Source organism: Mesocricetus auratus, unplaced genomic scaffold (assembly GCF_017639785.1).
Source record: "Mesocricetus auratus isolate SY011 unplaced genomic scaffold, BCM_Maur_2.0 Super-Scaffold_100003, whole genome shotgun sequence".
Lineage (NCBI taxonomy): Eukaryota > Metazoa > Chordata > Mammalia > Rodentia > Cricetidae > Mesocricetus > Mesocricetus auratus.
The window spans coordinates 41,806,014-42,063,149 of NW_024429188.1; the positions used below are offsets into that span (position 1 = coordinate 41,806,014).

At 38.4% G+C, this 257,136-nt stretch overlaps 1 protein-coding gene across 6 annotated transcripts; it reads right to left on the reverse strand.

The window, feature by feature from the left end:
- Positions 1-19,297: 19,297 nt before the first annotated feature.
- Positions 19,298-177,131, reverse strand: Arhgef9 (Cdc42 guanine nucleotide exchange factor 9). 6 transcript variants are annotated; one of them, XM_013121347.2, is made up of 11 exons: positions 176,762-177,131; positions 113,704-113,883; positions 89,920-90,111; positions 76,282-76,461; positions 53,457-53,689; positions 49,520-49,649; positions 42,696-42,827; positions 32,730-32,973; positions 25,318-25,386; positions 24,620-24,681; positions 22,426-22,563 (listed from the first exon to the last, which is right to left on the reverse strand). In XM_013121347.2, exons 1-10 carry the CDS (start codon positions 176,789-176,791, stop codon positions 24,656-24,658), a joined length of 1,416 nt encoding a protein of 471 aa, XP_012976801.1. In that variant the 5' UTR covers positions 176,792-177,131; the 3' UTR covers positions 22,426-22,563; positions 24,620-24,655. The 6 variants fall into 6 exon arrangements, with proteins under 6 accessions (XP_012976797.1, XP_005081197.1, XP_012976798.1 ...); XM_013121343.3 differs by lacking the exon at positions 24,620-24,681 and having other exon boundaries at positions 19,298-22,563; XM_005081140.4 differs by lacking the exons at positions 24,620-24,681; positions 176,762-177,131 and adding an exon at positions 144,967-145,795 and having other exon boundaries at positions 19,298-22,563.
- Positions 177,132-257,136: the final 80,005 nt, after the last annotated feature.

The following is a 257,136-nucleotide window of genomic DNA, read 5'->3' on the forward strand; positions in this document are numbered from 1 at the left end:
TATTAATGAGAATGTCCACTGCAAACATGTTTTAAAATAAATGAGTTTTCATTTTAAATGAAACAACCATGTTTTAAAATGAGTTTTCAAAACCTAGTCACTTGAGACTTGCAAACCTGATGACACTGGCATCCAGTTGACTGCAAATTTTAGACAGGGACATACCTAGAGTGGGCGGGATATTACTTTGCGCAAATGAGACATCACCTGCCAGTCACTGGGGACAAGTAACATCACGAGTTCTGACGTTAAGAAACAGTAACAGATTTACGTGTTGAGGGCTCCGAGTTGTGAAAAACAAATGCCAGAAAAGATGTCAGAGCCTTGTTAAGCTTTGAATGATCTGGGAGTTTCTGTTAAAACTCATGGTTGAAAAGAAGAAACCACAGATATTCTGTCGGTCTTCTGTTTTACACTGTAAAACTAGAAGTTCTACCCTAATTACAAATTGATATTGGATTTTTATAAAGGGAAGAACAAATATATATATATATATATACCCTTGAACGAATTGGTACAGGAGACAGCTTCCTGAACATAACACCAGTAGCACAGACAGTGAGATCAACAATTAATAAATGGGACCTACTGAAACTGAGAAGCTTCTGTAAAGCAAAGGACACAGTCAGCAAGACAAAAAGGCAGCCCACAGAATGGGAAAAAATATTCACTAATCCCACATCTGACAGAGGGTTGATCTCCAAAATTTACAAAGAACTCAAGAAGCAAGTCTCCAAAACACCAAAGGACCCTATTAAAAAGTGGGCTGCAGAACTAAATAGAGAGTTTTCAATAGAAGAGTCTAAAATGGCTGAGAGGCACTTGAGAAAGTGCTCAACATCCTTAGCCATCCGGGAAATGCAAATCAAAACAACTCTCAGATACCATCTCACCCCTGTCAGAATGGCTAAAATCAAAAACACCAATGACAATTTATGCTGGAGAGGATGTGGTGAAAGGGGGACACTCCTCCATTGCTGCTGGTGGGAGTGCCAACTGGTTCAGCCACTTTGGAAATCAGTATGGAGATTCCTCAGAAAAATGGGAATAAACCTACCACAAGACCCAGCAACTCCACTCTTAGGCATATATCCAAAAGATGCCCATTCATACAACAAAGATGTCTGTTCCACTATGTTCATAGCAGCTTTATTTGTAATTGCCAGAACTTGGAAGCAACCTAGATGTCCCTCACCTGAAGAGTGGATAGAGAAAATGTGGTACATCTACACAATGGAGTACTATTCAGCAGAAAAAATAATGGAATCATGAGATTCGCAGGCAAATGGACGACACTAGAAGAAACCATCCTGAGTGAGGTAACCCAGTCACAAAAAGAGAAACATGGCATGTACTCTCTCATATATGGATTTTAGACATAGATCTGGGGAGCGCCAGCCTTCAATCCTATGGCCAGAGAGTCTGGGAAACAGAAACTTTATTTAGTGGCTGATCGAAGAAGAGGCAGACTCCCTTGGTTAAGTACTGAGCTGAACTCAAGAAAGCCAGTAACAGAGAGGGAGGACTGATGATCAAAGAGATTAAGACTGGGCTGGTTTAACCCCCAGAAACAGCTGACCAGACAAAGGTTAACTCTTGAATCCCAGGCATCAGCCTGGGAAGCCAGCATGGGACTGATCAAGACCCCCTGAATCCTGGTGTCAGTGAGGAGGCCTAGGGAATCTATTGAGCCTTGGGCAGCAGATCAGTACCCATCCCAAGTATACACACGGACTTTGGACTCCCATAGAACAGTGTGAGGTGCACTCTCACCCGAACTCTTGGGGAAGGGTCTAGGCCCTGCCCTATATGAAATGACAGACTATGCACACCCCCATGGAGGGCCTCACCCTCCCTGGGGAAATGAGGGGATAACGGGGGGGGGGAGGGCTCGGGAGGAAGGGAGGGAATGGGAGAGGGACCTGGAACTGACTTGTGAAGCAACCTTGTTTCTTATCCAAATTTAAACTGGAAAATAAAATTTAAAAAAACAAAAACAAAACAAAACAAAACAAAAACAAAAACAAAAAACAAATTGATATTGGATTTTTATAAAGGGAAGAACAAATATATTCACTTAATATTCATGACCCAGTTGAATATGATCTTTTCTTGTTCCATTCATTTACCTAAAAAATTCATGATTTAATTTTTCTTTACAGGTTAATAGTATTCTATAGTATATATGTTCCACATTTAATTATCCATTTGTCATTGGAAAGGTGTTTAGATGGTTTCTGTTTCGTAGCTATTATGAATGAATAGAGCACCAGTGAACATGGCTAAGCAAGTATCTGTGGATCAGATGACTTTTAGCCATATACCAATGAGTCGAATAATTGCATCATATTTTAGACTTGTTTTTAGCATTTTGAAGATTCTCAACATGGATTTGCCAAGTGGTTGGATCAGTTGGCAGACTCATCAAGAATGAATAAGGGGTCCCTTTTTTCCCGCATCCTCTCCTTTTTTCTTTTTTAAATTGTTACTATTCTGACTGGGTTAAGATGAAATCTCAAAGTTGTAGTAATTTGAATTTTCTAATTGCTATGTATGATGAACATTTTTGAGATATTTATTAGGCATTTTTCTTCTTTTGAGAATTCTGTTTAGATCCATCCAATGGTTCATTTGTTTATTGCATTATTTAATATCTAGAATATTAAGGCTCTATGAGATGTATCTGGTCAAAAATCTCTCCCATTCTTTTGGCTTTCTCTTCATTCAATTGATTTTTTTGGTGGTACGAACACTTTAATTTTATGAAATCCCATTTGTCAATTGTTGGCCTCAATCCCTATGGAAATGGGCTCCTACTCAGGTCTTTCCTATGCCTATATTCCATGTAGTACTACCTAACTATATGTTCTAGCAGTTTTGATATTTCATGTTTCACATTTAGGTCCTTGATCCACTTGGAGTTAGTTTTTATGCAAAATGCAAGGTGATAGGTACAAATATATGTTTGGTCTTCCACACGTTACTATCTGTTTTTTCTATCACTATATTTTGAAAGTAATGTTTTTATTATCTTTGTGAAATATTACAAGCCTATAGTTATGTGTGTTCAAATCTTTGATTTTGTTCTACTGGTCTAAATACGTGTCTGTTTTGTGCCAGTACCATCTTGGTTTTATTACTATGGCCATGTTTTATATCTTGAGATCTGGACCAATAATCCTGACATTGCTCATTTTACTTAGGATTATTTCAGGTATCAGATTTCTTCTGCAATTCTGTATGCATCTTAGATTACATTTTTTCTATTTCTGTGAAAATGAGATGGGGATTTTGTTTGGGATTTCACTGAATCTGTGAATACCTTTTGCTAGAATGGTCTTTTTGTTGTTGTTTCTTGTAATAAAATTCTAACAATCCATGAGTATAGGAAGTCTTTTCATTTTCTAGGTATTTTTCAATCTTTTTCTCCAGATATTTAAATTTTTATTGCATAAGTATTTCACCTCCTTGTTTAGGTTTATTCTTAAAGATTTTATTTCCTTTGAAGCTATTGTGAATGTGATTCCTAATAATCATTGTATGTTTGTTGGAGGCCTAGAGAAAAGATATTAATTTTTGCAAGTTGATTCTGTATACATCCACATTGTTGAAATTGTTCATATTTGCTAGGTGTTTTCTGGTAGACTTTCTGATATCTCTGTTTAATAGCATGCCATCTGCAAATAAAAATAGTTTGACTTCTTTTACTATCTGTATTCCATTAATTTCATTTTCTTGCTTTCTTGCTCCAGCTAGTACTTTGAGTACAATATAGAAAACGAGTTGGGATAGTGGATAGCCCCAACTCATTTCTGATTTCTGTGGGATTGCTTAAGTTTTTCTCCATTTAGGATGATTCTGGCTATGGGTCAGTAAAATATAGCCTTTATTATGTTGAATTATGTTTCTTCCAGTCCTCTCTCTCTAGGACTTTTATAATGAAGAAATACTTGATTTTTCAAGTTTTTTTTTCTGCATCTATTGAGATGACTGTGATTTTTATCTTATAATCCATTTATATGATTTATTACATCTACTGACTTATTATGTTGATCAATTACCATATCTCAGGAATAAAGCTAACTTGGTCATGGTGGCTAATCTTTGTTATATACGTCAATATTTGTTTTGTGAATGTTTCGTTGAGCATTTTTGAAACTGTGTTCATGAGGGATACTAGCATTTTATTTTCTTTTTTGTATGTTGTTACATGGATTTGAAATTTAAGTGATATTGACCTCAAAGAAGGAGTTTGAGATTTCTTCTGTTTCTTTTTTCTTCTCCTTTTACTCTTTCATTCTTCCGTTCTTCCTTCCTTCTTTTCCCTCCCTCCCTTCCTCATTTCCTTCCTTCCTGTTTAAAAGAGATTATCTGTAGATCTTTGTAAGAATTTTGCTGTGAATCCATCTGAATTAAATTTTTTAGTTGGAGGGATTTATTGTTGTTTCAATCTCCACATTTGTTATGAGTCTGATTGGGTTGTTGATCTTTTCATAATTTAATTTTGGTGGCCGGCTGTCTCTAGAAATCTGTCCATTTAGTTTCCAACTTAATGGACTACAGGTTTTTAAAGCGTTTCATTATAATATTCAGGATTTCTTTGGTGTCTGTTATAATGTTTCCTTTTTCATTACTGATTCTGTTAACTTGTATCTTCTCTTTCTTTCTTCCAGCTTGTTGAGCCAAGTGTCTATTGATCTTGTTTATGTACTCAGAGAATCAAATCTTAGATGCATTTACTTGTTCTGTGTTTCTATTCAACTAATTTATGCTCTGGTTTTTATTATTTCTTGCCATCGACTATGTTTGGATTTATTTCAGTTTTGTTTTTTTTCAAATTAAGTCACTTATTTGTGCTATTTCTGACTTATTAATGTAGGCCGTTAGACTTGTAAATTTCCCCTGGTGTTTGTGTGTCCCAAAGGTTTTGTTGTGTTTTCATTTTCATTTAGTTCCAGGAAATTCTCTCTTGACTTTTTTCTTTGGCACACTCATAATTCAGCAATGAGTTGTTTAATCTTTCTGGGTTTGTTTATGTCTAGAAGTTTGTTTGCTTTTGATTTTAAATTTTATCGTGTTATGGTCACATAGTATACATGGAGTTATTTCAATCTTTATGAATTTGTGAAAATTTGCTTTGTGTCACAAGATGTTCTCTATTTTAGAAAGTTTTCCATGGGCTGTTGAGTAGAATGTGTATCCTTTGGTGTTTGGGCAGAATGATCTAAAGTTATATTGAGAAAATTTGATGTGTGATGCCATTTAGTTCTGATGTTTCTCTGTTTATTTGTGAGGGGTCTGTGTGGCATGTCTGTTGTAATTTAAGAATTGCAGCTTGTGAGAGGAAGATGCCATGTGACAGTGTTCAAGCAGAGTTTTTTTTCTAAATTAGGGAAAGGGGTCACAAAAAGGGGAAAGGGAAAGGGGGAGACCTGCCTTCAGAGACAGAAGCAGCAGGAGAGAAGAGAGAGAGAGAGAGAGAGAGAGAGAGAGAGAGAGAGAGAGAGAGAGAGAGAGAGAGAGAGAGAGAGAGAAACAGACAGGCAAAGGGAGAGAAAGAAAGAAAAAGAATGGGAGGTAGGCGGGGCCTTTTAAAAAGGTAGCATAGTGGCAACGTTAGCTGAGGGCAGAGTACTGCACACTGCAGCTCCCATCCCGGCTGGAGCCAGCGTCCAAGTCCTATTCTCCACCCATGAGACAGGCAAGCCTAACTTCTGGTGCCCTGAGCAGAGCCACCTGAGACCTGAGGACTGCCCACGGTGGATCCCAGCCCAATGGGATTCAGCCCACTCAGAGACTGCCAGCTTCCAAGTCCCATTCTTCACCCACAGGACAGGCAGGGTAAGCATGGGACTGTCTCCAGCCTGCCTTCCAATACCCTGAGCAGAACCACTGAAACTAGGAAAACAATACAAAGAATCAATGTAACAAAGAGTTGGTTATTTGTAAAAAATCAACGAGATAAACAAACCTTTATCCAAACTTACAAAACCCCAGAGTGTGAACATGCAAATTAACAAAATCAGAAATGAAAAGGGGGGCATACCAACTGAAGAAATCCAGAGAATCATCAGGTCATACTTTGAAAACCTGTACTCCACAAAATTTGAAAATTTATAAGAAATGGACAGTTTTCTGGATAGATATCACTTACCAAGATTAAATCCAGATCAGATAAGCAATTTAAATAGACCTATAACCCCAAAGGAAATAGAAACAGTAACCAAAAGTCTCTCAACCAAAAAAAAAATCCCAGTGCCAGATGGCCTTGTTCAGCCACTTTGGAAATCAGTATGGAGATTGCTCAGGAAAATGGGAATCAGTCTACCACAAGACCCAGCAATTCCACTCTTAGGCATATACCCAAAAGATGCACATTCATACAACAAGGACATCTGTTCCACTATGTTCACAATAGCATTATTTATAATAGCTAGAACCTGGAAGCAATCTAGATGCCCCACAACTGAAGAGTGGATAGAGAAAATGTGGTACATTTACACAATGGAGTACTACTCAGCAGAAAAAACAATGGAATCCTGAAATTTGCAGGCAAATGGATGGCACTAGAAGAAACCATCCTGAGTGAGGTGACCTAGTCACAAAAAGAGAAACATGGTATGTACTCACTCATATATGGATTTTAGACATGAATCAGGGGAGTGCCAGCATACAATCCCACTGCCAGAGAGTCTGGGTAACAGAACCTTCATCCAGCGACTGATAAAAGCAGAGGCAGATACCCACAGCTAAACAATGAACTGAACTCCTGGAATCCAGTGACAGAAAGGGAGAACTGATGAGCAAAGTAGTTAAGAGTGGGACTGTTTAACCCACAGAAACAGTTGACCTGAATAAGGGGGAGCTCTTGGACCCCAGATTGATGGCTATGTGGAAAGCATGGGACTGACCCAGACCCCCTGAATGTGGGTGTCAGTGAGGAGGCCTAGGTAATCTATGGGGCCTTGGGTAGTATTTATCCCTGGTGTAAAATGAGGGATGCTCTCTCAGACTGGACTCTTGTGGGAGGGCCTAGGCCCTGCCCTGGATGAAATGACAGACTCTGGAGATCCACCATGGAGGGCCTCACCCTCCCTGGGGATTGGAGTGGGTGTTGGGTGGGGGACTGGTGGGTTTGGTGGTGAGGGCAGGGAAAGAGGTGATGGAGAGGGAGCTGGGATTGACATGTGAAACAAGCTTGTTTCTAACTTAAATTTTAAAAAGGAAAAAAGGTAACATAAGGAACATGCACAGGTGGTGCTCTTAGTGGCTGCAGCTGAGGGTGTATCCTGTCAGAACCCCAAGGACAGGCCTGTACACATGCCTGAATACTAACACTCTCTATGGGGAAATTGAAATAAATTCCTTGTCATGGTATGTTGTTAATTTATGTCTTTATCTCCAGATGTTGGTTTTTTGAGAAACTTAAAGTACCAGAGTTTTGTGCATGTATGTTGAGGGCCGTAATGTCTTCTTTGTTAATTATTCCCTTGATTATAATTAAGTATACTTCTTTATCTCTTCTGTTCAGTTTTAGTTTGAAGTCTATTCTTTTAGGTATTAGGATAGCAATCCCTGTTTGCTTTTTGGTTTCATTTGATTGAGTACTTCTGTCCATCCTTTCATTTAATGTTGTACCTATTTTTAAAGCTAAGATAATTGACAATATGTAAATAAATTTTGTTTCTTGGTTAATTTATTTAGCAAGTGTTTATTTTTGATAGAAAATTTTAAAACATTAATATTTAAAACTATTATTGATAGATATGTGTTTATTTCAGCCATTGTGTTGTTTGTTTTTATGGTATTGCTTGTGTTCTCAGTTGTAACTTTTATTTCAGTAATTATAGCTTCATTTTCATTCTACACTTTTTTGAGTGTGCATATTCCTTTCATCTTCCTGAAATATTGTTTCATGTGTTGTCTTTAGATTTGCCACATGTACATTTTTAAACTGTTTTCATAATTGAAAGCTTTTTTCCCTCTCCCTCATCTCTAGTTTGTAGGTTTGCTGGGTACATTAGCCCAGGATGGCAGTTATGGTCTTTTAGATCTTGAAATGTATTGCTCCATGTCCTTCTGGCTTTCAAATTTCCACTAAGATTCAGTTGTTATTCTGAAAGACTCTCTTTTAAACATGGTTGGGTTTTTTGGGAAGATTTAAACACTCCTTCTTGTTCTGTGTCCATGATGTTGTAACTATGATATGCCATGAGGTGTTCCTTTTCTGGTCTTGTATACTTGGTAATCTGCGTGCTTCTGTTATATATTTGGGTATGTCTTTCCTTGATTTGGGGGAAACTTTTATTCTATGTCCTTGTTTTCTTGGGTATGTCTTTGGTATTTATTCTATATAAGTTTTTTTCTCTTTAAGTTCTTTAAACCATTTCTTTGTGTCTTCTTTAAATTCTTTGAATTTTTAAGTGAAGCTTATGAATAGTATTTTAAATTCTGTGTCCTGATGTTTGTCTTAGCAATTACCATTGAATTTCTATAGATTGGTGGATTTTGGAGGGGAGATACTTTCTTGATCTTTCATATGGTTTATATTTTTTGAAATGAGATTTAGGCATGTGTACTTGCATTTTTAGTCCTGGTATGGAAAGAGCAAGTTGGGGACAGAACATCAGGTGGGCCCAATGGTTGGATATGGCTTAGGTGGATTGAAATTAATTAACTATACACATGGAGCTGACCTGGAATGAAGGATGTGTGTCCTAGTCCAAGCCTGGAGTTTGGAGGAAGATATGGAGATTGGGCAAGGAGTGTGGATGGAAGTATCAGTCATATTCACTTGGCTAGACTTTGGCACAAAAAAGCAGGATCTGGCTGGATGGAGAAATTTGAAACTGAATTTTCATAACTATTTACCATTAGTGAGACTGATGGATGAGACATAATAGATTCAGTATTTCTTAGTTTTAACTAAAGTGTTATCAGTGGAAAACAGTGATTTGATAAACCATACTTCTACTTTATTATTATAAATATGTTCTAATTGAAATAAAAATTATATCACCGCTCTCGCTCATTTTTATTTCATAGACCCTCCCAGGTACTCTCCCTCAAACCCCTCTGATCATTTCAGATTGATAGCGTCTTTTTCCTTGGTTATTATTGTTACATATATGACCTGATGAGTCCATTTTGTTGTTGGAGTATATATGGCTTCGAGACTGAACAGTCTATATTGAACAACCAATAAGGGGGCTCATTCCTGCGAGAAGCTAATTCTCATTTTCCAAGGAATCAAGAGTTGCTTATAGTTCTTTGTGTAATGGTGGGACCCCCATTAGACATTTTCTCTCTATGCTAATATGTACATTGATATTGCCATTGTCTATTCTTGTTTATGAAACCATTTCTAGGAGAGACTGCTTCACATCAGACTTACTGCATTCTGGTTCTTAAAATATGTCTGTCCCCTTTCCTGTAATGTTCCCTGAGCCATAGGTGCAGGAACCAAAGGGTAGATATGTCAATTGTGGTTGGGATTCCCCAAGATCTGTTGATCTCTGTGATGCATCCAGTTGTGTTTTTCTCTGATGGTCTCCACTTGCTTTCCTGAGAAGTTTCTTCAATGAGGGGTGGTAGCTATACTTATCTGTGAGTACAAGGGTAAGATTTATAATGTAGTAAAGAGTCGTTCTGATCTATCAAAGTGGTGGTAGTAGATTCTTTTCTAAGGGCCATGACCTCATTGACCCCCAGAAGATGGCTAAATCTAGTATAAGGCATGACTTCCTTCCCATTGAGTGGGCCTTAAGTCCAAGTAGACAGCTGTTGGCTGTGGTCAACATGTGAGTGCATCTTCTTGCACCTTTATGCATATGTTGTCATTCTAGTAATTGTGGTTTCTCATAGGTGTTACATTTAGGTAGAACTGTTTAATTGCTTCCTCCCTTGCAAGATTTCATAGTATTTCCGGGGACCATGGAAGCTAGATTGCAGGAAAGAGGCCTTGAGGTCAGATACTGATCAAATAATCGGACTCCTATGGCCTAAGTGTATGGTATCCTCAGAAAATTGAGCCCTGAGGTAAAATGAAGGACTACACTGGTAATCCATACAGTTTAGGAATCACTGGGAGTACACTGGATGTCTTAAGTTTTCTATTGCTGTGTGGAGACACCATGACCACAGAATCTCTTATAAAGGAAAACATTTACTTGTGATGGCTTGCATTTTCAGAAGTTTAGTTCATTGTCATCATGATGTGACATTGTGTCATATAGGCTGACATGGTGCTGGAGAAGTAGCCAAGTGTTCTACATCTTGGCTTGCAGGCAACAGGAAGAGATCTGTGTCACTGGGTGTAGCTTGAACATAGGAGACCTCAAAGCCCACCAGTGGCACACTTCCTGCAATGTAGTACCTGCTAATAGTGCCACTCCCTTTGGGGTCCATTTTCTTTCAACCTACCACAAGTAGATTGTTTCATTATCTGTATATAAGCTTTGTAGCTGTATGAGCTGTATGAGGTTTGCCTGTTTTTGCCCTTAGTTCCTTTGCAAATAGAGTCCTACCATGATAGTCCTTTCCTGCACCTATATCTAGTAAGGTACTGCCTAAGTTTTCTGCTAGTACTTTTAGTGGTTCAGGATTCAAATTGAGAGCTTTGATTTGTTTGTGCAGGGTGATAGATACTGGTGTGATTTAATACTTCTGTATGTGGACATCTGATTTTCCCAGAATCATGTGGTGAAGATGCTGTCTTTTCTCTAATATAGGTATTTTTCCTCTCTGTCAAGTATCAAATGATATAAGTTATGAGTTCTCATGTTTGGGTCTTCTTTTTTGGTTTTTAGAGACAGGGTTTCTCTTTGTTATTTTGGAAGCTCTCCTGGAACTTGCTCTGTAGACCATGCTGGCCTAGAACTCACAGAGATCCTCCTGTCTCTGCCTCCCAAGTGCTGGGATTAAAGGCATGCTCCACCAATGCCAGGCATTATTCCATTTATTTATATGTTTATTTTTGTGCCAGTATCATATTTAGTTACCATAGCTTTATACCCTGTCTTGAATAGTAATCGTTCCAGCATTCTTCACTCAGGATCTTCTAGGCTCCAAAGGCCTACATTTCTCTGGCTCTGTTATTGGCAGCACACACATTTTGTATCATAGGTTCAGGCCAATTCCATTCCAGTTACAGCTGTCCTTGGGGTTGTCCTATGGTAATGGTATTTCCAAAATGCTGGAGTATCCCTGCAACTGGGCTGTACCTTTTCTAATAGCCTCCATTGGATTCTTTTAGTAACTCACACCCTGCCATGTAGCACCAAGCCTCTTTCTTTTTTTCTTCTCTTTTTTTAAATTTTTTTATTTAAATTAGAATCATGAATGCTTTACATGTCAATCCCAGCTCCCTCTCCCACCCCTCCTCCCTTGTCCCTCCACGGGTACCCCCAGCCCCCCACCCAATCCCCACATCATTCCCCAGGGAGGGTCTGTCATTTCATCTGCCTCTAACTTTCTTCATGATTCCCTCAATCCAAGTATGTATCATTAACCAGTGCTTAAAGTATTCCACTGTTTTTCTAACCCATAGTAGCAAAGTCCATATTCCTCTAAACAAACACATAGTCAGGCCTATCACAATACCCTAGTTCCAGGAACCAACTTCTTCCTTAGTTAGGGTTTCTATTCCTGTAAAGAGATACCATGACCACAGCAGTTCTTATAAAAGAAAACTTAATTTCAGAGGTTCAGTCCATTTTCATCATGGTAGGGATCATGGTGGCATGCAGGCAGACATGGTGCTGGCTACATCTTGATATGCACCCAAAAGGAAGTGGACTGTGACAATGGGAGTAGTTTGAGCATAGGAAACCTCAAAACCCACCTCCACAGTGACACACTTTCTCCAACAATGCCACACCTACTCCAACAAAGCCACACCTCCTAATAGTGCTACTCCTTTTGTGGGGGGGCATTTTCTTTCAAACCACCATAGTCTTGGTGGACTCATTCTAATTTCCTTTAAAATAAAAAGTAGGCTGGAGAGATGGCTCAGTGGTTAAGAACACTGGCTACTCTTACAGAGGACTCAGGTTCAATCCCCAGCACCCACTTGGCAGCTCACAACTGTCTGTGACTCCAGTTCCAGGGGATCTGGCACCCTTACTCAGACACACCTGCAGGTGAGACACCAAAGTGCATAAAATAAATCTTAAAAAACAATTTTAAAATAAAAAGTACTTATCATCATCCTACTTTGAAAATAACATATTTGCCTCAGTTACTTCTCTATTGCTATCATAAAGCACTATGACAAAGGCAAATTATAAAAGAAGGAATTTAGAATGACTATGGTTCCAGGGTATTAGGGGTTCATGGTAACAGAGTGAAGGCATTATGGCATGTGACTGATCTTCAAAACATATAAAGAACTTAAGAAACTAGACATCAAAATACCAAATAATCCTATTAAAAATGGGATACAGATCTAAACAGATAATTGTCAGCAGAAGAATTTCAAATGGCAAGATACACTTAAAGAATTGTTCAACATTCTTAACTATCAGGGAAATGCAAATCAAAATGACTTTGAGACATCATCTTACACCTGTCAGAATGACTAAGATCCAAAACACTGATGACAGCTTAGGTTGGAGATGATGTGGAGTCAGAGGAACACTCCTCCACTGCAGGTGGGATTTCAAACTTGTGCAGCCACTTTGGAAATCAGTATGGCAGTTTCTCAGAACATTAGGAATCATCTACCTCAAGACTCAACTATACTAATCCTGGTCATAAACCCAAAGAATGCTCCATCATACAAAGGCACTTGCTCAACTATGCTCATAGCAGCATTATTCTTAATAGCCAGAACCTGGAAACAACCTAGATGCCCCTCAACTAAAGACTGAGTAAAGAGAATATGGTATATTTACACAATGAAGTATTATTCAGCTGTAAAAAGCAATGACATCATGAAATTTGCAGGCTAATGAATGAAACTAGAAACAACCATCCTGAGTGAGGTAACCCAAACCCAGAAAGACAAACATGACATTTACTCACTCATGAGTGGATATTAGAGGGAAACCAAATGATAACATGGTTACAATTCACATTGTCAGAGAAGCTAGGTAACAAAGAGGACCCTAAGAGGGACACATGGATTTCCCTGGGAAGGGGAAATAGATGAGATCTCCTGGGTAAACTAGGGGTGGGGTGGTGATAGAGGGGAGTGGATGGAGGTATGAGAACATGAAGAATCAGGTTGGTTGTGTTGGGGGTGGGACAGAAGGGGAGAGTAATTGAAGAGATATCTTGATAGAGGAGGGCATTTTGGAGTTAGGGAGAAAACTAGTGCCAGGGAAACTCCCAGGAATCCACAATGGTAACTCCAGCTAAGACTCCTAGCAATAGTGGAGAAGGTGCCTGAACTGGTCTTCTCCTATAATCAGATTGGTGATTACCCTGATTATTAACAAAGAGCTTTCATCCAGTAACAGATGCAGAGATCCACAACAAAGCACTGGGCTGAGCTCTAGGAATCTAGTTGATAAGAGAAAGGAAGTATATGAGCAAGAGGGGACAAGATCATGATAGGGAAACCCACAGAGAAAGCTGATATGAGCTTGTGGGAGCTTAGACTCAGACTGACAGCTAGGGGCCTGCATAGGACTGACCTAGGTCCTCCTCATGTGGATGACAGTTATGTAGCTTGGTTTGTTTGTGGGGCCCCTAGCAGTGGGATCAGTTCCTGTCCTTGGCACATGAGCTGGCTTTTTGGAACCTATTCCCCATGCATGGATAACTTTTCCAATCTTGATGCAGGGGGAGGAGCTTGGTCCTTTCTCATTGTGATATGACATGTTTTGTTGACTCCCATGGGAGGCCTGCCCCTTTCTGAAAGGAGTGAATGGGGAGCGTAGATGGGAGAGGGAGGGAATAGGAAGAGATGAGGGAGGGGAAACTGGTTGGTGTGTAAAATAAATTTTAACAATTAATAAAATGAATACAAAAAATCAGTCAGCAAAACTGAAAGGATGTGGAGATCTGACGAGTGTTTTGACACTGAATGTGGAGATGCAGAGTTTGGAGTTTGTTGAACTGGTTTTCAGTCTTGTTTTGGTCCAGTATTTGCTCACTATGTTCCCTTCCCTACATTTTGGAAAGGTAAAGTATATTCTGTGCCATTATATGTTGGAAATGTGTGATCTGAGTTGATTTTGATTTTACAGTGGATTACAGTCAGGAGATTGCATGAATCTACAAAGAGAATTTAAACTTTATACTTTTAAATAAGTTTGAGACTATTATAGACTATGGGAACTTTTGAAGTTGGACTGAATGAATTTTAGCATTAGGATATAGTTTCAAGCCTTTGGTGGCTAAGTACTGGAATGAGATAGTTAGGGACCTCAAAGGGTGTGGCTCTATTAGGAGGTGTGACTTTAGAGTAGGGAGGCTTTTGTTAGAGGATGTGTGTCACCGAGGGGGTGGGCTTTGATGTCTCCTAACCTCAAGCTACTTTCGTGAGACAGACCATTTTGTGGTGCCTGTTTAAGATGTAAAGTCTCAGCTCTTGCTGCGTATGCCTTTAATCCCAGCACTGGGGAGACAGAGGCAGGTGGATCTCTGTGAGTTCAAGACCAGCCTAGTCTACAAGAGTTCTCAGGACAGCCTCCAAAGTCACAGAGAAACTTTGTCTCGAAAAACCAGGCAAAAAAACAACAACAAAACAAAACTCTCAGGTCCTTTTCTAGCACCATGTCTGCCTGCACACTGCCATGTGGTGATAATGGACTGAACCTCTGAACTGTAAACCACCCAATTAAGTGTTTTCCTTTTTAAGAGTTGCTTTGTTCATGATCTCTTCACAGTAATAGAAACCCCTACTAAGACAATTAGCATGTTGTATCAGTTCACCTTTATTTATTTATTCACTAGTTAAGAGACATTAATCTGTTTTCACCTTAGAACAAACAGGAATAAAGTTCCTGTGACTATTCTTGTAGAAGTGCTTTCCATGATAGTTCTTATTCATATAGGGCAGATGAGGAAATTGAGACTTGGATTAGGTATGCCATCTAAAGTTCTATAACTAAGAAATGTGTGATGGGACTAGGATTGGGACCAAGGCAGTTTGCTTCTAAAGTCTTAGCGTGAGAAGATGGTGAGGCAGGGAAAAAGAATGACTATGTAGACAAAGAAAGATAACAAACCTTGTAGACTTAGGATGAAGATGCTAGGGAAAGCACAAGATAACCAGGAAACTCCCATGTGTAGGGCTGGAGATGGAAGGGGAGCCTGAGTTTGGAGCAGGACACTTCGGTCAGCACAGGCATGGGTACAGGAGCTGTTCCCAATGACTTTCAGACAATACACTTTAATGATTTGTGGAATTGGTGAAGCCATCAATTACATTTCTTTAATTCTAGACTAAAAAAACCTTAAATTGATGTTCTAGCATCAATTCAGTGGAGCAAAGAAAGACATTTTTCAATGCGGGGACATGTGGGCACTCCTCCTTTCTAAACATTCACATGCTGGGTGCCCAGAATACGTTGCACTTAACACAGGTGTGTATTACACTCACAGACTCATTATGGAAGGATACCCTAGGTGCTATGCTGAAAATTAAGTTTTGATTTCCTAATAATCTTTTGACCTTTACCTCAATAGTGTTTACCTATAAAGTGGCATAAAACCCTGTGTCATTCAAAATGAAGTTTTTATTTATTCATTTATTTATTTTTCAGTTTAAATTTAGATAAGAAACAAGGTTGCTTCACAAGTCAGTTCCAGGTTCCTCTCCCTTTCCCTCCCCTCCTCCCGTGCCCTCCCCCCAACCCCCCCATTATCCCCTCATTTCCCCAGGGAGGGTGAGGCCCTCCATGGGGGTGTCCATAGTCTGTCATTTCATATAGGGCAGGGCCTAGACCCTTCCCCAAGAGTTCAGGGTGAGAGTGCACCTCACATTGTTGGATGGGAGTCCAAAGTCCGTGTGTATACTCGGGATGGGTACTGATCTGCTGCCCAATAAGAAGACACATCTTATTTACTTACGGAAGAGTAGCAGATATGCATGATTCTTCTTTCAATTGTACTATATGGTGAGGCGAACGTGATAACCACTACACTACGGAAATGAGCCTCAATTGTACTATATTGTAACTCACAGTGTGATATAGGGGTCATGCATGAAGCTGCAGTAAAATCCCACACACATTTAAGCCTTTTAAAAACAGTATTTTTGCTTATTCTTTGACAATTTAGTACATATATATAGTGAATTTTCATGCTATTTAACCCCTACTCCTTCTCCTAACTCTTCTCATGTCCAACTTTGTGAATTCATTTTGATTTTAATTGACTCATCAAAGTAAAATTTGTGTCGCCAATATACTCCTGGGTATGAGGCTGTCTTCTGGCTTAGAGGTTTTCCAATTTAATTTTCATTTCAGCTTTTGTTTTCATCAATGTGTCTATTTTCATTGAATTTAGTTCAAATCCCTAATTGTCTTCATCATTTCATTCATCTGCATATTTGTATTTTCTTGGTCATCACATAAATGTTTATTGTTATTCTCTAAGAATTCTGTGAATGTTTGATTTTACTTTTCAATTCCTTGACTTCTTTGATAAAAGATTGTAATTGTTTATTAAAATTATGTGTCCTGGGGCTCATTTATATATTACTTGTTAGATAATACTTCTATAGGACTAGTAAGTTTGATGGTAGACATACTTTCTTAGCCATTCATATTGTTTTTGTTTTTGCGATTTGACCTGGGTATGTGGACTCCTTCCTTTGGTGTGTGTTTGATGTGCTAATCTGTCTTTCCTTAGACTGAGCTAGTGTGGGAACTGCATGACCTGAGCTATGCCTTATGAAGCTAGTGGATGAACACTGTTTAGTTGGATCAGGCAAATAAGGCTCCTAAATCACAGGTCTGAAGCTAGGTTTGTGGGTTCAGACATGGCAGCAAGCAGAGGAAAATATGGAGTCAGCTCTTGAACAAAGCAGGTTTGAAGACCAACAATCTGGACCTAAGTCTGTGGGTGTGGAGATGACCACAGGAAGGGGGCGATGGAGAATGGGAAAGAGAAGAAATGACCTACTGGTCAAAGGTGACTCACAAACAAAGAGGGATCCTGGGCTATGGTAATTGGAAATAGACTTCTGAGTTTGCAGATGCCTGTGGGTTAGAGGAAGGTCAGAGATATAGATGACACTTGGTACATACTTCTCATGACTATTAATATCTAGTTCTCTTGTCTTTGCTGCCTTGAAGTTGTATGAGTCATGTGATCATTTTTGTCCCTTTGCCCTATGACTGGAAAGCCAAAATACAAAATTTATTATTGAGCTGAGAAACTCTTGTGATAACTCTTGCTGTGGAAGTTATAAAAGCATGTGTTGAAATGGAAATATAATAAAGTAGAAATAGTTCATAGTTGCCCTGGGAAGCTGTCTGAACACATGGCAGAATTTTCATGAACAAGAAATAAACTCCTGTATGCCACTGATAAATTTGTGATTATCAATTACTATTCTGTAACCAAACTGGTCCTGACGGACGAACAGATTTTTCTTTATGGCTAATTACTTTGTTCTATGAATACCTAAGGATCTCATTCACCACAGTCCCAGTCCATCCTTATACATTAAGCCCGGGCTGATTTGTGGGACAAAGATATTTCAGTCACTTAAACATCATTTTAATATCCTTATTGCAGCATGCCAACCTCTGTCGCAGAATGCCTACTTGGGATATGTGGATTGAATGCAACTTTGCAACTTTCTGACAGGACTGGAGAGAGCCATAGCTATTGTAGAGAGATATGCAGCCTGGCACAGGAACTTACCTGAAATGACATATTGTTGGAGACCTCGAGTAAAAGTGACAGTAGCATCTGAAGCCTACAAGGACCACTCTATGCCAATTCCTCTTCCTGATTCCTCATAACTAGATGAGACACCATTATCTATACGACACTAATAGTCTACTGGAGAAGGCCACAACTAAGAGATAAATATGATATACAAGCAGAAGAGTTTGCTTCTTAAGTCATCAATTGTGTTATAAATTCAGCTAGGCAGAAATATTATTCTGCAATTGCTAAAGCTTCAAGTGGCACAATACAGGATACTCTCATTTTGTAGTCTTGGGATTTGCAAGGAAAATCAGGGCCAAGTAAGATCTATTTCAAAAGTACCATAGCCACGTCAAGAAGATGTCTCTGGAAACCAGGAGAAATAGGTGAATAAAGAAATCTCTAATGGTTCAAATGCCAGTGGGCTAAGAAGCAAAGTGGAGGCTTAAGTAACTGAAGCAGTGAGTGATGAGAAGCAAAGTCCACACTGGAGACCTTAGTTCTCTGCCCACTTGTACTTGGTTCTGGAGACAAAAACGACCTGGAACTGCAGTTGGTTTTGCTTGTTTTGGAAGCTGTGTTTAGAAAATCCAAGAGATGGGTCTACTAACGACTGCACAGAATAACATTCATATGCTGTTGGTATCAGTTCATTCCACATTCTTGCCTTCCCTTGTGCCACTGAAAACCTAAGACAAAAGAACTCTTAAATCAGTTTCAGCAGCGGTGGAGGTAGAAGATAGGTGAGCAAGCCTCAGAAGGTAGGTTGTCCTAGCAAGTCTCTTTTAGCCTCTGTCTTCCACTGTCAAATCCAGTTTATAAACTCAGTCATTTTTTCCCATTTCTAAAGCTCCTAGAAAATAGTCTAGGAAGACTGAAATCAGATATTGCCACTTACTCAGAAAGAAGTAATTACAATTTAATCCTGGAATCCAGGGAAGCTGGGAATTGGTAAGATATAAAAAGAATGGCAAAATCTTGGTCACCAGTGTTAAGAAGGAACCTGGAGTGGAAGATTCCTAAGTGTTACAGCCTTGACTACATTAAAAATGCAATGTTGAAATTATCACAAATACCCAGGATGGATATTAGAACTGCAGATACAAGGAAAATATTAGAAATGGGCAATTAGGTTTTGGCAAAATTCCAGGTAAAAGGAAAGATATTCTATCTATAAAAACATTTTAAGTGCTCGTGACTACAGGTTCAAACTCTGTCCTTGTCTTCTGCTCTTCCAGAAATGATAGAAATGTTTCCCAATAGTCCATGTAATGCTTGGGAAATGAAATATCAAAATAAGTGACCCAAGATAGTTGAAGCAAGTACTCTTACACCACACAAATTGTCTTTATTTTGCAATTGGTCACTCTCTCTTTCTCTCTCTCTCCATCTCTCCATCTCTCTCTCTCTCTACACACACACACACATGCACACACACACACAAATGGCACAACTGTGCCTGAAAGTCTTTTTATTTCTTTTATTGAACTCCATAAATATTTTCATAAGGCTTTATGTCATTACAACATCTTTTTGTTGTTATTAAACATTTCCAAATACACAATTTTGACACTTGTTTGACAGGGTCAAACAGTCAGATAATAGAAACAAAAGAATAAACTGGCAAATGCAGAGCAGCAGGGGTAGTCAAAATCACTGTTGCCCATCTATTCACCCAGCCCGCCCCACCCCCAAAGCACTAAAATATCACTATTTGGCTTCATACTAGAATTGTTAGAACTCTCTTGTTGCTGTCCTTAATAGACCAATTAAAGATATACACATAGAAAGAGGATGAGAGAAGAAAAGAAAAATTGTATTTCTGTATTAGGACCTCCCTACAGTAGAATTCATAAAAACAAACTGGCAAAACCCTTTTGGAAAGATAATTCAGGCCTCATTGTGTTGAGGAAAAGGGAGTACAGGGCCATGCAGAAACAGAATTATAGAATTTGGGGGGAATAACATGGTTTTGGGGACACAACAGGTTTAGATACTGAGTCCAGGTAATTTAAGCGTTTCCCTTTGGGCTACTGGCCACTGATGTATTTTGAGCCATAGGTGTGGGGGTGGAGTAAGTCATTTCAATCAAAGGAGAGCTGAATTGGGAATGCCTTCAAAAATGACTACACATCGTAAGGTCAGTGGATTGCATGGAGAAACAGGATGGTAATAGGCGATACCCCTGATCCTGTAGCCTTGAATGTTAGACTCAGAAAGGGGAAGAGAATGACAGGGTCTGGCCAAAATATACTATAGATCCAGCAACATTTCAAAGCAACCCCTTGTGGTGTGCCCCTAATCCCTGCAGAAAGTTGCCAAGGCCAAGTCTAGTGAGGATGGGTAGAAAGTAGGAAAAGAAAGTACCCTAAGAGAGGCCTGCATAGGAAGTGAAACATCTTTCAGTTTGCCAAGGGATAACATTGTAGTCTAGGTGCTAGATGCCAGAATCCTTGCCATAAGGGCTTAAGTAGCTCTGTCATGTGCTGAGCAGTGATAGCCAGTCCCGAGCCCTGGTCTTCTGCTAGCTCACCTTGCATAACTATAAAAGTTTGACAACTTGTAATTTGTTTTCCATAGGGAAAAGATTGCCAATCTGGATAGGGCTTAGTCTAGGTCAGAGAGCACCATGAAGTGCCCAGTGCAGCTTTACTGAAGACCTCATACATCTGTGGTTGCTGCTTAGGAAGCTTAGGGCCATTCATGGTGAAGTATTTTCCTGACAGGTCCAGAACAGACTCAAGCTCCAGATTCTGGATAGCATAGGTTTCCCCACTTCTTTATATCCTATTATCCTCACTGTCCAAGCTCTATTCATACAAAGGGCCACCTGACGAGGAGGAATAAGTACTTCTATACTCATGGGGATTGTGAATTTTGTGGGGAAAGTTCTGGTCAAATGGAAAGCCTGTCAAGAACCGACTTCGGTGTTTTGCCTCAGATCTTTTTCCCAGAGGTAAATATAGCCCTAGGTTTCTCTATCACTTACCTCAGTTGTCCTGGGATGGGAGTATGTCAGAAACAAGACCTACTTTGAGTGCCAGAATGGCTTGAATTATGCCAATACTCACAATCCTCTGCAAGGAAGACAGAGTAAGGGCAAAGAAGGAGACAGAGAAGATTATCCATGCAATCTGCTAACAGTTGAGAATGTTTCTCATAATTCCAGTGGTACTAATTTAATTACAGGTATATTATCTTGGATCAAGCCTGTCTCTTTCCGTGATAGTCCCCATCTTTCCCTGTATGATGCTATTGTCAATCTTGAACTCTTTTCAGGTTAATCCGAAGGTATCTAATGATCTTGTTCAAGCAGATTTTGTCTTGAACCCTCCATATGCTTCTAACAGTGATGCCTTAAGAATCTGAAAATAGAAGCAGGGATGACCAGAACACCGAAATAACTGCTATATAGAGAGCCCCACCTTACCCTACCTATTAGATATATGCTGTATGGGTGGAGATAAATCTCTTCCCCTGGAGGCAGAGTCTCCATTTCTTCACTTCCAGTTTAGCTCAACCTTTTGACTAGGGAAGAGACAGACTGAAAGGGAGATTGATAATAAAGGGGGCTTGAAAAAGAGACTAATGGACAAAACTAACCCTTAGATGAAAAACTTCAATGACTTAGCACTGCTGTTACATGGGAACCCTCAGTGCTAGAAGAAATCATCTAAATAAAAAAAATAACCCCCTAACAGAAGCCTTCTCTACCCTCAATACATTGTTATACTCCTTTGTTTCTGTTTGGTTTTATATCCTTCCACAATACCTAAAACAGTGAAAGCAATAGAAATACCAAGCAGATAGGTCACAGGGCACAACATAGCATGTCTAGACTGGCACAACTGTGGACACACGATGCTGGGAAAAGGCTGTTGGTATAACCGCAGGGCTACAGGAACATTTGCATATGGTTGCATGAGGGACAGGAGATGGAAATCTTCCCCTTCTCCATGGAAAGTGACAGAGAGAGAGAAATGAAATTCCAAGCCCACCACAAAACTTAAATGCAAAAGTTATCAGCATCAGTATCATCAGGAAAGGGAAATAAAACAATGCAAATACTCTATGTAGTAATGACAGGTCAGTGAACCAGAGGAGAAGATAGGTTATCTTAACAGGAAAAAGAACAAAGAGAAATTCAGTTTTTGAAAGAAAGGGGGAGGGGAACAAGGTTAAGAACTAAAAATTTTAAGAAGGGAATCACATGTTTGGAAATTAGTGGTACTTCTTACCAACTACAGATTTCAATTTCCCAAAACAACAGAAAATGGTTTTGGTCCTTCTCTGTGTGTGTATACGTATGTATGTGTGCATGCATGTGCATGCATATGTGCACACATGCCCACACACACATGTGTATACTTAAAGGTCTGTGTGTGTGTGCCACACACACATGCGTGCACACACACACATACACACACACACGCGCACACACACACACACACATATATATATATAAATTTTCAACAGTGCTTCTCCGAAAAAAGGTCCATCTATAAATATAATTTTATTTATTTTAAAATTATCTGCCTTCCTATAGGTATTATTTTTTGAAGGGGGTTAACCTACTGAAGTTTTGCCAGAATGGTGACTGGCTGCGTTTCGGTTCAGTGAACTCAAAGACTTGAGACTGAGCGATGCCATCGGGGACCAGGTACTGGCCCTGGTTTAACGGGTCCTGTGGTGGTGGGTAGGAAGGAGGGACTGAGCGGGCAGAGTTGACACCTAGAGCAAATAAGAGATCAAAAGATAAGAGTATAAGTTTAGTACCAAGTGGCTTCTCAAAGTAACCAATGATCCCTCACAGTCCACTAGTTTAGAGTTTTACCTGGTAATATATTGAATATCCCTAACCTCCAAGACTGAAATACTCTGAAATTCAAGCTAGCAATCAGAAAGTTTCGTATTTTGGAACTTTTAAGATTTTCATCTTAAAACTATTCAATCAAAAAAGTCTATGCAAACATTCCCAAATTCAGAAAGTTTATAATCTCAGGTACTTGGGCTCTCAGGCATTTTGAGTAAGGATAATCAATCAGTACTGCAAATTATTTCTTTCCCAATCACATATAACACCACATCCTCCACCATCTTATCTATTATCACAAAAATTATGGAGTGTTACTAGCACTTGTTTGACAGACAAGAAAAATAAGGACTAGAAAGAAATATTATACCCAAGGTCTCATGTTTATCTAGCAACAAAGAAAGAACTAGAACCCACATTTGTTGACTTCTTGGTTAGTTGCTCTTTCTAGGAGACCATAATCCCTGATTTAAGGCTTGTTCCTCTGAACAACCTAACAAAATCCTTTTATTTCTAGATTTTAGTTCTCTTCTTCTCCAAAACTCCCTGAAAGTGTCAAAAGTACTACTGACTTCAGTACTTTCCATAATGCTTAAGCACAGTGATTCAGTGTTTTGCTTTGGGTTGATAGTGATAAACCTGTATTTAATAGAACATTGACATCAATAACCGAAACAGAAAGGAAATTCATCATCAGAAGACATGATTCATATAAATAAAGGAAAAATGGAATCTTTTCAAAGCATACAGTTTCAATGGGGGTTGTGACCACCACACCAAAGTTCACATTAATGGAAGATTCAAGGAATCTAACCACCCTGTCGGTACTCATAATATTAACTCATTGTTAGCTATTGGCACATTCAAAGGAAGAATTAGGTTCTGGAGCCATTTTTGAAGTGGCAAGTGCCAGAAATGGTATTTGATGCCAACATATAATACAGGGACGTCAGGGAGAACTTTGTCATGTTCTATTTTCCATTTTTTGTTTCAAGCTTTTGATGTCAAATCTATGAACTTCTTTGTTTTATTTTAGATCCTAAAGACTTTTTGTACACTTTTTCTTAGACCTCTATAGTTTGATATTTAATTTCACAGTGAATTTCTATTTGTTACACAAGGTGTAGGCTTATATCAAAGTTCTATTTTGTGTATGGAAATCTAATTCAGCACTATTTGGTGAAAAGGTTGCACTTTTTCTGTTTCCTGAATTGTTGTTCTGTCTTTGTCAAAAATAGGCCACACATACGTGTCTAGATCTATTTAGGAATTCTTTGCCATTAAACTATCTGTAACGCCTCAGTTAAATGTACCTATATAACGAGTGTTGAAATTAGACAAATTACTCCCATTTTATTTTTCAAAAATTTTTAAGTTATTCTAGATTATTAATCTGCTTTTTAACTGGCCCTAAAGCCTATGAAGATGGAGGTTGTATTTATGATTCTGACATCTTTTGTATTGATAAACTCAATTGCATTGGTGTATGAAGAATTAGCACTTAACCCCAATAAGTTATATATAAATTCTGAAAACCAAGACAGCAGAAAGTAAAAAGATAGCGAAAAGGTCTTTATATCAGCCAGATAACCCCTCAGAAAAATAGATGGTTGACAATATCCCGTGGTATACAAATAACATGAGAAGGAGACACTAGAGCAATTACTTTTCTAATGATATTTACATTAGCGCTATTTTGTCAGTTTTTGCTCCTTCATTTCTAGAATTCATCTAGAGCTAATGAGAGCTAAGGAGAGAACAGAAGAAAATGTCTGGGAAAAGTGATGTGGCATCAAATCCTGGGGACAGTGAAAATACTGCCAGTAGTAAAAATAGTTGCCAGTAATTGAGATGAGACAATAAAATGAGCTCTTCTTTCAAACAAGAGATATCATCATCATCAGGACCCTGAGATGAAGAGGAGAGAGCAGTGGTCTCAGAATCAAGATGACTTAGGTTAAAAAATCACTTTACCTTGAATGTTTTCAGTTTCTTAACCTGGAACAGGGGCTAATAGTGCCATTTTCTTTGGGTTACTATAAAGATGAAATGAAAGAAATTAAGAAATTTGATACTAAGTACACACTCCATTAAGTGGAAGGTAGCTCCTTCTTTTTGCTCAACTGAGCACTTTAGTTTTGTTCTGGTTCATGAAAAAGAAAAGAAGAACTATTTCATATTTAAGTTGATTCTGTTTGTATTTTAAATTTTCAAAGGTATTTCAGTGTTTGCCTCAAAGAAAGACTATCTGGTTTCAATTTGAGGCTCTTCACTTTGGGATGGGGCTACTGCTTAGGTAAGTATTTCTAGATAGCTGAAAGGAACCTGAGAACATATCCCTAAACATTTATATTAATTAAATAAATTATATACATGCACTATTACCTGCCTCTCTCTAAATTATTCAAAAAAGTTAAAAAAGACAATGGTTTTGATTTTGTTTTGTTTATCTAGCCAATAGCATGGATATGACTACCCTATACCACTTACTCCCAATAATTAAAACATTAAGAGCATTTGTTACCTGTTGTCAAGGATACCTGTGTAGCTGGGTACTATTCCAAGTGAACCCCAGTATGGAAAGGAGCCAAGGAATGTGAAAACACATAGCCTATGGTTTCTTAGTCTCATACAGATAGCAAGTGGGTCTGAAGGAGAAAAGGCAAATGTACCTTTCTGTTTAGAGGCTTTTCTCACAGTCATTGCAGCCTGCCTCTTCTGGTTTTCAGAAATCTCAAAGCCTACAACACAAAAGAAATTTGAACTTTATTATAAAAAAACAAATACCTTTATGTACTGTAAAAATGAATATATCTTTCATTCCAAAGATATCTGACAAATATATCAAAAAAATCCCAAACAAAATAATGGCAAAGTTGTAGGGAAAGATGAACTTTTAATCACTGCTGGAAGGAGCATAAAATGGTATAGGTATTAAGGAAATCAATACAGAGGTTTTGCAAAACATTAAACATAGAGTTACCATAACACATTCCTCAACACATCCCCAAAGGACTCTACATCCTACTCTAGAGATACATATTCATCTACGTTGGTAGCTGCTCTATTCATAATATCCAGGAAATTGAAACAGCCTAGCTGCCCATCAACTGATGAATGCATAATGGAAATGTGGTACATATTCACAATGGACTTTTGTTAATTCAAGTAAAACAAAATTATAAAACTTATAGAAAATATGTGATAGCAGAAAACTATATTAAATCAGGTAACCCAGATGTAGTTTTCTTTTATTTCGGGCAATGTTAGCCACTGGGCAAGAAACTGCCCTTGCCTCAACTGACAGAATTCTGTACAAATTGGACAAGCAGGACACAAAAGAAGGTTATTGCTAAATTTTGTCAAGACAAGGTAAGAAGATCCTTCAAAATTCCTGCTTCATATGAAAGTATGTCAGATATTCTAGGACTGTAGGCTGAAGACAGATGCCACAATATTGCAGAGGAACCTGGGGTGACTGTCCAGACAGCCAAATGTTTATGTTATTCTTATAGTTTTGCAAAATGTTTGTTCTGCATTTCCTGTTTACTCAAGTAATATTTTATCCTTCTTGGGTCTCTGATGGGGATTGAAGACTTGATAGTTTAGTTTTCCTTGTTACCAAATTGCTGGGATTGGTGTAATAAAAGGCTGAATGGCCAATAGCTAGGTAGGGGAAATAGGCAGGACTTCCGGGCAGAGAAAAAGAAAGAAGTTCAAAGACAGGCACCAAAACAGAATGCAAGAATTGTTTATAGCTATTATTTAGCTTGGTAGAAAAACTACAAATTAAAACACTACAATGTATTAAAAAATGACTAGAATAGTATCAGTTTGTCAGTACATAAAAGTGACTGTTTGAAGAGATAGAAATGTTCTTTGTCCTAATTTGATTACTACACATTGTACACATGTATCAAATTATTATAATGTACATCATAAAGATGTATCTGAATAAATAAAATTAATGTTAGAAAATAAGAACTATTCACTATCAGGAATGAAAATGAGAGATAACCACAATTACAAAAAAATATGAATGTTATTAATGATGTTTAGTCAAGTACAAACTATCTAAATCATAGTATAAAGGAAAAAGCTATATAATATGAAGGACATTATAACATGTTCTTGAAGTAGGTGCGGATAAGATTAGGATTAAAAAACAAAAGAGCATTCTCTTAGAATGAGGAAATAACAAAAATGCTAAGCTTTCTAAATTTTAAAAAGTTTCGTACAATGAGTCAAAATCTAAGTCTGTCTTTCTTGGGTTTAGAATAGTGGAGTTTGATACTCATATCAAAGAATAAACATCAAAGAATTGCTAAGAAACAACGATGAAGAACTACACAGTATAGTCTTCATAACCAGAATAGTGAAAAAGAATAGACATTCTAAGACAAACCTAAGTATGTATGGACAGTTACAGTCTACAAAACTGGAAATTTGTTTGTGAGTAATACACAGTTGATTTAGTATATTACTGCTGGTGCCATTGGCTATTCATCTGAAAAAAAAGAGAGTAAATGTACACTACATTCAAAGAATAAATTTCAGATGAATTTTGTTTCCAATTTATTTTTAAAAAATTTCAGAAATTGTTAGGTGTTGGTAGTGTGGATCTCCTTAAGTAGAATAAAAGTGGGAGGCAAAAAAAAAAGAAATAGTAGGTACGTTTGTTAAAGCAATTAACTTTTTTTTAGCAGAATTAAGCACCATGAACAAACTGGAAAGACAAATTGTAAATCAAGGAAACTATGTGAAACTGAAAACTGACAAGGTTTTACTATTTTCAATATAAAGTAATACAAATATATATTTTTCCTTTTTCTCCTTCACTTCTTTCACCTTTCTGCCAAAATAGGGATGGAGTGCTGAGCCTGCTGTATACTAACTACTGAGCAAATCCCAAGCCTACAAATTTAATCCATTTTTGAGAACATAACATGTAAAAATTGGGGTATATGAATTTTATAGGTGTGTTTCTATAAAAAATCATCATGAAATATAATAAATTTTACACATATGTGCCACACACGCACACACACACACACACACACACATATATATATCATATGTATACATTTGTTTCCTCTTCTATCCCTTCTTTAAAAATAGTCTAAAATTGGCAGTTTTTTTTTCATTACCAGTAACTCACATACTATAAACAATTTGCAAGTCTGTTTGTGATTGACACTGCTTAGGATTTTATTTTAAATTAAATAAAATAAGAACAGGTAAAGAATATTCAGTGTTAATTTCACAAAGAAATTGGCAAGAAATAGCAGTTATATGGATAAGTTGAACTTTAGTAAGTGAAGTAACAAATTAAAAAGTAAATATTATGGAGTACTGGTGTAGATATGGAGAAATAAGTACCAAATCATATTGAGGGGTAGACTTTATAACTTTTCTGATACATAATGTGTATGCATATGTTTATACACCTTCATATTCCCTCATTCCATTTTAGACTGTTTATGCTGCAGGAATAAAACAACAGTGTATAATGAAATATACATGTAGATATGTTTTACAGCAATATATTTCATGGGAAAAAAGCTAGAAATAAGTGTTTGGAGAGAAGGTTCAATAGTTAAGTGCACTAGCTGCTCTTAAAGAGGTTGTGAGTTTGGTTTCCAGCATCTACATGGTGGCTCACAGTTGTATTTACCTATAGTTTCTGGGAAATTGATGCCTTTTTCTGGCTTATACAGGCTCCAGACATGTATGTGGTGCACAGAAATATATGTACACAAAACACACACACATAAAAATAAAATAATAACGATAAGTTTTTAAAAAGAATAAATTAGCTGGAAACACACGTGGAAAATCTATCAAAAGGGGAATGATTGCTCCATTTCCATACGGCTATTATACCAATGTTAAAGAGAAGCACGTGGTGCCAGTATTGATGTGCCAGTTTGACTGGAGTATTCTCCTTAAAAATATAGGGATCATCATGAAGGAATTTCCCAGGTGTAATAAAAACCCCTAATCAAAGATATGTAAAGGGCAGTATCCTAGATAATATGAATGGGCTTGACTGAATCTGCTAAAAGGCTTATAAAAGAAGTTCGAGGTACCCAGTGGAAGAATTTTTACCTGTGGAACAGAAGTGCATACATAGAGAGTCTCTGTTACTAATTTCTTGTAACTGATACCTTTGTCTCTACTCATGACTTTCCATGCCTGCCTCACCTCATGTCCTTCAAATGCAGGAATCACTTGTCCAACCTTTGCAATCACACCAATTCCTTGTAATAAAGCTTTTAAATCTTGGTTATGCTTCTCTGTTTGAAGTTCAACTGATGTAAGGAAGTATATAAGGTTATATATCTAGATAGTTACTATGAAAAATTTAGTTTAAAGAAAAACAAAGTCACAAAGTAATATGTAAAACACATTTTTGTGAGCTGTCTGTGTGTCTCTCTCTCTCTCTCTCTCTCTCTCTCTCTCTCTCTCTCTCTCTGTGTGTGTGTGTGTGTGTGTGTGAACAGTAAGGAGAGAGGGAGAAAGATAAAGCACATGGGGTAAGTATGGAAAGAAACAACAAATTGTCAGTGTTCATTATCTCATAGAATATGAGTGAGAGGATTTTACCATTGAATCATATATATGTTATGGTTGTTAGTTTGATGTTATTGTGGAACTCCTAACAGTGAGAGCGGGTGGGGGGTACTTCTGAATCTTTTTCTTGCTCTTGGGACCCTTTTCCTCCTACTGGGTTGCCTTGTCCAGCCTTGCTATGAAGGTTTATGTGTAGTCTTATAGCATCTTATTATGCCATGATCAGTTGATATTCCTGGGAGGTCTGAAGGGAAATTGAGAAGCAGTGGATCTGGGGGAGGAAATAGGAGGAGTAAAGAAAGGGGAGGCTGCAGTTGGGATGTACTGTATAAGAGAAGAAAAAAATCCTCGTAGTGCCTTCTTTTTTAATAAATTAAAGGTATACTGAAATTCAAAGTATAACACTATCAAATAAACTGTTCTTTATTCTTTATAAAAATCACTCAAATTTGAAATATGTAATTTCTCATGAGATTGTTCATTAATTTTCTAATAAGAATTAGTCAATTATTCATGAATAAAACCACTAGCATTTATTAAATTCTAATTAATACTAAAACAAGAGTGAGAGGAAATGCAAAAGAATGCTTTGTATATTTCTACTATGATTTAAATGCTTATCATGGTCAACATTTATAATTAAATAATACAACAAAATTATGGCAAACATGCATGACAGCTATAAAGATAATAAATAATTGGTAGAAATGCTAATGAGCTAATATGAAATGAAAAGTGGGAATAAAATTGCATTTATAGAGATAGGTGTGAAAGAAAGAGAAATAGTCAGGAACTCTCACAGTTTTATTTAAATACAGATAAGAAAAGACTAGAAGGAAATATATCAAAACATTTACAAAAGTTCTTATTACAGTGTATGTTATTGTGATTTTCACCATTTGTGGTATTTTTTGTTTGTTTGCTCAGTGTTTTCTAACTTAATGTAATTAGACTAGAGGAAAAGACACATAAATCCATATCTAAAATGAAAACAAAGATGACATAAGCCTGTCAGAAAATAATTTATGGAAGCTTTTAATTAGAAGCAGGTCTTTGAAGGCACAAGTTATTAGGGCATTATATGGGAGATATGGAGCTAGAGGCAGAGGGAATGGCAGAAATCTTTTAATTAATGCATGATCTATGAACTCAGATTATCTATTGATAGGTCTAACTTCCAGTATCTCAGTATCATTTTACATTATGTCTCAAATGCAATGCTTGTACTTTAAAAGGAACTTGACTCTAATAAGACTTTAAGTGTGTTGTCAATGTGGACGTTAAGATATAGGAAAACAAGTATTACCCTGTCTTTCTGGTCATCCATCTTTTATTCTGGGTCCTTTCAGTCACTATCATGGTATGATATAACAAACCTTTTGTGCCAGAACTCAGCAGGTAAGTATATTTTTCTAGAGGCAATTTCCACAACCTTGAGCATATAGGCATTTTAAGGAACAATTCTATTCATATAAAACATGGAGCAAAACAAGAAACTTTTCTAGGAATTAGAAAGGTTGATATATCTTATTTGCTGCCTTTCTCCCAGTGCTGGGGATTGAACACAAGACATTATGCGTTCTAGGCAAGAACTCTGTCTTTGAGCTACATCCCTGGACTTTCATTGTTTTTTTTGTGGTTAAAATTTATTGTATTTTATTTACTTCTTTTTTAATTTAAATTAGAAACAAGGTTGCTTCACATGTCAATCCCAGCTCCCGCCCCCTCCTCCCCCAGCCCCCTACCAGGCCTCCCAGTCCCTCACCCAATCCCCAAATGTTTCCCAGGTGGCCTTTCATTTTTAAAAATGAACTCCCACTATAGTTCAGGTTGGCACTGAATTCATGATGCTGTCCAGGCTGGCCTTGAACTTGGAATCATCCTGCTTTCATCTTCTGAGTACAGAAATCACAGGTATTAAACATTGTACCTGGCTGATATTTTTATTATAGAAATAGTATCTTGAGGAAGATATTAGATTGTATTCAATAAGCTAGAAATCTATAGGCACAAACCATAGCCACATTAACTGCTTCAATCCAAAAAGGATGTTTTATTCTGAATCTAAATGAAATAAGTAGTTACAGTTTTTGATATTGTTGTATTTTCTGTAATTTATTTTTAAATAGTTCTAGAGTATGATGACTAAGTGCATATTTTTTATTATAAGTTAATATCTGAAGTAACTTTATCAAGAATTAAATACTCAGATGCCTTTGCCACTGGGAGTAATACTACCACCTTAATGGAGGAGGCCCAAATAAACTGTTTTAGACATAAGTTTTCACAAGTTAAAATGAATGAAATTTAAGGTGTGTACATGTAATTTGGCCTTCTCAGAACTCAGAATAAGAATGAAATAAACCTGTAACTTGAAAGAGACCTGAAGTTTGTGAATAAAGCAGGTCATTTCTGTCTTAGTTAGGGTCTCTATTGCTGTGAAGGGACACCATGACAATGGCAACTCTTTGTTTTTTCTTTTTGGTTTCTGAGATAGGGTTTCTCTGTATTGTTTTGGAGGCTGTCCTGGAACTTGCTCTGTAGACCAGGCTGGCCTCAAACTCACAGAGATCCACCTGCCTCTGCTTCCCAAGTGCTGGGATTAAAGGTGTGCACCACCAACGCCTGGCCCCTGACAACTCTTAATATAGGAAAACATCTAGCTCAGGTGGCAGCTAACAATTCAGAGGTTCAGTCCATTATCATTATTGCAGGGAGCATGGCAGCAAGCAGGCAGACATGGTGCTAGCTACATTTTGATTAAAAGGCAATAGAAAGTGAATATCTGAGACACTGAGTGGTATCTTGAGCATATGTGAGATCCCAAAGCCCGCCTCAACAGTGACACACTTCCTCCAGCAAGACTGTACCTACTCTAATGAGACCACACCTCCTAAGAGTGTCACTACCTACGAGTTTATGGGGGCCACTTACATTCAAATTACCACACTTTACCTTGGTCCTCATCAGAATTATGCTGCTACTTTCTACGTTTGAAGTTGGCTAAAGGCTGGGGATGTAACTCATTAACAGTGTATTTGGCTAGCATGAACAAGGCCCTGGCATGTATTCCTAGCAACACAAACAAAGAAAGAGAGCTATCCATATCATTGGTATAACTCTACCAAATCTGCATCGACAAATCATTTCATAAAACATGTGTTCCTCATACACCTAGAAATGAAGAACTCTGTGAATTTATGGAGATTACAGAATAGCACGCGTGTCTCCTTTGTGTTTGTTTACTAATACATATGTGTATGGTAGGGGAGAATTGAGTTGGAACTAGAATTTGGTATAATATTCCTATCTGGAAATAGATAATAGACATGAAAAATCTTTAACTCATACCTGGTATTTACACAGACTTAGAATAAGGAACCACCATAGTGACTTAGGTCAGTTTGCACCAAAAATCTTCCCTTTGACTCTAGAAAGATGAAACCAGTTGTAACCCTCTATGGAAGGTTCTTCATAATTACATTTTTCTTTCTGCTCTCAGGTCACTTACCAATTTTTTCATCTTCCTGTACCATTTTCCTCTCTTCTCTGAAAGCTCTGAGCCAACGTATTTTCTCCTCCAGTTTCTTGGCAAAGAACAGATGAACTTCTTCTGTTTCCTTGTTATGAAGCTTGAAAGCATTTTTCATGCTGACATTAAAGTCATCATCTCTGCCATCTTCAATGTCAATTACCTCATATTTATCCATGTCAATGCGCCCTTTGTAGTATAGGATGTCTCTCCGGATTAGGTCCTAGGTGGGAAGAAAGAGGTTATTTTGTCAGAAGTATAGGCAGACTGAAGCCAGCAGAGGTGGCACATGGTTACAACAGGACACAAACACGGTCATTATTCTGGAATATAAATGGAGATTTTTATGGTCTCAATACATGCACTGAGATGACCACTTGGACACTAAGAAGTTCGTTAAGGAGATGCTCTTAAGAGATCTCCCACATCCAAAGACTGTTTCAAACCCCAGCATCAACCACTGAAATGTAAACTGCTCATAAGCAATAGAAAGGAGTATGCAAAAAAAAGCGCTATCAGCAAGGGATTTTTCAGCTTCCAAAAACTTGGCATGATTACCATAAGCATAAAATAAGCTTGCTAGAATGTGCTGAAAAACTCAATCAGGATGCTGAGAATAAAATATTAAACAAAAGTTCAGTGGTGAGAGTTCCTAGAAGGTCATAGACTGTTGGACAGGAAGAGTTAACTGTAATGTATCTAATGCTTTAATACTTGGTGTTTTGGGACAAGAACTACTCTGACAGGAAAAGTGGCTAAAAGAGAGTAAGGAAGGTATGTATATCCACACAGATGAATCTCATGATCTTAACTAGCAAAGCAAAATTATAAATGTGTACAAATAAAATGTCCTTTGTCTTTTGTTGTTTTACTCATCTGCATAGAATTTGATCACCCTAATTATAGTCAGTGAGGCTCTCATCATAAGTCTGGTCTTAGTGGTCTTATTTCTCTATTGCATTTTAAATGGTATATTGCATACCACCCTATGCAAATCTATGACCCCCAAACACTCTCATTTTAAATCTCATGTTAATTATTCACTTCATTTCCTTTCCATGTGTTTTAAGCTGATTTCTATTTTCCACAATCAACATATAAAACAATGCTATATATTTTAGAGACATATAGAAGTAACAAAGTTATAATGAAATATATGACAATGATATATAGAAATTCAGACTAGAGGAGAAAATGGAAGAAGTGAGTCAGAAATGAAAAGGAACATGTCCTACTTTACTTTCTATTGCTGTGATGAGCAACATAACCAAAAGTATCAATGGGGGAGGAATGGGCTTATTTGGCTTATAGTCTTCAGTCTATCATCAAGGGAAGTCAGGGCAGTAGCTCAAGGCAGGAACCTGGAGGCAGAAACTGAAACAGAGACTATGGATGAATGCTGCTTACTAGGCTTGTTCCTAGTGGCTTACTCACCTACCTTTCTTGTACAACCCAGGCCCACTTCCCCAGGGATTGTATTGCTCACAGTGGCTTGCACATTGTATTGCCCTCTTCTCAGATGATTCTAGCTTGTGTCATTTGAAAAATTGAAACAGCACAGTGGTAAATTAATTAGCAGTCGTACTAAGATATGTATACTATATGCTACAATAACGACATATGCAAAATATGCCTATTTGCATAGTAGTATGACAGTTTAGAGGCTAACAACTTCATTCTGCTTAGAAATGAGGAATACCACATGGGAGTGAATATATGCTAGTTATTGTAGTATAAGCTATGATTTTCAATGTATTTCTGTCAATCTCAAATACCCAGGCTTGAAAATATAGGTATTATTTAACTGTTTTGCAACCGATAACCATCACATAGTTCTTTTTACTGCTATAATTATTATAAATACATAATATACCTAAAAATAAAATGGGAATACATATGGGTTCGGATCCAGTGAGTACCCCGCCACTAAACTCAGACAGATCTCTTGGGTACTTGTAATACCAAGATCACTGGAGAAGCAGAGATTAGTTGACAGAGAAGGCTAATAGTTTTTAGGCCTATTTCAACCATGTCCAAGGTGCAAAAACTCAGTCCTGGCACAAAGAATGGATTGGCTCCATGAACTGATCTCAAAATTTCAGAAACATTTTGTGAGATACAGGCTCCAAAAACTGAGCACTGTCAGGCTAATTTAACTAGATAAAAGGAGGATATTATGAGAAAAAATATGGAAGTAAGGTTTGAATTCTCCCTTACAGTTAATAATATGGCATATACAGACCTGGAAAGGCAGATCTGGATAGCACACTTCATGAGTGGCTGTCTCAAACTATTAAAAACTTCAATTTCCTGGTTCTTAACCTGAGTCCAAAAATTCCTACTCCCCTCTAACAAATTAGTGCCTCGTGACTTCAATCTTAAATGCCTTTGGCAATTTCCTACAATTTAAGTATGGGTATGATCACGTGACTCCATTATATATAAATAAACATTAGGATATTCAGATTGATGCTTGTAATGGAGTCACATCAATCAATCTAAATATCCTAATGTTTATTTATATATTTAAGTATGAGAAAAGAACAAGAAAATTTTCTATTTCTTTAACAGAAAAATAAAGATTAGAGTGTGTTATTAAAATTTTCTCTTTATGGCTGATGGAGGGTTCAGTATGACGTTTCAGGCATCAGATTAGTGATAAGCTAAGTGCAGGGATATGATTGAAATGATTAGGAGTGATCTATGGGTTCAGGAAGTCCAAGCAGAATGGATAATAAAGGCCACCAAACAACATGGGACAGCGAAAAGAATATGAATAAAATAGAAATATTTAAATTTGAGTTCTAGATGTTTAGCTGTATGGCCTTGGGCAAGCCGCTTAGCTTCTCTTAGCCTCAGTTATTGCAACTGCAAAGTTACAAAAGTTAACCTTATCATATTAAATGGCTGCAAAGCTCCAACTTAAACACAAAGTTTCAACCTTATGAGCCTGCTTTGTTGGGTAAATGTAGCCTTGAGCTTTTGTGCTCCTTTAAAATCCTTTTTGATAAACCTCAAAATTCTACTGACTCTTGTAACTTGTATTGTTCAAGCAAGCCAAATATGAAGAGTTAAGTACTATTGGTCAAAGAAAATATTAAATCCAGTATTTTTCAATTTACATTGCCACTGATTCTAGAAATCTCACATGCATTTAGAGTAGGAATAGTACTTGCTAACCCGCTCACACAAATCACAAACCTGCTTGGGCTCACAATACTGTTTCTTTTTCTTCCCAACCAGCTCTCATATTTCAGTCCTTCTAACCTTCACTGTCAAAGTCACATAGTCTTCACCAAAGAAATGCTCTCCGATTAGACATTCTAACTGTTATGGCTCCCCTTGTATAAATTCTAATCCTAACTATAAAGGCTGTTAAATGCTACTCACTTGGCACTTAACCATGATGCTAATTACAGCATTTAGTTTTGTTTTTTCATTTAGATTGTGCTCAGCACTCTGTCTTTTGTGAACTTGCCTCACTCAGGGATTGTCCATAGAAAAGGCAGTTTCTGAGATCTCTTGGGTCTTATAAAACATAGCAACACAACAAATCCTTCTTGAGTCCTAAGTGCTTGTGGTACTGTTGGTATTACATGGGTTGACGCTTCCAAAGTGGTGTAGTGATAATATGCCCCAAATAGATATTTGGATCACAAATTCCCAGTCTAGTGGAGTTTATGTTTTCTAACAGGATACCAGCCTTTCTCAGTTTCCCTTTTTGGTTGTTTAACTCATGGGACATAAAGAGCTTAGTAGTTCTCCAGGACTGTTTTAACAGCCGGTAGAAACCAAGCTCCGGGTCACAGCCCGTGGCTCCAGCAAGGAACTACCCTAATCCCTGACATTACATAATTCAAACGGCTCACAGATATTTGAACTTGATCCCACTAGGTAATCCTAGGATTTAGCAAGACTTCACAGGACATTTTGTACAAATGACAGATGCTACAATCTGGCGCACAAAGCTGTTCAGGATTCTATCCTGCCTTATTTATTTTGTCTCTACTACTTTAGAGAGGGTCCTGGCTACTCTTCCCCACACTAGAACACTCCAGTTTTCTATCCAGATCTTGGGGAATGCACATGGACAAGGGTAAGCTTGTTTTGGTCATTACTGCATTCCAACACGTACAGCACATGCTTAAGAGTTAAAATAAAACTAACAGTGACAATAGTAGCAGTGAGCATTTAAATAGCATATACTGTATGCCAACTGCTATCCTAATGACTTTACATTTATCAACTTAAATATTGCTGACAAAGTACTACAAGGTAGGTGGCTGCATTTAATAAGGAAATATAGATATAGAGCCCCTATTGAACTTAGTCAAGATTAAACAGTAGAGCTGGCTTTGGATCCACAACATCTGGCTCTAAAATCTGTGCCTTTTATTAAGGAATGTATTATGTATTGCTTTAGAATTAAAATTGCTGAGTGAATGATTAGCAACATGGCATGCACTGTAATTGTATTAATTGCTAATATTTAGTAAATACAATGTGCTAACAATTATTATCTGTATAGCCTCATTTACATTTCATGACTGCATTTAGATTCCTATTGTTTTCAAATGAGGAATAATTATAAGCAGAGAAAACATATTTAAATTCAGGTAATTCACTGAAGAAAAGTAATGGGCACCATCTAGTCTGGTTAGACATACTGTTAGCAGTATACTCCACTACTTCCCACTAGCTATCATGGTTTCCCTCTAGAGCCTTTCTGAAATTTGCTTCATTACTAGTTCCTTTGGACAGTGAAGAAAATAGATAAAAGATGAATAAAAGGAACAGACAAATAAAAGAAAAAATAGATTAAGAAGTGCTGGTTAACATTAAACTGGTAAGATGTGAGTAGAATCTAGTATCCACTATTCTGGTTTCAACTCCCTTATCTATCTTATTTCTATATTGTCCTTGTTGCTTTCATTAAACATGGATTTATTTATTCTATGTGTATATTGTGTGTCTGAATTTATATATTTGAAACATGTGAGTGCATGTGAATGTGTAGTCTAGAAGAGGACATTGAATTCCCTGGAGCTAGAGTTATGTGGGTGTTTAGAACTGAACCCCAGTCTTCCACAGAGCAGCATGTGCTCTTAACCACTGGACCATCTCTCCACCCACATCCCTAGCTCTTATTGGTACTTTAGTATATGAGTTGTTTCCAACGGCCCATGTTGCAATTCTGTCCTTTCAGTACAAGAAGAAATGTCTAAATGCACAAACTTCCCTGAACAAAAGTCCTCTGTCTGGTATCATTACATGTAATTTAGTTCTTGTCCTTCAGAATATTGTGAAAGCAACATAAAAGCAGTACAGTTATGATAGCAGACAATGGAACACACAAGCACAAGTAAGAACAGTGAATGCAGAGAAAAGGTTGCTCGGGACGATAATAGGTGGGTAGGAAAATTGGTGGATAATGGGATAACGAGGTCTGTTCTCTTCCACGGTAAACAGTGAAAAGGGAGAACAAAAAACGAAGTATGGAGAATTATTCCTAAAACATCAAAATAATTTCAAAATAATGATATATGAGAGAAAACAGAAAAACATGTACAAAACTAAACTAATAGAGGAGCAGAGGCAGCCAGTACATAGGATAAGAGGACAGAGAACAAAGGGGTCTTACAATTTTAAAACTGACAAGGAAAGAAAAGGAACAGAAATTAAAGTAGCTACTGGTGTCTTTCATGTGTATTATAACTGCTATTTTAAACTACCCTCCTTTAGCCTTCCCTCTGCAAGACAAACTACAAGCCATACAAGCTGTTCCAACTCTTCTGAGTATTTTATTCAATCCCAACTCCCAGAGAACAAAACAGGCAAGGTTTTGTTTAACTGACAGCAAGATAATGGAATCAGAAGAGTCAGTCAGAAACTTAGTAGGTGGACATTAGTGGCTGGATATTAAAGAGTAGACTGAATATTTAAATGTTTCCTATGTTATCTGTAGCAGATAATAATTCAGCCCACAGTTGGGTAAATCTACCAATGGGGACTTTACCAATTTACAACAGTATCTCTTTTGTTGAAAGTAGGGGCTGAATAAGCTTCACATACATCTGCAACAGTCCTGTCCCTCAACTGCCATTTCATAGGCACTGATCTCATTTACTCTTCATAACAATCCTGTTGATTGTTCTCCCTGCATTACAGGTGATATAATGGAGGTGCATGGAATCAATAGTTAATTACTTGCTTGAAATAATAGGCATGCTAAAACCAGGATTTAAGAGCAGAATCATTTGATGTTACCTATCACTCCATGTTTCTCCTTGCTACAAGGAAATTATGAGAGAATTTGAAGTGATAGCAGAAAGAAATTAAGATTCTTGGAGCTGGGGATTTGGCTCAGTTGGCACTGCATGGTGGCATGTGCTTGTAATCTCAGTACTTGTGATGTAGAAGCAAGAGAGATGCAAAGTTTGAACTTACATTCTGATACATAGTGATATCCTAGAAGATATGCTGAGGATATGCTGAGGTGCTAAAGACCTTGTCTCAAATGAAATCAAGCAAATGATTGCCACCCAGAAACACAGATTCTCTCTGTGAATTTCAGTCTTACCATTGAGTACAGGTATAAGACAAATAGACTTCTTATCAAAACATCATAACTTATTCTTAGAAATAAATGCTGAGACCTCATGGTCAATTAATCTTGTCCTAAATATTTGGACTGCTTAATATTCACTTGCAAAATTTGGACAAGCTTAATGGGAATAGTGAGTGACATAGAAGTAATTAGTATAGGACCTTGGGACAGTTTGACTATTTTTAGTCCCTGGCTCCATGGTTGGAGAATGTAGCTCAGTGGTAGACAACTTGCCTTACAAGTGCAAATTCTTGGGTCATTTTCTAGCCTGAGGAATGAAAAAAAAGGAAGGTTAATTCCTAGCTTCATTATTTACCAGCCATGATAAATACAAAAGTATTCTGTATTTCAAATTTCATATATATTTAAAATGGGAATAATCACAGTATTTCCCTGGCAAATTTGTGGTGAATATTAAATTAATGAATATAAAGGTCTTTAAATAGAATCATAAAGGCAGCCAAATAATGCCAATGCATCGTTACTTTATATTAATTATATTTTCCATAATATAGTTTTCTGTTTCAAACACTCATGTACTTTTCTATCCAAATTTTTGTCACAGATTTCATTAGTATTTATAAGATTGTCAAGATTGCCTAAAGCAATTCCACCAGACACGTGTGAGGGTAATTTCTGTGCATAAAAGCATACATTTTTCTATTAGGTTACATAAATTTTATTAGATTATAGGTACCATGAATGCAGATGTGACTGTCACAGAGTATACAGAGTATAAAAATATAAAGCAGTGAGATACTTTACTGCAACCTCAGATAAACCTTCTGTCTCGTTTAAGGTCCTGTCAGATCACCAGTTATTTTTCTTCCTTTATTTTTAGCATTCAGGTATTTAGAAATCTTTAATATTACTTTGAAGATTGTTAAACTAACTTTCCAGGATTTATGAAATTATTTGTGTTATTCCTGTTAAATCTTACATTTGTAAAGGGCTCTTTTTAAATATGAGCTTATCAGAAAAATCAATATAGCCATATTCTATTATTTAGTTGTTGATTAGCCCATTTTTTTCTTTATGAAAAAAATAACCCAGCATTTGGGCATCAATGACATTGTGCTCCGGAGGTGAATAAAGTAAGTGAGGTAAACCTTTCCTCACCTCAGTCTACTCTTACCCTCTCCCATCCTTTCCTTTGTCAAAGATTATCTCCAACTCCAGGAAGTGTGCCTCTGCCCCCCGTGCTACTAAGAGTCAGTGTTTTGCAATAATGGTAAGAACAATTTGGCAAACAAAATACCTTGCTCTTTTGCATACCTTTTTTCCTCTCCATTATTATTTTGGGGTTTACTTCCTATTTGATAAATATAAAACAGAAAGACTTATTGTAGATAACATGGAAATCCTCAACCATGGACTCAATACAAATATCATATACTTTTAATGACCTTTATTAACAAGGCTGTAGCTTTTCAACCCTGGAAAACCAGTGTTAAGAATATCCAAGTATGTGGAGTTAACAGTCTTGAACTCTAGGGCTGGGTTTGTTCTGAAGAGCAAACCTATGACCTCACAAACCAAGAAAACTCTCATCTGAGAGAATCTATGCCTTTATCAAGGTGTCCATTGTCTTTGCTATCCTGTTGTTTGCTTTTCCCATGTTCTCAACATGGCTTCTCTGAATCTCGAAGCCCTCCCTTAATTTCTGGCATCTTTTTAATCGTTGTCTTTCTAACTAGTTGTCTTAGAACTGACACACCACTTCATCTTGGCTTTTTGCTGCCTATTTGCTCCTTAATGCAGCATACTGTTCCATCTTTTTTTCTTTTCCTTTATCCTTGGGCTCTGTTTCACTCGTTTGTATCTGCCTCCTATAGCTACTGCTTTCCAGAGTTCAGTTTCATATTTTACTCAAAACAACTGCATCTTTTGGGGACATGCCAAAATGAAGAAATATGGGCAATATTGTGGAACCATGAAATAAACCAGACTCCTCCTAATTCTTTGCTCTCTTTCCCCCATCTCTCTCCTCCCTCCATCTTTCACACTCCCTGTCTCTGCTTTTCCCTTTGTCTCTCTCTCCCTCTCAGTGTAAGCATGAACATACATTAGCGGGAAGAATGTACGCATGTCTGCTGGGGACATGGCTGATCGAGAACATCCTTGTTGCCTTTACTCACCTTCAGAAATTCTGACCCCTGAGTGTATGAAAGTTCTGGTAAGAGCTGGGGGAGCCAAAAAGAGACACTGGTGTGTTGCTGAGTTTCAGGTTCATGGATGTTTCTCTTCCAGTGTGAGATCTAGACTGAAATAACTACCCTAATTAACTAGTAGGCTATTTGTTCCAGATCTGGCATTTGGACCTTATCTATAAACAGCAAGACTGTTTGAATTTAAGCTCAATGTATTCTCTCAATTGATTTTGAAGGGCAAACACATAACGATTTAATGTAGGACATGCCACGGACATCACACACACACACAAACACACACACACACACACACACACACACACACACACGGAGATAGGAAAAGGGACATGAACCAGATGTCTGCTTAGTATTTAACTTGGTATGTCATGACTTCACACCCCTCTTTAGGGGATTCGCTACTGGGTAATGTTTAAAAAAAAGAGCAATGTAACAGAGAAAACTCCAAGAATGAAAACAAATTTTGAAAGTCACTCTGAATACTATTTCTCCCTCATTTTCTCACTTCCCATGATTCCAAATTCTTCCCAGCCAAACCTTACAAAAGTGGTTTGAGCCTCCTATCATGAAAGGAGGAACAGTATCCTATCAGGAATTCTCAGAAGAGATTATGTGGGGGAACATATGCTACCCCTCTTTGCTAAGAAATCAATACTTACGGAAGTATCCAAGGATCAGTGACAAGTACAGGGCTAGGATAATCAGCAACAGCTTGATTGAGAGTTTCTGGGCAACTGATGGTGCACTTTGTATAGAAATGGATGGAGGTATTGTGAAGCATAGAGGACCTACTTAAGGAAGTGGCCCCATTCAAGTGGGAATGGGGCAAGGTACTCTTGGAAGCTACTTGATAAGTAGGATACAAACACCACAATATTCTTCAATACTAGTCCAAATTTGCTGGCTATCTGCCATGGGTGCTCAGAAGGAATACCACAAGGGTTATGAGGAAAAACATAAATGCTTTCAGGATAACATGTGTTAACCTCAGCATTTTACTGTTGCTTATGGTCTTAATTCTATACCAGTACTTTTGGTATGGAACTGCTGCCGATTTCCTCTGCCAGTTTTTGCCTATTTCTTTAAAAACCTGGGCACAATGAAAGGGAAGGAGCTTATAGCACTCCCCGGGGCCCTCATCTCTCTCAGAAAAGAAGAGGTTAAGTTTACCTTCTTGCAGAGGACCATTTGGTGGTCGAATAAGAAGAAGACTCTCTGCTGGTTGCGGCCATAGGGTTGATAGATCCAGGCCATCTCTCCGGTGTAGATCAGCTCCGAGCTCCTGTCTAAGATGTCCTCTCCCTAGGAAGGACATGTGATGGTAAGAGAGCCAGGTAGTAAAGCTGGTACAATTCCTTACCCAGAGATACCCAAAGGTGAGCATAGATGGAGGAAAAGAGAGAGACTTCTGGGCTCCCTTAAAAGGTTTACAATTCTGTAAGTGAGAAAATTCATATTCTTGTTTACTGTGGTGTAAAATAAGACTCATCCCTTAGTCAGTCAGTTTCCCTTCTTCTCTGTATCTCCCTACATGCCTCCTGTATTCTCATGTACTCTGAACCTAAATGAGACCCAAGTCGGCCAAACAGGCAGGCATTCTATTCTCTTTCCTCCTCCTTCTTACCATTTATGAATCTCTTTTCTGATCCAGTCTTTCAATTTCTACCTGGTCTCTCACTTACCTCAAGAGTAAGCCTAAAAAAGTAGTAGAAATTTTTGTGTTTTCCATATAAAAATGAAATAAGGGGTAAAATATTTTATGATAAAATGAGAAAGTTTACTACACATGCTTCAGCCTATATGAAGATGAAGGAAATGAGCGGTGGCCCAGGAAAGAGAACTCATAATTCCAGGGGATGTATATGGGTCAGATATTGTGCTAGTTACTTTTTACTCTATCTCATCTGGACCTCACAAAAGTTCAGTCAGGTAAACAATCTTGGTTCCATTTTACATCTTTGTCAAGTGACAGGAGAAGATCATGAAGCTTGTTAGCTACAGATACTCGGATCCTAATCTCTCTATCTCCAGAGAGCACCTTTACTCTTTATCATAAATCATAGTGCTTCTATCACCAAAAGTGCCTAGATGTCCAGTCCCTTTTTCTCCTTCAGTATGTTTCACCATAAGCTGTTAAATGAGGTATATGAGAATAATATCTATAATATCAGCTCTGGTACTTTTACGACTAAATGTATGCCCAAGGTTCAAGGCTGAATTAAAGATAGAAGTCCCTATAGCTCTGGCAGAATAATAAGCTAAAAAGAGTGACATCATAAAACAGTATTCTTAATTGTACCATTTCCTCTAGTCTGAGGGATTGGAAAGAAAAGGAGATCTCAGTGGATTATTTTCTAATAACAAATTGAAAGCAGCTCAAAAAAATACCGTTTTTACTTTACAGTCCAAATTTAGCTACAAGAGTATCCAAGACAGAGGTAAACAAATAGTCCTTCTTGAGTTGACATACTAGCCCTGATTCTTTGGATGCACAAGGCAGGGTCATACCTCTCCTCTGAGTTGGCCTTTCCTGATACAAGGGAGGAAGATATGCCACAATCCACTTTGAGTATGTATAAAGAGAAAGAGTGCATAAAAGTTGCCTAATAATACAAGTTGATGACAAACATGACTCTTTTGGAGGCAACGTCTTACTATGGAGTCCAGGCAAACCTGGAACTTGCTATATAGTTCAGGCTGATCTTGAACTTGTAATCCTCCTCCTGAAGCTTCCCAAGTACTGGGTTTATAGGTATAAGTCACCATGCCCAGATTCCAGGATGACTTTAAGTTATCATTTGATGAACTGAGGATTTTAAGACCTGGGGGAATATTCAACATTTTCTTAGGCAGGGGCATACCAACCCTATTTTAAATAGTTGCTGCATGTAACACCAAGTTTTAAAATGTTGAGAAAAAACATACTTCTATGCTCACTAAATCAACTAACCTTGAACAGCTAACATATCCTCATTGTGTCTCAGTTTCTTCAATTTTTTGTTTTGTTTTTAGAGACAGGATTTCTCTGTGTAGCCCTGGCTGTGTTGGAATGCACTTTGCAGATCTGAATGACCTCATACTCAGAGATCTGCCTTCTGAGAGCTGAAATTAAAGGCATGTGTCACCACTGCCCAGCTGTTTCTCCATTCTTTTTGAGAATATACCATCACAAATTTGTTTAGATACCGTGGAGAATACTTAAATTAACATGTACAAGTACTTAGGAATATACACATCACATTGTAAACTTTCCATATGTAATTTTCATCTTGGGTATTATTGTGTGCCCCAGGCACTAATACATATTTCCTGTTTTCTTCTAATACAATGAACTGATAAAGGATGAGCTGTGATTGTGCTCAAAGTCATAAATCAAAGAATTAGACATAATTTCTCCAAAGATATAGAACCAAGTTCAGAATCTCTCCAAAGCCCATGTGCCTTATTACAAGACTGCACTTGAATGACAGTACCTTGCCTAGCAGAAAATCAGCTACAATGTAGTGAGATGAGACAGTTAGAATAACTGTGTTCTGTGTACAGTGCAGTTACTAACTTACTCTGTGTCCCTGATCTACTGTACATGCTGCATGAAAGCATCACATCTGTGTGAGGGGAAGGGTAAGTTTACATGAGGGAAAGGATGTTCTCTCTGTTTAGAGCTTTCATTCTTGTCTGCTGTGCCTCACTTGTACCACACATCTCTTTATCTTGGCCCACAAAGCACAATACATTCCCACTGCCTCTATGGGTTTCTGCATTCTTGCAGCATTTAACACAAACTGCCTACTTTCCTAGTAGTCTATCTGCCTATTCTAGATGAACAAGGCCATGTCTGATTCATCTCAGATTCTATAACAGTTGGCAAGGACAAGGCAAAGAGGGTGCGTCTCAAAAGGCAAGAATCCTAAAAGTCACATAGCAAATCCTCCACTGCCTTCCATCCAAACTGGAAACAGTCCTTGGACAAGAGACATATAACTTGACCTCCGATTGCTCATATACAATCTTTTGCTATTTTCCCTAGCCATGCTGTCTGGTTTCCTTTTTGAAGAATATATAGTCTCATATTTCATGGGCTTTGTTTTGGCTCTTGCTTCTACCTGAAATGCTCCACCACAGAAAAAGTCATATGACTTTCTCCTTTAACTTCTTTAAGTCTTTTCTCAAATGTTGTCCCCTTTGGTAATTTCTTCATTACTCTAGCCTGTTAAATATCATATTTTTCTTCATAATCCCTATCAACATCTGATGGCAATGTGCTTATGTATTGCTTTTCTTCTCTATTGAAACATAAACTATAGAAACTTTGCTCCATCACTTAACACATTTCTAGAACATGGAATCAAGCCTGATAGAAAGCAAGTATTCCATAAATGATATGCAAAGAATAAATCAATGGTTAATAAACGAGTAGTGACAATTAAACTCTACCTAGAGCTTTCTTGTCAGCTTTTCATAATTTTTTTGCAGACAGTCTCAAGGAGTAGGCTTCCTTTTTTAAATTAATTCTAACTTAACCCATTTTGTTCAGCTTTATTTCATCCCAATTACAGGATAATTGATAATTGAGCTGTGGCCTGAATGACCTAGTAGACATATCTAACCTGTGGTCCATAAGCTGCATGAACCCCAGGGGGACCTGTGAATGAGTGTTGTGGAATATTGTTTTAACTGGGCAAAATGTGTAACATTTGTTTATGCTGCAAAATATTACTTTAACTGTGTAAAGGCGTGTTACTTTTGTTAACTATATAAGGATGTATGTTTAATTATGGAAAGATACGTTGCATCTGTTTCACTTTGCCTGCCTAAGGCACCTTCTCGGTCTAATGAAAAGCTGAACAGTCAATTTTTAGGCAGAGAGAAGACAGGTGGGGCTGGCGGGCAGAGAGAAAAGAGAAGAAAGAATGAGAGGAGGAGGAGAGAACGAGACACCTGGGGCAAGAAACCAGGCAGATGCCGGTCAGCCATAGAGAAGCAGTGAAAGTCAGATATACAGAATTAAGAAAGGTAATAAGCCCAAGGCAAAAGGCAGATAAAGAGAAACAGGCTAATTTAAGTTAAAAGAGCTAGCCAGAAACATGCCTTAAGCTATGCGGAGCATTCAAAGCTAATAATAAGTCTCTGTGTCATGATCTGGGAGCTGGTTGGTGGCCCCAAAGAAAGAGCAGGGTACAAATGATACCCAATATGTTTGTTGATGAAAAATGCCAGATTTTAATGCCAAAGAGTTTGAACAGTCCTGAAATAGGGTCAAAAGAAATGTCATCTTTTTCAAGTAGTTTAATCTTCAATGGTACCTGTCTTAACCTATGTGTCAAAAAGTGTAGAGAAGTAACAGATCAGCCTGGACCTATATTTAATCTTCTAGACAAAGGAGTGTCACTCATTTATTTACATTCACTTTTAAATGGATATCTTTTCTATATCTATTATAGTATTTTGTTGTTTCTGATGTTTCTTTCAGCTTCTTTGGATTATACAATCCAATGGTAAACCAGAAAAGGACATTGGCAAGAAAGGCAGGGAGACCATAAAGAAAAAAAATTAGGACCACACGATCCAGCTCCCAAACATGAGCTACAAACACGAGCACTCTCTGAAAATGTTCAGGAAAAAAAAGGCTGAAGAGAGGCTATCAGGGATATGTTCCATTTCTCTTTGTTTAAAATGATTTAATGTGAAAGGAGGCAAAATGACAGCTCATCCAAACCTCTGAGCCAGAGGACTGAGGAATGGAAAATTACCAGAAACTACAGTCCTTGGAAACAGGCTCTCCTCCCTTCTGCTACTCTCAACTGCTCTAAGTTATAATCACTTCAAGAAATATATGACAATTTCACTCATCTCTTTATTTTTCAGGAATTATGAGGGGTAGAGTACTCTCCATAGGATATAGCAACTGACTGATATGGTAACTGGAATTAGGTAAAGAAATCTGAATATTCATGAGAAAAAGATGAGGGGAGAGAGACAGACACTGACTTAAGGCAGGGTTTTCTCCTCTTTAGTTAGATAACCTGATTTACCAAGCAACAACAATTGCCTGCATGTCAACATTCCTACCTTTCCCTCTTCGAGGCAGATTAGGTTTTGAAGGTTTCCCCTGTGATTACTGTTTTTCATTTGATGACTAAAGCTGAAATCACCACAAGGACCTCTTTTGACAGTCCTCTTTGTTTGTTTATACATGTGAGAGAGGTAGGGGAGTGGCTCGGACTGGGAAGCATTGCTTGCTTGCTTATTTGTAAGGCTTGCCTAAGGCAGCCACTGTCTGGGATCTACTGCCTCCTCCATCCTCCAGTTGTTCTCCAATACCCTCTCCAGAAACACTGGCGGAATTCACCTTGTGTCCACTCAAGGAGCACCTCCCTCATTCCAGAAATATAACTGGAAATGCTTTCTCACATGCGGATTCCCTAAACCATAGCTGAAGTCAATGAAGCTTGGTAAAAATAAAGCTCTTTGGGTAGGCCAACGGACTTCAAACTTTTATTCTCCTCTCCAATGACTGCAGACTCAGACAACACATAAAACGTTAGAAGGGGGGAAATGTTTCAGGGCAGAAGAAAAACCGTTCAGAGAAAAGGAATTTAGTGGCTTTTTGATGCCTTTCCTTACACGGAAGCCTGCAAAAGGGTCAGAAAAGTTAATTTGGTCTAGCTCATCTTTGCTACAATAAATGAACAGAGGAAAACAACACACAAAGAAGGGAGAATCCATTACTTTCTAATAATTTTGGGTCAGTGATGGCTTCTCCTTATATGCAAGAGGGTATGTATACATATGTATGTGTATAGGTATACATATGTATGTATGTGTGTACATATGCATATGTGCACATATATGTATATAAATGAATGCATATTTTCTCTGTATATTCTGTCTCTATATATACATATATATTAATTTTTAATATTTCAACTGTGTCACTGCTATTCTACACTTAGAGTACCTTATCTATCAAACAGGATAAAAATGGGTCAACTGATAATAATTGTGATGCTTTTAAATAATCCACATTAGGAAGAATAGAAGTAGCAGAAAAATGCCTGAACATTTGCTAACTCTCTGTTAAGACTAATAACGGTCCCCTTCGGATAGACTAAACAATTTGAAATGTTAAGAAAAAACTGTTTCTTAAACACAGAAAATTATATCTGGGGTGAGGGCAGTACAACAAGGTATTGGATCTACTTCTATACTATTACCACATTGTTTTAGGAATGTCACTTCCTGCCTGCTGACATTTTCCATCTTGGCTATGTCAGCCTACCTACTATCAGGTCACACAACTTGGGCCTCCAAGATGAGTAAGAAATGTTATTACTCTTAGTGTGTGGCATTTGGGAAGGAAAGGTTGATGACTTCAGTCACTTCCTTTCCAAGTTCAAGGAAACTGTGGGTGTCCACACTGGGATGACTAGGTGACAGATTATTTTTAGAATGATGATGAACACAGAGCTCGGTCAGTGGATTTGGCAGGATGGTAGTTATGGCCTAGAATGTGCATGCTTCATTAGTCTAGTAGATATACCAGGATGAGGTTATCTCACTAATAGCAAAATAATATATTTGCTATCCTGCATGGTTATAAACAAGAGTACCGAGTTATAATGTGTGTCTTGGAGTAGATTAGTATGTACTACTTCTTATCTATCCGTGAAGTTCATGATCTTAAATCCAGGACAAAAGAGCATTGGAATGGTACTAAGTCAATCCAGTTGTTTCCGAAAAACACCCAGAGACGAATATGTCACAATAAATTAAAATGAATAAATAAAAGTAATATGGTAAATAAATAAAATAAAGCCCCAATGATTTCATCAAACTTCGGAGATTACTCTAAATAGCCCTTCCTTGTCAGGAACCTTTGCCTTGGGTTCAATAGGAATCCTTCCTTCTAATTCCTTTTTAATTGTTGGCTAAGATGACCAGCTTTTCAACAAGCAACTGGGATCGCTCAACACCTCTGCTGATGAAAGTCCTACCTCCCAGTCTAGGACAGAGGCCTGCCATTGTGCAATCTTGTCAATATTCTCCAGACGTCGCTTGCGTTCATTGATCTGCTGAGTCACATTTCTCATGACAGCCAAAGCAGCTGCAACATATCTGTAATCACTGTGAAGATATAAGAGTGAAAGGTGGATGAACCAATGTGCACTATGCCAATCTTAAATCCATTCTATTTTTCTCCTTAGTAAGACTCTTGATTACCAGATGGTAATCTGTATCACCTAGAGAACAACGACATTTCCAGTCCTATTTTTGGAAGAAATGACTGTGTGACTTATGTTCATAGAGAAATTGTACCAGCCCCATAAATATCCTAACTGTAAACTTCTTTCACAAGGGAGATAGACCTCTTTAGTTTTACACCTCTCTATTTGTGTCCTATCTGAAAAAACAGACAAGGATTAAGAAAAAGGCATCTCTTCTCTATATATTTCTAAGGAGTCTCTCTGCCTGTGGTCACAATGGAATAATGTTGCAAGTTTTCCTCTGGCACAATAAGGAGATAGGTGTAGTATAATGTATGAGGATACAGAATTTGAAACCAGACTCCATGAGTTTATATCCAGTTTTATTGCTAACTAGCAGTGTTTCATTTAGCAAGTGTCATTAGCACTTGATTCAATTTTCTCATGCATAAATGGGAAGAATTTTGGCAGAATTTACTGAGGGGTTTAAAAAATAAATGCAATCATCGATACATACTGCTTTACTCTTGAGCCATGAATACTATTTGTATCTTTATTTCAAATAAAGTATTTCTCTAATGGTAGATACAATATAGGATGCCTCCCACAGAATTCTTGGTTTGAGAAATACAACTTACACCCCAGCTTTTGGAAACATTTCATAAACCATGTCTTGAGAGTCATATAATTCTACCCAATTTTGTCTGCTTTTCTGACCTAATTTTCAACTGAACAGTTCTTATGAAAGGCCGGTTAAAAGTGAGATTCCAGCCATTTGATATAGACAGAATGACCCAAGGAGGCAATAAGATTCATTACAGCCTAGTGTTAATACCTTCTTTTAGTAAAGCTAAAAGAAATCTTGTGGTTGTAGCCTTCTTTCTCTCCCAGCACTGATTAAAGAAAAAGTCATGAGAGAAAGGTGCGAAAAAAATGTTATTTTTCTTCTTAATGTATTGAAAATGGGGTGATGGAACAAGAATAGGCCTAAGGAGGGGAGTTCTAATTGCCAGGACAGATGCTATACAACATCTCCTCTTAGGTAACATCCATGACTCCAATCTGTACCTTGTACATGTTCCAGAACTGTGGACCTCAAACACTATTATATTTGATCCACTGTAGTAACAGATTTTTCTCTTAACCAGTTTATTCTTTCTCAAGAAAGCTAGAAGTATTCCTATTTTGAGCCTTAATGAATGTTTCTATTACTATGATGAGTCATATGGAGTGTATTATCAACTAATTATGCTTTCTAAGTGTCTTCAAAACAAGCTTTCTAGGAGCGGTATCTCTCAACCAGTCTTTGACGTGCTGATTTCACCTGTAAAACTTCATATTTGTTCCTACTGTATTTCATCCTTTCCTATTGCTTTTTCTGTCTATTTGATCTGTTAGCTCTCTAACCTTGCCAATGTTTCTACCTGACAAGACTGTCTGAGCCTGCCAGTGAGACATAGGATAGGACAATGACACAAATAAGTACTTAAGTTCTTCAGGCCCAGTTCCCTACCCCCTGTGTCTTTTCTTTGGTTGATTTGAGGACATCAGTATTTTAATCTTTCTGGGAAGTAATCATGGAATTATTCTCTCAGTATGGTACCACATTCACATTTAATTAAACTTAAGTAAGCTAAAAAATTAGTTCCTCAGTTGTATTAGTAATAATCATAATTATTCCAAGGCCATACACATAAAATTCAATTGAACACTGAGGATATGAAAATTCTCTTCCTAACCACAAGTATTAGGGAATCATGCTGTTGTTATATAATTGTCAGTTTTGCCATTTTTGCTGGTTATCTTTCTTACAGTGGTTAAAGGATGAATGCTATCATATCTAATCTGTACCAGTAACTTTAAAGGTGAATAAAATAAGAAAATAGCTGTGATGTATTCTGAATTCTGGTCAGTGTCTCTGGGGTCTCAGATGAGGTTTGGCTGCCTCCCATTATTGGGAGTGATGGAACCAAGATTTTCTAGTTTTAGACACATCAACTGACTATCCTATTCTATTTTCTTTTTTTCTTATTAAGTAAGGAGCAATTATGCCAAGTTTTCATAAGCAAATGACATTTTATTTACTGTTAATCACTTTTCATCCAGTCTTCTACTTCAGAAATCACCATGGTTTTCTCATTTCAGACATTCAGATCAGACTAAGTCTCTAAGACTTGTCTACAAGTTGCTTGAGACAACTTAATACCGAAAAAGGTCTTCTCTGCCTTTCTCTTCTGTCTTTATCTTCTTTCTTGGACATATCTCTACTGCTGTCAGTCTCTGAACCACTGTCATGAGACCAAGTATTACTCCTTCAGTTAAGTTGTAGGAGTCTGGTAGGGAAATATTTGCAGCTGATGTAGAAATTTGCAAAATAATATGTGACCATAGAGCCTTCATCATTGGAAACAGATGATGAAGGGAAATGCCTCCAGATTGGTTATTCAGTACCAAGTGATCAGTCCTAGAAACATACATTCAGGAAACCTTGAATGGATTCATTAGGTTGTACACATTTATATGCATATATAACAACCATTGTTAAAGAAGAAAGGGCATGAGGGAGCAAAGGCAAAAAACTTGGGAGGAGTAAGGAGGAGGACATGGAATAGTAAAATGATGTAACTATATTTTATTTTAAAATGAAAGGTAGGGAACTTGAGTGGGAGACTTCATTCTTCTTGGAAAGCTTATCAGAAGAATAAGTGCTGAGCTGAAGCAACAAGTCCAAAGTCAGGAATTTCATACCAAATAGAGATAAGCTAGGAATATTCTGAGTCTCTACATTTCGAGGCAATATGTGAAAGAGTGGGGCTTGTTTACTGTAAGCCATCACCATCAATGGGCTTCCTTTTAGCACATTCCATACTGGTAAGAGATGAAATGCATCATTTTCACTTTTTCACTCACATAGATATCCTTCATAGTCTTTGTTGGGTAAGTTCCCTTGAATAAAAATTAAGAACTGTGGAATGTGATAGCACATGCCTTTAATTTTAGTACTCAGGAGGCAGATCTCTTTTAGGTAGAGGCCAGCTTGGTTCTGTCTACATAATGAGTTGCAGTCCAGGCAGAAATACATAGTTGGGTACAGACTTAACAGAAGAGGGGAAGGAGGAGGAGGGAGGGAGGAAGGAAGGGAGGGAGGGAGGAAGGGAGGGAGGGAGGGAGGCAAGGAAGGAAGGCAGGATGGAAGAAAATAAAATATTTAAAAACTAAAGAAAAAACTTCAAGTAAAGTCTCAATCTGTTCCTTCCCCCACCCTCTGCACTATATTCTAAGTCTATATCAAATGTACAGTGGGTGAGGTCAAAAAGCTAAGTATACAAACAAGGGAATTAACCTTGCAGAAAGAATGTACAATTAGTACTAGTTGGAAAGATATTTGCAGGCCATCTGAGTCTTTCAAACAGAATTGAATAAACGATTGAGCAGTTACTATGTTGGGTTTGATTCATGAGTTTGAGCCTAGTATTAAAAGCCAAGCTATAAGCTGCAGTCCATGAAGGTGGAGTATAAGTTATGTAATAATGATTATGCATAACATTTCGTATGTATACTGACTTATAACTTTATAAGTTATACTCTCTGTAGTATAACCCTTACTTTATTCACAAGGGCCTTGTAAAGTAAGGAGGAATATATCCTACTTTACAGAAAAGTTATATATTGTCAAAAGGTACCAATATTTAAAAGACATTTACTTCTGTGTCCTCAAACCCCTTACCTGTGGTCTTGGGCAGTATACTTAAGGAGCTCAGCTAACTGTAAGGGATATTTGCAGATCTTCTGTACTGGAGTCAAAAGAAAACCATCGATAGCAATGTCAATCATCTGCTGCAAGAGTCGGCAGGCCTCAAAAAAGTGTTGGTAGCGGCTGTCCTTCATCAGCTTGGAGAGTTCCATGCAGGCGTCCAGGTGGTTGTTACAATATTCCGAATATATCCAGAACCCATCTTGCTGTGGAGAAAAGAAGGGAAAAATGAAGGCTCAGAGGCCCCAACGATGTCTTGAAATAGAAAGACAGATCTTGTTCCTATGTAGGAATATTAAGGCAATGTCAATTTTTATTTGATTCATAATTTAGTAATAAAATTAAAAGATAGCTACACAATTGGTAGATACACAAATCATTTATAAAGTTCATGTAGCAATAATGAGCAAGTGGGAAAAGTGAAACAATTCTGATTAGTTAAAGGAGACTGACCTTACCAATAGTAAACAGAATATGACAAATAGAATTCTAGTAACCATTAAAAGATATGAGCCAGAGATTCTCCTTGCAGTGACAAACTAACACATTCTACCACTGACAGGAGCTATGAAAGTCTAAAGAGTATAATGAGGAAATTATTATCCCTAAGAGCCAGAGGCCCAGAATACCTGTTGCTATATAATGTCCCCTAGATGTGACAAGGGAAATGTACTCATGAAATGTCAACATGGTTGCCTGTAAAAGACCAGCATAATGACAACACTAGCTGGCATGCCAATTCCACATGGACCTACCTTAGATAAAGGTGGTCAATGGCTACTTTTCCTCTAAGGAGGAGCTCCTGCATGGGTTATCCAATTCCAAAAGGGGAACTTATGTACATGTGAGCTCCACTCACTGGACTCTCAGTAGCTTGTATGTACAAGTATGCATATACATATATATACACAAAATATACATATACATGTTGAAGTGCATATATATGTACATATAACAATACTAATTAAAAGATTAGGAATTTTAGAGGGAGAGGGGAAACATGGGAGCAGTGGAAACCAGAGTAGAGAGAGGCAAGGATCTAAGTAGATGTAGTGTTGATGTACAAAGTTCTAAGACAAATTTTAAAAGATAGTTAAAGAAGGAGAAATGGAATCACATACATGTCTAAAGAAAGACTTTCTGTGCAGAAAAGAAATGTAAGACTATGGATCCCAAGGACAGAATGAAATTGTTGTGGTCTAGAGATAGCCAGGAGACAGGATGGCTAGAGTAAATTACACGGGAAAAAAGAAGATAGCAGGTCATTTACATAGGGTATTCTAGATATTTAGGGCCTTAGTGAGTTTAGATTTGACTCTTAGTAAGATAGGAAGTATTGGAGAGCCTGATATATCATAATGAATAATATATATATGACACATATCAGTAACATTATATGTAACAGATAGGTTTTATTTAGGAATATTGTATATACATACACATATATGCATGCAGTAACAATTAGTGAAAAGTGAGGCAATGAATTTGAAGGAAAGTGGGGAGGGGTATATGGGAGGGATTAGAGGGAGGAAAATGAAGGGAGAAATGTTGCAATTGTGTTATAACCTCAAAAATAAAATAAATCTTAAAAATTACAAAAAAGAACAGACCTCAGTGGGAGATACTATCTCAATAAATAATGCTGAAAGTGATAGATGAAGACACCTGAATTGACCTCTGGCCCCACACACACACACATACAATGATGTGTGTGTTCACACACTGCACAGAAAGAAGAATGGCCAATTGGCTGCTGCTGCATTAAAAATCCTAAAACAAGCTGTGGAAACGACATTCTACAAAATAACTTTTTGTAGATACTTAAAAATGTAATAATTAGCTTCTACAGGGCCTAGACAGGTTAGTCTGCCTGATATCCCCTCCAAACACCCTCCACAAACCCCCAACTTAGCATGGTTCCACATACAGGGCCCTCGCCTAATCAGACCACCAATGTCTACTATATGTGTTCAGCCAGGACTTTTTATGCCTGCTGCTATCCTAAAGATACCTCTCAATGAATTATAGGAATAAATGAGGTAGAAGAATACCAGGTCATTGTCATAGAGAAGAATGTCAAAAGACCATAGAAGAAAACTTCTCCATACTAAAGAAAATCATACCCATACAAATAATAATAAGAAACGCAGAAAATAAAATATCCATGGTATGTAATAGTTAAAGCACTAAGTATACAGAACAAAGAAAAAATACAGTTCAAGAGAAAAAAAACATTAGCCACATAAAAAGGCAAACACACCAGAATAATAGCTAAGGTTTTGAGGGAAACTTTGAAAGCAAGAAGAGCCTGGAACAATACATTTCAAGTACAAAAAGAACATGGTGGAAAACCTAGACTTATCCTGAAAAGCTATCTGCCATCATTGAAAAAGAAAGAAAAACTTTTCATGAACTAAATAGCCTTTAAAAGGCAATGATATTTTGGGCTGAAGAGAGGAATGAGCACAGCCAAGAGACACTTAAAAGAAATGTGAACCATAATTACTAAAACACAAAATGCCACTGAAAATCTTGTGCATGTGTAAACACACACAAAACCACCAAAAATTAACAACACAATGACCACAATTAACATACCTGTTTTTAACAATAACTTTAAATATCAATGACTCCAACTCACCAATCAAAACACACAGGCTGACTTAATGGATAAAGAAACAAAACTATCTATCTGGGTTTTTTTTTAATAAGAAACACATTAACTTTAAAGCTAGTATAAGAGAATGGACAAAAGGATTCTAATCAAAAAAGACCAGGAAGCAAACAGGCATTGCTATCTTAATGTCTGATAAAACAGACTCCAAAGTAAAACTAATCAGAAGGGGTAAAGAGGAAAACTTCATTCTAAACAAGTAAATAGTTAACCAAGAAGACATTACTATGCTAAATATATATGTACCAAACTTTGGTGTACCCCACTTCATAAAAAATACGTATTACTGGAAATAAAGACACATTAACATTAATAACCCATTAATACTAGGTGATTTATTTTATGAACGTGGATGCCTTTGTATTTGGGGCACAGATGTTCAGAATTGAAATTTCAATACACCACTTTATCCAAGAGACAGGACATCTGGACAAAAAAAATAAACATAGAAACATCAGAATTAAATGATATCATATATCAAATGGACTAACAGAAATCTACAGAATATTCCACACATACACCAAAGTATATATACATTCTACTCAGCAGCACATGGAAGCATCTCTAAGACATACCACATCTTGGGACAAAACAAACAAACAAAACAAAACACCCCCCAAGTAAAACAAAAAAACCCCAAATCTTCATGAGTTCAGAAAGTTTTGAACATCATGTAACCTATCTGATAATAATGCAATAAAAATTAAAACCAAGAGCAAACAAATCTCCAGTAAATACAAACTCACTCAGTTTAAGCAACATATTACTGAATGATGAATGGGTCAAAGAAGAAATAAAATTTCTTGGAACTAAATGAAAATGAAAACACAACACAACAAAACATCTGGTGTGCATTAAATGCAATCCTACAAGGGAAATTTATAGCTAAATGTCTACACCAAAATATCAGAAAAAGCACAAATGACATAAAGAACCAACAAATTTTTGGAAAAACAAGAATAAACCAAATCCAAATTTGGTCTATTTAAAAAAATGATTAAAATCACAGCATAAATTAATGAACTAGAAAAAATACAAAGAATCAACAAAATTAAGGGCTGGTTCTTTGAGAAAATAAACGATATTGACAGACCCTTGATCCAACTTACCAAATGGGAATAAAAAAAGACCAAAAGCAATGACCCAAATCAATAAAATGAGAATGGAACATGGAAACATTACAACATACACCAAAGAAATTCAGAATAGTATAAGGGAATATTTTTAAAACCTAAATTCCAATAAGCAGGAAAATCTAAAAGAAATAGATGAATTTCTAGATTTAGCCAAACCACCAAAATTAAACCAAGAAGCAATAAACAACCTAAACAGATCCACAACATAGAAGATTGAAATAGAAATAAAAAGCCTTCCAGCTACAAAAAGTCCAGAGCCAGATGGATTTACAGGGGAATTCAACTAGACATTCAAAGATCTATAACAAGTCCATTTTAAATAGAAGAAGGAGAAGGAAGAGGAGGAGGAATATCAGAAGCACTCCAAAACTGATTCTATGAAGCCAGTATCACTCTAAAACCCAAACCCAGTAAAGACACAATGAAAAAAGAAAACTGCAGTAAATATCAGTGATGAACACAGATCTTAAAATACTCAATAAATTACTTGCAAATGAATACAGACATATATCAAAAAGATCATACACTTTGACCAAGTTGGCTTTATCCTGGAGATACGGAGTTGGTTCAATATGTGCAAGTCAATAATTATAATAAGCTATACAAATGGACTTGAAGAGAAAAATCCCATGATCATCACAACACAATTAAAGCTGTATATGATAAACCTACAGTCAGTATCATCCTAAATGGAGAAAAGCTTGAAGCAATTCCACTGAAGTCAAGAAATGAGATAGAGATGTCCATTATTCCCTTGCCCTTTCAGTACTGTGCACAAAGAACCAGCAATAAGGCATGAGAAGGAAATTAAAAGGACAGAAACAGGAAAATAAATCAAACAATCCTTATTTGCAGACATGGTATTTTACATAAAAGTCCCCACAAGTCTATCAGAAAACTTCTAGAAATGAAAACCAATTTCACCAATTTGACAGGATACAGAATCAACTTGCATAAATCTTTAGATTTTCTTTACTCCAACACCAAACATATAGAGAAAGAGATCCCATTTACAACAGCCTCACAGAAAATAAAACATCTAGGAATAAGCTAAACCAAGGATGTGAATGACCTCTGTAATGAAAATTTTAAAATTCTGAAGAAAGAAATAGACACTAGAAAATGGAAAGACATCCCATGCCCATGGATTGGTAGAATTAATATTGTGAAGATGACCATTCTATGAAAAGCCATTTACAGATTCCATGGAATCCCAACCCAAATTGTCATCACATTCTTCACAGGAATAGGAAAAACTAGCTTTATATTCATATGGAACCACAAATATTTCCCAGATATCCAGAACAATTATGAATTAAGAGGACAGTGTTGGAGGGATTACTACTCCAAAGGTCAAAATATACCATACAGTCATAATAAAAACAAATGAACAAACAACAACAAAAACACACCAATATAGTACAGACACCAAACCAGACATGTACAGATGAGTACATGTAACTATGGCCATTTAGTACTGGACAAAAATATCAAAAATATAAGCTTGGGGGAAAAACATCTTAAATAAAATGGTGCTATGAAAACTGGTTGTCTACAAGTAAAAGAATGAAATTAGACCTCTATCACCTTGTACAAAGACTAGTTTCAAACAGATCAAAGACTTAAATGTGAAACCTGAAGTACTTAAACAGCTAGAAGAAAACATAAGTAGTAACCTAAATGATATATAGATGTAGGAATCAGACTCCATTTGTCCAGGAATTAATGCTACAATTGACAAGGGGAACCTCATAAAAGAAAAAAAACTGGCTTAGTGTGTGGATTTATGTCTGGAGAGCATGTGGGACAAGAGGAATGAACACTCCTGCACTGTTAGTGGGAGTGTAAATTGTACAACCACTTTGAAAATCATCATGGCAGTTTCTCAGAAAATTGATAATCAATCTACCTCAAGATTCAACTCTACCATTCCTGGACATATACCCAAAGGATGCTCCATCCTATAACAAAAACTCTTGCACAACTATGTTCATAACAGCTTTATTTGTAACAGCCAGAAATTGGAAACAACCTAGATGAACCCCAGTCAGGGAATGGATAAAGAAAATGTGTATTTACACAATGGAGTATTACTCAGCTATTAAAAATGATATCAGGAAATTGAAGACACATGGATGGAACTAGAAAAAAATTATCCTGAGTGAGCCAAGCCAGATCCATAAAGACAAACATGGCATGTGCTCACTCATAAGTGGGCATTAACTGTAAAGGATAAACATGCTGCAATCCATAAACCCAGAGAGGCTATGTAACAAGAAGGGCCCAAGGGAGATGCATGGATCTCCCTGGGAAGGGGAAATAGAAGAGATCTCCTGGGTGGACTAGGGGCAGGAGATGGGAACTTGAAGGATTGGGCTCAGAGGTGGGTAGAGGAGAAGAATACTGAAAGAGATGACTGGAAAGCAGGGATTGGGAAGGCTTCTGGTTCAGGTAGAAACCTGGTTCAAGGAAAACTCCCAGCTGGGCAGTGGTGGTGCTCACCTTTAATCCCAGCACTCTGGAGTCCGGAGCAGGCGGATCTCTGTGAGTTCAAAGCCAGCCTGGTCTACAACGTGAGTTCCAGGACAGCCAGAGCTACACATAAACCCCGTCTAAAATAAAAACAACAACCACAAAAAAAAACAATCAAGGGAAACTCCCACCAATCTACAAGGACGACCCCAAAAATAGTGGTTACATAGTCTGAACTGGCCATCTCCTGTGATCAGATTGGTGACTATCCCAATTGTCATCAGAGAGTCTTCATCCAGTAATTGATGGAAACAGATGCAGAGACCCACAGGCCAAGCTTGGTGAATCCAGTTGAACAGAGGGAGGAAGGATTTTAGGAACCAGGAGGGTCAAGGACACCATAAGAAAATCCACAGAAACAACTTACCTGGCTCTTAAGAACTCAAAGAGTCTGAACCAACATACCAGGGAGCCTGCATGGGACTGACCTAGGCCCTCTGCATATATGTGACAGTTGTGTAGCTTGGTCTATTTGGAGGACTCCTAACAATGGAGCAGAGGCTGTCACTAACTTTTTGGCTGGCTGTTGGGAATCCATTGCTCATACTCAATTGCCTTGTCCAGCTTAAATACAAGAGGAAGTGCTTAGTCTTACTGCAACCTGATAAGCTACGCTTTTTTGATACCCATGGGAAGCCTGCAGAAACAGAGGATGAGTGGATTGATTGGGGAGGGGAGAAAAGGGGAGGTGGAAGGATGGAATGAAAGAGTAGGAGGGAGGGAAAGTTGTGATCGGGATAAAAACTACACAAATTAAACAAATAAATGAATAAAAATAAAACCAAAAAAGAAAAAAAGGGAAGAAACAATCAACTGAAGAGGAAGCCCACAGAATGGGGGAGCGTCTTTGCCAGTGTGTACTTCTGATAGAGAGTTAATATTTAGACTATACAGAGCTTTAAAAAAAAAGCAAAGATTTCCAGGCATTGGTGGTGCACACCTTTAATCCCAGCACTTGGGAGGCAGGGTCAGGCGTATCTCTGTGAGTTCGAGGCCAGCCTGGTCTTCAGAGCGAGTTCCAGGACAGCCTCCAAAACAATACAGAGAAACCCTGTCTAGAAAGATAAAAAAAGTGACCCATTCAAAAAGTGGTCCTGGGATCTGAACAGACTTCTACAAAGAAGAAATGTTCCTTGTCCCTAGCAATTAGATAAATACAATCAAACTAACTTTGAAATTTAATCTTACCCCAGTAACAATGACAAAGCTGAACAAAACTACCAAGAAGAAATGCTAGAGGGGATGTGGAGAAAAGGGAACCCTAATTCACTATTGATGCTATCTCAAACTTGTCCATCCACTCTGCAAATCTCTGTGGAGATTCCTCAAAAGGCTAAAATTAAATCTTATGACTCAGTTACAGTACTCCTTGCCACATGCCTAAAGGACTTGACTCCCTACTCCACAGATGCGTGCACCACAGATGTTTGGGGGATTTGTGGAACTCACTGGTCAACAATTTTAATACAAGCAGAACATTCCTGGAACTGGGCTTTGCATTTCCTAGCCTTTGGCACCTAGTAGGGATATTTTTGCCCCTTTATAGAAAAGCTTCATTTTAACTCATTTTATAATATATTTTAGGAAACTTCCATGGTACTTTGGAAAAATCTTTAATGATATCTATCACCTTGTCATCCCTTCCCTGACCCCACTTTATTTCTTACTGTTGCACAATTGCATTTTTACCCTTTCTAGCAGTGCAGTCTATCTACTGGTCCTGAAAGCCCCTCCCCATGGCCCCTTAATAATTTCATGAACTCTATGTGTATTCCAAATGAAGCAAACATATCTAAAGATTCAAGGGTATATTAATCTTTGAACCCTCATCAGTAGATGATCGTCAGTACAGACCCAAAAAAATGGACAAGGGGCAGACAATAAAAGACTGCAGAATATTCAAGCCTAAGTGGAACTTGGTGTACTATTCCCTCACCCTGAGGCTCCGGGATTGTTGCAGAAAAATGTGGAGAAAGTGTGTAAAAGCCAGGGGCAATGGATAACTACAAGAAAACAATGTCTTCAGAACATAGCAGCGAAGCTGCACACATAAGTTCAGAGCAGCTGTGATAGCATGCAAAATAACTGTGCAAGCCAAGCCAGGCCAAGCTCTAGAGAAAAGAGTTGGAGAAGAAGTTTTACCACTAGCCAAGAAGCTTTTGGCAGTTGTTAGCTGCTGGGAGAGTAAAGGTCAGTTTTGTCCAAGAGTGTAGCACCTAAGGAGCTGACAATACTCCAGTGGAAGGTCACATAATCAGGAATATTGAACAGCGCAAGTTATCATGGATTGGGGAAAACAAGGACATGAAGTTTGGGTGGGAAAGGAATGGGAGAGTTGATCTGGGAAGAGTTGGAGGAGGGAAGGTGAATATGATCACACTTTATGTGAAATTCACAAAGAATTAAATAAAAATATAAAAGAATTTAAATGTTAATTAAAATTTAAAACCATTAAGTAAATTAGTGTTTTAATTTTAAATTATCTCTCAAATACTTTTTAAAATTAACTAAATATGTAATTCCATAAAATACAAAATGCTCACATAAAACTTAAGTATTAGTAGTGAAGTATAGGAGTTTTAGAAATCTCTGACAACAAATTGTTTAATGACTGGGTAATACTGGCTCACCTTAGGACAGTGATTCTTAATGCTAAGTTTGTCAGTGGAGCCCCTGATTGAGTTTGACACTTCAATATACATTTCACAGGATAAAAACTTCACTAGTCTTCGACTAAAGAGCAATCAATACTTTGGGACTGGATTGTTATTTTTTATGTTCCCAATATCACATGAATGTGTGTAAGAACTAAAAATAGCAATCTATTCACATTAGCAAAGACTCTGTTGAGACCATCAGGAAAGGTAAGTGCAGAGATGAACAACATTCAGGATTTCTCATCTGTACATAATATGATTTGTAGGAAACAATATAAATTTATTTTATTAGATAGTCACTGACTTTTACTGGACTATAATTTTGTTCAGTATTTTATTAAATATAGTTAATGCATAAAATGTATGCTTAATTAATGTATGTTGCTTACTTTATATGCTCTCATTATAAAATATGTATTATAAAATACATGTCCACTTTTTTCTAATGAATTACAATTATTATGGACAGGAAAGGAGGAACTTATGTAGAACAATTATTCTAATTTTTCCTGTGACACTTGATGGTTTATGAAGTAGTGTGTTAGTAACAGGACTTCAGTGAATTTCCTACCAGAAATATAACAATTCCCCTTCCTATAATATACCCTAGGAGTGAACCATAAAATAGGAATAAATGAAGGCATTGCAGACCTAGATATACAAACCTAAATGATGGTACTGTAGCAAAGGTTGGTTACAAAATTACTGGTGATCACCAGAGTAAAACAGAAGCAAATGAAATGGGAATAGTTTATCAGACCTAAGCAATTACAAAAGAGTTAAACGTTTAAATCAAAATTATAATAGAGACTAGGATATTATATGTCTTGCAAGAGCAATGAAGGAAGACTTTTGTTACAATACTAGTGGTTCAAAAGGAAGCGCTTGATAAAAATGAAATCTTTATCAGTGACTTATGAAAATAGGAAAGTAGTCAACATACAGATATTAAAATATGTGTTAATGTATGAGTATATACATTGTGCTTGTGTACATAGGGATAAAAGAGATCATAGAAAGATGGCTGAATTATTTCAGAATGTAAAGAAGAGAGAGAAAAATAGGTTGAAATTCCCTTATTAGGCTGTTAAGTTACATGGGCCACTGAAACATGAAGCCTTTATCCTTAAAATAGAATTGCAATAGATATTCATAGAATTAAATTATTTTAAAACTTCATACATGTACACAATGAAGTATGAAAATACCTACCCTACATTCTCCCCTTTTAACTTCTCCTGTATCTCCCCTACTTTCCTCTCTTCAAACTCCCTCTCTCTCCAAACACACTCTCCAAACTCCTAAAGAATGAGTCTCCCTCCCCCAATAGCTACAACTGTTAACAGCTCCTTGTTAATGGTTAATGGGTAGGATCTGGAGAGGACCTTTCTCACCTATGCTTGAATTTTGGACCTTAGAAAATAATTTACTTCTGCCACTTTGCTAGATCAATGCAATTCCTTAACTATATTCTAAATCGCATCCTTTTCCCTACAGATAAGTGTAGCTGTTAACCACTCATCAAAGAAGTCTCTCTTTATAGCAAAGGAAGACTTTCACAGAAATTCGCGACAGGATTCAATGCAAAGATAAAAAGATGGAGGAGAATGCAGCCCCAGTGGACACATCTACATCACAGTTCCTGCATCTGTGGCTGAGTACCAACACAGAAGGTAGTGTAGAAAGTCTGTAAGAGCCAGAATACTGAGAAGTTTTCGGTGAAACAATCTTTCCTAGAAATGGCTGCATAAACAAGTCCAGAAAAAAGGCAATACCAATGGGAACATTAATGTGGAAGGAGTAAATTTTCACAGGGACCCACCCCCAGATGTAGGCAATTAATGACTACATAGAGAAGGAAAATTAGCCTCTCCCAGCGATGAGCCAACTTACTGGTTGCCCAATACAAAGTGGTAAGTCATGAGGCTGTATATATACACAAAAAACCAAAAACTTACTAGAGAGAGGGGGGAGGGAGGGAGAACACCAAAGGAAAAGAAGCTCAAGAGAGAAAATATTTACTAGTCTTTACTAGCGATGAACCTCCTAAGTTGTCCAAGAAAAAAGTGGACAGCCCTCATATCAAACACGCAAGCTACACTAAACTGACTCAGCATGTTGTGTTTGTATAGTTATGGATGTATTTATATATAATAATAATAACAACAACAAAGAGGCCATTGATTAATTGGGAGGGGGCATGAGAGGTATTGGAGGGAAAGGACATATGGGGAGTTAGAGAGAGGAGTTCTTCAGAAGATTCTGGCAGTTCTAGCAGCTCCCACTGGTGAAATAACTGAATGTTAACATGGCAGCAGCCTGACTCCAGCCTTTATCAATGAAAGCTCCAGAGATTTTAGTTTGTTTGCGTCAGTTTTTTTTTTTTTTTTTGCCTTCGAAGTCTCTGGTATATGATACACTCTATCTCTTTTTGCTTTCCTAGAGCTAAGCTATCTCCTAGAGCTAAGCACTTCCTGCTACAGTTGTCCTAAACTAAGGACCTATTCTTGTAGCTTTAATATTCTCCAGGCCCTTGATTTACAAGGTTTCTCTCTTCAAGGTGTCTGTACTGCTCCTAATTGATACATCCCAGCCCAGCAACCCAGTCTTCACATTTTATAAGTTTCCTAAGCTCCCACCTTTACTTCCTGTAGATTTTAGCGACTTATTTCTTGAATGCTATGTGTCAGTGATTCGGAATAACTACCAAATATTAGTCCATGCTGACCCAACATGCCCCGTGCCTCCAGCCTCACTGCTATGTGCAACCAGGCTCTCATAACAAATGTATGCCCCATTGACCCAACCTATTGTCACTCATCCAAGGCCTCGTGACTTTGAAAAAACCCACAGTTTGTCTCCACCACCATGCACATGCCTACAAACGGCCTTCCAATTTTTAGCACTAGTGTTGTCTTCCACCACTAATATCTAGCCAGTAGACACAGTTATATAGATAAGGAGTCCACGAGTTCTGAAAGACTCTGTGTACCATTCACAGCTCTTGCTGTTGCCAGTGCAGTATCCCGAACAAGCAATATAGTCTTTTCATTCAGACATGGAACCACTGCATGATCCCAGACATGATTCATTGTAACATTGCATCTCCTGCCAAAACGCACCCTACCTTGAATCTTGCACTATCCCAAAGGAAAGTTTTTCCTTATCTAAGCCAGTCCACAAGTTCCGGATGGGGGAAATGCTTCTTAAAAGGCACAGTTCTATTTTTCAAGACTATAAAGATCTCAAAAACAATCTTTGTAAAACACACCATCAAAGGAACACAATAAACTATAAATACCCAAATTTGGAAATCCATAGATTGTGTGACAAAGGATCCAAAATGATTCTTTGAAAGAATTCAAGTGAATTAAGGGAACAAGTACAAATAACTAACAAAATCAGAAACCAGTACAAAATCAAAATGAAAGATGAAGACGTTAACAAACAAACAAAAAAGAACCAAATAAAGTATTTGGAGTCAAAGACTACATTTACTGAACTAAGATAAACGAAGTTTAAGAGGAAGAGAACATCAAGCAGAAAATGAATAGATTAATTAAATATATCACCTGAAACTACTCAGAAGAGAAAAAGGGAAAAAAGGAATAAAAAATATTTACAGGATCCATAGGATACAACAAAGAAATCTAATATTTGCAATACTCAAGTTCCAGAAGAAGAAACACAGAAAGGGAGACAGAAAGCACATTTAAAGAAATGGTGGATGAAAACTTCTGTATCTGGGGATAAAATACAAATATTTAGTTCAGAAAGCTTAGTGATCTCTAGTATAATAAAACTATTCACCAACAGATTACACAAAACTCAAAGAATTCTAAAAGCAGAAAAACAAAAGAAGCACATTACACAGAAGGGAGCTTTGATAAAGATCAAAAGATTTCTCTGATTCCGTATCTTAAGCTTGGATCAGGCATGGAAATAGCACCTGGCATGAGGCAGATGAACACAGAACTGAGGCGAAAACATCTTTGAGGATTAGATGGAAGCATCAAACAGATTTTTCTGCACACATTATGGCACATAAGACTGGATTTGTCCCACACCGACATTCAGTGTGATACCAGGGGAGTTGAAATTGGCAATGTTGTACATTACGTGGAGAGCAAAAAGTGACTATGCACAAATTTTGCTGTTTGTTCCCTTTGCCTTGGCTTGGTTGGAGGTAATGTTTCTTGGAGACTAGAAAATGTTGTTGCTGGGAAAAAATTCAGCAAATATGTTCATTTCCTGCTATACTTGATATTTCTGGGGGAAATGTGAATCTCTGAAACAATTCACTTGGAAAATATAGTAAATTAACATTCAGGTCTTAATATAAAGCCTAAGTGGGTCTTGAATTCATTATCCTTCTGCAAGGTAGAAATATGGTCAGACCCAGAGTCTTCAGGAGAACATAGATACAGAATCCAAACCCTGAGCTATTGACATAAGATTCATAATTAATATAGCCTCCTGTGTGTTTATTTGGGACTGATGCGACTCTGGAATCAGGCTGGTGGGAAAGCTTCTCACAAGAAAAAGCTTCTCTTAACACTGAGCCAGACATCAGGAAGGACTGCTCAGAGGAGATCCACTACTGTCCAATGGAATACTAAAAGACCACCCAGAAAGGTGACTAGTATTGTGACCTAATCCATGAAGGAATGTCTACTAACAAGATCAACATCTGTGATCTGAGCTTGCAAAGGCAGGGCTGGCATCTGGAAGCCTAGAACGGAGACTGGAGAAAGGGACCAGGGAAGACTATTCAGACTGTACACTCCAGTCCACCCTTGTCTCCTTCACGTTTATTCTTCCTTATTAAGTACCGAATGTCAATTGAGCTGGCCAGCTCTCTTCTCCTTTCCCCATTTCTCCCTCTTGCTGTCTCTCCAGCATCTTTCCCCATCCCCCCATTTTATCCCTTCCTCCTTCCTGTACTCCATTTTTGTTCTCTTCTCCTCTTATTTCTCTTTCTCTTACTATTCACTCCATTTTTTTCCTTCAATGGACTTTCACAAAATCCAGAGGGTCTGTGAGTCTGTGAGATTTCTATCTCGGGTTCCTGAGATCTGGGACTCTTTTCAGTTATCTGACTGCATTCCTTTACTCTTATCTTTTCATTCTACCTTTAGCCCAAACTGCCTCATCTCCTTTGTCACAATTGCTCAGGCCACCTGCTTTTGACATCCCCCTGCTTCATATTTGATCTATCAACCCACTGATATACACTAGTCTCACTCCCATTTTTCCTATCCACTCATGAACACAGTAATCAATATCTTGGGTCATGCAACACTGTCAGAGTTCCTTTACTTCCTAAAATGGGTGGTATTTAAAGGGTGCTATTTGACTATTACTGTATGTTCATAGTAGAATAAGAAGAGGACATTACAATTTTAAACATATATACACTGTCTTAGTTACAGTTTCTATTGGTGCGATAAACAGTATGACCAAAAGCAACTGGGGGAGAAAAGGGTTTATTTCATCTTACAACACTCCTTCAAGACTGAGAGTCAGGGAGGGAATTCAAAGCAGGAACCCAGAGGCAAGAACTGAGGAAGAAACCTGGAGAAAAGCTGATTACAAAAGTGGCTGGACCAGTTTTCATTCCCATCAACAGTGAGTGAGGGTTCTCTTTTCCCTACATCTGCAGCATTTGTTCTCAGTTTTGTTTATCTTTGTCATTCTGACTGGGGTATGATAAAAATCTCAGAGTTGTTTTGACTTGCATTTCCCTAACTGCTAGGGAAAATGAACATCCTTTGAGATATCTTCTTTTGAGAATTCTCAGTTCAGGCCCCAGGCTCATTTATGGAATGAGTCATATTTTGTTTTGTTTTAATTTTTATTTCGAGTTCTTTATATATTGAGAATATTAATTCTCTGCTACATAACTTGACAACCTAGCATACATACACATGTGAATATAAATATACATAAATAGTTTAAACTAAATTTTAAAGGAAGCTTCTATTGGCAACAGATGGAGACCATGACAGAAAACAACAAGCAATCAAAATGTAGAGTTCTGGAGTTCATTCTCAACACATACATCAATACAATCCCTGTACTTAAGGCTCAGGGATCATTGCAGAACCGGGGGCAAAAAGACTTTAAAAGACAGCAGATATGGAGTTTCCTGGGAGATTTTGTCTCCTAGGAATATCAGAAGCTACACCCATAAAGTCTCACCAACATGACAGCCTAAACATGAGTTGAACAAAGACAATAAACAAGCTAATGTAGAAAGGTCATGATATCTCTGTCTTACACAAAGAACTGCAGGAAATTAAGGAATTCTGAGAGCTGGAGAAATTGTCTTCCCCAGGGAAGAGGACACCAATTGGTTAGCTAACATCAAATGCTCAGCCTTGAATACATACATATAAGTAACATTATATAGACTAACAAGCTGTATTTATGTACTTTGAAATATATATGTATATGCATATACATATATGTATGTAACAACAATTAATGAAAAAGGAAACCATAGATTTGAAAGGGAAAAAAGAGAGTTACATGGGAAGGTTTGGAGGGCGGAAAGAAAAGGGGGATAATGAGGTAATTATACTATAAATGAGGTAATTATATTATAATATAGAAACAAATAAGTAAACATAAATGCTACCAGATTTTTTAACAACCTGACTCAAATAATGCAATAACTGTTATTTCTGAGGGGTACATGCAGGTAAAATCAATCATGAGAGAAGCCATTATCTATACTAACATGCTCTCTTCTGTTTGGGGGGTTATCTTTCTAAGCACCTGGAGTTCCAACAAGCTCTGTTCAACTATTCAGGGCGGGTTGGAGCCTTGAGATTTTGACAGAATAATTGGGAATTAATTAGGATCCACCTCCTGTGTGCTTGTACCCACAATAATAACAGCATGGACGTGTCCCAATTATGTCAGCATACCCTAGAAAAGCAAAACACTTTTGATCAGATTGGTTTCTCCTGCTAATATTGCAAAAACAACCATTGACACAATTTGAGACTTCAATCTCTTTAACCTGTGAAAATATTCCTTTTCTTTTTACTGGGAAAAAGCTGTTAAGTTCCTCCCTTTCCCATCATCCTTAAAGTCTGGTTTCAAGAATGGCAGCACACTGTCTCTGGACTAAGCATGTAGATCAATTCTGAGCATATAAGAAACAGGTGATATGGGGTGCCAGAGAGGTCCTGAGTGAATGTATGCATTATTTGACATGCCTTATACCCATGGCAGTGGCAAAGCCCTCCCCGGGTGATGACAGGGCTTTCCTCTAGTCCAAGTATGAATGCTGACAGTGTGTGCAGAAGATGTCCACTGTAGCTTTCTCTCCTTGGATATTTGCAGCCTGAATATTGCTCCCTATAAGGACTGCTCCTATTGAGATTAGTTAAACTTGTCTCTTTGTTCAATTGCATATACCTAAGCCCCGCCTCCTTGTTAAGCTCTATATAACCCCACCTCCATGTCCAACCATATATAACAAACAAGCTGAGCTTCAGGAGCTTCAGGGTACTGTGGCTTCTCCATCAGAGAGTCCAGACAAACTAATTTCAGCTTTTCTATGTCTCTGTGTCTGTCTTTCCTTCATTCCCTTGCCATCCCAGTTAGGTCAATATCTGGATCTGTGTAGAGTGCCACAATCTATATATGTGATATAAAAGTAGAAGGGAAGCTGTCTAGGGAAACAAAAGAGACTAACGGGGGAGATGGTTGAGAAAGAAGAAGATAGAGAATATGGGGAGATATGGTCAACATATGTCATGTACGTTTATAAAAAATATTCTTAAGTAATATATTACCATGTAAATGGTTATACAAAATGAACGTTTTCAAGTTTTAGAACAAAATAAATAGAAGCTGATGAGATGATAAATTTTGGAAGTAAATTATTGTCATCTTATTGTCACAGCTAGAATTCATTTGCCTCAAGATGAAGGGTCCTTTGAGTCTTACACTCATAACTTTTTAAAATGAGACTCTTACTGTTGGATTTCAGAGTTGGTGCTGTAATTAGCTAAAACCTAGAAATTACTAGTCCAATAAATGGATTTTATATATAAGCAATGGTTTTTGGATGTCAAGGAAAAGATACTATGATATTAATGCACACTCTAAATTTTATGTTGCAATTTAATTGACATTGTACCAGTATTCCATCCTATAGCCTTCATCCAGTGGCTGATGGAAGCAGAGGCAGACACCCACAGCTAAACACTGAGCTGAACTCCTGGAACCCAGTGACTGAGAGGGAGGAGTGATGAGCAAAGGGATCAAGACTGGGCTGATCAAAACCACAGAAACAGCTGACATGAACAAGGGGGAGCTCTTGGACCCCAGACTGATGGCTGAGAGACCAGCATGGGACTGATCCAGACCCCCTAAATTTGGGTATCAGTGAGGAGGCCTTGACAATCTATGGGGCCTTGGATAGTAGATCAATATTTATCCCTGGCATACAAATGGTCTTTCAGAGCCCATTCCACAATGAGGGATGCTCTCGCAGCCTGGACAAATGGGGGGAGGACCTAGGCCCTGCCCAGAATGAAATGACAGACTCTGGAGATCCCCCATGGAGGGCCTGCCTGGGGAGTGGAATAGAGATTGGGTGAGAGGACGCAGGGGTTGGTAAGGGCGGGGGAGGAGGGGGGGGAGAGGGAGCTGGGATTGACATGTGAACCAAGCTTGTTCCTAATTTAAATGAAAAAAAAAATTTAAAAAGGGTGTCATGAAGATATATAGTCTTTGGGTCTGGTTAGTTATAGTGTGTGAGTTTTTAATCGCTACTTTTTAAATAATAAATTTTAAAATAAATCTTCAAAATAAAGAAGTGAAATATTTAAGAGTCACCGTCTCCCATCATTACCCCTCAAAAATCCATTTTAGCAAAGTCGGTTGGTTATAGTGTCTGTGAACTCTAAATCCAAAGGTTAGTTTGACTTAATCTTTACTGTTTTGCATATGCACCTATGTCCCTCATCATACTAAAATGTAACAGGAAGGCTCCTGCCCTACTTTGTGCTAGGATTATGCTTTGGGACATCCTAGCTTTCCTATCTCCAAGAAACAGATTTCTTTTCTTTATAAGTTATCATGCTATAGCAGCTTAAAATGGACTAAGATACTAAATAGCATGTTATTGAATACACAATTGGTAAAATAAACCAAAAAGTAACTTACAAAAAATGCCTTATGAAAAATAAAAAGAAAAATACAGTATCAAATAAAAAGAGTTCACAAAAAACTTAGGATGTCATTGTCACAAAAATAGCATAATTATAAAATCTTTATTGAAACATGACAGAATGTGAACCAAAACAGTACTAAGAAGGAAAAGCATGCAACTGACAGCTGAAGGAAACTCAGTTTCCTCTAACGGAATGGTACTAGGAATATCCACCACACTCCGGGAAGTTCCATGATCATGAGTGACTGGCCAATACAAAATAAGCTCCATGTTATTTTTTTGATTGAGAGAAAGAATATAAACCTGGGTGGTAGAATATTGGAGCTAGAGGAGGGAAACAAACATATATTGTTTGGCATTTAAAAAATAAAATAACAAACACTAGTAAATAAGTGAAGAAAGTAGTTGTAAAAAAAGAAAGGAGAGACCAGCCTGGACTCTTGGGGGAGTGCCTGGACCCTGCCCAGAGTGAAACGGCGGACTCTGGTGTCCCCTATGTGGAAGGATTTGGCAGTGGGGTGGGGGGAGAGGGGGTGCGGGAGGGGGGGAGAGGGGGGAGCTGGGGTTGACATGTGAAACAAGCTATTTAAAATTTTTTTAAAAATGGGAGAAAAAAAATTCACTATGTAGCCCAGGCCGGCCTTCAATTAAAGATCCCTGCATCTCAGAAACAAAACAAAAAAAAAAAAAAAAGAAAGGAGTTGTTATTCACTGTTGGTATATAACTACCAGTAGCATCACTGGCTCACTTGATTGTATTTTTGGCTGGTATATACCTAAAGGCCTCTAACTCAACATGCCATATACCAGAGCTACCTGCATATTGATGTTTGTTTCTGTATTATTCACAATATCGAGGAAACTGAATTCATACAGACATTAATAAATGAATGCTAAAAAACGTGGTATAAATACAGAATAGAAATTTAGGGAGGTGTAATAAAAAATGAAATCAGAACATTTTAGGAAAGTAGATTAAACTGGAAATAATTATGCTTAGTGAAATAAGCCACAAACATATTTTCCTCTAATATAAGGAATCTTGGTTTTATAAGGGAAATGTGTACATATAATATATGTATATATATATATATATATATATGTGTGTGTATGTGTGTATACATGTGTGCAGACATGTCTATGTATAGACATATGTACTTACATATGCAAACACACACATATATACACACACATACATTATATGTAGGGAGGACATGGAACTGGAAAGAGGATAAAAAGATGAGTTGGAGATATCTTAAGGGAAAATGGAAAAGGGAGGGCAATAGATTGCATGTGGCAAGAAAGGGTAGAGAAAGTGAAGGAAGGAAAAAAACCAGACAGAGGGATAAGGCAGTCACAGGTGATGATAATAAGAGAAAGTAGTAAATGAGAACAGCACATATGCATGAAAATACCGTAATGAAACTCACCTAAAAATTAATTTAAAAAATTCTTTAAAATCATCATGAGAAACCACTTTCTACTTAATGGAATGGCTGATAAATTTAAATTTGTAATATCAAGTGTTAATAATCATATAGTGAAAATGTAAAATAATGTAACATTAGAAACATTTTAGATTTATAAATTTAAGGAAATATTTGCAATGTACATGCAACCTGTCTATTCTAATCTTTGTTATTTTTTAAGACAAAATAAAAACATTATGTTCTTACCAAACCTTATGTTGGCATATTCACAGGAGCTTTATTTATAAGTGTTTATAACTGGGAGCAACCCAGATATCCACTAACTGCTGAACATGTGAAAAGGATCAACTACTGGTACAATTATCATATCATGCATGGCATTATGTTAAGCGAAAGAAGGCAAATACAAAAGATACTGTTGTTTTAGCTACAGCAATAAGACAACAAAAGGAGATAAAGGGGATACACATAGGAAAAGAAGAAGTCAAATTTCACTATTGGCAGATGATATGATAGTTTACATAAGTGACCCAAAAAACTCCGCAGGGTTACTCCTAGAGCTGATAAACACCTTCAGCAATGTGACAGGATACAAGGTAAACTCAAAAAAATCAGTGGCCCTATTATATACAGATGATGAAGTGACTGAGGAAGAAATCAGAGAAACATCACCCTTTACAATAGCCAAAAACAGCATCAAATATCTGGAGATAATGTTAACCAAGGAAATTAAAGACCTGTATATCAAGAACTTTGTGTCTTTAAAGAAAGAAATCAAAGAAGATACCAGAAAATGGAAAGATCTCCCATGCTCTTGGATTGGTAGGATCAACATAATAAAAATGGCAATCTTGCCAAAAGCAGTCTACAGATTCAATGCAATCCCTATCAAAATTCCATCACAATTCTTCAAGGACCTGGAAAGAACATTAATCAACTTTATATGGAAAAACAAAAGGCCCAGGATAGCTAAAACATCCCCCCTATACAATAAAGGAACTTCAGGAGGCATCCCCATATCTGACTTCAGGCTCTATTATAGAGCTATAGTCCTGAAAACAGCTTGGTATTGGCACAAAAATAGGCAGGTAGACCAATGGAAGCTAATCGAAAGCTCTAATTTTAACCCACACACCTATGAACACTTGATTTTTGACAAAGAAGCTAAAACTGTACAATGTAAAAAAGAAAGCATCTTCAACAAATGGTGCTGGCATAACTGGGTACTGGTATGCAGAAGACTGCAGATAGATCCATGTTTATCGCCTTGTACAAAACTTAAGTCCAAATGGATCAAAGATCTCAACATAAATCCAGCCACACTGAAACTTTTAGAAGAGAAAGTGGGAGATACTCTTCAACGAGTTGGTACAGGAGACTACTTCCTAAACATAACACCAGTGGCACAGGCACTGAGATCGACAATTAACAAATGGGACCTTCTGAAACTAAGAAGCTTCTGTAAGGCAAAGGACACAGTCAGCAAGACAAAAAGGCAGGCCACAGAATGGGAAAAGATATTCACTAACCCTACATCTGACAGAGGGCTAATCTCCAAAATCTACAAAGAACTCAAGAAACAAGTCTCCAAAACACCAAAGGATCCAATTAAAAGGTGGGGTACAGAGCTAAATAGAAAATTCTCAGTAGAGGAGGCTAAAATGGCCAAGAGACACTTAAGAAAGTGCTCAACATCCTTAGCCATCAGGGAAATGCAAATCAAAACAACTCTGAGATACCATCTTACTCCTGTCAGAATGGCTAAAATTAAAAACACCGAAGACAACTTATGCTGGAGAGGTTGTGGAGAGAGGAACACTCCTCCACTGCTTGTGGGAGTGCCGACTCATACAGCCTCTTTGGAAATCAGTATGGAGATTCCTCAGGAAAATGGGAATTAATATACCACTAGACCCAGCAATTCCACTCTTAGGCATATATCCAAATGAGGCAAGTTCATACAACAAGGGCATCTGCTCCACTATGTTCATAGCAGCATTATTTGTAATAGCCAGAACCTGGAAGCAACCTAGATGCCCCTCAACTGAAGAGTGGATAGAGAAAATGTGGTACATTTACACAATGGAGTATTACTCAGCAGAAAAAAACAATGGAATCTTGAAATTCGCAGGTAAATGGATAGCACTGGAAGAAACCATCCTGAGTGAGGTAACCCAGTCGCAAAAAGACAAACATGGTATGTACTCACTCATATATGGATTTTAGACATGGATCAGGATAGTGCCAGTTTGCACTTCCACTGATAGTCTGGGAAGCAGGAAAGAACCTAAAAGATATGCATATATGCATAGTACCCAAGAGAAGAGGATTGAGACAAGATCCCCTGAATGGATGGGGAACACGGCGAGGGGTGGGGGGGAGTGGGACCTGGGAAGAAGAGAGGGGTGAAGAGGAAGAGAGTTGGTCATGGGGGAAAAGGAAGTTGAGGGGGTGGGGGTAGAATAGGGGGAAGAGGGAATCATAGGATCGAATACAGATCAGGCACCAGAGCGACCTCGAGTGATCTAAAGGGATAACACCAATTGGCAAGCTAAGCAATAGTGGAGAGACCACCTCGAATGCCCATTCCTGATAATGAACTTGATGTCTATAACCATCCGGGAGCCTTCATCCTGTGACTGATGGAAGCAGAGGCAAACACACAATTAATCACTGAACTGAACCCAAGTAACCCAGTGACGGAGAGAGAGGAGTGATGAGCAAATTGGCAAAGGGTGGGCTGGCAAGGCCAGCAGAGACAGCTGATCTGAACAGGGGAGAGCTCTTGGACCCCAGACCGATGGTGGGGAGGCCAGCATGGGACTGATCTGGACCCCCCAAATGTGAGTGTCAGCTAGAAGGCCTGGGCAACCTATGGGGCCCTGAGCTGTGGATCAGTGTCTATCCCTGGTATACAAACAGTCTTCGTGTGCCTATAGCACAAAGAGGGATGCTCTGTCAGCCTGGACTCTTAGTGCCTGGACCCTGCCCAGAGTGAAATGACAGACTCTGGATATCCCCTATGTGGAGGGATTTGGCAATAGGGTGGGAGGGTGGGGGGATGGGGGAGTGCGGGAGGAGGGGAGGGAGGGGGAGCTGGGATTGACATGTAAAACAAGCTATTTGAAATTAAAATAAAAAATGATTTAAAAAAATGAACAAAGTATGATGCTTACATGCTCTAGGAAGCAGGGTCCTATCTCACTGAGGTGGGGGTCATCATTGTTGTACTGCTTCTCCAGGTCTCTCACAAAGCCCATCTGAAATCTGTAGATGTCTTCAATGTTCCCAAAGATGACCTTCAGTTGCTCATCACTGAACATGTCCCTTCTCTTTCGGCACTGCTTCAGGTAACCCTGCAGACAAAGGAAAAGCTCATTGTGAGGATGTCCTTCCTGCTGCTTCCTAGGCACAAGGAGAATCATTTTCATTACATGAAGTAGGCAGGTAGTTCTTATTTTCAATTTTCATAATGAGAAACAGCTCTGGTGAAGGGGATTACCCCATTAGTATGTCTTCGGAGTATGATTACCCTGGAATGCTTATATTTTCTCTCTGCTTGTATGAGAAAAAAAACACAAGAGGCCAAGGGCCATTTCCCAGAGCCTAGATCATACTTAGTATTGATTGTATTCAGAATACTAGGAGAAAATGGAGATATACTTCAGTGGCAGAATACACAAGACCGGAGTTAAATTTATAGAACCAAATGTGTCTTTTTGTTGACAGGGAATAGTGTACCAAAGATGTGAGTGGTTCCAGCTAAGTAACAGTTACTAAGATGGCATGTATGCATAACGATCTAGTAACCAAAGTAGGAGTACAACCCCCCAAAAAAAACAGGAATTGAGAAAACAAAACCATTACTTACTTATTATTTTGAGAAAAGTTCTATGTAGCCCAAACTCGCCTCAAACTCATACCACTCCTGCTTCAACTTCACATGAACTGATATGTCACAATATGTCACTATATCTGTCTCTAAACCATTCTTTTAAATGAATTTCTCTGCTATCTATGACCAGGAAAGCGTATAGATAATCTTAGCCATAAAACCCAAGACATTATATATGAACCACATGCAGACGAATGATGAAAGGAAACTGGATAAGAATTCATTTCCTGATAAGAAATCCCTAAATTAACAATGACATAAACATTCAGTCTAGATAGCACACTCCCTTAGATGTCAATTCAGAAAATATTTAATAGTCATGTCCATTCTTCCCATTTGAAAGGTTTAAAGAATGACCCAAACATCATATGATATTCAAAATACAGCAAGGATGCTAGAGTTCAAAACCAGTATGGAAAGTAGTGACTATAAAAAAGATGAAAGGAAGCTGGGCGTTGGTAGCGCATGCCTTTAATCCCAGCACTTGGGAGGCAGAGGCAGACGGATCTCTGTGAGTTTGAGGCCAGCCTGGTCTACAAGAGCTAGTTCCAGGACAGCCTCCAAAGCCACAGAGAAACCCTGTCTCGAAAAACCAAAAAAAAAAAAAAGATGAAAGGAAGAGCCAATGAAGCTTCTCAGTTCCCCAAAGATATTCATTATCACTGTGAAGTAATTCGTTTCCTTTGTATGATGTATGAAATTTAACTACATATTAAGAAGAATGCAGGATGGTACTTTCTTAAAGTTAAAGACAGGGAATTAATACACATTCAATTTAGTGGTATATTATAGCTATTAAAACGATTGAAAAATAGTGAAGAAACGTGGAAGAGATTTATGGCATAACAGTAAAATATGAATGGTATATCAATATGATAATAATTTTGTACATTTATATACCTTATATTCTTCCTTTTGTTGAAAATAACAGAAGGAAAAGAGCTCAAGAAAAGACACAAGAAACAGTTACAAATGTAAAGACCCACTCCTTCCCACACTCAGGAATCCAATAAAACCACAAAACTGGAAGCCATACTATATATATAGAAAGGGCCTGTAGGGCTGTAGGGTAAAAGAAAAGAATATTCTCTCTCTCTCTCTCTCTCTCTCTCTCTCTCTCTCTCTCTCTCTCTCTCTCTCTCTCTCTCTCTCTCTCTCTTCCTCCCTCCCCCCTCTCTCTTTCCCTCCCTCCCCCCTCTCTCTTTCCCTCCCTCCCCTCCCTCTCTCCCTCCCCCCTCTCTTTCTTTTCCTTTCTCCTTTTGTCCTACAGGTACCCTATATAAACAAAATGTAATTTTTTTAAAGCCTTAACATGACATTATAAAACAAGGAACTACCAAAGATGTCACTGAGTTCATTTTCTATTGGCCATTGACTGCTGGGCATATGGAGAGGGATTTGGTGGAGACATTCTGTTTAGGGCTGAGTGTTTCAAGGTTTCCCACTCTGCATATTCTCTGGGTGTTCATTTTGTTCTATATTTGTTCCCATCTGCTATAGGAGGAAGCTTCCCTGATGATGGCTGAGCAAGGCACTGATCTATGAGTATAGCAGAATGTCATTAAGATTCATTTTATTCCTGTTCTTTTAGTAGAACCGTAGTATTTGTTTTGAATCTAGGACTCTGGGCTATCTAGAACTCTGGGTATGGTTTCCATCTTGTAGTCATACCAGATTGTTTAGTTACTCCCACAAGCTTTGTACCACCATCACATTAGCATAGTTTGTAGGCAGGATATAATTGTATATCAAAGGGTTTGTGGCTGGGTTGGTCTTTCCATTTCTCCTTTGATTGAGTGCAGAATATCTTCCTATAACAAAGACACTAGCACCTATGGGTAAATGCTCTATGTAGGCACCTGGTTGACTTCTCCATGTTTGATGCGTTGTATAGGTGTTATCTTGAGCATTAGGACCTTGCCATCAGTTTGTGGAGAGCAACCCATTGTCTTGGCAACAACCTAGGTTGTTTGAGGTTCCTATAGGGCCCCTTTGGCCAATAAATCAATTAGATGTAACCTATTCCTAGTACTGGAAGCTTCATTTGGTGACAAGAGATGTCCAGTTGGGGCTCTGTTTCCTTAATTATTTGGCAATTTCATTTAGATTCCTTTCATATATGTACGTATTTTAGGAAGCTTTTACTGTATTAGGTTTCCATACTACCTCTCAAATGACCCTTAATTTTAGCTGTCTCTCCCTATATTCCCTCCCTTGTCCCCCTCTTTCTTCTCACTTCCCACTTAATCCTCCCATTCCAGTCACTCCAGCTCTATCCATTCATAACTATCTATTTGTATTTCCCATTCATACAAAGAGATATATGTTCCTCTAGTCTATACCTAATCTTACTCTAAAACTAACCTCTGTGGTTCTAGGGATCGTAACTTGGTTGTCATTGATTTAACAGCTAATATCCACATATAAGTGAATATATACCATGTTTTTCTTTCTGGGCCTAGGATACCTAACTCAGGATGATTTTTTTCTATTTACATTCATTTTCTTGTGAATTTCATGATTTCACTTCTAAATAGCTGAGTAATATTCCATTGTGTAAAAGTACCACCATATTTGCTTTGCCCATTCATTTGTTGATGAACATTTCTACAATTCCTGGATATTGTGAATAGAACAGCAATGAACATGTGGTAGAACAAAGTGTCTTGATTGTGTTCCCAAGAGCAGTATAACTGGATCCCGAGGAACCAAATACTGATTTCCATAGCGTCTGTACAAGTTTGCACTTCCACCATCAATGGATGATCACTTCCCTTACCCACATCCTCACTGATATGAGCTGTCATTTGTTTTATTGATTTTAGCCATTCTAACAAGGTAAGATGAAAACGCAAAGTAGTTTCATTTGCATTAATTAAAGACTAAGGGTGTTGAGCATTTCTTTAAATATTTCTCAGGGATTTGCAATTCCTCTTTTGAGAATTCTCTGTTTAGATCTATATCCTGTTTTTTTAAATTGGGTTACTTGTCTCTTGAATCCAGTTTTTTGAGTTCTTTATATATTTTAGATATATTATTTATACTTCTAGATATTAGCCCTCTGTTGTGTGTGTGGTTGGTTAAAAAAAACAGCCAACAAACCAAACAAAAAACATCTTTGCCCATTTGCCCATTCTGTAGGCTACTGCTTTATCACCGATTATGTTGTCCTTTGACGTATAGAAGCTTTTCAGTTTAATGAAGTCGAATTTATTAATTGTTGAACTTAGTGCCTGGAATACACCTTAATTTTGACCTTAAATGGGTAAAATTACAATAGATTGTGCACAAGTACAATTCTGTTATATTTGTATATTTTTGTTGATTTTTTTTACTTTCAAACTCTGATTTTTAAAGATGTCTTCACTGTTCAAAGTGAGAAAAAGCATTTTCCAGAAAATACAAAGAACAAAATATATACTCACAAGAAGAGGAATTTATCATTTTCTAAATGTCTCTGGCAGACCTAGCATATTACAATATTTAGAATGACCTTCAAAAAAGGAAAAAAATTAACTTCTCAGCCTTTTGGCTAAGATCAAGTGTAAAAAAGGAAATCCTAGGAACAGGCATAAGACTATGGGAGGAACAAAAGAAGCCAAGAAAGATAATTAGTTTCCCTTATTTTGACTGCCTATTGACTATGAGATTTTTATATAGCAGAGACAATGGTCTTATCAATATCTGTGTCTTCCCACTCATACAGTTTTGAAAGTATGTAAGTTTAAGATGAGTTGATCATGAAATGTGATGGCTCAAAACATAAATGCTATCTTAAGTTAGAAAAAAGACAAAAGACTGAGGCAAACAATAGAGTGGTAATTTGAACAGTCACACAACTATGGGAGAACAGCTTTCAGTTCTGAGACACCCTTTCCGAAGAACAGCAGACTGGAACACATAAGAGACACTCCATAAGGCTGAAGTTTTATCTGTTGGTAGAGGGCTTGCCTAGAATGTATATGGCCCTGGGGTTAATCCTCACCACCAAGTAAACTGGTCATGGTAGTACATGCCACACTCAGAACTTGAGAGGTAGACGCAAGAAGACCAGAAGTTCAAGAGCAGTCTAGGACATAAGAGATACTGTTTTAAAAATAAAAAGTATACTCAGAAAGTACTGTTGAATTGTTTAGAGTGATGGATGGTATTGATTGATGCCTCACATGACAAGGCATCATTCTTAAAAGATACTATGAGTGCCATGACTCCAAATAGTTTTAATTTGCATTTCTCAAATTAGTAAGGATGAGGAATACATTTTGAAATATCTTATATCAAATCAATAGCTCGGTATTTAATTGGATCATTTGTTTTCTTTATTTTTACTTATTTTTATTTTACTTTTTGAGTTCTTTGTATATTCTGTATAATAATCCTCTCCTTTGAGATTTCAATTAACCACAGTCAGAATGGCTAAGACCGAGAAAACAACTCACAACAAATGCTTGCGAGGATGAAGGGAAAGAATAACCCATATTCACTGCTGGTGGAATTGCAGATTTGTGTAGCAACTCTGGAAACCAGTATGAAAATCATTAGAAAGCTAAAATTAAATCTACCATAGGCTAAGCTACACCATTCTTTGGCATATGTCCAAAAGACTGGCATCCTACTTCACAGATGCTTGTTCACCCATGTTCACTGTTACTGTATTCACAATAGCTAGGAAATGGAAATAACCTAAATGTCCTTCAACTGATGAATGGATAATGCAAATGTGGTGCATATAGATAGGATTGTAATCAGCTGTAAAGATAAATGAAAATAAAATTATGACAATTGAGGTAGCCCAGACCCAGAAAGATGAGTGCCGAAAGTTCACTCTTATTTCTGGATCCTAGGCCCAAATCTTCAGATGTGCAGATACTGTTCAGACATTACCTGGAGTAACCACAAAAAGCCAAGACCATAGAAAGGCACTGTATGGGGGAGCTCTATAGCTGTACAGAGGGGAATAGCAAGAGACAGATTATGTGAAGATGAGAATGGGGGGCTGCTATCTAGGGAAGGAAAACAGAAGGAGAAAGACAGGAGAGGAATAAATACCACTAAGGATGTTTGAAATATCCATAAGGAATCATCTTGTTCTTACCTAAAATTATATAGAACATATATTATGAAGTTTATATCAAGTTATACCACCAGAGATAATAATAGTCTCTGAGAGCCATAGTCTATCCAACAAAAAGCCCAATGCCAGGCACAAAACGAACCATCCTTTTTTTTTATTTATAAATAGTATATTTTTAAAATGTGTTCTGGGTCAAGGAGGGTTAAGTGGGGTAGTGGATGGGAAGGCAAGATAGAAGAGGGAGTATGGGGAGTGATAATTAACACTAACAACCTTTGGGAAAAAATCCATATGAAAATCTTATACTGCAGGTGCTTCCTAAAATGTTTACATATACACATTAAAAAATTTAGATGGAGTCACCTAATAGGGCACAATGTCTCATCAGATATATGCAGCAAACAATAACCCCGTGCCTGGTGAGGGTTACCTCTATTCCAGTTGTTGGTCAATGGAATCCAATAGATGCCTCAAACAACACAGTTTATTGCCACTCTTGTTGATTACCCTGCAGAACTTGATAGTAAGACCCTATTGCCAAAGACACCATATTCCTTAGTCAGTCATAGGACATGGAGAAACCAAGCAAATACTGACCTAGAAGCTTTGGCCTTGCTGGCTAAGTTTCATAATTCTAGAGGTTTGTATGCATACTACTTGGGGAGAAAAGTCATTAACAATCTCACTCAGTTGTGAACCCTACAAGCTATAATAACCAGGTAAAATATGCCCATTGGTGCAATAGTGGCATAAGTGCTTTTTGGAAGTAGCCAACTGCTTTCCAGTTGCATTAAGGTCTATTCTACAAAACAGAACTTTTGTCTGATACTGTTAACTGGGCCAAGAACCTGTGACTGGGTAGGTCATAGGCCCTATGGGAGAACATGCTATTGTTGTTCTGATAAATGAGCATCTATTAATCTATTTACTAAGTAACTATCTTTTGAAATTTTTATTTATTTTATATCCTGACCACAGGGTTTCCTTCCTCCTCTCCTCCCAGTTCCTCTCCCTCACCTACCCCCTACCCTCCAATCCACTCCTCCTACATTTCTATTCAGAAAAGGGCAGGCCACCATGGATATCAACATAACATAGCACATCAAGTTGCAATAAGTCTAAGCACTTCCACTTGTCACCTTATCCAGGCCCACATGTCAGAAAGAAGTCTCCTACTCTATCAGAGGCCATGCCAGCATCCTGAACCCCAGGTAAGACACACCCACCTCGCCCTTGCCTGTTCAGCATAATCCTAACTGCCACTCCTCTCCTTATCACTACATCCTGGGCCACACCCCTGGCAGAAGTCTCCTCTTTACCAGAGGCCAGGACAGCATCCTGAACCCCAGGTAAGACTGCCTTCCACCCCATCTACACTGGCCCAGCCTAACTCCAACTGCCCATCCTCTGTTCATCACCATATTCCAGCCTACACCTCTGGAAGAAGCCTTCCACTCCATCAGACGCCAAACCAGCATCCCAAACCTCAGAGTCAAGACCAGCTCCATGAAAAACCAGGCAGAAGCCACCTACACCACCAGAATCCAGGCCAGCATCCTGAACTCCAGAAGACTCAAGGCCAGATCAGAGTCCAGGTACATAGACAGAACTCCAGCCCCAAACTTTTGCAGCAAGCCCCTGCTGCAACAGAGGCTATCTAGGCCATCAGAAATCCTGTCCCCAAAGTAGGTAGAGACCCTCTACTCACCCACATATCACAGTATCCAGAAGACAAGAGATGAAACAGAAACTAAGAAAGAAAATACCAATCCAACAAAGAGAAATCCAGAAATTGGCACCTAGACCTATTACCACTTCAAATCCAGATGCCAAAATCAGAATAAAGAGGCCATCTATCCAAGTACAGCAAGCCCTGAATATTCCAACACAACTGAAACACAAGAAAACAACCTTAAAACCAAATTTATGTTGATGATGGAGGCCCTTAAAGCAGAGATGAAAGCCTCCCTTAAAGAAACTGAGGAAAAGACAACCAAAAATTGGAGAAAACTGGTAACTCTTAAAGAATAACAAATTAAAAAAACAAGAAAAAACAAACAACAGTTGACAGAAATCAATATCTGAAAATGGAAATAGAAGCAATAAAGAAACACAAACTGAGGGAGTTATGGAAATGGAAAATCTAGATAAGTGAACAGGAAACAGATGCCAGCATCACCAACAGAGTACAAGAGATGGAAGAAATGCAGGCATTGAAAAAACAATAGAAGAAATTGATACAACAGTCAAAGAAAATGTTAAATCTAAAAAATTCCTGACAAAAAACATCTAGGAAATTTGAGACACTATGAAAGGGCCAAACATAAGAGTAATAGGAATAGAAAACCTCCTTTCAAATTGCTAGTTTAGGGAATATGTCTTAAGACACTCCCAAAACAATATTGGCTATTGCTGTTGCCACTGGTTGCCTCTCAGAGACTGAAAATAAGTCCTTATTGCTGAAGACATCACACGCTGCAGACTCAGTACTTGGAAGGCTCCAACTGTGACTGAATTGAAAGGCTCCTCCATGAGGACTGGCTCACATGGGACTGGAAGATGCTATGCAAGCTGCAAAGCAAGAAAAGCAACCAAACTGCCTTACCTAGCTGTGATGCCTATAAAACACAAAAATGACGATCGTGGCAAGATATCCCCAAAAGTGTAACAGTGACACTTATAAACTGGGAGTGATGAACAGGCACCTGCTTGGACTTAAGGCCTGGTCAATAGAAAGAAATTCATGCTCGGTACTGTAAGCTAGCTAACTACCAGTGACTAGTGAGATCATGGATCTTAGAAAAGTATCTACTACTGCCACTTTATCAAACCAGTATATTTTCTAATTGTATTCTTAATACTTATCCTTATACCTAAAGAGATGTATAGCTCTCATTCCTTATCAAAGTAACTTCTTTTTGCAGCAGAAGGAGACCAATACAGAAAGTCACAACTGGTTAAAATGCAGAGAATAATAGCAAGATTCCCAGCTCCACTTGATATAATTGTGACAAAACACATAAGGCTCAGGGAACATCACAAAATGGGGGTAGAAAGATTGTAAGAGCCAGAGAACCAGAAAGTCAGCTGTGAGATTATATTTTCTGTATAACACAGGGAAACTGCACATATGAAATCTTAACAGTATAGTAATCTAAACAAGACCTGAACAATGAATACCAGTTGTCATACTAACATGGCTGGGGGAAATCTCATAGGATCCCACCCACAGCTAAAGACCAATTAATAAATGCTGAAAAAAAATCAGTCTTTCCTAGGGATGAGACCCCAGTTGATTATGTAAGGTGTCTGGGTGGGGTAGGGATTAGAGCAGGCAAAAAGATCCTATGCTGATTATTTTAATTAGCTGTTTCACCCATTCTAATATACTAATATACTATACAAATTGCATTATCATGATATACAACATGTTATTGTTATCAAAATGTGCCAAGATGTAATGACCTTTGGATGTCCTTCTGTGTGCTGTGAATACATGTTTCTCTTATTGGCTGATGAACAAATGCTGATTGGCCAGTAGCCAGGCAGAAAGTATAGGTGGGGCTACCAGACCAGGGGAATTCTGGGAAGTGGAAACATGGAGGAGGAGCGGTCTCAGGGTGAGATACCATGTAGCTAACGGGAAGATAGGGTGCTGGGAATTCTCTGGTAAGCCAAGACCACATGGAGATGCATATATCAGTAGAAATGGGTTAATAATTAAGAGAGAGCTAGCCAGTAAGGAGACTGAGCTATCGGCCAAACAGTTTATAATTAATATAAGCCTCAGTATGTTTATTTGGGACTAACATCCGCGGGACCAGGCAGAACAGAAACTCTGTCTACAGTGAGTACCTGGGCAGAAATGGTAATGAAAAAGAAGAAAATCTATATTTTTAAGATTTTTCCCTAAAAAATTTAAAAACGTTTGAAATCTCTAAGAGTTTTGATGCTGATGCTGCTTGTTTTTTATTTTAATTTATGTCTCACTATATGGCCCAGAAAGGACTCAAATTAATAACCCTGAAAGTTCAACTTCCTGAATGATAGGATTACAGATGTGTGCATCATGTGCAGCTTAAAATCCAGGGTTAAACATAAAAGAGAAATGACATGAAACTATAGCAAGATAAACCTTATTAGACTATAGCGAAACATCTGAGACTAATCCAAATGACCAAGATAGGCAAGGTTTCCTGAAGTCATCTGAGAATAGAACTGATTTCACATTTCTATTATGCCTGGGCTAATTTTCCCCCAGGGACAGGAAAGACAACATTTTAAAGCATCTTTAGCCCTATTTGTTTAGTACTTTGTTTCTTCTATTGTAAAATTAGTTCCATGGTTACAAATGGCAATGTCACAGATGATTAGTCATAATGATCTTGAGCTGAACTCTGAGTTTTGATTCCCCTGGCTAGATTTAGAAATATGTGGAGTGTGGTAAATTGTCATATTAACACATTCACACTTGAATAAGATGTGCTTCCTTGAGTACTAAGAAACAAGAGGCAGAAAATGCAGAAGAGGACTGTCTCACATCCATAGATTTCTTCAGTGAAAATATATCTACATAGTACAAAACCAGAGAGATGAGAAGCTACATATTACATAAAGCTCCCCAAACAACTTGTTTTAGAAGCAGGGAAGAAGGTTAAGGTGGAAAAGACTTTGCTGAGGTGTCATAGACAATAAGTGACTAAAATATGACTTGAGCCTTGAACTCTCAATTCTAACTCTGGTATTCTTTCTGAAAATATTTTGGAACTTATGGGCTTTGGTTTATAGGTAACACAATCTACATCTAGAATACTCTCCATGGTCCAGTTATAAATACAGATTTCTCAAATTCTCTTTGGTGTCTATTGTTAAGGATTGGAGCAATGAGTTAGTTTCCAATGTCTTCAACAACAGCTGTAACTAGGTTGGCTGCACTGGACAATTCCTCAAAGTAGAATCATAGCGCTCCGCCTTCTGTAGAGATTAAATATATCTATTGTTGTGTCTTGTGTTTTGAGGACAAGATGTTTGAGAGCTGGAGAAAATAGGGCATACTTCTAAGACTATAGGATTTCAATGGGGTTTGAGACTAGAAACACTGAAAAATATTGTCTAACTAGGAATGATCTGTTGATACAGACAAGAACAATAATATTTGTCCTCTTTGAAGATCAAATAATTGATTATCAAACTAGTATGCACATGTGAACAACTATACTTATTTTTTATTTAGCAATACATTTTGAGAATCAACTATGTGTCAGGCACTGGGTCATTGATTTGAAATTCATAATCAACAAATGAGATCTCCTTTTGTGTATGGAATTTACATTTTATTAAGATAGACTAACTATAAGTAAATGAATGCAGAAATGCGCAATTTATCCAATAGCCAAATGTATTATGGAGAAAAGTAGAACAGGAAAAGGAAGAAGAAATAGAAGCTTAAATTTTTAAATAGAATATTTATATAAAAACTTGAAGTACCTAATTGGAGATTTCTCTAGGCAGGGGGAAAAATAGTTAACAGTCTCTGTTTGGGAGCATGCCTGCGACATTAGGTGAATTCTAAGAAGCCAGTAGGGGTTGGGTTATTAAGAACATAGGAAAAGAAGCAAGAGATGAAATCAAAATAGTGAGAGGATTGACCCTACATGACCTTGTAAGTAATAACAGTTTCAGTCTTTACTTGAAGAGAAATTATGAGCCATTGGAAAGTTTTGAGCAAAGGAAGAAAATAAAACCTTAGGTCAGGATAGCCTGCCCTAGTTATCAAGTGATGAACAGATTCTACTTAGTTTATTGCAGATATCATCACATATAATATAGCTATCATTTTGAAGTACCACTTCTCAAACTTTTAAATGTATTGCAAATCAAGTAGGAGAATTACTAAAGTACACAATCTTTTTCAGTAAGGCTGAGACAGGGCCAAGGCTTTCGAATGTCTAACAAGGTCTTGGATGACACAGATGTTGCTGGCTACAGTACAAATCTTTGAGAAGAAAATGAGAGTTCTGGATGGATGAGTGAACAGAAAAAAAAGAATTTTCAAGGAAGAGATAAAACTATACTTTCTAAAATATCTGGAGCATATTTAATTATAGCATTATTTTAGGGATCTAGGGATATAGCTCAGTGGTCACGCACTTGCCTAACATGTACAAGGGCCCAAGTTTAAACCCCAGTACAACTTACATGTAAACAACAACAGTGCATTTACGTAATTCCCTCAACAACTTTAAGAAGTAGCTATATAATGAAACCCAAAAGACAAATGAGAAAATTGAGCTCGGGTATGTATTTGTTTGACGTGTTTAACCTTTAAGGCTAGCAGGTTAATTTGTGACTAAGTTGGGATGTAACAACCAAAACAATGTTTCTAGAACCCTTGTTCTTTCTATCCTATCTTATTGCTTTAAGACATGAAGGAGATAATTTTTAATCTGCTTAACTGAGAAACGAAAATGAGCTGAGGCGAAATGTAATACCCACAATCATCTTTCTGTAATTGTACTGTCCAATGTGATTTAAAATTGCTATTATTTAAATTTAAATTAATTCTATTTTTTTAAAAATTAAGTTTTCCTTCTCATTACCACCAGCCATTTTTCAAAAGCTTGGCTGGCTAGCAGATGTGTACTGGAGACAGGAGATAAAATATTTTCATCACTGCAGAACATTCTGTTAGATAGGTCTACTCTAGGGAAGCAAGGACTTTGAAAATGTTACAACTATACTCTTGACCAGAAAGTAGGCCCCAGGTTAAGAGAAGAAAATAGGCTCTGAATACTCCTAAGAGGGAAGGAAATAAGATGAGTCAAAGAGGAGTTTTCTGAAGGCAAAAAAAAGCGAGGTATTTCTTTTGGTGTGTGTGTGTGTGTGTGTGTGTGTGTGTGTGTGTGTGTGTGTGTGTGTGTTTGATTGCTAGCTTCCACATAGTAGATCACAATCATCTATTATTCCAGTTCCAGGGATCCAATGTCTCCTTACGTACCAAGCACACATGTGATACACAGACATACATGCAGGCAAAGCATCCATCCATACACATAAAAAATAACTTTAAAATAAGTTTTGAAAAAAATTCTTTTCTCTACTTTCTATTCTATTGATTTTCTCTTACTGCTTAGTAATAAACCCCTTGGAAATGTTCACTGGCCTCCATTAAGCTAAAGAGAGTATGTGGGGGAATAGGAAGACTCCTGTAGTCTAGAGAGCTAGAAAGCAAGGAGTAGGGAATGTAGCAACACAAAATAAAGGAGTTGATGCTTGTTAATGAGGCTCCTGTGGATTTCTTTTACAAGTACCTATTTGTTCAAATAAGCCACAATGTTCTCCATGTGGGGAAAAGTACCAGCACATCAGGATCATCAGCCATGCTCTTGAAACTTAAATATACTCATGCCTTACCATAGGTCTGGATAATTCGCAACTTAGGGTAGCAGGAGCAAAGACCTTACGTTTGCATCCATAATAAACTAATCCTAGGAACTCTTCTATACATTCAAATTTCTTAATCTCTTGCTTAAATTTGCTTTAATGAATGAGGATCAGAAACCAAGAGGTTAAGAGTATAGATTTAGGAAAGGACAGAGACAAAGAAGAGACAGACATGGAGGTAGAAGGTAGCAGGACATAAAGTACACATCAACGACAAAGACAGAGGAGAAAAAAAAACAAAGGATGTGATTTCATCGAATTGAAAACTATTCGGGATGTCAGTGCTGCTGCCTTTTCCAATATTTTGGGACTACCACAGCTAGGTCCATGCAGACTGTCAGGTCTTCCTAGATGTGCCCTGTGTCCCACCACACATGCCCCCACATGCACCACCATGGCTACCTCACAAATGTCCTTGAGATGCTTGATGTAATGACGCTCGGTGCTCATGATCTCATTGATGACATTGGCCCGCATCTGGTCCCGGTTCTGTAGTGGCCGGCCCAGACAAAGGCAGTCTGAGTTGGGGTCCAGGTGCCCATTCTGCACATCACTGGGCCCTTCCTCCACCCCATCCTCCTGGTTCACCCAGAGCTGTGGAAGTAGGCAAAGAAAAAAGTAATAATGGGTTAACCTCCTTTGAGAAATTTCCAGTTAACTAGAAAAAGGATAAATGAGTAACTTTAAGTATTTACAAAGCCTTCAGTCAGAAGCTTTAGAAAACAGAGTGAATGCTGACTCTAGGATGTCTTGCTGGCCCTAAGTCTGGCTTCAAATTCAAACAGATCTACCTACCTCTGCCTCCTGAGTTCCGGAGATTGAAGGTATGCACACTCTGACTGGCTCTTTCCTCTTGCTCTTTAAAAAATGTGTGTAATTGATCCCTTAATACCTCCATTTAACACAAATAAGAATTTCTATCATAGATAAAAATTAAAAGGAATGTACATGGTTTTAAAAAGTGATTACAAGACACAGGAAAATGGTGCATATACTTAGTTGTATTTATACTAATGAAAATTATTCCCTAATATCTGCTACCTTCTCCCATTCCAGCCTAGGTCAACATATGAGATATTTTCACTGGGTGGCATTTCATCTCAGAATGCTGTATCAGTCTTGTCAAGAATATGGGTAGGCTAATGCATACCTTTTCACAAATGTTGTTCACAGATACTTCAGCTAGCGCACATAGACTCCTGGGTGACAAGTAAAGATATAAAAATATCTAAAATCTGTCACATTTCTAGAGGACCTCTCAAAGTACCTAATGGATGATTTCCTCAACCATCAATGAATGGAAATAAATCAGGGTTAGTGAAATTAAATTTAGCAGTTATCTTCATCATACATAAAAGAAGCATTGAAGAAGATTGACTTCCTTCATTTAGAGCTAATGAAGTCTTTCAAAATCAGAGACAATATCTAGTTCTTGTCTTCATTTTCTATTCCCTCTGTTATTGCCTTCATCTCTTCATAATAGGACAAAGTCCTGAATAAACACCTAATTCCAATCTGTCCTACATGCTACTACCAAACCAGTTTCCTTGACAACCACTTTGATTGGGTAGCCTCAAACCCAAAAGCCTCACACTGATTACTTTGTCCAAATACTTCATGGTAATATTCAAAATATCATAATACGATTCCAACTGTATTTCCACTCTTATCTCCTACTATTTCCTTCAGAAATAAAAGGCTTTTTTGGATTTTTTTTTTTTTGGCACACAGATTACCATCCAAAGACTTTTAAAAACTTAAACAATAATGACTCTAGTGCTCAACTTTCTGGTAAAGAAACTGATCTCCATAGATACTGCCAGGGAAAACATCTTTGATATGCCTAAGTATCTGTGTTTTCTAATGTTTTAAAATTATTCAATTTTTTAAATATATAGGTTGTTTTAATTTAGCAGTTTCCACAATCCAATGTCTCTCAGCAGCTATTGTTTTTTTTTGTACACTAACATTTAAAAAATTCAAAGTCAACTAAGAGGACATATATGCTTCATAAAAAGTTAAAATAGGAATCAAGGAAGACTGTGGTGGTTTGAATGAAAATGGCCCCCAATAGGCCCAGAGGGAGTGGCAATATTAAGAGGTGTGGCCTTGTTGGAGTAGGTGTAGCCTTGCTGGAGGAAGTGCATTATTGGGAGCAGCCTTAGAAGTTTCAGAAGCTCAAGTTAGGCCCAGTGTCATTCTTTCTGATGCCTGTGGATTCAGATATAGAACTCTCAGCTACTTCTCCAGCATCACGCCTGCCGGCATGCTTCCATGCTTCCCATCATGATGATAATAAACTAAAATTCCAAACTGTAAGCTAGCCCCAATTAAATGTTTTACTTTATAAGAGTTGCTATGATCATGGTGTCTCTTCACAGCAACAGAAACCTTAAGAGAAAGACCCTGATTAGTAGAAACAATGACAAGAATGGAAGTACCAGGCTTACAGAAAAATCATTGAAAGGCAATACTATGAACAACTGTACAGTAAAAATCAGTTAAAATGATGAAATTGATAGATTCTTGGAAATACATAAACTAGAACAGACTCAAGAACAAATAGTAATGTAAGTCGGGCAATAAGAAGTATGAGACTGAGTAATCAGAAACTATTCACATGGAACCAGAGGATAAGGTCTGGTGGTTTAAATATTTGATTTCAAATACTTAGAAAATTATCATTCATCTCTGGCAAAAATCCTCAAAACATAAAAATGCAGACACTTCAACAAAATGTTAGTAAAATTTTAAAAAATCTTCCTTATCAAATGGAATTGATTTCTAGAATACAAGATTTGTTTAACATAAGAAAAGCAATGAAAACAAAATAATAAATGTTATAAAATCTCACATGTTTATCTCAATCAGAACACTCCTTCATGATTAAAAAATATTTAACAAACTAAAAATAGCTTCCTCTAAATGATAATGGCTATTTATGAAAAGCTCGTACACTTAAGAAATCAAGGATATCTGCTCTTATCACTCCCATCCAATATTGTACTGAGACTCTAGCAAGAGTAACTGAACAGGAAAAATAAATAAAAGGAATTCAAAGTTAATAGAAGATATAAAACTCACTCTAGTCATAAATCATGCAATCTTATACATAGGAAATTCTACAGAATCCACCCAAAAAGGTGCTCTAATAAATCTCAGCAATATTTGTAGGACATAAGATAAATATTTTAAAAATAAAATGTTTCTAGGCAGTAATACTGAATAATCTATGAGTAAAATTAAGAAAACTATGATATTTAAATAGCACCAAAAATATTCCCAAATCATTGAGTGAATTCAACAATTTCACACTTTTGCACATCTTTAGTAGCATTTTGCCCCAAATAAATTGATAATTATAAAAAAGAAGTACTGCAATATCCATTTGGTTGAATCATAAATGGCTTACCAAAGATTCACATGTTCCTAAAGAATCAGACATGGCAGGCAGTGGTGGCACACACTTTTAATCCCAGCATTTTGGAGGCAGAGGCAGGTGGATCTCTGAGAGTTCGAGGCCAGCCTGGTCTGCAGAGTGAGTGCCAGGACAGCCAGGACTGTTTGATAGAGAAACCCTAACTTGATAAACCAAAACCAAAACCAAAGCAACAAAAAAAGAATCAATCCCAATGTAGCAGTGCTCAGAGGTGAAGCTTTGGGGAAGTGATTAGATCACAAAAGTGCTGATTTCATCAATGGGCTAATCAATTGATCAACTATTGGGAGTGCTGGAAACAAGAGATGGGACCTAGCTAAAGGGAGTAGTCCTTAAGGGTGTGACATTGATGACTCTATCTTGTCCTCTGTTTCAGCCTCCTTGTTCATATTCTTGTGTTCTCCTTTTTCTGCTTCCATGGTATGAGGTCAGCAGCTTCCTCTGCAACAAACTCCCAGCACCATTGTGCTATGCCTCTAAGGTAATCAGCTGATCTTTGGCTGAAAGCTCTGAAACCATGATCCAAAATATACCTTTCCTCTCTTTAAATTGTTTCCTTCAGGTATTTTGTCACAATGATGGGAAGTCTACTATTGGTAGCACCATGATGAACTCAAGGAAAGTTATGGGAGTTTCTTAGGAAAATTATCTTGTCTCTTAATCTAGCAGTGTGAGGTTTTGTAGGTGAAAGACAGAGTATTTAGAACTTTAGGCTTGAAAAAAAAAACACTGCATGCTAAGAACTTAACGGGCTGTTCTGTGAGAGCTTGGAAGATAATGCTGAGAGAAATGTAGATAATAAAGGCCTGGCTTTGTGAGATTTCAGAGAGAAGACTGAGAATTCCATAAAGACTCTTATCATGCTCTCTCATTTGTGGGATATATGTGAGTTCGGCATATGTGGAAGTAAAGTCTTTGTTTTAATGGGACAATGGACACTGATTAGCTAGCAATGAAAAATCAGCTGTGATTAATAAGAGATAGGCATTATTGAGGTGCAACCTTCTGTGAAGTGTTTACTCAGGGTTACCACATAAATGTTTGGTACAAGCAGGGCCAAGACTGCACCTCAAGTAGGCAGAAGAACATGCTAAATAACATGTAAGACTCTCCCACATGGTGCTAGTTTTTGAAGACATGGACGAAACACAGAGACTAGCTGAATTGCCACACCTTGTGGCAGTGCTGGAGTCCCTACAGAGACATCCTGAGTGGCCATTAGTGAAGGTGAAGTGTCAGTTGCAGTGGAAATTCTAGGATTGAAGCGAGAAGTTGAGGCTTGTCAACATGTGGCATAAAGTTCCTGAAGAGGCCAAGAGAAGTCATTGGTGAAGGAGCAGGCACAATTACAGCACATAGCCCAGCATAGTGGAGATTCCAGGACTGTAGGAAGACCACAAAGTGGTAGTTTGGGATGGAGACAGCCCAAGCCTGTAAGCCAATAGACGGCAAAGCAATAAAAGTGGGACTGACCAAACCCTTTGGAATTCAGTAAATCATGAATGAGTCCCAGAGGTCAGATGCTGAGCTTTTTACACTTGGATTTTGCTTTGATCTAATTGTAACTGTGCTCTAGTTCTCCCCTTTAGAATAAGAAATTGCTTTGTATTTTAGAAAAACCTACAGATAAAAGATCCTTAATTTAAAAAATCTTGGACTTTAAAAGTGTTAAAAATTTAAACACTGTAGGACTTCTGTAAGTCGGACTGTGTTTTATATTGTGATACTAACATGAGAACTTGGAGACAGACAAGAAAAAAGTTCTGGTTTAATGTAATGTGTTTGTCTATTAAAGTTGATGAGGTGTGGAAGTCACAGTTAGCTTCATTTGTCAGCTTAACATACAAAGGAAGAGGGAACCTCAGTTAGTAATTGCCCCTAGTGGACAAGCTTATGGGTATGTTTGGAGCATTTTCTGATTTCCAATTGATATAGTAGGGTGCAGACCACTGGACATGGCACCATCCCTGAGAAGGTGGGAAAGCAAACCAGTAAGCAGCGCTCCCCCTTGCTCTCTGCTTCAGTTCCTGACTTCAGGGTCCTTCCTTGTGTCCTTGCCTTCATTTCCCTTTCTCCCTAGATGATAGACTGTTACTTGTAACATAAATTAAATCATTTTCTCCCCAAGTTAGTTTTTGGTCAGTGTTTTATCATAGCAACAGAAAAGCAAAGTAGGAAATTTCCCCTTTCATCATTCTTAGCATCCTTGCCTGGCATAAAGATAATAAACACAGTGTACAAAGTCATGCACAGAAACCAGTCCTCGGCCCTCAAGGGAAAGAGAATTGATAATTATTACTAATTAAATGAAAACCATTATAAGAAAGCTGTTAACAAATTGTTTTCCCTTTCTAACATACACATAACTAGAAGTAATGATCTCCAATGACATCACATGTCTTTCCAACACATGGTATTTATTCTCTCCATCACTTCATTGTATCTTCTAATGTGAGGGTTTTGCTTTCTGACCAAGCAGACCCTTTTCCTATTTTTTTCTCATTCTTTTGCATCGTGCTTTTTCCCCTGGCCTTTTTGGTTGTTGTTGTTCACTGAAAATTCATACAATATATTCTGAGCGTGATTTCCCTTCCCCCATTTCCACCTAGATCCTAAACTGAGTGTTAAGTGTCTTTCTTAAATCCCTCTTACATTGGCTTTAAAACTATCCACTATGGCATGGGTTTGAATATGAAATGTTTCACAGAGGCTGATGCGCTAAATGCTTAGTTCTTACCTGGTGAAGCTGTTCACAGAAGTGGTGAAAATTTTAGGAAGTACTGCCTCATAGAAGAAATAGGTCACTGAAAGCATGCTTTTAATGGTTCTCATCGTTTTCCTAAATATTGTGCACACTAAATAGCACCTCTTTAGCCCCTCTGCCCCATCAGCATAGCTGGAATCTTGATATCTTTTATCTATTAAAAGTTTTCCTAAGGCAATATATCAGAGTGAATGGGGGTTACTTGGGGTGCTATGAAGCTCTTCATAGACAATAGTGTTCTAGTCAGACAAACAAAATAAAAGTTAAATGCCTCTAAAATAAACCATGTTCTCCATTGCCCTGATTTTTTCTTTTTATTGATTTTCATGGGGACTCTTTTGTTTTGACCTTGATGGAATTAATGTTCATTAATAAAGTAGCCAAAAATGAGTGCTTTGGTGGGACCTTTAAAGTTCATGTCTTCTACATTTCCTCTGATAGACTTTCTGTTTGAACGTAAATAAAATCAGAAAACACAATCTCTTTCACAATAGCCACACAATAATAAAATAACTGTAAATAAAGTTAAGCAAGAAAATGAAAGAATGCTACAATGAAAACTTTAAGACACTTAAGAAAGAAACTAAGGGAGACATCAGAATATGGGAAGGTCTCCTATGCTCGTGGAAGAATTAATATTGTGAAAATAGTCACCCTACCAAAAGAAATCTACAGATTCAATATAATCCAAATGAAAATATGAGGTCCTTTCTTCATAAACATACAAAAATTAAAAAACAAAATTATATGTAGTTACAAAATATTAAGGATAGTCAAAGTAATCTGGGGTGTGGGGCAGAGCCATGAGATATATCATCATACCTGATTTCAAGCTAGAAGCTGTCATAATTTTAAAAATGGTATGATATTGTCTAAGGGACACATGAATGAGGTCTCAGATATGAGTCTACATACCACAGCTATATAACCTTTGATAAAGATGCCAAAAATATATGGGAAAAAGGCAGAATCTTCAATGATTGGTGCTGGGATACATGGATTTCAACATACAGAAAAATGAAGCTAGATCCTTATCCCCCAAAACCTGCAAAAAATTCACCTCTAACTGGGTCAAAGACTTCAACATAAGACTTAGTATCCTAAAACTACTAGAGGAGAAAGTAAGGAGCACACATCAACTTTTAGGCAAATATAAAGGCTTTCTGAATATAACTCTGGAAGCACAGGAAATAAGACCAGCAATTAACAAATGTGATCTCACAAAACTAAACAATTTCAATACAGCAAAAGAAACCATGAGACAAATAAAAGACAACCTACAAAATGATAGAATTTCTTTGCCACCCATGTATGTCAAAAAACTAGGAATAGATCTGCCATATGACCCAGTTATGCCACTCCTGGGCATGTAAGCAAAGAACTTTATATCTTACTATAGAGATGCTTGCATATCCATGTTCATTGTTATTCTATCTACAATAACTAGGAAATAGGATAAAATAGATGTATATCAACTGATGAATGTATAACAAGCATGTGGTACCTGTAAAAATTGAACATTATTTGTGAGAAAAAGTAAGTCATAAAATTTAATGGATGAAACTGGAAAAATTACTTACTGAGGGCACCTAGCCCCAAAAGTCAAATGTGCGGTTATTTGTCCTATGTGGGTAGTAGCTTCAAATCTTGAGTTTTGTGTTTAACTTAGAGTACATGTGGTAGTCAGGAAATGAGCAATGTTCCATTGGGTGAAGAATGCATATTAAGAAGCGGGGTATTGATTATAGGTGAGATGAATGTAGAGCATGGGAGTACTGAGGGAAGAAAGATTTAAGCCAAGTGGTGGAGAAATGGGGAAGCTAGAGGGCAAGGGGAGAGTTTACTAAACTAAAGAATCTTTGTGGGAACCTATGAGCTTGCAATACAAGTAGAAAGCACAATGTAGAACACATGTGATTTCAAAGACAGCGTGGCAATACTGGAAACTAAAGATTTAAATGGGGCTGGGGGCAGAGGGTGAAGGAAATGAGGGGGAAGTGGGGGTTAACCAAAACTAAGGATGTGTGAAGCAGCCTTGTGAAACCCCACTAGTACATGCTAACAAAAGCATAATTTTAAAAGAAAATGAGTTTGAACAGAAATGACCCACATGGGAGAATAATGCTGCTCTCAGAAGATGTAAGTTATTAAGTAAAAATATCAGTGCCAAGCACAGGCTATGCCCCTGTGAATTACTGGTTAGAGAGTTCCCAGAGATACCCAAAACAGGACAGGCTATTGGCATTACCCTTGGTTAAACATCATGAATAGACAGTTAAGATCCTATTGCTGAAAACACCATACACTTCAGTTGCAGGACACAGAGACATCAATCTTTGAACTGACCAATAAACTCTCTCCCTGCTGGCTAGCTTCAATATCGATGGAAAGTGCTATAGAGGCTGCTAAAGGGAGAAAAAAAAAGATCAATGGTCTTAACCAATGTTGCACCTTGTGTGCTACAAAAATGATGTTTCAGACAAGATGTGCCAACTGGAGCAATAGTGGCAAGACAGTTTATGGGGTAGCCAACTACTTTCTTGATTGGATTTGAGGCATACTTCACAGGAAGAAATTCATACCTGGTACTGTAAACATGATCAAAACTCATGACTAGGGAATCCATACGCAGTAGGGCAGAACCTATTCATTGCTTGCTAAATGGTCATGTTGTCAAATATTTGTGCTTATATACATAGATTTGTGCCGTTTTCGACCTTGATCACAGAAGTGTTTTATTGTAATGTGCACTGGTTAATGAAGGAACTCAAACTCTTAAGGATGCTGAGAATAAGCACCTTTGATTGCTCAGCCACAGATGCAACATCTATATTACCACCACCACCACACCTCCAAGGATCAGGAGACATCACAGAAGAGGGACTAGAAAAAAATCTAAGAAGCAGAGGATGGGAAGAATACTGTGAAATCCTGTCCCGTGTACATCACATAGCTGTTACATACATGAACTCACAGCGACTCTGGTTACAGATACAAGACCTCCACAAGATCAATGAAATTAAAAATTCCAGCATGAAGCAGGGAGGGACTCCCAATGCTCACTAATGGTAATTGATGACTGCTAAGAAGGTGAAAGTCACTTTTATTTGGTGTGGGGATGGCCATATGTTGGTTGTTCATGTCTCAGTGGCTTATCCAAACACATGCACATCTGGGTGCCATTAATTGGATTTAGTAGGTTATAAAAAAGACATTACTTTAGGACAGATAGGAGATATATTATAAGGTGTGTGGTGGGAGCTAGAGGGAGAAGAGAGGTATGTCAGATGAATATAATCAAGATACACTGTACAAATGTATGAAAAAAACAGTAAGAGGCTTCTATTTAAGCTACCAAATTTGGACATATGAAGTCCTGTCCTACCTCATTTCCTGATGAAATCCACATTAAAAAAATTTTAAAAACTGAAAATCAATCTGACCCAACTTACTCATCTTCCAGAAAACAGGAATTTTTTTTTGACTAAGATACAGAAAAAAAATTCTTAAAACCAAGTGTCACCTTAGGAACCCTTGTCATGAGAAAGGACATCAATATGCCTAGCCTGGGCTATAATTCTTCCCTTGTTAGTGGTGTAAGAAATTGTTTAGAAACAGGTTGTGAGGGAGATAGTTTTTAAAGTATGATAAGATTTGATGAATGTGGGAAATCAATTACAAAAATACTTTCTTAAATCCTTCACTGACTATACACACAGGACAAGTTTTTCTCAGATGTTACCTCATAATTCTAGGGGCAGATGGTGCCAGCTTAGGGGATAATAATAACCTACTGAAGTATGCTTTGGGCTGCCATCTTAGTGAAGGTAGGACCACCAGGTTCTCACTCACTCTTATCATGCAGATGGTACAGATTTCTCAAATTTGGCTTGATTCCTACCAAGTGTTCTCTTGCAACACTCTGCTTATATTTTCACCTATTGGTATTCTTTGTTCAGGCTATGGTATTCTCTAATGGCTACTCAAATCATGTGATCCCTCCTCACCTCAACTCTGAGAATTACATCTCTTACCAAACTATCCTCTGTATTTTACCATCTAACCTTTGTACAAAAACTATAGAAGGGCTGGACTAACGGGAAAAATTTATAGGTCTGCTGCTGATACATCTGTTCTTGGCCTCCTATGTACTGTACTTGTCTACAATTTAGCTGCTTAAAAATGAAGGCTAAGTGCTAAGGTACTACTGCAGTAACATCATGTCTCTTTCTAGAAACCAAGTGGCCAAAAAAGCACACTATCCGGTTACAGATGCAGCAGGACCATTAGTCACAAAACAATTACTATTAAGTTGAAAGTCTGACATTATCAGCATGTTCAGACCTCTGAGAAGATCATGTCCTTGTACAAGTGACCAGATGAGATGGAACATGAGTTCTGCATGTCCATTTAACCTTGGAAATATTCAACTAGAAGCAGCAAAAAGCTGATTCTGATCCAAATGATGAATAAAAGCTGAAAGTCACCAGACAGTGGTGGTTCATGTCTTTAATCCAAGCATCCAGGAGGCAGAAACAGGCAGACCTCTGTGAGTTCCAGGACAGCCTGGTCTACCAAGCCAGTTTCAGGAAAGCCAGAGCTACACAGAGAAACTCTGTCTCAAAACAAAACACAAAACACAAACAAACAAACAAAAAAACTGAAAGTCTAGAAGCCTGAGGATAGGAGAGGCTTGAAGATCTGATCTGACTCTAGACTCTTGAGTAGAAAGAGAGACTGTTCTCAAGCGGAGGGTGTGAACAAGGGAAAATAAACAGATTATTTCTGAAATTAGCTTTAAAAGTTTGCTGTATCAGCAGTACTATTGTGGAATGCTTCCTCTACAATGCATATACTGTCAGTCATTACATAATTTTGAAAAGATTTCGGTAGGAGCTGTTAAATCATTAGTTTACAAAATATAGTGACTGTATTTATTAATAAATGAGAAGGGTCTAATTCCAACCAAGAAAAATAATCTCCTGAGCCAATGGTCTTTGCCATATATACGCATTTCATGAGGAGAAGTGCTGGAAAGCTTGGTCTAAAAAGGAAATCTCCCAAACCCACCCTAAGCCATAAGCAATGAATTGAAGATGTAAGAAAAAACATTGCTGGCTATTGTGAACAGAGCAGCAATAAACATGAATAACTAGGTGACTCTGTAGTAGGATATAAAATCCTTTGGGTTATGCCCAAGAGTGTACAGCTGGAGCATGTGGTAGATCTATTTTCAGTATTTTGAAGAACATCCACACCGATTTCCATAGTGGTTGTACCAGTTTACACTCCCACCATCAGTGAATAAGTGTTTCCTTTCCCCATATTTATGCCAGCATCTACTGTCATTTTGTTCTTGTTAAACTTACCATTCTGATTGGGCTAAGGTGAAATCTCAAAGTAGCTTTAATTTGAATTTCCTAGACGCTTAAGATCATTAAACATTAAACACAAACTATTTACTAATCCTTTTGAGAACAATCTGTTTAATTGCAGCCCCCAATTTTCAACTGGATTGGTTTCTTGGTGTTTAGGGTTTGTTTGGGTTATTTTAATTATTTTTATTTTTAAAAATATTTTTATTTAAATTATAAACAATCTCATTTTACATATCAATCTCAGTTCCCTCTCCTTCCCATCCTTCTATTTCCCCCACCAACCCCCTCATCCCACCTCCATTCATTCCCATGGAGTGGGAGGCCTTCTATGGGGGAATCATCAAAGTCTGCCACATCATTTGGGGCAGAGTCTAGGCCCTCCCCTGTGTATCTAGGCTGAGAGAGTATCACTCCATGGAGTAGTGGGCTCCCAAAGTCCATTCGTGCTCTAGGGATAAATACTGGTTCCACCGCCAGAGGCCCAGGCCACTGAGCCTTATGTTGAGTACTTTAATACATTTGAAGTTGAGTTTTGTGAAGGGTGAGAGACAAGGATTTAGTTTCATTCTTTTATATGCAGCTACCCAGTTTGCTAAGCAGCATTTGTTATGCTGCCTTTCCTACATGGGCTTTTTGGCCCCTTTGTTAAAAAAAGAATCAAAAGACTATAGGAATGTGAGCTTCTTTTTGTGAGTCTTTAATTATATTCTGTTGATCTATGTGTCTATTGTATTTTTGCTATTATGGCTCTGTAGTACAATTTAAAATCAGAGAAGGTGATATTTGCAGCATTGTTCTTACTGTTCAACATTGTTTTGACTATCCTTATTTTGATTTTTCTATTCTTGTGAAGAATTGCTTTGGAATTTTGATGAGGATTTTATTGAAGCTGAAGATTGCTTTAGGTAGGATGAGCATTTCCACAATATTGGACCTACCATGCAAGTTCTTTACATTTTCTGATACCTTCTTCAGTTTCTTTCTTCAGTCTCTTAAAGTTTTGATTGTATAAGTCTTTCACTCCCTTATTAGAATTATCCCCCCAAGATTTTTAGGCTATTGTGAATGGAATTATTTCTCTGATTTCATTATTAGTATGCTGATTGTTTGTATATGGGAATTCCATCAATGTTTGAGTTAATTTTGTATGCTGTTACTTTAATGAATATGTTTAACAGTTATAGTTTTTGGTGGAATCCTCATGTTCTTTTGTGTATAGCAGCATCTGTAAATATGGATATTTATTTTTCTATTTGTATACTCTTTATCTCCTTTTGCTTTCTTGTTCTATCTGAAATTCTAAACATTATATCAAACAAGACTGAAGAGAGTGAACATAAATACTTGTCTTATTCCTGATTTTAGTGGAAATACTTTCACTTTTTCTCTACGATGTAGGTTGTGGACTTGTTGAATATTGCTATAATTACAGCGATATATGTTCCCTTTATGTTTGTTGAATATTGCTACAATTATAGTGAGATATGTTCCCTTTATCCCTAGATTCACCAGAACTTTCATTATGAAGAGATACTGAATTTTGTCAAAGGCCTTTTTGGTGTCTAATAAGATGAGCATTCTATTTCTGTACCCAAGTCTATGTGGTGGATTACATCAATTGATTTGTGTATGTTGAACTACCCCTGAATCTTTGGGATGAGGTCAACTTGGTCATTACAGGTCACTGTCATTTCTTTTGGTTACCATTCAGGACTAGTTGGTAGGACCCTATTCTTGAGGATACCATATACTTGATTCATAGAATATTGGAGGAAATAAAGCTAGTAATGATACAAAACCTCATTCCTACTGGTTAGCTCTCATAGTATTACAAAGTTGTATGCATGATTCTTAGGGAAAAATGAAATAATCAGTCTTACCCAGCTGTAAACCCTGGCAGCTAGATTTAAAGTAGTCTGGCAAGATATGCCCACTGAAGCAAGAATGGCACAAATATTGTGGCGATAACCAACTACTTTCTGATTGGATTTTAAGTTCCACAAGACTAAACTCATGACTGTTGTTATTAATGAAGCAAAAAACCTGAGACTAGGTAGGATTTAAGCCCTAAGAGAGAATATGGTACTTTTGTTCTGCTAAATGGACAAACTGATTTCTAAAGCTTTATAGTGATACCCATATATTAGTACATCTCTCAATGCTTGATATGTATATGTGTGTATGTTTTATATATATATATATATGTGTGTGTGTGTGTTTGTGTGTGTGTGTACATATATGAGAGAGAGAATCACTCCAGCCTGCTCTACTAGCCTTAGAATTCCCCATAAGGGGCGTAGGAAAAAATTATTTTAAAAGCCTACATCAAAATATATCATGTTATTAAAATTTCAGATTCTGATATATGAGAAAAAGCATCAGTCTCTGGCCCCACATCATAGACAAGAGAAAATGAAAAGAAATATGCTCAAGATCCCACCACTTGTAAGCATTAGATATAAAACATGAAGCAAATTAAATCCGTCTTTCAGAGTAGTACTCTAGAATTCAAATGATTTCATATTGAGCATGGAACTTTAGAAGAAAGTTTCTGTATGTAGTTTGAAGTAAATGGAGCTAATAGGAAAATTTGTTTTGCAGCCTCTATTAACTTAGTGGGTTTTTTGTTGTTTGTTTTTTGCATGCTGTCTTTATCCATTTTCTTTTCACTTACATATTTCCTATATAGAGAGGAGAGTCTAGAACCTGGAAATTTATATCCTCTGAAGCAGTGGTTCTCAACTTTCCTACTGCTTTGACCCTTTATTACAGTTCCTCATATTGTGGTAACCTAAAACCATAAAATTACTTAATTGCTACTTCATACCTGTAATTTTGCCACTACATGAATCATAATGTAAATATCTGATACACGGGATATCATGACCCACATGTTGAGAACCACTATTCTAAAATTTTCCTACGCAATATATACAAGTAGCTTTGGTCAGGATAAATGTTCTCTGCCTTAGACCAAGAGACCTTGAAAATGTTGCTTATAGTAAAAGTAAATTAGTAAATCATTAAAAATAAACAGAAAACTTAAAATTGGATATATTAACATTATCTCCTGAATAGACATTGAGGCATATTACATTATGTTATACTGAAGAAAGTGTAGCATAGTTCTAGACATATGTCTGTCATTAAGTATTGTATAGCTCCATTGGACTACAAAGATTTTTATTGGTTTCTGATATGGGACTCACACTGTCAAGAAATCACCAAATTTTAATCTAATTCCAAAACAGAATAAATGTCACAATTTTAATTTCTCAAAATTAAACCACAGCTGGTGAAGGTAGATAGGAGAAAATAGGAGAGAAACTAGAATTTTTAAAAAGAGGCTAGGAGGACAAATATATCTTATAAGATTGAAAGATCAAGGGACAGGGCATAAATATGATGCATACAGTCGCACTGATGAGTATACCCGGTACTGGACAGTGGTCGATTCCATTAAGACTGCGTGAGAGAAATGGATCGTGAGGAAAAGTTTTAAATTTTATTTTGAATTGAAAGTTAAAGTATTATGTACCAAACTTTTGTGATCTAAAAGTTGTAATATATTTACAGATTTGAAGACCATCACAAGAAGATATAAAACCAGTAAGGATTTTGAGGCAGAAGGATGATAAGTTTGAAAATGGCCTAGGGTACACAGCGAGAGTTTACCTCAAACAACAATAACAACAATTTATAAAAAGAAAGACCCAAGCTGGATCTGACCTGAAAGCCTATGACCTGAGGAGTAGCTTTTATGGTACCAAAAGAGGCTGTGTTATCTTCCTCAGGAGGAAAGCTGCCAATAGTCTTACCCAGCTGTGTCACTTTTGAACTCCATCAACAATTACCATGGTGCAATAATCCTAAGGGAGTAATAGTGGCACACATAACTTGATGGTAATCAACAGTTCTCTAATTGGACTTAAGACCCACTCCAAGACAGAAATCACTCCTAGTCCCAGAAACCTAGCCACTACCTGGTACTAGTCAAGTCATGAATCTTGGAGGAGAACCTATAAGACCTTCCTAAACCAGCGAAATGCCTAATTGCATTCTAAATATTTATCTTCACACAGTCAGGTTACCCCTCATCAAGGCAACTTCTCTTTGTAATAGATGGAAACCGTTATAGAAAACTACAACTGATCAAAATGTCAGCAAAAAGAAGCATGGTCAGTATAAGGGCACCTTGGAAAGATTCAAGCATGGTCTGAAAAGGAGGAATCACAAAGAGGTGACAGAAAGCAGGAGAACCTGCAGCACAGTTCAGCTCAGGTAAAAGGCCCTAGGACTTCTCGCCTAATCTTGAATTCCAGTAGGTGAAGGCTCAGTACATACAAACAAAGTAAGAGTACCTCCTCGTTGCCAAACTTGCCCTTTAATCACAAGACTTCCTATGGTTCAAAATCTCCAAACACAGCAGATCCCAGCTTCAAGCATCAAGGTCAATGTACGTTCTTCCACAGACCCCTAGTATATAGAGAGCTCAAACTTCCACTATCTTGACCACCTGCACATTCTCCATCCAACAACTTTGATGCCCTAGAACACTATGTCCAGCGCTCAGGTGTATAAACCTCACAAGCAGGGTTTTAGACTTGACCTTAGGGGAGACTTTGTGAGAAAGTTCAGCAAAGCAGGATGAGGAGGTGGACCTCTCTCATGGGACTGGCGTCCTCCTGGATGCCTCTTATGCTCTGCTTAGAGTACAGCTATTTACTCACTATTGCCCCATAGCAGACCCGATCAGGCATTCAGACCCGGTTGTTAATCCTAAAGGATGCTACTGGGTGAAAGGTCAGGTCCTAGTCGCTGTAGTTGGATGTCCCTGGGTAGAGAGACACCAGCACATCTGGATGAACATATAAAATCTGGACTGTTGCTACTTGGCAGGCAACCCCCACACCAGGCTCTGACCACAGGTAACATAATAAGGCCTTGTACCCTTATCATTGACTACGGAAGACCTGGAGAAGCCTAGCTCCTGACCAACCACTGCTCCTCTGTCGTACCTCCCCATATATGCCTGAATGGTCAAAGCCATGTGGACCCTGAGCATTCTTTCTCACAGGCTGACCCAGGATAGAAAGCAGAAATTGTATTCATTCACAAGCATGTTACTCTGGACACAGGTCATGGACTTAAGTGTGCATATCCTAGTCATATCTAGCAGACATAAATGTCCCAAGTGTGTGTCAGGGTACACATCACTACCCTTGGGTACGCTGCACACACCAGCCTTTTCCTGGTGTCAGTGCTAAAGTCTCAGCTTCCTTCTCCAGCCATTCTTTAGAACCAGATAATATAAAAAGTTCCAGGGTTCCAAGAGGGAGCTCTTGAACCCCAGACTGATGGCTGGGAATCCAGCATGGGACTGATCCAGACCCCCTGAATGTGGGTATCAGTGAGGAAGCCTAGGCAATCTATGGGACCTGGCATACAAATGGACTTTGGGTGCCCATCCCACAATGAGAGATGCTCTCTCAGCCTGGCCTCTTGGGGAAGGGCCTAGGCCCTGACCTGGATGAAATGACAGACTATGGATACCCACCATGGATAGTCTCACCCTCCCTGGGGAAAGGAGTGGGGATTGGGGGAAGGGGTGGGGATTGGTGGAAGGGTGTGGAAGAAGGGGAAGGAGAGGGAGAGGGAGCTGGTATTGACATGTGAAGCAACTGTTTCTAATTTAAATTTAGAAATAAAAAAAGAATTAAAAAACAAAAGCAAAAAAAAGTTCTAGGGTTCAAGTTTGCACTTTTGGTGAAAATCCTTAGGGAAGAGCTCCTAAAGACAAGCCTGTGGCTATCTCTGATACTTGGAGTACCTTAGGAACACCTTTGGGGTTATATACCAGTGGGCCTGTATGGGCAGATGTACTCTTAGTTATGTTCTATTCTGGCTCCTCCAGCTTCTGGGGTTCTTATCCACTGATAGATCCTTGTGATAGATGAGACAATTTACAGTCCTAGAAAACTCTGGTCCCAGTGACCAGCATAGGACTGTGGGTTTCAACCTCTGGTCTCCTCCTTTCCCTGGGTCTTACCAGGAACCAACTCAGCTCTTTGCTCACTTCCAAGTAGTACAAGGAACAATTACTTCAAGTACAAGCTGCTCCTTACCTTCAGACAATTTGGATTTATCTCAACAAGCCCAACAGTGCATTCTCAAGGCATCCTCAGTTCAAGAAGTAACACCTTATTCTCCCTGAGAGCTCATCCCAAACGCGAGCAACCCAGACTTCCTGGTTGTCTCTCAACTATCTGGCTGAGAAAATGCACTCATCATGCAACCTGGTTACCTCCAGGCCCCTTCCAGACTTAGCCCAGTGGGTCTTCTCTCCAGGGACTCAGATCATTAGCACAAACTCAAGATGCAGTAGCCAACCCAAACCCTCAGCAATGTCAGCCCAGCTGGTTGTACTCACATGCAGTGGACCCAATGACCATTCCTGTCCAAGGTGAACCTATATGGCAGTTCTTACATGCAATTTTAAATTATTTTAAAAGTATTTTTCATTTTTACTATTAATCATGTGTGTGAAAATGTGCATATAAATTCAGGTACTTGAAGAGGCCAGAAGCATCACATCCCTGTAGAACTGGAGTTCCGGGTTACAGAAAGTTGTGAGCTACCTGGAGAGGGTGCTGGGAATCAAACTGAGGTACTCAGAAAATGCAGCACTCTTAACCACTGAACCATCTTTCCTTCTACATAAAATTTTAATTCTTTTTTTTTGAAAACTTAGAAGATCTTGCTTCATTGGACTTTGTCCCAACATCATATCATGTTGGAACCATCCAATGTCACATTTTCTTTTATTTGAGGCATGGATTTGCCAGTTGGAAACTTAACTCTTGAATCAAGCTGCTTCATTTGGGAAAAGTACCTGCCTGGTTCTTGTATGCATGTAAGTTAGCCACTTCTGGCTAACACAGATCCTTCCTGCTCTAAATCGAATGAGTCTAAAGTTTCATATAGATAGAAAGCTTTACTCAAATCTCTTTGGGGCTATAAAAAGAGGCATTATATATATATATATTAAGACCAAGAAGGAATAACAATATAAAGAATAGTCTCCCTCTTGAGTAGGAAAAAATTGAGTTTCTGTAACTCTGGGGTATATAAAAATAAGGGATGAACCTGCTTGGATGATCTTAATTTTTTTAATATTTATTTATTGTGTGTATCTGTATTAACATGCATGTGTTATTACTCAGGTATGGAGGTCAGAGGTGTGTGTGTGTGTGTGTGTGTGTGTGTGTGTGTGTGTGTATGTGTGTGGTGTCCATGTGTGCAGACTCATGCGTGTATGGTATATGGTGTGACATATGTGTCTACTATTATCAATGTATGCTCATGTATGCAAGCATGCACAGAAGCCAGAGATAGGTGTTAGGTGTCTTTTCTCAATTGCTCCTATCTTTCTTTACTGAGAAAGGTCTTTCACTAAACCTGAAGGTCATTGATTCAGCTAGGTTGATCCACATATTTCCCTGGACCCCACCACTGGTCTAGCCTGATAACCCAGAATTTCAGGCACATTCCGCTATTCCCTGTTTTTATATGGATTCCAGGGATCCAAACTTGGGTTCTCATGCTTGCACAGCAGGCATGTTACTGAGTCATCTTCCCAGCCTCATATAATCCTTTTATGTCCAACCTTCAGGAAAGTGAGATACCAAAAGAAATCTAGAACTAAAAATAAGCACAACAAACAATAAAAGGAGGAAATTTATACAACTTAAAAATATATTCATTGGGGAGTGAGTTTGGGGCAGTACACATGCATGTGTATGGAGGACAGAGAACAAGTTGCGAATGTCAAAGTTATTTATCTCCTTTCGCCTTGTGGGTTCCAGAGATCCAACTCAGGTCACTATGCATTGCAGTAAGTGCCTTTACCAGCTGAATCACCTTGCTGGCCAACTATTTACTTTTTGAACAAATCTGTGCCTTGTGACACAGCCCTCACCATTCATTAATAACAAGGCGTTTTGTTAACCCTATACAAAAACTGCCGTAACATATGTTCTCCCCAGGCCATGGCCCAGTGTCAGGACAAAGGCTCCTTTTCTGCACAGCATCAAAGGAAAACAGACTGAATGACTTCAAATTGGTTCCTAGCAGGGAAAAAAAATCCTACCATGGGTTACTAAGAAACACAATCATGTGCCAGCAGATTGTTTTCAGCTGCCAGGGAAACAAGCCCAGGAAAGCAGGGAAAGATTTCTTTAGCTAGATATGGGCAGTGATATTCAGCATGATCCGATTCACTTAACCTGACCAACGGATAAGAAGGTACATTTACTGCTGTGTTGCTCCTAGAAGCCACATTCTCATTACATAAAGAAATGAAACCAAGAACAGATACATACAAGAATAAGATTCTAAATAATGAGGGAGATAGACTTGACTGGAGAGAAGACATATATCTAATAACTTCTTCCAGAATTTAATGGCACATAGTTTCTGTTTTCATGTACCTAGAATATCACAACTTAGAAAGCATTTCACAAGGAACATTATGCTCAGTTTACAAGAAGGAAGTCTGAACTTTAAAGATGCATAGGAAGATAATTAAGTTGTTCATCTAATGGCAGGACTGAGGCAAAAATTTTGGTTTCTCAGACTCTCCACCCTTTTTTTAAAACATGCTAACAAGTGTCTAGCTTGAACAGAATCACACAAAATACCTTTGATTATTCATCCTAGGACTTGGTGTTCACAAAAAAATGAGATATCTAGGTAGGGAATGGAGATTTCTCACTATGTCAGTTATCAGTTTCACATGATGATGTACAATAGTATCCATTTGATATGGTGTTTGAAGGAACTTCTTTCTTACTATACTTTCTTTTTATTATATGCTGTTTAACCTAGGAATCCATTCATAAAATATTACTGAGTCTCAGATTTTAGTGAGTTCCAATGAATTGGGCAACTATTCTGCAATATATATAGCATTAGTACTTTTAAAGTAGTCTTGTGAGTGAGCAATTTCCTGGAATGCTATATTGAGAAAGTAGTAATTTCTCACATCTGACTAATGTGAATTGAGATATGTCCAACATATACAATACATACCCTATTTCAAAAAGCATGACAAAATATCATTATTAATTTTATCGTGATATTATATGATATTCTAGAATATTTTGAATAAACTGGAATATATGAAATTTAATATCACTTTTAACTTTTTACTTTTTCTTGTGACTATTAGAAAACTTCAAATACATCTGTGTCTTTTATTACATTGTATATTTTCTAGTAAAAACATAACCAACATTTTTACAAACTACCTACAACACAGAAGAATCTAGAGCAGTGATTCTCAATCTTCCTAATACTGTGACTAATACAGTTCCTCATGCTGTGGTGACCCCAACCATAAAATTATTTTTATTGCTACTTCATAACTGTAATTTTGCTACTGTTACAAATTGTGATGTAAATACCTGATTTACAACCTCCAAAGGGGTCACAACCCACAGGTAAAGAACCACTGATCTTGGTGTTTCTTTTCTTTTAATATTCTAATTACCTTCTTTTTAAAGAGTCTTACTAAGCTAGCTTGAATTTTAGTGGGGCAATCCCCTCTTTCTACAGTTGTTTCTTTCATTTAGCATACAAAGTAACAGGTATCATTATAGCATTTTCATACATACTTTATTCTTATATTCACTCCTGCCTCAAGTCTCTCTCCTACCCTATGAATCCTCCTGCTCATCCTCTTGCTATAATATATACCCTTCTGATTTCATGTCATATGTATTCTACTGTCTTTTTTTCATAGCTCCATTAAGAGCTCTTCTTCCTCTCCCATCGTCCTTTTTCTAGTTTCATGAATTACATACGTTCCCATGTATGTGAGTATGGTTTATTTTACTTAACATAATGTTTTCTAGTTCCATCCATTTTCCTGCAGATTTCACTCTTATTTCAGTTAAATAAAATCTCATTCTGTGTATGCTTTCTTCCCATTTTCTTTACGAATTCATCAGTTGATAGACATTAAGACTGGTTCTATTTTTTGAAGCTATTATGAGTAGTGAAGCACAATAGTAAGGTGGATGTCCACATATCTTTGTGGTAGAATTGAAACTACTTTGGGTATTATGGTGACTAATCGCCCTCTAAGAATATACTTTGGGAAATGTATATTAGGATGTCTTCAGAAAAGTTTATCTGTGGAGAGGACACTCACCCTGAATGTAAGTGGCACCATGACATAGGCTAGGCTCTTGGGCTGAATAAAAAAGAGAAAATTAACTTAGCATCAGTATTAATCTTTCTCTGCTTCCTGACTGGGGACAACAGCTGTCTTGTGTTTCTGTTGCCATGCTGCCACAGTTAGCTTCAGTTTTCAAGTAAAACAGACCTAGAGTCATCAAGGAAGACGAAATCTCAACTTAAGAATTTCCCAGATCAGATAGGGCTGTGCCTTGTCTGTGAGGTCTGATGCTGGAGGGGCACCAGTCAATGGGGGTAGTGCCATCACTAGGTCTTTGGGCCTGAGTTGCATAGGAAGGCAAGCTGAGTGAGCCAGTAAAAAGCATTCCTTCACGATGTCTGTTTCTTCAGTTCTTTCCTCCAGGTTCCTCCCATGAGTTATTGCCCTGGTTTCCCTCAATGATGGCTTAAAACATATAAGATGGAGTAATTCCATAATGTATTTTAGTCTGGTGTTTTAAGCAAATGATAACATATACCTTTCCTGTCATGATGGATTATATACCCCAAAATGAACCAACTCTTAATTAAGTTCCTTCTTGTCAGGTATTCGAACACAGCCATGAAAACTAATTAATACAGGTATATATCCAGAATTAGGTAATAGTTCTATTTTTCATTGCTAACAAACATTAATATTCATTTCCATAGGGACTATACAAGTTTATACTCCTATTCATCATAGACTTCCTCTTTCTCACATTCTTACCAGCATTTTTCAAGGTTTGTTGTTGTTGGTGTTAGTGGTGGTGGTGGTGGTAGTGGTGGTGGTGGTGGTGGTGGTGGTGGTGGTGGTGGTGTGTGTGTGTGTGTGTGTGTGTGTGTGTGTGTGTGTGTGTGTGTGATGTTAGCCATTCTGACTGGGGTGAGATGTTATTTTAAAGTAGTTTTACTAATGACTTACATTTTCCTGATGGTTGAGAATGTTGAACATTTGGAAAGATTATTTATTGACCATTTATTTTCATGTCTTCTTTGGAAAACTGTATCTACAGAAGATTAGACCATAAATGAGGGGGACGGGTTTAATTTGGATTCTGGGTTTTATTAATCTGGTTCTTTGTGATTCTTCACAAAATGGCTACTGGGGATATGTGCCTGAAGTACCATTCCTTTTAGCATTGAGCTTAAAACCATCAGTTCTTGTTCATGGTTATTCTCAATTGTGACCCAGCCATTCACTTCCCCAAGCCATCCTGATTTGTTCAATGTTCCTTCTCATCCCATGGTCTATCTCTCTAAAAAGAAAACATATTAATATTTGAGTATAGTTTAATCATTCTTTTAAAAAGAGAGGTTAGACAGCACAAGAGGCATAAGCTCTACGTGCATAGGGATTCATATTAGTTCTTAAGTCTTGTGGTTATTGATGGGTTTATTCTCAATACTTTAGGGACTGAATCATCAAACAGTAAAGCTGGATTGGGAAACAGACAACATTTCAAGGCATTAACAAAACAAGCCACATAAACAGAGAATAAAGGACTAGATATTTTATTAGAAAACACTCAGTATAGAAGGAGACAGTTAACAGTGATTTATAAGTTGATAGTGTCCGAGATAATACCCCACAGCAACCTGCTAAAAGGTGACCTCCTGGAAACAGAGGCCTCACAGAGTACCATTATAATGTGCATGTTCTTCATGGTAAAACAGCAAATAACCCAAAGCCTTCCAAACCTTTACAGGCTACCTGTTACCATACATAGCATGTCTTAGATCCCAGCCATTTGACTTTGTTATAAGAAGTAAGACCTGCAATTAGTAAGCTTCTGCCCTTAGAGAAGAGGAGTATATATTCTGACATTAACAGTTGAAGGTTATAACAATACATAATGGTGTTCATACTTCTTTCAAGGAGAGAAACAAAGAAAGGGGAAAGAAGTATAGCTGATGTAAGGAAAAGAGAAGAGAATAGAACAAAAATGAAGAGTGGAAGAGATAAGAAGTATCTGGAATAAGAAACTATCACAAAACGGGGATATAGAAAATAAAGACAGTAAATAGTAAAAAAAGGAAAAGGAAGGCAAAAATCACAGCTACATAGAGGTTGGGGGAGCTTCAAAACCATTCAAGTCAAATCTAGACAGAAAAAGATCAAACAAAGGAAGTGATTTATAAAACAGTGAGCAGCAGAGAATGAAACCAAAATAAACAAGAGATAAAAGAAAGGTCTAAAAATTAGAAAGGCATAGAATTAAGCGGAAGAAGTGAAGTAAAAGAGGGAGAAGAAGAGACAAAGAGGGATAAAGAGAAAGACAAAAGAAAACCCACCAAGAGAGGAATGAGTAGAACAAGAGTGCGTTTAGGGAAAGCCAGAGTAAGGCAGCTAATAAGAGAAGAGCAGAGTGAAGGTTGACACTCACCCTCACAAAGCTGGCAGGAAACCATCCCTCCTCATCGTCGATCTGGCCCCACCACCAATCCTTGTTGGAAGCATCCAAGACTTTGATGACGTCGCCAGCCTTAAATGCCAACTCCCGGTTGGCCATGGTGACGTGATCCCATACTGCCTCAGCACTAACGATGGAATCTCCAGTGATCAGCTTAGGAGACAAAATGAGAATGTGTTCAGTCCATACATCTGACTAGTCTACTTAAGCATTCCCTCACCCAAAATGCTCTACTTTTAATGGAAAAGTTTACATGTTCCAGTGGTGAGATGTGGCAGTAAGGGGAAATGACACCATCATGCAAGCTATACCAGACTATAAGACAAACAATGCTTTCATTTCTCTGTTAGCCAGTGCATGGAAAGACTCAGCAAGCGCATATGGGCAAAGCATCATGCTTTCATCTATTTTCATGAACTTCTCTTCCCAAAGTGAAAACAAACAAATAGCCAAAGCTCTATTCTATCTCTTCTCGGTGCTTTTAAGAAGCCCTGGATCTTTAAAGTAAAAAGTCTAGTATCAATGACTAAAATGAAATGCAGGCATACTTGTTTTCAGTTCTTTGTGTTCCTTTACCTGTCCTCTCCTCCTTGAAACTGACCAATTGAGAATTAGTAGTACATTATTTAACTCTACTATATGCCTTCCCATGTGCTAAGAGAATATGGCATTCTTCACATACAACAGACACCAGTCTTATAGTTCCTACCCTCACCCATGCTTGACTTCATTTAGATAAATCGTGAATGTGACTGAGTATGGCTTCCTATGATGTGCTGTGCATGATAAACTAAAATCTGGCTTAGACGTACAAAATAATTCTTCAGCTGGCCTGTGGCATAGCTAGGGAGTTTGTGTTGGCTTCATTTACTAGATTAAAAAATATAACATTAATAAAGAAATGAGGTCAGAAACTAAAGATCACTCAGTAAGGCAGAGTCCTTGATCTTAACCTGGGCCACTAAATTTCATACAAACCAGGACTAGGTGCCATACAACAAAAAGAAAACATCTATTCCATTACCACATTTACATGAACAAAAACACATATAGTCATGACATTCATTTATAAATCAGGATGGAGTGGGAGTTAGACCGTCTTTCTCTAGCTCCTGACCACTGTTATATATTCATTTTTCACTGAATTCTTCTACCTTGTAACTATTGGTCTTCCCAGCATGTGTAGAGGCACATTTTGGAATTAAATAACATATGGCCTGCCTGGCAAAAAACCTCAATCACACTCTCTCCATACTAAATGACTGAACGTGTCCTCTATAAATAAGTTTTTCCATGAGAATATTTGAAGAAGAAACATCTGACTAAGGAAATCATAGTTCCATAAGGCCAAGGAGAAAACATTTCAAAGACAACAGAAACTGTCACTTGTAGAATATTTACCCTCTCCAACAGGCCTGTCATATAGCATTGTCCAGAGAATGAATGCTACATTCCAGTCTGGAAATGAACATGCAGAAGAACATTACACACATATGAACACATCTGCACTTCTGACTTGGTTAAGGTGTGCAAATCCCCTAGGCTTTGCTGAAGACATACTTCTTTGCTCGGGGTTCTAACCTGTATGCTCACCACAGAAAGCCAGGCACAGGAAGCCTCAGTGTGGAAATCTCCAGCAGGACCTTTTATTTCAAATAATTTGTGCTTTACTATTCACAAAAGGATTTCTCACCACCCATATTGCACAGTCTGTACTAAATGAGCTGTGTTTCACTACTGGCCATGTTTTGAAGATGAGAAAATCGAGGTTCAGTGAAGTAAACTTGTTTTTCAGACAGTAACAATGAATAAATTACAGAAACATGTCGTTAGACCTCAGAACCATCAAACCGTGCCACTAATATGGGCTTACTTATACTGAACTTATAGAATGCTATCATAAAAATACATAGTCTTAAAGAACACTGAGGAAGGAGTTGTTAATCTCCTCTCTGATGAGATTCATTTTTAGGTTGATCTTGCTTTCTTCCAAAGAAAAATAATGGATTTCTACTAGTTCTGGTCTCAATGGAGAAAGAGAATTGCTAGTCAATGGTTGTTATGGTTTGAATGTAGTATGCTCCACACAGGTTTATGTGTTTTAAAACGTTATTTGAGTTTGTGATGCTTTTTTAGAGGAATTTGTGGGACATTAGACCTAGATAGAAGATGTAGGTCACTAGAGGCAGACCTTGAAAATTAAACACACTTCTAATGACAACCCAAGCCCTCCATGTACTTATCTGCCTGCCAAGACATGAACAAACTGCTACATACTTCTGCTGCTCTAGAAAGAGCCAACCCAGTCTCTATGCCTTTCTTGCCAAGATAAGACTATATCCTTAAAAAACATGAACCAAAATAAATTTTCCCTTACTTTGTTTCTGTCAAGTATTCTGTCAAAGGGGTGTGAAAAGCAGTGTCAATAAAATAAATATTTATAGATAAGGACTAAAGATAAGTCCCAAATGAGAGTTGTTAAATTAGCACAATAAGCCCAAATAGACCAAGCCTAGGACCATGAGTTTATGGTTTGAACTATATTCCCAGATTCTGATTGAATGTCTACAGTTTGTTAGCTTTGAATACCAACCCTCTGTTCAGGACACCATCTATGAAAACAAAATTCAAATGCAGATATAGCCTTTCTCTAGAGAATCTACTTTTAACTCATAAGCTATGCTATGTGGTTCTACACTCCTACTTGCTGCATGAGTTATAAAACACTGAGCCAAGAACTGGCTGTTGTGTATGCAGAGGTGTCATGAACATAATGAATCCAGAGGGGCTTGAAACTATATGTGGTTCCTATGCTCGTTTACTATAAATACCTGTCCGAGTAAAAGAATGCTCTTCTCCTACCTTTTGGGCATTTGAATAAAAGTAAGTTAATTTATATGTATTCCTTTTCTGTACACAATTAAATTTTAATTTGCTACAAGGTTTTCATGCATTTATGTGTGCTTACACATTCTTTTTTCATCCAGCATGCATTCAATGACCTGCTGTGTGCACAGATCTGTTCACTGTGGTTATTCATACTTAAATATCAAAAAGCCTTTCAAACAACATGAAACCCTACCTTTGATTCTGGATTTTGCTACTTTAGAAAATAGTAGAGATATGAGGTGAAAAATGGAATAGTCAAAGGGACAAACCAAAATGGTGCTGTCAGCATGCAAAAGGGATACTTAGGAGTACAATTTTACAAAAGCCAAATGCAAGAGACTCCAGCTATGCAGCACTGAACTTCAGTTTCTTCATCTATGAAACAGGATAATGTTTGCTTCAAAAGACAAGATTACAGAAAGGGTGGATTAGCATGATGGATACACAATGCCTAGAAAGCCTTGGATTTAATAGCCTAGAAGGCTTCATGGGTAGGAGGTATTATGCATAGTTGTTGGGATCCACAAAGGTTTTATGGAGCACTGGAGTATAATTTAAAGGATAAGATAGGAATGTATGCTGGGGAAAATAGCTGGGTATTTGAGACTAAAGAGTGAGGTTAAATAAAGTGGAGTTATATGAAGAGATTTTAATTTAGTTTGAAAGAAATGAGGTCAACGTTGAAGAGAGGATATCCAACCTAAGAATGGCTTTTAAAGCATAAGAATTATTAGGAAACAATAAAGATTTTAAAAGAGAAAAGTTGATGAAAATATACCTTTGAATGTGTTAAATGTAGAGGGAGGGTAGTCAGTTGTATTCAAAAATAACTTGGAATTTCAAGAGAAGTCAGAGGAAAAGAGAGATAGAAAGTCTTTGCTTGGAGTTAGAAGAAATTATAGAAACCAAGAAATTTGTCTCAGAGGATAGAGTTATGAGAAAAAGCTATAAACCTCAAAAATTAATAACAAAGGGAGATGGGGACTAGAAGAATAGCCAAAAAACAAATTGAAATAGAGCTGGCAGCAGATTGTTGTAAATACAGCCAAGAAAAGTCATTTGGGAGTGGCTCTACCAGGAACTCCATTCTCTATTCTCCCTCTACTTTATGCCTCGCTTCCCACCAAAAGTCCTAATTCCCAGTTGCCTCCACTCTTCATCCTGAAATCCCAATATTAAGCTAGGAGATGATGCTTAGCTACAAATATTTCTAGGCCATGGAATAGCACTCCTGTGGTATCTAACAAATTAGCTTTCAATTCTCAAGGCATGCTGGAAGCAGCACCAAATACATATTGGTTCTTTTGATTTACCAATAAGTGGGGCACATAGTGCTTCCAATATCTAAAGATGTGCTTGGATATGAATAAAAGGATGAAGAGAGGCTTATTTTAATCCAGTAGGTCTGAACTGGGGCTTGAGACTCTGCATTTAAAACAAGTACTCATATGATCCTGACAGTGTCGATCCATGGAGGACTTAGTAGATTTCCCTCATCTAGGCAGGGATTGTCCTTTCATCTCCTGATGATTCATTCTCCCCCAAAATCCCTATGCTACCATGTAGTTTGGCTTCTCTGCCTCCACTGTTCTCTATCTACACGGCTTTTGTCAGTGGTGGGTGTATGTCTGAGAATCTTTATGATCATATAAAATGTATACCCAATGGCAGGTTGCAATGACAAAGGATACAGAGTCCTAGGATCACAGCCCTTGCTCAGTTTTCAAAAACTATATCACTCGTTTTATTCTGTTTGTTCTTTCCCTTTAGTTAAACAACATACCCCCCATAATAGATATTTAATTATTAACCTTACTGGCTAGCAGAATATTAAAGTTTAATATCAAGAAGCAGAATACATTTAAAAACCCAACTACTGGAGCTGCAGAGATGGCTCAGCAATTAAGAGCACTGGTTGCTCTTCCAGGAAACCTAGGTTTGATTCCCAGACACAAGAGTGTTCATAACCATCTGTAATGCCAGTTCCATGGGATCCAAAGCTCTCTAGCCACCTCTACAGGCACCGGGCATGCACGTGGTGTACATACCAGCAAGTAAATTTAAACATGAACCCCTATGTGTTGTAAAGAAAAACAAATGTTCCAACTGTTGTTATGGTAACTGAGCACGGTCTTCCTTCTAGAAATATACATAGCAGGAAAAGGAAGGCTATGAAGGGAGGCTGCTACCTCCCTGTGAATTTTTGTCTGTCCTTTTCCCCTCAGATGATCCCTTTTCTCAACAGATAAGTACAAACAAGAGCCGTGTTCCATTTCTTGGTTCCCTTTAAGGTTATATCTAAGACTAGGATTTTATGTTCTCTCAGAGTAGATAAGCTATCCTTTTAAAACAGCTCTGTAAATAGATGCTGACTACTTAGCCAAAAGTGTTGAAGAACCAATCATCCCCATTTTCTGACAAGTTATAACCCAGGCTACTGCAATAACAGCTAAGAACTACCATGGTATATAAAAAGGGCTCCAAATAGCTAATGGAAAAATCTTGCCAGTTACTCACTGAATAACTCTTTGGGGTGTGTGTGTGTGTGTGTTTGTGTGTGTGTGTGTTTTTGTGTGTGTGTGTATGTGTGTGTATGTATGCAAGTGCGTGTGTATAAGTCTGCAGGTACACCTTATTTTACTCTTTGTGTCTATGGCAGTATATGCACATGTGTGGGGGTGTCTTCAGATGCCAGAAAAGGGTGCTGAATCAGTGGGCACTGAAGTTACCATATGAGCTTTTACCTGCTGAGCCATCTCCCCAGAACTTATTTTGACATGGAGCTCACAAATTTAGTTCAAGTGGCTATATAGCAAGCTTTGGAGACCTCATGTCTTCACTGCCATAGGAAGGAGACTGCAAGTGTGTGACCCAGAACCAACCTTTAACGCAGGTGCTAGCATCTGAACTCAGTTCCTCATATTTACATGGTAAACATTTTACCAACTGAGTCATGTACCTAGCCCTCTGTCTAATATTTTAATTAGTCAAGACACTGAAACTAAATAGACCCTTCAATTCCCTCTCACTCTGAGCATTCTGTTGAGATTAGCACTTTCGTTCTTCAAGAGATAAAGGACAAATTTTTCATTTTTGCAGTTTATTTCTCCTTACTCTTTCTTTTGGGCTTAATCAGTATGTGTTATTTTTTATGGTTCATTGCTGAGGAAGATGAGAACCCATGCAGGGATTAGATGGCATTACATTAAAGCATAGGCGTCCGCCTGCATTTTCCCAGAATGGCTAGAAAAACCGAGAAATGGATTTTACACCTTAGCCTTTGGCTGCCCCATAAAAAAATCAATAGATATTTTGGTTTTGTTCTCTACTTAGGGCCACAGAGAAATCATTCTTTATCACGACATTAGCTCCCATATGCCTCCAGTTCCATCCTTCCAAATGCCTGTTGTCACCTCCAGTGAAATGTAAAATTTGTCCTATTCCTTTCCTTCCAAAGTTTTCCTACTTTACAAAATTCTACTGGACTTCTTTCTTCTGTATGTGCCTCTCTGCTATATTTTCCTTCACCTTCACTACCCCTTCTTAGACCTTGTCCTCATCACCTCAAGCTGCCTCTAACTAGTTTTCCCCCTTCCACATGCTCCTCTTTCTTCAAGACACTTTAAGGAGTAGCTTGATGTATTTTTCAATTTTTCTTGCTGATATCACTCTTTGTGCTCATGAAGATTTAGTAACTCTCCACCATCAATCTGTTAAAACTCTGTGTAAGTCAGTCCCATCTCTGAATCCTGTTCTTGTTCTAATTGGGCAAGAACATTTTTCTTTTTCTTTTTTTCATGTGGTGCTGAGGATCAACCCCATTGTCTTACATATACTAACCAAGGTGCTATGCCACTGAACTACAATCCCATCCTGGAATGCCAGATTGACTTTTATAAGATGATACCATCCAACATTTGTGCCTCTGATACAGCATAGCCAGGCTGCTGCTTCCATTGTGATCTTGGATCACCTGTTCTTCAATCCTTTCACTGATAACCGCAGCCAGTATCTTCTCTCCCTCTGCCTCTTTTAATAACTTCTACTCAGGGTAAGGTGAAAATAACAACTAGGAGAAGTTGAAGTTGTCAAGCCGAGTGTAATTCTACAAATGATATCACTTGCGCAGAAGCTATAAAACATCTGCTTAGTCTACAATAAACCGCATTGTTAACCTCTTTTTTTTAAACTTCTATGACTAACAAGAGTCCTAAAAACCAGGCAAGCCCTCAAGTGGATCAGTAAGAGAGCTAGCATTTCCCCCAGGTTGTAAAACACAGTATGTGGCCACATAATCTGTTTATACAATATGTATGCAAGTGGCTTACAGGCTTGTTAAATTTAGTTGGCTTCTAGAATTCATTTTCAGTTTTACACTGGATTTTGTTACAGATCAACATATGTATCTTGTGGTCATCAGAGAAAGAAAAAGATGACAGGCAAGAAAACCCACTTTTAACGTAGGAAACAATGACAAGTGTTGCTTTTGCTTCTCTCTAGGACATTAAGACCTGTTTGCTTCCAGCTTCAATCTGGTTGTTGCTAGAGGAGAGCCAGAGGAGCTCAAACAGTGCCAAGTCACTTAGGTAACCTAAAACGATCTTAAAATCCACAGCCGAATTCTAAACTATTTTTCTTGGGTTACTATGAATAGTACTTTGGGCTTCAGTTTTTCCCAGTCTGTGATTTGAACTTCAGTCTTGGAGTTTCCTGGCTAGAAATCCCATAGGCTTCCAGAAGGGTAGGAGGAGGGGACTAGAACTGCATGAAGAATTTGTCCTCTGTACCACCCACATGCACAGCTCTATAATCATCAACACCACAGCCAGAGGGTGGGTGGGCAAGGCAAAGAGAAAGAGAAGTCATTTTTTCATCCATTTGACAGATGTCGTGTTAAAATCTTGCTGGAGAAAGAGGGTTGTAGGTGGGGGGGAGGAAAGGAGGAAGAGCCAGGTTGGAACAGAAACTGAAGGATCTAATGTCCAAATGTGGCCATCTGCCTAAGGTGGCTAGAACAAGGACATCATTTATTCAACATAGTAATGCTCCTACAACGAGAGAACAGACAGGAAACACGGATTGCAATCCACGTAAATCACCTTCAAGTCTACTTGATATGATCTCTTAAGAAAATAGTTTAAGAAAGTCCCTGATCATGTCTCACCCTCCCTGGGGAGTGGATGTGGGATAGGTTGGGGGGGTTGGTGGGGGCATGGGAGGATGGGAGGGAGGGGGAACTGGGATTGATATGTAAAATAAGATTGTTTCATATATAAATAAAATTTATAAAAAAAGAAAGTTCCTGACCTTGGTATTCATATCCAAAGAGAATGTGTCTCCTGCTCGAAAAGGAAACTGCATTTAAACAGTTCATCAAAAAATAAAAAGTGCTTTACAGTCGTTTCCCAATTTCCCTTTGCCTACAGACTCAGGAGAGAAAAAAAAAAAAAGAAACTCTAGTCTTGGCCAAAGCACCCAGTCCTTTTCAGCAGGGTTTCGTGACCAGCAGCCCATGTTTCTCCTGACAAAGTCTAGTAGTCCTGGGTTACTGGCAAGTATCCAGTAAATGGTAGGTGGCAGTAAGGCTGAAGCCTTCAGCAAGCAATGACTGGGTCAGGCCTCAGGCACTGAAACTGGCTGCTCTGGCTTCCCCTCAAATCTTGTTAGACATTTAGATGGATACATTATCGAAATCTAGACTTCAACAGAATACAAGAGTAGCAAAATCAAGCCTACTCCCAGAGCCCTCTTGAGAGCACCAGGTCTATGTCTGCAAAAAAGTGGTTGTGTTTAAATAAAAGTCCTTCAAGTAGGTCAGTCACGCTTATATAAGGCAGCATCTGCCTGTCTGGACTAGGTAGAGAATGTCAGGGTAGAGAAGGGATGGGATCCAAGGCCACTGATTAAGGAACAAAGTGTCTAATAAGGTTCTAGGGCTCAAAGCTTCTCTTTTTGATTTTGTTCAGGGCTCAAGAGCCTGAAAATCAGTGAGTCCACATACAAGTGATTATAATAGGACACTCTTAAGAGCTATCGGAACTAATTCAGTCCTCTATTTTACAGGTAAGAAAATGAAGGCTCCAACAAGAAAAGTTTCCTATGGTGTCAATCCAGTGAACAGCAGTGCTAACATTAGAAACTGAGTCTGAATCATTCAGAAGAATGGCTTGCACTGGTTTTGTTCCATATATCTCTGTTGTCAAAGTAGAGTTAAGTGCTTTAATTGTATATAATTAGTAATAGATCAGTGTGTTTCATTATTATAGTTTTACCATCTACATTATATTGTAAACCTCAAATATACACAATAAAATTTATTTTAAAAAATGAATGGAAAGGGGAAAACAGGAGGGAGAGAGACAGAGAGACAGAGACAGAGAGAGAGACAGAGAGCAAGGAGGAAGGAGAGAAAGTGCCTGGCAGTGGTGGTGCACGCCTTTAATCCCTGCACTCAGGAGGCAGAGGCAGGAAGATTTCTGTGAGTTCGAGGCCAGCCTAGCCTACAAAGTGAGTTCCAGGACAGCCAAGGCTACACAGAGAAACCTTGTCTCAAAAAAACAGAGAGAGAGAGAGAGAGAGAGAGAGAGAGAGAGAGAGAGAGAGAGAGAGTTTTAAAAATGCATGCAAAAGAGGGGCCATCAGGGGGCAGTGGAGAATCAGAGAGGAACTGGAGCATGAGAAGAGAGTGAGGGAGGGAACGAACAAGAATAAATTATTTATGAAAATGCATAATGAAATTATTTAATAAACCAATTATTTATGGAAATGCAAAAATTTAAATATAAGAACATACTAAACCCAACAACTAAATACTACACTCCATAAAATCTCCTAATCAATATAAATTATAACACCGATGAGATTATGAGATTAAGCAATTGATATATCAAGAATTCCTAGACCTGTACTCACTGCCAATCTCTTTGGGACTGGCTAAATCATAGACTGACTGCTTCCAATGAGAGACACTCTAGTCTACTACTCTACCCAATAGCACAGAGACAGGGTTAACCTACCTGTGCTCTCTTCTGCTTATCAGTAATCATGACCTCCTTCTAGCTCTAATCCCTCTCTTTGAGACTTGGAAGATTATAGACCCAACCCTATCAGGGGCTCTCTAGCCTTCCCAATGGCATAGAGACATATGTAAGCTATATGTGCTCCTCATTCTAGTCAACCCATGACGGAGGGCTGGGGTGAAGCAACAGATCCATCCTCCAGGCCCAGGCCAGATGGCACATCTTCTTCTAGAACACAGCCTAGTAAGTCTACCTGCCTAAACCATTTTGAATTCTTAGATTACTCTGGGTCTCAAAATATGGGCCCCAGTCCAGACTAGTGAACCTCTCCTGCACACTTCATAACTAACAGGTTTGTGTCTAGTGGTACATCCTATGGACCAGAATAGCATGTTGTGCTCACATGTCCAGGTCTCATCACAAAAACAATATAAAAAGTCTAGACAGTATGTTGTTCTCCCAAATTCACTAGTCCTATAGAAATGTTATACAATAAGAGTTAGATGAAGCACAGGACACAGAACTTAAAGAGACAGACATAGGTCATAGAATTCAAGGAGTTTAAAGAACACACAAATCAAAGGCTCAATATAACTTAAAGAGAGTGTATTCATAGAGAATGTTTTATTGATATCCAAGAAAACACAAATATAAGTCTGAATGAAATGGTAAAGACAATCTAGGAAAGAAAACCAAATTCAATAAAGAGAAATGTTGAAGAGAAATTGAAGTTGAAATTAAGCTGGAATTGCAAAGCTCAATAACAAAATTTGAAAACTCAGAGGAAAGCACTGCCAGTAGAATGGATCTAGTAAGATATGAAGATAAAGTAGCAAAAAATATATGAACACACACACACACACACACACAGAGTGAGGGGCAGGGGAAGAATTTGTACAAAATGTGGAACACCGTGAAAAGAAAAAATTATTTAAATTATAGGCACAGATTCAGGAGAAGAATTCCAGGTCAATAGTGTAGACCCAATCTTCAACAACATTACAGAGGTAAACTTCCCCAAACTAAGGATAGACATACCCATACACATACAAGAAGTACACAGAACACTAAATACACAAGACCAGAAAATAAACTCCTCAGGGTATATCACAGCCGCTAGCCAACCAGACACCGAGTAGGTCATATAGAATGAAAGAAAGGTAAAAAAAACCTGAGGTAAAACATAGATGAAGAGAAACAGGTTAAGTTATAAGAGCTAGTGGGACATGCATAAGTTCGAACATTAATAACTAATAAGAAGTCTCTGTCATGATTTGGGAGCTGACTGGTGGCCCAAAAGAAAAAGCCTGCAATAGAACCCCAAGTTCTAAGAGACCACAGATGCTCAGAAAAACTATCTGCCATAGATGAAGAAGGAATAAAGTTATACAAACTGGCTAAAAGACTTCATCCCCCTCCCCCCTGGAGAGGAATAAGAATATAGAAGAGACTCCAGAAGAAAAGATATGTAGTTACTAACACAAAGTATGATTTAGAATACACAAAAAAATGAAAAGAAAAACTGTAAACAACACAAACTTTTCAGTAATAGATTTAAATATTTAATGGTCTCAACTCTCTAATCAAAAGACATTGAGAAACAAGATTAAGAAACAAGACCAGAAACTCAGTTTTATGGGGGAAAAAAGTACTCCAAACAAATGTGACAAGGAAGCAAGCAAGTATTGCTATCTTAATGTCTGACAATACAGAATTCAAAGTAAAACTAGTCAAACTCTGGTGCATGAAATTTCAGAAACAGTATACTACTGGAATTAAAGACACAAATTCACATCAACTCCCAAATGCTATTAGGTGGTTTCAATACCCAACAGTCTCCAATAGATATCTTATCTGAAGAAAAAGTAAAGGGAAGCATCAGAATTAAATAATCATACATTAAATGGATTTAAGGTATCTATAGATAATTTTGCCAAAACATTCTAACCAGCAGCCAATGAGAAATTCTCTAAAATGGACTGTATTCTGGGACGCTAAACAAATCTCAACAAATTCAGAAAATTGAAATAATTCTGTGTATTTTATCTGACTATAATGCAATAAAACCTTAAATCAACAGCAAATAAGTCTGTTGTGAATACATAAACTCATGGAGATTAAACAACTCATTATGTAATGATGAATAGGTCAAAGGAGAAATCAAAAAATAAATTTAAAACAAAAATCCTGGAACTAAATGAAAATGAAAACACAATACAACAAAACCTCTGGGTCACATTTAAAGTAGCCCTAACATGAGAATTTACAGTTCTAAGCACCTACATTAAAAAATCAGAAGGAGAACAAATAAATATCTTAGTGATGCAACTCAAAAATTTGAAGAAGGAAAAACGAGCAAAACCCACTCAACTGCAATAAATAAAAAATCACAGTAGAAATTAATGAAACAAAAAGGCAATAATAAAAGGAATCAATGTATCTAAGAGCTTGTGCTTTAAGAAGATAAGCAATAATGATAGAATCTTGGCTAAACTAAACAAAAAGGAGGAGGAGGAGCTACAGTAAATTAACAGAATCAAAAATGAACAGGGGAATTTTAAGACGAGCACCAAGTAAATTCAGAAAATTATAAGGTAGTATTGTAAAAACCTGTACTCTATTAAAAAAGAAAACCTAAAAGAAAAGGAAAATTGTCTCAATTCATATAAACCACCAAAGTTAAACCAAAAAGACATCAACAAATTGAACAGATCCATAACAAATGAGGAAGTTGAAACACTAATGAAGAAGCCTTCTAACAAAAATAGGCCATATCCAGATGGAATCACAGCAAAATTGTACCAGACTTTCAAACATAATCTGTAACCAATATTTCTTAGATTATTCAAAATAATAAAAACTGAGGAGCACTACCAAACTATCTATATAGGCAGTGTAATTCTAATACTAAAACCAGTTGTAAGGCCGGGTGTTGGTGGTGCATGCCTTTAATCCCAGCATTCAGGAGGCAGAGGCAGGCGGATCTCTGTGAATTCGAGGCCAGCCTGGTCTACAGAGCGAGTTCCAGGACAGCCTCCAAAACAGTACAGAGAAACTCAGTCTCGAAAACCCAACCAAAACAAAAACATTATAAACCAATATGCCTAGTGAATATAAATGAAAAATCTTTAATAAAATACACGCAAATCAAAGGAAGACTTGTTAAAAAGGTAATCCACAATGAACAAGTTGAGTTTATCCCAGAGACACAGAAATGGTTCAACATATGTTGAAGACACCCTACACTTCAGACAGGCCCAGAGGCCCAGAGCTGGAACTTACCAAAAAGTCTCCCTGATGAGGGAGAGCTTTCATAGTACAAGAAGATGCCATGCAAGCTACCAAAGGAGGGAAGCAACCAGCAATCCTACCCACCTATGATGCCTATGAAGCACAACAGCCACCAGCAAGACAGGATAACTTAAGTGTGCAATAGTGTCACAAATACCTTGGAAGTAACCAACAGCTCTTAAGACCTGCTTAATAAGAGGGAAATTATGCCTGGTACTGGAAGCATAGCCAACTACTTGCGGATAGTGAGGTCATGAATCTTGGAAGAGAATGTACAATTGTCACTTCGCTAAAGTAGTATAATCCCTTATTAGGTTCCAAATATGTATCCTTTACCCACAGATAAGTATAGTTCTCACCTATCATCAAGAAAACATCCCTTTCCAATAGACAGAGACTGTTACCGAAAACCACAACTTATCAAAATACAGAGAACAAGTGATTCTGTGGTACTCAACTTTAACTGACACAACTACAATACAACTGCACCAAATGTTCAGAGACCATAGCCAAAGAGGGGGCAGAAAGAGGATAAGAACCAGAGAAACAGAAAGTTTGCTGTGAGATTGCATCTTCTAGAAATGTCAGAGAAGCTAGACCAATGAATCTCATCAACATGGTTGCCTAAACAAGACCTCAACAACTGTGGCATCAGTAAACAAGCTAACATGAAAGGAAGAAATCTCATGGGGCCCCAGCCTGAGACAAAGAACCATAAGCATCCTGTGACTGATGGAAGCAGAGGCAAACACACAATTAATCACTGAACTGAACCCAAGGAACCCAGTGACAGACAGAGAGGAGTGATGAGCAAATTGGCAAAGAATGGGCTGGCAAAACCAGCAGAGACAGCTGATCTGAACAGGGGAGAGCTCTTGGACCGCAGACCGACAGTGGGGAGGCCAGCATGGGACTGATCTGGACCCCCCAAATGTGAGTGTCAGCAAGAAGGCCTGGGCAACCTATGGGGCCCTGAGCTGTGGATCAGTGTCTATCCCTGGAATACAAACAGTCATCGTGTGCCTATAGCACAAAGAGGGATGCTCTCTCAGCCTGGACTCTTAGGGGAGTGCCTGGACCCTACCCAGAGTGAAATGACAGACTCTAGATATCCCCTATGTGGAAGGATTTGGCAATAGGGTGGGAGGGTGGGGGGGATGGGGGAGTGCGGGAGGAGGGGAGGGAGTGGGAACTGGGATTGACATGTAAAACAAGCTATTTAAAATTAAAATTAAAAAAAGAACATTGAGAGTGGAAGAAATAGTCTTTCCAGGAGAGAAGCTCCAAATAGGTTATCCAATGCTAAGTGGTCATCCCTGAAATCATGCACATAGAAGTGACAGTGTGTGGACTGAGCCATTTGTATTAGACACACACACACACACACACACACACACACACACACACACACAAGAATTAAAGAAAAAGAGGCCATGCTTAGAAAGAGAGCAGGGGGTGGATGGGTGCATGGGAGGGGTTGGAGGAAGGAAAGTGAAGAGGGAATGATGTAATTAAATTTTAATTTCAAAAAATTATTTAAAAAACAGAAAATTTAAAAGAAGTACCATGGGGGCATGGGTAAAGAGCTCTGGATATCTTTTGTAATGTTTTTATTTAAATTAGAAACATGAATGCTTAAATTTGTCAATCCCTGCTCTGAATTTTGAAATAACATGATATAGGTGATATGAAAGGACAAATGAGGAAATTTAGAAACTATAATTGGGGCAGGATGATGGAAGACAATAGAAAAGGAGGAAGTACAAATAACACTAAGGATTTTTAAAACCACCATAGGGAATATTATTCTATGTTTACCTAAAATTACATAATAATACATATAACTACACACTCATTTTAAGTGAAGTTGTGTTACTTGGGATGATAAAACATCCACCTAGAACCCGTGACTAACTAACAAAAATCTCAGTATCAGGCATGAGAAATGTCAGCTCCTTTTGAATTGTTAGTCAGAGCAGTACAAGCAATTCCCAAAACAATATAGGCTACTGCTGTAACCTTGACATTTCCCAGAATTTGAAGGTTAGTCCCGATTACTGAAGGCACTATGCACTTTGGACACAGGACTCAGAGTTCGAGCTGGATCTGAGCTGAAAGCCTATTGAAAGTAATCAGTAGTCCTACCCAACTGCGGCACCTATGCACCACAAATATAACCAGCAGGGAAAATATCCTTAAAGGTATAATAGTGGCATTTACATCTTGGTGGTAATCAAATGCTTTTGAATTGGATATAAGGCCCCTTCAACAGGAAGAAAATAATGCCTGGTATTGGAAACCTAGTGAACTAAGCAGGGTTAGTAAGATCATGGATCTTAGAAGACAACCTACTACTGCCACTTTACTAGTAAAATTATAATTATATAATTATTAAATTACAGAAAGCTGCAATTAGTCAAATGCAGAAAACAACTGACTTTTGGATGATTAGCTCCAAATGATACATCTGCAAGTGATACATCCCCTATCCATAAGGCTCAGGGAACATGAAGGAAGGAGTGTAAAGACTCTAAGAGCAAGAGGACCACGAAGTTTGCTTGCTGCAAGACTGTGTCATCTAGATGTAAAAGGGAAGCTGCACCCATGAAATCTCAGCAATATAGTTGCCCAAATAAGACCTGAATAATGACAACACCAGTAGACATGCCAACCTGTATGAAGGAAATGTCATAGGGCCATCCCATGAAGAGCTATAGACAATTAACGAGTGCTGAGAGAGGGATGAGTATCCTGAATGATATCCAAATCTAAGTGGTGAGCCATAAAAACATATACACACATATAACACTAAATGGATTCAGTAGGTTTAATTTGCATATTTATTTACATTTGTATATGAACAGTAATAATTAAAAAATAAGAGGTAATGAATTTGAGAGGGAACATGAGGGGGACATGGAAAGAGTTGGAAGAGTGAGAAGGATGAGGAAATGATGTAATTATAAATTAAATATAATCACAAACATTCTTATAGTCTAATATCTTTTCCATAAATGTCACTTAGGAGATCATTACTTAAGATATTTCTGATATTTTTTTCACAGTTCTACACAAATTATTTCCTCATTACTACAGCCAGTCCTTACTTGGTCCTCTTCTTCAGCTCCCAAATAGATCGGACCCTTCTATGAATTAAGGTGTATAAATATCCCAGAATGAAGGCTGAATACACTCTAGAATCTTCCTCACAATCAGAAATGTTTGCTTAGAAATTAGGAATAAGAATAGGCTATGTACTGGTCTGGCCTAATTACTTATTTACTATATAAATTTGGAAAGTTCACCAGCTGAATTAGGTTACGTGATGGTTAGTGTTGATTATCAACTTGACAAGAACTGGAATTATCTAGGCAAGTCTTCAGGTACTCATATAAGAGGTTGATTAGATTTAGATAGCCTCTAGGCCTATCTTGGGGGAGTGTCTATATTAGGTAAATTAAGGTGAGAAGACCTACCCTAAACATGGGTAATACCTTTCCAAGAACTGGTGTCCTAGTCTATATAAAGAACAGAACCGAGCCGGGCGTTGGTGGCGCACGCCTTTAATCCCAGCACTCGGGAGGCAGAGGCAGGCGGATCTCTGTGAGTTCGAGGCCAGCCTGGACTACCAAGCGAGTTCCAGGACAGCCTCCAAAGCTACAGAGAAACCCTGTCTCGAAAAACCAAAAAAAAAAAAAAAAAAAAAAAAGAACAGAACCTAGATGGACACATTTATTGCTCTCTGCTTCCTGTTTATGCATGGGATGTGATCAGTTCCTTTAAGCACCTATCACCTTGAATTCCCCCATCATGATGGAATATACCCATTGACCTGTGAGCACAAATAAACACTTTCTCCCTTAAGTTGCCTTTAGCAGGTGTGGTGGTTTTAATGAGAATGGCCCCATAGGCTCATGTATTTGAATGCCTGGTCGACAATGGGCTGCTCTGGAAGGATTAGGCAATGAGGCATTGTTGGAGGAGTGGAGGAGGTGTATCACTAGGGATGAGCTTTGAGGTTTCAAAAATCTATACCAAGCCCAATCTCACCTCTTTCTCTATCTCCTGCCTGCAGATCTGGATGTAAAGTCTCTTCACAGCAATAGAAGAGTAACTAAGACAGCAGGGTATTTCATCACAGCAATAGAAAAGCCACTAGGACAATGTGCTTTGGTGAAAAGATGGTTACCTTCACGCTATTCTGCTATCTTTATATTTTAAGCAGATTTTGAGAGACAGGAGCAAAAGACGGGAACAAGTAAAATTGAGAGGTATGAGGAAGTCAAGATAAGCTCCTTATTATCTCTAAACTGACTGTAACCATAACCTGGATGAAATCTAACATTTCAAACAATACAGATCCATTTTTGATGTTTCAAATAACACTTTCCATACCCATTATCAAGATGCATTCTTAGAACCCAAATCCCACGAGATGTTACAGTTAAGCCTATTTAGTAGAATAGAAAATTGAAGCTCGGTTATATTTTGTTCACAATGTCTGGGACTGGGAGGGAACCTAAACTATATAACCTACTTCCTGATCTGCCCCTTCAACGAAGTAGATAAAACAATGTAGATGGCCATGTGTATGAACTCTTAGAATAATTTTCTCTCCTGGAGTCAAACTTAACACCCTAGGGTGCTTTGTCCAGCAGAAGAAAAGTATACGCAGTTTAGGATTGCTTTTCTCGGTTTTAGGGGAAAATTGTGTCCCTGATGTCTCTCTTCAGTCAGTACACTGACCTGACGAACCTCAGCTATTTGATCGTGTAAATGTTGCAAAGCTGGTGTCTTTCCTAGCAGTGTGACTTGGCATTAGAAACCTGTGTGAGTAGAAGTAAAACCAGGATGACTATAACCAACCTGACCCTATGAAGGTATACTGCCTGGCTTCCTGTGGTCTCCTTTTTGGACTCTTCTTTACATGTCCACTTGAACCAGCTCAGGGACAGAGGGGATGCAGGTTTTGGGGTGGAGATCAAGTACATCTACAAAACATTTTGGACCTTAGCACCTTGACATCATCTGAAGATAATTGCAGTGCTTTTTACAAGTAGACTGAATAAGACCCAGACAAGAAAGTGGAAACAAGCTGAGGTTCAACCTAAGAAGGAGAGTACCAACTGGAACTCCTGTTTCTTGAGGTTGAGTCCAAAGCTGATAAAAGTCTCAAGGCTTTCACAGTCAATGTAACACAGCAAAGGTTATGAAGCTGCTGCTTAAGAGCAGTTTCTTAAGGAGGCATGCATTGGTTACCTATTACACTGCTTCCCACCCTTTATCCAGGTTAGGGTCACCTGCTTCCAGCTCCAGCCTGTAGTATCAAAAGCCAAAAAGTCTTCCTCTGAACGTCATGACCTGGTTTCTAGCTTGAGGAATTCTAAAAATAGTAGGCCCTCTTTAGTGGGGACAAACAGCCTAAGCCTCTGTACTTAGGGTATGAGTTGTGACCATTAAGGCTGTGGCTAGCCTGTCAGCCCAGCTCTAATGAGAGAAGATGGGTCACTGACTAATAGGGTCTGCCTTTATGCATCTTATCGCTCACCCTCAAACCTCCCATCCACAACTCAGATATACTTGTTCTGATCCAAGGTAGCATTTCAGCCCCAAGAAAAATGATTTTAATAATAGGTTACTTTGTTTTCCAGGGTACTGCTTTACAATTGCATCCCTCTGTGATGTTCTGTAAGTAGACAGGGATGAAGGAGCAGGCTTCAGATGTCTGCATTGATCAGTGGCAATTTTCTTTTTCCATTCTTCTTTCTATATCTGCCTGTTTACTCCCATTTGAGGTCTCAGATCTGAGTCTTGTTTCCCTTCTGGAGCCAGGTATGACTTGCCATCTTTAACATCAATTTTATTACTCATCTTCCTGCTCTCTTATGCCCAATAGCAAAGATAAAGAAAAGAAGGCCAGAGCAAGCTGATAACAGGTCCACCAGATATGACCAGAAACCTTTCATTCCCACACACCTCCAGGTTGTCCCCAGGGCTAGGATACATTTTGTACAGGTGTGTCTGGCAAATGTGAGTACATCCTTTAGATGTATTCAAGAATGACTGATGTTGTCATTTTGGAGTATTATTTTTCCAAATATGTCCTTAACATTCTGTCTTTCAGGAATATAAGTATGTGCCCAGGAATGGGGGGGTTATGTTATGCATCTGGGTGTGTTCCATGTGTATATAGGTGTGCAGTGTGCTTTCTATGTATCCATACATGTTTAAACATAAAAATATAGACAAGTATACAAGTATACCACATGTGGTCCCATATATATCTTGCTTTTGCTGAGAATGTGTGAGTATTAGGATGTTTCATTCTTCAGGGAATATTTGTGCTTTAAGTATGCAAATATGAAAGTACTCACATACTGTATGTGTCCAAAATGTGTTCCACAGGTGTACCTGAGTGTGCTGTGTGTACCTCAAGTGACTTAAATGAACCTGTATGCATCGGTATGGATAAAGGGCACTGATAAACAAGAAAGTTGAGCTACTTCCCAACACTTTAACAGCTTTACTTCAAGACACCTGAGTCAATCTGCACAAAAGCTAGCCAAGGAATATGGGTTCAAATTTTATTCCCAGTAGTTGATCTACAGAGTTTCACAACTGTGAGTCAAATGGCAAGTACTGAATAGGTAAAAGGCACTGATCAAATATCAACTTGAAGTCTTTAGGCAGTTGCTTGCCTGTGTTTATGTCCCATCATCCTAAGCAGCACTACCAGGGAGCTTAATGTATGACTTCTTTCTCACTCATTTAGTGACTTCTCACCTTAAGTACCATGGGTTAATTTTGTTTGTCCCCACCACAATGTATCAGAATGCAGATATGTAACTGTAAATTAGCATCTGAAGCATCTTGTCTCGGTTAAACTCCCAGAAAAAGCACATTTCTGGAACCTATACCTATCAGGCATCCAACTCCCGTTTTTCCAGGGGCTTTGGTGAACAGGAATACAAGTGTAAACAAGGCCTCAAAGACACACTATTCACTGAAGCCCAGGGAAAACATTATATGTTTTTCTCAATCATTGTATCTGATCCTTTGGAATAACTATAGGAGGTGAGGCACCATTTTTTTTTTGTTTTGTGAGATAGGGTTTCACACTATAGGCATGCTGTCTTTAAACTCACTATGTAGGCCAGGCTGGCCTTTAACTCGTGGCAGTCCTCTTGACTCAGCCTCCTGAGTGCTGAAACTATAGGTATGAGCCACACTACATCTGCCTTAATGGGAAGCTTTTAAGCTCAAGGCACACTCTTTAAGAGCAGATCTAAATAAATCTTCAGAGTAAATATCTCAACTAATCAAGGCACAAAGGACTGCCAAATTTAGGATTATTTTTCTACATGTGGCAAAGTTTCTCATGCATCCTTAGATAATATATATGTAGATAGACTTATCATTTATGGAGTAGATGTACCTGAAATGCTAGCTAGTGCCTTAGTGTTAACAAGGCTAGAGATATCCATTGTTCACTTAGTTCTTCTTGCTGTCTTTACTAGCTTATTATATTATTATTACTATTATTATTATGCCGTTGTTATCATATGAGGCAGGGTTTCACTGTGTTATGTAGCCCTGGCTGTCCTGGAACTCACCAGGCTGGCCTTGAACTTCCAGAGATCCACCTGCCCACCTACCTTTGCCTGCCAGGTGCTAGGATTAAAGGCATGGACCACCACGCCTGGCTAACTAGCTTTTATTTAAAAAGAAAAAGACCTAGATAGAAGCAAAGGGCACAAAGAAGTTTTAGGATGAATTCATTGTTCAAAATATTCAAGGACAAGGAATAGTTATTAGCTCTACCTAGCACACCACTGTTTTCAAAGCACCACTGATCCAAGTCAATGAAAGCAATACAAAACTATAATGGTTCTTATTTACTAATTATTATTGTGGGAGGTTTTTTTGGGGGGGGGTAGAGTCTACCTGTGTTTTAAAGAAATCACCATTCTCCCATCTCAGACTTCACTACTGTCTCACCTGTTTTTCTTTATCAACAGCCTCCAGAGCAGAGAGGGTATATTTCCAAACGAAATGGCAGTGCTAAAGATGGGGAATATCCACTTATTCTCTGTAGGTCATTGGTCAAAAGCTTGTAATTTCAAAACAACTCCTAATCATATTAAGAAAACCTAGTAATATTTGTAACAAATCTTAGCCAACGACCTGGGGGCTGAGAACTGATTTTTAATTGCAGTGTCCTTAGGTAGTTCGGGACTGAGGGACTTGAAAAGGTGCTAAATAATAACACAATTAATTTGGGCTGTCTTCCAAACTCCCCTTTTAGCTTTGCGTGAGATAGGGAAAGTGAAAACTGGTTTGCTATTCATAGCAACATGTGTGTGGCTCCATGGAGAACAGAGCTTGGAATAAATAAAAGAAAGCTTCTTGTGTAAAAAATGTAAAAAATTATCTTCGGCTTTCTACCAAGAATCCAAAGCACAGGATGGATCATAAGGCCTCTTTCTTTCTAAGAGAGAACAGTAATAAGAATCCTCCGCTATGGTGGAGAGAATTTAGCTACAAAGACAAAGGGATCTGTTCAAGGGACTAGCTTCCTATTAGCATGTCCTCTGTATTTCCATTTAGGGAGTACTGAGCATCAAACCCCTCCACTGTGTCGGTCACCCACAGATCTCTGCCTTAGAGAGCTCTGAGATAATGAGGCTCAACTTACTGACAAGGAAATCAAGTCAGAAAGCTTGTCTTGCCCTGCCCATTGTCACAGACCCCTCGTTTCCATAACATAGGATTCTAAAGTCACCTCCTAAAGGAAAGACCAGAATGGTTAGCACATCCTATGGGTTCAGAAACTCACATCATTATCGGGAAATGCTCTAGTCTTAGTCCTACTACAGCTTTATTGTGTTTCCCTAGGCAAGCTATTATCCTTCCTGTGTCTCGTTCGTCAGCTTCCACAATGAGAGGATTAGACCTAAGACCTCTGATGTCCCTTTTGTAGCTGATAAAGTTGTCTGGAATGACTAAATGACACTGTAACTTCCAGAATTTGAGTCTAGATCAAGTTGAAAGCAATTACATAACAACTGAGTCTTTGCACCTCATTTTTGTCAGTCTGTAGCACACCTCCTTGACAAGGTCATAGGAAAATTCAGGTGATACAACGTATAAAACCCACTAAAAATACAACCCAACATCCAACAGGGAAAGTCAAGAATCAAGTGTCTACTAGTGCTAGTTCCTTTTCCTTAAAGTATATGCATGGTTTAGTAAATGTTAAGTACTTCTATGCAGTTTTGTCTAGATTTGCACATCACTCAGCTGGTTACAAGGTCCAAAATTATTAATAAACCCTTCCACTATCTTTTTGTCCTAAGTACAAAATGTCATCATTTTGCCTTTCTTCTGAGCTCCACCAAGGTGTCTAGTTTATCAGAGGCACTCCTAAAGACACCTGGCTCCTCCTGTGCCTTTATCCCAAAACGAAGGCACCCACTACTCAACCGTCTTGCCAACCAGCAGCATTCACTGAGAGAGGAGGCAGGAAGAAAGTGGGTGGAGAGGCTGTGGGAGGCTCAGCTAAAAGTAACTATTGCCTTTAGGCACCACTCAGAGTGGGTGGGGGTGGGATCTTAGCACATCCTGTCTGCAGCCAGCTGGGCATGGAGGTGCACGGGTTCTCCTCCTCTAATGAAGGCAGGCAGGCGGAGAAATCAGCTGCCAGAGCCATTCCAAGAGCTGGCTGGAGATGAACAGTACTGGCCTGCTGTGGGCCCTGAGGGTGAGATTACTCAGCATAGGGCTGCATCCACAGCTTCTTTGCCTCAAGAAAGCTAATGTGACTTACAGGAGATTCTGTGTTCCTGCCACCCTCTTCCCACTGCCTAGCACCCAAAGGCCAGCTCCCTCTGGGAGGTTACATAATCTTCTTCTCTGTTCAGCTTCCTTGCTTCAATCAAACCTGAGAAAGCATTCAGATCTCCAAAAAGTATGGGTCCAGAATCCTTGAAAAGGGTAATAGTTTATCCAATGGGCAAAAGCCTGATATGAGGAGTCATGAATCCAGACCCATCACTGCAACCTTGAACACCTGTTCCTTTGTGCCTTAGTTTTCTTCCTTGTACAAAGGAAGCGAAGCAATGTACTGCAGACTTGTCGGCTATTTTCATCTCTTCGTCATAGGCAATTCTCAGAGAAGCCTGGACACTTCAGTAAAACACTAACCTTAGCCATGCACTCAGCCATGGGTATTCTGTCTCCCAGTCACTTTGGCTAATCTGGGAAAAGTCATCCTTCACAATCCCCCTATTAAATAAGGTATGCATTAACAAAGTGGTAACCTGGACCTTTTCCATCTGTTCTCTATTACTGCCATAAGGCCTTTTTAAACCAGACCTAGTCTACATTTTCCTGCCTCATGTAGATTTTTCCTTCCTTAAAAACATGATTCTTCAATTAAAACCACTCAATTTTAGTGACATAGAAACTGAGGTAAAGACCTTGATCAATATCTGGCAGCAAGGTGGGTAACGAGTCAGGGCCTGAACTTTGGGTCAATGCTTTTTCTAGTACTTTTTTTCTTCTCCAGGTCTATCTTCTGTATACTGTCCTACCATGCACACACAACTCTGCCACATCTCTCCTACCAACTCCCAACGCTATTGCTAGAAGCTCCAATGTTCAAAGTAGACCAGCAAGGAGCACAGAAGACTGGCAAAGGCAGGCAAGAGCTAAACACAGACATATTACTCTCAGCTTCTACTCTTATTGCCCTGTCTCCCTCTTTGCTCCTTTCTTCAAAGACTCTTAATGACTACTGCAGTATGTCAGAAGACTCCTTCAATTCTCAGAGTTGTAACTTCATCCTAACCACAAAACTGCAAGATGTAGTGACAGAGGATCAAGTTGTAGGTCAGGCACTACCTACCACTTCCTTTCGTGTAACATTGAGAAAGTCTGCTTAATCCTTATGAGCCTTATTTCCTATACTACTTTTAGGTTTAGGGAAGGCAGCAACAGAGTAACTAGGGAACTTTGTTGAGTGTCTTAGTTACATTCTACTGGTAGTACTATTACTAACCAAATGAGTGATTTCTTAAAATAATGTACAAATTGGCTCTAAGTTGTCAAGGCAGCCAACCATTACCTCCTAGGTTACTCCATACCTATGAGACTGGTTCTGTATTCATAAAAGACAATTCTCAACGATGGATGTGTCATGTCTTTTCAACAAGCTGAATCCAAAACTGGTACATGACTACTACTGAAGTCACTAAGGAATTCCTTTCTTAATGGCCAGTAGCTGGTTCAAAGAATGCAATCTATGTTTCACCTGCTATAGAGAAAACCCAATCCAAGTATAATTACTAAGGCAGATCTATGACCTCCATAACAACCCTGTGATTCTAAACCTGCAGAAATGAACTGCTGTATTGCATTTCAGTAATATTAATCAGAAAGTTAGCATTGATTATTTGAGATCAAAGAAATCTTTGAAACCATCTTATCTAACCATCCTTATTTTGCAGATGATGAAAACAAACTTCAGAAGGTAAAAGCAATTTATTTATAGTCACTCAGGAAACTAGCCAAATATACATCAATATGGCAAATATACAGAAATGTATTTGTCCCTACAAGATTCAAACCATAAAATTATCATACTGATTACAGCTGTCCCGTGGTAGTTCTGGTATACTGGTTCCTGGACTCCCTTCAAATACCAAAATCCGATGATGTTCAAGTACCTTATATAAAATACGGTATTATAACCTATAAATGTCCTTCTTTATTATAATATTGTTTTTGCTCTAGTATGGTGGATAGAACCCAGGGCCTCACATACATTGAGCTGTACCATTAAGCTACACATGAAGCTCTACCTTCCAGATTTTTTAAAATTGACTCTAGACTATTTAAATATCTAACACAATGTAAATGCTATAAAATAGTTATTATACTACATCCTACATATGTATTTCTTCTAATATTTTCTATCTGTGGATGCAGTAGAACCTGTAAATACAGAGAAACAACTATTGTTTAAACCCTAGTAGATACCAGACTACTCCTTGCCTAGGGTAGAGTCCCCTTGAAATGAACATAAGCCTTTGGAACTTACCAAGGCTCACACAATTCCTATATATTGCTCAAATCTGCAGATCTTTCCTATTTATATATATAAGCTAATACTTCCTCTGAACCATTTCATAGCAGTCATTCTCAACCCCAGTCACATATTCCCATCCCCAGGTGAAATCAGAAAATACTGATGTCAGAGACACACTCAAAAAGAGAGAAGTCTAGGAACTGTTAGTCTTCTTAATTCCCTCAGGTGATTCCATCATAAGCAAGGCAAAGAACCACTGGTTTAACGGAAATAATTTGGCAAAGCAACAAGGAAGTCAGGCAGCTTATGGAACCTAAAAACAAAATATATTCTGTTTTTAAAGCTATATCCATGATGTTCTGCACTGCCAAAAAGGAAAAATTCCAACTCTGAGACTGACCTTCAGCTAAATTCTGGACCCAGTTAGAAATCACCTGATTTTGTGGACACTGAAAGAAAACAGGGCACTGTGGAGCCTGCAATAATATCAGGAGTGAGATGCCAAGCAACATATTCTTTTTCTAATGAGACTACTAGTTTGACAGATAATAGTTCTGAATGGGGTGTATACTGGTGCCCATAAAGCATAAAAGCAAATCTCATGTGATGTTATCCTCATTAACACAGTGATAGGACAGATAGTGGCACTGATATATGAAGTCAGCACTTGTTGATCAGATACGTAGAAAACCTGACAGACTCCAACTTCAAAGGGAGGCACTAGTAATATATTAAAGGAGTAGCATTAACCTCATCATACAGAACATTTTTTGAATCAACTTGTGTGATATTTTTTCAAATTTTCAAATTTCAAATAATGCAGTACTACTAGACTCTGACAATCTTTTGTATGATACAAAGAACAAACTTCAAACCTCCAAAAGGTTGAAATAATACATAAACAAAATAAACTATTTTAACTGATACAGTGCTAGAAAAAACTGAATTTCTTGCACAGGATGAGAAAAATTAAAACTAACAAAGAGTTACAAGAATAAGCCAATCAAAAGAAAATATGACACGTTTTGAAACAAACAAACAAAAAAACCTAAACTGACTTACGAGACCAATTTCAAAAGAGGACTATACTAAGCACAAAGTGTATGCTGCATATTTGAATTATCTTGAGGAGGTTTAAATTCAATCATCCATTTCACAGACAGATCAGAGCCCGGGAATATTTTATCTTAGTTGGGTACCAGGTTGAGCAGCATGCCGGTTTGGGGTAACACTTTTTTTGTTGTTCTTCTTAGTTTCTACTTTTTGGTGCAGTACTAAGGAGAAAATCCAGGGTCTTGTGAATACTAGACAAGCTACCTAATCATGACTAACACATTTTAAAATATATATGTAAAAGTGTATGTGCCTCCAAAAGGACAATTGCATGAAAACTTAGTTGCTCCAAAACATTTTGTATCTTAGGTTTCAGCAATTCACTTTGGTTTCTACCTTGAAGATTCGAACTGGTGACATTTTATTTTCATAAGACTAGCTAAACACAGCTGGTTGATGATTGTTCAAGACATTTTACGGACTACCTTTGTTTTCAAAAGTACTACATAAATGAAATGTATTAAAAAGTATTTAAAATGCAAGCATGCAAATTCAAAGAAGTCACGAGACTTCAGAAATCACTTATACACACCTCCCTCTTCACCTGACCCCTTTCAGGTTCACACTAACTGGAAAAGATCAAGTCTGATGCACCTACTTCATGATAGAAAGGCATACCCATAGACAGTTCTCACCTTTACTCTTGGCAGCTGTAAACCTGGGAACAGCAAGCATCCCTCTCCATTTCAAATGGCTAATAGGATGTAAAATTAGAAAAGATGTAAAATCACTCTGCAACCTTTACAGGCCCATGCATTGACAAAGTGTTACTGACATAGCCATTAACAGCTTCTTTCCTGGAGGCCTTTCTCCTTTCTAGTTTTTCCACGTTGTACTTTGGTGCCAGAGCAAAGCATAATGAATTAAATATTCTAGAGTGCTAGATCCATAGGGACAGAAAGAGACACTCTGGGCACATACTGGAGGAACTAAGCTTTAATAAAGGATTCTTGGAAAGCCTAGAGAAGTTGCAAAGCTGTAAGTAAGGGCTAGAAAGTCTTAAGGTTTGCTTCCTTCATTTTACTTCTTACAAAAAGCTACTAGAGCTGTACCTAGATACTTTGAAAGAGGTATTCTGGGAACAAAGACTCAGCTTTCACAGTGCACACTGTGGGGTCAGATGCAATGGTAGCAGACAGGCTAAAGAGGGCATAGTTAACAGCATCACTGCAACTACCACCGTGTCTTCTGTACACAGTCAATCACTCGAAACGGACCTCACCACACGGGGGGGGCATCCCACCCACAGGTTTATTGGGATTCCTCAACCCCATGGTAAACCTTACACACACACACACACACACACACACACACACACACACACACACACACACACACAGGTGACCCAGGGCCCCAGCTCCATTTATCTGATAAACAATCAAAATGACTTTCCGAACTTGCCCCACTTCCCAATCAGAAACTACTGAAACATAGGAAAAGAACGCGTGCACGTGCACACACACACAGCTGTCACACACAACAGCTGGTCAGGCAAGCTTCCCTGAGCTACAACCAAAATTCCAGCATATTACAGAAGCAGATACTGTAGATCCTGACAGGTGAGACCTGATTAATGAAAGAAATATGCTGGTCAGTTTGTTCCCACCAAACTATCACTTCACTGCCTAAAGCCAAAAATTGGGGTAAAATTTTTTTCAAGACCTACAGATTTTGTTACACTAGTCGTAGGCAGTGAAATGGTTCGGTTAATCTTAAAAATGAGGGTAGTGACTAAAGAGAGGGGAACTCACGAACCATTTTCCAATAACAAGTCTCCATGTGTATTGTGAATATATTTTCTAGGCATTTTCAGACAACAAAAACTTTGGTTTTTATCTTGATCTTCCCTAAAGAGCGTCTCTTCCCATTTTGCTGGCTTCCAGTTTCTGTTGAACAGAGACCACAGTGCCTATGCCTTTAAAGAGTGGGCTCAGCGGTTGCAGGGTGATTCATAGGTTACTAGGATACCAGTATACGGCATTTTATTTAACTCCTGGGTGGGGAGCTGAGGGCTAAAATCCTTTAGGATGGATTTAGCACCCTCCCAGGAGCAAAAGCGTGTCCTCTACACAAAAGGGTAAGAAAGTCAGGAAGGGAACTAAAGGGCTTTATAAGAAAAAGTTTAAACAAATCAGAGCTCAAAAGTCTATTCTCTTCCTTACATCTCAAGCACTTAGAGTGACAGATGAGAAAGGAAAAGGGGAAAGGGAAAGTTATGAAAAAAGCAGAAAGGGGCAGAAACGTGTCTCATTTTTTCCATTTCCTTCTCCTGCTGCATACATTCACACATTTGAAGGAGAAATATGAAGACTCTAGGAGTCACACAATTAAAGTCACACCAGCGCCCTGTTGTTCGCTCCCTACAGTCATTTCGGGCTGCTCTGAGGTGGCTTGCCATCTCACTAGCACATCTCCTGAATTTGTGAAGTATGAGCCTTTATAGCTTAAATTACTGATGGTAAGGGCCATTCAAAGCAGCCCTCCATTCCAGCCTGAAACACTATGTGTGATAGTAGGAAGATGAACATCCGTGGCCTTCACCAGTTCTAGGGAAGGCTTTCTAGAACTGTGGAACTTGATGCTATCTTCACAGATTCCTACACCAAGCACTCTCCATCCACACTCAGGAGTATTTACAACCCCAAACCACCACACACAGATGAATATGCACATACACCCACAAATATACTGGCATCCCCATACCCACATACACTCCCCAGAAAGCTTTCTGTCAAGGGTTTGTCAGGCATTTTATGACATTACTTAGTCATAAACCTGGGTCAAAAACTAGCTATAAAAACTCATTTTCCCAATAAATGAAAGGTCAAATTTTAGCTAACAAAACCAAAAACATCCCTTAGGGGGGAAAATGCATTTGGGACATACCAGAAACAAGAATATATATCCTGGTCCTTTTGGTTAGTAATTCATTTCCCTTTGACTTCAAATCCTTATGGGTGCCCAAAATTACAGAATGTAAGAACTTGGAAGTCACCTGGCCCAAAGATTTCCAAGTGTTAACGTAATAGGAAATCCCAAACTCGCCGAGAAGAGAGAAAAAAAGCCCACTATCAAACAACCAGGGAATAGAGAAAACTTATATCTGCGGCTACCTGGGATTGAGCTTTTCCCCACTCTCCAACATTGTCTCAAAAACAAGTTTACTTTAACATTTCTCTGAAGCAAACAGGTAAAAAATAAGAAATCATAGTAAGTTCTCATTTCAACGAGGTTCTTGGGGCCCTAATAAAGAGACCAAAGGATGATAAACATGAAATCACTGCCAGCAAGCTTCTCAGATCATGCTTCTATCACGGTACCAAACAAGGAGGAAAAACATTGCTCAGCTTCTCACCCACACTGCGTCAACTAGTGCCCACCTTAAGGTTCAAAACCTCAACTTGATGCCATTAAATAATGTTCTCTTGATCTATCAGGACAATTTCAAGGCCCCCTCAATAACCATTTCCAAAGAGACTGAACAAGACCTGAAAATTGACAGCATAATGCTAGCTGATTTGCACATCACACATGAGCAGCCGCCCACATTAGTATAGCTAGAAGCATGTGTGTGGGCGTGTATGTGGCATGATTCATTGCTGTAGAAGCCAGAAATGGCACCGTTTCAAGTCAGGTAAGCAACGGAATGAAGAATATCTGCCTGCACCAGCAAAGAAGAAGATTAAAAAAAAAACAAGCAAAAAAGCAAATATTGTGTACACACTGGTATCAAAAACCACTGTTGACTACCTTTGCCAAGAGGTATCTCAGCAAAAACAGAACTATAAAAAATAATAGTAACAACAGCATATACCACCATGGCTATATAATACAGACATATCTCAAACTGGAACACTGTCTAGCTCATATTTCCCAAGCTCTCGTCCCATTACATGTCCTTTTTTGTGTTCAAACTCTTAATTTAGCACATTAAATAATACTTACAGTTACACGAATGTTTCAGAGACCTCTGTTCTTAATCAACCAACAAGGAAATAAATCTCATCAGCACTATCAACTTCTATTTGAAGTAGTTCATGAACAGCTCTGCAAATGATATTACCCCAAAGGAGGCATACCCAATTTACAAACTATATAAAATGCTGGATTTTTTTTTCTGAGTGAGACAGAAAAAAAATCCTCAAACTCAAATCATGGGGTATAACATCTCGTCAAAATCCTCTCTTGCTAATTTAAAATTTAAGGGAATACTTTTTGTTCTACTCCATGATTACAAAGAAAATGACACCTACTGCTTTAACAAATGTTTTAATGATGGCACCTTTCCAAATCAGAAATTGGAAACCCTGAACAGCAAAATTGAAATTCAAAGGACACAGTTACCAAGTGCCAACTCAAGGCACCCCAGTGTGTCGCTTCCCAATTTTTTGCTCCTCATTTAGAGACTATTTTCCATAAGTCCATTTCTTGCATAGGTTTTTCTTCCTCTCTAAACAACCAGTGCAAGACTTTCACAGAATGCCAAAAATTCCTCATGCTGTTCCACAAACACCTTCCTCCAACCCCAGCCCCAAACAAACCCACATGTATTATGATAGCAAGAGAGAAATTTTGATTAAAATTTCAAAACAGAGTTTGAAGGTAGTTTTTAAGAGAACGAGTTAACAGAACATCACAAACAGCAAAGCCACTTTAACAGGACACAGATTGCTCTGCAAACGCCACATAGAGAATGCACACAAACATGCACACTTAAATAGAAAACATTTCTTATCAACAGTTTTACTCAAGCAATAAACAACTACACTCACAGGCATATTTAAAAGACAAGACATGACAAAAGATTTAGGGAGAGATAATATACCAACGTCATACATATCACAGCGAGGCCATGTTGAAGCTCAAAAACGTTTTCCCCCCTGAGTAAGAAAGCTTGTTCTTTCTCTCCCTCTCTTTCCCTGTCTCAGACTGTCTCTCTTGATTTTTTTCCCCCTCGGAGGCTCTCGGGATGAAATCAAAGTGAGAGTTCGCAACAGCTCAGGTGGCTGGACTCCATTCAGCGCGTTCCCAAGAAAAACATGAGTATGACATTGACAAGCAGGAGGACTACAATCACGGCAAAAACGACTACAGTTTGCACATCCAGGGTCATGGTGCAATGCAGAACACTGTAGTGTTCCAGGTGGGGGGCCGGCAGATTGGGAGATGTCAATCTCTGTTCTGTCAGACTGTCCATACAGCCACCATGCTAAAAAGGAAAGGAGGAAGTCAGATGGTTAGGGAAGGTCTGGGTTTGGTCCCCGAGTTTGGCCCGGGGGAGGGAAGGGGGTTGGAGGCAGGGGCTTTTGCTTCCCTCCCCCTTGCGGGACTGGGCTGATCTTTCTTCCCTAGCTGAGAAATCTTAGCTTGAGCTGAAGGTAGCAGAGTCCAGCATTCTCTCTTGAGCGCCACTAAAAAAAATCAAAATCCTGCTTTTCAAAAAGAAAGGCAAAAAGAACCGATAGGTTCTCCAGAGCCCTCTGTCTGTCCGGGCATGCGTCCGTCTGTCTAGCTGGCTACCGGTCAGTCTCAGTCTCCCTTACTCTATCTAGTTCATTAGCTTTTCCTATGATGCCTCGTCTGCTAGCTCTCTTAGAGGGATTCCAGGCTATCAGCCACTCTTCCTAGCCTTTCCTAGCTGGCCCTCTCCCTCTCCTCTCCCCACCCCCACCTCAGCCGGTAGGTTGCCTTTTTATTCACGCAGAGACTGGGGGCGCCAGCGTGAGTCGCTGACAGAGACGCTGACAGGAGAACAAGCCAATAGCAGATGCTGCAGCTGCGCATTCAGTGCCCGGAGGCGAGACTTGAGCTGGTGTGTTAGCAATGACAGCCAATCGGAGGACCCAAAGCTCACAGTGTCTGCTCTTTCCTAGGGAGCCACCAACAGTCAGTTTTTACGTAGGGGTGAGGAACTTGTGGGGGAAGGGAGAGTAAGAGACTGAAGGACGAGTGAAAAGACTGAGAAAGGGGGGGGGGGAGCAAACAGAATCAAATGAAAGGGGAGAGACATGATAAAGAAGGAAGAGGAGAGCAGAGAAAGCGTCTACGGAAAGGAGAAAGAGAAGGAAAGATGAGATGGGACGAAAGAAGAAGAAATAGGGGATATGGTGAAGAAGGAAAGGGGTGAGAAAAAGTCAGGATAAAGGATGGAGAAAAGGGCGAATGAATAGGAAACGCAGATAGGTAGGTAGGTTGGTGGAAGGCACATAACTTGGCCTCCCCTTTGGAGCTTAGGGCAATAGGAAGCAAATGTATGCGTGGCCACTGCCTAAACTAAATAACAGGGCACTCACAATCAGCAACAAAATCTCACAAATCAGTGCTGTGGACACAACTAATGGGACAGCAGTTTACCCACACTCCAAATCTATTTGGCTTTCTCTGCTCTAGTTGTCCTGTCCTTCCCTAATTATATTTTCCTCACACTACAGTTAACATACTCTCTCCCAGCCTCCTGAGTATGAAGAAGGAAAGCCAACTATGGGTTAAATATTCACCATATATAAATGCAAGAAAATAACTTGCATTCTGCTTGTGATCATTGCTCTGTTCGGTGTGTACAATTCCCGAATCTACATTAAGAGGAAAAAAAAACTAGAGGCCAGAAAGATTCATATTTACTCGTAGTGCTTTTTGACTGTGTAACTTTCAGGCAACTCATTTACCTTCTCTGGGCTTCCATCTCCATTCCGTTGCAAGAGAAGTAGCTGCTCTGAGAATAAAGTGAAATCCCCAAATTCTAACTGCTGAAAAATATACATAATTTTTACAACTGCCTGGGCCCTCAAGAAAGAAGGGCTCCCTTATATAGATAATCTCCCAGAGCCTTTCATGTTTTTAGATTCCTATGACCTTAGGAGTCAATGGGTAGATGAGAGGAGAGACAAAAGAAACTGGATTAGATAGAGATGTAGCAAACCTAATTTTGAGACTGCTAGCAAACTATGGACTCTTTAAGAGGAATGGGAACTGTTTGCTATTCTCTAGAAGTCTCTGAGACTCAGACAGTCATTATCTTAATTAAATTATTAGAAATTCTGAATGGGTACAGTTCAAAAATAAAATAGTCTCAGGCCCTCTGGGATAGAATACACTCCAAATGAGACCATACTTAACACATTTCAGATCATAGAGCAATCACTTGTGAATGATTCTTGACAAAAGAACAACAAAAAGTCTGAATCAAATCAAATTTTTAGATCCAATTATCAATTACCAGACACATAGAGGAGCAAAGGCACAGGGCTACTGCAGTACAGGGATTCTGATGATAAAATGTACACTGAGAAAAACGACAAGATCAATAATCCAGTCTCACAAATAAATTGATGTCTTCACAAATAACTGAATGGCCTGAGGTGGAATTTGGGCATATACAGATGCATGTGCATTTGTGACATATGAAACAGCTAGAAATCTTAACACAAACCAAATACTTAATGGTATTGAAGAATTACTATGAAATGTTTAGAGATGATGATAGTGACTAACAAAATAGGAGGACTAAGGGTAAACCTTGAGACCTTGAATATGGTTTCTTAATTATGGTAAAAACACAAGCCACCAAGGAGAAATTAGTTAAATTTAAATGCATACAATTAAAACTACTGGCTTCAAAGGATGCTATCACAAGTGTGGAACCCCTACCAAAAAAGAGAGAAATGTTTTGCAAATAGACTCAGACTGTAGACTTATATCTAGAATAAATAAAGAGTTCTCATAACTCACAAAGAGAAATACAACCCAAGGGTTAGCAAGGAGGCTCAGAGAAAAATGTTCTTGATGTGCAAACCTAACAGGGAGTTTGATCCCCAGATTCTATGAAAAGATAGGATATGGGGCCAACTTATTCTCTGCCCTCCATATACATGCCATGGCACATGCATTCATATAATAGTAATAATTTTTAAAAGGCAGCTAGGTAGCTCAGCAAATAAATGTGCTTGCCATCAATCTTGATTGGTTATGTTACATCTCTGGGACCCACATATATAAATATAATGTAATAAAATCCTTAAAAAGAAATATAACCCAATTTAAAACTCATCAATGTATCTGAATAGCATTTATCTAAAGAAATGGTCAATTAATGCACGAAAAGATACTCAACATGGTTAGCCATCAGGGAAATTCAAATCAAATGCAGGAAATGCAAATACATTACATTATTTTTTGTAATGAGATACAAATTTACACTCACTATAGCAGTTTAAAACAAAATGCCAGATAAGGAGCTTAGGGGTATAGCTAGGTGGTAAAGTGTCTGCCTGGGATGCAAGAGAGCCTGGGTTTGATCCTAAAAGTACCAAGAAGTAGAACCTTCATACAGCTGATAGGAATGTAAAATGATACAGCCAATTTGTGAAACTGTCTAAAAGTTCTTCAAATGGTTAAAAATAGAGTAACCATTTGATTAAAACACTCCTAGATATGTACATAAGAGAAAGGAAAACAAGTCCACACAAAATTCATATGTAAACGTTCATAGTAGCATTATTCATAATAGCCAAAAGATGAAAACAATCTAAGCATTCATCCACTGTTGAATGAGATACATTCTGTCGATGGGATATTATTCAACCATAAAAAGAAATATTATTCTAACTGGAAGAAATACACAAAGTTTCTTTTTATCATTCTGTTTATCTGAAATATCCATGTATTTAAGGTAAATGCTATTCCATAAAGTATTTCAGCTATGTAAATATACAAATACAAATATTAGTTTATCATGTGAAATGCACTTTTTTGATGAGTAATAGCCAAAACAATTTGAAATCTACTTTTTTGAGAGACAGGGTTTCTTTCTCTATTATGTGTCTCTGGTTGTTCCAGATATCTGCCCCTTGCCTCCTAGTGCTGGGATTAAAGGTATGCACCACCACACCCATCTTGAAATCTACTATTGGATTATGCTGAGACAGATGCTGACTCTCAAAACTGCTATATTCCATGCAACTAGAACTTTACCCTAAAACGTTCATCCCCATCTAGCTCTACTTCTAAGTTGGTTACTTTTGTTTTCAATTTGTTAACACCAGCATCACCTGGGAATTAGAAACCTCAGTTGAAGAACTGCCTGATAAGATTTACCTGTGGCCCTGTCTGAGGGACACTGTCTGAATTCTAATTGGTATCAGAGGAACCAGGACAGTAGGCAGTACCATCCCCAGACAGGTGTACCTAGACTGTATAAGAAAGCTAGCTGTGCATAAACCATTGAGCAAGCCAGAAAGCAGCATTCTTCCATGGTTTCTACCTCCTGATTCCTGCCTTTAGTTTCTGACTTCTCACAAAGGCTGACTGTGCTCTTGAAATGTAAGATGAAACAAATCTTATCATTATCTAAGTTGTTTTGCATCATGGTGTTTGCCATAGCATCAGAAGAAAGCTACAAGAACTTCCTTACTTTCCTTGATCCCCTCAATCTAGGATAACCAACTCTAGTTTCTTCCCTAAGTTCCCATAAAAACCTTGTTGCTAAAGTTTCAACCTTGTGTTTCTCCTATGGCTTCCTCTCTTCCCTGAAATGTCCCACTGCTTTAAAGATACCATCTACACTAGCTGTCTTCAATTCTTACCTGGGTTTTTCTTCATCCAGCCATGAATGTCATGGTTTCTCAAAAATCATTTTAATTTCAGCTCTTTTATCTTCCCAATTCTATGCTTCCCCAGAATAAGCCCATCTACTCCCGAAGCTTGAATTGCCACCTACATCACACACTTATCTACCTCCTTTCAAAAAATTTTCTGGGCACAAGTGGAAAATAAAACAGACAGAGGCATTTGATTGTGGCTAAGCAGGGAACTTACTTCTCTTCTGTTGATACTTAAGGAGCGCTCTTGAAGTCCAGGATGAGTCTCTAACTGCTTTCTGATTGTGTCCTTCTAAATGTCTCACAGGTACCTCAAAGTCAATAAGTCTAAAAGCAAAGTCATCGCTCTCCCACATCTGATAACGTTATTCTTCCCCTTGAATTCCGGGCCTCTTGAGAGTGGCATTTACACAACAAAATAACCAGAAATAATTCGTAAGTCCTGTCTGTCTCTCTCCTTCATGTCTCCAAAAACTAACCAGCGTCCAGAGCCCATTAATTTCCTTCAGCCTCAGTTTCTTTCTTATTTGTTTCTTTTTCTTCCTCCTGCCACTACCTTTTAATCAGTTCTTCATCTCTGGTCTATCACCATTCATTACCTGGTCCTTAGTGCTATTCTGCCTCCTCAGCTCTGCCTCTACTCTCTGGCTCAAATTATCTCTCTCAAAGTATTTTGTTCTGATTAATCCTGTGGTGGAAAATGTGGCGTGTATGCTAAGGCAAAGCTTGCTTTTGCATATAGCTGAAAGGCAAACAACAAGAACAAAAAACCCAACCTACTCAACAAACTCTATCATTTTCCAGACTCTCATTTCCCAGAATTATGGATGCAATGACAGGATATTGTCAGGCAGAAAGCCATATTATTCCTGCTTCTGTTCCTGAACACCATGGGGAGGACACTGGAGGTTTCTGTGACTTTGTTACCATAGATCCTAGCATCTAGTGATTATCTCTGCAGTTTTTGAGACCCAGAGAATGAGCCATTTTTCTTTATCTGGAAGATATGATGAGATACTTCTTCATAGTCAGAACAATGACAACTGCTTGATTTTGAGAAGGCGAATAAAGTAAAGCAATCCCAGAATCCTTGGTACCTCACCTTCCCCCTTGCTGCAGAGATAGGAACTACTCTGATAAGGCGCTGGAGTCAATCTTGCAAGACCAGTCCAAGCTTTGCCTTTTCATTCCATCCACCAATTTTGTAAACCCCTGACTTTCTATATTGAGACACATTCTGCTGAAAACAACTAACATGCTTTGTTTCTTCCCGCTGAGACTCAACTTATGTAACTCCTTAGCTCTAATACCTTCAGTGACTCCCCACTGCTCGTAATGGCAAATTCTATAGCATGACATACAATGTCCTGCCCACATAGTATTCTTTAATCTCTTTAACCTCAGCTTTTACCAGTTGACTTTCATTTTCTATTTCACAGCTACACAGAAGCTACAGCAGTTCTGGTACTCTATCAGGATTTCTGGCTCCACAGCCTAGGCAAATTATTGCCTTCTTCGCATTGCCTATTTCAAAGCACAGTTCCCGTGTCACCTCTTCCAGACTAGGCTTCCTCTGACCATACTTTCTTCACTCACACTCGTCCCAGTGTCTGGCATCTCTCAAGTACTTCATAAACATATGTTAAATGCAAGGATGTTGCTTTCATCCACCAGTCTTCATTCAAAGAATGATGTCTGCTGACCAGAGAGAGGCAAGGCCTCGTGGGATCACAGAGAAAATCAAAACTTTCATATTCCAGGTTCTGTGATTTGGAAAAACAGTATGTTTATGGTAATGTAGCTAACTATTGGCAGAGTAAAAACCAAATTTCTTTACTTTGAGCCTTAAAAGTACTTTAGGGAGATATCTCATTCTCTGGCATGTCATCTGATCTCAGTCCATAAAGGTGCAGGTAACTTTTATTCAAAATGTTAACACAAAAACTCCTCTCATTTTAAACAGTAATATTTTCTACCCTGATCCAGCCTTTCCGCTCTCAAGTATGAAGGGTCTGAGACTCTCTTGTTTTCTGCAATATCTTGGTTACCTACTTTCAACTCCAATACTCACAATGATGAGAAAAGTCTCCTGTCCAGAAATAGCCCCTTAAATCTTTGAGTAAATCTCAGTTGATAGCTATCACTGTGAGACAGATATTTTCACTATTCTCACAGCTATGGATTAAAGTGTTCATTTGTGAGAGGATATGGAATATAAATATTTCCAAATTCCCATTATTTCTTAGGAGCCACATTCAGTTCCACAGAAAATGATAACAGTTAACACTAATTAAATACTTACTCTGTGCCAGGTACTATTCTGAGCCCTTTTACTGTGTTAACTATTTAAATTCTCAGAACCTTATAAAATATATAATATTGTTATATTTTCTAGATATGTGAAAGCTGAAAACAAAGTGAGTCAAATAACTTGTTTAATGTCACATTGCCAGCAACTATAAAAATATAAATACAAATGATACTGTTCTAAAGCCTATTCTTTTACATGATAAGATATCTCCTAGGCCCTAGGGATAAACTGCTTCAATGTTCTGAACTGGGCTTTGTGGTGGGAAGGTCATTAATAACAGGCCAGAAAATGGAGTTTGTCCCAACTAGGAATTTTCACATGCCTGGTTCAAGAATCCCATAACTTGACACCACAGAGCTGTATTCCAGTACCCTTGACCTGGACTGAATATTGATCAGTCAGAAAGACCTTTATCTACTTGACATTGATTTGTATGGCAGAAACTGCACAACTGGAAGTCACATACAATGTGGATCATTGTAGCCTCCCAGAACTATGCATTGGCCAATCTAGACAATCCTTTGCATACCAGGAACTGTACTTCTCCCAAATAGAGACAACACCCCACATATCCCAAAGTCCCCCATTTCTATCCAGCAGCCTGCTGCCCGAAGCATTCTAGACACTACCTTGTCCACTGTCTTCTTTCAGGATACTTAATAAGCTATTCTTATTCTGGTCTAAATGGTGAATCCCTTTCCTGTCACTGTAGTGATTAGATAAACACTCAGTCCATTATAGATTTCACTGTTCTACTCTCCCAGGTCCAAAACATTTCTGGGCGTGAAACCTTTCTTCCTGGAGCCTGAATTACAGAGGATTGTGAGCCACTCAGTGTAGGTACTGGGAGCCTAACTGCAAGATAACTGGAAGATAAATTAATTTCTGGGGTTTTTTTGTTTATCATGTTTCAAACAGGTCCCAAAGTCTCACTTCTGCCAGAAAGTACTCTCAGGGAAAGTTTTATATTTTATTTTGACCCCCTCCCATGCTCTATTCACTTGTCATTTAACCCCCAACCCAGCCTATCCATTAATTCCTGATGCTTGTCACAGTCAGTCCACAGATACCAAATCCATTTGTTCGTGTTACTTAAGTTAGTTTTATTTGTGTTACTAGATGCTCTTGTACTTTGATGTCAGTCCATTGTGTTTAAGAGAATCAACTTCTTAAGAACAAGATCACCTGTTTGATTATTCAGCACAAATATCTGCACTAGTCTAAAATAAGCCCAATTCAATAAGCACTTATTCTGACAGCTAACAAGGTTCTCAGAGACATTGCATTCTCATCCAGAAGACAATCAATGATGTATATAATTTCAATGCTATATGTTAAGTGTTGTAAGCATAGTCAGATAATTAATTAAGTTGTTAATGATTAGTAAAGAAGTAAAACTACATTGTCTTTTTCCAATGTTCCTAGAAAGAAACTTAGGGAAGCAAGAGCAGGACATACATTAGGCATATAGGGTACAGGGCTTAAACATGTTTTTATTGAATTATCCCAAGAAGTCACAGAAAATGGAATAGTTATCATAATTTTAAGGAGGAAGAAATTACATCTCAGTGTTTACATCATTTGGCTGCAACCATATAGTTAGGATATAGAAATAGAAGGACTTGAACTGAAATTTGTTTTCAAAGCCTACCCTTTTCTCTTTTAACTCTGATACATTTCAGAGAAATGGCTCTCTCAAGTGTTTTAAGTCATCTATTAGTGATTCAGACTCCAATAAATCCAAAACACTGTCCCCTACACAACACTTTCTAAAAAGATAAATGTAATATTTATTTTGCATTATGTTTTGTTATCTATGTGCATATCTGGCTGCATGTGTTTATGGTCACATGTGTACAGGCACCTTCAAAGGCCAGAAGATAACATCAGATCCCATGGAGCCTGAATTACAGAGGATTGTGAACCACTCAGTGTAGGAACTGGGAGCCTAACTGCAGTCCTTTGAAAGAACAACAAGCACTCTTAATCACCAACCCATCTCTGCAAGCCACCAACATGACCATTTCTTCCAAAGCCTGCTGCCTTTCACTCTATATCCTTCAGAGCATGTATCCAAGTATCAAGATCAAAGTGACAATGGAGAACCATTCTTATTCTGAACACTAATCTTCCTTTTTATTCTTCAGTAAAAAGAATTCACCAAAATGGTTGGTATTCAAAGGTGCATCCACGATGCCTTGAGTAGCTCATAGCAAAGTGTAGATTAAAAGAAACTAAAACTTTCACATAGAAGTTCAACCTCAGTTTCTTGGTAGCTTTGTATTTTTCAACATGCTCCTTAACTTCCTTATTCTCAAAAAACGTTTTCAGTGCAGCTTAAAATAAAACGCTGATTGTTTTAAATCCTTAACAATTTGGCTAAAGGTAGAACAGGCATGGCCTTGGTGCCAAGGTAGTTCCCTGAACATAAATTGAATAAATAGACTGACTAAAATTAGATGGTGGTGGGTAGAGTTTTAGAGAGAAAACAAAGAAAGGGAATGAATTGGACGCTCCATGGTCACTCTTCTCCTAGCTACAAGTTTTAGCTCTTTCACCTCCTGAAAATTGTTCTATCCTGACCACTTTCTCTAACATTGTATGTCACTTCCTGAGCCTTTAGATTGCTTTTCCCCTAAAAACCTTCTTATGACCTGAACTATTATGCAAGTCTTTGCTTATTGATTTATCGTTTCCCTTTTACAAAATGTAAGCTCCATGAAGGCAGAGACTATTTTTTAGCGGCTCTACTCCAAGCTTCTAACACAATTCTTAGCACTTAGGAATACATGGTTAATGACTGCTTAACTAAATAGGCCAATGACTAAATGAAGGACAAAGTACAGGACTCTTGACTCAAAGTAGGTTATAGAGGAAGTCCATAGGAAGCATTCTCAGCTGCACCATGTGAATACCAACCTTTGCTTTATATTCCTGCCTGGCCCCTTTAAACTCCTCCACAAGGAACTAGAAGAGCCATACTACATATAGGCTGAGAATTACAGAACCTTCTCAGCTTTCTTTTCCCTGCTGGCCACTAGGCGGTCGTTCTTCAGGAAATACTTCCTATACCGCCCCCCTGTGGCCAACAGGCGTGAATACGCATCTGAATAAATACATAAGAGCAGCAATTTCCTCCTGTGCCTTTGCTTAGATCTATTTCAATCCTATTTCACATTTATTTTCGGCCAATTTCAGTTCTATTTCAAACAAGCTTGTAGGCCAGGCCATCTGTCTCTACTCAGGGTACAGAGAAGACTTGTTAGAAAAGAATAGTAAAGACCTAAAACGCCTTACAGAGGACAGACCCGGTTCCCTTTAGGATTATGATCTTTCTATGGCAGCCAAAACTGTATCTGTATCAGTTCAAGACTGAGATGGACAGAGACTTCTTCTGTCAATATCAGAACCCAATATTTAGTTTTGGAGCCTAAGCTCCTAGATAGTTGCATTCTTGGTCCTCATGACTCATTCAGCCAGCTGCCACTCTCTAACCTTCATACCTCCTTTTTATTTTCAGGCTTCATTTCAACTCGAAGTCACTGGATGGACATTCAGGACAGTAAGCACTCATCATTGTATTAAGTCTAGAATTTTATTATAAGAGCTACTAAACAAGAGTTACATAAAAGAGGAGGAGTTGGGGTGAATATGTTCAAACTACATTGTATGAACTTCTCAATGAATTAATAAATGTTCTTAAATAATAAGTAGTTAGTTTTAAATAAATAAGTACTTAGGTAGATTATATAAATAAGCTGAAACTGGAGTAAGAGGAAGACAATTAGTTCAGTTGAAGAGTTTATCAGGAACTGGATGATAAATGAGGGAAGCTAAAGAATTGTGTTTGCAAACTTACATAGCTCGCTGAAGCCCAAGACAGTTTTGCAATGATAGAGAAGGCTGGATACCACCAAAGTTTGGTAAAAAGAAGATGTTTGCAAGACAGTGGTTTATATAAATCCATGTGCTCCCAGATAAAACTGCTGAAGCTCCCTATAGACTGTCAGGAAGAGATCATAAAGATTTAGTACATTAAAGCAGCATGATGCAGAGTAATATATTTGATGAGTGATCTTTTGGATAAAGAAGAGGAGGAATATGCTTACTCTGTTCATATCTAAATTTTAAAATTCTAGAAAGATACAAACAGCTATAAAGCTGGTGACCTACCCTATAGTAAGTAGAGAAACAATACCAAATTATATAGTTTTTGATTTTGGGGTTTTTTTTTTGTTTCTCTGTGAAACAGTCCTGGCTGTCCTGGAACTCACTCTGTAGACCAGGTTGGCCTCGAACTCAGAGATCTGCCTGCCTCTGCCTCTGCCTCCCGCGGGCTGGGATTACAAGTGTGCACCAACACTGCTTGGTTTTTATATAGTTTTATTTATACACTCATTTTTTTATATTTTGATTTTGTTTGACCATGTAAATATATTATTTATTCAGAAATTAAATGTAAAAAGTGTTAAATCTGCTAAGTATTCTTAAGTCTCTCCCCACCCCGCCCCCCTGTTTTTCTATCTCAGTAATTCACTTAGCCAAACTAGGAAAAAACCATGGACTTAGAAGCATTATATATTATATGGTTAAGAATACAAGCGTTCCAGGCAGTGGTGGTATACACCTTTAATCCCAGTACTCAGAAGGCAGAAGCAGGCAGATCTCTATGAATTCAAGATCAGCCTGGTCTACAGAGCGAGTTCCAGGACAGGCTCCAAAGCTACACAAAGAAACCGTGTCTTGAACCACCACCTCAAAAAAGACAAAAACAATACAAACTTTAGGGTTAGGGAGATGACTCAATTGGTAAAGTGCTTGGCATAAAGGCATGAGGACCTGAGTGCAGTTCCCCAGTACTCACATAAAAATCTGGGTGTGGTAGTGTGTATCTTTAATCCTATCACTGGGGAGAAGAGACAGAAGGACCCCTGAAGCTTGTTTGCCCTCTAGTATTCATGAATGGGCATCTCCAGGTTCAGTGAGAGACCTTGTCTCAAAGGTTAAGGCAGAGAGCACTAGAGGTTGAAACCGAACATTGACCTCTGGAGTCAATCACCTGAGATTCAACCTTACCTCTTTTATATACTGCTAATTATATGAGCTTCCAACAAGCTACTTAGTGTCCTTGACTTTCATTTTACTCATCCTTAAAATAGAGAGAATGGCATAATATGTTTGCATTCTTTTTGCCCTTTATTCTAAGCAAGCACAATAGCTACAGTCACTTTCATGTCTCATCTGCAAAGCAGGGCGATTATTATGGTGATGGTACACACGTGATGTGAAACACTTAAGAGAGATTTCTGACATATAAGACTATAGTGAATGCTAGTAAATATTATTTAAGGATTTGAATACAATCTCTACCCTTAACTTCAGGCAAATAATATATTCTGTGAGCTTCAATTTCCTCGTCTATAAATAGAAGACCCAAATAATACCTGCCAAAGAGATGACACAATGGATTTAAATGCGCTCTATGGAATAAAATACATTCAGTTAGGAAGTGAGGCATTGCCATAGAAAAGCAGGGATTTGTGCTAAATGAAGATTCCAGCTGCTCAAGGTTCTCCACTTCCACATCCCTGCATTCAGAATGAGGTTGCCACTAACAGACAAATGACAGTCTTTAAAGGCAATGAATCAACTATACAAGCATTAAAAAGTGAGTACCAGTTCTTGCCTCCCAAAAGCTAGTCAACAAGAAGGACTGCACAATAGTGGCTGCCCTTCCACTGACAGATGATACAGTGTTTTCTTGAAACTGTTCCTATTTCTCAGGGGCTCTTAGGCTCAAAGCTACCCCAACTTCCTTTAGCTGCTTACAAAAGACACACACACACAGAGAGACAGAGAGACAGAGAGACAGAGGGAAGGAGGGAAGGAGGGAGGCAGGGAGAGAGAGAGAGAGAGAAATGGCACAAGTGAAAAAGGCTCACATACACCTGATTCATAATGGTGACCACCAATTCTCTAGATCCTAGCAACCAGCTCTTACAGCTTCACATATAAGGTCCGTGCATCTACATTTCTGTTTTGTATTTCACAGTAGCCTGAGGAGTCATCATTCCGATTTTATAAGAAGTAAGAATATGACTTACCACTACTCCTACCCACTGCTTCATAGATGGAAAGAACAACAGATTAAGAGCCAGAAGAGACAGTTCTAGGAAACGTGCTTTGGAATCCATACAATTCTATACATTTGGAATTTGAAAAGACTGCAATAACAGGGTCAAACATAGAACCGAAGTTTCCATCCTCTAGGCAAAAACTGGTGCTTGTTACGATTTCAATATAAAATGTTCCCAACAAGCTCAGCATGTTGAATGCTTGGGTCCCAGCTGGTAGCACTATTTTGGGAGCTGATAGGATCTCTAGGAGGTGGGACCTAGCTAGAGGCATGTTTTTGAAGGTTATTCATCCCTACAGTTTTGTGTTCTGCTTTTTTGGGGGGCGCGGGGGGGCGGGAGTGTAGACAGGGTTTCACAGTGTAGCCATGACTGTCCTTCCAGTTCTGTAGACCAGGTTGGTCTTGAACCTACAAAGATCTGTCTGCCTCTACATGCCAACTGCTGGGGTTCTGCTTTTTGTCAGCAATGAGATAAACACCCTCCTCTCACTCATATTCCTACTGCCATGATATACTGTATCAAGATCCCAGAAATAGTGAAGCAAAGGACTATGGACTGTGCCTCTAAAACCCTGAGCCAAAATAAGCCCCTCCTTCCTTAAGTTGTTTCTGTCAAGTATTTTCGTCACAATGACACAAAAGCAGGAAAGGGAACAACAAATAGAGATCTAAAGAAAACTATCCCCCAAGAATAACTAGCTATAACTTGTGTTTATTTTTGATCTTTTTTATTTTATTATTCTCTCATATATTACATCCTTACTGCAATTTCTCCTCCCTCCACTCCTCCCAGTGCCCCCCCCCACTTACCCTCTCCCCCAGATCCACTCCTCCTCCATTTTCCTTCACAAAACAGTGGGCTTCACAGGGCTATCAACCAAATGTGACATAACAGATTAGGCACAAACCCTCATATCAAGGCTGGATAAGGCAACCCTGTAGGAGGAAAGAGTCACTCTTTTTAGATCTATAGTTTCAATTTTTTCTTGTTAAGAAGGAGTGGAGTTATAGTGAAGTGGTCATATGACCCATTTTCTTTTTTCTAAAAATTTATTTTTCATCTTATATACCAACTCCAGTTTCTCCTCCCTCACATCCTGCAACCGATCAATCATCGATCTCCTCCCTTCCCATCCCTCATCCACTCCTTAGAGGGGATAAGGCCTTCCTTGGGGAGTCATCAAAGTCTGGCATACCAAACAGAGGCAGAACCAAGCCCTTCTCCCCTGTATCAAGGTGAGCAAGGTGTCCCTCCAAAAAGCTAGTCCATGCATCTGGGATAGGTCCTGCTGCCACTCCCAGCCCCACACACACAAGCCACATAACTGTCATCCATATTCAGAGAGCCTAAATGGGTCCCATGCAGATTCCTGCACCTTATATTTAAATAAGATACTGTGGTCCTGCAAGATGACTCAGTAGGTCAAAGTCCTTGATGTCAAGACTGACAGACTGATTTTGATCCGCTGCATGCAATGGTGAAAGGAGCAAACTGACTTCTGTAAGTTGTTTTCTAACCACCACACAAGTGTCATAGCTCGTGCGTTCATGTGCAGACATTTACATGCATACACATACAAAAAATGAATAGACAGACACACAGACAGATAGATAAAATATTTTAAAGAGTTTTGCAGCTTCCTAGAAACTATGACCTTTTATTGTGTACCAGTTTTGTGGCCATCTTGTGAGGGAAGTACAGCAAGAAATAGGAACCTAAAAATGTAACTACCCACATGCAAACGTTTTTATCATTCTGCCCTGTTCTATTTTTCACTCCTTAGTTCTTAGAACTCACATAATTTTTTAATTTGTTTTGTTTTTACTTTTTAAAGTTTTTGTCTGTTTACTGTACAGTGCATAGAATAGTGCCTGCTACATAACTGACATCCAATAAATATTACTGAATGTGGAAATAGAGGAATATTTACAGTTGGGGGTATGTGGTGGAAGGAATGAGAACAAGAAAAGCGCCGTTTTACATATGGATAAACTGGTATCCAGAGGTCTTAAGCAATTTTACCAGGAAGAATTTCTGAAGCTTCTAGTCTTAGCCTCTTGCCTTTACCTCACTGCATATCTAGTTCAGTTACATTTCACCCGTGCAAAAAAAAAAAGTTCTGGCAAATCCCTTTGCTCTCTCTTGGGCTTGGTGACTACAGGTAACCTACAGTTTGCCCTTTTTATCATCTCATTCATCATATGCAAATTGACTGCTGTGTACTCAAAAGTCACTCTGTCACACCTAATTGCCTTTTCCATTTATACATGTGCACACATACATAATTTCCTTTACATAGTGTATGTGCAGGCACGCATGCACGCACGCACACACACACACACACACACACACACACACACACACACAGATCCAGCTCACAAACACTCAAATGGTCATTATGAAAGTTGTGTACTTCAGGCCTGACTCTGGAGGGGGTTTCAAACTAATTGTAGCCACTTACTGCAGAGATCAAGTGGTATAGTGATGGTGGAAAGTTAGGAAAGAAATTACTGGAAAAGCAGAGACCAAACATTACAACTCCAACCTTAGTGTTACTAACATGAGCACTTTTACAGTTTAGAAGAGTGGTCCTGAGATAATTGATCAAACAATATTCCAAATATTTTGCTGAAAGTATTTTTTCTCCTGGATTATTAACACTTCAGCTTAGCTACCTTGCAGATTTGGGACTTCCAGGTCCATGATTATATGAATCAATTTCTTAAAAATATATCCTCTTTCTTACTATCTCTTGCCCCTCTCACTTCCAGAGAAGCTGAGATAATAAAGAAACTGAAACATTAAAATATTTAAATGATTACCAAAAATTACACAGCTGCTCAGGAGGAGACCCAGAAATTCTAACTCCAATACTATTTTTAGCTTGTCCTACAGCTCTTAGTTAATCCAGTAGAAAGCTCCTTTGATTCCATCTTTGAAATGAATACCAACCTGTCTTCCTTTTTTCAATTCCACTATTTCTGCCAGTCTTTCAACTGAGCTTCTCTTCTCCACTTTCACTTCTTCAATTCATTCTGTACATAACCCAGAAAAGTTATCTTCTCCAATCATAAAGAACATTCTGTATTGCACTGAGACTAAATAGCCTTTGTTTCATGCCCAATATTACCTTGCACACTCTGGAGTAAGTTAATTTATTTAACTTTCACAGTAACCCTATGGACAGTACCAAGACAAGGAAAGATTAGATTACATGCTAAAAGTCACTTAGTTAAGAAATGATTGAGTCAGAATCTGAATCCAGGCACTTTACTTCTGGAGCTCACACTATTGACGTCTTAACCACACTGCTTTCAATTATAGCCAATATGCATCGTCTCTAACTTACACAGTCCTACACAGTGCAATGATACATGCCTGACTGCGTTCATATCTTTCTACTCACCTCCCTCTTTCCCTGGATTCTGGTCACAATGGTCTTCCCAAAGTAGGTTACACTGTATCAACTAGAAGGCTTTTGCATATGCTATTCTTGCTGTCTTCTCTCAGCTCATAAACCTCATCATCTCTCTTGTTTTTTTTCTTGCAATCCAAATGCGTCAAGATTGTTTTCCTCAAATCCCTATACAGCTGACTCAGCTTAAATGTCACTTATTGGTGTGTTGAGCAAGTGCTTTAATAGGTTATCTCCATCATGCCAATAGGACCTCTTAGAGACAGCTTAATGCATTTCTGTTCCCTATTATTTGGTTTCTATAAGTTAATAGCTTAGTCACTGGAAGAACTAGTCATGTTCTAAAACACCCACATTGTGTTACTCAGTCTCATCAGTGTGACAAAATCCTGGGCCTTCTTGGTCTCTCTTTAAACAGATAATTCAGGAAGCCTTTGTATGAAGGAAGAATTAGTTCTTGTAAATTAATTATGGCTGGATATCTTCACATTCAAAGAAGAGAAATTTTAAGTCTACTCTTCTAAGGTCTGAATTCAGGGCAGTATTAAGTTTCTTACCCTGTCCACCAAAATGTGTGTCCCCTATGGCCTATCAGGAATAATTTGGGTTCCTCACGAAGGTAAAGAGTAGCATTGTTTACATAGTTCTTTCATGGCCATAGTCCATTTAATCATGTGACTCTCATGGAAGAGGAGGATGACAAGTGAGGCTATGTGATAGTTAATATGTTATTGTGTGTGTTCTATGGGGTGCCTGAATTTTTGGTCAAACATTATTTCAAATTTGTCTATGAGGGTATTTCTGGCTGTAACTAACATTTGAACCAGCAGATTATGTAAAATGCCCTGATCACTCTGATGTGTGTGGGCTTCATATAATCAGTTGACGATATTAACCCAAATGACTATGGACTAATATTTTGGAAACTATGACCATAAATAACTCCTTCCTCCCACAGCTGAGGAACACATCAGGACATCCAGAAGCTACTTCTACAGCATATTATTTCAAAGATTCTTTGTTTTATGCTATATCTTCAGCTTAGAATGCCTTGTACATCACCCATGATTCTTAGCACACTACCACACACCAACTCTGCTATCTAAGAAGCTTAAACGTTATCACATAAATGTATCCTTTAATCAAAGTTCAGTCTAGTCCTCTGAAGCCTTAGACTCCTGTGTTTCTTATAATTATCTTCTTGATACTTACAGCACTTAGCCCAAGTTGGGTTTATTTCCTCTAGTCACTCAAAGCACTTTAAAGAGCTAGAGAGATGGCTCGCTGTTAAGTGCACTTGCTGCTCATGCACAGTACCTGGATTCAGTTCCCAGTACCCACAGGGTAGCTCACAACCATCTGTAACTCCATTTCCAGGTGATCTGATACCCTATATGGCACTCATATCCATAAAAAAATAAAATTCAGCACCCTTCAGAAATGATCTCATGAAATTGAGAAGAAAAGCAGTGTTTATTAAAAATTAATATTTTAAGGCTGGGCACAGTGGCCCACCCTTTTAATTCCATCATTTGGGAAGTAGAGGCAGGCAGAACTCTGTGAGTTCGAGGCCAGCCTGGTCTACATAGTGAGTTCCAGACAGGGTCTGAGAGACCCTGTCTCAATGAAACAAAACAAAGCAAATCAGAATATTTTAAGAAGCCCATCAAACTTATCTCCAGTAACACCTCCTAGCATGTTGGGGATTGTTTATGGGGCAAGAAGTGGTCTCGGATTCTCTTCTTTTATACAATGCAGTGCAGCCCTGGAAAGACCCTGTAAATGAAAGCCATCATGTCACACACACCTACCTGTGTCTCTAGTGAGGTATAAGCTCCACTTCACCCTGGAGTCTAACTTGGTGTCCTTTCCAGATAGGTTGCCCTGGTTACTCTGCTTATCTGTCACCTTCCATTCCAGTAATGAGAACTCAGCCCCTCCTATCTGAGATCCACTTACTTGCATGTTCAATTTTACCAAGCATGCATAGAGCTAACAAAATAACTCATCTATGCCCCACAGGAAACTTGATCAACTATAGTTTGTTGGTTGCACATTGCATTTTTGCCTTTGATTTTAGAGTCTGGACTTTCATGTTCTGTAGATTTTCAGACCCATCCTTTTACTAAGGTTGCTGTGGTCAGAGGACAGCTTGTGAGAGCTGGTTCTCTCCTTCCACCATGTGGCTTCCAGGGCTTGAACTCAGGCGATCAGTTTAGTGAAGGCAAGGACCTTTACTTGCTGAGACATCTTGCTGACCTGAATTTTAACCGATCTGCATACATGCACTTTCTGTGTTTGAGTCATAAACTTACTTGTGTTTCTGAAAAATAAAATTCTTTATTTATCATTGTAAAATAAATAAATAAATAGATAAATGAATGAATGAATGAATAGATCCAGTGCTGTCTCCACTACCCTATTCCATACCTGTAAACGGAGTTCTTAATTGATCTAAATAATAAAAGGCAAGAGTCGGATATAGAGGAAAATGTATGAATATCAGAGAATGCAGCTTGCCACTAGCTAACTATTTCCTCCTCAAGGTCTAGCCTGACAAGTGTAGTCTTTACTTCACATCAAGGAAACTTCTCTTTGCAACAGAGTCCGCTACAGAAAACCACAACCAATCAAAATGCAGAGCTGTGGAGTCCAGTGTCAATGAATAACATCTAGAAACCACCCCACACCTAAGGTTCAGGAAACATTGTGGAAGATGGGACAGAAAGAGTGTAAAAGTCAAAAGATCAGGGAGTTTGCTGTGAGATTTTATCTCCTAAGAATGACAGAAGCTAGACCCATACAGTCTCAACAAATGAGTGCTCAAATGTTAGCTGAACAAGGACAATACCAATGGGCATGCCAAAGTGGATGTAGAAAAGGTCTGAAGCCTACACAAAGAACTATAGCCACCTGAGGAAAGCTGGAAGTGGGAAAAGTAGTCTTTCCCAGGGAAGAGGACATCAATTGGTTGTTCAGGATGAAAAGATCAGCCCTAAAACATACATACAAGTAACATTACATCGATTGAGCAGGTTATATTTAGAAGTGTGTGTGTGTGAGAGAGACAGAGAGAGAGACAGAGAGACAGAGAGAGTGAGAGAGAGAGAGAAAGAGATAACAATTAATAAAAAGAGAGGCCATGAATTTGAGCAGGGAGGGTTTGAAGGGAGGAAAGGGAAGGGAGAAATTATTGTAATTTCAAAAGTGAAAAAGTATAGGAATAGTTCTAATAAATAAGTACATTGAAGATGTAACTCAAATTTTGTTTTGATTGACTCATATTTCCATCTAATACAGTGCCTTAGAAATCATAGCAGCTTCACAAACATTCGTTTTCCTTAAAACAAACTATTAAAATCCATCACATAACAAATCATAGCTGGAGTACTTTATAAACAATAAAAATGGGTATCCAAACTTTTGAAGTAAGGGAATTATCTGTATCTGTATTTTCTCTTCCAAGGCCACAATGAGGCAAGTGCATGTCCCCTGTCAGCACTAATGGGACTCAGTGGATTCAAAAGTGAATACATCAAGTTGGGTGGAGGGTATGGCGGTGGAGGGTCTGAAAAGAACTCTAATGGAAAGAATGGGTATGGATAGGATCAAACACAGTTTACATGTATGGTACTCTCAAAGAATAAACGATACATATTTAATGGTAAAATGCACTGCAACATTGTTGTTAGTCAGCGCTAACAACTGCAGGCATAATTGGCCACCAATATGAGACACCAACGAATCTACTGCAACCATACAAAATGAAGCTTTCTATATGTAGCAATAGACAAAAAATCTCCAAAACATATAGTTAATTGAAAAGGGGTAAAGTCTAAAATTGCTATATGTATGAAGCAAAGAAAATGTGTGTGTTTGTGTGTGTCTGTGTGTTAAATATGTATGTATTTGTAAAGGCAAAGAATATCTCTTCATGAATACCCAAAAGATTGTTAACAGTAACTGACTTTGGGAAAAATAAGAGTAACAGGTTTGAGAGAAGAAAGGAGATGTATCATGAATTCTAATTGGTTTTAATAAAAAAAAACAGAGTTGGATATAGACGTTAACTCTGAAATATCAGAGAAGCAGAGTAACCAGCCTCAGACCAAAGAGGTGATTCTGTCCCTGCAAATCCTCATACTGAATGTATGATCCTGTCTTTAGGAATCTTCAGATTATGAAACCCAGACTGAATGCTCTGAGATCCTGTCTCCTCCCACCTTATATTCCTCTCTCTACCCAGTCATATCACTCCTGTCTCCACCTCCCTAGTGCTGGGATTAAAGGTGTGTGATCCCAAATTCTGGAATCAAAGGTGTGAGCTCTGTTTCTCTTTGAGACTGGATCAATCAGGGTTGTGCTAGGATTAAAGGTGTGTGCCACCACTGCCTGGCCTCTATGGCTAACTAGTGGCTAGCTCCACACTCTGATCTTCAGGCAAGCTTTATTTGTTAAAGCACAAACAAAATACCACCACAGGGAGACATAGTATTCTTCACATTACAAAACAGTATCTCATTCTTTACCCCAAGCTGGCTTAGAACTCTCTATGTAGTCAGGCTTGTCATGAACTTGTAGTAATTCTCCTGTCTAATTCTCCTTAGCACTGGGATTATAGGTATTGACCACCACACACAACTGCTTTATTTCTTTAATTCTGTACCCTGCACAGGTATTAGCATATTCAAAATAAAGGTATTTTTGTCATGCATTGATGACATAGAAAAGAAAACATATTGAGTTATTGTTAAGTGTTGACATGTCGATTTTCACAACTTTTCCTTTTTCAATTAAGTAAACATCTTAGAGATTTTTACATATTATTACATATAGAAAACTGCATTTTGTATGGCTTGAGGAATATAATGTGATTAGTGAGTAAGTCTTTGCATGTGAAGCTGATTTTCTGAGCCAAGTAAGATGGATTTTGACTTTCAAGGAAATGTAAAATACTTATATAGTTTTTCATCTGTGTCAGGCACTGTTTAAGGTACTTTATGTGTATATTTTTTTCTTCACAACTATATTGTAAATATGCATGCTGTACAGCTATATTCCAAATGTGAAAATAAATGTACCAAGGAGTGGATCAAGATACCCAAGACTATGCAAACAATAAAGGACTAGAGGAAACAGTTGATTGTAGGGAACCTAGGGGTCTTGAATCTATGCCCTTAACCATTACACTATGTCACTGGCACCATGTTTAAAGATAAAATCTAGAAGACTGAGTATGCTATACTGTCAGCACCCAGAAATTTTACAATTGATCAATAAGTTACTGACTACATATATAAGTAGATGGATGGATAGGAGAATTATTTATGTTTTTTGGTTTTGGTTTTGGTTTTTTAAGACAGGGTTTCTCTATGTAGCTTTGAAGCCTATCCTGGCACTCGCTCTGTAGATCAGGCTGGTCTTGAACTCACAGAGATCTGCCTGCCTCTGCCTCCCAAGTGCTGGGACTAAAGGCATGTGCCACCAATGCCCGGCAAAGAATTGTTATGTATATAAGTGAGCATTGTTAGGAGAGCACAGATAATAGAATAAGGGGCACAATGATCACTGGTAGGTAGCTTGTACATAATGTAAAAATGTTTGCCATCAGATAGATGAGCATTTGATATCTGATAATGTCATTTTGTTAACAGTAAGTAAGATGCTTAAAATATATATCGTTTCCAAACTGGACTAGATTACAAACTCTAAGATGACAGAGATACATTTTAGTTTCTCTTCCCTGCTGCATCTCTATAGTCCAGAAGAATGCTTAACACATAGTATATTATCAAGTCAGAAATGTATATTAGGTTACAAACTAACAAATCAAAGAGTATAGGCAGACATAATGACTTTGTAAGGACTAATGTGAAGATTGATTGAGATAGCTTTCCATGTAACAAGTTCATAACTGGAAAGCTTCTCTTCTTTTGGCCATACTAAATTTATATTACTGAGAACGCACTGTCAATTGAGAACTTACTTCTGTAGATTCATTTTTTTTAGTTATTGAATAGTTTTGTGGTCCTGGCTAAAGCGCCCTTCCTCTCCAAACTTTCATTCATAATCTATAAAATAAGTAATATTTAAGCAAGTTGTGTGGCAGACACGGAGAATGCAAGATAGACAAAACATTTTTTTTCTAAATTTCAAGATATGACTCAACACATAATGTAAATGACATGATGTGGTAAGTTGAAGAGAGAGATTCAGACTCCTGTCTGTCCCTTCTTCATCTTTCTAAGGCACATTGATAGTACCTATGTAGTTTTAAATCAAGAATTTGCAATATATTTTCTGTGAAGGGCCAACTATTAAGCACTTTAGGCAACATGAGCCATATGAACGCTGTCATAACTATTCGATTTTGTTTAATTAGCCATAGAAAACAAGTGATCGCTTATTATTGAACTATATGTCTATGGTTAAAACTAAGTTATAAGCCCTGAAATTTGGGTTTCATATAATTTCATATTCTTATGCCACCAAACCAAATATACCTGTTTTGATTTTTCCGTAACTATTTAGAAACTATAAAACTCATTTTTAATTTGTGAGCTAAATTGTACTAGCAGACTATGGAGTGCTAGTCTCTGATCTAAAGATTTGGGCAAAATTACACCTAAGTTGAACGCTATACCTGAGGCAGTGTAGAAGCAACATGAGCACTACAGAAAGCAAGGTCTACATTGTTATCCCTGAAAGTTCTGAAATTAGATGACAAAATGCTTGGTGTAGAGACAAAATGATCAGAAATAAAGGGGCTAAAAATAAAAAGCAAAATTCCTACTCTGTAACAGACTATAGGCTTTCCTCAGGACCATATCCAACTGCAAAATACAGGTACACTGGAGGGGAGAATATTTCTTACTCCTTAATGAGAGAAGCCCAGTCTCCTCCACCTAAGGACTTCATGCTCTAGTCAAACCTAAAAAAGGACAAATGGCCATAACTCTGCTCCTGGACTATGGGGATCTTAATGAAGCTCCCTCCCTTTCAGGACTAATGAGGTCCTGAGACTGCAAGGTTCCATAGTTTCCATCTCTGTGAATGAGCTTCATGTAATCTTAGATGTGACAAGGGACAAAATTATTTTCTTTTTAGCTATTAGCACTAATTTTCAGTTCAATTCATTGCCTCTGGGGTTTAACCTTCAAGTCCCCCAGTCTCCTCTCTGATCCTTTCTAGATGTACTATCCTCTTTGTAAGTAGAGATATACCAAGTCTCAGGCCCAATGAAACATCTTTAAGAGTCTAAAGGCGTTTATGGCACTCCAGTCAACAAATCAGTATTAGATTGTAGAGAGAACAAATAGAGACTCAGCATCAAATTGTCCTTCAGGCAAATGTTATTGATGCCAGCAGCATGAAAAGCAAGATATCTTATTTTCAGGTCATTTATGAGGTGATCAGAAAGACAAGGTGTTATACCACAAGGAAGTGGGTAAATGTTCCTTTATATTACCAAATAAGGTTCAATAACCCTAAGTGTCCTGTGGTTTGAACTAGGGACATGTACCCACAAAGTTCTAATACGTTCTTGGGTAAACAGTGAGAAGGAGACTTCTATAAAACAATAGGCCTGTTAAATATGTGATCTGTGGGATATGACATATGAGGTATATGGCTTGGTCAGTATGTAACAGTGCTGAGTCTGCCTCTGTCTCCAGGCAGCAGGGAGGCTGAGTGTGGTCTTGTCCAACTTACAACCCTCTCTATTTAGGGCCTGGTTAGTTGAAGTTCTGTTTCCAGAAATAAAATTTTTCCTGCTTACATGACATGACAATTTCCTGTATGATCATGTCCCAAAAATCTTCTCTATTGTCTCTACTATAGACACTTAGATCTCAACAAATTCTACCTGAAAGTGTGGGACACTTCCATTTTTAGTGCAGATCTTCCTTTTGTTAGGTACAATCAAAATACAATCTTAACTCTTTAAAAGTCAGCACTATGTAGATATGTTTCCTTTTTCAAAGTCCCCAAAGTCCACCAAACAAAAACTAAGGACCCTCTTGATTAGGACAGAGTTTTGTAGAATTGAGTTCCTCAGTTTGACCATAAAGCTAAACCTTTTTATGAGGCCTAAAATGGATCACAGGAAGAGCCAAAAGACTGGGTCCCTGAAATGGCATGGGCCCTAGATATCCTAAATTATGCACATATGGTCTCCCTAGTACTAGTTCTCTCTGGTCTTACTAAAACTCTTTTCTCTGTAATGTACATGAGTGAAAGAAGATAGCAGTAGGAAAATATTAACACACAAACGTTGGGACCCTATCAGTTCCCACCTGCTTATGTAATACCATTCCCATACACCCAGGTAAAGGACTAAAATACCTACTGGTTTCAGTAGATATCATTAACAGACAGAGGAATACCCCCACTAAAACAGAGAGAGTCTTAAAGATAACCACTGTTCTTATAAAAGATTATTCCTCACTTTGAGTTCCTCAACCCCTCTAGTCTAACAATGGTCTGTCTTTCATTTCCAGTACCCTTCAGGAAGTAACTGAAGCTTCTGAAATGAAGCATTATGTACCCTGGCTCCATCAATCTTCTGGAAATGCAGAAAGGGCTCATTTAATCCTTAAGAGCACTTTAACCTTGTACTCAACACTCAACAATCTGGCCCACTATTCTCCCAAGTGCACATTTGTGATCCCACATGACTCCCAATTCTACAACCCACCTCAGCTCCTTCAAAGTTCTTTATGGTCAGTCCTTCCACCAGACAGACTTTTTACTAGATTCAAATATTCAGCATCCATTTCAGCATATTATCACTGAAGCAAACAATCATGGCTGTCACCGAGTACCAGAAAAAGAACAGTGCAAAACTGAATCCATCTTCCAGAAATTACCTTTTCATATTAACCCTGGAGATTGGGTCCCCTTTAAACACACTCCCACAAAATAAAAAGTCAGTCAAAGCTGTCCAGATCGGATACTATCAAGTCCCTCTAATTTCTCCAACTACAGTCAAGCTACAAGGCCTATCACTGTGCATTTATCTGGGTATAATTTAGACTGTTCCACCCATAAGAAGCTTGAACAAGCAAGCTACTTTGGGAGGCTATTGGAGGTGTGTCCACTCCTCTGGAGAAACCTAAGTAAAACCACCTCCAGAGTAAGTAGCCAAGACTTACTCTGTCATCTTCCTGAGTTCTGTGATATACTTTCATAAATTCTCTCTCCTTATTCCCTTGCCATCCTACAGAATCATACTCAGTTTAGAGAGTTTTCGTTAGGCCTGTTTCTACAGGGAGACTTGTTCAACTATTTCTGGGCATAGGTCATAATTTACCTTGAGTTATATTGTATTGGGGCATATTCATTGTCATTTTACTTATATACCTCTTTCTTCAAACCAACCCTTAACCCCCAAAGAACCATTCCTTTGCCTTTCCTAAGCCTAAAACATTCAAAGTCTTACCTGAATGTGATTCCTTTGCCTAAATAGTCATGACTTTCCTGGTGTGCCTCTTCTGACAGTCCTCCCTTATATTTATACATCTCCTGGTCTGAAAATTTCCTAGGAAATCTAACAGGAAGGTCTTGGACTCTCAGATCCTATAGCACATTTCTTGTTTCTAATTTAGATTTGTGACTGGTATTTTCCTGATCACAGGCCATTAAGCTCTCAAGAATGTCTAATGTTACCATCCTCACCAACACCTGTCTCCTACAAGGACTGATTGACTCTGCAAGTGATATCATGGTCCTGCCTTCAAACTTCTAATTCCTCCCCTCTCCAAAATTCTGATCAAACCTTTCATGCTTTATAGTCTTATAACTAAATGACAGATCAGCAATGCCAACCAGATCCCCAAATACTAATTCACTACTTCACAGTTCTAAAGCAGTTCCAGAAGACAAGAAATAATCACTCCTTTGTCAATTATTTGGCTTTGCTGATATGTCAAGGTTGAAGGTAGAGGGAAAAAAAGGTTGAAATGAAGAAGCAAATTTCCCCTCTAGCTGACAGATCCTAACTGCTTAAAGCATAACCCAGTGATTTGTGATTTTTTATGCAAACAATTAGAGCCCAACTTCTAACGGGTCCTCGAGGGACCATCACCTCAGATAGCTAATCTCAAAAAGGACAAATGGTGTTACAAATTTTACTGCCTCAAAATAGCGAGTTGCCCCTTGAACTCTTTTCAGATAGATCCCACACAAATGGGCCAGGAGGCAAGACTAAATATTTTCTCGCAATGTCTACAAAGGACTCCATTCAGCAATTTTCATTCATATTCATCCCCATCCCCCTCAAAATTTGCCTACACATTCTGTCCGCAGTGTGTGTTATGTTTTAAAACCTTTATAACAATTCTAGTCTGGTAAATAATTTTACTCCCCACCCTACAACCTAAGCTCATCATTTCCATCCTGACTTTGGGTCTGATCTAGGTTAAAGTATCTAAAAAATGAGAAGGTTCAAGTTCTGTTTCTACCTCTGACTTTCTGAGTCTTGATTAATGACTGATATGAGAGGGCCCAGGCCATTGTAGGTGGTACCATTCCTAGGCTGGTGGTCTGGTGTTGTAAAAGAAAGCAGGTTGAGCAAGTCATGGGGCATAAATTATTAAGTATTGTTCCTTCAGTTCTCCACTTTCAGGTTCCTGCCATGAGTTCCTGCTTTGGCCTTCCCCAATAATGGACCATAACCTATAAGCCACACAAACCCTTTCCTTACCAAGTTGCTTGTGGCCAGTGTTTTATGAAAGCAACGAAGAAGTAAACTAGGACACTCACACACACAAACATAATTAACTACATTTGTTCATTTTGTTCTTTCATTTATTAAGGTTCAGAATCATTCAAGGTAGTTCTAGGTGCTCTTTTAAAATCCAAAATTCCTCTTGTACTATATGTTTTGAATTTTAAATGTAGGTTTTAAGTAAACAGTGATGTCACAATGATTATGAAGACAAAGAAACAAAACACAGCAATTCTGTTCTTCTATATGATCAACTGGGGAATTTGTGTTTTTAAATCTTAAAGAACAAGACAAAGCCAGGTACGAGGTCCAATATATTTGTTAAGTGACTACTCATCTTGGTTCACACATGTGATAACTCTGAATTCACATTTCTTTAATATAGAAATGCACTGTTCATTTCCATTAATTGTTTGAAAATTAAAGAACAAGTTATGAAAATGAAGAATAGTGCTGACTGTCGAATGATTATTACTGAACATAATTTTGTCATATAGAAGAGTACTATTGATTTTTCTAGGCAGTGGTGGTGCACACCTTTAATACCAGCACGCATGAGTCAAAGGTAGGCAGATATCTGTAAGTCCGAGGCAAGATTGGTCTAGAGAGTGAGTTCCAGGACAGCAAGACCTACATAATAAAATCCTGTCTCAAAAAACTGATCCATTCTAGATACCATACATGCTAAGTATAACAAATTTCCAAAACTTTAATAATATACTTAATTTTATTAGAATGTCAGAAATCAAAGCTACTTGACTGAAATGCTATCTAAAACCAAATCTCTATTACCTATGCTAGTGGCTAGGAGTCTAACCCAGACGACTGAAATAACTGATTTTTATATGAAATACCCATATGTTCTTTCTAACCCAGGTCTCAGCCAGGTGAGTGTCTTAATAGGTAGTAAAAAATAAAAAGACAAGCCATTTACAAATAGTACTGGGTACATCTACCATTATCACCACGAGCCAAGACACCATTGCCTCTAACCTAGACTATTGTAAGAGCCTCTTCACAATTCTTATCCTTAACCCCACTATAAATCTATTCTCCTGATAAAATATAAGTTAGATAATGTCCCTCATCAACTCAAAAGATTCCAATGTCTCCTCATCTCAGTCATATAAATTTTCCCATATCATTTATTGATCTATTTTTTTATTTTTCTCTCTGATTTCATCCAACATTTCTCTCTACTTACTAATTCCTTACCTGCTGCATTTTGTTTCTTAAACAAGCCAGTTGGATTTTCTTCTGGTTTGTCCTTATATCTAGCATCCTTTTGTAATTATGCATATGAACCTTAAGTTCTTTCATATCTCTGCCTAACTATCCCTTAATCAGAAAAGTTCTAACTGATCTAATATATCATCCTAATCTCATTTCTGTTCTCTGTTTTCCTTAGTGCTTAACACATCTTGCCATATTATATACTATTTGTGTGACTGGTTCATTACCCCATACACCTACTAGATTGGAAGCTCCGTAAGAGGAATTTGCAATTAATTTGTGGTTACTGCTCTTATTCCACTGTACCATGTCCATGAAAATTCATAGTGGATAGCCTAACATTTTTAAGTAAATAATGTCTACAACAACACCTAGAAGATAAAGGTACTGCTACTCATGGATGAGAGTAGTAAGAGAAGTATAAAAATCAGGCCCTTAATCTTAGACTTGTGACTTTACAAAGAATATTATTTCCATTCTACACATAATTCTTCTTTCAATGACAACTGTCATTTCAAGGGGAAGCTATAAATCAGTGTGCTGAACATTTTATCATCCAACATGAACTCACAGTTAAACATCCTGCATTCATTCACTGAGATAATAATTTCCATAAAAGCTTAAACAATATTTTATGAGTTACATGGTAACACGTGAATTAATTTACAACTGTCAATTGTGTTAAAAATTCAATGTAGTGTAAATGACAGAACCATATTACAAAATGGTGGCTACATCTAACTCCCTATTTTCCCCTCATAATCCTTACCAGTTAAATTTTATTTAAATAGGTTTTCATACAATATATTTTGATCATATTCTTTCCTCTCCCCCAACTCTTCTCAGATACTCTCCAACTTCCTACCTAGCCAACTTCACCTTTCCTCCCCCTCCTCAATAAAAACCACAAAAGTGAAAATAAAAACAAACAGAAAAATAAAATCTGCACAGGTTCAAACCAAACAAAATCCTAGCACTGAGAAGGAAATTTGGACATAGAATCCTACCCCTAACCAGGAAGCTATCTGCAGTTACACCTGGGAAAGAGAAAATCCAATTTTTCCAGTAGGGCATCACTGGGTATATTAACATCATTCCAGTTAATGTTTATCCAACGTTTACTGGAAGGAATGTTGGTGGACATTAATAATCTCATTTAAGGGACAAAAATCTGATACCCAACATAATTCCAACAGTGAACACCATGGTAAAGACTATAGGTTTTCTGCCTCCATGACTAAAATAATAGTATATTACCTCCTTAATTATGTCAAGTGGCTAAGTAAATGCCCTTTCTTTGGTTGTTCTAGACAGGGTTTCTCTGTGTAGCAGCCTGGCTGTTTTGGAATTTGCTTTTAGACCAGGCTGACCTCAAATTTACAGAGATCTGCCTGCCTCCACTTCCTGAGTGCTGGTATTAAAGGCATGTGCCACCATGTCCAACTGGTAAATTCTTTTATCATAGAATAGTCACTATTTTGGTTCCCTAAAATCTTATTATGAGAGTTTTTTTCCTCACCAATCAGTCTTTAATTACATAGTGATTTGCAAGAAATGTCATTGGCCTCTTTTAAAATTGGGAAAAGTTCAAATTCTCCATTAATTTAATATTTTTTAGCACATGGTTCTGAGCCCTGGCATGTCAATACATTTGCAAGAGGAGGGTACTCTTGCCCAGACCCAGCTGCCACAAATGATAGAACTTGCATGGAATTTTTCAGGCAGATGTTACGGCATTTGTTCCTACTCAAAGTCTTTTCCTGATTCACTCTTTTCTAGCTTTCTTAGCACCATCTGAAACAGTCATTTGTGGAATGCTAAAGAAGGACAGTGAAGGAGAGTCAGGAGATTCAAATTTACTTCCAAAGAGTTCGTGGCCTTGAGCAAATCTGTCCCATTCTGTGTCCTCTGGTGTACTGGCTAGACTCCAAGCACTCTAATGTCTTTACCTGCTCTCACTTTTACTGGTTCTACAAACATTTGATTTAGCCTTGTGGGTCCCCAGGGAAGGAGAGAGTTCTGGGGAAAGAAGCTAGGTAAGCCCTTGTATTTAATGATATAAACTAGCTGCCTTTACTACTGAAACAGAGAGTCTGAGAAAACCCTGAGGAAAGGAAAATGGGAGTTCCTTTGCATACATTCCTAGCCCACACCAGAGTCTCTCCTTCCTTTTAAAATGGAAATGTAAAAAAGAGTTAAATATCAATTTTTTGCCCAATTGCTTCAGGCTCTCTTGCTTTTGCTGCAGATTGTGGGTGGTAGTGCAGAAGTATGTGCTGACACTGGCATCAGCGCCTGCTGACCCAACCCAACTGCCCTCCAATATTGTGTCGGTACTGACTACAAAGTCATTGTGGCCCTCCCCTCCCCAGTGCCCCTAACCAGACTTGGACTGTCCCTGGCTGATTCAGAGAAGCATCAAGCTCCAGGCACCACTTCCTCTCTGCAATGGGAAGTCATTTCAAGGTCTCCAGGTATAAAAGGGATCACCATGGCATAAAATGAACTGAAGATGATACTAAACACACACCCACACATGCAAACAAAAGCGCACACTCCTTGCATTAGTGGGGGTCCGCTAGTTGAATTCTCGTTTGGAGGACGAGGGTTTCTGGAGCCATCTCTCCTTGACAAAGCCCTAAATGTGGACTGGGTGAGACCATCCCAGGCAAAGAAGCTTTGCAGGTCTTTCTCAGATAGCTTCTATCTGGGTGGCTCTGGGCCCTAGAGCTTGCTAGGGGTGACAGGTACACACAGCCTAGTTAAGGAGGTCATGCAGTTCTCCTATAAAGCTCTTTATAAATCTTGGCTTTGTGGATGCTCCCCTCAATCCCTTGCCAGCCTGCTTGCATCTTGGGAGCTTTACTGCTTACAGAGAGAGCGCTATGAGAGACCCTTGTCTCTCTGGCATCCCAGGTAACACCTGGGATGTCCCTGGTCACTTCATCTGTCCCCCAGTTTGAGCCTACCCCAGTCTCAGAGGGCAGCAGAAATGCCTGGGGTGGGGGGGGATGGGAGGGGTCTTTACTGGTTTGGTAGGCAAGCAGAGACTCCTAAAATGGCTACAGGAAGCTCACTGGTGTCTGAAGGACAGTGGCGAGGGCGGTGGGCAGAGGTATGGGGGCTCCTGGTGTGGAGGTTAATTCGAGGGATTGGAGGTTGGATTGGAGGATTAGGGCTCATGCAGGGAAAACTAGAGCTACATGCACTCACCATTCCCGATCCTCCTCTAATCCACTGCATGGTGTCCACGAAGTCCAGCTTCTGTGAGGCCGGGTGGCTGGCGCGGGTTGTCGCGGGCTGACTGGGAGGGAGGGCTGGGCTGGAAGAAGCCAGAGCCCCAGCGCCCCCTCCGCCTCCCCTCCTCCACGGCTCTACAGCCGAATCCCCTCAGCCTGACCTAGCCTTCAGTTAGGTTGTTTCTTGTCGGCGTGCGGGCTGTGCTTCTCCACCCCGCAGCTTCCCTGGGGGCTTGACAGGAAGGAAACACGCAACTGGGGGAGGGGGTCCCAGTGAGCCGCCTTTGTCTTCCTCCAAGTCTTGCAAACTGAGGGGTTAGATGCAGGCGAGACTATAGGGGGAATAACCTCCGCCAAGGGTAAGGCAGCTGCCACCCCTGCCTGCCCTCCTGCCGCTCTCGATTTATATGCAGTTTATTGTGGGGCTTCCCAATTATGTTGACTCAGCGGAAAGTCTTCTCCAAAGTTGCAAAAGGTGTTGGGACAGTCTCTAAATATTAAGATCCCAGCCCACTGAAACCATGACAGTGAATTCTCATGCCTCTCCCCCAAGCCCTCCCTCCGTATATTTTTCTGGTGCCCTCTCTAGTATTTAATCTCTTGAGCTTTTATCTGCATTAATTTCACTTTTCAGAATAACCATGAAAAAGCAAGCATTATTATCTCCATTATACAGAAAAATCAAAGGAGGTTTGAAATAGGGAAGGGATCTGCATGCATATGGTCACATAAAAAAATATAAAGCTCTGACTTTACCCTCTGCTGCAGCTTTCCAAACTTCTTTCAGCTTTCTGCCCCCCCACACACACACACACACACACACACACACACACACACACACACACACACACCATTCTGGTTGTCTCCCCTGTATCTTCAGGAATATGGGAGGTAGTCTAAATGATGGATGAATTTTCCATTTGCTTATTTGGCTGAGAATGAGAAAAACGTTTATCAATAGAAACTGCCCATCTTTTCATGATGCCAACTCTAGGCAAGAAAACCCAGGCCTGCCCTTTTACATCTGCTGAGAATTGAGGTTGTCAGCTTCAATCATACGCATTATTATTCTGTATAATCTTCCCAGTAACTCTATGAGGTGAACAAAATGGAGTTTTAATTACCCCCTCTGCTACATGCATGTATGTACACTGAAGATTGAAAGATTTTCTGCCCAAAGTAGCACAGAAAAACAAGAATTCAGGGCTCCTGACCTGTAGGGTAATTCGGGCTGTACTAGAATTGCAAAAGTGGGTTGCAGCTGCAGCAAGGGAGAATTTAAGGTGTGATATCAGAAATAAATTCCTGAAGGATATTGTTATGAGACTATCACTAGCATGTTACATACATAGGCTTTCTGAGCTCTTCTTAGTAAGCCGTTCATTTTATCCAAGTCATATGATCCCAGGCACTGGAGGCATACAAACAGAAGCTCAATTGCCCTTTGCCTGGGATTCCTGGATTAAATCAAGTTCCTCCCAAATCTGGTAGTCCAGGTATCAATGATTCTACAACGGCTCATCACTTTCTCACCCATGGGTCTTCTTCATTCATGCTGTGTCTTGGATATGGCTTCCTTGCCAGCCAGCTTGTCTGCCAGCTCATTGAAATGATCATGATTCTCTCTCTAAGAGTTGCAAGCGACTATGCTACCTATAGGAAGCTTACCTCGAATACCACCAGACTTAAATCCTGTTTCACTCTACTGGGTATTGTCAGTTGAGAGGGATCATTTTTATTTTCTGGTTGTTACAGATAAAAGTGTGTCTTGCTTCTGACAGAAGTCCAAACCCTTAATACTGCAAGCTGTTACTGTATTAGGATGTAAGGTCTTTAAGGGTATAAATAGGTTAAAATGAAACCATTAGGGTGGGTCTTTATCCGGTATATTTGATGACCTTAAAAAGAAGAAATTTGCACAGAGACAAATAGAGGGTGAAGACTATGTGGAAACTCACCTATAAACCTAGGAGAGGCTTCAGAAGAAATCAAAGTTAACTTTGAAGTCAAGCTTCTGGCTTCCAAAATTATAAGAAAATTAAGTCCTGATAAGCCACACAATCTGTGGTTCTTTGGTTATGTCAGCCCTAGCAAATGAATGTACTGTATGTATGTTTTTCTATCTAGCAATTTAACTGGATTTATAAAGGGTTTTTTGTCTTTTGTTTGTTTTTTCAGTCTTCAATTTTTTAAAGCAGTGACAATAAGTCTCAATATTTTCTACAACACTGACTGACACAAGATGTCCAATTGATTGCTTTTAGTTTTTATTTTGTTGTTAGTGTGTGTGTGTTTTTATATATATATGAGAGAGAGAAAGAGAGAGAGAGAGAGATTGTGCACATGTGCACTTGCATGCTCGTGTGTGACTGAATGGAATTGAGGGTGGGGAGGAACACCTCAAACCCATGACTCTGGATAGTGCACAAAGTTCAGTAGAAGAAAAAATGGTAAAATTGAAAAGGAAGTACAAAGATAGCTAAATATGGTAGCACAGAATTGCCACCACTTTGAGACTAGCCCAGTCTATATAGCTATAATCCAGCTAGGGCTACATAATAAGATCCTATTTTAATAAAAAAAATTAACAAACAAATAAGTGCAAAACTGCTAAACTCTTATAGCACTACTATTAGTGACATGAAGCTAACAACCAAATTGCAACCTATGCTCTGTTTATGAAACAATATATTGGGCTGGAGACATGGCTCAGCCATTAAAGGCAAAGCTCTCAACTAAAAAAAAAAAAAAACATTTTGCAACTTCCTTCTGGCCTTCCTCCCTCCACTGGTGAGATCCCACATTGTTTTCCACCAGGGACCTTCTAGCTCACTCATATAGCATGGAGACATAAGTGAGCTTACCTTCACTCCCCCCTACAGTCACCCCAGCTTCTTGCCAGGGAACCTGACTTCCCTTTGGTTCTCACTAGATCCCAGATCCCTCCACAAATGGGACTCTTTACCCGATCCACATGCTATAGAGACACAAATAAGCTACCTGTACACCACAGCATAGGCTTCTACCATCCTGATCATCCCACAGCTGTTAACCAAGGACTGTGACCTCCTCCTAGCCTCTCTTCCTCCTTTTGACACTTGAAAGTCCTCAACCTGCTCTTCACAAGTGATTCTTCAACCAACACATACGGTGCAAAGACCCAGGCCACTCTAACTTTCAGTCTTACCAGAATCATGCCAGCTAGATGTCTGCGATCCTCCTCCCCAATATTCTGTTTGGCTCTGAGACCCAGGGCAGTTCATACTGTCAGGAGAAACGTATTACAAGCTCTGCTAGAACCACTAGACTGTAGATAGCAAGTAGAAGACCTGAGATAAAAGCCATAGGCCCCATACTAGACAGAGGAAAGCTATATCCCAGCCCTGCAATGAATTAGGTTCCTTATGTATATTGGAAACACCCCTGCTGAAAGAAGGCAGGTGACTTGAACAAAAGCAAGAAAGTGAGTCTCAACCAACAAACTGGAGATGTGCAAACCCTAATGGAGAAATAAAAAAATAACAACAGCACACACACACACACACACACAAGAGTGCACACTTGCAAATATACAAATAGCTTGCCCCCTCCCTAAAATACAAACTCTATCTTAATGGCTCCTGTTGCAAACAACCAGGAAGAATTCTCAAATAATGAAAAGAATGTTTATAACAGATGATCAAACAACTCAAAAAAGACAAAGACAAAGAAGTAAATTTTAAAAAGGAATTCAATTTAAGTCAAGAAAAAAATTTAAAGAAAACCTAAACGGAAATGATGCTAGAAATGAAATACTCAATATGCCAATCAAAAGCCTTAGTGGAAAACTTCATCAACAGATTGGATCGTGTCAAAAACAGAAGGCCAGGGATGGAAAATAAAGTAGAGGAATTAGATCACTCAGTAAAGATCAAAGAGAAGGTTTAAAAATCTGTAAACAGAACATGCAAAAGTTTTGAGATAACATGAAAAGACATAACTCCCAAATTATGGCCATATAAGAAGGAAACAAAAACTGTAGCAAAAGCATAAAAAATATTTCTGGTGAAACCATACAACAGTTTCCCAAACCTAGAGAATGAGATACCTAATAAATTCACACATACAAAGCTTACAGAGCACAAAAATAGAAAAAACAGAAAAATTTCTCTACAATATATTATAGATAAAACATTAGAAACACAGGATAAAGGGAGGGTATTGAAAGCTCCATGAGAGAAAGTGTAAATCATTTACAAAGACAGGTCTATTATTATAATAAAACCAGAGTCCACCACACAAACCTTTAAGTCCAGAGGGGGCTGGAAAGATATATTCCAACTCCTGAAAGACCACAACTGTCAGGATACATTATATACCCAATGAAATTGCCTATTAAAATTGAAAGAGAAATAATATGACAAAATGAATGAAATAATTTTATGACTACTAAGGCAACTCTACAGAGGAGTACATCAACTAGAAGAGAAGGGTAGAAATAACAAAGGAAAAGAAATCAACAGTGTCAGAACAGGTAATCAAAAGAGATCCAAGGATCCCACACACCAAAATTTAAATAATATGAATAAATACACATTTCCACTAATAACAATATTAATATCTCAATTCCCTTAATGAAAAGGCCATGATTAACAGATTGTATTAGAAAACAAAATCCATGTTTTTACTGACTCCAAGAAATAGACCTCACCATCAATGCTATCCTACCACTTTAAAGTAGAAGGAAGCAAAAGAGTAATACAAGCAAGTGGAACTTAGAACCAAACAAGTCTAGCTATTCTAATAACTAAAAGAAAAGATTTCAAAGAAAAACATGCCATAAAAAAATAAGGGGGATATTTCTTATTCATTACAAGAAAAATTCAACAATATATTCTAATCCTAAATATATATGTACCAAACAGAGGACCACTCAAATTCACAAAATAAACAGTTACATCTAAAACCACAAATTGACCACAATAAAGTGTTAGTGTATAATTTCACTACCCCACTCTTACCAATAGAAAGCTCTTGGTTAGTCTCCAGAATATCACAACAAAACTCAACTGCCAAAGACACAATGTACTTAAGTCACAGAACATGGAGCTATTAAGTTGTTACTGACCTAAATGCTTCATCCCACTGGCTAGTTTTTATAATGCTGGAAGGTGCTATGCATGCTACTAGAACAGCAAAGAAATCATCAGTCTTACCTAGCTTTAATCCCTGTGAGTTACAATAATGACTGGCCTGGCAAGACATATTCACTGGTACAGTAATGATACAAGCATCATGGGAGTATCCAACAACTTTGTGATTGTATTTCAGTCCCACTTCACAGGATGAACAGCATACCTGGCACCATTGTAGGTCCAAGAACCTGTGGTTAAACATTTCATAGATCCTAGGGGAAAACCTTCTACAGTTATTTTGCTAAAAGGACATGGTATTAAACCGTTCCTAATAACTAATTGTAGCCCTAGATTAATGTATTTCTCAACCCTCTTCAGAGACACTTATTTGCAGTACATGATGATTAACATAGAGACCAACAGCTAGCCAAGGTTAAAAGATACTGTGGAATATTAGTACTGGATGAGACTTCTGTATAACATCCCCTCCTTCAAAAGGTCAGATATATTGCAGAAGAGAGGGAAGAAAGGCTGTAAGAGCCAGTTTCTTTGGATGAATACAGTACCCTGTAGATACAAGGCAGCTGCACATAGGAACTCACAAAGATTGTGACTATGCACAACCTCAAATCAAGCCAAATCCCAAGATGAGAAGGGGAGGCAGGCTTGAAGTTCCATCCGTAGCTGAAGAGCTATTTGCAATAGACAGCTGGGGGAGAGGAAGGTCCATTTTCTTTAAGAGTATATCTCTTGCTATGTTGGCCGTGTTTCAATGAAAGGCCACAAATCCAAGAATGTATTTGCAGCATAAATTTGACTTGATGAATGAAAAACAACAAAGGTGGATGGCTCTAGGAGGAATACAGAAGGGAATGAACATGATCAAAATGTATTTCATGAAATTATAAAAGAACTAATACTTTTTAGTGAAAAACATTTTAAAATTGTATATAAACAGAAATATGACCATATTTTGAGAGTACAAAGCTGGTGAGGCCAGATGGCATTAAAGGGATATGGTCTATAGTTTTCATCAGATTCTTACTGACATTTTTATGTGAACTTTTAGCATGCAAAAAAGCAAACAGTTTAATGAACCCTCACTTACCTATCACCGTTCTTCCATTCCTATTTGAGCTACCCCATGGCATTTATTTCCCAGAAAAATTTTAAAGAAAATGCCCATACATTTGTTATGTAGCCGTTTCATTCAAGATTAAAACTTTCTATCCATCTTTATGGGAAACCTCTTAAAATATACAATCTGAAAGGAAAGTGAAACAGCAGGATATTTTAGAATAGAATGTTTACAAGGAGGTGAAACAACAGGATATTTTAGAATAGAACTTTACAAGGAGGTGAAACAACAGGATGTTCTAAGGGGAAGTGAAACACCCCATCCTGCAAGAAAACTCAGTAAGATGGGACAGAAACAACACAAGTGTCTTCAGGAAGTCCCTGAAACTGACCAGATTCACTAGACCCTTCCCTCCTCCAGGAGTATATAAGCATTAAAAATTGCTGAGAGGCACTTTCATATAAGCTGAGATGCTTAGAAGAGGCTCAGAATAAATAGCAACCAAGAAGCCTGAAAGAAGCAGATACCAGCCGAGATGCTTGGAAGAGGTTCAGAACATCTGAGCCACTAGAAATGCCACACTTCAACCAGTTAAGGTGCTTGCAGATGGTGCAGTGTGCCCCGGGATTCCAACTTTTGTGAACTGTCACCCATGATGAAATATGCTTTTTGTGATGGCAGATATCTATCTGCTCATGTAAGTAACCCCCCCTCACCCAAGTTTCTTTAAACAACTCCAATAAAACTCATTGAGTCACCAAGTTGGACTTTGGTGGTATCTGTACTTTGGTCTATCATCTGTTCCATGTCTGGGGTGAATAAACATTTGTTCATGTCTGCCCCAGACACAGCATCAAACAACAACATCTTATTTCAACAACATCTTTTTAGTCTTAAATATTTCATCATTCTATGTATGAGTCCCTCAATTTAAACATACCATGCTGCAAATGAAGCTGAGGCTGATGGTCACTCTAGTTAGCATCACCAATTTTCCAGGTCTCCTAATCTACCATGATTATATCAGGTACATGAAAAGCCACTAATAAATGCTACTGATGACAAAAAGAAAGACAGGTACCACTTTGTTAAAATAAATCAAAGTACATATTATTCTTAATTAGATTTTTTTTGTTTTTTCGAGACAGGGTTTCTCTGTGGCTTTGGAGGCTGTCCTGGAACTAGCTCTTGTAGACCAGGCTGGTCTCGACCTCACAGAGATCTGCTAGCCTCTTCCTCCCTAGTGCTGGGATTAAAGGCATGTGCCACCACCGCCTGGCTGAATTGGATATTTATATCGTCTGAATATTTACAACTCCTCAAAATTAACATATTGAAATCCTAGCCTTGAAGGTCATGGTATCTGGAGGGGGAAACCTTTGGAAACTGATTTGATCATAAGAATCGAGTCATTGGGAAAGGACATGTGCCTTTATAATACAGCCCAAAATATATTTTTCACTGTCTCACCAGGAGAAAGCCAGAAAATAGACTCTCACCAGACAATAATTTTCCACATCTTAATCTTTAGCACCCCAACCTCTAGAGATGTAAGCGAAAGATTTCTGTTGTGTAAAAGCTCACCAAAAATTGTTATATACATTGCTATTTATTCTTACACATTCATAAATTCAAGTTTATACTGTCAGCCAGTGTACTAAGCACTGATACTGTTTGAGTGAACATAATGGATACAGTCTGTGAACTCTTTGCTATTTAATAAACAAAGAAATAAGGTAAATAACAACACAACTGTAGACATGGATAGTACAATAAAACAGAATAAAAAAATTTAAAAGCTGTAATATGACATTTTAAATGATGTATAAAGGCCAAAATCTAGTCAGACATGTAAAAGGATTGAGAAAGCATTCCATGCATAGAAAATAAAAATATATACACAAATTTAAACAATTAGACTGTCTTGTGGGGTCTTGGGTAGTAGAAGCACAAAAGTCTGGAAACTGAGAGATAAAAGGAGAGTGGTAGGAGACAAATTTGACAGAATTTAGGTCATGTAAACCATTGAAGGGCATAGAAAGAAAATATAGACTTAGTGCTGTCAAGATGTTTAAGTAGATACTGCTAAGCCTGATGAACTAAAGCTCAGTTTTGGGGGCCCACATGGTGGAAGGAGAGAACCAATTCCTTTCAGTTGCTGTCTGATACCCAAAAGAGATCATATTCTACTACAAGTAAGTAGAATAAAAACTTTTTTAACAATAACAGCAACAAAAAGGATTTGGATACAGTCTGAGGGCAAGAAGAGAAATGAGAGAGTTGAAGAGTTTCAAACAAAAAAAATGTTTACCTAATGCATATTTCTAAAATACCTAGTGTGCTAGATAGATTGAAATGGGAATCAGAGGTTGAAATTGATGTAGAAAAATGAAAAGATGGCTAGCGGTGAATTAGATTAGAAGGTTAATGAATATGTGGACAGAGGTAAAAAGGTTTGAGACCTAGCCTCTCTCAGTCTGTGGAATGTGGCCTGGTTATCCATTATAGCTAATATCAACTTATAAGTGAGTGCATACCAAGCTTGCCTTTCTGGGTTTGGGTTGCCTCACTGAAGATGATTTTTTTTCTAGTTCCATCCTTTTACCTGCAAATTTCATGGCGTCATTGCTTTTAACAGCTGAATACCATATTTTCTTTATTTATTCTTAGGTTGAGGGACATCTAAGTTGTTCCAGGTTCTGGCTGTTATGAATAAAGCTGCAATGAACATAGTGGAAACACATGCAGACACCTTCAGCCAACCATTAGGCTGAGTTCAGGGAATCCTGCTGAAGAGGGAGGAATGATTGTAGGATCCAGATAGGTCAAGAATGTCACAAGAAAATCCATAGACTCAACAGACCTGGACTCATAGGAGTGCACAGATACTGAACCAGCAGCCAGGAAGCCTGCATTAAACTGACCTAGGCCCTCTAAATACATATCACAGTTGTGCAGCTTGGTCTTCTTGTGGAACTCCTAAAAGTGGGATCAGGGCCTGTCCCTAATGCTTGAGCTGACTTTTGGGACCCTAGTTTTCATACTGGGCTGCTTTGCCCAGCCTTAATACATAGAGAGGTGCTACATCTTACTACATGTTTTGTCTACATGCCATGTTTTGTCGATATCCACGGGAGACCTGCCTTTTTCTGAATAGAAACAAGGAGGAGTGGATGGGGTGGTGCAGAAGGGAGATGGGCAGAGAAACTGGGAGGAGAGGGAGGAAAGGGACACTATGGTCAGGATTTAAAATAAATAGATAAATTTTAAAAAGTTTGAGACATACTTTAGAGGTACATTGGATATGGATTGTTACACAAAGAGCTCACAGGCATTATGGCATGCATAGTCCTGGGCTATCTCAAATTAGACAAAAATCCCACCATGACATGGGGAAGTGGGAATGAAAGTGGGATCCATTTGGCCAATGGCTAAAAAAAAAAGATGTAACCTATTTCTGGTACTGGGGGTGGGTTTTATTTGGTAGAATATGATATCTAATTGTGTCATTGTCTCTATTATATGATAACTCCATTTACGTTCCATATATGTATATATATATGTAAAATTCCATATATATACACAATTATACACATATACATACATATATATATGGATGCTTCTATAGTAGTAGGCTTTCAGATAGCTTTTCAAAAGTTCTTTAATGTTATTTCTTCGACCAAGCCTCCCAATTCCTTCCCCATTTAACTTTCCTATTCTAATTCCCCCCTTTACCCATTTACAACACTATATTCTATTTCCTCTTCCTTGGAAGGTCTCCTCCTCCTCTGTGGCCCCTTAAGAGATACCTAGCCTCTATGAATATTCTAAACGAAACACATATTTCTGAAGTTTAAAAGCAAGAACAAATTAAAATCCACATATAAGATATAAAAAGCATGCAATGTTTATGATTCTTAGTCTACATTGCCTCAATTAGGGTGATTGTGTCCTTCAAAATCATTATTTAATTTTTCTTAACAGATGAATAACTTTCTATTGTGTAAATGTGCCACATTTTCATCATCTATTTCTGATGGATAATCCTGTTTGTCAAATTGACTACATCTGGAATGAACAAAAATCCAAGATCCACCCTAAATTTGTATCATTTGAGGTCAGAATAACCACCCTAAATCAGTACCACACCTTCTGGTGACAGCCCACACAAATGAATATGAAATATATATTTTTGGCTTCTTACCCATACTGTCTCTGGGATGAAGCTTCCAGGGTAAGTACCAGCTTAGCTTCTCCATGTTCTATGATTCAAGTATGTGATATCTAAAGTAATAAAGACTCATTTTCATGTTCTGGAGGATAATAAACAGTATTGGTAATATCCTATAATATTTAGGTGTCTATTAGCCAAAAATTCAAAAAGAGGTAACTCATTCCGATGGTGTAGATTTTATTTCCTAGATTTTAGTATCTAGTTGGGGTATTGTACCCCGATATAGAGTAAGTCCATTTAAAGTTTTATATATATGTATATATATATATGTATATATATATATATGGAAGCTTCTCCAGGAAGTAACTTTCCATATGCCCTTTACATTTTCTTTTTTTTTATTTTAGAAGCACTCTTGTTTACATATCAATCCCTCTATTCCCTCACTCCCCCATCCTCCCATGCTCCCCACCTACCCCCCCAACCTGCCCCCCCACCCAAGGATAGTGAGGCCCTCCACAGGGGACCATCAAAGTCGGTCACATCATTTGGGGGGAGGGCCTAGGCCCTCTTTCTTGTACTTGGGCTGCAATATTATACTTCCATAGGGAATGGGCTCCCAAAGTCCATTTGTGCTCTAGGGATATACACTGACTCCACTGTTAGAGGTCCCATAGACTGCCCTGGCCTCCTAGCTGACACCCACATTCAGAGGGCTTGGTTAGTTCCAATGCTGGTTCCCCAGCTTTATGACTAGGGTCTCAGTGCTCTCACTAGGTCAGGTCAACTGTTTCTTCGAGGTTTCTCCAGAATAGTCTTGGCTCCTTTGTCTCCACAACTGGATTCCAGGAGTATGGCTCACTGTTTAGCTGTGGGTGCCTGCCTGTTTCTGTTTTGATCAGCTACTGGATGAAGGCTCTAGGAATGGCAACCAAGTTAGTTTTCAATCTAATTATAGGGGAAGGGCATCACAGGCAGCCTCTCCACCACTGCCTAGATTCTTAGTTGGGGTCATCCCTGTGAATCCCCTAATTTTTCCCCAGTGCCAGACCCCTCTCCAAACCTATACTAGCTCCCTTTATCAAGGCATCTCCTTTCTTGTCCTCTTCTATTCCTCCCTTGTCTCAGTCCTCCTGTTCTCCTTCCCCCTCCTGTTCTCCCCCTCTCCACTTCCCACCTACCTCCTCCTCCCATGCTCCCAATTTGCTCAGGGGTTCTTGTCTAACTCCCCTTCTTCGGAGGACCATGCATTCTTCTCTTAAGATCATCCTTGTTTCCTAGCTCCTCTGGTGGTGTGGGTTGTAGGCTGGTAATCCTTTGCTCTATGTCTAAAATCCATATATGAGTGAGTAAATACCATGTTTGTCCTTTTGTGACTGAATTACCTCACTCAGGATGGTTTCTTCTAGTCCCATCCATTTGCCTACGAATTTCAAGATTCCATTGTTTGTTTGTTTTTTCCGGCTGAGTAGTACTCCATTGTGTAAATGTACCACATTTTCTCTATCCTATCTTCAGTTGAGGGGCATCTAGGTTGCTTCCACGTTCTGGCTTTTACAAATAATTCTGGTATGAACATAGTTGAACATATGTCCTTGTTGTATGAATGTGCATTCTTTGAGTATATACCCAGGAGAGGAATTGCCAGATCTTGAGTTAGACTGATTCCCATTTTCCTGAGAAAATGCCATACTGATTTCCAAAATGGTCATGTAAGTTTGCACTCCCACTCTGCATCCTCTCCAGCATTGACTGTTGTTGGCGTTTTTGATTTTAACCATTCTGGCTAGTGTAAGATGTTATCTCAGAGTTGTTTTGAGTTGCATTTCCCTGATGGCTAAGGATGTTGAGCACTTTCTTAAGTGTCTTTTGGTCATTTTAGATTCTTCTATTGAGAATTCTCTCTTTAGTTCTGCACCCCACTTTTTAATTGAATTCTTTTTTGGTGTTTCGGTGGCTAGCTTCTTGAGTTCATTGTATATTTTGGAAATCAGCCCTCTGTTGGATGTGGGGTTGGTGAGGACCTTTTCCCATTCTGTGGGCTGCCATTTTGTCTTGTTGACTGTGTCCTTTGCCTTTCAGAAGCTTCTCAGTTTCAGGTGGTCCCATTTATTAATTGTCAATGTCAATGTCTGGAATACTGGTGTTAAGTTCAGGAAGCAGTCTCCTGTACCAATTCGTTTGAGGGTGTCTCCTACTTTCTCTTCTAAGAGGTTCAATGTGGCTGGATTTATGTTGATGTCTTTGATCCATTTGGGCTTAGGTTTTGTGCATTGTGATAGACATAGATCTATCTGCAATCTTCTATATGTCCGCATCCAGTTATGCCAGCACCATTTGTTGAAGATGCTTTCTTTTCTCCATTGTATAACGTTAGCTTCTTTGTCAAAAATCAGGTGTCCATAGGTGTGTGGATTAATATCAAGATGTTCAATTTGACTCCATTGGTCTACCTGTCTACTTTTGTGCCAATATCAAGCTGTTTTCAGAACTATAGCTCTATAATAAATAGAGTTTTAAGTCAGGGATGGTGATGCCTCTGGAAGTCCTTTATTGTACAGGGTTGTTTTGGCTATCCTGGGTTTTCTGTTTTTCCATATAAAGTTGAGTATTGTTCTTTCAAAGGTCTGTGAAGAATTGTGTTGGGATTTTGATGGGGATTGCACTGAATCTGTAGATTGCTTTTGGCAAGACTGTCAATTTTCTATGTTGATCCTACCTATCCAAGACCATGGAATATCTTTCCATTTTCTGGTGTCTTCTCTAATTTCTTTCTTTAAAGATTCAAAGTTCTTACTATACGGGTCTTTCACTTGTTTGGTTAGCGTTACCCCAAGATATTTTGTGTTCTTTGTGACTATTGTAAAGGGTGATGTTTCTCTAATTTCTTTCTCAGCCCTTTTGTCATCTGTATATAGTAGGGCTACTTATTTTTTGAGTTAATTTTGTGTCCTGCCACTTTGCTTAAGGTGTTTATCAGCTGTGGGAGTTCCCTGATAGAGATTTTTGGGTCACTTATGTAAACTATCATATCATCTGCAAATAGTGAAAGTTTGACTTCTTCCTTTCCAATTTGTATTCCCTTGATCTCCTTTTGTTGTCATATTGTTCTAGCTAGAAATTCAAGTACAATATTGAAAAGATATGGAAAAAGTGTACAACCTTGTCTTGTTCCTGATTTTAGAGGAATTGCATTGAGTTTCTCTCCATTTAGTTTATGTTGGCTGTTGGTATACGGTATATTGCTTTTATTATGTTTAGGCATGTTCCTGTTATCCCTGATCTCTCCAAGACCTTTATCATGAAGGCTTGTTTGATTTTGTCTAAGGCTTTTCTTTAGCATTAAGTGAGATAATCATATGTTTTTTCTTTTATATGGTGGATTACATTGATGGATTTTCATATGTTGAACCATCCCTGCATCCCTGGGAGGAAGCCTACTTGATCATGGTAGATGATTTTTCTGATGTGTTATTGGATTCGCTTTGCCAGTATTTTGTTGACTATTTTTGCATCAATATTCATGCACAATGTTGGTCTGTAGTTCTTTTTCTCAGTTGTGTCTTTGTGTGGCTTGGGTACCAAGGTAATAGTAGCCTCGTAAAAAGAGTTTGGCAGTGTCCCTTTTGCTTCTGCTGTGTGAAACAATTTGAGGAGTACTGGTGTTAGCTTGCCTTTGAATTTCTGGTAGAATTCTGCACTGAAACCATCTGACCTTGGGCTTTTTTTGGTTGGGAGAGTTTTGATGACTGCTTCTATTTCATTTGGGGTTATAGGTCTAATTAAATTGCTTATCTGTTATTGATTTAATTTTGGTAAGTGATATTCTATCCAGAAAATTGTCTATTTCCTTTAGATTTTCCAATTTTGTAAAGCACATGTTTTCAAAGTATGACCTGATGATCCTCTGGATTTGCTCAGTGTCCGTTGTTATGTCCCCTTTTCATTCCTGATTTTGTTAATTAGCATGTTCTCTCTCTCTGTCTTTTGGTTAGTTTGGATAAAGGTTTGTCTATCTTGTTGATTTTGTTGAAGAAACAACTCTTGGTTACATTGATTCTTTGTATTGTTTTCCTAGTTTCTATTTATTGATTTATGCCCTGCCCTCAATTTGATTATTTCCTGGTGTTTACTCCTCCTGGGTGAGTTTGCTTCTTTGCGCTCTAGAGCTTTCAGTCGTGCTGTTAATTCTCTAGTGTAACTATCCTCCAGTTCTTCATGTGGGCACTTAGTGCTATGAACTATCTTCTTAGCACTGCTTTCAAAGTGTCCCTTAAGTTTGGGTATATTGTGTCTGTATGTCTATATTCTCATTGAGGAAGTCTTTAATTTCTTTTTTTTATTTCGTCCTTGACCCAGGAATGGTGCAATTGTGCATTGTTCAATTTCCATGATTTTGTATGGTTTCTGCAATTTGTGTTGTCATTGAATTCTAACTTTCAATCATGGTGATCTGACAGGATACAGGGGATTATTCCATTTTTTGTATCTGTTGAGGTTTGTTATGTTACCGAGTATGTGGTCAATTTTAGAGAAGTTTCTATGTGGCACTAGGAGAAGATATATTCTTTCGTGTTTGGATGGAAGTTCACTCCTAGCCTTGTGAGCAGAAAACAGGTAATTCTTCCTTTGAGGAAAGGTTCCTGCAAGTTTAACATTCATGGGTCCCTGGAAGGTGTGGCCTAGATTAAAGGTGGATCTTCCCACCTAAAAAGATCTAGATTAAAAGTGGGTTTTCCCACTTCAAATGATTTATTTAAGAAAAATTCCTCACAGGTGTATTCAGCCATTTGGGTTTTAGGTAATTCCAGATGTAGTCAAGTTGCCAACCAAAAATAGCCATCACACCCAACTAACAAAATACACTATGAATATTGCCTACATAGAGACAATGTTCTTTTTATCTAAGCTATTTTGAACAAGAATGTTTAAGTAGCAATGAACCATGTTCAAAACCTAACCATATATTGCTTTAGAGTTGAACCTAGGTCCTGTAACCTGTCATCGAACTTGACTGGTGTTTAACCTTGTCCTCCGAGGATATCATTATTATCTTTTCAGGCCAGATGAAGCAGTGCTGAGGCAGTTCCAGCTGAGTACTCAGGAGAGAAATGCAGTGTCCCTGTGGCAGTTCTGATAAAGAAGCTGCATGAATGGAGAATGATAACAGGTTATAGAAGTTTGAACACAGTAGCACCCTACAGTTGCACCTTCCATTCACAGCACTGTATCAACATTGCAGTATTTCTGTTTTGTTTTTGGAAATGCTTCATATAAGGCACATAAACTTTTCTTGCCACATTGGATTTTCAGATATCTGTTTAGTATCCCCTTAGCTGCTGAATCACAAGGGCAATAATCAACATTTGCTTTAATGGACAGTGGTGGGCCTTTGGAGATCCTGTTGACCGTTTATAAACAGATTTCATTTTATCAGACTACCCTTAGGGTGTCTTACAGCATTAGTAAGATTTGGAATAGGGCGTGCTCACAAAAAGGGTAAGGATGGGAAATCAGTCTACTCAGGGTGCAAACGCCAGGCATATCAGCTAATTCTTGTGAGAATTATGGTTGGGTAAGGTTCATATGATACCTGACAAATTTATTGAGAATATCCTTCAATAGCCCATTCTGGTGGACATAAAATAGCAGCAGATGTGTTTTTGTTTTTGTTTTTGGTTGGGGGTGCTCCCACAGTACTGGTACATTTTCATACTCAATCTTGTTCAAAATGTCCATCCTATGTGTAATTTGATTAAAAGGGCCTCCACATGAGATTGGAACAAAAAAGCTCAAAATGTTTTTAAGAGAGATGAGATCCTTACCGGACAGATCAATCAGCTGCATAATCCAATACGTCAGTGTCCTTTTGTGTTGAACGTTACTAGACTCTCAGCGATATAGAACTCGGAGCTTTGGAAGAAATGACCTGAACAAGCAGTCCAAGGAGGGTTCTAATCATGCAAGGGAACAGATAATCATTATATAACATTTGAACAGCAATTTCTGACTATACATAAAGCATTGTAAGAGGTGGAATCCATCACTGTAGTAACACTAAAAATAAATTATTAAATTGAAGGTTGAACGGAAGGCCTTCTAATCAAACCTCCTTAGGAGGTAGATACAATGAACTTCTGCAAATGTGTCCTGAACAAATACATCAATGAGCTGTGGTGCCCACCAGTCCTTGACATTCATGCAAGCTGTGCTGGTTCCAGTGTCATTTCAGACCTCCAAGTTCTCCCTGGAAATTGAACCAACAGCCAAATCATGTGTCTACTGTGGCACACTGGCATGAATAGTATGGGTACAATCAACTCTTTCCAATTGTAGATGATTAGATGGTACAAAAAAGATATTAGATAGGAATGGAGACTACATCAATTTATGTATGGACATAGACATCTTGTGAAAGGAAATAATAGCCAGTAGGGCAAGTTAAAGAATTTGAACAAAGGTAGTTTGCAAGAGTTAACAACAAAACACTCCCAGAAGCCATAATGTATATCTCATTGTCAATGATTGACTACCTTCATATAAATTGTTGACCAGAGAAGTCCCTGAGGCTCCCCAAACACAGGCTACTGCTACTGCTCTTTGTTGCCCACCAGAACTAGGTGGGAAGAACACATTGCTGAAGACACTGTATGCTTTTCTATAAGGGATAGAGCACTGAAGCTGGAATTATGTAAAAAAACTCCCTCACTAGGAGTTGATATCCCTAGTACTTGAAAGTACCATATAGCTTTGGGCAGGGGGTTGCCACCAATAGTCCTACTAGGTTGTGGGTCTTGTATACTATACTATAAATGTGCCAGACAACTTCTATCTATTATGGTACAGAAACATAAATACTATGGGGGCAATTGACTACTTTCCAATTGGATTTAAGGACTACCCCAGAGGAGGGTTGCTGGTTGTGGATACAGTGGAGAATTATATCCAATCTAGATGCTAAGGAATAAGTCTCTGTTGCTATGGCATAGTGCCCAATTCTCGGCACAAATGGAAGAAATAATCAGACTCTATATCACCCACCTCAAGGCTTCGAGAACATTGCAAAAGAAGTGCTGAAAAGAATACAATGGCCAAAGAAACAGCTGAAATGTTGTAGATAACTGTCCTCCAAGTACAAAAGCCCTTATCACTTAAATCAGAACAATTTTAATTACCTAAAAGAAACCATCAACAAGATCAGGCTGGTCTGATGCTTCTTCATAAAAGGAGAGGATGGGGAAACGGTCATTAGACCTTCATTTTCAGTCATCCCCTCCTGGACCACCTTTCCAGCTGTCTGTAAATTTTTCCCCAGGCACAAATCATCTTAGGAGATTCTAAACTGCCATATACGGCCAGGGATAGCTATGAATGCAGCCCAACACAAAACTGGAAACTTACTTAAAATATTATCTGGTTTTTGTTTGTTTTGTTTTCCAACCTGATTGTGAATATTTTTAGAATGATGATATCATATCAAAAGATTGTACATACCATGGAGGAACTTTCTGATTGGATGTGAGGCTGGTTCCAAAAGAGGGAATTTCATGCCTGAAACTGTAATCCTAGTCAAAAGCCAGTGACTAGGGAGGCTATGGACCTCCCACCCCTAGTACAACTTATTATTGTTATTTTGCCAAATGTTCATGCTGTCAAATTGTTGTGAGATATTCACCAAGAATACTGTTCAGACATGGGGTTAAGCCAATAGAAAGTCTCTATTAGCAGCTGGCAGCTACACTTGGTGCTCGGGAACCCATTGTAACCATGAGCCTTTCTCAGGGTGAGCTTTTAAGCACAAAAACCATGTCCTGGTTTGACATACTTCAGTTAACAAGAACAGTTAGCCAGAAGTGGAACTATAGAAGCTAAAAATCAAGGTTAGCACATTTTGAGGCTTTGCCAGAACTCCATGGGCTTTGATGGATTAAGTCTTTGTTTTAGTTTGGCAGGTGGTGCTGTCTACATGCTAAATTTTGCAGCCTGAATGGTGCTTCCACTATAGTGTCAGCTGTGCTAAGGTCTGGGACCCTGTTACAAAACTGCCTTCTAAGTATTTGTGCTTATAACAATAGACCTGAGCTGCTCTCAACCTTGGTCAAAAAAGCTTTCTTAGTGGAATTGAGTGCATGCAGAGAGTCCTAACTGGTCACAGTGCCGAGAATAAAAGACGGTATGCTAAGACCTAAATGGGCCATCTATATCAGGCATACCTATACCACCAAGGCACAGAGAATGTTGTGGAAGAGACAGAAAGACTGTAAGATATGGGTAATGGGGAAGACTATAATGAAATGCCATCTTTTGGATATAACATGGCAGTCATAGTCATGAACTCACAGCAAACTTGGCTACCTGCACAAGATCCACACAGGACCAAGACAACCAAAGTTCTGACACAGATGAGGTAAGTAATCCTCAGGCCCTATCCCTTAGTGAGTAGCTGTTGCTGAGGAGGGAGAATCATTTTTTTAATAATGTGGCCATGGGTATGTTTCCTATGTTCCAGTGCATAGTCCTACACCCATGAACATTATAGGCAGCACTAACTGGATTTTGTGGGTTATCCAAAAAATATGAAATTGGAAGGGGAGTGTTGGGGGCTATGGAGGGGAGTTGAGGGGAATACATAGAGTATGTCTGATGGTATTTCATTGTAGATGTGCATGACTTTCTCAAAAAGAAGGAAAAATTTTGAAATGACTGGGCATTCATGTTAGAGTATATAGAGAGCAGATGGTTAACTAAAATGGACATCATCTGTATAGCTATGGGAAAGTCGTTATTCATACTGGGTATGACTTTCTAGTGATGAGACTGTTTTGGAGCTACCTGGGTAACCCCTGACCTGTGAAACCAAGAAACTCATTTGTACACCAAATTGGAATTGGGCAGAATCTATAATTTGTTCTTTCATTGGTGCCTGATCTGGAGTGAGTAATGTCTCCCCAGGAAAACACAGCACTCACAAATAAGATTATGGACTTTGTTTATAAACAAATCATATGGCCTAACTCTCTGGTGACACAGCATAGTACTTCTTTGAACTTTATGACTTATGGCTTTCTCTTTCCAGCCTTTAATTCTATCTGGTGCATCTCTGTAATTTCATTTGCCAGAGATAAAAATTTAAAAATATTTCTTAGAAACCCCTTGAAAAGTAAAATCAGATGCTACAAAATCCACACATATATAGTTGTTGTTATGATGTTTAATATTAAACTCTCTATCTCTGTCTCTCTTGAAAGTTCACATCCACACTGGGGTGTATAGTATCCTTTCCCTAAGTGTCCCCTCTACTTCCTATTTTAAAATCTATGCCAAAACATTTTCTTAGTAAACTAAAACCCTGATGCACAATGACTTGTCCTGGAACTCTTTCCTATGACAAGCTCAGGGATTCCAGCTTCACTTGGGTGGAAATGTATAAAATAATTCTTCAGGGTACTATAGGCTGCAGCATGGGATTGTTTTGCCTATTTCCCAGCACTACCAGAGAAATTACCAAAGTACCAAAGTTAGCTGGAAAACAGGACAGAGGAACCCAAGAAGAGATTCTTGAAATCAGATTCTGACAAAAATAAGTTTGTACTAGTTTTGAAAAGAAGCAAGATATTAGCACATGAGATTATTGGTTGAGTCAAGTAAATTAAAAGGCTGCAGAAGGTGAGGCCAGAGATGAATGAGCCATCTCCAGGAATGCCGAGGTCAGGCAGATAGGACAAATGATAAAGTGATGATCCAGGAGCTGGTTTCTAATGAATGAGTAAGATCTCCCAGAAAGATGATTTATCATCCAAAAGTATTTGATGAGCACATACTGTGTGCCAGGGGCATTGTAGATGCTGGGTTGGAGTACAGTAATGAACACAACAGCATTTTTGTCCTCAAGGAATTTATATTATTGTGGAAGAATGTAGACTTGAAATTCAAACCAAAACCAATATAACCATAGGTTATACAAATGATGTAATAAAGCATGTGACCAGAGAAGGGAGACGCTGCTTTAAGTAGATGGTCTCTCTGAGGAGGTGACATTTCAATTGATACTAAGAGGGTGAGAAGAAATCAGTCAACCAGAGATGTATGGGAAGAGTCTTCCAAACACAAAGATAAAGCAAATTGTAAAAGCCTAGAGCTGAAAGTAAGTGTGATCCATGCAAGTGACAGAAGTCCAGTGGTGCAGAATCATTAAAGTACAAGTCAGTAGTGGGAGGTGATTTCAGAGAATCAGATGGGGCCATAACATCAAGATTAAAAAGAAAGCATGAATGCCTGACAGAGTAATGGCATATGATTCCAAGGCTCCAAGAGCTGTGAAGAAGGAAGAAGAAGAAGAAAAAAGAAATCACAATGAATTTTATTCTCCAAAAGTCAAATACAGAAACTAATTAAAGATGAAATGTTGGTACAAAGGGAACGTGTGTAAAGGCATATATGTAAACATAATCTCAGACGTTTGAGAAGCACAGGTCAGCTGGATGTCTTAGGAACATCTTGCCTTTCTCTGATTACTCAAGGTGTAGTGCTCAGACCAGCACCTTCCATTCTCAGAGATCTTATTTCAAATGCAAACTCCTAGACCTCATGAGTAAGCGTTAACATTTTCACAAGAATTCCCAGTAATTTACCTGCAAATAAAGGTGTGAGCAGCTCAGCTCTAGACCAAACTCGTGTCGCTGTACTGTAATCTTAAAATCATTTTTAGCTCTCACCCACCCACACCTTTCTTGTTTTTTACCTCTCTCTTCTCTTTATACCATGCCATGCTTTCAGTCTTGGTTTCATGTCTGCTGAGGAAATTGCTCTCCAATTCACTGTATTCAGGAAGGGAGGAGCTACAATAATTTAGTCTATCTTCCAGCAGATAAACAGATTTAATCCATATGCAGTCAGGTGTTGGTTCAAATAATCAGGTGAGTTTGAGTGCTATAATGTCAGCAAACTTATAGCTACTCAAAGATTTTTCTGTCAATTCACACCCACTGTCATAAAGCGTCCTCACTGACAGCAGAGCTGAAGAAGGAAATGGAAGTAATAAAGTGATGTTATAAAGGGTTTGGTCAGAAAATATTAAGTTACACAAAAGTACAATTTAGCTAAAGGTGTACTGCCTCTGCCTGGCAGTTCAGAGAAGATGACCCTGGATGACAGCCACTGATTAAGCCCTCTGCTTCATTAGGAAGAGCATAATCCTTCCAGGCAGGCAGGATGACCCTAGATAACAGCTGTCTGGGAAAGGCAGTCTCACTTTGTCTCAAGAGAACTGTGACAGCATTTTTACATTTTAAATCTTCCGTTTGTTCAAACAATTAAGCTTGGAAATTCTGGCTCTGTGAAACAGATTTATTTAATTGCTCTGAGTATAATTTGGTGCAATAAGCATCCCATAGAGAAACGTGTATGTAAGGATGCAATGTTAACGCTCAAACCTCTAGACGCAGAGGGGGATTTTTGGACAGGGCTGGTTCTTCTTTTGACATCAGCCAGAGCCAGTTACATTCTATTTTTAAAGCATTCTCCTTTATTAATCTCTAAGTGCTTGGAGTGATTTCTCACTGGGAAGCCATAATAATACCATAAAGGAATCTGCAACAGTGCCTGTCAGAGATGCTATAAATGAATCCTCCAGTGATGGAAGCATATGTTAGAGAACCAGGCAATGAGCCTGGGGCAGGACAGAAACTTAGGGAAAAGTACAGGAACATCAAAAGGAAAAGGATTCCTCTTGGATTCTGATTTAAGCCTCTTCCCAATGGAAAACTCAAGTAATCCATCTCAGTCAACAACATTTACTGCTGACACAGTGCTAATATTCCTTTCATATACAGATATTTTATGTTAAAGTAACAAGGAACAACCCTAAGGCCTTATTGGATGTGACCTTGGGGAGAGCTTCATTCTTTTCCACAGACATCTTCTTGGAATCTCAAACAAGACTATCAACTTTATTTGTGGTGAAGATTAGCTTCCTGCATCCTGGGTATCATACCTATTGTTGCCCTGTCAGATGTCTCTCAGCAACCACCCTGTGATCTCATTTGGGTTTCTTAGCAACACTTTAAAGATAGCAACCATTAAAATGCTTTTTTAAAAAAAAACTATTGTAAAAAAAAAGAAGCAGAACAAAACAAAACCCCCAATAGCTGTGACTTTCTTGAGGAGCTCATACCCACCCTCAGGTCTTAGTTTTTGTTCTCAAGTATATATTTGTTGCTCGAAAAATAAATGACCCAGAGACTGATATTGGGGTTCAAGTGTCAAGCTGAAGATCAGAAATCAAAGTAGTCAGGCATTAGCTCTCACTCTGCCTCAGACTGAAATGCGCTCCTGGCTCCACCAAACCTATTACTGCTGTCTCTCTTCAGCATGAGTGGAGAATCCTGGGACTTCAATGTCTTCCTATCTTCAGTATGGCTGGAGAATGAGGAACCCTCGTCCTGTCTTTCATAACCCTCTGGTGCTGGAATAAAAGGCGTGTGATCCCAGGTGCTGAGACCATCTTTCTGTGAGCTGTTTCTCTTTAGGACTGGATCAATCTTGTGTAGATCTTGGTGGGCGTGGACTCACAGAGAGCTATGTACCTCTTAATCCTGAGATCTGGGATTAAAGGTGTGTGCCTGGCTTGTATGGCTTGTGGCTGACTTAGCTTTCTGAATCCTCAGGCAAGCTTTAATAAATCATAAATAATATATCAGCACATATATTTCTTCTGAACACCTCTTTATCTTAAACTTTTTGTTTAATCTGTATTAAAACACCTTTATTGCACCCAAACTCTACCTCATAAATCAGCAGTACCAAAATTCTTTTCTGCATTGAAGCCATAAATCCCAGTTTAACCCGAGTCAAGGTCCCAAAAGTCTAGGGGAATTCCTCAAGATGCTGGTGGTAACACTGGGGACCTGTGCTTACTATCTATGACAGAAAATATTGACAAGCCAACTTGAGAGGAGTTCTTGGCCAGTCAATGACTGCTAAATTTTCACTTAACCTTGGATAAATCACTTGATCTCTTCATGTGTGGTTAGAATTTCTCAATGATTTTGACCTGTACTCTTTTACAGTGTAGAGGATGTCCTGTAGCATCTTGTCATATGGGGTCTATGTCTATCTTGTCCTGTAGAGTCTTTGTAGTGTCCTACATGATATGTAGGAAGCTGAGTAGGAGGTTTTTGCATCCCATTTCACCTAGAGTAGTTCTCCTTTCATTTGTTTTATATGTTAAGCTTTGAGATACACTTTTTGATTGAATAAAGCATCCTGTTGCTAAAAACAATAAAAAAAACTGTTACAACAAAAATGCAAGTCAGAGTGGCATGTTCTGGACAGAAGTCACATAAAAGTACCTGTCAGCATGAGCATTCTTAGGAAAGGATATGTCTCAACTGTGTGTGTGTGTGTGTGTGTGTGTGTGTGTGTGTGTGTGTGTGTGTTTGGCCTTGAAGTGATAGGGCATTAAGAGAAATACAGGAGGAATATATAGAGGCAGTATGTTGAGGCTTTGATTGGAGAGAGAGAGAGAGAGATCCTTATCATCAAAACCCAGGATAAATCCAGGCATAATGGTGCCCACCCTTTATCCCAGCACTTGGAAGCCAGAGGCAGATGGATCTCTGAGTTTGAGGCCAGTCTGATATACAGAGCAAGTTCCAGGACAGCCACCTTTACACAGAGAAACTCTGTCTAAAAACAAAAAAGAAACAACAATAAAAACAAAAGAAACAGAAACCCCACCACCAACAGCAAAAGAAGATATCTTGATTCTGATGATGGTATCCTTTGCTGTACAAAAAATATTTTTAGTTTCATGATGTGCCATTTAGTAAGTGTTGATCTTAATACCTGTGTTATCACAGGTATTTCTCTTCTATCAGATTCAGGATATTTGGTCTTATGTTGAGGTCTTTGATCCATTTGGAGTTGAGTTTGTGCAGGATAAGAGATAAGGAACTAATTTTATTCTTTTACATATATTCAGTTTGACCAGCATCATTTGTCAAAAATGCTGTCTTTTCTCCAATTGTTGCTCACTTTGTAAAAAGAAAAATTCAGGTGTGTGGAGTTATGTCTTTGTCTTCAATTCTATTCCATTGATAAATGGGCCTATTTTTATGCCAGTGCCATACTGTTTTTGTTGTTCTTTTGTTTAAATTACAGGTCTGCGATGGAACCAAGAGATTCATTAACCAGGTGGAGTTTATTGAAAGGAAAGTGAAGAAGAGAAGGGGGAAGGAGGAGAGAAAGAAGTGGCGAAGAGGGGTGGAGAGGGGAGAATGAGAGGGGAAAGAGAGGCCAAGGTGGGGGGAGAGGAGGATACCAATGGGGAGAGACAGGAGAGCAAACATGTGGAGGTGCTCACTTAAAAGGGGAAGCTTGTACATATGCACTGAGTCCTTACACAGCCCCATAACATGTGACATAGCCATGACGTGGCCATGCAACACAGGACCCTTTGAGCTGCCTAAGTGTCTGCCTGAATGCTGTATGTGTCTCCCACCCATTGTCAGGGGGTGGGGTCAACATAATGCTGGGTTCCAACAGTTCTTACTATCATAACTCTGTAGTTTATCATGAAAGCTTGAAGATGAAACTACTAGCAGTTTTGTCTTTAAAAATTTTCAGAATTGATTTGTCTATCTACTTATATTTTCCTGTGACATTTGAGGTTACTTAATGCATGTGAAATCACAGCAGTTTCGACATTTAGTATAAGATCTGTATTACTGAAGCCAAACTAAATTCAAGGATGGGATGGGGAGGCATTTATGAGCCACCTCCAAACACCTGATAGATGAAGAGATATTGACAATTGATAGCTTCTGGAATAGGGAGTGTCAGGTATTTTTAAGTGTATAGCCTCTTGCTGGTCAACTACATTTCAGTGGAAGGCTATATACCAAGAATGTATGGGTAGCATAAGTTGGACTTGATGGACTTTAAAAACAGAACAATAAAGAGAACACAAAGTTTGATAAGTAGGGAGGGGGTGGTGGATCTGGGAGGAATTGAGGGAGGGCATAAATATGATCAAAACATTGTATAAAATTCCCAAAAGAGCTAATTAAAAATAAGTGGAAACAAATAAACCTGAGAGGACCTGCATTAAGAGTGACAGGGTACTGAAGGAGGAGATCAGGCTCTTAGGTCCAGGAAGGGGCTGCATTAGGACAGACAGCTGCCATGTATAGCAAATGGCATGATAGGAGTCCTGAAAGGAGACTTGAATTCGCAGAAACAAAGGGAATCCCTTATTTTTATAGGTTTTCCTGGGGACAGCACGACTGAGTCTGGGCTAAATCTAGATGCTAATGAACCAACCAGACAGGAAAGGCTGTCAATTGACCTTGTTGCAAAGGGGGGCAGAGCTGGGTTTGATTTTTCCCTTTAAAATCTGTGTGCTTTATCTGTCACAATCGGGGGAGATGATAAGGGGTGAGCATGACTGTAAAGAGAAGCTTTTTCCTTGAGAGGAGCCTTCCTGCCAGCCTGGTTCTAGAGCCGCATCAGTCCCAAATAAACACACAGGAGGTTATATTAATTATGAAGCTGTTGGCCTTGCTTGTTTCTTACTGGCTAGCTCTGACTTAAGTAATTACCCCATAATTGTTAATCTAAGTATGTTTCTTACCGGAGAATAGTTCCGGGCTTCCTACCCATGGCGTTACATCTTGACTTTTTTTGTGCTTCTCCTTCCCAGAGTCCTCCTGGACTCCTAGTCCCTCCTATCTAGATTCCCTATTGGCCAGACAGTGCTTTATTGACAAATGCACAGGGCTTCCCCAACACATGACCACATTTCTGGAGGAGCGAGAGTCAGCTACAGCCTCTTGGACCTGACAAAAACTAGATGACATCAGAAGCTATAAACTGAACATCTAAAATGATAATTCTCATTTTATTTCTCTCTACCAAGCATTTAAAGATTATTGAATGATAATATTTCAATCAGGATATTTTAGCATAAAATGTAATGTTAGAATATCTGGCACACCTAGGCTGTTACAACTAACTTGTGACCATCAGCTGGAGTTGAATGAGTAGCTACCGAAGGCATTTAAATGCTGACCAGTGCTCTCCAGGGTTCTATGACTTTCATCTTCCGTACTATTCTGTAGTCCTAGGATACCTAACCCAGTACTCCTTAAACTTGTTTTGTGTCAGTCTCATGTAGCAGAGGCTGGGCGCATGCTTCTATGTTGCTAAGGATGAGCTTGAACTTTTGATCCTCCTTTTTCACTTCTCAAGTTCTGGGAATATAGATATGCCACACCACATCTGGGTCTAGTTTTATTTGGTGCTAGGGAAGAAACCTAGGGCTTCATGCACCCTTGTTAGGCACTCCACCAAATGAACCTACATCTTCTGTTGAAGCTTCTTATGATGTTGATTAATATTCTTGTTACCATGAGGATTAATGCTTCCCTAGGAATGAATACCTGAGGTATTCTATTTTTAATAGATTTCGCGTTTTAGTGGATGCTACTGGTCCATGGTCCACATTTACAGAGTTGATAGGGCAAGTAGAAAGAGAAAACCAAGAATTACAGTCCCTGGCCCTAGCTTTCACTGATTTTCGTTGTGGTGAAATCACTAAACATTGTCAACAGTGGATTAGCTAAACCCTGCTCTAGGGATGTGGTAAGGAGGAAGGAAAACAATCCACACACTTCTCACCCCAGATAGAAAACGCATGACAGACCAAAGTACAGATGTCACTAAAGTCCAACTTGGGGAACCACTGAGTTTTATTGGGGTTACTTACATGAGTGAGGGTGAGGGTTACTTACAGGAATGGAAATGACTCAAAGCCAACTGTATCACCAGAACTCATCCTAGAACAGGTAACAGCTCACAAAATCTGGGAACCTGGAGCACACTACATAGCCCACAGGCAGCTCAACAGTTTGGAGACTGTCTTTTCCATGTGATTCAATTGATCCAAATCTCTCCCAGGCAGCTCTGCTGGTTTCTTATTCTTAAAGGCAGTTCTGGTCTCAGAGTCTTCTTTACAGCTTGGCTCACTTGAAAATCTGATTTTCAGGTTGGCTTTTTAACTCTAGGAGGGAGGAGCCTAGTGGATCTGGTCAGTTTCAGGGACTTTCTGAAGCTATTTTAAGTTCTTTATTGGAATGTTTCAATATGGAAGGAAAATGTAATACAAGTAACAGATATGATGTTTGCATGTACAATTGAATCTGTAATCATTCAAATGTTAAACTTCTAGGAGATACCTGTGAAGAAAATTCTTGATTGCATTCGTTGAAGTGTTAAGACACACCTTAAATGTGGGCAGCACCTTCCAGTGGCAGCCCAGATACAAGGAGGGGCACAGGGAATGAAGATTTTGTTTCATCTACCTTGATAATTTTGTACACAGCCTAGCTAATTCTGATGGATATCTCCATTCCTGAATATAGCCTAACTGCTTCCTAATCTTTTCCTTGAAAGGACGGATCAGGGTAAGGAAAGGCTGACACTGTAAAGGTATAATATTTTTCTTTTCCCAAAGACTAGGTCCTATTGTTTCGGATGAAGGATATGTAAATGATCTTTCATCCCTGGCAGGGGGATTTGGACTCCAGCATCTTTCAAAGAGTAGTTTGAACAAATGATTATCTAATTAGGAAGTACCTTATTCTCAGTCTGTCACAAACTTAGAGATTTTTGACTGGCCTGAAGGAGGCATAGAGAAGATATGTGATATCCTAGGTGAAATCAAAAGGGGACAAATTCCTCTCTTTGAAGTTTTCCCTGATCTTGTGCCCTATGACAACCATTTTTGGTAGTCAACTTTAGAATTAACTGAAACCCAAATGACTGAGTACGGCTATGAGATATATTTTTTCTTAATTAAATCATTTGATGTGGGAAGACCCACCTTTAATCTGTGCCATACCTTCTGGCATGGAAGACATGGAAGAAGGAAGGTCTCTCTTTGCCTGCTTGGTCTTGCTCTCACTGGCAAATTCATTCCTTCACTGGCATTAGAGCCTAATTCTTCCAAATTCTAGCATATACTGAAGATCAGCTGAGACATCCAGCCTTGTGGACTGAATTCGTGGACTTCTGTTGGTAGATAGCTTTTGTTAGATTAGCAGGACCACAGGCCATAAATCATTCTAATACACCCCTACACACACACACACACACACAGTCAGTTGACAAGAAAGAAAGGATTACTGTCTGTTCTGACTGAGAGTAACTTCCCATATGCCCCTAAGAAGGTGGTTCAGCAATGTTTTGGGTAATATGTTCTCCCTTCATTTTCTAAGAAAAGGAGCTCTTTGCTTTGTTTCCTGACCAAATTCTTATGAATTAAGACCTTTCGTGAAGTAGGCCATATGCCTTCACAGCTCTCTAACATTTCCCCTTCATCTGAATTAAGCACATGCTCCCCTTCTTCCAGTAGCAGGGGGTCAAGATTAACCCTGAATAATGCAAGATTATACCAAGATCTCATCAATAGGATGAGATTTAGTCTGTGTTCACAAGTCTTTAATAGGGTTGTAGAGTTCCATCAATATCACAAAGTGGCTTGAATCGCTTAAAGACCTTTAGGACATTCCTAAAATGCCTCCTATTAATGATCCTTATCATTGTGATTCAAACTGGTGAAGTGAAGATTAGGAAGGAACATAGAACACAACAGGACTAATTGGTAAAGATTATGAATACAAGGATACAATCATAAAATTCAATCTCATGTGGGATAAAATTAATGAAATCTCTCTTGAACCAGCTTTCAGTGATTAACCCAGGAAGTCATCAATCTCAGTCATCAAGAATGGCTGCCATTAGGGTATTACTGTCTGAAAGAATTTTGTCCTCTCAAATACATAGACATTAGTGTTAGAAGAGGAGGGGACCTTTCTTATTAGAAATGAAAAGGGAAATAAAATTACCAGTCTGGGTGGGGGGGGGGTCAGCCATATTGATTTTGGCAAGGATTCCCTGTCTCTAGATATCAGAGAGGCCATTGAAGTTCACAGTCACCCCTCTCTAAGCTCTTCAAAGTTTGACATCATAAATACTGTCCTTGACAGAATAACAAAGTGGACCCCCAAATGATGCCATCATGATAAGGTTGTGTAGACCTGCAGGATCAAATTTATCTCTGCTGATTTAAAGAATAAAAAGGCAGAAAGGCAAGATCTCTGTTGTGGGGTAATCACCAGAGAAGACTGCTCAGACCTGGGTTTATGCCAATAGAAAGTCCAATCCCAGTATAGCACCAAGCTTTTCTCAGGGTGAGCTTTTAAGTACAAAAACACACCCTGGCTTGCATACATTTAATTAACAAGAACAGGTAGGCAGAATTGGAACTATAGAAGCCAAAAGCAAGGTTAGTACATTTAGAGACTTCCCGAGAGTTGTAGACTTTTATGGGTTATGTCTTTGTTTTTGTTTTGACAGGTGGTGCTGTCAACATGCTGAGATTTACAGCCTAAATGGTACTTCCATCGTCGAATCAGTTGTCCTATAGTTTGGGGGTATGTTAAGGTCTAGGGCCCTGTTATATCAACAACCACCCATGTTTTGTTGAAAGTAAACACACACACACACACACACACACACACACACGAGAGAGAGAGAGAGAGAGAGAGAGAGAGAGAGAGAGAGAGAGAGAGAGAGAGAGAGAGAGAGAGAGAGAGAGAGCAAAGCACACAAAGAGATACATACCCCAAAGTGGAGGAGACCCAGAGCTGGTGTCTGAGTGTGTTGACAGTGAAAATTTTTATATTTAGGGATGAAGTCAGTTCCCCATTTCCTACAGAATTGGTTGGCTTGAACTAATAGAAGGGATTAACAAATACAAAGAAAGAGAAGCTGATTAATTACTTCCCAACACAAGAGACCTCTTCCCTGCTGGGAGGTTTGATAGATCTGTTAAACAGTTCCATGCTGTGAGGGGGAGATGGGGGTGGGGCAGTAGGAGTGTGATTCTACCAAATTTTTGTCTTGGAAAAGGAGAATAATCGAGAAATTTATTTTAAAATATAATTACATTTCTCCTTTCCCTCCTTCCAGACCCTCCCATATACCTCTTCCTACTCTTCTTCAAAATTACTGCTATCTTAAATGTTTAAATGAAAAGTCCATTAATCTACCTAGAGACCCTTATCCCTGTCTGCATACCAGGGAGTTGTCTGATTCCTAGCCCCTCATTTACTTGAATGGACAGCATAGGAAAAGAAATTTTCATAATGGTCTGACTAATACAGACATTTGGTAATGGCTAATACATCATGGTGTTTCCTGAAGTCAAACAGATAAGAAATGAACTAAATTCTTACTTGATCTATAGCACAAATACATGAAAGGCTATCTTGAATTTTGGCAACTGAGAATCATATGCCCTCAACCAATGTACATATTTGAGCCAGCTTCCATATATAAAACCTCTCAAATGAGGAGAGGGTAGGTTTCCTTGGCAAAGGACATTGTTGCTATTGACATTTCTCCCGTCCTTCTAAATAGGGTCCTATGTTGTTTTACTAGGGTAACTGTACATTCAGAAAAGGAAACAATCATGCCTTTTGGAATATACCAGACACAATCTCTGAGTTGACATTGTTCTTGGGACACCCCCCAAGCACTGTGCCCCTCCATTTAAAGAAATCAGTGGAGTTTTAGCCAAAGTCCAATTAAAAGTGGATTCAGTGGACCTCTGAATTAATCTGATGGTTACTTCTTCAGTCCCAGAATGCATAATTAGCATGGATAGTCTTAGAAGTTGGCAGAATCCCCACATTGGTTCTCTTCTGGTGGGTAAAGGCTATTATGGTTAGAAAGAGCAAACTGAGGCCATTGGAACTGTCTTTGCCAGGGAAAATAGTGAACCCAAACTGTTATCACTGGAGGCACTATGGAAATGAGTGCCACCAACAAGGATTTGAACGATGGAGTAGGGGTTCCTACCACATCCCATTTTAACTCTCCTAGTTGATCTGTGCAGAAGACAAATGGATCCTATAGAATGATAGTTCATTAATGGAAACAATCTAGCAGTGTGGTTTCCTTTTAATACATATTTATTATATACATATTTATTATATAAGCTCTGTTCCTTTAGAGAACCCTGAATAATGCATAATACTTCTGGCTGAGTTTTAAAAAGGGAAGAATGAGAAAAATAGGTTCCAATTTGTACCATTCTGAGGCTTCCTAGAAATGCCACCACCACTTTCTATGTCTCTCTTAATGTATAACAGCCTACAATTAAAGTGACATCTTTTTGGGGTAGAGACATTTTGAAGGTCCAAAAAAGTTAAAATAGCCTTAAAATATGAGATACATAACCAATGAAATAATTTCTAAAAATAACATTTACAATGATGAAGTGAACTCATTTGAGTGGTAAAGTCAATTAAGAATTTCCTGATCACTTTTATTTTCTTAATAGAAATGATAGTGTTAGGTGTAACGCAAATAGTGTGTATATTATTTCATGAAGTCTTAGTTTTAATTTGTTATGTTGTGATTTGAAAGATATTTTTAATACATTTGTCAACTAACACAGTTTGAAATATGCTATTTTAACAACAAAATAGACACTCAAACCTCTTGGGTCTCAAGTTCCTCATCTGAAAAATTCTATTATGAGTATTTGTATACAAAAGTTGATGAGAAGAGTAGACAAGGGAATATATGTAAAACCCTTTGCATAATATTTGGGACATGTAAATGATTAGACATGAAGTCGTTATAATTTTAGAAAGAACCCTTTGGTCTGGGAAAATAACACAGTTACTAAAAGTACTTGCTGCACAAGATGAGGACCTGAGTTTGTATCCTGTACACCTAATAAAAAGGTGCAGTGGCATATAATTGTAATCGCAGCATTGGGAAGGCAGTGACAGGAAAGGGGATCGTTCGATTTTGCCAATCTAGTCAAATCTGTGAGTTCCAGGTTCCAGGTTCAATGAGAAACCCTATCTCAAAGGAGATGAGCAATTGAGAAAAATCTCAAAATCAACCTCTTGCACACGCGTGTGCACAGAGAGAGAGAGAGAGAGAGAGAGAGAGAGAGAAGAGAGAGAGATTGAGACAGAGACAGACAGAGACAGACACAGAGAGATAGAAACAGACAGAAACAGAAACAGAAACTACCCTCCATGATGGTGAAGAGCTTTGACCCAGATTTTTTGATCCTCATGAAAAGAATAGGTAGCACAGCCTAGAGTGTGCCTAGTGGCTCTGAAGAAAAGTAGGAAGGCCACTGTGACTGGAGTCTAGTGAGCACTGGTTTGAAGTCACAGGGTTAAGAGAGACATGATAATAACAGTCTTAGAAATCATTATGAGGATTAGGCTGTGTTCCTAGTGAGATCTGACTCAACTGATAGATTCTGAGCCAAAGAAAGACACGTGACAGGATTTAGCCAGTATTATTACACTCATTAGCAATTGTGTGGAGAATCGACAATAGGAAGTTAAGAGAGGAAATGAGCAGGAAGGAGAATATAGAATTATGTAGTACTCCCAGTGAAAGATCATGGTAGTTTAGATCAGAGTGGGTAGCAGGAAAGGTGTCTTAATTAGAGTCTCTAATGCTGTGACAAAATACCATGACCAAAAGCAATACAGAGAAAAGGGGCTTATTTGACTTTACATTTGTGCTAATAGTCCATTACTGAGGGAAATCATGGCAGGAAGTCAAGCAGATCATGAAAATGGAAGTGTGAAGTAAAACAGAAGTCGTGGATGAACACTGTCTCCCGGTTTGTTCCTCATGGTTGTTCAACGTGCTTTCAACATGACAACTCAGTACCACCTATCCAGTGTTGGCACCACCCTGCTGGGCTGGGCCTTTCCACATGAATTATTAATCAAGAAAATCCTCACTGGTTTGCCTACAGGCTCATCTGGTGGGGCATTTTCTCAATTGTGATTGCTCTCAAATGACTCTGTTTCTGTCAAGTTCACAAAAAGTAACCATGACAGAAGGTGAAGAGAAGCAATTGGTTCTACATTTATTCTTTAGGTAGAACCAACAGGACTTCTTGAGGTATCAGATGTGGGAAGTGACAGAAATGAGTCATTAGTATTTTGCCCTGAATACATGGAATGAAGTATCTGGAATTCATCTTTAGTTGGAGTAAGGAACAGTGAAGGAGAAACAGATACAGATTTTAATATCTAGAGTTCAGATCAGGACATAGTAAATCTGAAGTGTGTGCTAGGTAGTTTTTGTAAACGTAACACAAACTAAAGATACCTGGGAAAAGGGAACCTCGACTGAGGAATTATCTCTATCAGATTGGCTATGCACATGTCTCTGGGTCATTTTCTTAATTGCTCATTGATGTGGGAGAGATCAGCCCATTGTAGGCAGTGTCATCCTTGGGCAGGTGATCCTGGGTTGTATATGGACAATAGCTAAGTAAGCCAGAAGTAGAAAGTCAGTAAGTGGTTTCTGCTTCAATTCTTATCTCCAGGTTCTTGCCTTGAGCTAGTGCCCTAAATGTCCTCAAAGATGTAAGATGAAATAAATTCCTTCCTAAATTGATTTTGGACAGTATTTTATCATAGCATCAGAAAAAGGCTACTAGAACAAGATGCATATGAGGTAACATGTTAAATTGAAAGACACATGTGTTAGACTGGAGTTATGATTTGGGGAGTCATTAAAGCATAAAAGTCATTTGAAGCCATTAGATTAGATTCAAGAAGGAAGCACAAATGGAGACTGGAGATTGAGTGACTAAGCTGTTAAGTTGCAGTTCTCAACCTGTTTGTCATAACACCTTTCACAGGGGTCACCTAAGACCATTGAAAAACAGATACTTATATTATATATATTATATTAATAACAATAGCAAAATTACAGTTATGAAATAGAATAACACCAAAAATAATTTTATGATTGGGGAGTCACCACAACATGGAAGGTTGGCAACCACTGTTCTAGAGAATTCCAACATTTAGAGGTTGGAGAGCTAAGAAGTAGATAGAAAATAGCAACGAAGAAGCAATCAGTGAATTAGGAGAGAACTAATAGAGTATTTTGTCCTGGAAGGCAATTAAGAGTCTTAATGAAGAGAAGTAGTCAATTTTGTCAAGTACCTCCAAAGGAGTCCTTTTCAAAGCTGAAGTAGCACCTTCAGTGGCCTTAAAATTCTTAAATCAAATAATTGGTACCTAAGGAAGGCTTCATCAGAAAAGATAAGTACAAAAGTAGATATCTTTCCCAAATGGAATTTTTCCATTTTAATTTTTGAGACAGGGTCTCATAATGTTGATCTGACTGGTCTGGAACTTACTTTGTGGACCTGGCTGGCTTCAGACTTGGGCAATCTTCTTGCTTCTGTGTCCTGAGTGCTGGGATGTAGGCATGTGCCACTCCAACTGACTTTCCAAATGAATTCAAAATTACAAAAGAAATATATAATGTTTCCTAAAAAGTAAAATTTACTTTAAATTAATTAATTTTAAATTTTATCTTTGAGACACAATCTCACTATGAAGACCTGGCTGGCCTAGAATTCATCTTGTACAAATGGTTGGTTTGGAGCTCATAGAAATTCATCTGCCTCCCAAGTCCTGGGACTAAAGGCATGCGCCACTATGACCGGCTTCCTGAAAAGGAAAATTAGAAATAAGCTTCTAGGAAATTTTAAAGAAGGCAATTTTTAGCAATTATACAAAAAATAGAACATTAGAATTTAAAGACTCCAAAGATATTAACTCATGAAATACCATAAAGTTAAAGATGATAAATTTGAAGTATAGAGAGGCAAAACTACTGGCAAATGGTAACACAGAGAATCTTGGATTAGAAATCTGATCTTTCAGTGCAGTGCCCTTTATATTATACCAGAAATTTGCAATTAGAGACCTGGAACTGTATTCTGTTTCACATAATTAAAAAGAGATAAATTTAATTCAATATTTAAAAAGTAGAATATTATAAAGGAAAATCTGGATTTATTCCACGGAGAACATTAAGACTGGCCAGAATGCTGGAGCTGAAGCCAGGCAGTAGTATCTCCTTTTAGACAGAGCATGTGCTCTCTGATTTGACATGTTCCCTACCATTCTTGAATGCATCCAACCTGTCTCTTGTGTAACTTAGCAAGCAAGTCCCTATGCAAACTGATTTTGACCTCTCTCCTTATTTACAACTTCCTGCATTTTCCCAAATAAGGGATGGTAACTCCCCTGCCAAAGCTCCCAGGCAGACTCATGGACTGTGGAAGCAGAACCAGTCACTGTAGTAAACAATTAGTAGCTGGCTCTTGACAACTGTACCATAGACTACTAGTCATCCAGTAAAAATCAATTTTCAAGGCTGGAGAGATGATGCTGTGACTAAGAATACTTACTGTTCTTCTGGAATATCTGGGTTTTGTTCACAGCACACATTTTATATGGTTCATTATGGCCTGCAGCTTCAACTCAGGGAATCCAATGCCTCTGGACTCCATGGTCACTTGTGTGTACACACCCTGCATAGACACACACATACACACACACACACACACACACACGTAATAATAATAATGAATTCTTAAAGTAAGTTTTAAAGACTCCATTTTCCGTTTTTTTCTTGAGACTATCCATGTGCCCAATCAATCCTCGATGCTAGTAGTGGTAAATGAGAAGTCAGTGTAAGCTCCTATGTCACCTTCCAGGGAAGATGCTTAAAATGGTAATAATTAGTTAACATGTACAAGTTTTGTCCCTGCAAAGTTGTTCAAAATGGAAATGTGGAAACTAGACCTCTGAGAAGTCATGTTGTGTCCTAAAAAATTGGTATGGTTTGAATGTCTCCCGAACATGCCCACCAATCATGTGTGTTGAAATTTGATCCTCCTTGGGAGTTACTATAAAGGTAGGTTTCTGGTTATGGGTTTATGGTATTCAGAGGTAGGGCTTTGGATATTTACACTAAAATTGAAGTCCTTAGTGTGCAGTTTTCACGACTGAATATTGGCTGCTTTGTAAGAAGTCAGAGAGAGAGCAGACAAAACACAGACCCATGTACATTTCCTGTCTTTGTAAGTCAAAACAAACCAGATTTTTCCAAAGTTGCTTTTTCCAGATATATTGTTATAGCAACGAGAAATGAAACTAATAAAATATAAATTGATACCATATGTGGACTGGTTGCAGTTATGAATCTAACCAGGTATAACTAGTTTGGGGAAAAATGTGGAAGAATATGACAATTCATTCTGGAAAGGCTCTAGAATGCTGTAAGAACTCAATAGGTGTTTCTATTGGAAGTTTAGGAGATACCAGCTTGATCTGATAGTTTTATACTAAACAAGAGACAGGAATTAACAGGTTTAGAGATTATTGAGGACAGACTCCTCCAACATCATCAGCTTTGGACCCCATCTCCTGTTTCCCAGCAACACACAAGGGAAGCATCATGATTAGCCCTCCTTAAGATAAAAAACACCATAAGAAATAAAGGAAGGTGGAGGTATCAGAATTTGGATCAGTCCTATTAAGGGAAAGCTATATTCCATAATCCAAAATAATAGAATACTAATTCTATTTTTGCTCCTTTGTAGAAACGTGATTCTTCAATATTTAGCAGAATCATGGAAGAAAAATTCCCTAACTGAAAGATGGACATGCCTATAAAGGTACAAGAAGCTTACAGAACACCAAATAGATTGGACCAGAAAAGAAAGTCTCTGTGTCACATAATAATCAAAACCATAAACAAACAGAACAAAGAAAGAATATTAAAAGTGGCCAGGGAAAAAGGTCAAGTAACAAATAAAGGCATACCTGTTAGAATCACACCCAACTTTTCAAAGGAGACTCTAAGAGCCAGAAGGACCTGAATAGATATGGCTTGAAGACACTGAAAGACCACAAATGCCAGTCCAGACTAGTATGCTCAGCAAAACTTTAAATCACTATAGATTGAGAAAACAAGATACTTTATGACAAAGTAAAATTTAAACAATATCTAGTGACAAATCCATCCCTTTAGAAGCTACTAGAAGGAAAATTCAACCAAGGAAGTCAACTACATCCATAAAAACATAGGCAATGGATAATCTCACAACAGAAAAATTCAAAGAAGGAACACACACACACACACACACACACACACACACACACACACACACACACACATACCACCACCAGCAGCAGCAGCAGCAGTAGTACCAAACACTATCACCACTAGCAACTACAACATAATAATAACAGGAATTAACAGTCAGTGATCATTAATCTCTATTATCAATGGACTCAATTCACCAATAAAAAGACACAGGCTAAAAGAATAGATAAAAAACAGAATCTATCCTTCTGCTTGATACAGAAAACACTGCTCATCATCAAAGACAGATATTACCTTAGAGTAAAGGGTTGGAAAAAAGTTTTCCAATCACGTGGACCTAAGAATCAAGCTCATGTAGCTATCCTAAAATCTAACAAAATAGACTTGAAACTAAAATTAATCAAAAGAGATGGAGGAGGACACTTCACACTCATTAAAAAAATCCACCAAGATGATGTCTCAATTCTGAACATCTATCTCCCAAATTCAAGGGTACCCACATTTAAAAAACACAATTACTAAAGCATAAATCTCACATTGAACCCCATATCACACAACAATTTCCCACTTTCACCAATGGACAGTTTATCTAGACAGAAACTAAATAGAGAAATAATGGAACTACCAGATGTTATGACTCAAATGGACCTAAAACAGATATCTGCAGAACATTTTACCCAAACACAAAAGATATACCTTCTCAGCACCTATTGGAACCTTCTTGAAAACTGACCATATACCCAACAAAGCAAGTCTCAACAGGTACAAAATATTGAAATAACTCCCTTTATCCTATGAGACCACCATGGATTAAAGTTGAATTTTAACAACAACAGAGATTTAAACAACAGAAACAACAGAAAGCCTACAAATTCATAGAAAATGAGCAACTCTCTATTGAATTACCACTGGGTAAAGGAAGAAAAAAAGAAATTAAATTGGGGGTGCTGGTAGGAGAAATGGAAGGACAGGAGGGAGAGGGAACTGGGACTGGTATGTAAAATAAGATTTTATTAATTTAAATAGAAATTAATTTAAAAAGAAATTAAAGACTTCCTAGAAGTCAATGAAAATGAATGTACAACATATATAAACTTACAGGACACAATGAAAGCAGTGCCAAGAGGGACAGTGAAACAGAGTTGGTTCTTTGAGAAAAACAATAAGATAGGGAAATCCTTATCTGAATTAACTAAAAGGCAGAGAGACAATATCCAAATCAACAAAATCAGAAATGAGAAGGGGGACACAACAGACACCAAAGTCTTGGAGAGATCAGGGATACAAGGAACATACCTAAACATAATAAAGGTAATATAAAGCAAGCCAATAACAAACATGAAATTAAATGGAAAGAAAATTAAAGCAATTCCCCTAAAATCAGGGACAAGGCAAGACTGCCTGCTCTCTCCTTATCTGTTCAATATAGTACTTGAAGTTTTAGTTAGAGCAATTAAGATGTCTAAAGGAAATCAAAGGGATACTAATTGAAAAGGAAGAAGTCAAAGTATTGCTACTTGCAGATGATTTAATATATATAAGTGATCCCAAAAATTCTACCAGGGAACTTCTACAGCTGATAAACACCTTCAGCAAAGTGGCTGGGTACAAAATTAAATGAACTCAAAAAAAATCAAAAGCCCTCCTATATAGAAATGACAAACTTGCTGAGAATGAAGTCCAGGAAACAACACCCTTCATAATAACCACAAATAATATTACATATCTCCATATAACTCTAACCAAGCAAGTGGAAGACCTGTATGACAAGCCTTTGAAGAACAAAATTGGAGAAGATTGAAAGATCTCCCATGTTCATGTTTAGGTAAAATTAACATAGTAAAAATGGCAATTCTACCAAAAGCAACCTACAAATTCTATGCAATCCCCATCAAAATTTCAAAACAAATCTTTGCAGACCTTGAAAGAATACCCAACTTCACATGGAAAAACAAAGCAAAACAAAACACCAGGATAGGTAAAACAATACTGTATAATAAAAGAACTTCTGGAGGAATCACCATCCCTGATTTCAAGCTGTATTACAGATCAATAGCAAAAAAAAAACTGTATTGTGTTGGCATAAAAACAAACATTGAAAACCCAGAAGTAAATCCATACACCGTGAACACTTGATTTTTGACAAAGAAGCCAAAATTATACAATGGAAAACAGAAAGCACCTTCAACAAATGGTGATGGTCTAACTGGATATCGGCATCTAGAAGATTTCAAACACATCCATATCTATCACCCTGCACAAAACTCAAGTCCAAGTGGATCAAAGACCTCAACATAAAACCAGATACACTGAACCTGATAGAAGACAAAGTGGGAAGTAGCCTTGAAAGCACCGACACAGGAGACAGCTTGCTAAACAGAACCAATTATGCAGGGACTAAGAACAGCAATTAACAAATGGGACCTTATGACACTGAAAAGTTTCTGTAAGGCAAAATGGACAAAATAGTAGCCTACAGAATGAGAAAGAATCTTCATCAAACCCATGTCTGACAGAAGGCTAATATGCAAATATATAAATAATTTAAGAAAGTAGACATCAAAAACCCAAATCATCCAATTAAAAAATGTGATACAAATCTAAACAGAGAATTCTCAACAGAGAAACCCCAAATACCCAAGAATCACTAAAGCAATAGTCAACATCCTTAGCCATCAGGGAAATGCAAATCAAAATGGCACTGAGATGCCATGTTCTACCTGTCAGAATGGCTAAGATAAAAAACACAAGTGACAGCTCATGTTGGAGAGGATATGGAGCTAGGGGAGCACTCTTCCACTGCTGAAGGGTGGGCAAACTTGTACAGTCAGTTTGGAAATCACTAAGGCAGTTTCTCAGAAAATTGGGAATTGATCTACCTGAAGACCCAGCTATACCACTCTTGGGCATATACCCAAAGGATGTTCCACCAGGACACTTGCACAAATATGTTTATAGCAGCTTCATTCATATGAGAAACCACATAGATGTCCTCAACTTAAGAATGGACAAAGAAAATGTGATACAATTACATAGTGCAGTATTACTCATGTTAAAAATAGTGGCATTAGGAAATTTGTTGGCAAGTGGATGGAACTAGAAAAGATCATCCTGAGTGAGGTAACCCAGATATAGGAAGACCAACATGGTATGTACTAACTCATACTCATACACAGATATTAGCCATAAAGCAAAGTAGAAACATGATACAAATCTCAGATCTAGAGAAGCTAAGTAACAAGGAGGGCTCAAGTGATGGATGCATGAATCTCACTGTGAAAGGAAAATAGACATTGTCAATGAATGGCCTGAGGCACCTGGAAGAGAGGAATGGGAATGAGAACAGTAGAGATCAATGCGGGGAGAATAGAGGAAGCGAGTACTAGCAGAAAAACTAGAATCTGGGGGCATCTCTACGATGAGCTAGATACCTAGAGCAATGGAAACTCCCAGAGATTTATGAGGGTGACTCCAGCTAACACTCCTAACAAAGGAGATATGGAGCCTTAACTGGTCATTTCCTGTAATCAGGCAAGACTTCCATTGGAGGGATTGGTACACCAATCCAGCCAGCCATAAACCCTTCAACCTAGAATCTGTCCTGCCTACAAGATGTGCTGGGATTGGTACCTATCCCATGGTCATCAGAGAGGTTTCAGCAAGCAATTGATAGTAACAGATTAGAAACCCACAGTCAAACGTTAGGCCCAGTTTGGAGAATCTTATGGAAAAGGGGGAAGAAGAATTATAGGAGTCAGAGGAGTTAGAGGAGTCAAGGACATCACAAGAAAACTCAAAACATGCTATCCTGAGCTTATAGGAGCTCAAAGACACTGAACCAACAACCAGGGAGCCTGCATGGGGCTGACCTAGGCCATCTGCATACATGTGGCAGATTTGTAGCATGGTCTTCTTGTGGGACCCCTAAGAGTGAGAGTGGGTGCTGTCTCTGAGTCTGTTGCCTGCTTTTGGGACCCATTTATCCTAACATATTGCCTCATCCAGCCTTAATTGAAGAGGAGGGACCTAATCTCACTGCAACTTGATATACCATGGCTGACTGATATCCAAGGGATGCATGCCTGTATCTAAAGAGAAATAGTAGAGGAGGATGGGCTGTGGGTAGAGTGGATGTTGGGGGAGGAGTTGTGAAGAGAGGAGGGCAGGGAAATTTTGGTTCAGATGTAAAAACAAACAAACAAACAAAATAAACAAAGAAACAAAAAAGCACAAGTCGCACCAAAACCAAACCAAAACAACACCATAACTTATCACATTTTCTCCTCTCTTGATAGAACTGCTTGCACATCTTTACTGTTGCTCAACTGCTTTTCTGATTTCCAACCTCAAAATATTTTTGATTTTTCCCTTTTGCCCTTCCTACCACATATCTGCCATGACACTCATAGCACTTTCACTCTGAAAAACGCATCCATGAAATTTCATATGAACCTCCATTTTGAGCCTGACTGCTTTCTTGGACCCTGTCTCAAAAGGTATAACTTACTTCCTCTTCTCCATTTTCCTCCTCATGGTACCTCCCAAGACTTTGAGCCTGCCTGCCCTGGTGTCCTTCTCAAACTCCAGCTAGTGTACTTCAACTTTATTTTCAGTTCATGTTCAATTGACCTCACCAACAAGACTAATGTCCTACAAAAGGGAATTCTGATTCCCTAATAATATATGTAGATATTAGAATATCTGATCCTATAAACTATTTTCAACAAAGCATGCCCTCTATTAGTTGTTATTTGTAAATGATAATTCCTGAAAAGAAGCTACATCTGCAAAGACTGATTGCCCAGAACTGCAGTGATGAGGAGAGGTTGGAATGTTGCAGGTCCAGAGCCCAATTATTCTTTATCTTGGGCTAGTTTTAGCTCCCAGAATTCCTTATCCACCTCTGTTAGTGTTAAACTAAAATCTTGTAGTTAAGAGAAAAAAGCTTTTGGAATGTATTTACTTAGTAGTCCACTAGCTACCCTGAACTTAAAAGCTAAATATGTCAGTAGGTGCTACCTGAGGCCTATAGGAGACATTTTGATGTTTTGCTGAATGCCACATTTCTGATGTTGCCACCAATCCAATGTTTAAAAAATGCTTTGATTTATAACTCTCTTTTGTCCCTGTAACTATAAAACTTCACAAAACTGTTTCCACTGAACATTAATTTTGAAGAGATTTAAATGTATATTTTCAGGTGAGGTCATTCATATTTGCTCCATGATATATCATAGCGCTTATTTCCTTCAGTGAGAGCTGTCTCTTTTTATGGCATATCATACCAGCAAAATTAACTCATCTCTATATTGACAAGATAACTGTATATTTCAAATGACTTTTGGAAAAACCCATTTGTTTTTATGCTTGTGTATGTGTGTGTCTCTCTGTGTGTGCTTTGGGTATGTGCCACATGTAGCAGGTTGCTAGTGGAGACCAGAAGATAATATTGGATTACAGGCAATTTTGAGTGATTTCACATAGGTACTGGGAAGTGAATTCAGGTATTCTGGAAGAACATTAGGTGTTGTTAACAGCTGAGCCATCTCTGCACATTGCATATGGACTACAGTTCAGTAATCATACATCTACATGGAGGGTAAGTTTACCTAACTAAAAGCAGTTTAAAGGAAAAAAGAAATGGACAAAAAGCAGTTCAAAAACTTTCTGAGCATTCAGCAAAAAATTTTCAACCATATCTTTTTGGTTATTGTTCTAGTAAATCTTATAACATGGTCTTCTGGGCCTCATTTTTCATTATTAACATTTGGAAGATCAAGAACCAAATCATTTTCAGGAAGCTCAAAATTATCAGTTCAGTTACCCATCAGTTTTAGATAGGTTTGCCTGAAGGAAAGTTCTGGAACACTAGTTCCTTCATTTCAAATTCAAGTTCCCTAAATTCTTTTGTTTTAAGTGACTTCATTTTCAAAGGGAGGGAAAAAAACTGATGCAAAGGCAATGGCTCTTTATAAAGTCCAAAAACCATTCTTCAAACAGGAGGAGGAAGATAACAGCCCATCTACAAATTCATATTCCACCATGGGTAAAGTGACCTCCTAAAAGGAAAGAGAAGTGTTTTGTTTTTCGTATTCACAGGTAAACACTGATATTAATATATTAATATATACATATTTTAAAACATGACATTTCAAGTCATAACTTTTAGTGTTGTAAGAGTTTTACTGGTGCAATGATATCTTGGCAGTTGGGGGCCAAAGAATACTACAAAGTCACACCATGCAACAAACCTCACTCAAGGGATGTATTGGGGGAAAGAGCAGAATGGCATCTGCCTCTGAAAGTGAAGAGAGACAGTAGAGGGTTGGAAGGAAGGGAAGGCTTCTATAGAGTTTGTGGAGCAGGCACAGTGAACTTAGTTGGAAAGTATCATATGAGAGAAACTTTGTTTGGCCTTTAAGCGTCCACTAAAGCCTACAATTTGGTGTCGCGAGCGGGATTGGAATCCGGATCCAGGCGCCCAGAAAAGCAGCTTCTCTCGGCCCAACCAGGCACACGTGGACTCTCCTTTCGCTAAGTTCCTCACCACTTCGCTCGGCAAGGCACGATTCCTGCCGCCAGGAACCAGCACCTTCTACCTGCCGGTAAGGTTAGGCGGTATTCCAAGATTTCTCTCGCGGCCATGTGTTGTTTTACTGGTGGCCTGCTGACTTTCGGCCCCGTGCTCTTTTGCTAGTAGCCTGTTGATTTCGGCCTGAATTACTCCACTGGTAACGAACGTAACTGCTTTATACAATGTCAACAGCTAACATTATGATACAGGATGTTAAGAATTTTCTTGTTTTTTGTATGGAGGGGATTTTAGAAAGGGTTGAGGACCTACCTGAAAGGTACTTCCTACCCACGATGGTGATTATTAGCTTCATAATCAATATAATTTTGTTAATGAAATGGTTCAAAAATAGGACTAAACTTGTACAGGACATACAGCCATCACAGGATAGTTTTGAAATCTTAATACAAAGGATTCAGGAAATGCAAAATTCATTGCAGGAGAGTAAGAAAGGGTTGGTAGAAAATATTCAGGATATTAAAAATGATAATGTAGGTCTGACGAACAGGTTTAAAGAGACGGAGCACACAATCGAATTACTTTCAGGAAAAATGTGTTCCACAGATAGAATTGAAAAATTGGAACATAATGTTGAAACATTTAACGAAAAACACGGTTCCATGTTTGATGATTTCACTAGCAAATTACAAAGACTGGAACATAAAATTGAAATGCTAACAGAAAAGAATCGTTCCATGTCTGAGAGCAATGATAAACTAACTGATAGACTATCATTTGTGGAAGGCAGTTTACATGGTATTGAAGTACTTTCTAAGGATGAGAATATTAGAAATTTGGAATCACATGTAAATGATGAATGTAAAAAAATGAAAGATTCCATGACGTCCTTAGAAAATTATTTGTCCCAAGAACTTCAAGAGCTCAGAGAAACAATGATGAATAGACTGCAGGATTTAGAAGACGCTCAATCTGATACTTCAGAATCAGAAATACAGGCAACAGGTCAGGACAGGAGTTTCCCAAAGCTTCTCAAATGCCGGAATGATTTCCCTAAGGTTGCTATGCGTTCCCCTATGGTTTTTCCAGTATCTGTAACAGAAAAACCAGCAATGAAAAAACAATCAAATGGTCCCATTGCTTATCACTGGGAGGTTATACAGATGAAGGAGCTAAAGAATATTAAGGAGGCCATTGTCTTGTATGGTCTTCATTCTCCCTTTGTCAGAGAGCTCCTAACCTCATGGGCTACTGTAAATAAAGTAACCCCAAAAGACTGGGCCCAATTAGCCTCTGCAGTGCTCGAAAATTCTTGTCAAATTCAATGGAGAGCTTTATGGAGGCAAGAAGCAAAAGCTATAGAGATTCAGGAATTACAGAACGGTCATGAAGTACCCCAAGACAAGATTCTTGGGGAGGGTCCTTACGCTGACACGCAGGTTCAATCTGCATATGACGAGCACATGTTGTCTTTGTGCCGTACAGCTGCTTTAAATGCCTTGGATAAGGTTTGTGAAACAGGAGAGATAATGCAACCCTACACCAAGGTATTACAGGGCCCAAGGGAAAGGTTCACTGAATTTTTAGAGAGATTATCCAGAGCAGTAGAAGTACAGGTAGCGAATCCAGAATCCAGGCGTCTCCTTATAGAATCTTTGTCGTATGAGAACACAAATCGTCAATGCAGGCAGGTAATTTGGCCATTAAAAATAAGATCAGCACCATTGGAGGAATGGGTCCTACATACAGCGAACCTGGAATGTAAAAGTCAGGATACAGGAGCTTGGGTAGGTGAAGCTATTTCTACAGGCTTGAGGAGGCACCAGGATGCCAAATACCCTACATGTGATGATATAGAGGCCTGGGTAGGGAAGGCAATCTCAAAGAATTTTAATAGGCATAAAGATGCAACATGCTTTAACTGTGGTAGAATAGGACATCTTAGTAGGAACTGTAGACAACGCATTCCTAGAAATAATGCTTTTACCAGGAATTCATCAAACAGAAGGCCTAAGCCTCCTGGTCTATGCAGGAGGTGTGGGAAGGGGCGCCATTGGACTGATGAATGCTTTTCCACAATAGACAGACAAGGTAGATCTTTAAAGCCGGGAAACGGCGTTCAGGGGCTCAATGGAGCCCCAAAAAGGAAGATTATCCGGTCATTCCCAGTGACAGTGGAGGACAGCCTCTCCCAGGACAATTAGAAGATCCACTGCCCATTGTAAATAATACGGCACTGGATAATACATTAGCTCCAGATGATGAATCAATTACATCAGGAGGAGATACAAAACATATATTTTGGCAAACTTCTATACAATATCATAGACCCAAGCTACCAGTTAAGGTAAATAATAGGGTGATTTACGGATTACTGGACGATTATTGGTGTAGAAGGGCATGATTTAAAACACCTGAAAATGGCTTTAAAAGGAGATAAAGACCTAAACAGCCCACGAGTACTATCAGCTAAGGCTGAAAAAGAATTAGAATGGGTAGAAAAGAGAATATTAGAAGCACATGTGGACCGTGTGGATCCAAATCTGGACTGTATTCTGGTTATTTTACCATCTAGAGAATACCCCTCAGGAATATTAATGCAGAGGGAAGACATCATTCTAGAATGGGTATTTCTGCCACATAAACAAAATAAAAAATTGAAAACATATATAGAAATGATCTCTGATTTGATATTAAAAGGTAAGTTAAGGCTTTGTCAACTGACAGGGAAAGGCCCAGCTGAAATTATCATACCTTTAACAAATGATGAAATTTCTTCCTTATGGAAGGATAATGAGTATTGGCAAATAGCTTGCAGTGACTTTTTGGGAAGTATTAGTAATAACTATCCCAAAACAGAGAGAATCAAATTCATAAAGAAACCAATTTGGATTCTTCCACGTATCGTGAGGCAAACACCTATTTCTGGAGTTCTTACCTTCTACACGGATGCAAACAAATCAGGTAAGGCAGGGTATAAATCAGGAAATATAAGTAAAGTAGTTCAAAGCCCTTACAACTCCGTTCAAAAGGCAGAGTTATGTGCCATTCTCATGGTACTTAAAGACTTTACAGAGCCTCTCAATAGAGTCACGGATTCTCAATATGCAGAAACTGTTGTCTTGCACATTGAGACTGCAGAATTTGTTCCTGATAATACAGAATTAACCTTATTGTTTTTACAATTGCAGGAAATCATCAGAAACAGGACTCATCCTATATATATAACACACATCAGATCCCATACAGGTCTGCCAGGTCCTCTGGCACAAAGCAATGTTGAAATTGATCGTTTATTAGTAGGTAATGCGTTGGAAGCTTCAGAATTTCATAAGAAACACCATGTTAACAGCAAAGGTTTAAAGAAGGATTTTTCTATCACCTGGCAACAAGCCAAAGAAATAGTAAGAAATTGTCCCAGTTGCTCATTGTACAATCAAACTCCATTACCAGCAGGTTGTAATCCTAAAGGTATTCACAGAAATGAACTTTTGCAAATGAATGTATTTCACTTCCCAGAATTTGGCAGTTTAAAATATGTACACCATACCATAGACACGTTCTCAGGCTTCCAATGGGCTACTGCCCTCAGCTCTGAAAAAGCTGATGCTGTTATTACACACCTCTTGGAGGTGGTGGCTGTTATGGGTATACCCAAAACAATAAAAACTGACAATGCTCCAGCATATGTGTCCAGTAAATTGGAACAATTCTTCAAATATTATAATATAAAACATGTAACTGGTATATCTTACAATCCCACAGGACAAGCAGTAATTGAACGATCTAACTGAACCTTAAAAGAGATGCTTTATAAACAGCCAGGGAAAACAAAGACACCTAAACATAGATTACATAATGCTTTACTAACGTTGAATTTTCTTAATGCTGATGAAAAAGGACAAACTGCAGCAGAAAGACACTGGACTACAGAGAAGACTTCTGAACTGAGCCAACCGGTGTATTTTAAGGATGTTATGACCTCAGTCTGGAAACCAGGATATGTGTTACGTTGGGGAAGGGGTTATGCTTTTGTTTCCACAGGAGAAGAAAAGGTTTGGGTTCCATCAAAATTAATTAAAATTCGATCAGAACAGAAAACATCTCAGGAGGAGGAAGATAACAGCCCATCTACAAATTCATAGTCCACCATGGGTAAAGTGACCTCCTAAAAGGAAAGAGAAGTGTTTTGTTTTTTGTATTCACAGGTAAACTCAGCAAAGAATACTGGACATATGGATTCCTGTAGAAGAATGAATAGCTACCCTGAGGACCATCAAACAAACAGTAACTCACTGTGTGGTATCAAAGTCTAAATCTTTCTATATTGTTTTTTCATAGTACCCTTTTATCTTTATTTCTTCACATACCTCAGTCCCCATTCATTTAACTGAAGCTGGCTTTGGAGTTGGATTGGCTCTCCTACTCTAAACTCAAGCATATTATTTAAATACGATTCAGAATTTCTGTATTATATCAAAGAGCCATTGATATAAGACAGAAGAAATAAAATGAGGGACTGTTATCTGTGGATTTCTTTTTCTGTAAAGTCTAATTTCCTCCAGGTTTTCCATCTTCCCTATTGTCACCTCTTCTGTATGCATACATATGAAAGTTAAAATATTTCTTTGTTAACATTAATGTTTGAGTTTTCCAGAGAACAAGGGATTTCCTGACAGCAATCTTCAACTGCTTCCGAAAGAGAATGAGGATCCACTTCCTTGACTTCCCCTGATTTGACTGGAGGCATCTGAACTGCCCCACATCATTGACTCCACCTGACAAGCACTATCCTGAAACTGGCTTGGAACTACATCACTCTACACTTCTCCGGACCAAGAAACTGAACCAGCACATCTTCTACAATCTGACCAGAACTTCAAGATAAGAGCTTCAATCAACACTAGAACCCCAGTCAGGAACTTCAATCAAGCATCTCCTGCCATACTGAGACTGTCTGATCTACTGAGATTTTGTTATACTAACATTTTCTTTTCACAGGTCCCCATGAGATTATCATCGTCCCATCTCAGCAGGAAGTAGTTTTGAGAATTCCATGCCCCCTCTCCCTACTATTGATATTATAAGATAGTTTACACCTGTTAGTGTTAGTTTTCAATTATTTTAGAGTTGGGATTGGAAGGAGATGTTCATATTTGGGTATTTCTTTCAGATAAGTTTAGGTAGATAGAATAGATGTTTGATACATTTTGTTCATGGACACAAGTTAGTTGTCCTTTTTAGACTAAAAGGGGAATTGTAGGAGGAAGTTTGATGCCGCCATTAAACATGTGACTTATTAGAGGCACATACAGATGAGGTAATAAAAGGGCGGTTTACCACACCACTAACCACACCCACTTTAGGCAGGACTAAAGACGTATACGGCTGGACGTAAAGACGTATACGTACGTAGGCGGAACTACGTCACTAGCCATCATAATAGGTACAAGATTGTTACAGACTCACATTTCATTTAGCCACCATCCTTTATTTTTTTTGAATATGTGATTTTCTTTGTCATCATTCAGTCAGTGGGATGGACTTTCAGTCTCAATAAACGGTTATTAAACAACAACAGTGTTCTGTGTTGTAACTGGGTTGCTGGTGGTTATCTGGGGAATCAGAGCTCATTTCCTGGAACAGACAATTACACCTAGAAAAGACAGAAGACCAAGCCACAGAGACAGTGAAAGTATCAGCTTTATCCCTTGAGATGGGAAGCGCCCCAAGACTGGCGGTTCATATATGAATTCTGCCTTAGGTAATTTCTAGGACCCCTGTGTCTGCTCCTTCCCCCTATAGATTCTGTTTAGACACCTGTCCACACCTGTCCATGTGCATTCCTGTTCTTTCTCATCAGGGTCTTGTGGAACAAGAAGCATCCATTTCAGGGAGGCAACTTTTATTTTCTTGGTCTATTTGTGTCTCTCTGACTATGCTTATGTCCTTGTTCTCAGGGATCAACACCAACTGCTGTCAGGGGAGGAGGTGGTGACTGCTTTATCTGGTTCATGCTGAGAAGGGGCAGAGTCTAGAGGTGTCAGTTCAAGAGAGAAGATTTCTATGGATCTGGCCCTCGGTGTCAGTTCAGCAGGCTGCAGTGCACAAAATGAAGAACAGCCTAAGATCCTCCATTGGGCCTGTTCTCAGATCATGTTACAACATTCTCCCTCCAGTATCATCCCCAAACATGTGACTCAAGATTGACAGTTAGGATTTCTTCTGAGAGACCTTGCATATCTTTATGGCTAGAACATTAAGAAGGACCCAGTCACTTGAGACTTTCTCTCTTCGGATGTTCCACAGAGTAATAGGTAATTTACCTGTTAGAAAAAAGTTTTACAGGGAATTGAGCAGTCCATGCCAGTGAAAATATATGGGGGGGTTAAATCCTTGGGGTAGGGTAGTCCATCTAAATGACACTGTCTACTTTTATGAATTAGGTAGTTTCTTTTAGTCTCTGTAGTCCTATGGGATATTAGTTGCAGATGTGTTACATTTGTTTATGCTGTGGAACATTTGTTTAATGTTACAAAGATGTGTTGCATTCCTTTATGTTGCTTTTGTTAAACTCTGAAGCTTTGTTACTTTGCTTGTCTAAAACACCTGATTGGTCTAATAAAGAGCTGAACAACCAATAACTAGGTAGGAGAAGAATAGGTGGGGATGCCAGGCAGAGAGAATAAATACAAAGAGAAAAAGAGGAGAGAAGATGCCAGGTGCAAAATACCCAGCCACACAGCCAGACATGGAATAAGAAGGAAAGAATAGATACAGAAATAAAGAAAGTTAAAAGCCCAGAGGAAAGATATAGAGGGGATAATTTAAGAAAAGTTGGCTAGAAACAAACCAAGCTAAGGCCAGGCATTCATAAGTAAGAATGAGTCTCTGTGTATTTACTTGGGAGCTGGGTGGTGGGCCCCTAAAGAGTAAAAGAGCAGAAAGAGTAAAAAAACCAACAACTACACTGGAATGAAGTGATATTGGTCTCCAGGGCTGGGCTTAGGAGTGATGAAGCCAAGAACTACTTCTAGTTTCTGTTATGATATGTAGCACAGATACCATGGCAGGTGGCTAACATTCCATCAGGCAGAACTTTAATGGGAAGGAAGTTTATTGGGGGAATGGAGGGGAGTGAAGGGAGAGAGAGAGAGAGAGAGAGAGAGAGAGAGAGAGAGAGAGAGAGAGAGAGAGAGAGAGAGAGAGAGAGAGAAAGAGGGAGACAGAGCCCTGCCTCCTCAGAGAAATGCCAGAGAGTCAGAATGGGTGGAGCTTGTATCTTAAAGGGGCCTTTGTACCTGCATACAGAGTCAGGGTAGTTACTGCTTGTCATGCATGCAGGGGTTACCACTCTGTCTCTGCCAGGTCCCCAAGGGGTGGGCCAGGTTTGTGTTTGCCTGGATGATAATAGGTACCCTCATAGTTTTTGGAGTGGCTAGGATCATAGTATAACATCCTTCCCAGACAGCTTCTAGAGAGAGAAGCTTCTATAGAAGAAATTGAATGATAAAATTGTTTTTAGGTTAAAACAGTAGTGGACCCTTGTCTGTTGGCTGCAGGTAAGCACTGCAATGTCGAATTGAGCCCAGGATATTATGCTGTTTAACTTAGCAGCATTTTTCCTAGTAAGAAGTAATTGTCAGTGAAAAATAATTGTTTAAATGATGTCTCCTATGGATTTAAGTCTAATGCCTAGTAATGTGAGCCCTTAGACTTAAATAAACATCATTTTAATTTTAGTTATAATTTGTTGTTGGGTCTTTAAGACCATGAAAGTGACCAAACTTAATTACTGGAGACAGAAAAAATTTAAATTTCTTTCATTTTTCATTTATTTATTTATTGAAACAGGGTCTCACTGTAAAGCCTAAGCTGGCCTAGAGTTCACTATGTAGATGAGGCTTGGGAACTCAGATATCTGCTTGCCTCTGCTTCCTGAATGTTAGGATTAAAGGCATGTGCCACCATGACCAGTCTTTTGGTTTCTTATAAGTCCATATATTTTCTATCTTTGTGTTGTTCCTTTTGAAACACTTAAAGAGAGACAGGATGATTATTTTTTAGCCTAAAATGGTTTAATTTCTTCTCTCTCCCTCTCTAGGAGCTATCTGAGAGGGACCTCATACTGTGATGCTAGTCATCTAAGTACTGCACGTGGATTCAACTGTCCTTGAGCAGATACAATGGAATTCCTTTTTCTGCTTCTTTACTTTGCTATTTTGGGCCTGCATACCTGAAGGTAATTTCTTGTTACATCTGTGCTAATATATCTTGAAAGCTTGTTCGAAAAATAACAGGAGGTAACACTTTGATATGCTAGCCCTGTGAAGCTCTTGTGAATTTACAGCTGCCTAGAGCCAAAATATTGGGAAGCACAGATACCAACAGGGATGAAAAGGATGAATTGTCAGGTGAAAAGGATGAATTGTCAGGTGCTACCAAGCTGCTACTAATGACTTGTTGCTGCAACCAAGGCAGGACAGGACACTGAGACATGATGTATGCTTTTTGCCTGGTTTCTTCAGAATTGTTTTTCATTGAAGTAGATCGTTCTTTAACCACCTCAGGACTCATTTGCTTTACATTTGTTGTCTTGTTTCTACCCCACTTTGCCCTGAGTACCCTTACTTTTGCTGTCACCTTTCAGTTACAATAGCCTAGAGGGGGAAGAAGAGAATGGGGGGAAAAAGGAGGAGAAGGAACAAGAGGAGGGGGAGGAGGAGGTTAGGGGAGGGGGAGGGAGAGAAGGGGGAGGAGGAGGAGGAGGAGGAGCAGAAGAAGAAGAAGAACAACAACAACAACAACAACAAGAGGCTTGTTCCCTCTACTCCATGGCCCAAGTGCTTTGTCACTGGAGGTCCCTGTCAATTCTTTGTTCTAAGGGATAGAGTGCTGGGGGCATGGATTTGAGAGTCTGTGATCTCACAGCAATACATATACACAGTTACACCTACCAAGTAACCTCCCACCCCCAAACCACACTTAGCATGGTTTGACTCCTAGCCAGTCCCCTTCTCTATACTGGGAGTCAGGAAGCATAGGGGACCAGTTCTGAGAGACAAGCCAACTCTCATATAGATACAAATTTTTCCCCATAATAGGGAGAAAACAGGTCAAGGAATTATACCACCATTCTCAAACCAAGAGATGAGACCCTGGTATCTAGAGAGGAACTTCAGTTCCCTAATCTCAAGATGGGTCACAGCCACAGGTAAGTGGGCAGACTTCTTTACCCATCATATATGTATATCACAGGGTAGAGGAATGCTTTCAAGTAGTTTGGAATTTGAGAATACTGAGAGTACTGAGTTTCATTCAGTACTTAATCAGTGGCAGCTTCTCTCTCTCTCTCTCTCTCTCTCTCTCTCTCTCTCTCTCTCTCTCTCTCAGGTTTCAATCTCATTTAATGTCTCCCTCCACATGTTGATGGAAAAACACAGCTCTCAGCTTAAAGGGAGTATGAGATAGTTTATTTTGGAACCATTTTGAGGGGCCATGGTCCAGAACACAGATTTAAGTCACCCCAAATGCTATATTCTAAAGTGGGAGCAGTTTCATGAAGTTTTATAGTTTTACACAACAGAGAGAGTCGTAAATACATTGGTGAGTACATCACAGATGTGGTCACAGCAAGATGGGGGAAGCTTTTGTATAATCCTCAGGTGTTCTCGGATGACATTCTTAGCTTTTGGGTTGAGAGTGGTCTGCTAAGTTAACAATTACCAAAGGTTTTTATCTGTTGGTCACAGGATATTAGTTCCAATACAGAAGTGGGCATAGAATGGGTATTCAAGGAGCTGAAACTAGTCCGAAAGAGATAATTAGCCACTGGACCTGTAACAGTCCAAGCTCTCCACATCACTGTACAAGTATTCAGTCAATCAGTCTTTGCAAACACAGCTTCTTTCCAGGAATTAGTCTTCACAGTTATCCCTGTTGGACAAGCATCACATTTTGTTAATGTGAAGGAACACATAAAAATTTTTAAATACTATAATGTCCTCTGTAGCTAGGAAGCTTAGTGCTAGGATCTGATGTAGATGAGGCTAAGTACTGTGAAGGACAGTAGGCTTCATAACAGAAGGATAGCTGGTAATGAAAATTTAGAAATACCCGGATCACATAAAAATTATTAGCCATTATGATCTGGATATGAGTTTTTTCTTATACCCCTTGTTTCTGTGACATATAACAGGACTATTATAGCTAAAATTAAGTAATGAAGAACAAAGTTTACCATATTGAGTGAAGGTAATAGTTGAAGAAAAGTTGTATTTAAAATAACTAAAAATTCACATAGCTTTAAACTATATTGACTGCATGTTTTCCCCTGTATTTACAGTTATTTGTACTCTGAACTATCTTACTTATATTTAAATGATAAGAAACAAGACTTTAAGAGGAGTCACCATAGTGTTGTCTCTTTTTATTAAAACACAAATATTAGTGAAACACAAATATTGTTTAATTATTTTTAATTCCAGATATTTGTACTGTAGGACATTTTAGATACTAACTAAATCATACAATGCCAGGCTTTAAGGTATAAAATGCCATAAAAGTTGTTATTAGAGATTGGTATCTTTTGTACAGTGCAAATAAGAATTAAACTAAACTATTTGGGTATCTTTAGTTAGAATACAAGGAGATAAAGAGATAAAATTTAACTTCAAAACTAATTTTAATCCATATTATACTGAATAATGAGTATTATGTTTTGTTTTATTTTGTTTTTTCAAGATGTGCTCTCACTATTGATTGTCCTAGAACTTGCCCTGGTTGTCCTTGAACTTGTAGACCAGGCAGGCCTGAAACTCACAGAGATCTGCCTGCCTCTGTCTTCTGAGTGCTGGGAATAAAATGCAATACCAGGCGGAGGGTTTGGGGAGTTGGTGGGGGGTGGGGGGGAGAGGATGGGAGGGAGAGGGAACTGGGATTGACATGTGAAGTAAGCTTGTTTCTAATTTGAATAACATAATAATAATAAATGCAATACCATACCTGACTATATACTAGACTTTAATAAAATAGAAGCTTGGGGCAATGAAACAAATATAAAGAACTTGATTAAATGAGAGAACATAACATCTTCATTTGTAATTTCATTAAAAACCAAGATTAATATTATTTTATCATTTAGAAATATACCAGGTGAAATATTAAATATCACAAGCAAATTTAAAAATTGGATTATAAAAGTTTTAAGATTCATAAAAAGTGAGAGAAATGTTTAGTTTGGATACTTGATTGTGTATAGTGTTGAAAATGAGTGTCATCTAGTGTTTTCCAAGTCTACATGAATGTGTTCAGAGATGATGTAAAAAAGTACACAGCCTTGAGTTTCATAGTCCAGGAGTGAGTTAGAAATTCCTGTATACAATCTTGACATTTAAATCACAATGGAGTCTTTGATGTGATGTCCTTTATTTTTCCCCATGGATGAAATCATCTGGTTATCCTCTGATGAAGACTATAACTGATTTTAGATTTTAGTTGCCACAGTTAAAAATCCTTTATAATACTATGTCCATTTATTTAGTACACTAAATTTTAATAAAAAACTTTAAATATTTGTCCATTAAAATGAGTTTCACAGTCACTATGCAATTTACTAGGAATATTCTAAATAGACATAATAATTTCAACAGAATTTTTCCTATGGTTTACTATCTCAAAAGCAAAGGTTTTGTCTGATGGGAAAACTCATAAATCTAGAATCTAACCAAAGGTTTTAAATGTCCATTTAGTAAAAGGATAAAATGAGGGTCTTGTTTGTTTTAAGTTACTATTTTTTGGTAAACATTACTAAAAACAAATCAATACTAAAGAAAATATTGTAAAGAATAAAGCCGTAATTTTATCTCAGGGTGTTGAATTTGACCATAAACTTTTATGGCCTTTATATTATTTTTAACTTAGTTACAAATGTATCCTGTTTTTCTTATCTTTTTAAATTTAAATTAGAAACAAGCTTGCTTCACATGTCAATCCCAGCTCCTTCCCCCTCTCCCCTCCCTGGTCTCCAACCCCCCAACCACCCATGCAATCCCCACTCTGCTCCCCAGGGAGGGTGAGGCCCTCCATGGAGGATCTCCAAAGTCTGTCATATCATTAGGGCAGGGCCTAGGCCCTCCCCCAGGTGTCCAGGATGAGAGAGCATCCCTCAATTTGTAATGGGCGCCCAAAGTCCATTTGTATGCTAGGGATAAATACCGATCTACTACCCAAGGGCTCATAGATTGCCAAGACCTCCTCACTGACACCCAAATTTAGGGGATCTGGATAAATCCCATGCTGACCTCTCAGCCATTAGTCTGGGGTCCATGAGCTCCCCCTTGTTCAGTTTCTGTGGGTTTTACCAGCCTGGTCTTGACCCCATTGCTTATCACTCATCCCTTTCTGTAACTGGATTCCAGGCATTCATTTCAGTATTTAGCTGTGTGTGTCTGCCTCTGTTTCCATCAGCCACTGGATAAAGGTTCTAGGATGGCATATAAGGTAGTCTTCAATCTCATTATCTGGGAAGGGCATTTAAGGTAGCCTCTCCACTACTGCTTAGATTGCCAGTTGGTGCCATCCTTGTAGATCTATGGAAATCTCACTAGTGCCGGATCTTTCCTCAAACCTGTAATGACTCCTTCTATTACGATATCTCTCATCCTGCTCTCCTCTATTCTTCCTGCAACTCAACCTTCCTGCTCCCCCATGTCCTCCTCTCACCTCCTCTTCTCCCCCTGTCTTTTTCCCAGCTCCCTCTCCCTTCTCCCTATATTCTGTTTCCTTAGGGGTTATAGGTCTATTTAAATTGTTTATTTGTTCTTGATTTAATTTTGGTAAGTGATATCTATCGAGAAAATTGTCCATTTCCTTTAAATTTTAAAATTGTGTGGAGTACAGGTTTACAAAGTATGACCTGATGATTCTCTGGATTTCCTCAGTGTCTGTTGTTATGATCCCCTTTTCATTTTTGATTTTGTTAATTTGCATGTACACATTCTGTCATTTGATAGGTTTGGATAAAGGTTTGTCTATTTTGTTGATTTTCTCAAAGAACCAACTCTTTGTTACATTGATTCTTTGTATTGTTTTCGTAGGTTGTACTTTACTGATTTCAGCCCTCAATTTGATTATTTCCTAGCATCTGCTTCTCCGGGATAAATTTGCTTCTTTTTTTTCTAGAGCTTTCAATTGTGCTGTCAATTCTCTAGTGTGACCATTTGCCAGTTTCTTCATGTGGGCACTTAGTGCTATGAACTTTCCTCTTAGCACTGCTTTCAAAGTGTCCATAAGGTTGGGTATGTTGTGTCTTCAAACTCATTGATTTCTAGGAAGTCTTTAATTTCTTTTTTATTTCTTCTTTGACCAAGGAATGGAGCAATTGCACATTATTCAAGTTCCATGACCGTAGGTTTTCTGCAATTTGTGTTGTTGTTGAAATATAACTTTAAAGCATGGTGGTCTGATAAAATACATAGAGTTATTCTAATTTTTGTACCTGTTCAGGTTGGCTATGTTGCCAAGTATGTGGTCAATTTTTGAGAAGGTTTCATGTGGTGCTGAGAAGAAGTTATATTCTTTTTTGTTTGGATGGAATGTTCTATAGATGTCTGTTAAACCAATTTGGTCATAACTTCTATTAGTTCCTTTGTTTCTTGGTTAAGTTAGTCTGGTAGTCCTGTCTAGTGGTGAGAGTGGGGTGCTGAAGTCTCCCACTATAAATGTGTGAGGCTTTATGTGTGGTTTTATTTTCAGTAATGTTTCTTTTACAAACGCAGATGCATTTGTATTTGGGGCATATATGTTCAGAATTGAGACTTCATCTTTGTGTATTTCTCCTGTGATGAGGATGAAATGACATCCTTTATCTCTTTTGATTGATTTTAGTTTAAAGTCTAATTTGTTAGATATTAGGATTTCTACCCTCATTTGTTTCTTGGGGCCATTTCATTGGAAAATCTTTTCCTAACTCGTACCTCTGAGGTAACATCTGTCTTTGAAGCTGTGTGTTTCTTGTATGCAGCAGAAGGATGAGTTCTGTTTTCGAATGCATTCTGTTAGCCTGTGTCTTTTTTCTTTCTTCCTTTTTTAATTTAAGGTAGAAACAAGCTTGTTTCACATGTCAATCCCAGCTCCCTCTGCCTCCCCTCTTCCCCCCACCCTCCCAAACCAGGTCCTGGAGTCCCCCACCCAATCTCCATTCTGATCCCCATGGAGGGTAAGGCCCTCATTGAAGGATCTCTAGAGTCTGTCCTTTCATCCAGGGCAGGACCTAGGTCCTTCTCTAAGAGTCCAAGATGAGAGAGCATCGCTCATTGTGGGATGGGCAGCCAAAGTCCATTTGTATGCCAGGGATAAATACTACCCAATAACCAATAGATTACCTAGGCCTCCTCACTGACATCCACATTCAGGGCGTCTGGATCAGTCCCATGCTGGCCTCCCAGCCATCATTCTGGGGTCCAAGAGCTCTTCCTTGTTCAGGTCAACTGTTTATGTGGGTTAAGCTAGTCCAGTCTTCACCTCTTTGCTCATCAGTTCTCCCTTTGTGTCGCTGGATTCCAGGAGTTCAGTTCAGTGTTTAGCTGTGGGAGTCTGCTTCTGTTTTCATCAGTCACTGGATGAAGGTTCTGTTTCCCAGACTCTCTGGCTATGGGATTGTAGGCTGGCACTCCCCAGATCTATGTCTAAAATCCATATATGAGGGAGTACATGTCATGTTTCTCTTTTTGTGACTGGGTTTCTCACTCAGGATGGTTTCTTCTAGTGCCATCCATTTGCCTGCATATTTCAAGATTCCTTTTTTTTCTCTGCTGAGTAGTATTCCATTGTCTAAGTGTACCACATTTTCTCTATCCACTCTTCAGTTGAGGTGCATCTAGGTTGCTTCCAGGTTTTGGCTATTACAAATAATGCTGCTATGAATATAGTGGAACAGACATCCTTGTTGTATGAATGTGTATCTTTTGGGTATATGCTTAAGAGTGGAATTGCTGGGTCTTGTGGTAGAATGATCCCTATTTTCCTGAGGAATTTCCATACTGATTTCCAAAGTGGCTGTACAAGTTGGCACTCCCACCAGCAGTGAAGGAGTGTTCCCCTTTCACCACATCCTCCCCAACATAAACTGTCATTGGTGTTTTTTATTTTAGTCATTTCAACAGGAGTAATATGGTATTTCAGAGTTGTTTTGATTTGCAATAACTGGATGGTTAGGGATGTTGAACAATTTCTTAAGTGTCTCTCAGTCATTTTAGACTCCTCTACTGAGAATTCTCTATTTAGTTCTGTATCCCACTTTTTAATTGGATCCTTTGATGTTTTGGAAACTTGCTTCTTGAGTTCCTTGTAGATTTTGGAGCTCAGCCCTCTGTCAGATGTGGAGTTAGTGGGTTGCCTTTATGTCTTGCTGACTGTGTCCTTTGCCTTACAGAAGCTTTTCAGTTTCAGGAGGTCCCATTTACTAATTGTTGATCACAGTGTCTGTGCTACTGGTGTTCTGTTCAGGAAGCTGTCTCCTGTACCAATTCCTTCAAGGGTACCTCCCACTTTCTCTCCTAACAGGTTCAGTGTGGCTGGATTTATGTTGAGGTATTTGATCCATTTGGACTTAAGTTTTGTGCATGGCGATAAACATGGATCTATCTGCAGTCTTCTACATGCCAATATCCAGTTATGCCAGCACCATTTGTTGAAGGTGCTATCTTTTTTCCCTTGTATAATTTTAGCTTCTTTGTCAAAGATCAGGTGTTCATACGTGTATGGGTCAATATCGGGGTATTCAATTCAATTTCCTTGGTCTACCTGTCTATTTTTGTGCCAATACCAAGCTGTTTTCAGGACTATGGCTCTATAATAGAGCTTGAAGTCAGGGATAGTGATGCCTCCAGATATTGCCTTGTTTAACAGGGCTGTTTTGGATATCCTGGGTCTTTTTTCCATATAAAGTTGAGAACTGTTCTTTCAATGTCTATGAAGAATTGTTCTGGGATTTTTAATGGGGGTTGCATTAAATCTGTATATGGCTTTCGGTAATATTGCCATTTTCCTATGTTGATCCTTCCTATCCAAGAGCATGGAAGATCTTTCCATTTTCTGATATCTTCTTTAATTTCTTTCATTAAAGACTCAAAGTTCTTGTGATAGGTTTTTCATCAAGGTATTTTATGTTGTTTGTGGCTATTGTAATGGGCGCTGTTTCTAATTTCTTTCTCAGCCTTTTTTTCGTCTGTATATAGTAGGGCTACTTATTTTCTCGAATTGATCTTGTATCCTGCCAATTTGCTGAAGGTATTTATCAACAGTAGGAGTTCCCTGGCAGAGTTTTTTGAGTCACTCATGTAAACTATCATATCATCTGCAAATAGTGAACATTTGACCTCTTCCTTTCCAATTTGTATTCCCTTGATCTCCTTTTGTTGTTATATTTTAGAGGAATTCTTTTGAGTTTCTTGAGGGCTGAAATCAATAAAGCAGAAACTAGGAAACAATACAAAGAATCAATTTAACAAAGAGTTGGTTCTTTGAAAAAATCAACAAGATAGACAAACCTTTATCCAAACTTATCAAATGACAGAGTGTGTACATGTAAATTAACAAAATCAAAAATGAAAAGGGGACATAACAACAGACTCTGAGGAAATTCAGAGAATCATCAGGTCATACTTTGAAAACCTGTACTCCAAAAGACTTGAAAATTTAAAGGAAATGGACAATTTTCTGGATAACTATCACTTGCCAAAATTAAATCAAGAACAGAAAGGAATTTAAATAGACCTGTAACCCCTATGGAAATAGAAGCAGTTATCAAAAGTCTCCCAACCAAAAAGAGCCCAGGTCCAGATGGCCTCGGTGCAGAATTATACCAGAAATTCAAAGAAAAGCTTATAACAATTATTCTCAATGTATTCCACGCAAAAGAAGCAGAAGAGTCTTTGCCAAACTCTTTCTATAGGGCTTCAATAACCGTGATACCCAAGCCACACGAAGACACAACTAAGAAAGAGAACTTCAGACCGATATCCCTCATGAACATTGATGCAAAAATACTCAATAAAATACTTGCAAGTCGGATCCAAGAACATATCAGAAAACTCATCCGCCATGATCAAGTAGGCTTCCTTCCAGGGATGCATGGATGGTTCAACATACGAAAATCCATCAATGTAATCCACCATATAAACAAGCTGAGAAACAAAAATTACATGATCATCTCACTAGATGCTGAAAAGCCTTTGACAAAATCCAACACCCTTTCATGATTAAGGTCTTGGAGAGATCCTGAATAACAGGAACTTACCTAAACTTAATAAATGCTATATACAGCAAACCAATTGCCAACATAGCCTTTTTGTGGGTGAGTTAAGACAGTTAGTTACTATTGATGGATATTAATGACTATTGATTGCTCATTCTTTTTTGTTTTTTGAGTTGTTGTTTTTTGTGGAATTGTGTGTGGATTTCCACTCCTTTTTTCTTTTGGGTGTTGGTAAAGTGGGATTATTTATTTCCTATGTTTTTCTGGTTGTAGCTTACTTCCTTGGGTTGGAGTTTTCCTTCCCGAACTTTCTGAAGGTTTGGATTAGTGGATATGTATTGTTTAAATCTGTTTTGTCATGGATATCTTGTTGTCTCCATCTATAGTGATTGAAATCTTTGTTGGGAATAGTAGTCTGGGCTGGCATCCGTGGTTTCTTAGTGTTGGTAGAATATCTATCCAAGACCTTCTGTCTTTCAGAGTTTCCATGGAGAAGTCAGGTGTATTTCTGATAGGCTTGTCTTTATATTACTTGGCCTTTTTCCTTAGCTGCTCTTAATATTCTTTCTTTATGAGAAACATGGCATGTACTCTCTCATATATGGATTTTAGACATAGATCTGGGGAGTGCCAGCCTACAATCCTATGGCCAGAGAGTCTGGGAAACAGAAACTTCATTCAGTGGCTGATCGAAGAAGAGGCAGACTCTCTTGGTTAAGTACTGAGCTGAACTCAAGAAAGCCAGTAACAGAGAGGGAGGACTGATGATCAAAGGGATTAAGACTGGGCTGGTTTAACCCCCAGAAACAGCTGACCAGACAAAGGTTAACTCTTGAATCCCAGGCATCAGCCTGGGAATCCAGCATGGGACTGATCAAGACCCCCTGAATGTGGGTGTCAGTGAGGAGGCCTAGGGAATCTATTGAGCCTTTTGCAGCAGATCAGTACCCATCCCGAGTATACACACGGACTTTGGACTCCAATAGAACAATGTGAGGTGCACTCTCACCCTGAACTCTTGGGGAAGGGTCTAGGCCCTGCCCTATATGAAATGACAGACTATGGACACCCCCATGGAGGGCCTCACCCTCCCTGGGGGAATGAGGGGATAACGGGGGGGGATTGGGGGGAGGGCACGGGAGGAAGGGAGGGAAAAAGAAAAGAAAGCTGAGCCATGTTAAAAACTTTAGTTTACATGAGCACACACCTATAACCCAGTTTATAACTAAGGACACTATGTAAAAACAAAACAAAAACGTAATAAGCATGTATACATAAACAATGCATACATACGTGGTCATATATAACATATATATTTATAAAGCAAGATTTTGAACATAATTGTTTGTTGACCTCATATTTCCCATAATCCTCATATTGAAGAGGAAGCTTAACATAGAGATCTTTAGTAATATACATATCTATTAATTTATGTAGTTTGGTATTGAAATATTTTATACTTAATAGCTTTATATTAAGTATATTCTAGAAAACAAAATTATATAAATTTTGTTACTCAATATATAGATGAGATAAAATTCATATATATACATATATTAAAACTTAAGGAAATCTTTATCTTGTTATTCTCAAATAAATGTTTTATACAAACATTTATAATTCTAAGGTTTCATGAAACATTGAATATACTTGAGGATATAATTTCAATAGGTTTCATGATGTTTAGAGTATTCAAATTTAAAAGGTATATATATTTTTATCAGAGCTTTCATTATACTATCACAATACTCAAATTTATATATCTGCATGCATTCTAATAAAGCATGCCAAAAAGTTTTAACACACAACAAAAATGAAAAAAATACTCCAAATAGAAGTGTCTACAGTCTGTTTAAAAAGTTTTTTTTCCCAAACAACAAATGAAAATAATAAGAAACATACAAAAACAATTATTATAGGCACACATGACACAATTATGTGAAATCTAGGCATAACTGTTTGAGAGAAAAAGGTGGGAAGTTTATATCTCTATCAAACGGTGAAGTTTATCACATAAACTTCAGATCATTCTGTCTCCTAGAAGGTGATGTGATGGCTAAAGGTATGTTTTAAATTTAAATTACTGTGCGTAAGAAATCTTCAAACAAAAATGCCCCTAACCTGTAAGCCCAAGGACAGATAACTTCCTGGAATATTGGGGGCTGTTGTTCACGTGAAATAACAAGTAACGAAGTTTTGCTTCAGTAAACAATCTTGGTTTTCCCAAGGGCAAAGGATGCTTAGTCACACCTAGGCAGGAGGTACAACTTAGGTAGGAAATATGCTAGCCCCTGGCTGGACAAAGACCGGAAGTACATAGCCTTGTGGATTTGCCTTTACAAACCTTTTTTCTAGATCATTTTATATTTTAATTAAAGCAAGATTCCTATTTGTGATTTCTAAAAGTTGTTAAGCTCACAAAATAAACCAGTTTGGAAGTACTAAGTGTTCCTCATTGAGGGAAAAGTCAGGTTATCTTTAATTATATCTCCCCATTTTGTCCCAAATACCTGCAAATTCAGTCTGTAATTATCACATATAAAGCCAGCTTGAGTACCAGATGGTAGTTTATCTCCAGATAATTCTTTTTAAAAACCATGTTCTCCATTTTTTTTCCTTTCCCTGAAAAATTGCTTGTCTGTGCTTGGTAGGGTGTTTGGGGTCAGGTTTAGGTGCTGCCTTTGGGATCAGCTTTCTCAGTTTTCACCTTGACTGCTTCTCCCACTGGGTGTTGGGGTTATACCTGGTGATTATCCAACCCTGAGGATGCAGAATACACTGGGTGACCAATTCCTTATATATGTCTCCACCAGAGAGCCAGTGAAGTTCCTTCTCAGCCAAGAATGAGGTATGTTTTTTTTTGATTCACTGTGATGCCATTGCCTGTCATGGGGTATTTCTCCTGATAACTCTTCTCTTTGGGTCAGAGGGAACAAGTGTCTTATCTGTGGCATCTTTAGGATCAGGTATTCAGGACCGCCTATAATCTCTTGTCAGCTCCTCACCATGACATTGCCACTTTTCTTTCTTTTAAAATTTCTAACATTTGATGTCAAATTTGAGTAACAGAGAAATCAGCTATCAGGAATTGCCTTGCTGTTGCTTTCTGAGGTTTCTCTCTTCTAGGCTAGCTGAGGTTCTGACGACTTCTCAGAGCATAGACTTTCATCCACTTCCCATCTGAGCTCATTCTCAGCATAGGAGATCTCCCTCTGGAATGCTCATGGCCCCACCCTTCCATCCCATTTCAGTTTTGTGTTAGGCTTAGACAGAGAGGACTTCACCTCCAGCCATTTACTGTGAGCCTTTGAGAAGCCTGCACCCTTCAGACTTCTACTCTGAATATTTCTTCTTGGACAAATGTGCTCTCTTGGCCTCCAGCTTCCTCAGTCCCACCCTTCCTACATCTGGAACTTTGTCTGGTACATCTGCTCTGTTTTCCCAGGGTCTGCCTAAGTCTACCACATCTTTAAGCCCTACAGTTGGACCAGCGTCTGGGCTCTCCCCAGTAGTGCTGGTGTTTAAGGATGCTGATCTGTTACCCAGGCACTCATAATCTCAAAGTGAAATATAGGCCTCAGAGATACTTGGTTCTTTTTTTCACTTTTCCCTCAGGATTGTTAAATTCATTAAACTTCCCCCAACGCAAAATTATCTTTCTGTCTAGGGCCCTCCTAAGTATCAATTCTTTATGATTCCTCTTAGAGATAACCAGCAACTGTTCTGCTTTGTAGCCTCGACCACCGCCATATCCACCTCCAGGACTTGGCTTGGGCTCCTCCCACCAGCCGATTGAGCCTATGGAGTATGGCTGCTTTTGAGAGCCACTCCCACTCCTCTCTAGAATGGTCACACTGTCGCTGTTCCTACCACCAATTCCACTGCTTTTGCACTGATCTTTGGGTCATCAAGGCTTGTCTTTTCTACAACAGTGAGTTCCTTTTTCCCTTTCCTCCCCCACCCCCAGATGCAAGCTCTCAGCCGCAAGCTCCCACAATTTGTGCTGAAGCCAGTGTTATTTCAGAATTGTTAAAATGTACGTGACTCTCCCACTTAATAATTTGTCAGCTGGACAGCTTGTTATGTGATCTGTTCCATGTACCCTGTCATTTTATGTTTTTACAAAATGATCGAAATGCTAAGACCTACGACTACTTCATAAAATGATTGCATGCAGATACTGCAATTCCTATTATGTTTAAGATACACACATGTGGACAAATGCATATACATATGTGTGTATATACATATAAGGTATTTTAAAATTAAATCATAAATTCATCACTCTAGCAATGTATCAAGGACCATAACTTAGTTTTGTGATGTAATATTACAGGTTTCTTGCACGTGAATTTTCATTTAAATATAATTATTTTATTCACAGAAAGATGTTTCCAGGGTTTTAAAAAATAAACCGAGTAAAGACATCAGGTGAAAGAGGTATGGACAGTGTGGTGCTCCACGCCTTTAATCCTAACACTTGGAAGGCAGAGTTAGGTGGATCTTTGTGAGTTCCAGATGAGCCAGGGCTACATAGTTTGACCCTATCTTTAAAAAAGGAAGGTATAATGATATAAATACAAATGAACTTTCAATTGAAAAAGTTTACAAGAAATGCTTTTGTGATTCAGGGGAAATTGGAGGTAATAAAATTGATTTATTAAGTTGATTTTTTGAACTGCTTGGGAAATATTAGGTTATACAAAGTAGAATTTAGTTAAAAGAGTACTGCCTCCATCATGGCTAGAAGATAAGTGCTTCGCGACAAGGCTTGTTAGAAATTGTAGGAAAGACAGCTTTGTACTGTGATTGAAGTTTCAGGTTGCTGAGAAACGGTTTCTGCTAATATTTGTTCACCGAGACTGAACAAATTAGGCTCCATTTCCATAACACAAGGAGACAACCCTGACTCACTACCAGCCATTAGGCCCATCCCTACATAAAAGGCCTATTAAAACACCTCTAATGAGCAGCTCAAGGGGGCAGCACAGGGTCACAGCCATCATTAAGTCCTGGTCTGCCATATTCCTCTGGGCTCCTATCAGGAAAAGCATAATTCTGCAGGTGGGCAGGATGAACCTGGGTAACAACTGTTTTGAAAAGAATAACATTGGTGCACTTTAAAAACGCTGTCAGTATCTTTTCTGTGTAAATCTCCCAAGTGACCAGACTTGCGGTCTCCTGTCTCTGTTTTAATTGTTCAAAGTCACCTGGGCTCTGGACCTGGAGGAGATCTGAGGATGAGTGTATGTGAAATGTATAAGCCTAAGGTTTATATAAGCTGGTAAAATTTTCTGTTCAAGACTGGTACCCCTTTGCCACAGACCAGTCACATGCTATTATTAAAGAGCCTTTTCCTTTATTAATCTCCTATTGTGTGCAGTGATTTGCCACTGAAAAGCCATATTAATTCCATAACATTTGGATAACAAAGAACTTTATGTGGGCAGTTAATAGTGTTATTATCAGAGTTCCTGGGAAATAAAGGCAACTGGATGATTTAATTAACTAAAAAAATCACTCTTTCTAAAAGGAAAGAAAAGATAAAGTTACCTACCCTTAGATTTCTTAGTTCCTGGATCTCCCCCTTATTCCTTCAAAGACTAATGAGGAGCCATTTTTGATCATCTGCAGTTTCACAGGTGGAACAAATGCCTTTTGGGTTCAGCTCTGTCTGGCAGCCAGCTTAATACTTTCTTAGTTTACAACTCTAACTGGAATGTACATCTTAAAACTATGAAACTTTGATGAGACTAAAAGAGAAAGATGAAGGGGGTGGGCGCTTAAAACAGTCCTTTTAAAATTCCAACTGGATACAAGGTTTACCTAAGACTTATAATGGAGCCCTGACAGTTTAACAATATGTAAACTGATAATGTCAATTTGTTAAATTATGCCATGTATGTAATTAGCACTCAAGTCTTTCAATAAGATGATTGCACATGATTTGAATATGTCTCATAGTATTAAAAATATTAAAAATAAGATAAGGAGTCATTGCCTTCAGTTGAATACCCACTAGTGATAGCACCACTTAAACAGATAACTCCAATCAAATGCTCACACATATGGCCCTGATTAAACTAAATGGGTCACAAAGTAAAACCAGTCATAAAATTGGGGAAGGGACTGGTAGGATGGGGAGAATGTGATTGGAAAGGGAGTGAGCTAAAGGATGCTGGGGAGAGACAATAATCAGAATGTGTTACATACACATATGAAATTAACAAAGAACAAAATTAATAAAGAATAATTCTCTTTGTGAGGAAGGCAATCTGGGAAAATGTGTTAAACAGTTTCCTTATCGAGCTATTTAATCTTATATGGTGAGTATTTGGGAGATCTGTCAAGCAATTATATTGGCAATAATGCCACTTGCACATAAATCTGCATGACTTGCTTGGTTGTCTGCCCAAAAGCAAGAAAAATATTTATGAAATGCTAATCATGAATGTAATATTGTTTTCAGTTTTAGAAAAGAAAAAAGAGAAAATGGAACTGATGTGTAGATGAGGGATGTTAAAAAGCATGCACATATGAGATTATATTTTAATCATAAAAGGATTTTGGCATGACTGCTACGTTGTAAGAGATTCAAGTAAGTTGCTAAAGGTTTGTGGAAAATAAAACCTAAAGAAGATATGCATGTTTAACCACCATGGTTATTAAATTTTATGTTTGATGATTCAAGGTTAAAATTCATAAAGTCAAAATTCAACACTCCAACTAATGAATAATTCTGTCACAAGGAGATTTTATGAGTATAAATAATATTATACTCTAAATAATACTTATGAAACTCACTTTGATAACAAGAATATATGTTTTGCCATTGGTTAAACTTTTATCTGCTAGATTGCCACTGGATTAACAGTAGAAAATATTCTATTTAATCGCTTCTTGGTCTTTTGGCTAAGATCAAATGTAGAAAATATTCTATATGAAGAATTATTTCTACCTGACATATTATTACTGAATTACATAACAATGATAAAATGTATTTTTCTAATAATCTAAAATTTATTTTTATGAACAGACACTTAAATATATTGTTCCTATAATCTTAAATGCCCTAGGTTGATGATTAAATACACAGAAACCAATAATAAATTATGAGTTTTTCCACAGTAAATTTCTGGAAAATGAAAATGACTAAATGATAGTATTAAGTAAGAAAAGACTCCCTCTAGTCCAGAGGAAAAAAAGTACTCATAAATTTATTAAATCCTGTTTTGCTTAAAATATATTTGGAATTTTTGTGCTATATTATAATTGATAACAGTGATAATACTCATGTTTTTATTTTATTTCTCATTCTTATTTCTCTCTCTCTCCCTCTCACCCTCTCTCCCTCCCTCCCCTTCCCTCTCTCTCACACTCTCTCTGTCTCTCTCTCTCTGTCTCTCTGTCTGTCTGTCTGTCTGTCTGTCTGTCTCTCTCTGAATGAATGTATGTATGGGTATGCCATACCCATAGAAGTCAGAAGAAGGCATTAGATTCCTTGGAGCTAGAGTCGAAGGTGGTTGTAAGCCACCAGAAGTGGGTACTGGGAATTGAACTCAGGTCCTCTAGAAGAGCATCAAGTGCTCTTAACCGCTGAAAGAAATGTTTCTTTCTTTTTTTTGCTTATTTTATTTTCTTGTTATATTTCATCTGGGAGAGAATCTCACATAAACCAAGCTGGTTGTGTATTCTCTAAGCAGTCAAGGATGACCTCACACTTCTGATCGTCTAGATTTCACTCTCAAAATCCTGGGATTCTAACCTTGGTTTAGATGTTGTGTACTTTCATTAATCATATTTTTGATTTGACCATTTACCTACCCAGATTCCTACCTTATTTAAAAAAACTTTTATATTTAAAAGCTTCATTCCTACACACACACACACACACACACACACACACACACACACACACACACACACACAAACTGGAAGGAACCAATTAGATTACTACTGGGTAACTACTTTTCTAACTTTACCTCTATTTACTATAGTTAGGAATAGCTAAAGGCCTGAATGAATTCTTCTAATCTAAGCATTAGTTTTCTGTTGTTATGGAAAAAACATGTGGGAGGCAAGGATAGACAGAAAGAGAGAGTTGGAAGTAGGGTGAGGCTATAAACACTCAAAGCCCACTCCTAATGACATATTCCTGCAACTAGAGCATACCTCCAAAATTCCACAATGCTCCTCAATGCCACCAACTAGGGAACAATTGTTCAAAAAATGTGTCTAAGGAATTGTTATTGCTAATGTTGGCTGTCAACTACAACATCTGGATAATTTAGGTTGGAAGACTCACCCTAAATCTTGGCCACTACTGGTGGCAGGAAAGAGGGAAACTTGCTTTTAACTGCTTGCCCCCACTCTAGCTGCTAAGTTCATCTATCCTGTTGGTGAGACATTCCCTAAATGTTATTAGAACCCACTTCTTTGTGATTCCAATATACACTGAAGACCAGCAGCTTTCTAGGAATTCCTTGTGAGTGAAGCACCAGATTGGGACAGTTGAGACTTCAGTCTTGTGAACTGAACAACTATTGGGTGCTTGGCCTTTCTGTCAGTAGACAACCATTGTTGGACTACTCAGATCACAGCCTGTGAGCCACTCTAACAAATCTCTTTTGAATGCATAATATATTCATTTATCAGTTCTGTTCCCATAGAGAACCCTGACTAATACAGACTGTGATAGCAGGAGTGGTTCTAGAGAAACAGAATTGTAAGGATGATTTTTTTTATGTATCTGTTCCAAAGTTTATAATTCATTGATACCTACAGTTACTGAAAAATTTCCTGGTAGTGTGGAGAACACTGAGAGCACATGGTTAGTTAGAAATATTTGCGTGGGTTTACTATGGGGAACAAGGAATTTAGTAACTCTGCATAAAAGTTGATACTTTATGGGAAAATGATGATGTTGACTTATTGCTCCTAGAAGCTCTGGGTAAACTGACAATGGAAAAGTATGAGGCCAGTGAATGAAGTAGCTCACTATATATTCACATAAGCAGACTTAATGTTTATGTGTGCCCTTGAATGAAATCTTCCCCCAGGAATTATAAGTTGAAGTTGTGGAAAATCAAAGCTATCCACTCATTTTAAGATTGACTGACCTTCACCATTCGTCAAGGAAACTTCTCCTTGCAATAGATTCAGACCACTACAGAAAACCACAATCAACATCCAGTGTATGGTTTTTGCTGTAGCTGGAATTCATAGGTGCACAAATCAAGTGCTGGAAATGTGAATGGTTCTGCTGACTATCCCTCTAATGAACTAGTAGGTAAATTTTTGCTTCCTGTCCCCACATTAGGTTCTGTTGGCCCAGAAACTTTGGTTCCAGATTGGGGAGTACTCCTGTGAAAAATCAAACAGGTATGGACCTAAGAAGTAAGCCTGTAACATATTGGATGCCATATCATCTGCATAGGCACATGGGGTGCATTGTTCTCCTGGGGAAGAGCAAATTTATGAGTGCTGAGGGGCCAGAAACCCCTCCTTGGAGCAAGGATTAGGGAAAGAATGAGAAAGATGAGATGCAAACAGAGATAAGGACACAAAATATCCAGGTTCTAGGGACCTTGGAAGCAAGGCTGGACTATCACACAGAAAAACAGATAATGAAGAGCAGATGGCATGGAAAAAGGTAGAGATAGTCACCTGCAGTTTTGGTTACTCCACATACCCTTTCCCTTGCTTTTTTCAAAAGCACTCTGGCCAAGACCATAAGGAATACTAGAACATTTGATTTTCCTATCTTTGATATAGTACTGGGTTGGGAGAGGTGTATCATTCAGGGTTTTCTAAAGGAACAGAAACTGATAGAATGAGTGAATTCAAAGGGGCTTATCAGAATCACTTACTATTTCCTGATACAAGCGCCTAGGATTCAGAGGAATGCCTCAGCAACAGGATAGATAGATAGACTTGCCAGAGACATTGAGAAAAGACAGTTAATAAAGCAAAACTTTCTTTCTTCCACTTCCTTTTTGTGGGCTGCCATCAGAAGGTGTGGCCCAGATTTAGAATAGCTCTTCCTACTTCAAATGATCAAGACTTAAGGTTTGCTTCCAACTTACAATGATAACACTGTCCAGCTGCTTGAAGATTTTGTTGATTCCAGATGTAGTCAAGATAACAACCAATATTAGCCATCTCAGAAAGACATTTCTCAATTACACCACCACCCAGTCCCACTCTCCATAGACTCCTGGTCATCTCATGATGCAAAATACACTTATTCCACCTTCAAAAATCTCCATATCTTTAATATTTACAATGGTGTTAAAATCCAAAGTTCAAAGTCTCTTCTGAGACTACAAGATACTTTTTAGTTGCAACACCCTGTAAAAAAAGATAAATCACATCCATACTTCCAACATGTAATGACACAGGCTATGCATACCCATTTAAATATGTATAATGAAGTCATAGTGCATTAAGATTGGACTAAATCATGACTGAAATCCATTAAGGCAGTTATCAAATCCTATAGTTATATATCTGGTGTTTGGGTCTTCAAATTCAAAATATTTGGATGGTTTCAACTCCCTGTTACTTACATCTCTATCTCTTGGGCTAGTTTCACTTCCTATATGCATCTGTCCTTGGCAGATGTCTCATGACTGGTATTTCCAACATCTGGTGTTTACTACCTATGGTAATTTGAATGTAATTGTCTCCCATAAGCTCATAGGGAGTGATACTATTAGGAGGCATCACCTTGTTGGAATAGATGTGGCCTTGTTGGAGGCAGTATGCAACTGTGGGGGCAGGTTTTGAGGTCTCCTATGTTTAAGTTATGCTCAGTGTGGACACAAATTCCTTCTGCTGCCTGCGGATCAAGATAGAGAGCTCATACCAGAACACCTCAATAGCTCTGCTAATTAAGTATCTTTACTTTTCTAGTTCAAAGTTCCAAAATCTTCCACATTCCTCTAAAAAACATGGCCAGGATCTTCACAATGTCACATTTCTGGTAACTATTTCTCTATTAGTTACTTTTCTTTGGCTGCTGTGATAAAACACCATGGCCCAAAAGCAACTTAAGGAAGTGAGAGTTTATTTTGGCTTGATTTTCCAGAAGGATAGATTCCTCATGGTGGGGAAAAATTGCAAGACAGCAGGAGCCATAAAATAGATTATCATATTTTATCTACACCGAGGAAGCAGAGAGGGAGAAGAGTGAGAAGAAGGCTATAACACCTCAAATACTGCCCACACTGATGTACTTCCCCCAGAAAGTTTCCTTCTAAAAATTTTATCCCTTTCCCAAACAGCACCACAATCAAGAGAACAGTGTTCAAATTCATGAACCTATGGGGGCACATTTCTCATTCAAACCACTACATACTTGTTTCCTTTGTCTGCTCCCTCTACTTCTTTAGGCCTGATTATTTACATTTTAAATATAATTCTCCTAGGATATCATATATGGAATGTTATTTCAGATAGAGGCGAGATTGAAAGCAGACTAGGTCATAGTAGCTAATGGATGAGTTAAATCCAGGGATTTATGTCTTAATGACTTTGGTGATTTCTCTTCTGCAGAGATCTGGTGGTTTCCTAACATCCCAATCTCGTCTTTATCAGATTCTAGACCTGAACATCTTAGCACTCTGAGATAAGAGACTATACTTGCCACATGCACAAAATATGTTACATGGCAAATGGAGTACTATAAGCAAAGGCTCCCATAAGAAGTTAAAACAGTGTCAAAACTTCAACAAGCTGCCAATAAGTGTGAAGACTTAAAATACTACAAGTCCAAAGCCAGAGTTTCTTGGGGGTATTTCCATAAAAACCCTAATGAATCCTATCTTTACTCTCCAATACCTTCCCCACAACTTTCTCTAAGTTATCTTTTTTTCTCTAAGTTATCTTAAATTTAATTTTTTTCCTGTTTTTTAGATAGCCCATGGTCACGGGCTCTCCCTCCTCCAACAGTGCCTGCTCTATCATTAACCTTTCATTTGCTCTCAAGTCTTTCTTCTCAACAAATTCAATTAATTTCAAACTACTACATAGTCCTCATGACTTATATCTGTTGTTATCACTCTAAGGTCTCTCTCTAGTCTGCCTGACTAATCGCTTTATGTTTTCAACACATTACTTAGTTTCAGATTCTTGGTGTTCTTTTGATACACCAGTAGGCCACAGACCAACATCTGACTTCCAACTCTAAAACAAGATACCCCATGCTAATCTTAAGACATTCTGAATCCAGCAAGAATAAGCCAAATACTTGAATTTGACATCCATCATCCCTTATGTCTCATCCTTTAGCTTATTTTCTTATAAAAATCCTCTATTTCCTTTTGTATGAACATAATGGCTGGATTGCTAGATCACATACCCTCTACTTACCCCTCTAACTCACCCAGAAATTAGGTCATGCCCCCATCCTCTTGACACTTATAACAAGGAAATGGCAGGTGCTTCCCGTGACAAAGCACTCAGGCTTTAGGGGTGGACATAGGAAGTGCAGATGCTCCCACTTTCAATTTCAGGAATAATTTATGGTTCTACCTCCACAGATAGAGGCAGATAGGCCAGGCCGGATCACATGCCATGAAGCTTGCCTACCCCTTCTGGCAGCTTATGAGTCTTGTTCATCCATTTGAAGGCTTTCCCCTCTGGCTCTCTGTTCTAAAAGAACTCTTCCTCACACCTGGAGACCTACTCTTCCTTTCTGGGACCTATCCACCAATAAGGGTCTTCTGAAGTGTAATCTTTTTATAAATTTGATTTATTCATTTATTTTACATCCCGACTACAGTTTCCCCTCCGTCCTTTTCTTGCATTCTCTCCCCAATCTCACCCCTGCTCTCCCCATCCACTCCACTTCTGATTCTGTTCAGAAAGGCACAGGGCTCTCATGGGTATTAACAAAGCATGGTTTATCAAGTTGTGGTAAGACTAAGCACCTCCCTTGTATTAAGGCTGGGCAAGGCAATAAGTATAAGGAATAGGATCCCAAGAGCCAGCCAAAGCATCGGGGACAGCCTCTGGACCCATTGTTAGAAGTCCCACAAGTAGGACAAGCTACACAACTGTGTGTGTGTGTGTGTGTGTGTGTGTGTGTGTGTGTGTGTGTGTGTGACCTGTGTTGGTCCTGGGTGGGACCCCTGGTTGTTGGTCCATAGTGTGAGTTCCTATGAGTCAGGTTAGTTATTTTTGTGGCTTTTCCTGTGATGGCCTTGACCCCCCTGGTTCATACAATCCTTCCTCCCTCTCTTTGGCAGGATTCTCAGAGCTTGGACCACTGCTTGGCTGTGGGTCTCAGCATGGTTTCATCAGTCACTGGATGAAGGCTCTCTGATGACAATAGGGGCAGTCATAAATTTGATCACAGGAGATGGCCAATTCAGGATACATATCCACTATTGCTAGAAGCCACAGCTGGGGCCATTTTTGTAAATTCATGGGAGTTTTCCTTGCATCAGGTTTCTTCCTGACCCCAAAAGCCTGCCTTTTCAATCATCTCTTTCAGTATTCTGCTCCTCCATCCACCCCCGAACTTAATGCCTCAAGTTCCCATCCCCATCTGTTCCCACTTCACCCAGGAGATCTCTTCTTCTATTTCCCCTTCCCAGGGAGAACTGTACATCCTCCCTTGGGCTTGTTTCCTAGCTTCTTTGGGTCTGTGGATTGTTGCAAGATTATTCCTGAAGGGTAATCTTATCCAGCTCCTTTTGAGCTCACTTCTCTGCTTTCTTTTCTAATTTCTAACACTGTCTACATGTGTTTATGTTTTTATATTGTATACTTGGTAACTGACTTATAAGTTAATGTGGATATAAATTTAAATTACTAAATAAATCAGAATTTCTTCAGTTCATAGTGTGACTGAAATTTTAAGGGAAAAAAGCAAACAACAAAACACTATAACCTTATTTACAACCGCTCCAACAAATAAAGTTGATCACTTATCTAGTATGCCTGAATACTGGATTTTGATGAGGGATAGAAAAAGAATATTTATTCATTGTGCCATGCTACAGAAGAAATAGATGGCTCTAGTGGACCCAGATCTCTCTTTCGGGGGTATTAACATGAGCATTTGATTTTAAATTAAAGAGGCTTTGTTTTGTTTTTTAAAGCCAAGATGCAATTTGAAAGGTCTGGTCAGGCTGTTATCTTCTCCCCTTTTCTCAAGATCTTCTAAGAAGTACTTATTCTTTGCTGGTACAGAAGGTTTTTCAAGAGATGTTTTACTCATAGCTTAGGGTACAATTTTCTTTAAAAGGTAATTGTATTTATTTGGGATGCTAGGTTCTTGTTCCAAGGACTAGAATGATAGCATAGCTCTGCTTTTGGCTCCCTTAAGTACTTAATATGTTACTTACAGACATTTGCAGTTACCTCAATAGAAAAGAGACAGACAAGGAATGAATATAAAAACGTCAAAATTGCGCCAGGCGATGGTGGCACACGCCTTTAATCCCAGCACTCGGGAGGCAGAGGCAGGCGGATCTCTGTGAGTTCGAGGCTGGGCTGGACCGACTGCCTCCAAAACAATACTGAGAAACCCTGTCTCGAAAAAACAAAAAACAAAACAAAAAAGAAAAAGATAAGAAAAAGGAACGTCAAAATTTATCCAGATTTGAATGCCTCAATGGCCCAAATGAGAATGCTTTTAAACAAAAACAATTTCAAAGTGCCTGGCATAATGAGTCAAATCTTTAACAGTTAATTCAAATTTGCAAAGAAAACACAGGAATATTAATATTAGTTTTATTTATAACAGCTAGATACTTATGAAGCAATATTCATGATTTCTGTCTTCTGAGAACAGCTTCCTAGGTTTTTATTTGGAATATAATTATCTTATATAAAAAGATCTTTCTAAGTTTTGTAATAGCAGCAACAACAATAAAAAGACAGAAACTATCAAGTGTTGAAAAAAGATCTGTATGTTATAGATATGTTGTATTTTTGGTTAAAGAAAAGAGAAATTGTTTTAAATGAGAAAGGTTTTAATACTGTGTTTTAACCTAACATTTTCTAATTTACAAGTTGTTTTTTAAATCAATGTTTTTATTTGCTTGTTTCGATTTTTGAGACAAGGTTCAAGGTTTAATCTGTGTAGCCTGGGCTGGAACTAGCTCTGTTGACCAGGCTGGTCTTGTACTCACAGTGGTTGGCTTGAGTGGTGGGATTAAAGGTGAGCACCACCACACATTTACTAGTTTTTTTAAATTGTTGAAAGTTATTTTATAACTTCTGAAGGAGTCTTTATTTTAAAACTCCATTTTTAACGAAACTATCAGAGCCAAAACAAATAAATTTCTTCCTACTGTGAACAAAGGAAGAAAATAAACTAGTTCTTGCCAATTGGAATATTAGCTTAATATTAATATTTAAAATGGTGAACTGTTGGAACATGGTCTAAGAATGGAGTCCTGTGAGTAGACTTCTGAGTGCTTGTGAGAAAACTCCAAGAAATTAAGATGAGAATCTTGTGTCCTCAGTTTCTTCAGAACATGGGACTGTTTTTAGAATGTATTTTCATGTCCCTTCAAGGTGTAGCAGATAGGAGAGAATTTACTTCAGATTATTCGTTACAGTTGGCTATTTAGTTATTTGTTTGTATGTCTCTATGGAAAAACAATTTTCTGCCGTAAGTGACTTGCCTGCCAAGAGTGACTTACCATTATGATTGCACAATTTACTCATATGACGCCTCTTAATTCTCAGAGTATAAATTGTCTGATGCTCTGAATAAATGTTTGCTATTGCATGAGACTTTAGTCTGCCTCATTTATTGATTCCATTCGCCCAGCTTCCACCACCTCTAGAGTGGTAAACAGTGACATATAAAATACTTTAAATTTTAATTCCATACAGTGTTGTTAAAGATACTCAGAAATGTGAGTTAACTCTACTTATTCAAATTGTACAAAAGATATTGATTTCTAATACTAAAAATACTCTTGGAGTGTTATACCATAAGAGGGAGTATCTTTTTGGTTAGATGATTATTTTCAGTTTCTTATAGTATAGGTAGCCATGACTGGAGAAAATTGCTTAAATAATATTTTATATTGCTAACAAAAACAAAATTGGCAGCATTAGAATAACTTCTACTAGAATTCCATTTCCCTTTAAGACTATTAAAATTAAAATATAAGATCTGGTTATGCTGGACAGAAAGTCACCTGACATTCTGATTTCTACCATGTTTGACCTCTTGTTTTTAACATTGATATTTGTAATATCTAGTAAGTGGGAAAAGAAGGGAATTTTTAAATTAAAAGAGTACTATATTATTATCTAATTTCTTCTGTATTGTGACTTTTCATTTATATTTCTAAATTAAAATACCACTCAATTGTTATTATTATCAATATCAAGATGAAACAGACCAGGTCACTATCAACAAATAAGAGTGATAATAATTTAGATATGAAAGACTAATATAATTAGAGCTAGTTCTAGTTGTAAGAACAAGCTGGACAAAAGAAAAACTAAAATTAAAAATAATATATTATTTTACATACTCCAAATATAAAACAAAAATATTTCATAGAGGACAAATAACTGTGGATACAGGGGAAAACATCTACTCAATCTATTTTAAAACAACATATTTAACCTGGTTATATTTATCTATTCCCTTCATCTGCTGCTTTTACTTTATTAGGCCAGAAAGCCTTTGTGATTTAGGCATACTACTTCCATTACATATCGTATGTAAAATGCTGTTCAGATGCAGAGAGGAAATATAGAAAAAAAATTACAAGCCAAGTCTGATCATGATGACTAATAGATTCAATATGACCCATGAGTTTCTTCTTTAATGGCAGCTATTCTTGTCTCAAAAAGACTGTTTCCTGTCTACTCAGATTTATCTGTATTAGATCCTATGAATGAGCAATTCTAGCAAGGAGAGACATTAAATAATATTTAAACTTAAATTTTGGCCTCTGCATGAACAATATGATGCTTGGACAACAGGGAGCACTGAGAACTACAGTTCCCAGAAAGAAAACACACCTGTAGTGCACATCTTACAAAAGTTGATTAGACTTTAAATGACTGCAGAGAGATTGGAATATTATAGGTCCAGTGTCTAGTTACAAATTATCTTAGGCACTGTGAGCCTTTGACTAGCTATTATCTTCCTGTGTGTATGACCATTAGGTAAATCCAATGCCATGTATGAACAGACCCCTAGCTTCCACCAAACTCAAAGCTAAGTTTGTCCTTAGACAGCATCAGAAGACTGTGGAGGAGGTTATCTCCACTTTGGTGTAACCCACTCACCTCAAGAGTCCACTGTGTGTTTGGAAAGCATCTTAGTCATGCTGCTCTTTGTTTTGTTACTATAAAATATTACAAAATCATTATCATGTTGGAATATAGTATTGGAAGTAAACTAAATCTGTATTCCTAGGCCATGATCACCCTACTTGACTCCAGAATAAAGTATCTTTTATTTCCTTTGAAGTAAGAGCTGTGTATTATATGTTGGTAGTTCTACAGAACTGTAACCCAGATAGTATTTAGTAAGAGGATGCTAAAGGCATATAAGATTTTACTTAGATGTGGAGAATAAGTTCAAGAGATATATACAGCATTGTGACTCAAATAATAACATTGTATTATAGGAAGTTGAAGAGAAGAAAGATCACCTGGCATGCCTAAGGCCCTGGGTTTGATCCTCAGCAGTGATAGGCCTGGGTGGGGGATGGAGCATCACTCTTCTGTTTTTCACTATAAAAAATGAGCATCTGTGATGAAAAATTTGCCAATGAGATTGATTTAGACACAGTGTGTTTCAAAAGTTTGTATGGCAGGAAACATGCAAGTTTTGAGAATTAGAATAGTGAATATATTAGAAGAAAAAAAAACAATGTGCTTCAGAAATAAGAGCTTTCTGAAGTTTCTAGGGAAAAAAGAGGCAGTGATTTTTTTTATCCCAAGTCTGTTATTGTGATCTGAGTCCTAGTAACACACCCTGCCTGAGCTTGCTTGTTTGAGGTTAATAACTTACACAGTACCTCACTAAAACCTTCCATTTTGAAAATTCCAACCTGAAACTACCAGAGTGACCTCTATATACTTTCAAATTAGATGAGAGTGCTTCAATTTTCTCTAATGGATGTTCTGTCCTTTTTTCTGTGGACAATTATCCTGTAGCAGGAAATAAAAATAAAAGATAATGTTTTTCATTAACTAGGAAAGCTATTTTGTGAAAGTTGAGAGTGCAGGAATTAGTCCCCTCTCAACGATATTTTACAAAAATGTTCTCTGGTCATGTCTACTTCCATTTTCCCTTCTTTGCGGGTTATGAACTTGTACAATTTGTATTTTGTCATGAAGTAAAATTTTAATTCAATGATCTATATACAGTATGTACCTAGCAAATGAGTACTAATAGATTGATCCATACTACTCAAAACTTACTCATGTAAGTGTGGTTGTGGAGCTACAAGAGAATGAAATAATACAACATGAGTCCATGTAGCAAAATATACGAAGAAATTATATTTTTCTGTATAGTCACAACACTATATATTTATAAGACACAAATATTGATGCACTTCTTATAAATCCAAAAATCTTGTGCATTCTTTCACCAGGTATGGAGAATCATATCTACGGCTGTTTGAGAAATATGCTCAGAGAAATCATCTCCCTGATCACAAAACATGCTTAAAGATTGAACTAAAATTCTGGATTTTTATAACTAAAGAAATTTTGAGCAAAAATCTCTAACTCATACTTTCAATCCATGTGCTCAGATAATGCTAAAGCCTCTATTTGAGCCGGGTGTTGGTGGCACATGCCTTTAATCCCAGCACTCGGGAGGCAGGCGGATCTCTGTCTCGAAAAAACAAAAAAAAACCCTTTACTTGAAAAGAACCTGGCCAAAAAATGTTGCTTTATATTTATTTCAAGTCCTTAATATTAAAAACAATCAATTTTCCTTGATGCAGCCTCGGGAGGCAATGAACAACCATTTGTGTATTTGAAGACCATTTTCAAAAGTCCCACACTTTCCTCTTCTAATTTTTATCTTTTAAAGAATATTGAAAAGCAAGACTTGAGCTTAAAATGTTTAGTTGTTATGAGCAGTCCCTTTGATGGTCTGTTTTCTATCCATGTACCTTGTTTAATTACTGGCTTATGTACTGTTTTGATATCACAAAC

What these genes read in the sequence shown, in the direction of transcription:
- Arhgef9 (XM_013121343.3), bottom strand. Translation starts at nt 176,791, where the DNA reads ATGCAGTGGATTAGAGGAGGATCGGGAATG. An exon ending in AAATGGTCCTCTGCAAGAAG is followed by an intron (nt 32,974 to 42,695) that starts GTAAACTTAACC and finishes CTTCCCACCTAG; the next exon opens with GACCTAATCCGGAGAGACAT. An exon ending in AAAAGCCTCTAAACAGAAAG is followed by an intron (nt 22,564 to 25,317) that starts GTACATTTGCCT and finishes TATTTGCTCTAG; the next exon opens with GTGTCAACTCTGCCCGCTCA.